The sequence below is a fragment of the Chiroxiphia lanceolata genome, chromosome Z, assembly GCF_009829145.1.
Source record: "Chiroxiphia lanceolata isolate bChiLan1 chromosome Z, bChiLan1.pri, whole genome shotgun sequence".
Lineage (NCBI taxonomy): Eukaryota > Metazoa > Chordata > Aves > Passeriformes > Pipridae > Chiroxiphia > Chiroxiphia lanceolata.
Window position 1 is genome coordinate 57,062,429 of NC_045671.1, and position 281,016 is coordinate 57,343,444.

Below are 281,016 nucleotides of genomic sequence, written 5' to 3' on the forward strand. Positions count from 1 at the left end.
CAGTTCACAGTCTGAGCCCAGAAGTAGCTGGTTGTGCTGAAAATGGCAAATAAGGGCCTCTTACTGTTTCAGTCACAATTCACTTTCTTGCCTAGAACCCAATGAACAGAATTTCTGCTAACTTAAAAATCCACTAAGGTTGCTTCATGAGATTCTACAGCCGGCAGAAGAATAAAATCACTTATCAGTGACCAGAACTCCTAGTAAGGGTAAGATTACTATTCATTGATAGGATAATTGGATAAGCTTTTTTATCCTTTGCCAAACAAAAGTGATTATGGTGATAGCCGTTTATAACTATTGTGAGAAAACCATGGCTCTTTGAAGGAACATTGATATGCATAGAGTGCCAAACTTGATGGATTTTTTCTCCTATCAGGAGATTTTAAAAAATATAAGAAATCTTTAATTTATTTACATGAATTATTGCAGCAAATTATGTAATGGTGAGATGCTTTTCATTCTGCTTTTCAAAGGATGTAAGACTTATATTTACTAAAATGACCTGTAAGACACAGTGCCCAAAACGGTATGAAATTGACCTTGCTTCCACAGAGACTGAAAAAGTTACAAAAGGAAAAAAGGCATTGCCATGTACAGATACATCGTATCATCTTCTAAGTAGCGTGGAATGTGGTACACAAAGTTATGCCTAACATTGTGAAATTATTTTAATTATGTATAATTTCTTGAAACAGCTGGTGCGCAGAAAGACACTCTAACAGTTGATGAATTAAAATTTTACTTGGGCGCTGTAATTTACAAGGGAAAACATTAGTGATGCTGAAGTCCCTAGGAGAAATTTACGGAATCTTAAAAACTAGTTATGGTGGAAAAAATATATTATAAAGTGCTTTCAGTGTAGGAGAAAGAATGGTCATGCTGTGTCACAATGTCGAGACACTGTCAGTCCATTTGGTGGTGAAGCGCTACTGAAATGGTGAGGCGGACGTGAAGAGCCTCCCGCCATCCCGTCAAGGAGGTCAGACTGCCTGGTCCTCTCGGGCCCGACTTGACCTTTCCTCGTCTCGTTGAGCCAAACTGGCCCCCACCAAAACCGCTCTTGAACTGCACGTAAAGCAGCGCCCGTCCTAGCCTGCTCCCTTTTCCTCTCATTTTATGAGGACAGTGAAAAGCCTGGTTGCCTACAGGTGATTTGATGTTCAAGCGAGCCTCGGGGGACCAAGCGTCCCGTTGCCACGTGCTTCCCATTGTCACTGCCGCCGAGGAAGCTGCGGCTGAGCCCCTGCGCGGGGGCTGCGCTCGGGGTCACCGCTGCCGGTGAGTCGGCTCCGTCACCCACCCCCTGGCTCTGGCGCGTCTGCCCCCTTGCAGGGCCTCGGCCGCAGCGCTTTCCACAGCTATTTTTACAGGAAAGTCAAGTTATTTTAGCAGGGAAGTCAAGTTACCCGCTCGCACCCAGAGCCCTCGGCCCGCCCCAGGCACCGCGGCGCGGCCGGGCATGCGCGGCCCCCGCCCCGCCGCTGGGACGCGCCGCCTCCGCCGCCGCCGGGCGCGGGGGGACGAGCGGCGGTGGGCGAGCGGCCGCGCCCTCCGCCATGAACCTGCACCAGGTGCTGACGGGCGCCGTGAACCCCGGCGATAGCTGCTTCTCCGTGGGCAGCCTGCGCGAGCAGCCCTTCACGGTGAGTGTCCCCCCCGCCGCGGCCGCGGCGCCTCCGCGGGGCCCGCGCTGCCCGGCGCCCAAAGCGGCTGCGTCAGGCGCGGGGCCGCGGCCGGCCCGGGGCGCGGGGCGAGCCGCGGGGGCACGTCCACCAGCGGCGGCACCGCCGGGGGGACCTGTGGGTCGCGGGCCCGGCGGTGGCGGAGACCCACAGAACTTGCCCGTAGGGGCGGCCCCTGCTTGGCGTTGCCGGCCCGGTGCCGGGCAGGGCGCGGAGCCCGCGGTGCGGGCGGGCGGGCGGGCACGTGTGGCTCACAGGGGCTTTGGGGCCGCGGCGATGTGGTGGTGGCTCTGATAAAAGATTACATAAACGGCGACCGGGACGTGCGGCTCTCGGTGGAAGGGAGTTTCGGCGCTAGCGTGCGGTCAGGGTTAGGGGGTTGAAATCTTCAGTGCACATAGTTGGGGACGGTGTTGGAGTACCCTGCCATGGTGGTAAGATTTTCAAAGCATACTTGGTCTCCCTGTCAATGTTTGTGCTTGGAGTGGAAGGAGAACACTTGCAGTACGTGGTAAAGGCCAAATGGTTTATTAGTGTGTGTTTTCTTCCCTTTCACTTTTGTTTTGTAAACAGAGTTATGTTGTTGTGTTCTTCTTCCTACTCCTCCTTCTGTGTAGGCCCGAAGAGGAATGAAATAAGATGCAGCAAAGTTTCTCGGGGCACCACATTTTGAGTGCTTTTAACCTTACCTTTTATGGTCGACCCCACCTTCAGCATGGCGTGGTTTTCAGTTTGATAGGGGAATGATAGCTAGAAATGCAAGAATTAAGAAACTTACAGTTTGCTGTCCTATCTGGAATGTGCAGTTAAATTCATCTGCCTACTTGTGGCTTCGCTCTCAGGCACTGGGGCGAGGAGCTGCCTTCCCACGGTTAGGCTGACAGTGAGAGTTCCTCTGTCTGCAGCATTGTCCGGTGATGTACTTGCTTCCAAAAAAGTGGGTCCTATAAATAAGTTCATGTTGGAAGATTTCTTAAACTACAGCAGCTGGGACTTCGTATGCCAACTGTGCCAAACTTTCTGGTTTTATGTATCCAGAAATTTCATCAAAGACCCACCAAAGGTGGTGGGACACTGTTTCATAAGATACAAGGAGGTCTTCTTTACAGTGAAATGCTAGTAAGCTTTCAAAGTATGTTCTCATAAGTTTCCCATTTTGGTTTCATTCTTTTTTGAGGGAAATAATTTGAATCATTACTGTCACTGAACTCACTTTCTACCTGCTACAGCCCAACTTATCAAAAGTGTTGGGAGTTTCCCAGTGGGTAAGAAGAGTAGGAATCTCTTCTTGAGGAGAAAGGCATGACTGGGAAGTGCAGTTTTCAGTATCTGCTAGTGTGGTCTTTTTTTTTTTTTTTTTTACAAGAACTATTTTCACATAGATATAGTAACAGTGTTTATTAATGTGTAATAATAATGTTTCCCATAGGCTCATTCATCTTACTTAGTTTGTCCTTTTCCCCAGAAGGTTATTAATGGATTTCTTTTCCTCAGATTTAAAACTGCTAACAGAAATATCCTTGAGTGCTTCAGGGCTGTTTTTGTTGTTGTTACTCATTCTGTACTGCCGCTTTAAGTTAATGAGATTGCTGAGAAGGATTAAGTGAAAGGTACTGAAACTAATTTCTGCATTTTGGGGAAGAAATGATGGACTAAACCTTTAAAAAATCCAAGAAAAAAAATTGACAGTTGTTTTTCCATGTCTGAAATTATGATATAAGCATTAATTAGTATAAATACTGTTGAGTTATATTTTAGAAAAAAATCCAAACATGTCTGACTTCGGTGCTTCATGTTAAGCTTCTATACTTCCAGTTTTCATGGCTGAGAACTCATGAGAGTTGATATTTCAGGGTTGTGTAAAGTGGGGCAAGTTATCTTTGTCCAACAGGAGAACTTGGTCTGTAATATTTTGATTTTTTAATTTAGTATACACTATGCTTCAGAATATTTTCTGATGCGCAGCACTGAGTATTTGAAGCAAAATACTTAAGATATTACAGTTTTAAGCTAAAAATATCAGATTCTTCTCTTGACCTCTGAAAAACTGGAAGCAAAACTAGTAAAAAAATACCTGTACCCGCTGAATTGTATGCACCTTTTTGAATATGTGCAGTTGTTTTAAGAAGGTGTTTGAGATATTTGTTCTAGTGGTGTATTTGTTCTAATGGTGTACATGTTTGTTGTTCTGACCTTGGATTTTTAGGATGTGAAGTGTAAAGTGGAGCATGACCTTCCTTGGAGAGAACACTTGATAAGGAGTCTTTAGTCCATCTTTTATTTATATATAGAAAAAGACTCATAATCATCAAGTTATTATAAGCATGCTTGTTGTTTATCTGTGGAGAGCAGGCAGTAGTAACACATGACACACTAAATGAATGAGACCTTGGCCCTCAGATGTCAGAATTTAACTGTTTATTCTTTATATCCTCCCCCTGAAATTGAAATTGTTTTATTTTCCGTGTAATTGTCCATGGTGGAAGACATCCTTCATTTATTAATTTCAGATCTGAAATATTAGAATAAAAGTTTAAAAAGTTCGTGTAGTTCATCAAATAGGATTTCTCTGAACTAGTTATTGCTGAAGTTGTATTTAAATTATTGGGTGACCCACACTTTTGTGATTGGTTGACTTTGTGCATTTTTACTTATTCAGTTCTGTTTCTGTAATATTTTTTCTGGTTTTTCTTTTTGGTTTTTTTCCAAGTAGCAGAAGATGGGGGATAAAAATGACTGAGCAATAGCAACTTTACAAGTACAAGTCCTAAGACTGATAAGGAAAGTGACAAAAGAGCGATTGTTTGTAAGGGTAAAAATTTGTGAAAGAAAGATTAATTACATGGATTATTTTAATGGGACCAAAATATTTTCTTGACACATTTCCTCTCTCTGTGAGATTAAATTCATTCTGGACTTGAGACTTGGTTTGTACAATAGATAAAACTATGAATTTAACATTTGAAGTTGAAAAGCACTTGAAAATTTTGGGGGGGGTGGGGTGGCATTGATAACTTCATCAAGACCACATCAAGATAGCTTGGTCAAGACTGAGTTTTTCAAAGGTATAAAGATTTCCCATTTTGCAGACTTTTTTGATAAATAAAAGTAGATTTTGTGACTCAATGAAATTGTTACTTACCTGTCTAGAAAATACTTAATACTTGTATTTAGAATTGTGCAGATATCTGTAGTCCAGAAAATTAACTGAGTGATCGTAAGACTCGAGCAAGGAATTACGCTGTTTAGACTTGCTTCTTGATTGAGAGTTAGTGAAGGGAAGGAAACCTTTTTGAGATTTTTTTTAAAAAAATAATGTCCAGTTAAGCTGTTACGGATTTGCAAAATTTACTGTTTTCTTAACTGAATTAATCTTAAAAAAAAAAGGGGGGGGGATAAAATTTTACACATCAGTGAAAAGTGGAGTTTCAGTGAGACATGATTGTAAGTGCATGACCAATCAATTTGCTACTTATATATACTATAATAAAGTATTGCATAGCTTAGAAAGTTGGGGTTTTTTCCAAACATGATGAAAGAGTAGTTCTTAAAATTTAATTAAGCATCTTAACAAAAGAATTTATTTATTTTAAATAAGATTTTAAAATTGAACACTTAGACTAATGTAAGTTGTGATGCAAAAATGAGGATGGAGAGAGACTACACCAAAATAGACTAGAATAATTCACGATAGCTGTGCTTTTTGATTTTGACCATTCTGTGCAGAGGAAAAAAATACAACCATTGTCACAGTATTGCCTCTTCATAGATTTATTTGCCTTTAATTTTTGTCCTGACTTCTGCTGAGTTGTGCATTATATTTGTAATCTGTATGTTCATCCCCTGTGTATTTGCCTGGGTTTATATATATGTATTACTTTATAAATATGTATGTGTGCACACACATACTGCTGCATTCACCCATGGATAATAGCTGGCAATTAGGTGTGCTTGTGCCCTTCCTGTAGGAGAGGTAGGTTAAATAAAGCTTGCACAAGTTGTGCAAGGTAATGTGTCAGTCCTTGTGTAGCTGTAGCAGAAACTACAGCAAAAACTTCTGTCAGTACATAGAAGGAATATATCAAGAAGGTTGAGTGTAAGGGAAATAATTACTTTAGAGATGCTGTGCCGTGTCAAGACCCATGGTTATTTGCTTTCCTTCTGTTGAGAGTTCCAAGTACCAGTCTTGGATTTTTTTCATTTTAGAAAGAAATCAGAACAGTTCATGTAGTTGTCTATGCTATTGTCTGTTAAAACTCAATGCTTTTAAACCACTGTTATTGTCAAAATATCTGTTAATCTTCTTCTAAGAGGTATTAATTTAGAAATAAGAGCTGACATTGGATTAAAAGAATGCGTAGAATTTGTGTGAAAACCCAGTACTGCAATGCAGAATCACATTTATATTCACAGGCCTGCAACATCTTTCACTCCCTTATTTCAGGCTTGTTTTGTTATGTCAGCAGAGAGATCCATGGTCATGCAGCTTGAACTAGTTCCATCTTGTTTATTTGTGTAACAGAAGAACAAAGCACTGTTTAATAAACATTCCAAGAACATGATAATATCACATTATCTGCTTGTCTCATTGTGCAAAGACAACTTTCTTGTAAATGTTCTAGGGCGTTCTTAAGGTGAAAGGCTTTTATGGTTTGCCAGCATTAGACATAGAGGCTCTACTTGTTTTGAAAAGTAATCTTGAAGTTTTTATGTTATTATTATTATTTTTTAAAATACATATTTGGGAACTCTTTCCTTGTTCAACTCTATGGCAGCTTTTTGTGCTCCACCCCTGCCACCAAGGGCCAAGTAATGTACACAAAAGTATGTATAAAATAAATTCTTATACTCTAAGATTGCTTCATGCCCCATGCATAATAGAAGACTAGAATTACCTCTTTTCTCAGTTCCATAGCTTATAGAAAAACATTAGCTTCTGTCAAAATGAAAATGAGTGACGTGAGCTGTCGTGGATAACTCTTGCTGTAAAAATTAGATAAAGTGACTGGTAGGCAGAATTCATTTTTGTTATCTCAGAGAGACTGTTGGATTATGGAAGTTATTCCTTACTCTTGAGTACAATCTTTCATTATGTATTAAGTTAATATGACCCATACAATTTCTACAGTGAAAAAAAAAAAAGAGTAGAATTAACCCAGTAGTTAATTTTGTGGACTTGCTTTGGAGAAATGTCTTTATGGGTTACTACTGCTTGGAAACCTCATTCAAAGCTGCAGTCTGAGATGCAGTGAATGTGTAAGAGGATCTGACATCTCTACCTAATAGTCGAGTTGCAGAGGGGACAGCAAAGAACCAAAGCAAGGACACCTTGGAAGGAGGGGAGATAATCAAGCTTCCCTCCTAAAGTGTCTGGTCAGTGTGAGATATAATGGGAATGGTGGGCAGCAGTAGGAAAGGGAGCCTGTTGCAGTTTCATTTGCCAGACAACTTAGTCACCTTCTTATTCAGACACTTTTTTTAATTGTAGTGTGTAACTTCCTTATTCTCTGCATCTTTTGCCTTTTGTCTTTGAAATTGTGGTTCTCCTGCAGGCAAACATTAACTAAACATCAAAAATAACCTCCAAGCTATCATCCTTCTGCTTGGCTGTAGTTATATTTGGAAGCTCTTTGAAAAGGCCTTTTTTTTTTCCTTTCTATCTCTTTGGGAACAAATCAGCTCTACAGGCTTAGGAGCTAGTCAATGATTCTGCAGCTTATTGGGCATTGGGAAACCAATGTGACCAAGAATTATCTAATCCCTCTTAATAGACTGATGTCAGAAGTGATTCTTTTTTTTCCCTAGAATATCAAATTTTTTAGATAATATGGAGAAATAGAAGAACATAAGGGTGAAGGATTGTATTTTTCTTCCAGAAATAAGATTTTGAAAGGACACTCCTCTCACCCCCACCTTCTTACAAGTGAACTTCAAATAAATTGTTAGAACTAAGAACTACTAGGATGAGAATATACTCCCTGACTTTTCATCAGAAAGTTCATCCCCAATTTGACAAACTTTTTTTTTTTTAAACACACAGCATATGAATTTGGGCGAGAAATTACTATTAAATATAAAATAATAGCAATGGTTCAACATAGAAAAAGAGAGGGGGAGCCATAGCTCTTGACTTGGGTTCATGGAGGGAACATTTTCAAGCAACAGCAGGTCTAGAATACGTCTTGCATACCTCTTTAAGCTACTGTTGTCCATCACAGCCCGATTTAGCAGGACCTAGCCTGGGTTCTGAGCTTTGGACAGCACAATATGAGAAGGTTATAAAGCTGTTAAAGTCCAGAGGAGGGCTATGAAGGTGGTCAAAGGTCTAGAGGGGAAGCCGCATGAGGATTGGCTGAAGTCACTTGTTTTTTCAGTCTGGAGAGGAGGAGATTGAGGGGAGACCTCATTGCAGTCTACAGCTTCCTTGTGAAGGGAAGAGGAGGGGCAGGGACTGATCTCTTCTGTGGGGTGACCAGTGACAGCACCCAAAGAAATGGCAGGAAACTGTGTCGGGGGTGTTGGGTTGGATAGTAGGAACAGATTCTTTGCTCAGGGGGTGGTTGGGCACTGGAACAGGCTCCCCAGAGAAGCAATCACTAGGTCTGACAGAGTTCAAGAAGCGTTTGGGCAACACTCTCTGGCACATGGTGTGACCCTTGATGAGAGTCCTGTGCAGGGCCAGAAGTTGGACTTCGATGATTCTTATGGGTCCCTTCCAACTCTGCATATTCTACCATACTGCTTTAAGTCCTTGTTCCTGATACGCTGATTAATATACCAGTTCCTCAAGACTCCACTGTATAGTGGAGTTACTGTTACTGTGGCGTTCTTTCAGTGCAAAATGCTAAGTGTACTCAGGACTATTTTTATATGCTAAAACTGATTGAGTTCTTGATCCCCTTAAAATGGTTAGTTTATGAATTTCAGGATTGCTGTTAGTGGTGTGTGTTACTGTAAGACCCAACTGCAAGGTAGTGCACCTGGTTTGGGGCAGCCCCCAGTATCAATACAGGCTTAAGGGTGAACAGGTCGAGAGCAGCCCTGCCGAGAAGGACTTAGGGGTGCTGCTGGAGGAGATGCTGGATATGACCCTGCAACATTTCATTTGCAGCTCAGAAAGCCAGCTGTGTCCTGGGCTGCATCAAAAGCGGTGTGACCAGCAGGGCAGTGGAGGTGATTCTGCCCCTCTGCTCTGCTCTGGTGAGACCCCACTGGAATCCTGTGTTCAGTTCTGGGGTCCCCAGTACAGGAAGGACGTTGACCTCTCCAAGCAAGTCCAGAGGAGAAACGCTAAGATGACTACAGGGATGGAGCACCTCTTCTATGGGGAAAGGCTAAAAAGAATTGGGATTGTTCAGCTTCAGAGTGACCTTATTGCAAGTGACCTTCCAGTTCCTGAAGGGAGCCTACAAGAAAGATGGAGAGAGGCTATTTTTACAAGGACATGTAGTGACAGGATAAGGGGGAATGACTTCAGACTAAAAGAGAGAAGGTTTAGATTAGATGTTAAGAAGAAATTGTTTGCTGTGAGGGTGGTGCAGCATTAGAACAGGTTGTCCAGAGAAGCTGTAGATGCCCGTCCCTGGAAATGTTCAAGACCTTTTTGGGCGGGGCTCTGAATAACCTGGTGTAGTGAAAGATATTCCTGCCCATGCAAGGGGGGTTGGAACTAGATGATCTTTAAGGTCCCTTCCAACCCAAAACATTCTGTGTTTCTATTCAATGATTGTGGTGGTGTGACACTCTGTGATTTCAGGCTTATCTCCGAAGTTAGAAATTGAGAGAATCAGATGTGAGAAGTATAGTAAGTCTGTGAAGTTCTGATGAGGCCTAGAGGGGCATACAGCAGAGCAGGTGGGCTTCATAAAGTCTCTGACACTTCTGTCTTTTATATACATTTTTAATAAAGCCATGTCTATGTTTCTATGTCATATCTTTACAGTGAAACACTTTTTTTTAATAGTATTTGTTTTCCTTAAAATTGCCTCCATACAGAATGCTAAATTCAACAAAATGGCTTAGGGAAAATTTGTTTATATGTATTTGTTTATATGTAACCTTTTTCTGGTGAACTATGGACTTAACCAGTGAGTCACCAGGTAGGATGGTTTTTTACTGAAGAAAACATGTTCGGTGATGAGCAGATCCAAAATTCATACCATCACAATATGAAAGTGATCACTTTAACATTTGAATGAAAATTGCTACTGAATTTTCCCTTTCAGAGTGAGTTTTTAATTAGATTGCTTTGGAATCTGCAGTTTAGTATGTCCATTTGTAATAAATGCTGCTCTTTCGACAGGAGGAATTATACTGCTTGAACCTTTTCTTGAAATTGAAGAAGGGACAGGACAGGAAGGGGCTCAAAAACCTGACCAGTAATAAGTGATCATAAATAAATATATAGTTGTATTTAGTCTACAGAATTACAGACAGTATTTTCAGTTATCAGGTTATTTAAAGGATCCTGGTATTCTGCTTATTGCAGTGATAGCTGAATATTGGCTGAGATAGTGATCACAGTGTTGAGAGTAAGATTGTTTTGTGAAGCATCACTGCACCCTTTGTGCAGAAAAATGTCTTTGGAACAAAATCTCCATATTTTTTATTTTATTATTTATTTTAATGTTTGTAATGGTACTGTAGTCTAGGTCAGGCTTGGTAAAAGTACTCATTCATATTTCAAATTTGTAAATCTAGTATTCACTTTTTCTGCTTTTTTTCAAGTCAACAGTTTTTATTTAATATACTAGATATTAGTAGGGTTGGCTGTGATGATCATGGTAATTTTTGTCAGTATCTGGAGATCTTCCTTTTCCAGAGTTTGTGAGACTGCTCTTAAATCTTTTAGCCAATTAAAATGGCATTTTTGAGCCTTTTATCATTCTCTTGTTCTCTAACAGAACACTGTTGTTTGTGCTCTTAATTTTGTTACTGTCTTTCTAACTTTTTAATGAATGTGCATTCCTGATTCTAGACTTTCATCCTTGAATGCTGCATTCCTGTGCTAATTGGATGATTCTGCTCACTGTTATTTCCACAAGTTTCTCCAGTGTTTAATGTTCTTCTCCATTTTAATCTGTATTTAGTTTCTAATAAAACTTCCAAGAAGATAGGAAGAATTTTTGTCTCAGACATTGCAGTACTCAATGAACTGACTCTGTGAAGGTGTTAGAGACATTATAAATGTAAGAGAAAATAAAGGCAAGTAACAGGAGACTCAAAAAGTCTGAGAACACAGTTTTGCTTTTGTATAACTAACCTTTATTTCGATACTAAATGCTTTTTACCATTTTAGCTCCTTGATTCTATTCCCCCTTTTCAAAAGTTTCAAAAATTTTAAAATTTAAAAAGTTTCTGTCTCCAATGTAAGAAATATATTACTTTTTCCTACTTTGCAAGAACTTCCTTTCAGGCTTTTTCTTCTAGAAGTTTTTATAACTCCCATCTTTTTTTTGCCTCTTCTATCTGGAACCCCTGTTTGCTTGTTATAGAAGTGTTGTGATGCACTTCTAAGCATGGAGAAAAAGTCCTTTTCCAGTACTATTGCTTGATTTTAACCTGTAGACATATATTATCTCTGTAAATACTTCTGTACTTCTGACTATATTGTGTTTTACATGGATAGGATACATGGACCATGCTGTTTCATTCTTCACTGATATGCTATAAATAGCCAAAGTTTTATTCTTGTTTCTTTTTTGAATTTATTTATTTTTTTTTTTTATTTTAGGCATATGCATCAGGATGTGATATTGTGGTACTAGGGACTGACTTTGAACGATTACAGATAATCCCTGGAGCAAAACATGGAAACATTCAAGTGGGATGTGTGGACTGCTCAATGCAACAGGGGAAGGTATGTAGACCAGTGTTTCTAACAGTGTTCTAGCAATGTAATGTTAAGCACCTTCTCAGGAGTGTGGATACTTGCAAGTTAATGCAAATACACTACAGGGAGTAATAAAATGGCTAGTTCCTTTCTGTCTTGTAGTAAGCAGCAGAATGAATGTAAAATGGATATGAGATTTTAGGAGATATGTAGGACTGCACAGAAGGCTATAGATATAAGGCTGCATAGAGGACATGGCAAGAATTTGGCTAAAAGATGACTGAGTTGGAAGCGAAGGTTATTTATTCACTACGGCTTTGAGCTAATGGGCATGTTGTTGACATGCTTGGGCATGTTAGTGGCTGGCAGCAGATGAGTGCTTCTACAAAAATCACTTTCAGATCATCCAGAAAAATGACATCTGTTTCCAGCAATTCATAAAGGCTTAAAATTGCTATTGAATTCTTAGCTTTTCTTTTTCTTATGTAGGTAACCTTCATCAGAAATGTTGTATTTTAGGCAGTGTTGGGTTTCAAGTCCATTTAACAGAGCACTTTCCTAATTTTTCTGTCAAGAGTAAAAAAGAAATAACCGGGTAATTCTGTCCATTGGGATGTCAGTGGGATTAAGTATTGACCAGTTCAGTAGGAACTGGTCTGAAGTGTCTGGATAAATATTTGCTCATATAAGAGGGGTTTTCTACCTTTTTTATTTCTTTAAGCCTGTCCTAGTGAGGAAATAATGTTAGCTTTCTTCACATTACTACAAGCCTTATGAGTTCATAAGAGCTTTGATTAGGTTCTGGTGTCCATCTTGAGGCAAAACCTCTGATGGAAACCAGTTCATGTTTACATGTGAAGTCCATGCTGATGAGTCCCTAGCCACTCCCTGTTCCTGCTTTTTAGCAGCTGAGTGATGAACTCTTGCAATGGTAGTGAAGGAACACAAATGAAAACGAGGAAGATGTTCTTCTCTGTGTCTCTGGTATCTCATAGCCATAAAGTCTGCCTGGGTTTCTCCACTGGCTGCTGTTAACTAGAAACTTGGTTTTTGAGTTCACTGGGCATATATTAAGAGATGGTGAAACGCACATGCAGATCACACATCACAGTTAATCATAAAAATATTTCTGTAAATTTGCAAGGTCATCTTGACTGCATGATATCAGTTATTTATGCATTTAAAGGACAAACTGTCCTTGAATTGTAAATTAACACATGTGAATATATCATACTATAAGGCTTACTAAGCTTCAGAATTTTTTTGTTTCCTGAGTAGACCTATGAGGTCATTGTGATTCTGCAAGTCTGTATTGTCTGCTGTCAGCAAACTGGATGTATTTGCAGAGTGCTGAAATACTAAGCACTGATTGGCTAGGAATTTGCTTATTGACCAGACTGATCAGTGCATTTCCAGTTCACTGTTGTAGGGTTGGAATTTTTTCTTCCCCCATCTTCATCAGTACTGACACACAGATTTCTCTTTGGTTTATGAAACAAAGTGTTGGACTACTGCATCACTCTCAGCCTCCTATCTTCAGAGAAGTACTCCAGCTCTCTGACCATTTTTGTGTTCCTTTTCTGGACCTGCTTCAACCTATTCATGTATTCCTGGTGCTGGAACACTGAATGTGGTACTCCAGGTGGTGTCTCACTAAAGCAAGGATTATCATCTCCCTCACTCTGCTGGTCACATTCTTTTGGTGCAGCCCAGGGCACAATTGGCTTTCTGGGCAGCAAACCCATGTTGCTACCTCATGTACAATTTTTTGTTCACCAGTATCCTCTGGTCCATTTCTGCATGGCTGCTCTCAATCCCTTAATTTCCCTAGTCTGTGTTGATAGTCGGTATTGACTGACTGAGGTGCAGGACCTTGCACTTGGCCTTGTTGAGCTAGATGAGTTTCACACGGGCTCTCTCCTGAAGTCTCTCATGGTCCCTCTGGATGGCATCCCTTCCCTTCCTCCAGTGTGTTTACTGCACCACACAACTTGATGTGATCTGCAGACTTGCTGAGGGTGCACTCAGTCCTACTGTCCATGTCATTAGGAATGACTGTAGTGTCCTACAATGCAGTAATGCTTCCCTGCATATCTCATTTCTAATAGCACAACTTGGGACTACTATAGGCTTTTATTTGGTGTCTGAGTAATTATTGTTGTAGTTTGGGAAATTCTTCAACAAGTTGTCATTATTCCTTTTGGCAACATCTTCTCAGTGAGGACTAGGCCAAGTGGCTGTATGATTATGGAATCCTATGTAAAGTTTAAGTGCGTAGCAGTTGCTCTAGACACTGTATGTTTAGCATTTTGGAATGCTAATGTTCATTTGTCTTAAAAACCCACTAAACAATAACATATGGAAAGAGTGTCCATGTTTGCTGTTGAGTGTGGAATGGAGTTATTAGAGAATAAAAGAGTAAGTAAGGTAATTAAAGAGAATTAGAGAAGGGAAATATTAATCTGAGATGGAAAGTGCCTGAAGAAACTTTTTCCTTGCAAATGTGACAAAATTACTCTTGGCATTTTTGGGTCAGGCTGATGTTTAGGTTGTTAGTGTGATAGAAATTTATTTAACTATCCACTCTTTTAATGCAGAGGGTTTCTCTTGAAGCTATGGATCTATGGATTGTAGGATTTGAATGAATCTGTACGTTTGTACAGATCATGTACATCTATATTTCACACCCCCCCCCATGGCTGGGCTTCGTGAATGAAGATTAGGGAAAGGTCTCTACCCGTGTTTGACACAAGCACGTTGGTGGCTAAAAAGGCCAGTACGAGACAGGCATGTCCAGTTGCAAAAGGCACAGCAGAAAGACTCCTTAGGTGGTATATTCTGCAAGACAGGATTCTTTCTGCGTTGTCTTTTCTCCTCAAGAGTGATCCTGTGTGCGTTCTCAAAGGCATCAGCAGCGTTATAGATGGTGTGTCTCCAGACCTCCCGGTTGGAGGCCAGAGTAGACCAGTTATGTTGATCAATATGGCCGAGACTGAGATGTTGTTTCAGGGAGTCCTTGTATCTTCTCTTTGGGGCTCCTCTCATGCAGCAGCCAGTGGCAAGTTCACCATAGAGCAAGATCTTAGGGAGGCGGTGGTCCTTCATCGTGTAGACGTGCCCTGCCCAACGCAGCTGCGTTCTCAGCAACATGGCCTCAATGCTTGTGACTGCTGCTTGTTCTAGAACAGATGTATTGGTCACATGATCTGACCAGTGGATGTTTAGGATTGTACAGAGACAGCGTTGATGGAAGCGTTCTAAGAGACGCAGGTGGTGGCGGTAGATGACCCATGATTCAGATCCATATAAGAGAGTAGACAGCACTGTGGCTCTGTAAACACTGATCTTTGTACTTTTCATCAAGCGTTTATTTCGCCAAATTCTTTTATGGAGTTTTCCGAAGGCACTATATGCCTTTGCCAACCTGTTGTCTCTCCCTCCGTCAATCTTACCATCCGAGGAGATGAGGCTGCCTAGGTAATTTAATCTGTATTTAAAGGATCTGTAAATAACGATGAGTATGAAAGTTTATTACTTTTTTTTTGAAAGCTTTCGTGGTTGATATATGACTCTGTTTATTGTTTTTAAAAGAAAACTATGAATACTTTCTAAGTCCGAATTTTACAGAAATAGGTAATTAACTCTTACAGCATATCGTAACTGTAGATGTTCTTTTAATAGTAAGCACCACTTCAGAATGCAGGATGTCCATTATGCATGATGTATGCAAACTCCTTAATTTTTGTAAATCTGTATTTCAGGTAGTTCTAGGTAACATTTCCTCGTGACAGCTCACTCAGGCTCTCTACTTGAGGTCTTTAGCATACATTTGGCTTGTTTAGGCTCTTCCTGACAAGTCTTTTAGGCTTGCTTTTGTATAGATATCTTGTGATCAAATACTCTTTAATTTTGTCCTAATGCAGGTTTGAGGTGGCTGGTAACCACTGATGAAATAAGTCTTTGAACTACCAATTAAAGCTGACCATATTGCAACTTTTTTGGAAATATTTTATGTTAGCCTTGAATAGTAGTTCTGTTTGCAGTTCTCTGCATTGGGTGTTTTGCTTGTGTAGTTTGGGTCTTCTGAATTAACTTTTTATGAGGCAGCATGTTCTAATGCTGTGGAAGTGCACAAGAGCACTGTGAACCAATATTGGTTCTGTGTTTGAGAAGGTGAACTCTGCAGACTCTTTTGAGTCTTTATGTAATTTAATATGGAAATAATATTACTAATAATCTGGGGTTTTTTTTAAAGAAAATCTCATGTCTACCTGTAGTCTCAGTAGTTCATCACAATTAATGAGTAAGGCTTATATTTTTATTATCTACACCAGTTCATGATTTTAACCAGATATCCTTTTTCTGTTATCAAAAGGAAATATGGATATGAGCTTCAAATTTGTCTACAAGGAGGGTTAAAAGTAAAATCAACCATTTGCATTTTATTCTTGTTCAATAGCTTGTTTCTTCTGTGTGTGTTTATGTACATATAAATATAAACTGCTTTAGATTGCAGCTTCTTATGGAAAGGTGATTTGTATCTTTGAACCAGTCAGCCTCTTGAAGCAGAACACCAGTCATCATAATGTAAGTATTGCATCACTCCTTGATTTATTTCAGCAGTTATAAAGCCCATATCATTTTTCTGGTTTGCTTTAAAGTTGAAGATTTTTTCGATGTCTTCTTTTAATGTTAGAATAAGATTGAGACATAAGGTGGTTCTTGGGAAGTGAAAATGGTGGGATAAGGACAGAGGCCTGTTATTTGTAATAGTTTTAAGAAAGAAGGTTTTACTATATTGCTTTGTAGTACTTATTTATGTAGCCCTGCAGCTCATAACTGAAATATTCCAGAACCCAAAAAGACATACACAACCCTGTTCTGCAAATAGTGTAGCCATTACAATAGGAATTCCTTTTCCATGTGTTTTACAGTTGTTACTTTAACTTTTGCTTATTAAACTACATGCTTTTGGCCAAATCTATAATAGTTTCAAAAATCTATGGCTTTTTTAGAATATCTGACTGAATGCTTATATTTCAATGTTAGAATGTTGAATAAGAACAGTATTTATTCAGCATAATTCAGTGATTAACATCCAGAATCTTAGTTTCTAAATAATAATATGATTTAGAGCAAGTTATTTAGCCATGCTTCTTACATGAAGAGTAATATATAGTCAGAAGCATTAGATTCTAATTAAAGTCAGTTTGATTATATGAGAACTTTGACTTGCAATGCTCAAAGAGCTTCTCTCTCCCTTTTCATGGATTTGGTCTCTCCATTTGTATTAACAAATTGTTTATATGGCCATCTAGTGGATTGCCTTCTTTGTACTAACAAACTCAGTCACGTGATTCTTGGTGTAGTTGTAAGTTTGTGGTATATTACGTATTAATTAAGTAACTGGCATTGAATATATAAATATATATAATAATTTACATCACTGAAAAGCAGTGGAATAAAATAATGGTAAAATGTGAGTTCCTAAACTCATACGAACATTGTAGAAGTACTGCTCTCACTTTTGGGCATTGGAACCATTGAATCCATCCTGAATGTTTTTCTAGACTGGTAAACAGTACACTTAGCTTGAAACTTCAAAGTTAGTGTAGTAACTGTAGGCAGGAGAGGAAGCACTCACCATCCATGATTTGCTTTCAAATGTGTATAATTGAAGAAATATTCTGTTACTTCATTCTTTCAGTTAGCCTCTCTGCAATATTTTGTTCCAGGTTATTTTAAGATTGTGTCTGTCTTACATTTACCAGAATGTACAGATTCTTAAAAAAAACCAAACCCAAAAGAAAAACAACTAGCTTCAGAAATGTTTTGTTTAGGTCCTTATTAGCAGATACTTCTTTCTGTTTTCTGCCAAACTTCGAGAGATTGAGCAGTCATATTTTAACTTTCACATCTATTTGATGTGATATTTTTGGGGTGGGGGATGATTACTTTAAAATAGTCTGTCTTTGAGAATTAAGAGAAAAACATGTTGGCTCTTAATATTATTTTGAGTAATGTATTCAGTTTCTTCTGTAATTCAAGGCATAAAATCTTTGCAGTTTACTATGGAAACAGACCACGTAAATGTTTTGTGAATTTAATTCTCAATTTATTCCAGTGAGTGAACTAAAAACTAAAGATAATTGAGTGTCCTGTTGTATATTAAAAAAGAGGGAGAGGGGGGAGGGAGGAACAATCCTGTATGTTATCCTAACCTTACTGAAACCCTCTAATTCAACAATGGCATGGATATCAAACACCAGGTGCATTTAATACATTTCATTTTTTATATATCTTTTCTTTGTTCCAAAATAAAATTACACTTCCCTACTGATGGTTATTTTATGTATGGAAGTTTTTTCAATCTATATTTTTTAAGTAGGAAGTTAGAAACTTCTATATGTATGGTCATATTAGTGAAAAACTATTTTGTTTCAAAGACAGAATGAATGAATTTTTATTAGATAAGCAGTAACGTGTTTTAAACATCCTTCATAAAAGTTGGAGAATGCAGTGAAGATGTTTTATTTCTATTATTAATAGAAGGAAGTGTTTTCATGCTCATGTTTGTGAATGCTTAAAATTTCAGGTGCTACATTATCAATGGCAGAAGAGTGCTCAGATCACGCTGGAAGCCATAGTACATAATCTGACATGGGATCCCACAGGTAGGAATAGAATAAAAGAAACATCTGTCTGTTTGATACTAATTTCTTATATAAGTTTTACCATTCCTTAAGGGACAAGGAAAAGATTTTTGTTTTGTCCTAGCATGATGGAGAACACCAAGTGGAGTGAAATCTACTCTTTGTCACTTATTACAGGAGAACCAAAATACTAAGTGCATCTATATGGTCTGACTTGATTGTTCTTGTCTCAGCAGTTTCTAATGTTTATAACCATGGATTAAATGGTGGTTGTTGAGAAAGAGGAAGTGCCTACAGTAGATGTTTCTTTTAGGGAATTGCTAGGATTTGGTTAACTTTCACAATTTGAACTGTAGATGCTCAAATCTACCAAAAAAATCTAGAAAAGATATATCTGCCATGTTTTGTTTTACAGTTTCAGCTTTGCAAAACTTTTTTTTCTTCTTTCTCTTTAAAGAAGTCTATATCTTCCTACTTTTTTTGGAGTTAGATTATTATAAATATTTGTTTTAGGTACTCGCCTCTTGACTGGTTCCAATTGTCTTCAACTTTGGTCCAATGTTCCTTTGGAAAACCCTTCTGACAATGACAGTACAGAAAGAACAGATATTGGACTTGGAGAGTGGAGATGTATCTGGCAATGCAAGTAAGAAATGCATTTAAAAACAAGTAATTCCTGTTTCCTTGCTTATTCATACCTTTCAGATAAAATATCTAATGTAGTTCAGTGAAATTATATTGCATGCTGTTACTTGATAAATTTGATGTGTGATAAACTTGAATCATGTCTGCCTTGACTATGTGATGTTTCTTTCTTCTTACAAGATCAGTTGTAACTGGTTTTATTGAGGGGGTAATGATGGAGGGGTATAGACAGATGTTCACAGGCCAATATGGTCAGCAAAATGTCCGCTTTATTAGAAGAAAGACACCGTATATACTGCTTATGACACTCAGTTCTTGTTCACACTACATTGGATACATAAGGAAAACATACTTTGTCATCCACTGCTAATTGGATCACAACAGGTGATCATAGGAGATGAGAAAACTTGTTCACCTGCCAAAACTCCTCCTTGGCATTTGGCAAAAAGCCACCTTTGTTCTAACTTCAGCTCCCGCAGCCATTTTAACTAACTGTTCACACCCAAATATGCTAAAGCAAGACTCATGGAAATGCAAGGGAAATTGTTCACACAATCTCAATATACCAACAGGGGGGGCTACTATTGAAACTATCCCAGTAGACACTGTTCCTTGTACAAGAAGTAAGGTGAAAGCTGCGCAATTGAAAATTATTGTACTTGCAGCTTTCTTCTGTGTAACATCTCCCTCCTTTCACATACCTTTTACTGTTTCTATGTTCTGGATATTTGGAACAGTCATGCCAAGGTTGATACATTCTGGTTTACTGTGTCTCTGAATGCTCTTCTTGTATTCATGTTGATTTTAATATTTGCGTCTGTGTATTGGTAGAACAGTTTTAGTTTAGTGCTTCAGTTTATAAGATAGTTTAAATGACAGTCCTTCCTGCTATAGGAAGACTTTTCTAGTATCTTGGGTGCGCTATTTGCTTGGAAGCACTGTTCACTTGGCAGTCTCCTAAATAAGTTTCCCAAAGTGGCTGGCTGGACGGGCTCACCTGAGGTTATGCTTCATGAAGCTTTTAGCATTGCTTGGGCAGTTCTCTGGATGAACCAGAACATCTTTTTTTTTAATCCTTCAGTTGTTTCTTTTTCTCTGTAGTTGAACTTTTATCAAGGATGTGTTTAAAATCCCAAGATCATCCAAATGACAACTGAAAAATTTCTCTTTGCGTACAATGAACTTTCTAAATAAAGGAGGTTGAAGATTTACTCTGTTTATTGTGACACCTTTGGTTGCTCATCTCTCATCCTAATAAGGGGAGAAGTCAGTCTGCAGATGGAATGCCGCAGGGTATGGCTTTAGAATCTGGGGTTGTGGTACCAGTAGTCAAGATCATACGGGTAGTGCTTTTCCTCTGTCTCTTCTATAATATGTTTTGCATTTTTGTCAGGTATAAAGACTTACAGAAGTCATCTTAGCTTTCCACCTGTTTTCCTCTTTAAAACTTTTTGTTTGAGACAGAACTAAGTGTTCTCTTCTTTGAACTAGTAGGTCCTTGGAAGGGTCAACATAACTTGCCTTCTCTGTTCACCTTTTATGCCTGTATGTTTTCTGGCATTTTTACTGCAGTTAGATTTAGAATAGGTTTTTCTTAAGGAGTGATTTTGTGTTACTACTCTTTGCCAGAATAATTTTTAGTGTCTGAAGGAAACATTCCCAAATGTCTTTGTATTTGCCCCAGTAGGAGAATTTTGCTTAAACCCAAGTGGGTTTCTTTGATACATGGCTCTTTTAATTGCCTTGCTGTTGTTACTGCACACAATAAATGCATCATGCTTTTGTTGACCTCTTGGCGAACTTAATCCTTCCTGAAAATTAGGACTCAACAACTTGTTATATATATCTAATAAATTTGAGATGAAAATGTACACTGCATCTGTGCTGCACAATTAAATTCCTGTATGTTCCTGTTGCCGTTAACAAGCCTGTCATTTAGGCAACAACTCAGTTCTTCAAAACCTGTAAAAGGAGCTCATATATTAGTATTTCCAATTAAAGTAAAACACTACAGAAATGAACCACATAATTAGGTTTAGAATATTTTAGTGTGGCATCTTGTATCACTGTGACCATTTGTGTAAAAACTACTTTCACATACTTCTTAACTTCATTATTCTTTTTCCACCTTTTTGTTTTCTGGAGTTGTAGGAAGTATAAGAAATGGAGCTGTCTTTCAGTTAAGTTGGAAGATAATATGGGACAACACACATCAGTTTGAAATCCAAAAGATTGCAAAATGGAATTAGAACAGTTTAATTTGTTAGCTGGTTTTCATTTATGATATTTTTGAATACTGGATACTGTATCAGCCTCAAGTTTTCTGGTTTTCTTGTGTGACCACAACAATGTGTTGCACATGAGTTTACCTTCTAGTCCTTTTGGACTTTGTTAAAACTTAGGTGTGTCACAAAACACAATATACACTTGTATTTAATAATCAAATGACTTTCCTAATTTCAAGGAGAAAAAAACTGTTTAGAATTCTAAGAAAGTTCTTAAAAATTTTTTGCTTTCTGTCTTTTTTTCACAGAACTGCTTCTCAAGTTTGTTTAATGAAATTCTCACCAGATGGGGAGTTTTTTGCTACTGCTGGAAAGGTAAGCTTTTTCTTTTCCTGATGGTATTGTACCAATTCTGATAAGCTATGAAAGCAAACAAACAAAAACACATTTTTAAAAAAGGCACCTATTTAATTAAAAATTTCTTTTTTTCTATTTTTGGTGTATCTGGCTATGCATCTTTTAAGTTTTGGTAAACAGGAATTTGGGAGAAAAGCAGTTTGAAGTAGGGAGGCAACACACCACATATTCACTGCTTATTATTTTAAAATACTCATTTTTACTTGGTACCAAATTATAAGACATCAGAAAAAAAAGAGTTGGGGAATGGGGGCAGATCTGTGGATGAGATTGCTGCTGGATATCCTTTTAGTGAGGAAATACATTCAGGATTACACTCTCCTCTATAGGTATATTCACGCATCGTTAATGTCAGTGTTTGAGGCCAGAGTTTACTTCTGTGTGCAGCACTGGGCAGTTTAACAGCAAAATCAAAAAAAAATTAACGCAAAAAGTCAGTCTTGTCTTTTCTCTTCCTGAAACTAACAAACTAATCTTTTATTTATACTTCAAAACTTGTTGTTGAGGTTTGTAAGAGAATAATGTCCTAACAAGTCAAAGCAGAAAAAAAAAAATCAAGATTGTGTGGAAGATAAGTGAACAAACGTGACAAGTACATGCAAGAATTTATATCACTTGTTAAGGAATTTGAGTGAGATTATTCTGCAAATAATACTGTTGTCTTTGAGGGGAGAGTCACACTGCCATTGGTCAAAGAGTTAGAATAAGAATGTCCATATCCATCTTGTGAGAATTTATGGAATTACCAAAGTAGATTGTGGAACAAACATACTGGTTTCAGGTTATTGTTTTTAAAAAAAGTAACTGAAAACAGTATAAGCGGTTTTGCACAGGTTAGCAGATGCAGGTAGGCATTGAGTTTGTGATGCCAACTACAGAACCTAGCAAAGGCTGCACAGTTATTACAAAGGAAACAAAATGCTAGTGTGTGAAATTAATTGGGGCAATGCAATTGCTAAGGTTAGTGAAAACCTGGTTTAAGTGTCACAGAATCCTGAGCAGTAGTAACCTGACTGAATGAGTTTCAGACTGAGGAATGACAGACAGTTTTGCAGTCTGGTCTGGTCTGTCTTGGAAGCATGAATGAAAAATGAGTGTGTACATGTAAAGAATGGTTAGAACAGTATTTAATTTAGTAATAGTGTGGAACTTTGCTGTTTGGATCGTAATGTGCCTTAATACATGCTTGAAAAACAAAGATTCAGGGATGGTTCAGTCTGCAAATGAACCTTGCTTTTGAAAGGTAGTTGTTGTGCATATTTTCATGATTCACTTACGTGCATCAGGAACAGGTGAGTAATGCATATCTTGATTAGTTGTGTTTGTTTTTTGCTTTAAACTTGCCATTTCAGGTCATCATACTTGCTTGGAAGAGTAACTTTTAAGGCATTTACTATCTTTAAAGAAGAGATAAAGATGTAATAAATCTATAAAATAACCTAGATTTCTTTTTCTAGGGAAACTATATTCCAACTGACTAGCTTCCAACATATGAAGTAGAGTACTAGACTTCCTTGATGATAAATTATATTCTGTATAATAACAAAGAAGCAAGTCCTAAAGCTCCATTCTTTTTTTCCTTATTTGGATGTTACATTGGTTGCTATATGTTCTGTGGTGCCTTTAGCCATTTGCTGACTGAAAGAACCATTCCAGCCATGTTTCAGATAACTATTAGTTACACAAATTGTCTGAGTACATGTTTTGTTAAAAAAAAAAAGTGTTCTATCATTGTCAGCAATATACATTATATGTATTACACCTTTTTGGTGGGTAGGAGTTAGTATTTATTTTTTAAGTCAAGTTTTAATGGATTCCAATGTTATAATTTGATAGAATTATTGAAAAATTAATTAATCTGCAAATAACTTCTGTAGGGGTAATACTCTTGCAGAATTTTTGACTAGAATGTCTTATGTCCTGTTGTGTTTTCTTACATTATAAATTCACTCAAAGCGAAATTACTGAATAAGTAAGAAAAATTAATAACCAGGAAAATTAATAACATATTTTTTTACCATAAATGCTTAAGTCGGTTACCTGCCTCGAGAATCTTCAAACACATCTTTATTTCTGTGTCTTGTTTCTTCATTTAGTTTTTTGTGAGGGACAGTGCTGGTCAGCAAAACAAACTCCTCCTCCTCCCAGTAGGGTCATCGGTTGATACAGTATTTCAATGCCATTCATATTTAATAGCTGATCAACGACATGAATCTAGATTCAGATTAATTTGTCTAGTCCTTGAAGGCATAATCAATTTATGTGTGTATCTGACAAAAGCAGATTGAGCAGTGCTGAGCTGATTTTTGACATGGCATCTGTGACCTTTGTGTGTTTATCTAACACTTAAATTTGTGCTGGGGGGTTTTGGCTCTTTTCTGCCAAGGTACAATTACTTGTGTTAAGATTTGAATACCATTTCAAGCTAATGCAGCTTGAATTTTTGTGGTTAAAAATTGGCAACTAATCAGGAGGACCGAAATTAAATCCTGTTATTAATGGCAAGCAAGTTAAGTGGAAGCTCTGCTACTGTGTTTTCTTTAAGATCAAGTCTTGAAGTTGTATTTACTGAATTTGTTTCTGTAAATTGTACTGAATTTGTTTCTCTGTGTTACTCTGATCACAAAAGTATTTTAAAGACGAATGAAACCTCAAGAGGCAAACCCAGAAGTACTTGAAGTGTGTCATACTCTTATGTGAGATAGTTTTTTTACTGTCTTTTCTTTTTTCCTTTCCACAGGATGACTGTCTTGTGAAAGTATGGTACAACACAGAGAGCTGGCGATCAGCCATAACACCACCTGGTGCCAATCCTGAAAACCAAGCAAAAGAAATTGATTTTTCATTTGTTTATTTGGCTCATCCTCGGTCAGTAAATGCATTTTCATGGAGGAAGACCAGTAAATTCATGCCACGGTCAGTAGTTCAAACAACATGAAGTTCATAAGTTGCCCAAAAAAACTCCTGAACTATGCAGTGTTCTGAGCTGTACAGTCAACAGTCACACAAATTGTATGGTTTACTTCAGTTATTAATTTTATACTGTCTGTGTGTGTTCTTGAGAGGTAAGCATCCTCTTACCTGGAAAAGAACTAGAAAGTTAGGAAAGGAGTCTCACAGACTGAATTAGGCATTGAACTAAATATGAAATCAGCTCTTGGAAAATTGTCTCTTTCCATTGTATTGATTGCACTGTCTGAAATGACCATTCATTCATTTAATTCCAGCTCGTTCTTTCCATCCTAATGGAATCAGAGCAAATCAAAATAAGTCCTCTTCCACAAACATTCAAGTATTTTCATGTATTTTAATTTTTTTCTCTACCTGGTACAAAACTAGACCTCTGTCAGAAACAATATCTGGAAATTCAAGTAAAATAATAATTTGGAACTGATATCTTGGGTTTGAGCTTTTTTAGGTGTATGTTGTGATTCAAAATTACCTGTCCCTAATTTCCACTGATACTTGCAGTCTCAAACTGAAATAGCGTTAGCATTTCTGTGCCCTGCAACCATTTTTTGGCTATATTATTCCAAATAGTAGCCAAATTTAGATACCTTTATGTGGAGCAAGTTTATGCTGTCCTTTATACCACCCTTTAAGCAGAAGATTCTTCATAAAGCCATTACTATAGTTCTTAAATCACTTCTGAAAATCCATCTGCTCTGTGATTCCCAAGGGAGTTTTGTGCTGACAGTCTGGTCAGATGATCCATATATCTTTTGAGCCTTAGATAAAGCTCAAGTGTAAACTTAGGTGAACTGGAAACCTCATGATCTGCATAGCTTTTTCCAGTGTTTAGGGTAATTGGATTTTTTGGCTATATATGTAACACAAGTTGCATTTGGAAAAATACTAATTAAGAAAAAATTCTAGCTTTCAATTGGCTGTCGTATCCCTGGTATTACTTCATTTCTGTCCTTTGTATATGTAATTTTGTAAGTGGTAGATAGCGGTAAGATCTGGAATTAAGAAGAGGTATCTAGAATATTATTAGCTTTTTATGTGAAGAGCTTTAAAAGGAAAACCATAAATTTTGCTATTACAAGTATGAATTATTCTTTAAATTGAAATCCACGATTTGCTGTTGCACTGTTATGTGATGAAGTTTGAGGTAATTTATAGTCAGATACCTGAACAGATAGGAAAGCCTTTGATACATCATTTGTTTTCTTAAGAATATATTGATAAGTTTTTCTTTCATTAGTATGTTTAAGTTACTTGGTGCAATTCCAAAAACTGTTTGGAACTGTTGGTTTATTTTGATGCTATGTAATAGTAAGCAGCTTTTTCATACCTTAAATTTTCTTTCTTTAGTGGTGCTGTCTGCAATGTACTCCTGACTTGCTGTAAGGATAATGTTTGTCGTCTCTGGGCAGAGACTTTATTACCCAATGACAGTTTGTTGTATGGTGGAGGATACAGCAATTGGAGTGAAGCTGTGAACTTCACAAATAACTTCAAGAGAAATGTTTCAAGCAAAGAAAAGGTGCAAAGTGCTTTAGAGGTAAGAGCTGAAATTGAACAGTGACAATAAACACTTGTACAAACATGTAATTTTAGGTTTATAATTGTAAACTCAGATATGTATCATAAATTGAAATCCTTTATACCAGAGATGTGGAGAAAATGCTATAATAGGGTGAGTTTCTTTGAAATCTTCCTTGGGAAATCTAAGCTGACAGCTCTCCTACTGAACTTCTCACATTAGAAGAGACACTGTTCTAAAGTCCCAGCTGCCTATTTTGGTCCGATGACTGAAGAAAAATGCTTTTCAGTATCTAGTTCAAAGGGCTAGGAACAGTATGGAGCACATACTGTATATAGGTTATGTGAAACCTAGGAGTGATGCTGCCTTAAAATGTATGGTAGGGGCTCACTTGTTACCTCTGAAGTTGTGAGATGTTCTCTGACTTCTGCAACTGGAAAAACAGTGATCATATGGAGGGAATAAAAACAGCCTTTCTGCAGTAGTCCTCAAGTAGAGCAAATTGCTTGTAAACTTTAAGGCAAATGATCCTTACCAGATAATGTTTTCTAACCGGTGCAAATCAGGAGGAAGGTGAAGCAGTAGTGGTCTCCTGCAAAGTTGTGTAGAGCTTATGTGGGCATTGTGCTTTCATCTTAATGGAGTGACGTGTTTAGTATGCTTATAATGCTTTCTTAGCGCGTACGGCATACATGAAAAATGTGACAGGCTGAAAGGCACAACACAGCAAAGAAAGTAGTCAAAAGATGGGAGAGAAGGAAAAAGTTGGAGACAGTTCTGTGTTTCTGTTGAAAATAAGAGGCAGTATTAGAAACCAGAAACCACGATTATATGAGAATTGAGGAAACACTGTTTACATGGGCATGCTGTGTTAAGATGCAAAGCACTTGCAAAGCAAGTGAAAAGGAATGCCAAGGGTATAATACTGTCCTTAGTACAAACTGTGTATCTTCGTGTACCTGTATGTGCTTACATAGATGCCTACAACACAATGGGCTTGAACTAAGTCTTAAACATGCTTTTGCATAAAGACCTTAAAACTCATTGGGCCCTTATGAAGTGCTGATCTAGTTAGGTCCAAAGTCCAAATCCAATTTTTCAGTCTCTGAAATGGGACTACTCATTTGCTGCTTTGTTCAGAATCCTCAATGAGCATGGTATATGTTTATGAAATACAATAGTATTTTCTGTTTAAGTGTAAAAACTGCATGAACGTTGTCTGCACACTTGAATATGAAGTAGTTACTTATGTGAAGGTGTTTTATGGACCCTCATAAATAAATCTGAAGGCATTGCTATCTTTCTGCTGCAGACACCACCTGAACAGTGTAATTTTGCAAGAAACTCCACTAATTCTTTAAAGTAGGTTTTAAACTGAGAAATACAATTCACTAGTTTCTAGAAAAACACTTACAGATGAAATCTACTTTTTCTTTTTGAAAGGAATTAAAATGACACCTTATTCTTCATGCAGTTAAACCTGAGGCATTTCCGACGAGGAAGGAGAAGGTCAGGTGCTGTTGTAGCACATACTGGATATGCTCTGCATCAACAAGATCCCCATGAAGTTCACAGGAACATTCCTCCTCATGCAAATGCCCTTTGTCACTTCCATATTGCTGCCAGTATCAACCCAGCCACAGGTAAGAAATGTGATCAATCTTTGCTGCAAAATGAACTGCAATTTCTGTTAGGTATGTATTCTCTGTAGAAGCTTAACAAATGTATTTGTACAGTATTTACATGATCATGCAAAATTGCTAGTATGTTTGTTTCATTTATGCATGAAAGAACCTTCTACAGTAATGAAATTATTTGAATAAATTTTCTCTGCAGTAATCCTGTCTTTCATTTTGTCATCTTTTAACTGAGATTCATAGTGGTCTAAGATGGAGTAAGGTAAGTATTTGTAACTGGAGCTACAGTTTACTGTGAATTGTGTATGATACTGGGAGTGCACTGATGCGATGAAAAATTTCCAAGCTGATTAAAATCAGTATGGGACACTAAGTGTGTGAAATAACCACATGTTCCACTACTCCTGTTCTGTCTCTGAACAAAACAAAACACGCCTTCATCTTGCATTCTATTAACTTTAATACTGTCTAGCACTCAAACAACATGTTGATAAGCATTGAGGAAACTCCTCTATATTTGCTAATATTTCTATTTTCATAATCTTTGTGTATGCTGAAAATGAAGTGCACGTCTGCTCATTGCAAAACAGAATAGAAATGGCCTTTCATTAAGGTTTTACTGCTGTTACATGGTTTTCTGTGTCTAGACCTAAAGAACAAATGTATTATGTAATTCTTACCTTAAACTAGTTAAGCTCTGTCTTCTAGTATTTTAAAATTGTTTTTCTGTCTCTACTGACCCTTGTTTGAAAGGCCAATTTTGCTCTGAAGGGATTCATGATGAATCCATATTTGTAGCTGTACAGTCTTTGGTATGATTGTAAAGAACAAGTAGTTTCCATTAAAATTGCTGTGCTAGGCAAAACTGTAAACCCTTTCTCCTCTAAGATTAATCTTCAGCGTTTTTAGTATTGGTTCATTTGTTCATATTTTAACAGATAGGACTAGAATCACATGAAGCCTACCAGACGGAAACTTCTTTCAGTTTTGTGTTGTACCGTCAGTGCTATCCTATGTCTACAGGAAAAGTCTCCAGTCATTACATGTATTACTACCTAATGTCATAGGGGAAAATTTCTTCAAAACTTGAAGATTTGTAGTTTTCTTCTGTACTTTCTCATCTGCAGATTGCACAAGGAGCTAGATAACCTTTTCATGTGGCTAGCACATAATCTTTCACCCTTTTTTTTTTTTGTGCCTAGTCTTTTCTAATTATTTTTATACACAATAGATAGTGCCATGGTTTAAACCCAACTTGCCACCAGGCCCCACACAGCCACTCACTCACTCCCCTGTCAGCAGGACTGGGGAGAGAATCAGAAGGGTTAAAGCCAGAAAACTCCTGATTTAATAGAGTTTAATAGGGAAAGCAAAACAAGGAATTATTTCACTGCTTCCCATGCACAGGCAGGTGTTCAGCCATCTCGAGGAGAGCAGGGCCCCATCAGGCGTTAAGGGCTACTTGGGAAGACAAAACACCACCACTCCTTACATCCTCCCTTCCTCCTCCTTACCACCACTTTTTATGCTGAGCATGATGTCTTGTGGTCTGGAATATCCCTTTGATCAGTTTGAGTCACCTGTCCTGGCTGTGTCCTCTCCTAATTTCCCGTGCACCCCCAATTTCCTCGCCAGCGTGGGAGTACAGAAAGCAGACAAGGCCTTGAGTCTGTATAAGCGCTAACATTGCTCAGCAATAACGAGCAAAACCATCTCTGTGTTATCAATCCTGTGTTCAGCACAAATCCAAAACACAGTCCCATTCCAGCTGCTGCGAAGATGATTAACTACCCTAGCCAAAACTACCCAGCACAACTAAGTAAACTTTGAGTTTGCTTTTAATAGCCCTTGCAATATAAATTTGCCTAACAGGAAATTCACAGAATGAGAATAAAAATAATTTTGAAAAAGATTGGAAAAATATTTTCCTAGTTATTCAAAACTTGTCTTTGGCCTTTTTAATCATATATTCTTTTTATATTGTCTGTATTAATCTGTGTCTATTACTGTCTTTTGGATCACTTGGTCTTTAACTCAGTTGCCTGGAAGGTAAGAGGTTGTTCTTTAAAGTAACTTTAACATTCTAAATCTTAATTTGAAGAAGTATGTGTTCTTCCTCACAGTCAAGTCCTTAAGTACCTCAGTCTAATGAGATTTTCTAAGTAGGCCTTTTTGTTTGCCCTTTTCAAATTGGATTTAATCTGAAAACCTAATCGTGTTTCCTTTCATTTAAAACAAATCAGTCTGTGATCTCTCACTTGAAAATTTGCCCTTAAGACAACATTTTAAAATAGTTGCTAAAAACTTAAGGCCAGAACAGCTTCGCGTTTTGAGGAATAATGCTGTCATATGTAAGAATAAATATAAAATTTCATATAGTAAATGAAACTAATTTTCTTATAGTGACAAAATCCTTGAGACCTGCTTTTATATGGTGGTGTTATTTCAATGGATATTCAGCTTGGGTGGAGTTCAGTGAAAGGAATAAACGGTGGTTACTACGACAAAAGTGTCTCTAGGTAATTTCAGAAGAAGTTCTTCCATCCAAAGACATTAGTATTTTCTGGAAAGAGTAATTTTGATTTATGAAGCAAGTAGAAATTCACTAGGGATAATGTCCAGAGCTGAGCATCAGTTAGAAACTGGTAGTTTTGAGGTAGGAGAATGGAGGAAAAAAAAAAAGTGATTTCTTATCTGAAGAGTAATCTTTTTAGATCACCTTACTCAGCTCTGTGTTCCGAAAAGGGGTCAACAGAATTTTTCCCTCCAAGATCTGTTACTATCTGCCGCGGTCCGAAGGGGGGACAGGACACAAGGAAGGGTGCAAGCAGAATCCTTTATTCAGGTGTGGGCTCGATTCTTATCCCTTCAGGCAGGGAAAGGACCAGAACATAGGGCGTGGTATCAGACAGACAAATAGGGGAACAAATCAGGATAGGGGCACAGGCGAAAGAGGGAGGAACGTGGGAGGAACTGGGGAGAGAAGGGGCGAATGGAGGTTGTTTCCTCCCTGCAGCTCCTCCAGCCAATCAGCAGAGAAACAGGGGAGCAGGGAGGTGAACAGGCTGGTATATGCCCGGAAGATACAGGTTCTGGGGGAAACATCCAATGTGTGTGTACATAATAACTATAAAGTCTGCATCATAAAGTCCGTTCAATCACTGTACATCCTTTTCCACTTCTGAGATTTTCCCCATTCTGATTCCTGGTGCTTCACATCTCTCTCTTTCTTATTTGTTTGAAGCATGGCTAGGAAATATCTGTTTTGATAGTTCTGTTACAGCCTGCTGTGACACAAGAAATAGTAACAATACAAACAGAGAAAGCAAAATTTCAAAGCAAGTTAAAAAGGGTTTGTTTAAATGGACTTGGGGGAGGACAGATCTGCATCTTCCAAATCAGTTTGGACAGCTGCATTTGCTGAGTGACTCCCCCCCTAAAAGTTGTTTCCAGCCCAAGATGCCACTGCTCCATGGTGTCTAAAAACTTAGGACTATGAGATCCTGGAAAATAAACAGAACATGTTAGAAGGGAGAATTTAGGATTGGGATCACGTGGGAAGGGCATAACTTGCATAGTCAGTTCTTCTGATTTAAGTTGAACTGCAGGGAATGGTAGGTTTAACATGATTCATTCTAATTGCTGTGGTTTCCTGGCACCTGCTGAAGGGATGGGCTGCGCAGGATGAAACGCAGTTGAGGGGGTGTTTGTGTTATCACAGCACCCCTGGAACTTGGTGCTTTGTTTCTTGACGGTTCACAGATGCACTGTTTAAGATCTGGCATTGAATTAAAAGTCACTTTTCTCCTTAAGTCAGGTGACTTTTTTGGGGGTAGCAGTTCTCCGTAGATGTTAGTGAGGGAGTGGCAATCCTTGGTCCAGTGTCTGCCTTTCTCACATCGCTTGCACGGTGTCTTTGGAAGCTCCAATTTTGTGGTTAGTTGTGGGCAGTTTTTTTTAATATGTCCTGTCTCACCACAGTGAAAACAGGTTTGTGGTCCAGCTAAAGCTTTAGCTATTAGTCTTACTATATGAGAATTAGACCCCATATTACGACATGCCTTGACCATGTCCATAGGAGTAGGATCTTTAAGAGTTCTTAGTATTTGTTGGCAATCGTCATTAGATTTTTCTATAGCCAACCTTAAAAATAGTGCGTCTTGAGCACTATCCATATTTATAATGCTATTTTTGAGACTGGCATTGGCCTGTTTAGGAAGACAGACTGTATTTCTTAAATCATATGTTCTCCTCTTGCCTCCTTCACCTGCTGCATCTCCTTCCCACAATAAAATTACTGGCTGTCCTGGTAGTCCTTTTGTTTTATCTGTGTGCTCTTAGTTATAATTTTCTTTGACTAGATTGGAGTATTAGTAATTCAAAGCCATCATTGACTTTGATTAAAACCAACAGATTTTGAGTGATTTTGATTTTTGAATCTCCCAGGACGTGGAATTTAAGTAATAGGGAGCAGAAGGAGATGAGAATATACGTGGAGGCTTCTAGGTGGGAATCACATGCAGGTTGAGCTTTTAATGTGTTGCTTAACGTCAGTGATTTGAGGAAATTTCGGTAAATCACCTAGCTGCCTTTTAGCTACGCTTAATTTAGATGATGTTACTCTGCAGCAGTCTGATCCTTACTTCTGTCACACACTTTGTGATTACTGCTCTATTTTTCACAGCAACATGGGGCACTGGTTACCATCAAAGGGCAATGTCAAATAACAGAATCTGTCAAAATTAGAAATTCTGGAATTTTGTGATGGTGTTACAGAGGGTGTCATCTATTGCCTGTACTAGTTTTTGCTTGTGTAAGCCTGTAGTCTTTGATTACAATGTATATCTGAAGCATCCATTATGGACTAAATGTTGGAAATCATGCGTAAATTATTTGGGTCATACTGAGCTGTAGTAGCAAAAGACAAGGTAAATGAACCTGAATGTACAGTGTTACATCAAGAAGATATAACATCGCTGGGCAGTACTGTGATCCTAAGGTAAGCATTACAAAGAACCTCTCTGTGGAACATCTCTTGTGGTGGCTGAAAACAGATCATGCTGGTAAAAGGAATGGGAAGTGGCAATACACTGCGTGTATTTTTTTCATAACAGGGTTTCTGCTTAAAATAATTTCTCTAAAATGATTTTTTGACCAAACTACTTAGTTTTAAAAAATGTCAACATCTTTTTCTGGTAGATATCCCTCTACTCCCTTCTATCACATCTCTGAGTCTTGGTGAAAATGAAGAAAAAAGTGGACCTTTTGTTGTGCACTGGCTAAACAATAAAGAACTTCATTTTACCTTATCCATGGAAGTGTTTTTGCAACAACTTAAAAGGAGTTTTGAACATCATTCTCCTGAGACTAATACTGAGGAATCTAATCAAATGGATGGCAGATCAGAAGAAGGTAAAAGTTAGAGAGACATATACTGTTTAGAAAAATTACTTTCATTTTAGAAAGTAGTTTGTAATGTTCCTTCAGGTGAAGTCAGAGGTGGGCAACTTGACATGGAAGACACATATTACAGTAGCAGTTGTATGCATTTTTTTCCCATATGCTGAAAGTACCTAAGTGACTTTAAAAAATCTCTATCTAAAAAAGCTGTTGGTTGGGGTTTTTTTTTGGTTTGTTTAGGTTTCTTGTTTTTGTGGTTTTTTTTATGGTTGTTCTAGAAATTTTGAGTTAATACATGCTGAAAACTGCACTGTTTGCTTAGGCTGACCTGGAGGCCTTTGCATAAAAGTGTTACTTTAATATTAAGGAAGCAAGTGAAATACTTTGAATTAACTTCCTTTTTTTAGATATTAACATACACTTCATTTAAATAGCTTTATTCTGTAACATAATATATTCAATTAATTTATATATTTTAAAGCTTGGTGCTCATGTTCTGTCTATGCATGCAAAAATTTGTATAAAATGTGGAAAAGAAAAATATTTCAAATTAAGGTGCAATATAAATGATTTTGGTTTATTAGACATTAAGGTCCATTAGAGGATTTCTCGTTATAATTTTCATTCTTTTAGATTAGTTCTTTAATTTTAAAGTAGTTCTCATATGATTGTCTTATAAGAGGCCTGAAAGGTGCTCCAATGCCTGAATAACACCACTTGTTATACTGCTGGTTTTGAATATAATATGTATTTATATATCTGTGTGTTCTAGAAGCTGATGAAAATGGGGATGAACAAAAAGGAAACCAAGAAAAGAAGGAACTGAGCGATGAGAAAGCTACTCCAAATTCAAGCCTTATTCCTTTATCTTCTGCTATTATTGATCATGAAATTGAAGTTCTGCTCTCTGAATGGAGTAAAAATGCTGACATGCTATTCAGTATACATCCTATGGATGGTTCACTGCTGGTGTGGCATGTGGACTGGCTAGATGAATACCAGCCCGGCATGTTTCGCCAGGTGCAGGTACTTTATTTCTTCTGCATTGTACGTAGTTACTCAGTGAGGTGTATGATGAGACAATAACTAATATTTATTCTTCCCTTCTTAAAATTCCAGGTGTCATTTGTCTCAAGAATTCCTGTTGCATTTCCAACGGGTGATGCAAACTCTCTTTGCAGAAGTATAGTGATGTATGCTTGTACCAAAAATGTCGACTTAGCTATTCAACAAGGCAAACAAAAACCTCCTGGCCTTACGCGATCATCATCTATGCTTATCTCATCTGGACACAGTAAATCAACCAGCAGTTTAAAACTAAGCATCTTCACACCTAATGTTATGATGATTTCCAAGCATGCAGATGGGTCATTGAACCAGTGGCTAGTGAGTTTTGCTGAGGAATCTGCTTTTTCAACCGTACTCAGTATTTCACATAAATCCCGATATTGTGGTCACCGTTTTCATCTTAATGACTTGGCTTGCCACTCAGTATTACCGCTGCTGCTTACAACCTCACATCACAATGCTCTAATTTCACCAGATGTTGAGAATGCAATACAGGCAAATGATTCCTTGAGGTCTCAGGAGTCACCAGTAAGACTTCAGAGTAGAGCTAATGCAAATGTGACATCCCAGGATCCCAATGCAGTTTACAGTGAACTTATTCTTTGGAGAGTAGATCCTGTTGGGCCTTTGTCCTTTTCTGGTGGAGTTTCTGAACTTGCTCGGATCAATTCTCTTCATGTTTCAGCTTTCTCTAATGTTGCGTGGCTGCCCACACTTATACCCAGCTATTGCCTTGGTGAGTTTTGTTTCCTGATTTCTGAAGTGTTTTAGAATAAAAGTAAATAACCTAATAATGCTTTTAAATAGATAATATATATAGAATACCTGAATGTAATGGAAAAAATGTTAAGTATGTGTCCTTTACTTCACAAATTTTCAAGCTGCTGATACTTGGAAGTTCTTTATTCTTAAGTGAAGATTTGCTGTGCTCTTCTGTCTTATTTTATGTATTTGATTTTTTAGGAGCTTATGCAGTTAAGTTCTTAAATGATAGTGCATTCTTCAGAGCACGTTGAACACTTAAAAGCTGAGGAAAGTTCAGCTCTAGTTTGCAAATGGGATTCTCATTTCCTTTAATATGCTTTGATTTGATTGCTGAGCACAGCATTAAACTTTCTTACTTGTGAATGGAAGTTAACATTTTTTATGCTGGATTGTTTTTTTCATAACTTCAAAATTACCTCTTGTCCAGAAAAAAAAGAAAAAAAGGAAGCAAATTAGTGTTTGAATAGTTGAGTACTTTTTACCTTCCTGCTTTTCAGGTGCATACTGTAATTCTCCAAGTGCCTGCTTTGTGGCTAGTGATGGGCAGCATTTGAAATTATATCAAGCTGTGATAGACGCTAAGAAACTTTTGTGTGAGCTCTCCAATCCAGAAATTTCTGTAAGTAAAAAGCCATCTCAAGTTTTTGCATGTTACAACTTCATTCAGTCTCACTAGGCTCAAACGTATTGGTAACTAAGCTGGTTGCTGAGGATTTCACAGGTGATTTTGCTTGTAAAAGCAGATAAGATAAAACTTTTTTTAGCCACTGTATATCATTTAATCTCAAACTCTGCATATTGAGGCAGGCCAGCGTTTGATTGGAAAATGCCTCTGAAACACTTGCACTACAAGGAATAATACCTGTGTATATGCATTGCCATCCTAATGAAAAGCTGAGTGCAGCTTGGGGAAAGGACAGTACATTGCTAAATGTGGGGCTTTCCAGATATTCTTGTCACTTTTCACCCGTCCAAACCATATGTGCTTTTGATAAAATGGGGAATATTACCTGAATAAAATGAGGAATATTCTTACTGAATCACAACCAGTGTATATTTAGTGCTTTAGTTAACATTTGTGTAGTGATGTTGCACCTACCTAGCAGGCTGTGTCACAGAAATGCACAAAACTAAGTTAACAAGACCACCCCTCTGATTCTTTTTAAACAGAAGTATGTTGGTGAAGTTTTTAACATCATAAGTCAGCAATCTACGGCTCGCCCAGGGTGTATCATTGAACTGGATGCTATCACAGAGCTCGTAAGATTTTCTCCTATACTCATTTTTCACTGTAATTAGCTTTTTTTAAAAAGTGTTAATAGTAAACGTGATACCTGTAGCTCTCTGTCAGGTAAAGATGAGGTATTTAAAGACTGCTTGTGGTGTATACTTGCTGTTGTTTTCAGTAGTACCTGTAAGTGAAAAGAATGTGAGAAATGAAAGTGCATTTTCATGAGAAATCTTTCACTGTGTATAACTTAGCAAGTTAGAAGCTCTCATGTTAGAGAGCTTAAGGAGTACATTCTGTAATGTTCTCTTCCTGTTTGTGTTTTTACTTTCTTAGCATGGCCGGAAAACACAGTTATTCCATGTTTTTCAAGAAGACTTCATTTTACATAACCAGGAGAAGGAAATGCCTGCAAAGAAGAATAATTTATCAGACTCTGGTAAAAAATTCTTTTTCATAGAACATTGAAATTTTCATTCCACAGAAGAAAACTTCTTAATAAATAGCTTTTGTCATTTTAAGGTCGAATGCCTTACTTTGAGATCTTCAGAAGAATTTCTAGTCTAATGGAATTCATGGGTGTTTCACTTCCTCTGAGTTATGCGCAACTAAGTTTTAGATAAAGTTGTTTAAATCACGAGATACCCCTTATGTAGTATATTAAGCAGTCCCTTACTGATACCTGTCTTACATGAGGGGGAGGAAGGGGTTTTAAATGTCAAGCCTGTAGTGGTAGAGTATGACATAGAGAAATCTTATTGTATCCTGTCATGGTGGATGTTCATCCTTTACATTAGCTAAATACTGCTCCTCAGGCCTTGCATGGTATAATAAATGGCAGACCAAATAATTCCCCCTCACTAGAATACTATGAGTAGTGTGTGGCTTGTAGGTCTTTGGGCAGATCTGAGTTGATGTGGAGTAAATGATTTGTTTTCCTTGGTGGAGTGAACCAGTGATTCTGTTATGTAGGCATCACAATTTTGTGTTGTTCTGTTCCAAAGAAATAGTGGGGGGAAAAGAGGGTCAGAGTAAAGTTTGTAGTAAAATAGTAAAGGAAGTCCTGAATGAAAGGAAGCAAAGGCATGGAAAAGTGTCAAAAGGACCAAGGAACATACTGCCTGACCTTTATATTCATAGTGTTCATTTATGAATTGGCTGTTTCTACTTGAGGAAAAGATTTGGAGTAGTGGAGATAATCCCAGCCTTCAGCAGAGTTCAAAAAATGCAAATGAGATGTTGAAAATTAGGCACAAAACAGAGAACAAAAAGAAGTGTTACTGTACACATAATTGTATGTTTACATCTTGAATATGATGCACAAAAAGGATTTAAAAAGAAATATGGAAGACATTTGAGCTTAGAAAAAACAACTGTATATATCTGTATGTGTTCTGAAGTTCTGCATGGATTGCTGCCATGTAAGGAATTGGGCTAAATGGAAAACTGTAAATTAGTTCTGGATCATTTGCATACATTCTAATCTGAAAGTATTTTCTAGTCCTTTAAAGCCTTCTAGTTTTTTAAAAGAACATTCTCATCTTTAATAATGCATAAAGATTGTTTTTAAAAAGAACAAATTAATTTGTTTTTCTGTGGTACCGTAAGCACCACAGTGTCAAACACACAGGGCAAATACAGCTTATTCTTGATCATGTTTTATGTAGATACACAGCTAAAGAAGGGTTAGAGGAATCACGGAAGAAAGGTGATCACTCAACTATTCCTTCTTGGTCCTAATGGGTTTACTTTGATACTAAGAAGGGAGAATGGCTGGGTACACCGTCCAGAAACGGGCTCCTATTGATAGTATGACTTGTGTCCTCTTTTCTTTGTGTGAAACTATAGTAAATTAATTCTTGGGGAGAAGCATTGCATCTCTTGTGTGTTCCAGACTATTTGTAGGCCTAGTCTATATATAATTGGTCTGGCTGGGTTGTGACCAACGAACCTAACCATTAGACCAAGCTGTGACTTTCAGAAATGTGGACAATGGCATTTCTTCTTTAGATATAATTTGTATAATTTTTATGAAGGCCAAACCTCTGTAACTGTTACAGTTACCGCTAACAGATGGTTAAGAAACTGTAAGAGACAAACATGTAAAAGACAAAGGTCCAGAGCTGATCCAGCATTATTATACACAATAAAGCTGATCTGGGATCCAACTTTATTATACACAGCAAAGTCACTCAAATATGTTGTTATCTCTAAAAGAAAACATTGACAATTCTTACATGAGTGTATCCATAATTGTGGTGGTTGTTAGTTGTGGTAAGATACTAAGAAAACTAAAGTAACCGTTGGATATAGTCAGACCATTGCATTTCAGTATTAGTTCGTGGTAGCTTAATGTGATTATTTACTAGCCAACAAAATTTAGTTCTGCTTTCAGGTGAATAACTCCTAAGATCTTCCTCTTCTTAATTTCATCAGGAAACCAGCAGAATGGATTCTCCGAAAAATTCTACTTAATAGTAATAGAATATACTCAAAGCCGTTCATTACTACATATGTGGCACTTACATTTGAAGTCAGTTCCTGTCTCAATAGGTAAGCTGTCTTTCTTGTAGTTTCCTTTTAAGAAGTAAGTTACTATATCTGTGAATATATCTGCTGTGAATATATCTGCTGTTCAGTGTATTCTGAATTGTATTTCATCCTTTTGAAAAGAATCTGCAGTTGATTACAAGCTTTTATGACAGCCCATTCTTTCTGGATTACTTAATCTTCAGAATGATGAAGCTTTTGGGTTCAGCCTGAGCCCAGAGTTTGGTATTTTTTGTACATTCTAAGGGCAGAAATATTTAACTGGGTTTAACTTATTTAATATGGTCTAACAGTCAAGATGTTTTACTTCTCATAATTTTTTCTTATGCAATTTTTGCGTTTACATGTTTTAATTTGGACCATGGTCTGAAGCGTCTAAGCATCAGTGATATCATCATAATTATAAACAATTTTGACATTCTGAAATCTGCTGGTTCTCTTTCAAACTACCAAACTACCTCTAAAACTCTAAAATTTTAAAGTAAGCAAAGGTATACTTCAGTAGTTTTCTGTTAACATTTAAAGATTTGAAGAAAACATGTCTGAGATTCACCACTTACTGGAGGAATCTGTTATAATGCATGTTTCTGTCATTAAACTAAATTAGTATTTCTTACTGTTGCTTTCAAAGGCAGAAATAAGTATTATTGCAATTAATTTCTAAAATAGTGAGAATAAAAAAGATCCAAATTTTGTGATCTAGTTACGTGATGAGGATATTACTGATAAGGCTTTTCAGCAAATGTGTTGACTATTCATGTTCCAAATCCATCAAATTCAACTTCAGCTATTGAGTTTTATTTTAAAAAAAGGGAAAATTTATATTGCATAATCTCTGAGAACCTACATTTTAAGCAATAAAATAAACTTGTAATAAAATTTTTCTGAAAAATAACTTTCCCCATTTTGTAAGGTAAGACATTGTGCTGGTTTAAAGGTAAACCGGCAGGGGAAATGAACTCAACTAAAAGGAGAGATTATAAGTCAGAATAACAATTTAATAAAATAATACAATAAGTACAATTATACAGACAAACAGTTGGTTTTAACCCACAAACCCCAAATGTATAACCCAGCACCCTGGGGCATGAACGGAGTGGTGTTCATTGGGCCCCCTGAGTCCAAAGTAAAAGGAGAGGGAAAAAACCTGTTGGTGAGAGCGGTGATCTGCAGTCTTCCTCTGGATCCCATGAGTGGTTAAAAAAGTCCCAAGACTCCAAGATTATATATTCTCCAGTTCAGGCAGGAATGCCCAGTACCTCCCTGAGGGCAGGGAGTTCCACAATGGGTGTGAAGACAGGAGCATCCTCCTGTCTTGCAGGCCTCTTAACACCCAGTTTATAGCCTGAGGAGTCAGGCTGCTCTGGGCAGAGGGTGTAAATGGTTCATTGATAACAGTTTCTGGGAGATGGCATGGAAGGCTATAGAATACACACTTTTGGGTTACAACCATACAGTGATGAACTAGTCCCAGCTGTTCTAACTAGGACAGCCATGGATATCTTCATTTAATTTTCTAGACCTGCAGATATTTTGTGCTCATGGAAACCTTATTTTCAGTGGATAGTCACATGCATAACTCTCTTCTGCAGTTTTGGTCTTTCTAGTTATAGTTTGATTGTTTTATAATTTCTCAGCTGTTATGGAATCTCAGAAGTGTTTAATCTGAAATATGCTAGCATTCCTCTTTGAATATGAACGACAGTAAAATTTTAAGTCATGTTTTATCTGTCTTTTTTGGAACTATTAAGGTGAGTAAAATTACTTCTTGGGTTAAAAGAAATCATTGTTTTTTTAAAATAAACAATGCAATATTTTTTTAGATGAAAAGATAGGTTCAAATCCACCTGAAGAAGCAACACAAACAGAAGAATTGTATTCTTCACCTGATCCAGAGAAGATCCAATCACCTTTTACTCAAAAGTATCGGGCCTGTAGAGCAAACCTTCAGAGCACCAGCCGGCTTACTCTGTCTTCCAAAATGGTGTATAGTCAAGAGCTGAATATGCCAGAAGCAGTAGAGATAATAAGTGTAAAGCCGTCAGCAGGTTTGTAATTTTTTTCAAAAAGGACTAAAATTAGGACTCCTTGCCTTTCTGACTTTGGTCTTAAAATAGAAACAAAGTAGTAGTAAGTTTGGTATTTGATGTTAAAATTAAAATGCCTATAGGTGGATCCAAAAGATTTGCTAAAACCTGTTTCCCTAAGTTTATATCTCCATCCTGGAACTAATACAAAAATAAAGCTTTTCTTTAAGGTATAATATTTATTGAATTTCACATTCTTGCAATAAAAAGAGTTATACAAGCACAAATTTTGTTTTGCAGTCATTCATGAAATTTTTGTTGCATCTATAAATTTTAAGGTTTTCATCAGTAGTCTTTCAGAAATATAATAGATTTACGTTTTTGAATGGAGGCATGTTTGATGGAAGAGATAATATATAGTAATATTCATGTTCAAATAATATAATTTGACTTTCCTCTAGAGAATGAAATGGAATCAAAAGGTAAAATGGTTTTGTGGTATTTTTGTCACATTGTCTTCTTTGTGAGCCCTGTAAACAACCTCTTTGTGAGGAAGTAGTAATATTTTTTTAATTTCAAAATAATAAAATGATAGATGTATAAAAATGTCTCTAGTTTTGTGCTTGCTTTTTAGTATTTCCCACAGTGAAAATGTATTTTATTTCATTTTAGGACATCTCAGTTCTTCTTCCATATATCCTGTTTGTCGTGCACCTTATCTGCTGGCTACTTCATGCTCTGATGGAAAAGTTCGATTCTGGAGATGCAGAGTTGTCACTGAATCATCAGGTTTTTCCATGCCGGAATATAGCACACATGGTGATGTTAAATATGTATGGGAAGAATGGCCATTACTGATTGAGGATGGACTTCCTAGCAGTAGTGCTATTAGTGTTCCAGGAAGGCCAACTGAAGTCAGCTGTGCACACACCAACAGATTAGCAGTAGCATACAAGCAGGTAGCATCAAAAAATAACCATCAAGATTTTGTAATGCATGTTAGTATTTTTGAATGTGAATCTACAGGGGGTTCTTCTTGGATTTTAGAACAGACTCTTAATTTAGATGAGATAGGCACCATGTTTGATTCTGGTTTTAGTATTGACAGCAATTTAGTGGCATATAACCAGCAGGACACTTTTCTGTCTCATGGTGGGAGTGTTATACCCAGCAGCAAGCACTTGGTACACTTAGACTGGATGTCTAGGGAAGATGGTTCACATATTCTGACAGTAGGAATTGGATCAAAACTTTATATGTTTGGTCAGCTCTCTGGGAAGAGGCAAGAACAAAGTGGTAATGAGATTGTAGCAGTCTCCCACAGTGGCAGCACTAAGGCCACAACCCTTTCTGGATTTGTTTTGCTGCGTTGTGTTGACTTGGTTTCATCTGTAGAAGGATCACCTCCTTTTCCTGTCTCCTTGTCTTGGGTGCGCGATGGCATTCTTGTAGTTGGAATGGATTGTGAAATGCATGTTTATTCCCAGTGGCAATCTCCTGCTAAGCAGGAACTAGCTAGTACAGATTCCTGCAGTGGAAGTATGTCATGTATAACGAGCTTAATGAAACAAAGCCAGTCAGCCGCCTCAGGTCTGCATCCACCAAAGAGAACCTTGACCAGATCTATGACCAGCCTTGCACAGAAACTTAGTGGGAAAAGATCTGCCTGTGATCTCTCTGTGGAAATGGAAGATTCTGGTCTTTTTGAAGCAGCTCATACATTATCTCCAACTTTACCTCAGTACCATCCATATCAACTGCTGGAACTCATGGATCTCGGTAAAGTACGCAGAGCAAAAGCCATTCTGTCCCATTTGGTGAAGTGCATTGCTGGAGAAGTTGTTGCTATAAATGAATCTGAGCCTAATCATGATAAGAGGCTCAGATCTCTGACAATCAGTGCTAGTGGAAGTACTGCAAGAGATCCAAAAACATTCAGCAAATCGGAGACTACAGACTATATTGAAATAGACTCTGTTCCGCCACTGCCTCTGTATGCTCTGCTTGCAGCGGATGATGATTCGTCTTATTCCTGTTCAGAGAAGACTAATAATCAAAATAGTCAAAATAAAAAAGATACACCCAATGACAATTATGAAAATCTCTTTCAAAATCCTGTTATAAGTACAGATGATCTTGTTACACTTGATGCAGAAGAAGAGAGTTTGAAACCGAAAGTCATCGATCTTTCTCAGTATAGCCCAACTTACTTTGGACCAGAACATGCTCAAGTTCTTTCTTGTCACTTACTTCATTCAAGCTTGCCAGGTCTGACTAGGATGGAGCAAATGTCATTGCTGGCCTTGGCAGATACAATTGCTACTACCAGTACTGACATTGGAGAAAGCAGAGACAGAAGTCAAGGTAAGGGGTCTCTTCCAAGTTAAATGTACTACTGTGCTTCACAACCCTTTTGGAGAGTTTTTTCCTATTTTGGAATATTTTTGTGGCTTACAGTTTTATATCATAGTATAGCCTGTATTATTTACTGTGCCATCACAGTATTTACTGTTTAACTAGAGTTTCAAGACTTGATACTTTGATAAGAATCAAATTTTGTTTTTCTCACTGTTAATGCCACTGTTTATCCATCAGTCCACACACCATGGTTACTTTTAGTTCACTTTTGAAGGGACAGCTTTCTTAATGTTGAATATTTGTTGGACTATGTATTTCAGAGAAATTGAGAAATAAAGTTTGCAAGTATTTTTTTAATATGATAACACTTTTTCTGTTTCTTGCATTAAAGAGAACAAAAAGCTTCAAAACTTTTTATATTTGAAATCTTCTTTCCCTTCCCTTGAAGGGAAGAATTGTGAATTAAGCTATTATATTTACAAATCTAAAGTGTTAGTAGTCACAAAACTGTATTTCTTCTATTAAGACACACAATGACTTCAAGTAGTTTCACTAAAGTGTATGTAAAAATATTTATTTCCAGGTGGAGAAACTCTTGACGAGTGTGGTTTAAAATTTTTATTGGCTGTTCGGCTTCACACGTTTCTGACAACTGCACTTCCTCCTGTACATCGAGCTCAGCTGCTTCACCAAGGTAACTGATGTGTTTTCTTAGACGAGTTGGATTTTGGTGATGTACGTATGACTGGTGTGCTGCTGACATACTTTCACAGAATCAATGGGTTAATGTATTGGGTTTTTAAAAAAAAAAATTGTCCAATATGAATGAATGTCAGAGCAGAAAATGTCTGCTTTATTTTTGGTCTCGGAAATGAAGTAATTTCTTGTCTAACAAATTTTTAATTTTACTTTTTTTTCTGTTTCCCCAAATGAACTGACTTTTCTGTACTTCTAGTATCATATCATTCCAATAACCTTCTGCAGGAATAAGCTGTAGAAAGTAGTACATATTTACTTAGGTTTTTAGTGCCTATTGGGAAAAAAAGTATTTTACAGACTGCTTGGACTTTAAATATTTCTATATGCTTACTGTAATTATAGAGTGAACTATTTCAAATATGGGGATTTTTGTATGATTTAACTGTTTTCATCCTGAAATTGCAGGCAATGGAATGAGGTGGATTTAAAGAACTGACTGTGATGACTCTTTTAGCCATCATGACAGTTGATGGCATTTTCAGTCTCATGACTTGTCACCCCTCAGCTGAATCAGAGACTGGCATTTGGCCAGGATGCCACAGCAGAGTATTGCAGAGCTAGCTCTCTGATGAACTAATTTTAGTTGAGATATTTCTGCTCAGAAATCGATGAGAGTGAGAAGTGCCTCCAGGACACATGCAGAAGTGCAGTTCAGTGTGCCTCTCTACAAAGAAGCGTCTGGCTGTCGCTAGAGTTACAATTATCCATAACCAGCTATGTTGCTGCTTAATAAATACTGTCTTCCTCCTGACATTTTTTTATTTCATGTTTTCTTTTGTATCTCTTTCCTCAAATGTGTTTTCTTCTCTGATTATCTGAAACTTTGCATTTTCAAATGAAGGCAAGGTAGCGAACTTACCTTTCAAAACTTTGAAAAATGTAATCAGTACATTGTGTTTTGTATGTGTATGGCTAATCTTAGTGCCACCATTATCCATATATTTGATGTTTAGTAACTCAGTTCTTTTCAAACTCACGTAAAGAGTTGGCAGATGAAAAATTGTTTTCAGCTATATGATCTTTCTTTAGTATTAGATAAGCAGTGCTAAGAGATGTTCTTACTTTTCTGTTGCCTCATCAGCAATGCACTTATAAATGCAAAATAAAGAGTTTGACTTTTCTTCCCTTCTCCCTTTCCCATCCCCTTGACTTCAGATTCTAGAATATTTTATTAATGGATGTCTTTTAAATTTTTTTTTTTAATGTGTTATTATGCAGGGTTATCTACTAGTCACTTTGCCTGGGCCTTTCATTCAGTAGCGGAAGAAGAACTGCTGAGTATGCTCCCTGCAGTACAGAAGGGAGATCCAACATGGTCAGAGCTCAGAGCTATGGGGATAGGATGGTGGGTTCGAAATATCCACAGCCTGCGAAAATGCATAGAAAAGGTAAACATAATGTTCAGAAAAAAAATTACCAAACTCTTTTCAAACAGCTGTTCTCTTGTGTTTACCTTCTGTTTACAGGGTTTTAAAGTTTTAGATATATTAAGTGTTTCTGAATGTTTCATGCTGTGTTTTTTGTATGTATAGTTTTTTATATGAGTATGAACATTTGTATTCAACTATTCCTTTTTTAAGTACTTCAGATGTCAAATTCCACTGTGAAATACATTTTTTGCTTTTAGATATTCCATTTTGGAGGTGGTAATGTGCAGTGCTTATTGTGGATGCTCAAGATACAGATGGAGCATATAGTTGTTTTTAATAGCAAGATAGAGAAACAAGTTATGGAAAAAGGTTCTCCTTAGAAAGCTATCAGAAGTGGGAACAACTTAGGTATTGTACATCTGTCTTGCAAATTGATTAATTTTCATGATAAACAAACCTTCTATTGTTTTATTTTGGCCTGTGGGGTTTTCTGTGTGTTTGTTTGGGGTTTTGTTAATTTTCTTTATATTAAATATTTTAACCATCACAGATGTGGCAATAAGCCTAACCTCATTATCACTTGTTTTAAGCTCTGGGAAAAGCCAAGTGTGTTGAGCTAGAAAATGACATGCACAAGATACTTTGACTACAAAGCACGAAGTGGTAAAATGCATGTCTCTACTTTTACTTTTCAATCTTTAGTAATTAATCTTCACTTTATAAAACTTAACTACCTTGCATTAAAAAAATTCCAGGTATTCTGGGCTTGAGTTTCAGGTTATCTTACATAGGTCTTGGACTATTCTTGCTACCACTTACCTCTTATTCCTTTCCAACCTTCAAAAGTAATCTCCTGTAAACAATTTTTCTCCTGTTGTGACTGGTCCCAGCCTGTTTTTCAAGACTTCATATGTGCTTTGATTACCAGAGCAACTAATAAATTAATTTTGCTATGATTTCAGGAACTGATTTCAGATACAGGGATTCCCATCTGATCTTCCAAAAGTCTTCTAGAACTGGAAGAGCATTAACTAAATGATATGAAAAGGGCTCTTGTATCTTCACGTTTGCATCACACTCATAATGAGAGGAGGGGTCCTATATTAAAAGAGTAGTTCCGAGCACTTTGGGGTATGGGATACCAGAAGCAACAAGAATCTCATTTCAGATTCATTTAAATTTTGGTTGTTTTTTGCTGTTGAACTGTCTTCACAGGTGGCTAAAGCAGCGTTTCAGCGAAACAATGACCCGCTTGACGCAGCTATTTTTTACCTCGCAATGAAGAAGAAGGCTGTTATCTGGGGATTATACAGGTAGGAAACATTCAAGCTGTTACATGGAGTTTCACACTGGTATAATTTTGGGAAAAAGGTTGAATGTGACGGTAATCCAAAAGATCACAAATATTACCATTGAAAGCTGAGATGTGATTGCTGAATTAGTCATTACAGTCAGTGAGTAATTTCTAAGCTTCTTATATTTACTGAAGTAATTTAGTTGCTATTTCTGAAGGTAGATGTTTCACGTTCTCGTCTCAAAGCTACTGTAGTTTCAGTCACTGCTTAATTCTGTTTTACCTTTAAGGATTAGCAGTGTAGTGTAGTATATGATATGATATAGCATGATATATCTGTCTTTTAGAAAAGTGTTTTTTGTTATAAATTTTACCTTAAGTTCGGGGGACTGAATTATGTCTGTCTTTGAAACGGATGTTTTGTAATACACCGTTCACTGTTGCAAACTTCTTGAAAAGTAGTTTGCATTGTCACATACTCTTAAAAGCTCACCTGGGAAAAATGAGATGTTCTGTATTTGTATCAGGTTAATTGAAAATACCATTAGGTTTTTTATTCACTGACATTTGTTATTTTTAAATATGAAGCCTTCTCCCAGTGTAGTGACACTGCATTTTCTGTTGTAAAGATCTGTGTAAAATTATACTGGCATCTGAGGAAGTCAAGAACTATGATGCATCTAATAAAATGTATAATATTTTTATCAATTATGTTCAATATGCAGGTCCCAAAAAGATACTAAAATGACTCAGTTTTTTGGAAACAACTTTACTGAGGACAGATGGCGTAAAGCTGCATTAAAAAATGCTTTTTCTCTGCTTGGCAAACAGCGTTTTGAACATTCTGCAGCATTTTTCTTGTTGGCAGGACACTTAAAAGATGCAGTGGAGGTAATAAAATGAACTGCTTTTTTATATTTAAGACTATTATATTGTCCCAAATGTACAAATACATGGAATGTGATTTGCATTTTGCATTATTAGTATGGCCCCTGAAGCTTCTGATGCTTCTGGTTTGTGCTCTTCTTTCCCACTCTCTATCCCCCCAAATTAATGCCAAATACAAAACATTGATTTTTGCATTTTGATTCTTTTTTAGCTGTCATCTTAGTGATACTAAAAAGTCACATAATTAATTTTTCTGTTAATAACATATAATAATATATATTATAATATATTATTATTATAATACCTACAATTAAGGGCGTTACCTACCATTATCTTACTTTCAGATTGTCTACCTAGTCCTTTATGAAGACAGCAGAGTTTTCATTAGGAAATTCGAGACCTGGCATTTTGGCAGTGATGTGTATTAGCTCCTAAAATCCCTTCACCAAACAAACCAAAAAAAAAGTATTTCCGGGATCTATTTGAATTAAAAAGTTGTGAGGAAATTCATCTCTGATAATGAAGGATTTGTTCTCCTGAAGCCAGTCAATTTCAAAGATCTGTTGTCATGTCACTTAAGCTGAAGAAATGCGTATCAGATCTTGCATGTAATAGCTGGCTACGCCTATTCTGCATAGTTCCTACTTGGTTTTTTGGGGGTTGATAGAATTACTTATTTTAGTCTGAGCAGATTCATGTAAATTCCTGCCTTGTGATCATTTTAAAGAGAGGAGAAATTATGAAGTTTGATCTCTTGAATATATTTATTTTCAATTAGGTCTGCCTTGAAAAACTGCATGACATTCAGTTGGCTCTTGTAATATCAAGACTTTATGAGTCAGAGTTTGAAGTATCTAGTACTTATAAATCTGTACTACAGAAGAGAGTTTTGGGAAGTGCGTTTACTGGAAAAGAGAGCTCAGGAAACATACACTGTGACCCTTTTCTGCGAAGTATGGCATACTGGATTTTGGAAGATTATAGCAAGGCTCTTGACACTTTGATTAAACATTCTGTTGAAGATGAAGGGGGTAAGAATATAAGTATTTTATCTGTTAGATTGGTTTTAACTATTTGTTCCTTTAAACCGCAGTTTCTTGAAGTATCATCTGAACAAAACCAGATACCACGTAGTTCTTCACAGTGTTAGTAAATAGCTTGCTGTTTAATAACAGATACGGTGTCTGTGTTGTCCTTATCCTGTATCCCATGAATGGATACTTTGTTCTTTAAGTATATGAATATCAAGATAATAGGATGATCCTACAGTGATGCAGTTGTTTTTAAAGCAGCAGTTTAAAGATGAAGAGAGAAATTAACTTCATTAGTTAATTTGACTCCATCACAGCCTAAAAAGAAATTTCTGATTGCACAGTTACATGGGAAAGTCCAGAAGACAGGGTGTTTTGCAGCTTTTAATCCTTGGAAAAATAGTTGAAAACATAAACTGCCAACAAAAAGATTTTAATATTTATGATGGTACAAGGAGGCCCACGTGGGGCCTGAAATAGCATGTAGGTCTCCTAGAGCAGTTAATTTCTATGTTCACTTGCTAATTTTATAAGCTTCTAAGAATCAATTGTGTTATTTCCTAAAGTTAGTGTTGTCAAGGAAGTTGAATGTTTGAAGTCTCTGGTAGTTACCATACTAGCTGGTTTCAGTCCTGGCTACTGAGAGAAATTTGAGGGGAACAAATGAAGACTCAAATACTTATAGTTGTGTAATTACTTTTAAAAACTGATTTCAGTTGAAGTTACATGCCTCAGTATAATTTTGAGTAAATGAGGAGTATTGTGTTTGGTTTTTCTGTCTTGGTCACATCTTTCTGTGTAAAGGAATTTTAAAATGTTACTAATTTTTCTGTGATCAGTTCAGTGGCTTGTTTGTCGTGTCTTGCTTTATTTTCTTACTTAAAAGGTGTTCTTTCATTTACCTCTTATCTGTCACTAGTTGTGCTGTAACTCCTGATGAAGGAGAGAGTAAGAGTCTCTCTTCTCAGTTAACCTGGACTCTATGAAAACTGAGTGACTCATTCTGTTTTGGTGCTCATGTCTTTTAAGGGTTTTTCTTGTTGTGGACATGAAAATAAAATGCATAGATGTTGCACTGCTGTGTAATTAATTTATTTGTATGTCATACTGCTACCATTAAGTATAAATGTTACAGATTTCCTAGTGTTATGGTTTGGTTTTTTTTTAAGATGTAGACAAAATAAAAAAAAACTAATCCAAAATTTTAAAAAAAGACTTTAGGTAAAAATCTTTAGTAAAATGTAACATCTTATTGTCATTTAGAGGTAGATAGTTTAGAAATCTATACTGAACAGAAAAATGATCTTGTTTGACTGCAGCAAAGGTGTCCTTGGTACAAGGAAAAGAAGTGGCATCTGTTTTAATTTAAAAAATCTTACTTGCTGTCCCACTCAAGCTTCTCTTTTTAGTAGTGTTTTGGTTTGGCAGTGTCCTCCCCACCAAAATATTCAAATTATAAAGATGCAAAGGAAGGTGGAAAGGGGGGATGCAGTGAAGTAAACAGTAGAATGAATGTGTGAATTAGACAGTAGAATTAATATTAAGACGTGATAGCTTTCTGATGAACTCAGGAGTTTGCAGATTGATGTTTCTTATGGAATGGTACATTTTCCTCATGCTGCAATCTCTTTTCAGGTGAAGGAGATGGTTCATCAACTTGTAACCCTGCAGTGTTTAACTTCTATAACTACTTAAGAACGCATCCGCTCTTGTTGAGACGTCATTTTGGCTCTTCTGATACATCTTCCACACACATTTGCTTAACAGTAGAAAATGGATTAGCTGATAAAATCAACCTAGGTGAAAGACAGCTGTTCTTCACCACTGCATATGCTCATTTGAAAGCTGGTTGTCCTATGCTGGCCTTAGAAGTGTTATCAAAGATGCCTAAAGTTGTCAAGAGATCGAAGCCATTTTGTAGATCCCCTAGTTTAATGGATACCAGTAAAGATTTCTCACCATCTTCTCCAGTTAAAGAGTTTGAAACGAAAGACCAAGCTTCCAGTGTTGATTGGTCACAGCCAGTATGGAATGGTCTCGGTTCATCTTCAGATTGTTCATCAGGAAAACATTCAAGTTCAACTCTTTCCTTTGACTGGAGTCAGCCAAGTCTGGTGTTCCAAGATGAACCTTTGCAACTACAGACAGACAGTGATGAAAATGATGAGAGTGAAGATTCCTCCCTGGTAATGAAAGAGCTAAGACCTCTGAAGAAAACTGAAGAATTGTGTGAAACAAGTTCTAGCTACGCAGAATCTTTCAGTGTAGTTGACGACAAAGATGTTCTCAGTCCATCAGAAGATATCATTTCAGCACAGCTGAAGTTTAGAGCATGCCTGAAAATTCTTACTGTAGAGCTTCGTACACTGTCCACGGGTTATGAGGTAGATGGTGGGAAGTTGCGATATCAGCTTTATCAGTGGCTTGAGAGAGAAGTGGTAGCTCTTCAGAAGACCTGTGATTATAATGTTGTAGTGGAAGAGATACAGTCAGGAATTGGAGTGATGCCAGAGGAAACCACATTATGTGAAAACAGTGAAGACACAGCTGACCAGCAAAAAAATGTGCTACGGAGAGAAGACTTTCAGAAAAGACGTCAGTGGCTTCTGAAGTACCAATCTCTCCTAAGAATGTTCCTTAGTTACTGTATACTTCATGGCTCACATGGTGGAGGCTTGGCATCTGTCAGAATGGAATTAATTCTGCTATTGCAGGAATCTCAGCAGGTATGTGGAGGAGCTTAGTTTGTATTTTCTCTGCTTCAGGTTTGTAGGTTTATTTGAATGTGTTTTGTATTATTGTTGAAGTTTTCCTACTATAGCATGCACCTGTTTTATAACAAATGTAAATCTGTTTTTAACAGGTTATGTTTTCTGTAGATGTTTGCTGTTGTTGTTATTTAGAATGCCTTCCCCTCTTTCAAAAATACTTATGTTCCATTTAAGAATACGTACTATCACTTCGCATTTCTTGCTTGCTTTTAGGAGCAGTCGGTACAGATGCCTTCCAGCCCTCCACCAGAGCAAAGTTTCATACCTCTCCTATTTGCTTGCACAGCTAGTGCCAAAACAGTGGTGGCTAATCCGTTGCTACATCTTGGTAATTTAACTCATGATATATTACATGCTATAATAAACCTTGATTCACCACCTCATCCAGATACTCAGAACAACAAGGTATGTATTTTTTTTTTACATGTTTTGTTGTTGTTGTCATTGTCTAATTTGCTAGTCGTGAATTTTTTTCTAACAGCGTGAAAACTTTCTCTTGTGCCTTCCTGTGACAGATAATAAAACTGTGAAACGTAATTATTTTCTCTAGTAATTATCTTGAGCTAAAGTGATGTCCACTGATTTATAATTTGTTGTTGAGTTGCTGAGCATCTGGTTAAACCAGCTGAAGAAGATTAACCTCTCAGAACTGGATATTTGTCCAAGATGACATCTGTTCTGGAAAACATGTTGTACTATACTGTCAGCATCATATTCATCTTATATATATGATTATAATTATTATATTTGACAATATGATCATTACTTCTGATAATTCCCAGACTGAAGTAAAACGAAAGTTTGAAGAATAAAAATTTGTTATTGGCAAAGTGCAGTAAACTTTTTTGCGAAACAGTATATATGTTCATATAGTAAATTTTAAAATTATATTTCTGTAAGATTTGTTCTATCTTTAACCTTTGAGTGGAAGTGAAACTTAAAGTGTTAGGTTAAGTCTTTCCTAAAGTTTTATATGTGTCAGGTCCCAAATCATGTTTGCTTTTATTAGGGATTTCTAGAGAACACTCAAGAGATTTTCTTGTTCGTTAGAGGGAACAAGCAAATAAATATTATAAACCCTTCATGTTTTAAGACAACCCTTTTGATCAGCAGATTCTAGTTTTTTATCTAAGTGTGGTTTGTGATACCTTAAGAAAAGTATCAGCTATGTTAAAAATACCGATCAGTGCGATACTGAGTAAATTGCCTGTGTGTACAAGAGTTGTACAGGAATCGATCAAAAGCTAGGCTGCATTATTCTTTCATTCTGAAGCAAAGTCTTTGTGTTCTGAGCCAGCATATTGCTACTGTCTTAGGGTGTAATTACTTATGACTGTTGTGTAGAGGTTTATTACATTGCAGTTTATTAACTGAAAACATTTCAGCTACAGCTGAGCTTTGATATGGGCTGGTGGGTAAGAGAATACTTCCCCATCCCTTTCATTCAAAGTGAACTGATTTATCTGAAATAAATTCTGAAGTGAAATGTGTCTTTTTAAGTGTGTGTTTATACCTTCTGCATTCAGTGCTTGTTTCACTTTACAAATCTGTACGCATGTGTCATAGTTTGAGAAAGGCTATCATAGTAACCATTGCTGACTCTGACTGTAATATGTTCTATAAAACTTTGTCTTACAGATATATGTCATGCACACCTTAGCAGCGTCGCTCTCCGCTTGCATCTACCAATGTCTTTGTGATGGCCACAGCTACAGGTAAAGGTTAGGAAAAGTGCTTTTTAGAGAACCATTGACACACTGTCTCACTGTAGTGATCGTAATTGGTAGTGCACCAGAAGGCAGTGCTCACACTTGCCTCTGTCTAGAAGGAACTTTGAATAGTTGTAACCATAATATTTTTGTATAAATTTCTCACTTTGCTGTTTCACAGCTCCTTTCAAGCAAATCAGTTCACCGGAACAGTGTATCAGACAGTCCTGTTAACTGAGCGCCATTCTTTAAGAGCAGCAAGCTTAGAAGAAACAGTGACTCCAAATACGTCACCTGCTCAGTGGCCAGGTATCTGGAGTTGATTTATTTCTTTCCTCTTAAGGAAAACCGAGTTATCAGGATCCAATCTAAGTGCATGTAGCTATGCTCTGGATTTTCTAGTAGTATTTATAGCAGCTTTATGGTAAAGTTGGGTTCTTTGATTAAAATTTTTTTTTTTTTCAAAACCTCTAAGTTAATGCTTCTGGTTATTCACTAAGTCAAGTTAGCTCATATTACTTTCTCTTGCTAAAAATGTTAGTGGGGGTTCTAGTGAAGGGCAAGTAAATAGGAAGTAAGGTGAAGTCATGTCCTGTGTTCTACTTTCTCCTCCTGGAGGCAACAAATCAGTCGCACCAGTATTGTACTTCCTTACTCCTGAAAAGCTGTCTTAGTTTGTGCTCCAACTCAGACTTTTGAACTAATTGAACTTATTGAAAATGAGAAGTTTATAATAAATTAAGTTTTTCTGTAGTTCTAAAATCCATGTTAGATTTCAGGTAATTCTTAAAGTATGTTAGTGAAGCTGTACTAGGGAGCTACATTAGAGGGAGTGTTAGCAATGTAATATATGCATATGTACACATACGTACATATACATATGTATGAGCTTCAGTTTACATCACTAACTTTACTGTAAGTATAACCAAGAAATATGCTTACTTATTATGGGATTTGTTTTTTAAATCAGAAAATTTCACACTAAAAATATTTTTGGAGAGCCTCAAGCAGTCTTTGTGTTTGATGCTATGCTGTTTTTTCTTTTCTGCAAAATGTTCTGACACTAAATCTGCAAATTTTAGAGAGAAATCAGATTGTCATCTGTTTTCTCCTTTATTTCATGAGTTGCAGAGTTAAATTTCTAATGAACAGAACATGGAATTGTTAGCAGTTTTTCTTATAAGTAACATTACCTTGAACTGATATCTCTGGTTTTTTAATAGATTCACATGCTCTATGAGCAAATTAGAGAGGATGACAAAAAAGCAGAATTATTTGGCCACCACTGTTTGCACTTTCACTTATGTGTGCAGTGTAACAGTTGAAGCCACATCTGAAACAACAGCTTTTTGTGGGAGCATCAAAACACAAGATACTCAGTACTTGAGTGAAGGAACATTTGGCAGACAGTGTCTAGTTAAAGTTGATGCCCATGATTTTTGATTGGTTTTACCACTGTAAAGTAAGAATACATAATTTCAATTTACAGTGTTATGCTGTAGTTATAATAACTGACAAATTGCTATGCATATTTTTAACTGTTAGTCCAAAACATAAAGCTGAAAAGCTGTAATGAATTGTTAAAAATAAAAAGTATACCTCTTTCTCCTGGAGTGTTCAGTTTCATCTTAAAGTTGAAATCTTTTTACACTAGAAATAACTACATAACATACGTTGCCAGTCAAAATACCCTTGATAATCTGGAGTATGCTCACAAACACATATATGTGCTTTCTTAAGGAATTTATTTATTGTATGTAAACAGGAATGACAACTCTGATACGTCTCTTGAATTCTGCTGGTGAGGAAGCCCAACCAGGTCTCACAGTTTTACTTTGTGAAATTCTAACTGCGGTCTATCTAAGTCTGTTCATCCATGGCCTTGCAACACACTCTAGCAATGAGTTGTATAGAATTATAGCTCATCCACTGAACGACAAAATGTGGTCTGCTGTCTTTGGAGGAGGAGCTCATACACCCAGCAGAGGACAACAGCAATTAAAGACAAAATCTGGTTAGTTCTCTTGTTTGACTTATATTGTCTTCTGGGATTTTTAAGAAAATTATATGGCTGCTGAAAGCTTAGGAGTAATTGCTTTAAGTAGTTTGTGTTCAGTAAGAATTCAGTGTGTTTTTAGGTCCACATAGAAAAACAAGGATCTAAAATTATTGGCATAGATATTGGGTAGAAATAATGAGCAGAAGTGAAGGCTAGTAAAATAAGATTTCCGAGTAGCACAGTTGCTGTAATGTGAGGGAGTTAAGTTGATCTTAAAGAGAAAGTTTCCAGTACTGTTACAGCCAATTTTTTTATGTTAATTTTAAAGCTTTCCAGTTCTCTCATAACAGGTGTATATTCCCATTTTACAAATACAGTATGTTTTCTCTCTTTGACAGGTAGGCACTTCCCAATGCCTAGCCCACATCAGGTAGTAGTGTTCTCCATGGAATGCGTGGGGTTTTCCAAATCCCTTACCTCCTTCAGTACTCATAGTCCTGCCAAATCTTCAGGCAAGATAATAGATTTAGTACTAGGCCTCTACATGCAGTTTGCTATGCGTGGGGTTTTTTTGCATATGCAGAAAGACAGAAAACCTTCTGTTTGCAAGCCATGACATCAAAATTTAAAGTTTTGTAATTAAAGCAGCAGTTGAATTGGGCCTTTTTTAAAAAGAAAATTGTCAATGCTGTTGTAGTCTTCCTACTAATTCTTCATTTGAAATTAATATTAAATATAAAATTATTTTGACCATGGTTTGAAAGGATCAGAAGTGTTTCTGATCAGAAGTGTTTCAGCTTTGGAGAGCTGCTTGTTTCGCTTTTTGAATATAAGCATTATTATGCATGTGGATTTCTAAGTGTTCATTCTATACATTACAAATGTAAGGTGTCTTTTTGATATTCAAATTTGATATTCTGAGAACCTTTTAGGAAAGTAAACATTCTTGAAGTTTTAAAGTCTGATGATGATAAATTATCCTGAAGTCCAGAAGAATTCCTGTAATGTTTTTCTCTTTGGTACAGTTTTGTGCACTTTAATTTAGTACTATAAAACCGAGAGCAAAAATACTGCAGATTACGTAATTTTTTAAAGGAAGATTTTCTAAAGATAAATTTACTTGTTGGCTTTGTACATCACATCTAAAGACATATGTAGAGAGATAAAATACAAGTTTATATAATTTTTGTTATTTTTGTTATTGATATTAGATGTATGTTACATATAAAAATGCCTTACCTTGTATTTAAGAAAAACTGTAAATGTGATCTTTTTAAATACCATCTTTATCAGACTTCTAGGAAAGTATTTTCAGAGTAGAGATCTTTAATCAAAAAGGAGCTCTTATTCCAGATCTGATCAATTTTTTCTGTGGTATTGAACAAGTATTTCTTAGTATCACTTTGGTAAGGTAAATATATTTGCCATTACAGAACTGTTAGAAGCCATAACTTCTTTCGTTGACAATTCTGTTTCCTAGGTGTTGGTAACTATGTATACTAGGGTGTGTTAGTACTGCTGCTACCACTGCTTTAAAATGATAAATGTTTTTACATAGAAGTGTGTTCTGAAACATATACTAAATGCCTCTCTGCTGTATGTTCTTAAAAATGAATGCTGGCTGTCTGATTACAGATTTAGTAGAACTGTTGCTGCAAGAATCAAGAAGCTCAAACTGAAAGTTTCTGGGAAGAAGGGACCTCTTTAAATACTAGTTTGTAGGGATAATCAAACACTGAAAAAAGAGTCCAGAGGGATTGCGAAGTCTTCATCTTTGAAGTTACTCAAAAACTTGAACAAATGCCATCAATTAAGTTAGCCCTGTTTTGAGAAAGGGGTTGGACCAGGCATCTTCCAACCTATATAATTCTAGGATTCTGTAGATTATTATTTGTTTTTAATATGTGTTTATGTAGAGCAAATTTGGGGGAAGAAATATCTTTCTCTGTCACTTTTAAAAAAATGGTGGAAGAAGAAAGAAAAAAAAGTAGACCCCCAGAAATAGACGCCCGGTGAAGCAGAGCAGTAGGATTCAAATCAGCTATATTTTTGTGCCTTTACAGTCATTTCTTAGTTTTTCTTCTGACACCCAGAAACAAATTCTGATAAGTGACTGGAAGGCTTGTTCAGGTCAAGTATGGCATGTTCTTCCATAGTATTATTTAGATGTTTTATAGCTCCTCATTTGGTTATGCATAACTAGACTCCTTTCTCTTATGTTTACTTTTAGATTTTTGTGAAATGTTTCCACTCTCAAATGGAGATTAAAAGCCAAAAATTCTTAACACTAAAAATTCTGATGTAATACTATATGTCCTGCATGTCTTCTCCTTGCCTCCCCTCCAGTCCTTTAGTATATATCTGAATGGGCATGTTGATCTCTAAGTTTCAAATGTGTTTTGAGATCATAACATTATGTACGGTGCTGGCCAATGTGATTTCCCTTTCTGCTCTTTGCTTTAGTGGACTTGAGCAGGTAATAGCTTTGGATATAAAATTTCCCTTCAACACAAACTGAAAAAACAGAACCCAAAACCTTGTACCTGGTAGTCTTATAAAATCTTAACATCTATTAGGAATTAATTTCTGTGAAAAACTTGTTTTATTGCCTCTGTCAAGTAAAGATCAGACAAAGCATAGCAATTTGGAGCATAGCTTTTTAAAGCACTATACTTTCCAGCCCTGTTTCTTGGTTTTGCAATTGCAGCAAATGATTTTGGCAGAGAGGGCTAGAATATGATGTTTTGTTTTCCAAGATGCAGTTATCATCTGAGAAATAACTCTGTTGTTTATTGTAGTAGATCTTTTCAGATTTGTATTTGCCATATAGTTTCTCTTAAAAACTGCCCTAGAAAACCGTTACGTAATTTAAGTCTATATAGAGATAGTAAGTTGTCTATCATCCAGAGGGTTCTTAAGGAAAAGTTTGAATTTTGGTTTAAGTTAGAAATCCATAATTTCATTTTGTATATTCCATGCTGCAAAAGCAGATGAAATGTAGAACTGCTTTCTAAATTTGAGTATTTTACCAGTACACTTTATACATTCAAAGTTGGGCTTCAGATGTAGAAAATCAGAAATCTAAAAATACTTAACTGTTCAGACAAGTTATTTTTCTCCACTGATTGTCCTAAGTTTTAACACAAATATAATTTCTGAATACTTTGGTAGGGAGAAATGATGACGTGTCAGCTCTTACTGTGTTGAGTTCGCCTGACACGACAGAGGTTTTGACAGATGCCTAGATAATGAGGATGTGTACATAAAACTTGTCCATAGGATATTCAGTTCTGCTGTCAGTCTTACTTACATCTTTATCTTGTTTGATCCTCTGAATTAATTCGTAGCTCTTACTTACTCTTCACAAACCATTATTCCTGTTCTCTTAGAAAACAAGTTGTCATTAGAGATCTTACAAATGTCTGACTTAGAGTAACAGGTCATGTAAGTCAAGTTTTTCTTAGGTCATTGTAAAGAAGGAAAAAAATCCAAACAAACAAAAAGCCCCCAACAAAACAAAACAGAACACCCCACTCCTTAGAACTTTTGCCTTTAGCTGCTTGCTTTACTTACTGTGAGGTAGGTTTCATCACAAATCTAAACCAAAACAACAAAAACTGAACTTGCATTAGGAGTGCTTCAGATTAGATCAAGCAGTGCTGTGTTACTGCACTCAAGTTCACCAGCAAGTCAGAAGTAGTAAAAAGCCTTAGCGTTTAGACATTATCTTCAGGAATTGCTTAATCTCAGAATAGATGAAAGAATACAGGTTCCTCAAGTTTTAAAACCTTCCAGCTTATGTAAGGTAACAGCCATGCCAAAATGCCCCTTTTTAATGCAGAACTCCCTGTGATCCCATTAGTAATGAAATTTTTGACATCAACATGAGATTAATTGCCTTGAATTCCAGAATTAGAGACTGCAATGTTGGGCTTTTTTCCTTATGGTGCTTTGAAGTACTGACTGCTTTATTAGTTGTGTGGTCTGTCTAGTCTATATTTAAGTCTTTGACTTCTCACTATTGCTATCTTATTCTTGGCTAAGTCAGCTTTTAAAACAAAATAGAAATTTGACTTGAAGTATTTGCACTGTAAATGATGGAGTTTCTTTAGCTCAGTGGAAATAGTCTTGGATGGTCAGGAAATGTCTTGGAGGGCAGAAAATGTCAAAGTTTGTGTATGCCACCAAGTATTTTGTTGTAATAATTTAATTTTTCAAGAGGTTTCCCTTCACAATTTATTGAAATGCCCACAATGTGAATAATTATATTATTGTTGTTATTATTAGTATAAATATCTGAGAGTGTAATATATACCTTGCTTTAAGCTTTTTAATGAATCACCATACTGCATCTTAGGGAACTTAATTGCAATTGCTCCTGTTGATTGGAAATTCATTCAATTCAGCACTGTGGCCACACGAGCTGTAGCCTGTAATCAGAATATCATATCAGCTTCAGGGTTTATCAGCTTAAAAAATGCAAATTCTTTCTATGTTTCAAGTTGAGATATGGAGCAGTGTAGAATTTCACCAGGCTGCTGTTCTAGTTTGCTTTTATAACTTCCCAAAGAATTGCAGAAACCTGTGCAGGGCTTAGACTTACTAAAATGATTCCACGTGTGATTCAAAATCGGTATTTCTTTGTAGTATCTTTATTATTATACTCTGGTTCTGGGCTTCAGCAGTGCTGGTACTTGTTGATGTCTGCAATCAAGGAGGATGCTTTTGTAAGAGGAGAATTTCATAATTTCATATATCTTCATTAAGACTTGTGTTTTTTGTAGGGTGTTGGGCTGTTGTGCATGCTTCATGCATGCACACAGTCATAAGTAAAATACAGTGACTCTGACTTGCATTTTAATTTTTGGGGAAGTTGAGCCTTTTAGCTCTTCCTGAGACAGAAGGGAGGCAGTAGATCTTTTGATTATCATTGCGTGTATTATAACTTGGCACAAATTAAAGGATTTTCCTTGTCTGAAATAATCCAATATTCTTGAGAAATAACATAAATTTTACATTTGTCTTATAAGTAAAATGTGAACAAAGATGAATGCTTTAAATCCAAAAAAAAACACAAAAAAGGGTTTTAACTAGAAATATGTGACAAATTTGAAAGTGAATGTAATTTGTTATCTGAAATCCAAATGACAAATTGGGATTTTTAATGAATTTGTTATTGTATTTAATTTTTTTAGAATGCATAAAAAGAAATCGGCATTGTTAGTAGGTATTTCAAACCCCTTAGATGATTGTACTTTCATTTGCCTTAAATACTGAATTTTTTCCAATGGCTAACAGTATTCTTAAAAATGCAAAGAATGATCCAACGGAAGGAAATAAAGTACTGTTTTAAAGTAAATTATTTGCTTTTTGAATTCTGCTTAAAAAAACAACCTGCAGACATATACTTGCTTATTTCTGCATCATGCAACACGTGCTCCTTATTTCATGCTAGTGAATTTCTGTTTTTTTTGAGCAGTTGCTAAAAATTCATAGTGATGCATGTGCATGCTCTTTCTTAACTGGTAAGCTTTAAATAATGAATTGAAAATTTTACTGCAGTTACTGCATTTTTGACTTTTAGTACAGGTAAGTGGATTTCAAATAATATCCCTAACAGGATAAAAAAAAAAATTATGATACAGTGTAGTAGTGCGACACCTACTGTTATGATATCCTTATTTCAAGATGAAAAATGAGGTGTCTTCATCTTTTATTAGATTCTATACATAAATTACTTTGTAGCTGTCATGGTTTAACCCCCTTTTGTCCAGAGTGTTAGACCTTCTGTGTTCAAGTGATTGGAATACCCATAAGAGCTTTGAAGGAAATTTTTTGTCTTTCAAGCATCTATCAAGAATCAAAAGTCTCCTGTGGATAAAACTTAAAAACAAAAAAAATAAGGGTATAGGAAATACTTCTTTGTAGTAGTTCACTCCAGGAATGCATAGGTGCGCTGGCTCTTTTTTTGCCATCCCGAGCATTATCAAGAGGAGAAAGTAATTTTGGAGGCTTCAGTGGTAGTTTTGAGGGTTAATTTTGAGCAGAAGGGAATCGGAAAGTTAAAACGATAAAGAACCCATTTGTATTTACTGTGTTCGATTTAGTTCATCCTTGCAAACAGTTTGGCCCAACGTGTTGATGCTTGTGCTCAATGACAGTAATACCCATTCTCCAGGTCAGCTCTTTTAGACTGCAGAATTGCCTACTTGGATCCTAATTATTACTGCTGCTAGGTCAGCCAAAAACTTGGATCATAAGACAACCCATATTGCCCTCTACTGAAGAAAAAAGACTCAATTAAATAAGTTTTGGAAATTTCATGGATTCCAAGATGAAGTTCAAAAAATCAACTTCCTTTTTATCCTAATGTTTTAGCTTTCTGTGTTTTTACTTAAGTCTTGAACCCGTTTATTTTTTTCACTATAGAAACTAATCTCCCTGCCTTACATATATCTACTTGAAAAAAGAAACAACCCACCTTTTACAATGAAGTAGGAAATTGATTCAAGTCCCTTTTGTCTGTTATGAAAGTGAGTGATGGCCAGCATATTGTATCAAGTCTCCAAATAAAATTTCTTTTCTCCCTTGTCCCTTTCTCTCCAAATGTGTTCTGGAGAGCTAGAATACTAACTTATTGCTCAGGGACAGTGACAACGGGTATCATTCCTCCTCCACTAACAGAAAGGCTGTATTGGGATATTCACCTAACAAGGTCCAGAATGATTTCAGGTTATTAGGTGATATAACTGCATTAAGATATTCCTGAAAGCTTGGATAAAGTATTTTCTTGAGTACTATAATCATCAAGAATGTAAGTCAGATAAATCTCCCACAGACACTTCTTTCGTGTGAAAAAAGTCAATGTTGGGGCAAGTGAGGGACTCTCTCACTCACACTCCTCTACTCGTAGGACTTAGGGTGTTACTACAAATAATTAGTCCTTCCCTGTTTAATAAGGTATATGTCAGATTGCATTAGTTAAAACCGGATCTTTCATATTTGCTGGAGAAATGTATTGTTGGGACATAGGGATTTAGCAGGATTGTACCATTTAATAAAAATACAGACCTCTACTACAAGGAAACATGGAATTAAAGCTTGAGTAAGAATGGCAAGAATGTATATTGCTTACATATTTGCAATATACATTCTGAAAGACAAGACTTTTGGCTTGTCTTAAAAGCAAGCATTATCAGTATTCAGTAGTTCTTATTAAAGTGATTTAGTTTTGTAATATCGTTGCTTGAGTAATGATATTTGTCATCTTTGTAGAAAGAGAGCTTGTAATGCAGTTATGGGTGTACTCTACTGTTCTGTATTATTTGTGCTGGGAGTTTTCATGTTCTAGTTACGTATCAGTTTTATGTATTTGAGGATCAGCATTTTCTGTTTTTATTTGTTACAGAAATTTTAAAATTTTGAAAACTTGTAATGAAGATTTTTACTTTCTATTATGAATCCCTTTATTAAAAGCAATAGGGAGGTGAAGCAGATGGTTTAAAGCAACATACTGTATTTTCTTTCTCCATAGATGATGGAGAGAAACAGCAAAAACGTTACAGGCTTTCATCAAAAACCTCGCCGAAAGAGAGTTCTCAGTTGCCTGCATTGCCATTGGTAGACCAGGAATTTCCATGTCACAAAGAAAGATTCATCCCTCCTGAGCTTAGCATCTGGGATTATTTCATTGCAAAGGTAATTTTTTGCTATTATGACAATTAAGTGTCTTCTGTCACTTCTGGACCAGTAGTTTTTTCTCATCTTAGTCATTATTCTAGATATTGATATGATAAAACGTGCTGGTTTTTATTGCTCGCATTTAGCTTTTTCTAAAACAAGGATATTTCTAAAACATTAAATATATATTTTGAAATAGCTTTCTTAAAAACTGTTGTTATTCAATTAGTTTGGTTTTAGGTAATGGTGTGAACAAAACATGTTTTTTATTCTTGCAGCGTACAAATGTGTAGATAATTATGGGCCAGCTATTTAGGTGAACAAGGAAATGTGAAAAGCTTTTTGTCAGCTATTTCAATTGGATGAAATGAACGTGTAAGCTTACTAGAAATCAAATTATATTGCCTCTTGTTAAGTCTGCTGTGGCAGATCTTTCTTTGTAGAAAGTTACATAATGGTATAGAGCACGTAATGGCACATTTCTGTATCATATGTTAGTTATACCAGCAAATTAAATATGTCAGTTGTATTTTAGGAGCAAGGACAAAAAAGAAATTGCAAATTCTGAATAAACAGAGTGAGGCACCAATAGTAGGCTGGTCATATATTGAATTCTGTAGGGAAAGGATAGGATTTTCTTGGTCTTTTGTCCTCTGAGCCCTTGGAAGAACTAGAGAGAATATACTCTGGTTTTGGCTTCTCTCTGACCAGCTTGTGTGTCCTACATCTTGTTTGATATATTTGACCTATAAATATATGAATAAAAGTAAAATAAGAATTGGAAATCTGTTAGTGTTTTCAGCATTAGAATTTTCAGTAACATGAAAAATAGTTAACCTGTTTAAACATATAGTGCTTATGGACAATTACCCTTTTCACGAGGTACAAACTCCAAATGTTACTACATTGAGTAAGATGATGTGCCTGCATTTTTATAAAAAGCATTAAATATTATAACAATTCAATTTTTAAAAAGTAATTTAAAATGAGATAAAAGAAGATAATTTAAGGAATATTGTTTAAATTTTCAGCCATTTCTTCCTTCACAAAGTAGAGTGGAATATGATTCAGAAGAGAGTCAGGAGAGTGATGAAGATGATGAAGACATTGATGGAGATGTGTGTGCATCAAATTCACGTAATCAAGAGCATTCTAATTCAAATTCTTACAGGTAAGTAGCTTTAGAATGTAATCTTCAATAGCTTTAGAATCAATCTTCAACAATGTCTGCTTGTATTTCTGGCCTTTTATTTTTAAGTTAATACAACAGTTACTTGATATTTCACGGGAATGCATTATCTAGACTTAGTAGTTAATTTTTCACAATGATTATTTTACTCAATATGTAGTACAGTGACTTTTGAATTCAGAGTATCTGTAATATTCTAAAATACGGGGTTTAGTTTTTAGTAGTTTATAATGAGGATTTGAAGCTCTCAATTTAAATCCTAATATTGAATAAATGAGAAAAAATTATTTTACTATTAGTAAATGACTTACTAGTGCTTTCTTGTTAGTTGGTCACTGATGAGATTGGCAATGGTTCAGCTGGTACTTCACAATTTGAAGATTTTCTACCCTTTGGCTGGACATGATCTTTCAGGTAATAAACAGCAGAGTTGTCTCTTTGTACCTAATTACCACACTTTAAATCAGTAATATGTTGAATAATATAGATATGATGTAGCTTTATTTTTAGTTCAAAAGTTCTTAATTTTTCAGTGATCTGGGAATAAATGTTCTGATACTCTTTATCATACAGGCATATTTATGAAATAATATTGTGGGTGGATAAAATGAATGGGTGAAAAGGAATGCTCAGTAGTTAACACAAATCTCTGTGTACTTATGTTTTCTTTGCCTCTCAGTCACATAAGAATGTTTACAATATGTATTTCTTGGTGGAAACACTATAGGCTTTTTGTAATTCAAGTAACAACCTTCCTACTCCTTGTTTCATAGATTTGTAGAACCGTGGAATGGTTTCGGTTTAGAAAGGACCTTTAGAGATCATCTAGGTCCAGCCCTGCCTACCACAGGACAGGGACTCTTTCACTAGATGGTGTTGCTCAAAGCTTCATCTGACATGACCGTGAACACTTCCTGGGATGGGGCATTGACAACTCTGGCAACCAGTTCCACTATCTCACCATCCTCGTAATAAAAAATGTCCACCTTATATCTAATCTAAATCTCCTTGCTTGGTTTAAAACCATTACTCCTTGTCCTATCACTACAGGCCCTGGTAAAAAGTCTTACTCTGTCTTTAACTTAAGTCCTTTTTAAATATTGAAAGGGTGCTATAAGGTTTCCCTGGAGCCTTCTTTGGTCCAGACTGAGCAACCCTAACACTCTCAGCCTTTCTTCACAAGAGAGGTGTTTCAGCCCTCTGACCTGTTTTCATGGCTCTTCTTTGGGCCCACTCCAACAGATCCCTGTCATTCTTACACTGGGGGCCCCATAGCTGGGTGTAGTGCCCCAGGTGGAATCTCATGAGAACAGTATGAGGGACCATATTCCTTCCCTCACCCTGCTGGCCATCCTTCTTTTGATGCAGCCTAGGATGTGGTTACCTTTCTGGGCTGCAAGTGCACATTGCCGGCTCATGTACAATTTTTCATCCACTGATATCTTTTAAGTCCTTCTCCACAGAGCTCCTCTCAATCTGTTCATCACTCATTCGGTTTTGGTGCTGGTTATTGCCTTGGCTCAGGTGGACTTGTCCTTATGTAAGCTTGGAAGGTTCACATGGCCCACTCCTCAAGCCTGTCAAGGTCCCTGTGGGTGGCATCCCTTCCGTCCAGCAAATCAACTGCACCTCTCATCTTGGTGTTACCTGCAAATTTCCTGAGGGTGTACTCACTACTACTGTATCACTGTCACATATATGGAACAGTACTAATCCCAGTATGCATCCCTGAAGGATGCCACTTGTTGCCAGTGGTCTCCATTTGGTCATTAAATGTAGCTCTTTGGTTGAGATTATTCAATCAGCTCCAGCCATTAGATAGTCCATCCTTATTGCTCCAGTTGAGAGGTAAGGGTGTTGTGTGGGACTATGTCAAAAGCCTTGCAGAAGTCAAAAATAGAGGACATCCATTGCTTTTCCCTTGCTTGCTAGTGCAGTCAGTCCACAATAGAATGCCACCAGATTAGCTGGGCGCAATTTACCTGTTATGATGAAGGAATGTCATGTTTCTCTCATCACCTGCCTCACCTATATGCCTTGACATAGCTTCCAGGAGGATCTGTTCCATGATATTTAATTTTTGTCAGCATTGGAGAAGTCTGTTCCTGTATTTAGCAGTGATAGCACAAAGCAGTTCATCTTTTTATACTTGTAAATATCAAACTGAGGTTTGAATAAAGCTTAATTGGGGAGATACTGAAATAAACTTCAGTCTTCAGCTGCCGGAATTATCTTTGTCAAGATCATAATGGAAAAGAGAGGGGTTTTATTGTTGTTTACTTGTCTTTCTAGAGCTTCCAGTTAGCTCCCCAATATGCCATGCAGTTTTGAAAACTTTGCAGCGCTGGGAACAAGTTCTTCTCCGACGTCTTGAGCTCTATGGGGGTCCACCTCAACATTATATTTCAGTTCATGCTTCTGAAGATTCCCTAGCTGCTGGTCCTGCATTGCTTCGCCATAAAACTTTACTTGAGCCTACAAACACTCCTTTCAGGTGAGTCTAATTTATATAAATACTGACTATAATATCTTTAATATAAATCAAGCATTAGGTTATTAATGCATGTGATAGAATTCAATAACTAAATGCCAGTTTCAAGATTTGCTCTAATCCACTGTGAAATGGTGGGTGCACATCAGATTTCATGCATCTCTGATCCAGAGCAAGATCAGTAAAAACAAACAACAGTTTCTAATTTTTTTAAGTTCTTTTATTGAAACTTAACATATAGATTTTTAGTGTCTTTGGAAAAGTATGGTTGACAATAAACTAAAGAATAAAATATTTACCTTGAGAGAGAATTAAGGATTAGAGACAATGAATGAAATAATTGCCCCACCTTTGGAGGTAATGTTATCACATTCTTATCAGTATTATTACCTAAAATCAGAGAAGAAATATTTACTATTTGTAATATTTGCATAGTTATGACTTCACATAATTGCATGTTCAGCCAGAAAAGAGTGCTTAGTTTCTTAAATTATAATTTTTTTAATAGGCATCTGCTTTTTTAGTCTTACTGTCACCTATGGATTGCAGAATCAGCAAAAAGTCTGTCTTTTTGTTGTAAAATATCTTATTATGGTCATACTTAGTTTTAATAATGTGACTTGATTAAAAGGCCACAGTTTAACATGTGTCTGCTGTCTTATATTTTTAAATTATGATGTAAAGCAGTTCTGAGTTTGTTGGGTTTTGGCCTGTCATAAGCAGCTGTACTTGTATTTATAATTTTTGCTTGAGCATATTGTTTCTAGGGATAAGCATAAAATTTGAATTCTGATCTGATTTTACAGTCCTTCCAATTTTGTTACTGAAAAGTCATGGATGTTTCAGAGATATTGCACAGCTGATGTTATGTTTCTAGCAGGAAGAGTTAGTCATTCACTACCCATGTGATAGGATCAGTCATTAGCACTAAACAGAAATTATCCATGTTGTAAAGAATGAGTTGGACTAATAAATAGTCTGTATGCTGCCCTTATCATTGTGTAGTTTCTTGAAGAGATTTTTCTCACTTGTCCCAAAATAGGAGGAGAAAATGGTACCCATTATTTTCCTTCTTCCTTTTGTGCCTTCTCTCACATGTAGGTTTTTCAGGAAGAGGGTATTAAAGTGCTTCCAGATAGATCTTGTGTAGTTACTATAGATCTGTAGTTTTGCTTCAGCATTTTTTCTGACTATAGTTTGATTTGAGCGTAAGATATTGCACTCTTGTATAAGTATGAGCAGTGTGTAAATATTTATTTTGACTTCATTCTGTAGATCTAGCAGTCATGTTGCACTGTCAGTGAAGAGGCTCTGGCAATACTTGGTCAAACAGGAAGAAGTGCAGGAAACCTTTATCAGAAATATTTTTACAAAGAAGCGATGCCTAAATGAGGTCAGTATGGTGTTTAAAATGGAGAAAATATTGCAGGTCAATCTGTGAAATTTTACTTAAGTTATTTAGCTGGCATGTTTACTTCTAGGGTATGAATGGTTAATACTCTTGGCTATGACTCTAAATTTGCAGTGTTTGTAATAAAAAACGTCCATTGTTTCGTAGAATACAAAAATAATCAGTCTGTGATTATAGAATGAGAACTAACACAACTTGGCTATAGTCAGCCTCTTCATTTAGTTCAGTAAAACTGCCTCAAAAGAGTGACAAACTCGAAAATTTCAAAGATTAAAACCAGTAACCTAATCAGCCACAGTTCTAAAACTGTGAATTTTTCCCTGCCACAGTGATTCTGGCTTTTATCTGCTGCTTTCTGTCATGTTATGATTTGATTTTAGTAAGAAAATTAGTCATACAACAGTTATTATTTCTGTCTCTGATAAATTGTTCCAGTGCCTTCTTGGATTCCAGGTTCCAGATTCAGTTAAATGTTTTTAAATGGTGGTTCTGTAATGGACTTCTAGGGGGTTTTTTTTCTCCCTGTTTAGTTTCTCTTTTTTTCTTCTTACTCGTCCCTACTCCCAATATTTTAAAAGAATTACTGGTATTATAGAAAAAATGGGGAGTAGCATAAACAGAAGAGAAAGCAACAGATGTGAACAAATTAAACATGCAGGAAAAAGAATATTTATGACTAGTAAATATTGATGACATGGCAGCAGAGAGGTCTCTATGACCTAACCTTTATTCTGTCACAACTAGAATATTAGCTTGTTTGGCTAATTGTGTTCACTGCAGACTGGAATTAAAAGGAAAATTGTCCTTTAAAGATGCACCATTTCTGGTCATGCTTCATGTTAATGCAACTCTGTTGCTATGCTGTATGGACAGGTGTTTTGGGAGATTTTTTTATGTGCTTTATATATTTCAAAGGAGGATCATGTACAACCTTATACAGCATAGGTGTGTTGGCTTTATTTTTTATCTTGTCAGTGTAGATTGCTTTTTTTCCAATAAATTTGACTTTTGGGATGGACAAGATGTTGTTACATCACAGAATAGGTAAATCAGTACGTTTTGTACTGAATACAGAGTTTAGAATTTGTTAATTATTGTTACTGCATAAAACGTGTGTGTGTGTGCAAACATGCTGCTGTGTTTCAGTTGTTCTGTGTTGGGGTAAAAAACAAGGAATTAAGGATTTCCTTGATACCTTGTGTGTTATGTCTTACCTTTATGCTTTGTTCTGTGGTTGTTCTTTCCTTGGTGAAGTCATTAGAGGAGCACAATGAAACCATGAAAAATTCTGTGGTGGAGGAGCACATCATCAATAAGGTACACAGTAGTAATCTCAAATTTATTAGATCTTACATCATTATGAAGTACTTTCTTTTTGAAATGGTGCTGATTTCACTTAAAAAAAGTCTTTGATGTCATAGCAAGCAAACTTAAAAAATCACTTTTGCAAGGGATTGAGTTAAACTAGTCTTGTTATAGAGTTTATCTGAAACTTAATTATGCTAGAAAGCTGCATCAAGCAACCAGGTATGAACAATACGTCGTATCAAATTCTGTAGCTATGGCAAGTGAAGAGCTGAAGTTGAGATTTGCACAAGTGACAAAAATTTAGTAGCAGTATGGTATATAGTACATACAGGACCTTTCACCAATATCAGATGTCTGAATAGTTGCCTATAAGTGGAAGTAGTTTACTGAAGTTACAGCAGTTTTGTTAGCATGATACTGGTTTGCTACCGAAAATTTTCCCTGAACCTTATTTTAAACATGGTGACAAATGAATTCATATAACAGTTTTGTAGCAAGCTTCTTGGAAGATTGGTATTGAAAAGGTATAATATTCTGCCTAGAAATTCAAATGAATACTGTATTCTTCAGTCTTTCTTTTGCAAAACTAATGTGAAGACAAACAAGAACACCCTGTGATGTCCTTGGGCTACCTTGTTATTATTAATTATATGATAAAGTGGTATTAGCAAATACGTAATTGGAACCGGCTGGGGAAAAGTAATTTTAATTTCATGCAGGTTTGTTCACCATAACACACAGGTCATGGTTTTGTATCTGTTTGTCACTGCAGTTTTGTGCAGTGTCACATACATAAAGTCAACAAGGTATCAATTTTGTTTTGACATGAAAAAAAAGTATTCGACTTCTTTGTAACAGCTATAGACTTTTTTCAGACTTCAAAAAAGACCATTTGCAGATCTTTGACAGCACAATCTTACTGTTTTTTCAAGTAAAATATCATTGATTAAATCTTTCAAACGTCAGAAGATTAAGAATTTGAAGATGACAGCTGGGAATAGTTCTGGAATAGTTCTTTGTGTTTTGAAGAAAATATAAGATTTTACATTTGTAATTCAGGTTTAAATTTTCAGACCACCATTAGTTTGGCAGTGCCATTTTTTTTTACTGTAAAATAATTTTGTAACTGCAATAGACTGAGTCTTAAATTAGTGTAATACTTGCAATGCTGAGCTCTTTAATTTTGAACAGAAGTGCTACATTGCTGGTAGAGTTTAGAATTTTGTGTGTGTTGCCAAATACCCCAGTGCACTTCTAAAATACAAAATGGTAGACGATACTCAAATCCAACATTAGATCACATTAAGAAAAATGAAAAAAAAAGAATATCTAATAGTAAAAAGTTTGTGATACTTCAATGTACAGAATTCCAGATTTATTCAATTGTGGAAAAATGTGAATAGGTAAGCTGACAAAGTTCAAATTTATTTCCCTGCTCAGGAGCTTGCCAGTATCTTCTTTTGTACTATTTCATCAGTTTCAGTGGCAAAAAGTGTTTCCTAAGAGCCTGCAAAGATTTAACAAATTTTTTTGAGAGCAAAACATCAAGATTCAAAATTTTAGTCATCAACAGCAAGTGTGTATGCAGCCTTGCTGGTTTTCAGCATCCCTGAAAAACTTGAGAATGAACGTAGAACTGTGACTTCTGTGACAAATTACACTTTCTCTGTTGCTGTGGTGATCTCAACATAGCAGTTGGAAGTAGAGTATTACACAAAATAGATTTACCGTAATTGTTACAGGATGTATTTGTTGAATTTTCTTAGAATTCAAATGAAGAAAAAAAAGAAATTTCATATGAAACAGTGTTTGGTCTCTGTACTTTCATTAAAAAGCAGTGTTTTTAAAGCATAAAAGTTTGGTTTTAATTGTGCTTTACTTTTTAAATACAGATAGAAACAGATATGGGATACCCAGGAGGCAAGGCAAGAATAATCCATAAAGAATCTGACATCATTACTGCTTTTGCAGTCAATAAGGTAAGTGTAAAGGAGGTAAAATAATCTAATCGTGTTGTACTTCCACCTGATAACACTGATGGTAGTCCCATTGTGAATGTGTGAGATAAGCTTAACCAGCACCTTTATCTGCTTTTAGCACACAGGACTTTTAGCACTCCCTTCTCAAAAGCACTTCATAATTATCTTTTCATAATTAAGCGCTTCTACTACAAATTGACTTTTTTTTCTGTTGTGCAGTACATGGAGGGAATGGAGAGGAGGTGTCTACTTTTTCTTTAAGCTTGTGTGTAGGAGTCAAGTTTAAACATATATAGATCAGACATATATGTTTGGGGTTTTATAAATTGATTGTGTATTTGTGTGAACAACGGTGCCATAACCATAGAAAACTAAAATAAACTCCTTTCTGAGGTTTCCTTTTGTATCTCCCATTCTGTGTGTTACTTTTTTTCAGGCAAATCGGAACTGCATTGCAATAGCATCAAGTCATGATATTCAAGAGTTAGATGTTTCTGCGATTTTAGCTACGCAAATCTATACCTGGGTTGATGATGATGTGGAAATAGAAAATAAAGGGTATATGTTCTTTGTTTTCAATATCACAGCTTTGACTGTGGATAATTCAGAGTTACAAAGCATGGTATTTAATGTTACTGTTTGGAATCTTAACTTACAGTGCTTTTTTAATTTACAGGGCTGATGATTTCTTAGTTATACATGCTCGTGATGATCTGGTAAATGTTCAGGGAACTACTCCTTATACTCATAGTAATCCTGGCACACCTATCAATATGCCTTGGCTTGGTAGTACACAAACTGGCAGGGGTGCATCTGTGGTAAGTCACTTGTCAAAGACTACCTTCGTGTATTCTGTCTGCTTATCTCCTTTTGTCTGTTCAGTGTTGCTAGTTATATTTTACAACTAGCGTGTAAGTAAATGTAGGTTGTCAGTGTAATAAAGATGAGCTGGATTTTTTTATAACAATTCCCATAATAGATTATTATTATAAATACTGCACATAATTTAGGGGACACCAACTAAGCAAGCAAAGCCTTTAGACAAGCCATATATGCTTTCTTTACTTATGATGCATAATTTAAAAATAAAGATTCAGGGTTTAGGTAAGAAGTTGCTTCTTAAATTGTTCTTTGGTGGCTTGAAGCCAAATGCTCTATCTAAAAAGTGTATATTCAGCAGATTTCAGGCTGTAAATTTGTAAGGATTGGGTAGAAATATTTAAATGAAATGTTGAAGTAGCTTTTATTTTAAGTGTGATCTTCAGCTTCAGTCTGAGTTTTAGGAATGATTTTGTGTCTGGAATGAAGCTTGGCCCTGAGCAAAAAGCTATTAGGTTAAATTTAATTCAGATCAAGTGATAACAATGTCAATGGCTAGACTACAATTATCTTAGTTCCTATGCAGCATAGATGCTGTCTGATAATGCAGATCTGTTGATTAGTTAGCTGGGAGATGCTTATTTGGAGACACTTAATTGGGCTGAAAGGGTCATACAAGGCACCATTATCTCTTGATCTTTCTGAACACGAATGTGGAGTTTTCCTGGATAACTGAATGCATTAAGTCTTGGGACTTGGCTACATTTTGTGTAATTTAACAGCTCAAAGCAAGTCTATAACTGGTGGCAGAATGAAATAACCATATGTTAATTAATATTGTATTTGATTTTTGAAAATATCTGTTGATTAGGAGAAGTAAATAAGGAATAAGCATTATAAGAGTGATAATGTTATCCACACATGGAAGTGGGTATTGTGCCAGTACCTATACCTCTGCCTTCTGTTTAGGAAATACTGATCCTAGTTTCCAGTGTTGCAGCTGTTAGCACCATCTCTTCTGCAAGTATTCTTTGAATGCTTTCACTGCTTTCTCCTCTCACTTCCATTTATATATATAAGTATGTATGAATTTTTGTGTGTGTGTTTCTCAACGTTAAGTAATTATATAATCTATTATGTAAACTGCACTTACCTTTTTATTTTGTATGTAGTAGAACTTTCTTCTTAAAGATATTTAGTTATGCTTGTGTTGAATGCATTTGCTGTTAAACCTTTGGACCTAAATTTTGTCTGGCATACTGTTTGACTGTGGCAGAGAACCAACCACAGCACAGAACGACACCTACCCACTAGGGAAGAAACACAAAGGTACCCAATGAAGGACAAAGTAAATGCAGGAAGATATAGGGATTCTTGGGAGAAAATAATGTTGCTGTGGAAGGACTCAAACCTGGAAGAAAAGCAGCTTCACTAAAATCTTTCCTTCACTACTATTTACTACTTTGTTCCTTCGGATACTACTTCTGATTCTTGTTGTCATCATTGCTTTTCCATAATGTGCAGCCCATTTAGTAGTTATAGCCCACTGTTCTCTACCATAACTGGCTTCTCAGTCTTGTTGTCTTTGCTTCACTTTCATCAGCAAGGGAGACTATTAGACTGATGATACTCATGCAGTTAATGTTTTATTAGCTCTAAGGTTTTTTTTGTTACTCTTCACTGTTTCCTGTTGCACAGTTCATACAAGGTAAGTAAGGAGGCTCACCATCAGACACTTCAGCACAATGTGTTCACACAGTTCTTACAGGAGGTGTTTCTAAGAGGGCACTGAAGTACTAGTATGTACCTACAGCTTTGAAACTCAGGTAATGTTCTCAACAGCTCGTCATACAAGACATTGTGACTCACACCATTATTTACCTGTTTAACAACTGGTGGGGTGGATTTTAAGAGCTTTTTTATTCTTTCAGGCTTACTGTACATTAGACCCAAAGCACCCAGTTCTCCAGCAAAGTAACCAGTGTTCTAGCCATCAGCTGTTATAAGGGGAAAGTAAGGGCTAGCAGTCTCAAATGTCAGTTATATTAATAATGGAAGTATTTGCACTTGATAATTGTGCGTGTCTTCTAAATTGGAGATGCTGCACCAGAGAGTTATGTTAGCAGTCTTTCAAAGGTATTTTTCTGTACGTTTGCATTTTTCCAAAGCATAATCCATCATGGGTTAAGAGATTGTGATGTGTGCTTGTCTGTTGAATGAAGGAAAATGACTTCCACTAACTTCTGGGTAAAAGTTGGTGGCTCTAAAACTCAACAGAGCCCTTCATTTTAGTGGAGAATTAGAGTGAACGTGAATAACTGTTCTTCCATTTACTCATAGAGATAAGTTGTAAGTTTAGGGGAAAAAGTATTGCAATTATAAATGCACACACCGATCAGTAAATGTTTGAAGAATATCATCCTCTCTTGTCTTGTCCTAAACCTTAAAATGTGTATATATTTTTACCAAACCATTTGACATTTTTCCTTGACATTTAAAGTACTTAAAGAAAATAAAAAGGAAAATACATAATTGGAGATCTTTTTATGTTCAGGAAAGTCTTGTGAAATAAAGCTTTGAGAATTAAAATACCTAAATCTGCTTCCAGATGTAATCAGTTTCTCCATTAATCCAAACCCAGGGAAATTTTAGCAAGAAAATAAATTATTTACCTTCCAAGTGCTTTTCCTCATTTTTGCTTTTGATAATTTAGAGAATATTACTTTTCTACTCATTGGATCATATGAAAAACACATGAAAATTTGTAATTCATGCCTCTTTCCAGTTGACAACCTGATATGATTGGAGGCAAGGGAGAATCTTATACTTGAAATACTGATCACTATCTACTGCTTCATGACAAGCAGTTTCAAAATACTGCACAAAGTTATCACACTTGAAAGTCACAGTTGGATTCAATACGATCTTAAAGGTCTTTTCCAATCCAAATGATTCTTTAAAAGTAATTCAATGCCAGCTTGATATTGGTGTGTAGTAAGTGGTAAGCTGCTGTGTTGAAGGTGTGTGCTCTGGCAACAAAATTTCATTTGTGTTCTCATTTGAAGTTAGCACCTGGCTCAAATATAAAATTATGCCTTTCTCAAATGTTCAGGTAAATAATACATGCATGAGCAAACAGAGTCCAACAGTTTTCTGAGGAAAGACAGTCCTCAAAGTAGTCAGATACTTTTGAGAAGAACTATCAAGAAACCAAAGAATGAAAACTCAACCTTGACATACATTAATAGAAAGAAAAAAAGGAAGAGAGATCACAGGTGCAGATATACTTCTATGATGAAAAAATCCCTACAGGTTTTTTTCCTTTTGTGGGTTGGGCATACAATTTAATTAGATGAGGTTTAAACATAATTGTCTGATGTCTCCAAGCCTCTTCATACATTGAATTTTTCCCAGTAAGAATTAATAAAATAAGAAAAACAGCAATGTAAACAGCAGTCTTGGCAATGCACCTTGTGAAGTGTGGAGCATAGGAACAAAAGTGCTACTGAAAAGTCATTGGATCTGTATTTGCAAAATTACAGAAAGTTTTGAAGAAGTTTTTATTATTATTTATTTTTTAATGCCAGTTACTAGGTATATTGCTTATTCTGGATGGCCACAAATAACCACTTTCCAAGCAATGGCAATAAGTTAACTAGACTTGAAAACAGATATATTCCTTCCTATTTTTTACTTCTGTTAAAGTTTGTTTACCTCTTTCTTTACATGCTTCTGCCTCTGTTTTGCTTATCTTACAATATTCAGGAATATTCCAATAAATTTAATGGAATCAGAAAGGAATTGGCAAGAAAAGAGGTAAGATTGCAGTCTAAGGAGTGCTTATGTTTGGATCCATACATTTCTGAAGCAAAAATTTAATATTTACCTAGATGCATAAAGCTGCAAAAGTGTTAACATGTGCACTAGTCTTGGAAGAAACTGACTTCTGTCTTAATCTCTAAACCCAGTAAGAAATTTGATAGGAGACAACTCTCTACAATCACTAATTATTCTCCAGTTCAATAACTTTTTGTTCAGCAGTACTGTTAATTTTTTTCTATTTTGTTGTATATTTAACAGATGCTCAAGAAAGCTATTAATAACGTCAGAAGAATGGCTTCTCACCCAACACTACCATATTGTAAGTTCAGGGTTTTTTTTAAAAAAAAAAACAAGAAAAGTTATCTAAAGACTATATATTTCTTATTGGCCTGTTTCTCAGTATGCTACTTTATACTAGCACAGCAGTCTGTCTATATGAAAGTTGTTTGTAAGCCATATTTTAGTGAAACTATTTATCATTTTAAAAAACAATACCGGGGGATTTAGAATAGCCTTTAGAAACAGGGATATTTTTGTAGCAAAAAGTATTTTTGTTTCATTTGTCACTTGAGTGAAAGATAGTGGGAAAAATGTTATTATCTCCAAGTAAATAGCTTCATATTTCAGTACCATCTAAATATAGTTCTTAGTTTAATAATGAATAACACAAGTTCCAGTGGTACCTACTAGTCCTACACCAAGCCAGGTACTATGGCACATAGTTTGGCACTAGTAACTTTGAGGTGGTGTGAGATTTTTTAAAATTTTAAAAGCTACAACACCTGTGAAAAGTCTTGTAAATATTTTCTGTTGCAGACCTAACAGGTGCTCAAGATGGTAGTGTAAGAATGTTTGAATGGGGTCATGCTCAGCAAATCACTTGTTTTCGATCTGGTGGCAACTCAAGGGTAACTCGAATGAGATTCAATTACCAAGGAAATAAGGTAACTGACAGAATGTTTCCGTACTTCTGTTCTCTCTTCCCCCCAGTATAATTGCAAATTAACAGAAACTCACATTCTTCAAATCTAAAGTAGTTTCGAAGAATTGTGGACATTTTCTTTGCAATACATATGTATTTACTATGAGTATATATTTTTTTTCAGTTTGGAATTGTTGATGCTGATGGATATTTAAGTTTATATCAGACAAACTGGAAATGTTGCCCACTTACTGGAACTTCACCTAAGCCATATTTGGTAAGCTGAAAACTAAATTAGTTTCCATAACCTTGTGTTGTGCTCTCTTATTTCTTTACCCCTTCAGAATAGTTAGGAGAGAGTGGGGATTATGCTGATAAACAGTGTTAATCAAGAATAAATTATGTGTTGTTGCCATTCTGTGATATGTCTGACAGACAAGTTCTTATGTTCTAATCATACTTGCTAAGTGGAGAGTAGAAAATGCAGTGTTAGATCTGAAATAACGTTAATGTTCATTGAGACTAGTCTGTAATTGTTTGTTGTCAGTTAATTGTCCTGCACTGGTGCAACCTCACCTTGAATATCATGTGCAGTTTTGGCTGCTGCAATATAAGAAAGATATTAAGCTGTTAGAGAGCATCCAAAGAAGGGCAACAAGGATGGTGAAGGGCCTTAAGGGGAAGCCATATTAGGATTGACTGAGGTCACTTGGTGTGTTCAGTCTGGAGAAGAGGAGACTGAGGGGAGACCTCATTGCAGTCTACAGCTCTCTGGTGAGGGAAAGAGGAGGGGCAGGCACTGATCTCTTCTCTGTGGTGAGCAGTGACAGGACCCAAGGGAATGGCCTGAAGTTGTGTCAGGGGAAGTTTAGGCTGGATATTAGAAAGAGGTTCTTCACCCAGAGGGTAGTTGGGCACTGGAAGAGGCTGCCCAGGTAAGTGGCCACAGCACCAAGCCTGACAGAGTTCAAGAAGCGCTTGGACGATGCTCTCAAGGCACATGGTGTGATTCTTGGGGAGGGTCCTGTGCAGGTCCAGGAACTGGACTCAGTGATTCTTGTGGGTTGTTTCCAACTTGGCATATTCTGTCATTTTGTGATTCTGTAATTGACAGTTATGCAGGGCTGGAAAGTATACTTTCATGAAAAATTAAGCGTTTCACAAGGCATACCAATACCTTTATATGCCTTGTTCTTTAAATTACTTTTGAACAGCATACCTTCTCAAGGAGATTTAATATTTCACATTTGTACAAAATACATTTCCTTTTTAATTAATTTCTAAACTGCAATTTTTCAGATGTGGCAATGTCATAACAAAACAGCCAATGACTTTGTTTTCATCAGTTCATCATCTTTGATAGCCACAGCAGGATTGTCTTCTGACAACAGGTAAGAACTGCTCTGATAATACATGAAGATACCTTCTCTCTACCACTTTGTTTTTTTGATGATTCTTCTTAAGTAGTTTTAGAGCCACCTGTACTTCTACTTGATTTCTTTCTTTGTGGGAGGGGGAAAGAAGCAATGTTAGCATCTAAATTCATGTGTCTATTAAAGGAGGTTTTGTAAGGAAGCGCAAAACTCTGTTCATGTTCCCTATGAGAGGGAGAGAAGGAGGTCGTGAGCTCTTCTCTCTGGGATCCAGTGATGGGATGGGGAATGGCTCAGAACTGTGCCAGGGGAGGTTCAGGCTAGACATCAGGAAACATTTCTCTCCCAAGAGGGAGTTCAGACACTGGATCTGGCTTCCTTAAGAGGTGGTCTATGCCCCAAGCCTCTCCATGTTTGAGACATTTGGCTCTTAGTAACATGCTTTAAGTTCTGGTCACCCCTTAGGTGTCAGGCAGGTGGACCAGATGATCCTTCTAGGTCACTTCCAGCTGAATTATTCTGTTCTGTTCTTATCATACGAGCCTGTCTTAAATTACAACTAGCATAGCTCTTCATTTCACACTTATTTTTGTAAGTAAGTATTGATCAAGAAACATCAACAACTGCTGACATTCCTGTGAGTTCAGCTACAACAGATTGTCATCTCAATAGGAATCCTTTATGAGAAAAGCCAGTTATAGAATGATTGTGTAGAAGGCATGTTTGTGCAGTATATGTATAACTATGGAAGTAATTTGAGGTCTGCTTAAAAGTAATCATTGAAAGACTGTTTTTAAGGTTCAGATGCCTTCTCAGGTGTTCAAAATACCTTAGAACATTTGTCACTGATTTAAACTGCATTTTTTTTCCTACAGAAATATTTGTCTTTGGGATACTTTGGTTTCACCCACAAATAGCTTGGTGCATGGTAAGCAAAATACAACCTCCAAAATATTTGATCACAGTAAAAAATATGTATTTTTGTGTATATCTTTATGGAAAAGTTATTGTGGGAAGTAATTTTAGCATTAGCAGTAAAGCATCTTACACTGCTCTGTGTGAGTGCACTGGCAGGAACATAAAACCAGATTCTTGAGAAACTGTTTAGTGCTCTGTATAAATGATCGGTTTCACGCACATGAGCACCTTCCTTTGCATACCTTGTGTCTTTGCACCACAAGGGCAACCCCTGACAGCTGAACATTTCTGTTCCTTTTTAAAAGGTTCTGAGCAGCTTCTCCATGTAGTGAGTAGCATATTGAGAAGACAATAGCTATAACATTGTCAGAACCCCAGTTTTTAGCGTGGTTTTATGTTTTTGTACATCATGCATCGACAGCCTCCTTATGTTTAAGTTCCTGTGGCTGTGTCTGTATTCATAAATCTGTGCTGCTACCCAAAATTTATTAATTAAATATTAGGCCAAATAAAGACATGAGGACATGATTAGAAAACAGTTGTCTGAAGATATGTATATGAATAAACACACCTAATTTTATAGAAAATATTGATATTTTTATGAAAATATTGAACAAGCGGATATACAAATAAGATCTCACATTTGTGTAGTAAATTTCACAGTTGAATTAAGGGATGAACTTAACTGCTCTACTTGTAGTGCATTTTTGCCCTCAAAGATTGTCCACTTCCATGGCACTTTTATTCTGTGTATTATGCCAAATACTGTCAATGGTTTATATAGATAAATAGTATCTAGAAATAGTATTACAAATATGCTTTAGAAGAGTTATTCATATAAGCATGTTTTTTGAGATATAATACTTAGCAAGGTTTCATTAGGTTTATTACTTATACTTTGTTGCAAGAAATACAACAAATTTCAAAATCTGAAATACAGAATTAAGATCAGAGAGTTGTGAACTCTGTTTACTTACAGTATGATGAATGCTTGATTGTATGTGAAGGACATATGCAATCTCTAAATAGAAACTTGGCGACCCTCTGAACTACAAGTGCAATATACTGAGCTGTGTTCTGGAAATTGTAATTATCATTCACTTCCTCCACTCATTTGGGGGAGTAGACATATCCAAATAAGTGTGAAAAGCACCAAATTATCAGTAAAATAACCAGTGGAAACTTGTAAGGTAGTTGGGCAAGTAGTTTAGGGGGAATTTTTGATGGAAATTATATGCATTAAAAAAAAAATTAGAGACTTTGAAAATAATCTGTTTCTGGTCAGGGATTAATAGTTTTTGATTACACAAGGATAAAAAGAAAAGGATTTTTTTGAGAATACTATAGCTTGAGAATGGCTGATGTGAACCTGGGATTACATATATATGATACTGGAACAAATGGGTTGGTTGCGATCACTTGAATTACAGCATCAAAGTCACTGTTACTACTGTCTTCAACCATTAGAGGTTGATGGAGAATTGAAGTTAGTACTGTGTTTTATTTAAATTCCTTTGCTTTGGCTTTCAGCTTTTGTCTGTCATGATAGTGGAGCAACTGTGCTTGCATATGCTCCAAAACATCAGCTGTTAATATCTGGAGGCAGAAAAGGCTTTACATGTGTAATTGATCTTCGACAAAAACAGCAGCAACAGTTACTTCAGAGTCATGATTCTCCAGTCAAAGCAATTGCTGTTGATCCTACAGAAGAGTATTTTGTCACAGGATCTGCTGAAGGCAACATAAAGGTACTAATGACGGGGAGGGAGCAGAGATGATGTGTACATTCAGAAAGAATCTGGTACCGGTGTGGAACAATCAGATGTCATATGTACTGCATTTGTTCTCAACCCTGACTTTCGTATTTACTAATTTAATTATGAAATATTAGTCTTACATTGCAGTCTTCCTTTTAATTAGTGGTACCTTAGTCCCCGTATATATATACCCCGTTATAGAAAATGCATATTGATATTCTATAACTGTGTCATTACATATTGCTACATATTTTTCTTTTACAGTTAGTGTCAGAAAAATAAAGGTAAAATGTAGTCCAGTTTCTCCATGACTCATGACTGCTGAATTTTAAGATCATGGTAATTTTCCTTATAAGAGATTGATGTTTTGATGGTCTTTCAGGTGTGGAGTCTTTCTACATTTAATCTTCTTCACACTTTCATCAATGAGCATGCTCGACAGTCTCTCTTCAGAAACATTGGGACGGGAGTCATGCAAATTGAGACAGGACCAGCAAATCACATATTCTCCTGTGGTGCTGATGGAACAGTAAAGATGAGAATCTTGCCTGATAGATTCAGCCCTTTAAAGGATGTGTTAAAAAATGATGTGAAATTTATGATCTAATGTTTTTCTCAGAATAGTGAATAACATTCCCCTTTCTGCTATCCCTGAAAATGCTTTTCCTGGCACTAACCAACAAAGCAGATGCACAAGGATAGCTTGTGACACAAAGATGTTTTGTTTTTTCCTTTCTCCCCTTTGACCTCCCACTCCCCCACCCCCCAACCCTGTATTTATTACCTGGAGCTTTTAGTCCCTGATGCACTAATGCCTTAAAGATTAACAAAGTCCTTCAGATTTTGATCGTTGCCTAAAATAAAAGCTATATAGGACTCCGAATTATATAGTTATAATATTATTAAGATGTTGCTGAAGTGGTTTATTCTTCCTTTTGAGGTATTTACACTCCCACCAGGAGTGTACCATCTGGGCATGACCTCTGCTTATATTCAACACCTGGCCACCTTCTAAAAGCGTGTCTGTCCAAATGGAAACCTTAGGTAATGTTCTTTTTCACTGTGGCAGCCATAACTGTCTCTCTTCTCAATTTATTTAGTCAGCTGACAATAAAAATTTATACCTGTGTGTAGAAGAGAAACAAAGTCGTAGGAGTGAATGCTCCTGGTCATGCAAGCATTCATGTAACGAGCCACTCTCTGTATCCATTCCTGGAATCCAGGCTGTTTACCTCTCTTAACTTGCCTGATCTCCTTCCCCTCATCTGGGTATAAGAAACTGAAGGATGTTCTGTAACTTGTCTTCTGTTCTATAGCTAAAATCACTGCCATCAGGATGGCAGGCTTACCTTTTAAAAGTAAATATATTTTTAATCCTGAACACTCCCTTTACAAAAGTAAAATGTAAATATGAATGGATATCTTCCTAGTAAAATCGTCAGGATTATGTGTGAAGCCTTAGTCTTGATCAAAAAGATACAGGAAGATACTGCTTTAGGATATGGCACTAGAATTTCTTCAAAGACTATTTATTTAGCTGTATGTAGAGGAAGAAAAACCCAAACCCAACCTAATTTATTTTTGCCTTTTTTTTTTTCCAGTAAGAGTTTTTATTTAGCCCAAAGATACTCAGTTCATTCTTAGCACTTACATTCTTGTTTGTCTGCTTTTCCTAAGTACTTTAAAAAAAGGAAAAAGGAAAAAACTCAACAGCAAATTACTTCACCAGTGTCAGGCTTTGTACTGTATGTTTACATCAGGTGTCAAGTGAAAGAAAAAAGGATAGATGGAGTTTGGGGTATTTTTTGCCAAAATATTAAACTGCATAACTTAAACGTTTGACCAAATTATTAATGCGCAAGGCCTTTACATTTTTTTAGTCAGCTAAACTGTTTCTGTATTTTGGTTTACTTTTCCTTACTTGAGAGCTTGACAGAGGTTTAATTTGTAAATTAGATGTGAGGCTGGATTACTTGAATGCCAGTGGTGTACTTTTTGCTAAAAGATATTTTGTGAAATATAGCACCAAGATATTAACTGTAAAATAAACTTGTCAAATTAGGAATTATGGGGATAAACAAAGCTTAGCAGAAATGAAGGGCTTGTAAAATGAACTATGTAACATTCTCAGGATGCTTTTATCTTAAGAATATAAAGTTGTTTAAAAAGATTTTGTAAAATGTATTAAGGTCATTTTAAATGTATGTTTCGCAAGTTGCAGTGCAAACACTATGAAGGTTTTTATGCACATAACCTGAATTTTCAAATTGTGCAATAAAAAGAATGTGAATGTTTTGCCATGAAGAAACATGTGACAGCATTTCAAGCTGGTACAGCTGTTCAGTGATTCAATTGTATTTGTTCTTCCTTAACACTAGATTGAAATCAAACTTGATAACAAAACAGTTTAAGTACAGTGATGGACCAGAAAAGTGACTAAAAGTGACACCACCTTACAAAACAGACTTGCCCAATGGGTATGTTGTGTCTGTTCAGTGGCTGAGTTTCTAATATCCTATGTTCTTATGGAAGAAGGAAAACAGTGAAGTAAACAGTAGCACAGTCCTTTAGAATCAGCTGAAACCATGACTTTGTAGCTGCTTATATACATGCATCAGTTTTATACATCCACTGAACTAAAAAAGTTACATGTGCAAAAATCATGGCAGTATTATATAATTATGTCCTTGATGTTTTGTCCTTAAATATTTATATCTCATTAGCTTTAATATTTCAAGCTCAAGTTTATTGTACTGGCAATCACAAAAAGCTGTCTTACCATCTGGGAACTGAGCAGTTTTTATATGTAATTTGCCAAGACATACAATGTTGTCATTTTTCTGAGTAAAGCTGCACTATGAAAAATCCTGGCAAACTTATGCTTATACCAGAATAGTACTGACCGTGAGCAGACATTTTCAATAATGTTTATAGTTACTATAAGCTATTCTCAAAAGTAAATTATGTAAAATCACAATGTATTTGCCACATCTTTATAATCTTTCCAATAAATCCTGCAGAAACTCAACCGTCTAGAATTCCATGTTGCTGCTATTTCATTTATGAATCAGTTGTTTGCTTGTATAGTGTTTATTGATATTTAACTGTTGTAAGACAAATTATTGGTAGTTTTCTTGTAATGATGGAGTCAAAATGAGTTAACTTCTGTTGTAATTGAAACTTTTAAAGGGACACTCTCAACTTGAAATCTAGTCATTGGAGAACTGAACTTAAAACTCTTCCAGCTATTGCCCTTAACAACTTCCACTGACTTTTGTCCTCCAGCAATTAATGCTTCTTCCCCATTGCTATGCAAGTTACTCAAACTTAAGGGTGATAGTGCCTGCGGAGGGTTCTGTGCTTAAAGTAGCCATGTGCACAGATTGAAAGTAAAATTTGCATTTACGAGTGCTTAATAAAAAATAATTTATTGTCCAGACAAAATAACTTGGCATGTAGTTGATAATGTCCCTTTTAAATATTATAGACTGGCAGTTGTGACTTGTGTTTGTCTGTGTAGCAATACATAATGCTATCAGAGTGCGTCATTCTTGTGTTGCTAACTGATTCAGTTACCTCAAACAGATACGTGATCCAAATTCTTTAGGATTACTTCAGTAACTTGTGGAAGTTTAAAACTCTGGCCATCTGGGTACTTAAACTGGCTTGCCGTGTGACTTTTCACTAGCAAATTCTCACCTGACAGCTGACATTGCAGGATGTTTATGGAGAAAAATGGAATTTAGATGCAGATTTTGTACCATGCTACAGTGGTGCAATGTGAAGTCGTACATGTTCTACTGCATTTTAGGAACCTCGCTACCAGTTGCAGGAAATAAACTGTTCAGATATCCTACATTAGGTACCACTCCCTTCTCTTAAGAGCACCCAGTGTTAGATTAGTTGCAATAGTTACAAAAAAAGCAACAGTGATTAAATGGAGATAAGCTTGGAGATGATAACTTCTCTAAGGTAATTTTTTTCAAATGTTTATTTTTATTAAAAATAGCAAAACCACCGCTAATGGCAGGTTCAGCACACTGATCAAACTACTTTCTATAAAATAAAGATATTGATTTACCAACTTTCTTGGTGTTTCTTATTCCTCGTCACTCTTAGGTCTAAAATCTACATGGTTTTGACATCCACCCCCCACACACACACGCCTTAGCTTCTCGTGCTTTAGCTTTCCTTGTACTAACCTTTTGGTATTTTGGGAGGGTTGTGTGCTCTTCTTTTTTTTTTTTTCTTTTCAGTGTGTAACTGGCGGAACTGAGTACAACTAAGTCATTTTGCAGTGGAATGAGGTCGATGTAGTGATGGTGCTCTGTGTCTGCCACAACTTAACGTTTTAAATCCCTTTTCTGTTTCATTGAAGTTGAAAACCTTTGAAGGTCTTGGGGAGCTTCACCACTCTGGTGTTCCCACTTTAGCAGAGGTACAAGGATCAGTTCCCCTGTTCTAGTCGTACATTGGGCATGAGTAGAGCACGCAACGAGCCCGGCGACAGAAAGCTGCTGCCAAAATTTAAAACGCCTCAGCATGCAGGGCTTGCCCTTGCACTAATTGTAACTCCTCCTTTGGTAGCGGCGAGGGGCGGTGGCGGGGCTCGGGTGCGACCCGCGGCTGGGCGGGTGGGGCTGGGCTGGCTCCGCTCCCGCCTCCGGCCCCGAGGCTCGGGCGGGCAGGGCTCTGTTGCCGCCCCGCCCCGCGGCCCCGCCGGGGAGCCGCGATCGCCGCCCGCCTGCACCGCCCGCACCTCCTCGGCCCCGCTGCTCCCGCCGCTGCCCCGCGGAGGCAACGCCGCCCCCGCCCCGCCACCACACAGTAAGTGCCGCGCTCCGCTCCGCGGGGGCCGCGCCCGGCCCCAGCCCCCGGCCCCAGCCCCCTGCCCCAGCCCCGTGCCCGGCCCCTGCCCTGTCCGCCCGCTGGGGCCCCCGGCAGTGCCGCTGGAACTCGCGGCTGGGTCTGGGGCCGGGTCGCTGCCGCCTCCTGCCCCGCCGGCTCTCGGTGCGGCGGAGCCCCAGGTGGGAGCCGCTCTGCAGGTGGGAGCCGCCCAAAGCCGTGCTGGGAGAGTTTGGCCACGCGTCGATGTGTGTGGGTGGAGGTTGTACGGGGCTGCTGCTCGGGGGCGCCGAAGCTTCGCCGCTCCTCCCGGGTAGCTCTTTGCTGTTTTTTCAGAAGTGTTTCTGCTCGCCCGGAGTGAGTCGTCCCTCTCGCCAGGGTGTGCTCGGGCACAGGACTGATCTGGGGGTCTTGAGGCAGGGGCAACAAGTGTGGTGATGCTGTTGATCTGTAAGTCTCAGAAAAGACTTTTCTGAGATACGTGAGTTTGGGTTTGAGGTGCTACTAGCAAAAATCCTGAAATTCTGCCAGTAGAACTAGTTGTATCTTATTTACGTACTACTAATTAAATGAAAGAGATCACGGTTCAGTGTGGGCTTTTCCCTTTTAGAAGCCGGGATGGTCAGACCTTCCGCGCTGGAGGTCTGTGCGTCTCTAGACACACGTGTCTCTTCTGTACATGTTCAAAGCCCTACCTGGCAACACAAACACATGGGTGAAGCAAAGAGCAGCCCAAGCGATGCTCCGTCTGCACGTGTTGTATTTAGGTTGTGCTTCTCTGGAAGTTGCTTCACGTAACTGCGTAGTAAAACCACTCACGCTGCAAAGTGCCAGGTTAGAACTTCCCCGAGCAGTTGGATATGCCAGGTGAGGAGCTATTAGCACTCACTGGCTGGGCTGACTGCTGCCAACTCTGTTTATCTCGTCGGCTCTAAATAGGAAATTTGCTTTGAAAGAGCACTGATAGTGGAACCAAGCGCAAAAAATCCAGAGAGGAGGAGTTTTGCAGTGGAAGGAGGTCCAAGACCTGTATTTGGAAGACAAAACTTGGTGAACTTGGGACATGCTAAAAAGCAGGAAGAAGGAACTAAAATGTTCTAGTATATTTCCATACTTGTCTTTATTTCATCTGGAAGCAAATTTCACGTGGAATACTATTGAAATGAAAGTTATGGTGCAGATCTTTGCAGGAGCGTAAAATACTGCAGCTTGAAATGGAAGTTACTTGCTGTTTGCCTGACAACAGGAAGCTGCTCATTTCCGTTAAATAGTAACTAGTCTAATCTGACCATACCTAGATTTCAGTGTACTTTATGACTTAATTTGTCTATTTTGAGTATTCTTTAAATAATTGCTACTAGGTTAAAGAATAATAATTGCTGCTTGTAAAGGCTGAGGAAATAATCAAATGTTTGGGAATTCTCAACTTTAGTCGGTGTCTTATTGCAGTACATCAAGATGAGTCCACCAAATGATGGACAGTAAAATGCCTAATAGTCGTTAAAGCAGATAAGGGATACCTACAGATTATTTTTCTGCAAATAACAGGAGTACTGAATAACAATATAAACAGTAGCTGGTTTGAGATAAATTACTTTTTAGGATTAATTTTCTTCCAGGTTGCAGAACTCACTCTTGAGTTTACCTCTTAATAGAGGTTTTGGCCTAGAATTCCCTTGTGTGCTTTTTAATAATTCTCATACGTGAAAGGTAAGAAGATGGAAAAAAACCTCACCAAGTGGTATTTGTTATGATATTGCTGTTGTATACATCCGTTTACACAACCTCCTTAATCTAAATGGCTGGTAGTATGTTTCCCACAGCTTTCTTCTGTATTGATTACATTCTAGAAGCTTTGACCACTGTCTGGGTAAATTTGGTTATAGGTTCTTACATCCCTAGGGTATAACACAAGGCATTTGGACTTTGCTCCTCTTCTTTTTGTCTTTCTTTTCCCATTGCCTTTGTAGGTAGATTTCTTGCCATTTCTTATATTTTCCCACCATTGGGCAGATAATTTAAACTATTTAATCTTCTTCCACTGAGAAATTCCTTATGCTTTGTTTAAGTTTGTTCTTATGCTTTCTTTTTTGCCTTTTCTAAATTTCGTGAATCAGATTGATCTGATGAACAAAATGAAATTCTACTGAAAATCAAGTATATAGGAAGAATTTTCTCATAGGGAAAGTATTTATTGTACACAATATAGCTTGAGCAAGTGTCAAGACATATTCTGGTAACGTGTATCTCACTTTGCAAGATTCTAGCGCTCTTGTCTTTTGTTTGGAGTACCAGTATACGGTAAATGGTGCTTCAGGAACTGATGATGTAATGGCAAAGTAACTAGGGGACTTTTTAGGGTTGGTGTGGGGGGTTTTTTTGTGTCCATCTATTCACAGCCCTGAGCAGCCATGTTGTCAGTTTTATCTGTAATAAAAATGTTTACAACATTCTTCAACTGTGATGGAGTGCAAAATCTAGGCCTCTTTATTTGAGACTGGTCTTGTAATCAGAGAAAGTGAGAATGGCCTTGAAATCAGTTATGTTTATTTTTTTTCTCTTATGCCTCCAGCATCTTCAGATCATAAGACCCAGAGTAAATGTTATGTATGTTCAAGTAGAAGTTAAGCTGGCATTTTGTCAGTTAAGCATGTGAGCAGGAAGTTTCGCACAGCATTTTTACACATTCTTTTTCAAGTAATGTTTTGCTCAAACCAGAATTTCCTTTTTTAACTTGAAGATTGACCTCCCCCCCACTGAGAAGCAAGCTCTGTGCTCTGAGACTGAGGTGTGCAATTTGCAGAGCGGTGGTAGCACTTGGGTGTTTCCTTAGCACTTCTTAACAAGCCTCAAAGAAGGGGAGAACTGCACAATACATGATTTAAATTAGAAGATGTTAATCCTGTACTTCAGGTGCTGTTTTCTGAACTGATTATTGACACTATCGCTTCAGACCAAAACATCACTTCTTTCTTTTTCTTTAGTTCACTGTGGTGGTTCTTGGGATCTCTTTAGTAAAGCGGGTGTGAGAGATGAAGTATTAAACAAAGTACATAACTTCTAAAAAATACAAGTTAAAGCTATTCCTTAATTTCAATTCTGGTTTTATTTAGAAATCCAGATAGTGAAAAGTGAGTGTCTCAGCTCTCCCACAAACCTCACAGGGACTTTAAAGGTGTTACATGCCTTATAGATGATAAAACCCGTAGTTGGCATTGGTAAGTTAATAAGATGTATGTGGAGGAGTAAGTCCAGAAGACATTAGTACCAAAATCTGCATTTCTTTCAATGTCTTCTCGTAACTAAAAGCATATCTTCTGACAGCTGAATTTTAGTTTTAAATATGCCCGGCTTAATCCAAAATCTCTTTTTTCCTTCCAGAAATGGGATTGCGTATTTTTAAATAAATATTTTTGAAGTTCATTTTGCGTTACAGGATCAACAAAACTGAATATGTTAAAACCTGTCATTTTCTCCCACTTATGAAATACTGCAGTGAAGAATGCGGGGTGCAGTAGTGTTACCCTGTGGAAATCAGCCTTGTTGCTGGTGGTAGTAGTTTGGATACATGTCTGAGCCTGAGTGGGTGGTGGTTGTTAAATCATGTGGAGGAGGTGTGTGTGTGAGTAGTGGGCTGTGCTCTCTACATCCACAGCAGAGTATTTGTATTTGTATCCATGTCTGGAGGCCCCAGAATTCAGAATGAATTTGTGGAAATTACACTTACCATATGGATTTGATATTACCTGAATCAGTATTAAGATTTTAATTGTATGGTGTGCTTAAGCCTTCCTCAACTAATAGCTTATTTTCTGCTGCAGTATTGCAGCCTTACAGGAACTTGTCTGAATGCTGTGCCCTCCTAAGGACTTGGTCTTGAGAGGAATTCAGGAAATGGAAAAGCAAAGCCAGCTCTTTTAAACAGAAGTGGATGGTGTTCTGTGGTTGAAGATTTTACGTACTTACTTTCTCTTAGTTGGTTTCATCTGGTATTTGTAAACTAACTTCCTGCTAATCAAGTGTTTTTATAGAGACAAGATGTTTTTTCTTGCTGGCTGTTTTGTCCACAGAATTTACTGGGGCTCAGATACATTCAGGGTGGACTGTCTTGAATAACTGAACTAAAGAAAACCTTGTAACTGTAGTTCATGTCTGTCACGTATTGGCCTCATAAGCCACCAGCATACCTGTAGCAAATGTGGATAGTGCCTTCCCAAATCTTCGTTCACGAAGTCTAGCCATGATATACATGTAAAAGGAAAGGATATATTAAACTGTAAGGCACTGAGAAGCAGAAAAATAAGCTCTAAACTGAAAAGGCTTATACCTGCATGTGATGATCTTCAGATATGTTTGTCCCTTGAGCTTTGAAGTTGAATGCCTGATTTGTGAAGGAAATAAAATCTTCTAGTTACCAGATTTTTTCAAACCCTTTGTCCTTTCCAGCATACATATAACACACAGATATGGTTGTAAAAACTGACTGTCTTGAAAGGCTTTTTAAGTAATAATACGTGATCCAGCAAGGCAAAAAAAATCATCTGTTAGATAAAAAACTATTTAAGAAGGAAATAGTAATTTTGTCTAAATACATACTTATTGGAGTTTGTCAAACAAAATGTTACCACATTTCAGTGTTCAATTGTGAAATACAATGTGTGTAACCACTCTGATTCTCCATGAAAAGGAATTTCGCTCTGGTTTCTGGCTGCAGGAAGTTTTATTGGACCCTATCCTCATACCACAGCGTTGCCCACTTTCAATTTGATGCATGATACTAAGCTATCAGAAGTGTGTTGGCATTACTGCAGAATATTATACTTGCCTGAAGAACTTACTTTACCTACAAGTACAGCTGAAGTTCTGGAAGTTAATCTTGAAATCCTTGAAAAAATCTTGAAAAAAAAGATATTAAAAACTAGGCTTCAGGTGATGAGGAGCATTCTCTGTCAGGAGTTGGGTGGGTGTGCTAACTAGCATGATTGCATTGCTGCCATCACTCAGTTCTAAAAGAAACAAAACCATAACTTCCTGCTTTTGCCAGTTCTGCAGAAATCTAAGACATAACCAAGTCATTGTTATCATTGTACTATTGTTGATGGGATGAGGGGGAGGAAATAAAATAATTGCTACTGTTTTCTTATGGACATGGGCATTGAAAATGTTAACCTTTATAGTGGAAGGTATAAAAATAAAAGATATGTCTGGGCTCATAAATCTTCTGCTGTGTTCCAATTTCAATATGTGAGTTTTGCAGAAAATCTTTTTCATCCATAAATGGTCCATTGTGTAGCAGAAGGCTTATCCCCAGCAACCATAAATAGTGACATGATCTAAGATGAGATTCAACTTTTTTGTTGCAATGTCTAAAATATATACCTGCCTCTTGACTTAATGAAAGCATTCCAGTGTGTAGAGGGTTGACCCTGGGTGAATGCCAGGTGCCCACCAAAGCTGTTCTATCACTCCTCTCCACAACTGGACATGGGAGAGAAAATAAAGTGAAAGGTTCATGAGTTCAGATAAGGTCCATGAGAGATCACTCACCAATTACTGTCACAGGCAAAACAGGATATTGAGGATATTAACTGAATTTATTACTAATAAAATCAGAGCAGGATAATAAATCTTAAAAACACTTTGATCCCCTCCTTTCCTCCTTTCCAGCTCTACTTCCTCCACCCAAGTGGTTCAGGGAGATGGAAATGGGGGGGGGGAGGTTATGGTTACTTTGTCATATGCCATTCCTGCTGCTGCTCAGGGAGAGGAGCCCTTCCCCTGCTGCTATGGGGTCCCTCCAAGGAAGACAGTCCTCCACTAACTTCTTCAATGTGAGTCCATCCCACAGGCAACAGTTCTCCAAAAAGTACTCCAGCGTGGGTCACTTTTCTACAGAGTGCAGTCCTTCAGGCACAATCTGCAATCCCCCACAGGGTCACAAGTCCTGCCACAAAACCTGCCTCTGGTGTGGGCTCCTCTCTCCATGGGTCTGCAGATCCCTACCAGGACCCTACTCCAGCACAGGCTTCCCACAGGGTCACAGCCTCCTTTGGGCATCGAGCTGCTCCAATGTTGGTCTCCTCCACAGGCTGCAGGTGGATCTCTGCATCCCATGGTCCTCCATGAGCTGCAGAGGCACATCCTGCTTTACCATGGTCTGCACCACAGGGGAATCTGCTGGGTGTCTGGAGCACCTCCTCCTGCTCCTTCTCTGCTGACCTTGGTGTCTGCAGAGTTGTTCCGCTCAGATATTCTCACTCTCTCTTCTGTGGCCTCAGTTACATCTGCCCAGTAATTTTTTTCTCCTTCTTAAATAAGTTGTCATAGAGGCATTACTGCTATTCCTGATTAGCTTGGCCTTGACCAGTGGTGGGTCCATCCTGGAGCTGGGTGCATTGGCTCTGCAGGACATGGGGGAAGCTTCTGGCAGTTTCTCACAGAAGCCATCCCTGTAGGCCCTCCCCACTGCCAAAACCTGACCACACAAACCTAACACATGGTGTTATTTCTGTACAAACAGTTATGAAGGGATTTTTGTTGCTGCTTTGCTTTGAGGAACAGAGAGGAAGTTGCTGCAACATTAATTACTGTTAATAAAGCATCACAGTTTTATATGAAGCGGTCAGGTTTTAGGGCTCTCTCTGTATATTGTGGTTAACTAATACGAAGTAAGTAGCAAAACCATACTTCCATATTTTACAAAATATTTTGTAGATTTTTTTTGAGTGTTTAGATACTGTGGTTTCAGAATGTAGAGAAATTCTAGTTGGTATTGAAAGGTACCTGTGACTTTCTGACTCATCTGCTGCAGATGGTTCTCTGAGTGATAAGTAGTGCACACATAAAAAACCTAGATAAGGTAAACCTAGTTAAATGACCTGCAGTTAAGCCCTGATTATTGAGCCAATTTAAAGCATTCATAATTAGATGTGTTTATTTATGATATCCTTCAACTTCTAAGCAGAAGAGTATTTGTTTTGTATATATGCTTAGCCCATTTTCTTTAGTGTATTAAAGTAATTTTCAAGTCCTGTGGAAGAACCTTTGCCCACCGTAAGCTCCTCCCACATCCTTCCTCCTCAGTTTGGAACACAAACTCTGCATTTTATCAGCTGCATTTCAGATATTTTTTTTTTATTTCATGATTTAAAGGAGAAACAAAAATGAACATAAACTGTTCAGCAAAATTTTTTTTAAAAATTCCAGCTCATCTTCATGTTTTATAGTCAGTAACTGTTGATATTAAGACTTTGTTTAATCCTGATGTGTAGAGTACTGTGTTTATAACTAACTGCAGAATTGTTTTGTTTAAAAAATTAATCCCTTTCTAAGGAAACCTAATCTACCTTTGTGTCTTTGATATATTTTAATTGTTGAATTTATATGGAAGAAAGTACTTTGCTACTGTTGAACCTTCCAGCTTGGGATTCCAGACATAAAATCTGTGTCTCAAGTAGTCTAGAGTTGGTCTAACTTATAGTGTTGCTAGAACTTTTAGTTGTGTTATCTTTTGGGCATGACTGGAATGATTTTGTAGGTGGCTAGGTGGAGTTTAGTGGCATGTGAAACTTAGTTATAGTTTTCATGAGATTGAAAGGTAGAAGCTTTTTTGCATGAGTTAGAGGGAAGAGGGCAAGAGGATAGAGCAAGAGAGACAAAGCTGAGCTTTGTAGGAGCCTTGAAGTTTGCTTAGTTGTCCAAAACTTTGTAAGTCAAGTTGGAAGGTGGTAGTTGATAACCTTTATGTTTAGCTGTTTAGTTATAGCTATGTTACAGTGAAACATGGAATAGTACAGATCAAGGACTTTTTGTATTGTTGCTGTACTTTAAATTTTTGTGTAACAAAATCAAGAAGCTGTGCTGTTTTATTTTGTTAACCTTGTTATGCTAAATGACTCTCTTGTATGTGAGCTAAAGAACAGATCTGCATTGGTGGTTTAATATTTCATGCGTCCTCCCCAATCTTCTTAAAAGTTAAAAAAAGCAACTATATAAAATATGTGAGGTTCATTTGTAGGGTGTCTTCTGCGGAAGTCATGAGTGGATTCAGGATGAGTGTAGCAAAGTTTTTGTGAACATCTGTTGAGAGCAGCCCTGTGGAGAAAGACTTGGGGTTGATGGCTGATGGAAAACTCAACATGAGCTGGCAGTGTGTGCTCACAGCCCATGAAACCAACCGTGTCCTGGGCTGCATCAAAAGGAGTGTGGCCAGCAGGGCAAGAGAGGTGATTCTGCCCCTCTTCTTGGCTCTTGTGGGACCCCACCTGGAGTACTGCATCCAGTTCTGGTCTCCCAGACTGAAATGGAACTATAGGATCAAGTCCAGAGGAGGCCACAAGGTTGATAAGGGGATTGGAGCCCCTTCTGTACAAAGGCAGGCTGAGAGAGTTGGGGCTGTTCAGCCTGAAGAAGAGAAGATTGCATAGAGACCTCATAGTAACCTTCCAGTATCTGAAGAGAGACTACAGGGAAGCTGGAGAAGGACTCTTCGTCAGGAACTGTAGTGATAGGACGAGAAGAAATGGGTACAAATTGAAAGACAGTAAATTTAATTTAGATATTAGGAAGAAATTCTTTACTGTGAGGGTGGTGAGACACTGGAGCAGGTTGCCCAGGGAGGTTGTGGATACCCCAACCCTGGCAGTTTTCAAGGCCTTGAGCAACCTGGTCTGGTGGGATGTATCCCTGGTGGGGCCTGGGGCTAGGTGATCTTTAAGGTCCCTTCCAATGCCATAACATTCAATGCTTCTATGTTCCTGTGATTTCCAGCAGTTTCAGAATAATTTAAACACACTGAGCAGAAGCTAATGGTCTTTGTCTGTTTGACTGCAGTTTTATTTTCTTGTATCATTGAGTAGCATTTAAAGTTATTGTGTATAAATGACAGAATGCTTTAGCCTCCTCTCTGATGACATAATGAAATAATACAGATCTGTTATAAGCAGTGCAGTGGGAATCTTGATTTTTTTTTTTAGCTACCAGATTTTTTTTCCTCCAGCACTTGACAACATATTGAGAAGTGGAATTGTTTCTTATTTGAAGAGCTCATTCTAGCAATAGTTTGTATATTTTTGCATTACTGTGAATTATATATCAAGGTCTTATCTGCTATGGTATGTGAATTCAATTGATTACTTCCAGGCATACCCACTTAATTGATTCTCCATTAAAATATTTGTTGTAGTACTTCAGTGTATTAGGTTACTCTCATGTTAAAGAAGAAGTAGTATTAAAATCTGGTTTTGCTTGGTGCTTATAATATTCATTAGAAGTTACTTGTAGCATTGAATAATAGTGGAATTGTGATTAACGTTTGAATTGTAGAAAAAGCTGTGTAATCCAAGCTATGAGTTTGTGTTGTATTGGTCTGCAAAACACCACACTGTTCAGTGATGCAGAAAGTATGCTGATTGCGACCGAATGCTTTTGTGCAGGTTTGCCAGCAGTATTTGCTGTACAAGTGGTTTTGAATATGCAGGTGGATAGTTTAAAGTCACTTGAAATGTGAATTTTGTTGTTAATACCAGGAGGATAACCGGGGAATAGATAAGGAGGAATACTGAACGTGAGGTCAGTTTTGTAAACCCCACATTTGTGTAAAGATCCTGCTTTACAAGAAGTACCCAGTTCTACATATCAAGTCAGGTATTTTATTTCAGTGATCATAGAATTGACAGTATTTTCACAGTGGGTCCACCTGGTGGGGAATCAGCATTTGAGACTTATAAAACCTGCAAGGGCCTAAAACCAGACTACATGCTGCTGTTCTGTACACAGGAAACCATGTCACAAAAACAGCCCTATTTTCTACTGAAGCACGAGAAGTTTTTTTGTACATGACTGAGTTTGGGGAAGGAGAGTGTATTGTTACAGTGGACTTTGAAATTGAATTTTAACACTGTAGGAAAGCAGGCCTCGCTACTAGCCAAGCTTAAATGCATCATGCAGCATTCAACTATCAGTTTTACAACTGTATGTGAGAAAACAGGTACAGGAGTCCACAGCTAAAAATGCAGTTGAGACATATCTCATCTTTATTTGTCTTAAAAATACATCGTTTAATAAGTTAGTAGCTACAGCACAAATCTGGAGGTTGGTGTTCTGTGTCATACATTGATGGAGAATAATGGCAATTAACAGATAGGCAAAGCAATAATTAAATAATTAGATAGGAGGAGTAAATTCAGAACTTGATCAAATACTGGAATAAGGATAAGGAGAACCTTGAGAAGCTTAAATGAACTTCTTGAGATGAAAACCAAAAGACTGAAAAGAAAAAAATCCATGTATGTTTAAGGCTTTATTTTTTCTTAATGTGAAGAACTGGGTAACACCATAATGAAGTACACTAAAGCTAATAAAACGTGTAACAATGCCAGGCAGAAGAGAGTTCTTTTTTGAAGCTTCTTCATCGTTTGGATACCCAGCATGACAGTCTGAAACTATCTGATCATGCAGATTTTTTTCTATGCTCTGTGAACCAAGGGCTTGTTATGCAAAAGTGGTGGAATCAGTGAACTAAAGCTGTTATGGATATTATTCTCTTTGGGGTGCATATGGGCTGAAAACACTACAGTAAAAACGCACTAGAGGCTTGTTGGCTTTAGAGCTTGCACTCGCATCAAGAAAAGCTGTCAGACCCCTTTGTACCATTAAATGAAGCTCACAGCTGGGACACTTCTCTCTCTGAAGGTCAGTAGCTGGTGTGGTGCCTCAGACAACAGGGATGTGTGGAGTAGAAGCATCTGATGTGCCACAGCTGTTGGCGGTGGCCTGCAGGGGGGCAGGCACATCACACAAAGTGCCTTGGAAAGCCCTCACATGTGTCATGAGGTTGTGGTTATTGATAATGCCTGGAGGAACCACCCACCTTCAGTAATGCTGTGGTATCAGACAGGGGTGTTTGTGTCTCCTGTGTTCAGGTGGGTGACAAAGTACAAATCCTAAATTGTGCTGGATAACTGAGGGAAATAAACGGTTTGTCAATTATGTAACAGACAGCATGAAGACTGGTGACCATTGCTTAATTTCTTCTGCTCAGGCAAATTCAACTGAAGTTCCCTCAAGGGCAACGCTATTGTGCCTGACTAATTTGGAGGCAATTTGTTCAGTTGCTTAGTGATGCTGCAATGTAACCCTGAAAATAACATGCCTTAAGCTTGTTTATACCTTAAACAAGACCATGTTGTAATTATGATTTTCAAGCTCTGAAGCAAGTGCTGCTTGCAGAAAGCTTCGAGTCCTGCTGGCAGAAGTCCTTTATAGTCAGAGCTGGGGAAATCTTGTGTTTTGGAGAGCCCCGCTCCCACTCTCAACCCCTTTTATTGAAAGAAAGTACTAGGAGAACAGTAACTTTCTGCAAAATAAAACATACACATAACTGTTGGATCCTGCCTAACTTTACAGTTAAAAAGCACATTGCGACATTATCTGCTGTTTTTTGTGACTTCAGAGCATCTTTGAAAACTTGTTCAACTCTGCAGTACCAGTCACCTTAGTTTAACATCACAGTCCTTCATGAGCAGCTAATGATCAGATTGCCTAAATGAATCTGTCTGAGAAACAAGTAACTCACAAAGAAAAAAACTGATGGTGTTTGTCTGGCTGGTACATCCATTGCTATGTCTGTCCAAATAGCATGGTGGTAGAATAACTGGCTCTTAGAACCTGACATACAAAAGTTGTATCTGTGTATAGTCTGCTTGAGAGCTGGAGTATTAGTTTTGTCTGATGACAGTTTTAGGAGATGTAATGTTTAAGGTACCCGTGTGAAAGGTTATCACATGGTGGGTGATGAGGGAGAACACTGAGGTATGTCTGTGACGGGCTTCCACAGCTCCCGATAGTACCAACTTTTGGGACCCTCAAAGCCTACAGCAGAGCACAGCACTAGGTGATTGTGTCCCAAAGTTATGCTCCTGTATCTGAAGACTTTGACTGGATACAGTAATATTTGAAATAGGAAATAGCTGTCTGTACAAACACATTTATTGTGCAGCAGTTATTCTGTAATACTCAATGCGTGGCAGCTTATAGCAAAACTAACTCCTATTTTGTATCTAGATTTTGAAAATTTCAATGCAAGATTTCTTTGAGGGAACTTAAGTCAGTCAAGTGCTTTAAAATGAGACCCTCTGTTTTTTCTCCCTTAAAATTATTTCAAGTTGTGGTATTTATGCATAATTTAGTTTTTATCTATAAACAGACATTGATGGAGTAGTTCTGTTACTTAAAATGGGAATCCTGGGTGATTCACAAATCCATGTGGTTTAGGAAAAGTGTTAGAGCAATGATGTTTTTGCAGTGCAGCTTAACAGCTGAGAGAAAATGGGAAGATAAACTAATGAAGTTCTTCTAACATAGGCTAGTGAAATAAGAAGATGAAATTCAAAAACTGTGGAAAGACTTCAGGCAGTAACTTGCCTACCTCCTTAGTACTGTCTTTTTTTCAGTGCTCTAAAGGAAGTCAACAGATTAATTTTACACCCATCTCTTCTTATAGTACCTCTGGCAGTATACATGTACGTATATACATAAGAATATTTAGTCTGACTAGCAGATTTTGCAGTGCCTTTTGTTTGTGTGATCCTTCTATACAGGACTTGTACTAAATTCTTCTTTCTCATGCTCTTCTTCTCCCAAAAACCCTTGGAGGTATTTGAGTAGTGTAATATAAACGCTGCCCAAGGTGTCCTAGTAAGTAAAGTTACTGAAGTAAACCAGGTTCCTCTTTGAGTACACAAAACCTTTTATTGACAGTAGAGGTGTGTAAGTGAATTAGTACTGGTGGCTATAAAGCTGTTTGTGTGATCCAGGGTAAATATCTTCGAGATGTTGAAGTATTGTCTGTTTTGAACAAGTCTAAACTGAGGTGAAAAGAGTCTGTTGGAGGAAACCTTTCACTGTAAAGTTCTAAGCTTGTTTTGCTTTATGTGAATGGAGCAGTTAAGATTTTTTTATTTCGATAAAACTTCCTTCCACACTGTCAAATAGAAGTGCTTGATTTCTATTGTATTTTGCAATAGTTTAGATGAGGAGCTTTCAGTAACTGGTAGCATTTGACCATTAGTATAATTTAAGATAGTTTTCTTACGTAACACATCAATTTTTATACGCAGTTTAGGATATAATTTGCACAGAAATGTTTCTCAGACATCTGATTGTAATGTTTATTTATTGATTTGATTCATTAAATGCAATGTGCTTTAAAAGTTATTTTTCTGCCCATGATTCAGATCTCTTTTTTTATTTTTGTCTTTTATTTGTTTGTAGGTTGGTTTGGGTTTTTTTGGGTTTTTTTTGTTTGTTTTGAGTTTGTTTTGTTTTGGTTTGGGTTTTTGTTTGTTTTTTGTTGTTGTTTGGGGGTTTTGTTTGTTTTGTTTGTTTGTTTGGGTTTTTGTCGGGTTTTTGTTTTGGTTTTTGGGTTTTTTTGTTTGTGGGTTTTTTTGGTTTGGTTTGGTTTTTTGTGTGTGTTGTTTTTGTTTGTTTGTTTGGTTGGTTGGTTGGTTGGTTGGTTTGGTTTTCTTCACAGAGTACCAAATCCAGACAAGTTTCTCTAAATTTCTCTGTAACAGCTGCATTAGTTACATATGCATGAAGTAAGTGTAGTATGTCTGAACAGTGTTCTCTTCTACCTTAATAACATACAGAAACTACTATGATTAAAGCTTTTCAGTACTTGGGACCACAAGTTAGATTTCTTCTCAAGACCTAATTTTTTCCTTGCTCTTTCAGTGTATAGGACTCAAGAAAGAACTCAGGATGTTCAGACCTGCATTTTCATTCATGGCTCTTGACATATGTTTTTAAGTAGACTTCATCCCTGTATTTATTTGGAAAATGCCTAGTATAGAGATAATTCCAGCATGCTAGCATTCTGTTTATTTCCTTAACTGTGTACTCCCATTTTTTCAGAATCACAGTATGACCTATGTTAGGAGGGACCTTCTAAGATAGCCTAGGTCTAAACCTGGCCCCTATCGTTGGCAGGGACATCTTTCACTGGATGGTGTTGCTCAAAGCCTCATCCAGCCTGGCTTTGAACACTTGGGTGTTCAAAGGGTTGAGGCAGCCTGTGCTTCCCTGGGCAACCTGTTCCAGATCCTCACCCTTATGGTAAAATATTTCTTCCTTATATCTAATATATAGTTATAGAGATAGACATAGACAACAGGTTAGCAAAGGCATACAGTGCCTTTGGAAAACTCCATAGAAGAGTTTTGCGAAATAAACACTTGAAGAAAAGTACAAAGATCAGTGTTTACAGAGCCACAGTGCTGTCTACTCTCTTATATGGATCTGAATCGTGGGTCATCTACCGCCACCACCTGCATCTCTTTGAACGTTTCCATCAACGCTGTCTCTGTACAATCCTAAACATCCACTGCTCAGATTATGTGACCAATAAGTTTGTTCTAGAACAAGCAGCAGTCACAAGCATTGAGGCCATGTTGCTGAGAACACAGCTGCACTGGGGAGGACAAGTCTCCAGAATGAAGGACCACCACCTCCCTAAGATCATGCTCTGTGGTGAACTTGCCACCAGCAGCCGCAAGAAAGGAGCCCCAAAGAGGAGATACAAGGACTCCCTGAAACAACATCTCAGCCTAAGCCATACTGATCATCATAACTGGTCTACTCTGGCCTCCAACCGGGAGGTCTGGAGACACATCATCTCTAACACTGCTGATGCCATTGAGAACACACGCAGGATCACCCTTGAGGAGAAAAGACAACGCAGAAAGAATCACACTTTGCAGAATGTACCACCTAAGGAGTCTTTCTGCTGTGCCTTTTGCAACTGGACATGCCTGTCTCGTATTGGCCTTTTTAGCCACCAATTCGCTTGTAAGAAATGTGGGTAGAGCCCTTCCCAAATCTTTGTTCGTGAAGCCCAGCCATGATATCTAATATAAAGCTACCCTCTTTCAGTTTAAGGCCATTTTACCGTGTCTGGTCACTACAGGCTCTAGTAAAAAGTCTTTCACCAGCTGTCTTTTAAGTCCTCTCTCAGTATTGAAAGGCTGGAAAAAGTTTGCCCCAGATCCTTTTCAACCCCAGCTGTGTTAGCCTGTCTTCATAGGAGAGACACTCCAGTCTCATCTTTGTGGCCTCCACTAGACTCACTCCAGCAGGTCCATGTCCTCCTTGTGTTGGGGACCTCAGAGCTGGATGCATTACACCAGGTGAGATCTCATTAGGAGTGGAGTAGTTGGGGAGAATCACCTCCCTTGACCTGCTGGCCGTTCTGCTTTTGATGCAGGATCATTCTCAAGGAGAAAAGACAACGCAGAAAGAATCGCATTTTGCAGATGCAGTTGCCTTTCTGGGCTGCAAGCACACCCTCCCAGCTTTATGTCCAGATTTCCCTATTTTTTTTTTTTTTTTAGATTCTCTTGCATACACTTGACCATATTTGCAGTTCCCACCTTGGTAATTAGTCTGTGCAGTTAGAACATTACAGATGGGTAATAGGTGGTTCCAGAAAGGCCCTGGTAATGAAAGTCAGAAGTTATTCTGCTTTAAATCCTGCCAGCTTATATTCTTTTCAGGAAGAATTTGCCTAATATTATGAAAACCAATGCAATCCTCTAGGAAAAACAAATAAGGCGAGAACAGTGAAAACAGTCATGTGGCTGTGCCAGGTGATAGCCTTAATGGCTTTGACAACATCCCACTGGTGTAAGAAATGTCAAAGAATATTTTATTATATTTGTGATTTTCCCATTTAGAGTTACATGCAACTGAAATAGAGTCTCATTTCCCAAAAGAGATGTTCTTAGTTAATGCAAAAGAAAATGGAGGTTGCATAAGTCTTAATTCATTTAATGTTCAGCTATGAAACTTCCAGATCCTTCTGGTATAATGTAAGTTTTTAGGAACTTGTGAAAAAAATTTAAATTTACATCAGACTTCTAGATGCTTGAAGTAGAAATGTGTCATCTATTGAGATCATTTAGAAGAAAAGTAGTTTAGTGCAGGGTACTACGTGTTTCAGGGTAACCAGGCTTTTTGGTATGGGGTGTTTTTTTCTTACAATTCTGTTTACCTGTAAAGGAAATACACCTCTCCTGTTTTGTGAGAACCCCTGTTTTGTTTGTCAGCCATGGGAAGCGAATGCTTTCAACCCTTACACATTTGCTTGGGTAGCATATGTAGATTGGGAACCTGTTTTTCAGAGGTAAAATTATGGAAATTTGTAACCCTGCTGACAAGTTACTTGTGTAGCCTAGAATGAAATTTTAACAGTAACTCAGAGGAGCAATTAAAGCACCTCCTTGTAACCACAGTGGTGGTTGTACTTGATGATCTCGGAGGTCTCTTCCAACCCTGTTGATTCTATGATTCTGTGACCTAGCACCAGATAACCCTAAGGAAGTGTACCTTGTCAATAGCCATATAATAAGGAAATTTTACAGAGAGCCCTTTGGATAAAGTCTTTTTTTGTTTCAAATGCACTGAGCTTTGCTAACATTACCTGGAGGTAAAGATGACTAGTTACAGCACATTCCAGGAAGTTTGCCCTCTTGGAAAATAATGAATATATTTGTTGTAGAAACTGTGCAGGGAGACCAATCCCTTGGTGACTGATAGTAGTTTCCTTATTGGAGAGTTTGAAGCCAAGAATCTGGAACTGTTAAGAGACTGTTTCAGCTGATGCATATTAAAACCAGCATGAGCTTTTCCAGTCATAGACTGAAATGAGCTCTCATGTTGCAGTCATCAGCTACTTTCACTCAGATTCTTCTCTTCCATTGTTTTTCAAATAGGGACTTTAAAAAAACCCTCACTTTTCAAGCTGCTTTTAGGAAAAAGCCTAAATGTCTGTTAAAATAATTTTTAGCATGGCAGAAGTAGAGAAGGGTTTACAACTTTACTAAATGTTGATTCTTTTTTTTTCAGTAGGTAGATGGGTTTAAAGAAATTTGACTTAAAAAGTGATATTCATAATATCAAACTCATCAGAATCAAACTAATTATGGTCAATTTTTGTAGTTCTGCTGGTTGTGCAATTTTAAAAAAATAGTACTATGTTTCGGACGTAAATTTCACTGCTGTTCTTCAATTAGTATTGAATGCTATTCACTTTGACTCATAGAAAGTATTTTCTGATGTTTTATCACTTATTACCTTGGGATGCAAACTAAATGTTTTTTCCTAATGTTTATGCTGCTAGTTTGAAATTAGTGACACTTGGCGGAATTTTTGCCATTAATAATTAAGACTAATTCTTTTTTATAAGGTTTATAAGAAAGGTTTATTGCTTTAGTCCTGGCCTTGTATAAACTCATATCAGTTTCATTAGGCTGATGGTGATGGCTGTGTTTTAGGAAGAGATAGCTGGAAGAAGCCTGCCTTCTGAATCACAGGCTCCAGGTGGCCCTTTAGCAAGCAGCTGCATCTCACATTGTGATCAAACATAATTTTAATTCTGCACAGGCGTTTTCACTATTTACAGAGGTGGATGAAGGATTGCTCTAGTGTTGGAGGCTTCTGATGATTACTTGTCTTTTGTGGCTGGTCTGTTCTCCCTTGTTTTCATATCATGAGCTGAATTAGTTCTTTCTATGACCTGCTGTTCAGACCCTGGATATTTTTATAGACTGAAGTCTTCTGTAATTAGCGTGCTTGTTGGAAGAGTAAATATGTAAAAACTCTTCTACCTTCTACTGCAGGCTGTGCACTGCCTCCCCTTGACTTTGTGATTCCTGTGGTTTGAATCCCGCTCTCCTGAGCAATGTAGGTAAGAACATGCTTTTGTTTGCATACATACATACACATCTGTCATAAATAACATCTCTAGGTGAAGTTCTGTCTCTGCTGGAATCACTGCTCATGATTTTTCTCTCCTGTTTTTATTGGAGTGACAGAGATCTACCCCTCTAAGCATTTTTGTGCTGCCACAGGAATACATACACCTTGGCATTAACTGTTGTTGCATTGTGGCAGCGTTTCTATTACAGCTTAGGAGACAGTTGGACTCAATGATCTTTTTACAAGGTGAATGATTCTAGGATTCCAGCACTAATCATCAACATGCAGGCTCATATGGCTGCATTACTATCAGATTCTTATGCACATATTAGCAAACATGTGACAAGACATGTTTTTCTTCATGCTTAGCTGTGACAGCTACTCTGAGCAGTGTGTGTGATGGTGTCGCAGCCGCTTTTGGAGCCCAAGGGCATATGGGGCTGTGAGGTCCTGGGTAAACCTGGTGAGGTCCTGGTGCATAGTTAAGGCTGTAAAGTGGTAACTGAAGCAAAAGGAGATGCAGCATATTTGATTCCTTCACTTTCTGCAAATGAGAAAGAGTACAGACCAATTCCTTAGCAAATGTAGTCAGGATACATCCATTTGAGCTGGTGGAAATGGTGGAAAACCTGCAAGCATGTGAAGTTATCCTTATTTCAAGTGAAGGTTAAATAGTGTTTGTTCTCAGCACACACTGCTGAGGTAGCTGCTCATCTAAAGTTGGCTTGAGGATGAGGAGGGCCCAATTTAATAAGATAAATACCCTGTCAGCAGGAGAGAAGCTCGATGATGGTTGTTTATATTGAAAAATACAATATTTCAAGCATCAGTAGGTATTGAGATTGTGGATATGTGAGCCTCAAAGGAAACCTGTGGGGTGAGTATCATGCTGGCACATCACCCAGGATACTGTGGGGAGTGGTTCTGGTGTCATCTTCTTGCCCACCTCCACCATGAGAACTGCGTGCCATGCAGTGAAAGTAGGGGTTGGTGAAAAATGGAATCAGTCACCAATGCTGACAGGCAGGTATGATGCAATGATATCCAAGCTAAGGACATTGTCATGGCAGGCCTGAATTTGGGTCTTGAGATGGTCAGAATGAAGGTTGGGCTCAGTATCAGTAGATAGTAACAAATGCAGTACACATAGGAAAAGCTGTTGAGAGCAGGTAATGTCCCTTGCTTACTGAGAATGCTTAATGCGTGACTAAATGTAATGGAAATTTGAACTGAGAATTAGGGTATGCAGCAATAGAATTTTTCAAAAAGTATGTTGTACGAGTGTTACTTCAAATGGAGGAGTCTCTGTGCAATCAAGCAGCAAAGAGTTATGCATGACAGGTACAGCCTGGACTGGTAGCTGCAGTCAAGGGCTGCATAACTGAAGGAAATACTGTGAGCTAATAAATTTTCAACCTCAGAACAGAAAAGAGATGACTGGAGCAATTTTTTTACCTGTGTGATCTCTGATTGGTTAGAGGATTGTGATACTTGCATGACTGGGTACAGGATAAGAAACAATGCATCCTTAAGCCCACACAGTTTGTAACTTTGGTGAGTCTCTGCAGAAGAGCTGAAACTGTGCCTTATTGTTTAGTCACATACCAAATGTCTGTATCATCCTTTGTATGCAGATGAGTGTCTTGTGTGTCTCACCATCGTTGTCTTATCTTTTTTGGAGCTGTAACAGATTGGTTGGTTTGGCATGATCTTGTGGCACAGTAGCTTTTCCTTTTGTTTCCAGTTGATGATATCCTCTCTTTCCTGAAGGATTCAAGTCAGTAAGCACTAATTTCACACACATCTTTGGCTGCCAAAAACGTCATGCAGTCCTGCTCCAATGCTTGTATTATTTCCTTCCTTGTGTCAGCAAAAACATTCATGTTCATCAGACTGAGGAACTCAATTATGAGATCAATTAGCCTTTTTTTATTTTTCCCTCGGCAGTCTTTTTCTGTGAATCAGTTCTTCAGTCATGGTGTGTTGTACAGCTAAACATGCTTTTGCTATTGCAGGGAGCTCTCAGGCTGGGTGAAAGGAGAAGACAGAGTGAGTGTAACTGAGGTTGGGAATTGTGCAACCTCTTCAGTTGGAGGCAATGCTTAAAAATTTGTGTTCATGGAAGTCTCTCAGTCTGACTTTGCACTTAGATATACTGGTCTGTATCCCACTTCACTGAAACCAGCCCTCCTCAGGGGGGCTTGTGTTTTGTCTTTCTGTGTTAAGGAAGTCTTTCAGCTTTGTGGGAGCCATGGTGCAAACGCTCACATCCTTTTGAGCCAAGTTATATTACTGAAGTTGAGGTTAAATGTGTTGCAAGATTTCAGTTTACCTAAACTGTAGAAGAAGGCTTCTTTTAGTCTGATACCCTCCCAGTACTGCCTGTTACCATTTTTCCTTTAGCAAGACCACTGTCTAACTAGGCATTAATAGTCATTAATTGTTCACTATAGCTTTCCATATAATAAGTCTGAATTGGGAAAGATAGTAGCTTGTTTTCACATGACCTACTTTTGAGATAACCATTTCTGAATAATGTTTCAGTTTCTTTAACCTCTCTTTAATAAGCATTGCATAACCAGGAACACTGCTGTAAACCAAGAGGCAGTAGTAGTTGGTCAGGTCTCTTTTTTCCTTTTTCCGTTCCCCTTTGTTGTTTGATATTTTGAAGTTTTCCTAAATTACAGATATAATGTATTCAGCCTTAAATCAGTATAATCATCATCTGTGTATGAGAATTTTTTGGGAAATTTTGTACAATTTTTGGATTCTAAAATATTTTTAGGAAGAGTGTTTGATCCTCTTTAAGCCAGTTTTTATTGTTTGTTTTTTTTTTTCATTGGAACATTCAGTGCTTGATACAGGTTGACTTTGTTTCTCAAGTATTAACTTGTACACCTGAAAAAACTCCCTTTGAGTAAGGCTTATGATCCGAAACGTGTATGTTGTGCCACAGTAGTGTTTGGCATTTATTAATGCCACTTGTCACAGTAAAGTGTGAGATTTACCTTGAAATGCAGGGGCATTTGACCTAGGAATGCTTAAGTACAATGGATAAAAGGAAAATAGAAGATGCCAGACACTGGGGTTTTTTTTCATTAATCATTACCTTTTTTTTGGCTATGTCTAATGATTTAATTTTGTAGTTAGCTCTTAGAAATATCTGCCTCTCAGTATCAGCAGATTCAGGGTAGAATTGCTGGATGTATATGAGAAGGGCCTATGTGCCATCTGCAATCCACATGTGGATATTTTGTTTTAAAAAAGCCCTTTGCTGTCTAAACATCTTAGTAAACAATGTGTAGCTGACATACATATGCGTGTCAAAATATTTTTATGTTTATACTAGCAAACATACAGAGTTCTAAAACTAAGCTTCCTTAGCAGTTGTTTAGTTGGTTTTGTGTAGCAAATGGCAAGTCAGTGCGTGTGAAGGAAGGACTGAGATTGTTCAAAATACTTGAACTAAGGGAGGAAAACTTTAATCCTGATCTGCAGTCTTGTTTTCAAAATATATGAGAAAGTTAAAATTATATTAGTTCTTGAACTGGTTAGACTGAGTCCTGTGTTATTTGCTGCAATTCTTCTCTTGTTCTCTAAAATCCACAGTATGGAAGACCACTTGAGGTAATATTAGTTGTGACAGAGATACTTGAACAAAACAAGACCATACAGAGAAGCAAAGCTGCTGTGAGTTGCTTCCCTGTTATAGTTGTATTTAATTATCTGTTGAAGCAGAGTGGTGAAGGCTTGGTAGCTGTAGATGTATGATTTTACTGTTCAGGATTTTTTCCAACTTCTTCAAGCTGAAGAGTACATTGTTTAGGGCTTTTTTTTTCATTGACATAAATGAACAAAAGTAGATATTTCAAATGTCTTATAAATTAATATGACTTTTGTTCTAATTTCAGGTTTACTTTTACAGTATAAACAGATAACTCCTGTTTTTAGGACCCTTAATTGCTGTAAATTAAAACAATTATTAAGTGCTAGTCCTTAAAGACTTAGAATAAATTTTGTCTAATATTGTAATATTTAAGAAGTGTAGATAGTTTGGTACTGGGACTGGATCCAGCAAATAATAAATAATGCATTTATAACTTTAAAACACGAAAAAGTTGCACAGATGTTTCGGTATGTAAGTAGTTTCCATGTAAATCCTTTAAGTAAATGCTGTCATAATTCTTAGTGATCAATATGGTGGTGTCCTCTGCTGTTTACGCATTATACGAGCTAAGAGCTTTAACCTAATGAGTTATGAGATGTGTTTCCCAAGCTACAGATCTATGAACTTTCAAATATGATCCTAATCCTTCCTGTTAAGTTTTTTCTTTATTTGTTAACTCAATTGCTTTCTGAAATTCCTTTGTTTTGCATGTAACTACCTACCAGCCTTGCCATCTCTACCTCTGATGGATCCTGAACTGCGGGTGGTCAGGATGGTGACTGGTTGTGGTACCTTTTTAGATGTCTTGTGCTCTTCCTGCTTTTGGCAGCTGTTGAAGGCAGAGACCTGGGACAAACTTACCTTTCATCTGGTCTGGTAGATCTCCTCTTTATGTTCACAAGGGATTAATGTTTAGAGTGAGGAAAACTTCTAGCTATGTTTTTAGAAAAGTGTAAGTTCATTGCAGCAAAAGTTGCTAAGGCATATGCTTCACTGGTATCCTTAATTTTTCTGTCACCCAGCCAGACCTTCAAGTTTGCAGCAGTGCATGAACTGGGAGGTTTCTAGTACTGTAAAGAACATATCTTTTTCTTAATTAAGAGCTTAATATGTTCTGAGGTTCAAAGGTAGAGTAAGGAAACTGCAGAGGAATCTGCCCCCTGGCATTTTTTTTTCTCCAGTGTCAGATAGATGCTTACTGATAGCTGATTTCTCCGGCTCCTTTCAGAGCAGGTAAGTTTAAGTCAGATGGCAGAGTACCCTCTGGCATTCAGAGAATTCAGAAATCACCTTTCTGGTGATTTCCTTGTATGTATGATCATGTGTGTCAGCCTCAGTCTGCTTCAAAAATAGTTTAAAACATACATTATTTCTTTTAATAGTTTGAAGTTTATTCCTTTGGTACTTTAAAGCTCATTTCTTCAAATTTTAGTTTATTTGTACTCATACAACCTCAAGATGCTTCCTCTTATACAGGGACATGAAAGATGTAACCATGCTTTGTTCTTCATCTGCTGCAGTTCAGTGTTTTCTCAAATAGTGTTCACCCTACCACCTCGGTCAAAGGTGGCATATACCTCCAGCATCTGCTGCTGCCAGACTTTGGGGCCTTTCCCAAAGCTCTTGAAATGTATGGTGACAAGTCTGAAGACTGACAAGGGCTCTGAGGCTTTCTTCTGGTGTCTGAATGCTACAAGGATTGGGATAGGCTGCTGCCAGATGTCTAAAGCAATGAATATCAACGTGTTCTACCTAAACAAAATTCTTGGAAAGCACAAATTTCACATGGTTTTACTGCTTAACTTGGTGTCTTCTTTATCCATCTTGAACTTACTTGCCTGGTACTATTGACTGTGAGGAAGATAGCTTTACTCTGCTCTTTTGACAGAAATCTGCATATGCTTGTGTTAAATTTTGTACTGCCAAGCTACTAGACACAACAAATGTTAGCACAACAGATTGAAATAACTTTATATTCAAGTATTTGAATATAAACTATTGAAATAGTTTATATTCACTAGACTTAAATGCTTAAAATCATTTCCTTAAAGAAGTAAGCTGATTCCATTACTCTTCCAGAAGATCATCTTGCTTTGAATTTTCCCTACAAGAGATGCTGGAATCACAACTGCGAGGATAGAGCTTTGCCATTGAGGTGTTCCTCTTAATTTTCTTCCCTGTCTCTGAAAGAAGCTAAACCATAATTTCACCTTCTCTAGAACCGCAGACTCTGCCTCTGTTACTTAACATTACAACAACTTGTACTCATCCATATATTCAGAAAAGGAAGCAGTGCTGTTGCTGATAGAGACTCTTCCTGTCTTGACCTCCAGCTATCTCACCACCACGTCTTTGGGCACCTGCCAGAAGTGATGTGTTTTTCTTCTTTCTCTGTTATGCATTTGGACACAGAATGTACATTTTCCATTTTATTGCAGTGGTATAATCATGAACATCAATTCTTAGATTTATGATATCCTGCCTAACTATAGTGGAGTGTGTGATGCCATCAGCTGCCATATTCCACATAAAATGATGCAAGGCATCAACAATCCCTGAAGATAGCTGTGATTGCGGTCATTCTGAGAATTTTAAGTTCTTTCTGAATGCTGCAAGGCTAGACAAGGGCTTTTTGGGGGGAACAACCTATCCAGATTCAGATGACATGGAAGCTATTATTTCAACTTGGTAGTACACTTGGGTGGTTAAGGCACAGCATTTTTGCGTACCTCTGCACAGCAGCTCCATGCAGTATGGAGGGATGTCTAGCATTTGCCCACTGAATGAATAGCTATCATGATTTAGTGTTGACAGTCAACAACCATAATGTATCATATAAACAAAAGTATGAGATCTTTTTCCTATGTAGGGAAGTCATTGACTTTTGGGAGGTTGTCTTACAACATAACTCAGTTTGATTGAACATCTGGGCTGCTAGTGAGAGGCCCAGGACAAAAGCTCAAAATGACACAACTTGAAATAAGAATTCCTAGGCCTTACCTTTCTGTTTTTACTTTAAAGAGCAGTGGCTTTTCTATTTCTGAGCCTACTGATTCCTAGCACTGCAACTGGATGCCTTCCTCCTTGCTCAGTCTCAAATAGTGTTCACCCTACCACCTCAGTCAAAGGTGGCATATACCTCCAGCATCTGCTGCTGCCAGACTGAGGCCTTTCCCAAAGCTCTTGAAATGTATGGTGACAAGTCTGAAGACTGACAAAGGCTCTGAGGCTTTCTTCTGGTGTCTGAATGCTACAAAGATTGGGATAGGCTGCTGCCAGATGTCTAAAGCAATGAATATCAATATGTTCTACCTAAACAAAATGAGGTATGAATTTTCACTGAGCATTTCTGCCTCATCTTCAAAAAACTGTCAGGAATCCTGGGAATGCTGGGACAGCTTCCCTTACCAAATGCTTCCCTACGTCAACTAGACTGTCTCAGATGCCTTAATGTGTGTTTCTCAGCCCCACAAATTGTGCTTCTCAGTTTTAAACACAGGGTTAGTCAAATTAGTTCCTTAGTATTTTCCTTTGATCAGGGATAGCATTTCACAGGGCACCTTAATCAGGCATTGATATCTTTTGGAGAGGAGCCTTTCAAGGTTGCAACCTTGAGTGGTCTGCTGTTTCTTCTGGGGGACAAGGATGGTGAACATGAATGAGCACACATCTGAAGGAGATGCGAAGGCTGTTTATTAATCACTACAGATAATTCCAGATATGTTCCATATTCTTATTCATAGTCTTCTGGCTTTCTGTCTCAAGTGCTGTCAACTAATTCTAATATTCAAAGACTGTAAAGAGACCAAGAATCCAGCAGCATGTTCCAGCTATTTGAGTCCTCCCAGAGGAAGGAGATGGAGCACTTCTCCTGACCCAGCATCTCCAGTCGTACTTAGTCATAATGTGAGTGGTATTGGTTACTGCCAACATAAACAATTAGGAATACAGCGGAGTTAAATTTGGAAGGCACTATGCTTTGTGAATGAAGTGTGCATGTCTTAGGACTATTTCTGAACAGTATACCAGGGAGACAGTTGTTTAATACTGCTGTCTTATTTTATAATAAATCAAGGTTTATGCAGACTAGAATGATGACACAGGCTTGTGGTAGGGTGCTGAATATTATCGAAACAAGCCTTTGGGCTAAAAAGAAATTACTTAATTTTTGTAATGAAACTGGTTCCCAAAACTTTGTAATCACTAAAATGTATATAAAAGTAGAAATATATATTTCATTTTGATGGCATATCAGGTATTACAAATATAGTTAAACAAGAGCCTTTAAGAGTACCTTCACAGATGCTGACTTGATATGTTTTGTCACTACCTGGACTGTTGCTTACCTTTTTTTTTTTTTTTTCCCTGAGGGTATATCAGACACTTTGATCAATAGCTAGTCTCCAGTTCACTGCAAAAAGAGATACTGTTTAGTTGTTGGGGGTTGTTAGTTCCGCTGAGGTGCAGAAGATACAGTTTCATTTGTCTTATTTAGTCAAAATAACGTTTATGTCTAGTTTGAGTTTTAGCATAAACCATCTGTGAATAATTAACTTCCCTATGAGGGAGTTTTAGAGTAGATATTTGTAGTTACTCTCTTTTTACCCTATGAAATCAGTACTGTGTCAAAGGAAAAATCTGTTGCTTTATACCAGGGGGTTTTGCTGTAAGAAATACGAGGGTGGGGGGTAGAAATTGCTGCCTTATTCATGGCATGGATAAGGGGATTTCAGCGCACTGCTCTGCGTCAGACATCAGCACCCTTGAAGAGAGCTGAACAACTTAAATGGGATTCACAGCCACCAGTAGGTTAGGACTTTCCTGGGCATCAGTAGGAGAAATTGACATGCATGAGGTCCTAGCCTCTCTCTGGAGAGAGGTGTCCTACTTCACATGGAAAGGTACTACCTGTTTCAAAAAAAAAAATCATATCCTGGACCTCTGAAACAAGGCCTTTCCGTTCATGGAAGTTGCTAATGCATTAATTTGGACTAAATGTCATTTGTGGAATTTGTTTTTCTTTATATACTGAGGTTAGAAATAGCTTCAAGATAATAAAAGGGTTCTTATTTCAAGTCTCAGTCAAGGTCGAGCATTTGTAATCCAGCTCAATTTTGAATTAATTTAGAAATCAATTGGTGAAAAGCCATAAGTAGGTTTGAGTTGGAGATCAGATAAGATGAGCATAAATCTCTGTGGTCATCAAATACATTACTTTTTTTCAGATCTTTGTTGTACAAATGTTATTAACTATGAGTGGTTTCTTGTTTTTGTTGTGCACATTGGCCTGAGTACATCTGTAGTTCTGCAAAGAATTTTAAAGCTGGATTTAGAAGAAGGAGATGGCATTAATGTGTAACACTCTTCAAAAGGTAGATATTCATAGATTCTGTATTTTAAAGGATCCAGAAGAAATAGACAGACAGGAGGTACCACGCAGGAGCTCCATGTGTGCACGAGTGCATCATCAGTGAAGGCTCTGCAGAATCTGTTGTCCACAATCATGCAGGGGATACTGACATTTGTTATGCCTTAGGACTTTAAAATGCAGCATTTCTCCCTGAGTGTACTTGCATGCTTCTTAAAAGTAGAGAAATAAGAAAATCAAGTTCACAACTCTTCAGACAAAACAACAGTGTTTGTCAGAAATCAGTTGTCACAAAATTCCAGCTTTGAGTAGTAATTTCTTAAAAAGTTTTTGACATTCCTTTTCTCCAAGTTTTATATTAAGACAGATTTCTTTATTGGTGTTAGATACTTGCATATTTTAGTGTAGTAGGTTATTTTTTCTTTATTTGCCTTTTCATTCACTATTAAATGTTTGTATTTCACCTGTTTATGATAAATATTTGAATAAAGACCAGAAACCCACTATGACAAATTGGAATTTTTCATTTTTCCTTGCAGTCATTAGGATCAACACTATCCTTAGGTTTTTTGTCATGCTTGTGATTTTTGCAAAGAAGTTTTCTCTTCTTTATCCCTGATTCTCTTTGATAGACTGATATACTTACTTAAAGATTTTCAGATACCTACATATGGAGTCTGCTGTGTTTAAGTTCCATAGGAATTTTGCAAAGAAATTAGGTTATTTGTGCAGTGACTGTTGAGGAGCTGTCAAGGATTGGTCACAAGCTTGAAGGTCAGTCTGCATTTACAGTATAAACTATGGAGTGAAAATGACAGAGAATTGTGAAACCAAACACTCAGGAAATGGGGAAACATGATGGCTTTAGTATTATGTTGCCCAAACATGTTCACTGTTTACTCTCAGGTGAGTTCCTTCTGGCTTTTTCCTGATGTTAAAAATAAGCTGTGTTATGTAGATGTTGGAATAATCTGTTTTGGGAAGACATTGCATTAGAGTTGAGTCAAATATATTTGTAACCTGGCCTCATAATGCTACACTTCAGCTCTGCTTTTCGGTTCATCAACTAGACTTGCTACTGTTCTCTACATGCAGTCAACTGTTCTGAGATCAAGTAAGCCTGTTTGGTTATAAAAATCCAATTTGAATGAAACAGCTCTGTAGCCAAGTGAATTTATGAGCTTTGTGCTAAATAGATGCTGTTTTATTGCTTTCAGTTAATGTGTTTTCTGGTGCCATTCTCTTAGTTCCACAGTTAAGACAAGCATGTAATTTCTGGTATTTGTTAAAGAATGGAGATTTGTTTTTTCAGTTTCAGTTACAGACATGAAAAACTTGATAACTGTACACTGGCTTAAAATATGGATTGAGATTTTGGGGAAAATCTTACTTGATTAGATAGTGTTGTTTTCAGTAATGGGAATGTTAAAGTGGTGTTTAAGTGGTGGCAGGTCCTGCTTCATCTGTTTTGATGAGGAATGTGAATGCATTTGTACATACATTTAGGATTAAATGCTCTAAGGCACCCAGGAAGTAGAAAACATAGATTTAGTACTTCTTTTACTTTCATACACATCTAAAAACGTGGTAGGCAGTTGTCTCTACCCAGCACTGATTAAACTAGAATATCCTAATTTTTCTTATTGCATCTCTTTCTATAAATTACCTGCATTTTTTAAAAAATGTCTTCTAGAGGTTTTAATTGACATGCAGAAAAAATATTTGGCAGAAAAATATTGGAGGGGGGTGTGGTCCTGAGATAATTGCAGTTTTACAGTGTACAGAGACATCAACTATTATCTAATTTTAGGTATACCGTCCTTTCTCCACCATTTGAGTTGCTCTTAGTTTTCAGAAGCAAATAAACAAATCTTTTGAACTTTTGAATTCTGACAGAATTAATGAGACGCTGACTTCTCCCGGGAGTAACATGAAGAAAAGCCTAATACTTGGGGTTGTTTTGCTGGCCAAGTTGAGGTTGTATGTGCAGTCTTTATCCATGGCACTCCTTGTTTTTGGTGGGCATTTTAATTCTGCACAATAGATCACTACTATTTGTGGCTTCCTGACGTCAAACCTGGTGTCACAGCTAGATATCAGGTGAGAGGCCATCAGGATTCCCAGTGACTTGATGAGTGCTGGAACGCATCTCTCCCTTCCCACACTGTCCTCCCTACTGCTCTTTCACCCCATCTGTACCATGTTGGGGGCGTAGGAGCTTTCGTCATGGCCACTTCTTCACTGAGCTGACTACAGTGAAGAGTCCCCCTTATCCTGTTTGAATTCCTGAAACAGAGGAGACCTACTCCAGTCCAGGCCCCTGTTTCATCCACTGTCCCCCTCAATGATCTATTGTCCCTCTGATTTATCCACTATCTCTGGCTGCAAAAGAATCCTGCATGTCTGGTATGAGGGAGGGCTGATGCCGACTTTGTAGCTGGAAAGTTGAGTTATAAGTAACTCAATGCCTCCCCTCTGAAGGAAGAAAGAATTATCCCATTTCTGGAAGTGCAATGGCAGGATAGGGAAAGGAAAAGCATGCAGGCAGAGCAGGGAGGAAGCAAGTCGTGGCGGACAGAAGCTGAGAGCAAGGGGTGAGTGTCATGAGTAGCACAGTTGTATCCATACTTTGAAGTGACACTTGAAATTTTAATGTGGTTTTAACTTCATGGAGCCAAGCTGTTACCACTGTAACACCTGCTGTATTGCAGTCTTAGTAAGTATCATCTAGATATATTTAAGGTTTTTTTCAAACATATCTGGCATTCAGGTTGGAGAAAATGATAGATATTTTTTGCTACTGCCTGATGTTCTGACGACTGATTTCAGATGATGGCCACTACTTCAGAAGCCTTTAGTTCTCCAGACTTGCCATTCCAGCATGTAGAGTCACAATTTCAGCCTTTCTGTGTGAGTTACAATATGAAATGCTATTGCCAGGCTGTACATGAAGCCTCTCACTTGACATTTCTACCACTCTTTGCTGCTGGTCCTGCTCTCTTCCCTAGACTGGAGCAAAACACAGTCCTGAAAGACCAGCTCTGTTTGACTCAGGGTACTGTTGCCACCTCGTGGCACTGGTCAAAACCACCAGCAAATGCTCTGTGATCTAAATCAGTCACTGACAGATGTCACGAGTGAGGTGAATGTGGGATGCACAGAGGGGAGTGGGTGGATTTCTTATGAGACTTCATCTTTGTGCAACACTTGGAAGTTTGTTACATGGGATTTCTGATCAAAGTGCCGGATTCTTATGTGCCAAGAGTGGCAGAGTCAATGGCAATCTTTATTTGTTTTCTTGTCCCATTTGTTTTCTAGAGTGGACAAAGATATCAGCTATTGTCCATACTGAGCCTCAGATTTTGGAAACACATTGTGAAGTCCTCAGCCTTTAGGAAGAATTGCAGTAGCACAGCCCTGACAGACCATCTGCCTGAACAAGTAAATCATCTTAGTTATGTGCCAGTAATTCAGCTTTCTGCAAATGAGATGTTGAGCAATAAGACTAAGGCTTGTTCAGATTTTGTTATCCAGAATTTATTTTTTTTTGAAAGTGAATACTTGAAATAGTTCATGAAAGTATTGCAATAACCCTGTGAAATGGTAGTCAGTTTGACCTGGCCCCAGAATGCAAACTGTGTTATTATTGTTGCTAAAGCATTCTAAGAGCTGAAGTAAGAGTTTCCTGTAAAGTGGATAAAATTCTTGAAAGGTTAGACATGCTTCTACTAAATAAACTCATCTAGGCTCCAGCTAAAATTTTGATGTGTTTTGTTTGTTTTTGTTGGAACTTAGAGCAATCAATAAAAGTTCAATATTGAGATTTTAATGTAATGTTGAAATGCTAAGCAGAGTTTATATCTGAAATTTGCCTACGTTGCTCACTAGTGTAAGCCTCCTTAATATAGGGGAAAATGATCAATGTAAGGAATTTTCAGTTGTCATAACTAGATTAGAGATCATCCAAGGCCTTCTTTTTGAGAGAAATGCTTACTTTTAGCTGCAATTCATTTATTACATATTTATATTAAAAAAATCAGAGAGCTAGTTTAGGTTAAAATTCTCCTTGCCAAAGGAAAAAAATTTTTAAAGGTGAACTATAACTGGGATCTTCTGTAAGTGGACACCACATGCCTATACTGGCATGGTAGATGTAAAGGAAGAAGAAGCAGAAGATGCTTCTGCTCTGGTGGACAAGTCACTCTCACTTGGACCAGCCTGAAGTACTGTTTTCTAAAGTATGTTTTAGTTACAAAAATGGCACTGTAAACTGGAGAAAGCAAGTGCTGAAAATCTTCCCTCTCAGAGTGCCATCAATGATGAACTCTTAAATTTCTTTGGGTATTGATTTTTCAGCACTTGTTCAGCACAGTCTTAGTTAATATTTTCCTAGACGAAATCCAGTTCTTGCAAGGACTCTTCCAGATTCTTTGTGGCCTCAGTCTAAGCTTTAGGCAAATAATAAGCTGATTTAAAACTGATTGGGAACAAGCAGAAATCAATATGATTCTTTGAATCAACACCATATAATTAGGTACATCTGGCTTGTGAATGTAAATTATAACTAAACTGAATTTTTAAAGAGCAAACTCTGCTTAGGTTTAATATCCATTTAAATCTCCCTTTTAATCTCTTAATTAAATTTGAACTAAAAGGAGATCTATTCACATAGCTTGGCATTTTTTACTTTTGTTTTATTTGAAATTTTATCTAGATAAGATTCCATTTGAAATGCAAGTGGTGTTTTGACTGTTTGCATGATCAGTGGCTTTGGCGTCTGAGAGAAAAAGGGCATAGTTTGATTATTACACATTAGCAAAACACTTGGATCGTTTGCTTGGGACTGGAACACAGCCCTCACCAACCAAGACACATGTGTTTTGCCTCATGTAAACTGTTTTTGTATGAACAAAAACCTTCCTTTTTTTAAGCTAATATTCAATTTTTTGTTCTATCAGCATCACTGCCATACCTTAAAAAAAAAAAAGAAAAGAAAAGAAATAAGGACCTTATTAGCCATATGCTCCAGTAGCACTGTTTAAAATGTACTGTATTTAACACTAGTTCAGGCACTTTGTTTTTGAGCTCTTACTAACTTTTGGCTGTGTGATACTAGATTTTCTGTTTTTAATTAAAATATCCCTTTTCAATTAAAATTGTTCTTGCACTGTTTTGATGCATAAGTATCCGGCAATACCTCTTATGCCTTGCTGAGAGCAGATCTGGTGTAAGTATCTCTTCTCATGGCCTGTGGTGATGCTGTCAGTTTCTGTGCAGCACATTGACTCCCTCCTTCTTGTCTGGGAGTCTGTGAGGCTTTGGCACGATTCCTGTTTCCAGTGCAGGGTTTTTTTCAGATTTGTGTTTTTGGTGCTCTGCCTCTCCGATTTCTTAGACCTTGCTTTAGTTTTCACAAGGGCTGCAGCTTCATATGGTAACACAACCATTTCATAAGAATTTTATCATAAACTACTGCTGGGAAGCTTATTTTGCTATGTGACAGAACTAGGTCAGATCTGCTGTACTCTTTACCATCTTCCTACCTCTGTTAATGTAGGTCTCTTTCTCACTGTCTCATTCTCTTCAAAGCTAGTCTTTGTTTGGCATAGCAGTGTTGTCAGGAACAATCTGTGTGTGGCCCTTTTAAAAGAAAAAAATTAAAATAATGAGTGCAGTTTTTGATATTAGAAGAAATAGTGCTATAAGCCAGTGTCAGTACCTGTTGTGATGTTTGGTGCAAGGCAAGACACCTTGTCTTTAACTTCTGTCACATCCTCTATGAATTCCCAAACGTTCAGCAACTGCCACTGTTGACCACCTCATTCTGGATAGCTGTACTGGTTTTGGATGTGATAGAGATAATTTTCTTCACAGTACTTTGTATGGGGCTGTGTTTTGGATTTCTGTTGGAAACAGGGTTAATACAGGGATGTTTTCATTACTGCTGAGCAATATTACACAGTGCCAAGGCCTTTTCTGCTCCTCACCGCACCCCAGCAGGGAGTGGGCTGGGGGTGCACGAGTTGAGAGGGAACACAGCCGGGACAGCTGACCCCAACTGACCCAAGGGATATTCCATAGCATATGGTGTTGTACTCAGCATATAAAGCTGGAGGAAGAAGGAGGAAGAGTGGGACATTCAGAGCAAAGACGTTTGTCTTCCCAAATCACTGTTACTCGTGATGGAGCCCAGCTTTCTCAGAGATGACTGAGCACCCACCTACCCATGGGAAGTGGTAAATGAATACCTCATTTTGCTTTGCTTGTGTTTGTGGGTTTTGCTTTTCCTACTAAGTTTTTAGTATCTCAACCCACAAGTATTCTCACTTTTGCCTTTCTGATTCTCTCCTTGTCCCACTGAGTGGGAGTGAGTGAGCAGCTGTGTGAGGCTCAGTTGCTAGTTGAGATTTAACCATGACAATAGCAACCAAGTAATTGAATATTATTTGACATGTTTGCTCTTGAGAAATTGTTTTATATTTGCTTATGCATTGAAACCTTGTCTTCAGTAACTGCTAACTACTGGATAAATAAACTCGTCTCAGTGCATGGTGTCTACATGACTACAATCAAATCTCTCATTTTTAATGGTTTTGTACTACATGATACCTACATGATAGTTAAGAAATCACAATTACATCAGAGTTCACATCTCAGAAGTCACAGTGTTGCTCTGTGTGTAAATTTGCAGAATAATTTTGAAGAGAAAAGGTAAGCCAGAGAAACACCTGAGTTGAGAACAGTCTTGTACCTTGGCAGTGACAATGCTGATTGTGAGGTTGAAAGGTGGGGATCAGTCTGAGCCAGCATCCCAGACTTGTGCTGAGGCCGTGCTGTGAGTGAATAGTCCAACACTTAGTGGCAGATTCAGATAAGGTTTATGAAGAAAACTGTATTTTGAGGCTAAGTGAAGGTGTTTCCTCACCTCTTAACCACAGGAGCTTTTGAGTAGAGTCCATGACAGCTTAAAACCAACTTTTGTTGCTATTTGGAATCTTAAAATCTCAGCATGTTTGTAGCAGGGATACAGGTTTGGAAGATGGTTAGTTTTATGTTATCTTCTTGCACTGTCAGCTCTGAAAATACATATATGTGATTGAGAGTGTTGCATAGATGAGACAGATGGCACATTCAAATGTTGTATGTAGCAACGTTATGTTCAGTATTAAGCAGGTTCAACTTTATGAAGCCTTTTGTGCCTTCCTGCCCTCTCTCTGTCCGTTTTCTGTCAGGGGCAGAAGAGATGAGGTGAGGACTATAAGGGAAGTTTTTACTGCATCCACATGGAAACCACATCTATCCCCTGCATGTCACCACATACTGCTGCTTATTCTGCCAGTTCATTATCAGAAGGAGGTTTTAGACATATTTTTGTTCAGCTTACTCTGTAGTGAAGCCCTAGATTTTGCTTAATTTGTCTGAAGACCACTCCAACAATGTGGTATGGGTTCATTCAACACCAGATTTGCTATGTATTCCTTTTGCCATTTGAAAATGAGAGAATTGATAGAGCTCAATAAACCAGTAGCAGGGTAGAGAATGGGTGTTTTAACAGGAAGGTCTAGAAACGGGAAAGGAGGACAACACTGAGAATAGGATGAAGTGCTGGATGCCAAGCAGATGCTGTGAAGATGCTGTGGAGGGATCCCCTGATATAATTGTCAGGTGACAGTTATATGTTATAATTTTTAACTTTTATAATTAGCTTTTTATAATTTGTTAACCACATGGTAGAAGCATACAATAGAGTATCACTGACAGATCTCCCCAACAGGTGGAAGTATTGAGAGGGCTTCAGCAGTCATCTGCATTGGTCTGAAGTCTGTTGTGCGAAGGGAAAAAAATGAGTTAACAATAAGGAACAGCAAGCAGTGACAATCAGACCAAACCCAGGAGTACACATATTTTTGAGATCTGGCTTATAGCTCAATGTACTAATGTTTTGTTTATTTTGTTTCTCTAGCTTTCAGTAGACTTAATTTTACTAAGATAAAAATAATATCTGGAAGTCTATGTGCAGAAAGAAAAATGTCTTAAAAATTTCTGCGCTGTAGATAACTGAGATTTTAGAGTCATGCTGTTATATGGAAACACTGAATGCTGTATGCTGAAAACAGGATTTTTGACACTGATTGAAAGCTAAGCTCTGTCCAGGTTATCTTGATATATGTCTAGTTTATGGTAGAAGATAATAAAACAGGAGTAAAGTCTGGCTACACCAACAACAGATGGGCTATTTACCTGATATTTTTTGCTACAGAACTGTGTAAACAGCAACATTAAAATCACAATTAGTCAAAACCCTCTTTTTACTCAACTCCAAAATAACCAAATTGCATAAGAGTTGGAGTTTGGTTTTGCTGTGTTCACACCTCAGGGACAGTGCATATTGCACTTTCTTTTGCAATAATGGGAGTACAGCTACAGCTACAAATTGCTCTACCTCTGTGTTAGGAAATAACTTTAAAATAGCTTCTTGGTGTGCTAATTTAAATTTCTATGTGTAACTATTTAAGTTACTGAAAGCAGAACAACTTAGATACAATGCAAGAAAACTGAAACTTTACTGTTTCCTGTGACTCTGTACTACTCTCTCCACACCTTTCCTCTCCCTGTGCACCACCATGCACACGCAGTGTCTGTGTGTGGCAGCAGCAGCAGGCACAGCCAGCAGGCCGGGTCAGGGCTGCACTGTTTGGCACCTGGGAAGATGTTTGGCAGGTGGGTTTCTGCATCCTAGGAGATGGAGAGTGCTGGAAGAGGCAGCAGCTCCTCCTTTTGTGCTGCAAGATCTCAGTGCTCTAAGACCTCATCTACCAGTCTGAACTAACAGAGAAGGGCTAGAAAACAAAAATATTTCCTGTTTTATAAACCTGAAACTCAGCACAGTTGTGATCTGCCTGCCTGAACAAAGGTTGTAGTGGTACTGGAAGGAATGCAGAAAAGGACCAATGGAACAAGTAAAGAGTATGCTTTTGTGCTGTCTTTGACCTCTTACTCGGTCATTAACTTCTATAAAAAGATCTTTCAGGTAAAGCCTAGAAGTTAGCAAGGTGCCACTTGCAGAAGAGTGTCACCCAAACTAAGTTAGTTTCCTAGTGGTATCTCAGTGTGGCTTCCAGACTTGAATTTAACAAGTTTTCCTCTTATTTCCATGAACTATTATTTGTACCTTTTTTTCTGAGATACTGTGTAGGCATCTTCTTGCGCTTTTGGGGGGCAGCATTCTATAAATGTATGCAGACCAGACCTGGTAAACTTTTTGTTTGCTTGGGAGATCTTAGATTTAAATATAACAATCTTAAATCTCATTCTCTTTCAGAACATTAGTTTGATAAAAACTCAAAACACTTGAGAATTGGTGGGATTCATTTATTATGACTTGTATATCACATAATTTCCCATTCCATTTTGAAAACTATATCTATGAAGAAATAGTACGAATAAATGTGAGTGATTCAGGGTAGTGTCCCTGAATTCTCCAGGGACATTCTCCCAATGTCCTGGAGAAAACTTGAATTATGTATCTATAATCCACACCCGTGGAAGAGTCTCAGAAGTTGAAAATTTCTTAAGCTAAACCTATAGTATCAGAAATAGGTACAACAACTTTTTGGGGCTACAGGAGATATACAGGGCTATATTTCTGCGTGATTACTAGATGGCATAGCATTATCCCTAGGTTATGATATCTTTTAGTTTATTCTATGAAAACAGTTGGATGAAAAGCTTTGTTTATAGCACTACTGTGAAAGCCAGTAATTTGTTTAACTATGCAGTCTTACATGGGACAGTGTAGTTCAACACTTACTTTCTCCCCACACAACATTCTCCACCTTGCTTATTTGTGGGAAAGAAAATTTCAGCAGCACAGCTATCTACCGATAATGTAAAGAAACTGTACCTGCAGTTACATGTCTTGGGATCTTTCAGAGTCCTTGTACACTTTTTCCTTTTGTCTCACAGGTGGGAGACCCAGCTGCCATCAGGTCTGTCATGTGGCTTCAGATAACTCAGTGCAGTTACAGTCGGCAAAAGACACACAGTGGACTTATAGAAAGTGTCATCTGTGTGAGGGAGTTGAGGTTGGACATGGACCTTATTTTTATCGTTTAAAGGTTTGCAGACTGTTGAATGTGACATTCTGGAAGAGCAGAAGTTATCATTGGACAACTTTAGTTATGTTAACAAAACATGTGGAGGTTTGGGGTTTTTTTTTTTAACATCCCATGAATATGTAATGTCCAAAGTGTGACATTACCACTTCCTTCTCTGGAACTGTTCTAGGGCTGTGCAGGGGTTTTCTTGCAGTAGGAGATTTATTCTTGCTTCCGTGGCAGCTGCCTCCTCTTGAAAGCTTCTTCTTGATACTTTTCATGTAGTAGTGCTGCTTCCTCTTTTTTGTGAAACAAAACATTACAGGTTTTTTTTTTGACATTTCAGCATTGAGCTTTAGATTCTTCTTGACCGCAATTTTAGCTCCATTTTTTTGCTACTAAAGTATTTATTATTTTTGTTATGTATTTACATATAATAGGATTTGTCACCTCTGTATCTAATAAGCAAATCTTTCTGTAAACAGAGCTGTCTCAGCATGCATCAAGACACAGAACATAGGCCGGATTTTGAGCTGAACTGGGGATGTGCTGACACACAGCTACCCATCCCTTCACAGTTCCCCATGTATTGCTGTAGTAAGCCAAGGCCTGGTTCTAGTCAGTTCTTTCTGTGGTAGCCCTCCCTCAGTCCCTAGGAGAAGTTAGGGCAATTTACAAATGATGAGTTAAAAACCAAGCCAAACCAAAACCTGCTAAATATTTTTTTCAAAGCAAAACCAGAAGTTTTTTTGTTGCAGCAGAGAAGGGTGTAAAGGACCATACTGCTTGTCTTACCCAGCTTTGTAGCTTTTAGACTTCCACCCACTGAAGTGTGTAAACCCATTTTTTTTGTATGTTACACACAAACAATATAATTTTCCTCTGGGAATTCTGGCCTTCCCTCCATGACAGTGTCTGTCCAAATGTGTGGTGCGTTTTAAGCCCTTCATTTTAGGAAGTTACTTTTCTTTTCTGTAAGAGAATCTGCTGTGTGAAATTTAGCTGTATCTACTGATTCTGTTTTTAGAGTTTTTGTCATTCTTTGTTTTGTCCTTCCTATTCCATATCACATGTACAGTTACAATTAAAGAGGGTTTTTTTGAACGTCCAGGCTTTTTACTCACCATGGGATCCAGAAATCTGGATGCTTTGATAAATACCACTTCCCTGCAGATGTGGTGTCATCCATTACCTGAGCTCCAGTATTGTCGACAGACTCTTTAATTTTACCAGCCTTATTCTATTACTTTTGCTAGCTCTCTAAGAAAAGTAATTAAAGTTGGCTGCAGACTCTGAAGAAGGTGATAATGTCCTCAATATCAAATACCATTACAAGTCCCTGCTTAACCTAATATCAGAAAATTACATAAGTAAACAGTCTTCAGTCAGGTTGGTGTCTTTTCAGCCAAGGCATGTGTTTTTAAAAAGTGCAACAACCAAAGTGAAGCATAAAAAAAATTTCCTGAATTGAGACCCTATATACAGGAGGAAAAGGACTGGGTGAGGAGTTGTGATTTTGATTCTGTAGGGAAGAAACAAGGCAAAATCTTTGTGTTTTTGTTATCTGTCCAGTGAGGTACAAAGTTTCTGAGGGATTTGAGAAATCTTAATTTGTAGAACTTGCTGACATTTAACCACAAGGCTCATTATCTCTCTGTGTCTGTCATCTAAAATAACAAAAGGCGTCCATCTATTGTGTAAATCTGATCGTGCAGGGATCTTCATACTGTCTTGTGTTTTTATTTCTCTACAACACTCCCTTTGATTAAAGGACCCCAGAAGCTATTGCAGTTCATCTGGACTAACCCTATATTTCTTCCTGTTCCTCGTCTATTCTGTGTGATGTTTTTTGAGTGGTTTCAGTCCCCTAAACAATAATTACTCCAAACTAGTACTTTAATTTTTTTTCCTAATGTGTTTTTTTTTAAACTTGAAAATGTAGCTTCATTAGCTGCTCCAGTGTTGTAATTAGGGTAATACTCACTTTCATTCTCTGTGCTTTGAAGGATGCAGCTTCTCTGCTTTATACCCTACAGGAGATGATAAGGCCTTTAGAAAAGAGGAATGTCTTTAGGAACCCATGGAATTGTGTGTATTGCAAACCAAAAGAATTTTCAGTGTTACCCAGAACCTTTAACTAAAATGAAATCTGTCTTTCCTAGGTATGGAAGGAGTACATGGCAAAGGACAGTCCTTATCATTAATAAAATAACTCATAATGGGATAAAAGTTGCTTACAGTCTGAAGTATTACTTACTGCAGTCTGCAGAGCAAGTTTGCTGTGGCTAAAGAATTCATACTGCCCTTTATGACATTGTATCTTACTGTTACTTACAAGACCATCCTACCTATGTCTAGTCTTCCCATAAGCTTTAATTAACAGAGGTGAATGTTACAATCTGAAATGTTTATTTTTTTTTTCTCCTCTGTGCCCCAGTTTTGTGCAGTTAACAGCTTTGGCTCTTTGTGACTTTGTCTTGAAATACACTTATTTCTATTTGACTCCACTGGGACACTTGCTAACTGTTAATTGTTCTTAATAGTGTTACTTCCAGAAGACCCTCTCAGCCCTTCAGATGGCACATATAACCCTGTGAGGGAGAGGCAGGTGGGAATTTGGAGAGACCATACCTCTCCTCTTGTCAGAACAGTCACATTTCCAGTGACGTTATGTCCTATTCACTGTGCTAAAAATCTATTAAATTAGTAAGTAGGGAAAGATGGTTCCTTATGACAGTGGTTTTACTGAAGGCTGTGCTAATTGAGAATAGGCTTCCAAGTAATTCCCCCTTATTTTGCACTGAAGGCATATGTGATGCATGGCAAATTGGGGGGCAGCTGCAGAAAACCCCAGTTATCTTGCTGTGCTTTAAAACTATGTTGTATAGTAGTTAAAATTAACAATCTGTTCTAGGATGGCGAGGGCGGGGGGGGGTGGGGGGTGGGTGTCACTGCAGCACAAAGAAATCAGATAGTTTTTCCAGGAAGGAGAAGTGAATTGCTGCTCTCAGGGTAGATGGCACCATGCTCTGAGCACGACTGAAAGAAGATTATTTAGCTTAAACTACCTGAAAGTAAGCTACTGCTTCTCATCCTTGAAGTATGTATTTAGTCATCCAGTATTAGTCAGTGTAATTACGGAGGCTACAGAAGTAATTCCAGATAACAGCCAGTGTTGAAATGTACAATTTAGGCTTTAAAAAAATTGATTTAAAATAGATATTCCAGCAAGTTAAGAGAGGCCCAATCCGATTGTCAGTTACCACGATCAGACACTGCTCCGCACTCAGGGCTTTTTTGGTCTCTCCTGCTTGCTTTCTCATACCGCGTTGGCAAGCTGCAACAAGTGAAACTCCACCCTTCCTACAGACTGGGGAGAATAAGATTCATAAACGGCAACAGCTGGCAAGTAAAATCAAGGTTTCTCTGAAGGTGCTGGTTTTCCAGACAGTCGCTGGTGTGCAGCTGAGAAAGGGGCGGGATCCTTTTCCCCTTAAAACCTCAACCCTCTCTGTCTCTCTCTCTCTCTTTTTTTTTTTTTTTTTTTTGAGAGACTGGGAAAGGGAGGGAGAAGGAAGGAGAAGTTGACTTGCTGCTGCATCTCAGCACGCACGTCAGCTGTATTCTGGTCCCCAGCGCCGAGAGCTGACACCATGAGTTCAGAAGCTGATGATCCCAAGGAAGGTACGTTTTTTAACTGTTTTCACAGGAGAGGAAACATGCACACTTGTTTTACCCATGCTGCTTTTCTGAGCATGGAGGAGAGTTTTTGCTCGTTTTAGCTTTTGGGTATTCAACGGGGAGGGGCAAAGGCCTTCGCAAAAGCTAAGTCCTGCCGATTTTGCTGGATGTGAAATGACCAAAGTGTTGGAACCCAGGGATATCTGTCTTGGCAATGGTAATTTACTTGCACGTGGGGTACCGATAGGAAACAGTATTTCAGAACACTGGTAGTCACATAACGAAAGAGGAATATTTCTTTAATTTGGAAGCACTGTATTTTTCAGCAAATGAGGAAGTTGCATGGGGGAGAAGTGAAAGGTCATTATTTTGGGGAATAAGCTCGATGCTGTCCAAATGAGTGTGCATGTGTACGTGTGTGTGTGTGTGTGTGTGTGTGTGTGTGTGTGTGTGTTTTCAAACAGTGTGTGCCAAAGCTACAGTGTGCTGCTTCTGGAGTGGAACATGTGGAGGAGCTGGAAGTGCTCCAACAAAAATGCAATTATTCCCTAGTGTTGATCGGGAGGGGGGTGTGAGCTGGAGTCGGACAGTGGGGAGCAAGTGGGGGAGGAGGAGGGCAATTTCCTGAAAGTGCCTATATACAAAAGAGCGTTTATACAGATGAGGGAACAGGGCAGTGCTGGAGTTGTGCACTGGATTCTTAGAACAGAATTGATGTTTCATGGCCATGCATAGTCCTTAGGGAGACTCAAATATACAGGGTCCAGTATGGCTGAGAAAAACAACTAAAATAACCGCAGCAGATAAGCAAGCAGTAAGGCAGCCTAAGCATTTTGTATTTGGTGAAAACAAGAACTTTTCAGAATGTTTCAGATGGTATTCCCCTCACAGTCTGTACAACTTCCTCCAGTTGAAGAATAACATTACCAGGGACGTCTGTCTGCTTACTTGCATAAAAGAGTATTTGGTTGATTTGCAAAAAAGTCAGCTTGCACTGAATCAAACATAATGCTAATAATGCTGGTAAAACCTGCGTAGTAATGCAGCCTGATAGCCTGTGTTTTGATAAGAATAATTCTTATCTTATTTTGCTTGTTGAACAAGCAGATGAACAAAAAGGCAGCTCTTCCTTTTTTTTTTTATTTTCCTAAATCTGTAGGACAGATTTATTGAACAGCAGAACTCTAAAAAATATTTCTCTATAGAAACTGTTTGAAAAAGAGAATATGTGAACATTCTCCCTCAGTTTTACAGCAGCAGAGATCTGCTTGCATGGTATAGCAGGAAAGATCCTCTGGTTTCATACAGGAAGTTCCAGACAGTTTTACTAAGTTGGCTATATTTGAAATGTAGATTTCATTGTTTAAAGAAATGTCTTGCCTTCTTAGATGACTCAGATTCTTAAAATCCTATTCTTGCCTTTCTGTGCATTTCTTTAGAAACTATTTGAGGTCGCAGGATTTTCATGCTGAAAAAAAGGCATTTGAAGCAGGTGTCTGAGACAGAAGAGAAAGGGTAGCTTTTTGATTAGTTATTTTTAGCTTGGGAAATACTTGGGTTTTGCTGTCCTGAGTTCTTAATGTGTTAGAATGGAAAACAAAACAGTTGCCCTTGTGAGAAGATGAGGTACAGATGTCTGAGGAGGTTTTTTAGTCTGTCTAAAGTGTATTCCTGGTAATATATTCACATATTTAAAAGAACAATTTAGAAAAAGCATGAGAAAAGGGGAATTTATGTCTGTGTGAATAAAGACTGGGATTAACAGATGAATATGTAGATTTGCAGCTTTTACGGTGCTTTACCTAGTCTGATTGAACATGGCATGAAAGATCACTGATTAAAATACTGAAAAATACAGTCAAATACCTGTGGATTTGTAATGGTTCAGTGTATGTAGCATAAAATAGTCAGAGTCTTTCAACTAATTAGCTTTATTTCATGAAGAAATGGTGCTTTTTGCATAAAAAAAAATCGATGCTTCACAAATTCAAACTAAATGTGGGGCTCAGGCTTTTGACATTAAGGATATATAATTTTTAAAGTGCTTACCAAAGGGAAGGTAGTTGATTTTTCCTTTAGGTGCAAGACTGAATGTCAGTCTAAAAGAGAAATTCTGATTTACCCACAGATTATAAGGTCCAGCCAGGGAATTAGTAGGTAAAAGTCTGTGACTGATTATGAAAGGAGGATACACTTGGACAGTTACAAAATAGTTATTTTACTCTATTCTGTACATTCAGTGCCAAAGCTAGTGATCAAGGCATAGTGGAGAAAGCTACAGGAAAAATGTTTTAATGATGTTTGTAAGCATAGGCAGAATTTTTCTGTTTTGCTTAAAACAGAGATACTCAAGTGTCCAGGGAAGCATCACTGGCTATAGGAGAAGCTCTGAAATTCAGTTGCAACGTCCAGATGTGAGTCTGAGACCATGTGTTGGAAGATCAGCCTGAATGAAAAAGACAGTTGATGGCAAAGTAATAGCATTGAACATTTTTTATATTCAGTGATCTGATGCTGAAGTGAGCAATACTTCGCTTTCACCTACCTTATACAAGTGAATTGCAATATTTGGAGAACATTGGGATGTCTATAAAAGCAGATTTAATAAGTTGATATGGATTATTTTTAAAAATCTGCATAACAAGATCAAAGACCATAGGCTTTACTACTGTAAAAATAAACTCTACCCATTGTTACAATGAAACCCCAAATCACGGTCAATTTCAAATGGCAAACTTCTGAAGATCTTCTTTTTGTAATTATTCCAATAATGATAGAGCCTTTGACCGCAAGTAAAGTCAAATATTTTATCAGGAATAGAGAATTAAAAGACATTGCTAGAAGACAATCATTACTTCACTAATTGCTAGATATAAGGTATGCAGCAGTGTATGTGGGCTTTTCAGCTTTTGCCTTAGATCTCTTCATGGTCCATATTAGAATGGCAACATGAAACAGGTTTTTTTTCCTCCTGTCATGCTGCTTAGTAACTTCAGAACAATCTTTCTGTTCATCTGTGTACCACAATGCTGTGGTAAATATGTGCATGTGTCTGTACGGCATCAATCTGTATTGCATTTACAGATTCCAGCTACTATCGTGATATAAATAACCCTGGCATATTTTCTTGTAGTTACTTTTGCCCTGGATGAAACAAGTTGTGTGTTAAAGTCCAGAAGAAGACTACAGCATTTAGCTGCATGGCACAATTTCAGTCTGGTGTTGATTGGTGATATGTCATGCACTGTGGAAGGTACCAAATGATTTCAGGATGTTATTTGACTTAATTCCATTCTGAACATTTCCGAAGGAAATGTTCTTAATGCTGTTGTGCTACAACTGGGTATCATTTTATATACATACATTTTAGTATAACTTTTAAAATACATGCCAATATCAGTTAAAATTACTGTAATGTGAATATGTTTCTTCAATAGATGGAAACAGTAATTTATGTAAAGCTCCAGAGAACTTCAGCTTCATTCTGTGGGTTTTATGTTGTATATTTAAAAACTAGCAGGAGACAAATCTGTCTCAAAGGAAAAGTAAAATAATAGATATCAGAGTGAATGTAATACATAGCCTATGAAACAATGGCTATTGTATTACATTGAGAGCCTGCATTGCACCTTTATCATACTTAGTTTTAAGTACCACATTTCATAGGAGAGAGAGATCACTGCATTCCTACAAGTGCTCAGAGATTTTTTTTAGACATGATTAGCATTTTTTAATCCAAATGAGATTACTGAAGAATGAGCTCACCTGTTTTGTTCCTTTTAGAGCTCAGAAAAACACAGGAGTTATAAAATCAGAGTACTCACTGTTTTGAGAAGTCAGTACTCCCTCCTGTAAGTAGTCATGGATTTGTTTTGACATTTTGCAGTCACCTCTGACTGTGTGAATATTTTCCAGGGTAAAATTGTGTTCATTTAGATAACAAATAGTCTGCTCTTGTGCTCCTGCAGGCCACTTACTCCATCCACAGCATCGATGGGACTCTATAATGTGTGATTCTCCATCCCACTAACTCCAAACATTTGTTAGAACCTTTTTTGCTTTTATGACACTGAACAGGGAGATCCAAGTTGTACAAGTAGAGCACACAATTAGGACTTGCCCACAGACTCACCTTCTGCTCTCACCATGAAGACTACAAAATGTGGGTTTCCTTTGTTTCACCTGCTCTTTACCCTCCCTTGTCAAAATAATAATATCTATAAAACATTAAGGCCCGTGAAACAGGGACCCTTTGTTGAAAGTGGTATGAAAATTTCAGTGCAGGAGCAGGAAGAATCATCCAGCCCCAAAATGGATGTGTTAGAATCTAAATTAGTCAATTTGAGGATTTTTTTTTTTCCGTATGTAACTTTCTTATTGCTGATGAAGAGAATTAAAAGATTACTGTGGTCATGTACACAGCTTTATAAATTGTAGCAGTGATAGTCAATTTGGCATTTTGTGTAATCCCTCCTATGAGTAATTAGAATTCAAGATTAATAGCAGAAGGTGATGGCCAAAGAAGTATCACTTTAGTACAGGAAAGAAGGGAAAAAGGAAGTAAGCTTATGAGAGGTTAGAAAGAATTATTACTAACTAGATGCTGTAATACTATATCACATATGCATGAAGAAAGCATTGCCAGAGGTACAAATAGCGGAGTGAAAGTAAAATCAAGAAACTAAAGCCTTAATGAAGAAGGAGCAATGGGAAATTTGAAGGAAATAAGACTACAGTACACAGGCAAGTCAGAACTGCTAGATTTTTTTAAATGTAGTTTGGGGGATAGTACATTTTGATGAGGCAAGATGTGGGATGTGGAGAAAGGGCTCTGAGAACAGGAGTACAACTGCCATGGTTTGTATCACAGCTGCTGCAGCTTCACTGAGATGTGGGCACTTGAATCTCTTGGTAAGAGCACTGACTACAGGCTGTTAAGCCATAAGACTCTGTAAGCAGCTCTGTATCTCTCCCCTTAAAAACTGAAAGAATGGTAGTTTTTATTTTCCTTGCCAAATTAGGGTCATCTTTAGGATAACCTATCTGTGAGTGGATTAGATGGCCACTCTCATTGCTTCTTCTCCAGGCTCAGAATTGAATAAATTGAACTGGTATTTTTTGTTCTATACTACATTTGGAAGTCCATATGGAGTAGTTGTCTTCTGCAGAACACTTTGTACCCCATGTATTTAGCAATCTGAGCATCTGGATCAGATGAGGAAGCTAATTTGAGCACAGACCACAGGATAAGCACTGGCTGTAGCTGGTAGGTTACTTCAGAGAATCACTGAAACTTAACAGGTTAATCATTTAGCTGCAATTGTTGGGCTGAATGCTAGATTGCTTTGAGAAAATTCCATTAATATAATTATACTTATGCAATCAAATCTTTTAAATCATAGTGAACTGTGACTCACATACTTAATTTCAAATAGGATACAGTCCCTTGAGCTATCTGGTTGATAGAGAGAATTGTAGATTAACTGAAGCTGCAGGGAATTTCTGGAGGTCACAGGACACAACTTTCCACTGGAGACAGAGCCAGCTTTAAAGTTGGATCCAAGGTTGCTTAGGCTTTTTCCAGTCATGTTGATAGTGTCTTCGAGAGTGGTGGTTCCACAACTTCTCTAGCAACATATTCAATATTTGACCACCCTTGCTATGAAAGTGGTCATTCCTAATGAGACTTCTCCTTTTGGCCTTGTGTCTTTTGCCCTCTGTTCTTTTGCTGTCTATCCTCAAAAAGAGCCTGGCTCTGTCTACTCTGGAACTATTCAGTAATAAGTTGCATGTATCCATAAGGTCCAGTCCTGATCATACCTAGCACTCTCAGCCCATGTTCTGTATTGTGTGCTTCACCTCCCTAACCGTGTTGGCGTCTGTCTGCTGGACCTGCTTCAGTTTCTCAGCTCCTTTTTTTGAGAGATATTGGGGAGCCCAAAACAGTGCACAGTACTTCAAAAGAGAAGATAGTACTTTGGTTTCAAATTCTACCAAGACATCTTCCAAAATTGATTGTTGTGCTGGAGATTTAGTTTCCCAGTCTTCCTTTCATTTGTCTGTTGATGACAGCATTTGCTGTATTATAGTACTTACACCTTTTGGTTGTTTTCTTTGGGGACTTTGCAAACTATGTGCTGTTATAAATGAGATGGAAGTTAGAGATCAGGGAACAACAGCCAGTGACTCTCTAGAGAATCAAAAGAAGTATCTGGGTAAGGGAAGGCCTTGCATCTACATTTGGAAAAACAATGTTCTATACCAGTACTATTTCCAAGTACATCATCAGGCTAAATGAATTACTTTTAAGAATAATGAGTATTTTGTAATACATGTGCCAGGAGTAACATAAGGAAAGTGTAACACTGAAACATTAATTGTAATTTGCAGGTTTTATTCAAAACCACATATCATTTGGTCAAATCTTCTGTAAAATATGACAGTTCATAAGGGTCCTTAAGCACTGCTTTTTGGGAAGCAAAATGCATCCCCTCCCCCCTGAGGCATTTTAGAGTATCTACAGTAATAACTAAAGCAAACGAAAACTGTATTGCAGGTGTTATTTCAACCTTCTGGACTGATTTTTTTTTTGTTACAATAAGATTACAAAATGTGGTAAGAGGAGAGCATTTCATAAAGAGGTGTGAAAGATTTTATTGCTACTTCATGAAACAACTTCTGGTTTTCTTTGTTTTATGGATGCATTTGTATCCTGACTACAGAACAGGATACACGTTGGTACTAGTGATACTAATGCAACTGCTGAAAACTTGGTTCTTTTAACCATAATGCCAGCAAAAGTACAAGCCTTAAGCCTGCTATCACCTGGGCACAGTCTCACTTTGAGCGAGGAGGAGAGGAACTGAGAGACCTGTACCTTGAAATATTGATTCTACATTCATAACTTTGTGATATTTTCTCATAAATTTTGTTCTTATCCTAAGATTCCCTGCCTGGATTGGGATGTGATTTGATTGTTTCATCAGCTGATTCCCTGTCACAAGTCTGGTTAATGGTTCTAGTGCTCAACTGGCTAACTGTGAGAAATAGAGAGCTTGCATCTCTGCATGGCATGTTGGATTCAGTCCAGGGAACTTGGGATCAGAAATCTTCCCCACAGAACTGTTTCAGCAGAAGCAATATAGAGGATTGGATAACCTCAAATTCCAGGGACATATTTTGAGATGATTTTATGTATCTCTGAAGGTCAGTACTTGCAAGTTTCTTTGAGGAATTGCTAGCTGACCTGTGATTTCAGTGGCTCTCTAGGAATGTGATACCCTCAAGTCTCTATCCCAAGGTGTTTACAATTAATAAATTGGAATCAATAAAGCACTGAATTAGTACACGCACAGACAAGCTTCTACTTAATTAACTGCACTGTAGTGCAGTTAATTTGAACTTTGACCTTGAAAAATGCAGAAATTACATTATTTTAAAACTTTCATGAGATCTGGTTTTGCTTTTGCTATGTCTGATTTACCAACCTATTCTACAAAGATAATTTTATTGATAGAAGGAAGAAAATTTTGGTTTAATATTAAGAGAAGTAAACAGGTGACACTGGTGAATATTTCAGCTACTGATTCCAAGGGCTGTTTTTCACTGCTTGCAAATGAGACAATGAATGAATCTTCTTTCACTTAAAAACATTTGTATTAAAAACATTCACTGAGAAATAGTGATGTAGAGTTTTCTTCCAATTCACTTCAAATAGTGAATCATAAATTTGAGCATCTTTGAACAGAAATGGTGGATACTTCAGGAAGAATAAAGTTTTACTCTGGTATCTTGTGATAAGATGTCTTCTTCAGGCTCACAGCCTTGTCCTCAATGGTGGAAATCAGAGATTTAAATTCTGTGATGCAAGACATTTTTGTCCTAGTCGTATGTTTGAACTCACCTTTCTTTGCAACAAGCAGTTGGTCTAAAAATCAATTGAAAGAGCTGTAACTTCTAGTTAGATGTCGATTTGTTTGTTGTGGCTTTTTGTGTAATGCCATGCAGTTTGGGAGGAGAGGATACGGTGAGAAAAAGAGAAACTGTTGACATTTTTATTTTGGTGCAAAAATATAATCTGATTCGAAATTGACATTGACGGTGTTCCTGTTTACTACTTGAGTGCTTTCCTTCTCCAGGTTCAAGTATGGATTTCCTTCTTCTTACTATTTGGATAATAACCTTGAAAATATCAAGGTACAACAACCTTTCCTGGTGGTGTATATCCCCTCATAGCTGATGAGTGCTGTCTATTGCCTGGTTAAAAATGCCATTTGATGCCAGTGCAAAGTAAGGAAGCTAGGAGTTTAAATTCTGTGGTAGTCAACAGCTGTAAAAACCAGTATAGTCAGTTTCATACTCTTTGCCCCAAAAAGTGAATTACAATAGATTCAGATTTTACAGAATCACAGGACAGTTGAGGCTGAAAGAGACCTTTGGAAACTGTCCAGTTTTAATCAGTAAATATATTTGCCACATTTAAAAATAAATAGGATTGCTGGTGCTTTGTTGGATAACAAAGTTCTGTACCCAAATAATACTGCTTCCTGATGTAAAAGAAAATGACAGTGTTGCACACATAATGTTTAGCCAGAAGATTTAATTTTACAGAAGAATGAGTTGCTAACTGTATTGAAGACCTAATTTTTCTCTTATGTTTTATATTCCACCAGAACTTAATGACATTAGTGAAAACAAAACTTTTGAGATGGTGGGAAGCTGGACTGGTGTTTTGACAGTCATAAGTTTGAGAGTTTTGGTGTTGTTAAGTCAAAGATTTTAAAGGTAGTTTGGGGGTTTTTTTCAGTAACTGTTATGTATATAAGTACTTTGCATACTTTTTCAGCTGTTTGGAGCATTGCTTTTGAGTTGGAGGTGCCAAGAATAGAGCAATCCAAGTGGAAACAAAGAGGAGTCAAAGCAAAACCTTCAAAAGATAAACTGTGTGTTTGGGGCTTGGGGAGCCTGTTCTGAGCTGACAGCAAGGGAGTAGAGTGAAGAAGAGAAAATACTCCCAACTAATGATTTCATGGCTGGATGTTTGGATGAAGGTCATGGAGTTGTAGTATGGATACAGAAGGAACAGTCTGTGGCTACTAAATATGGGGGGGAAAGTTAAAACTGAGGGGTTGTTTTATTTTACTCATTGTGGAAAGGGAAAGCAAGTGAAATGCTTGTTAACTGTGCAGAGAAAATGACCACTGCAGCCAGCAAGTGTAGTCCTTCATAATCACAGGTACCATGAATGATTAGTATGGAAGGGTAGACAAAGCATTTATTCTCTGTACAGCCATGCATTAAATGCCAGAAGATTTATCCTTCGTGCTATAAAACAGGAAAATGGGTAGCGGAAAATTAAAAACTAATTAAAAAGAGATGCAGGATGTCACTAGTGTCCCAGGCCTAAAGAACAGCCAGTATCTTGATATCTTAGATGACATATTTTGTTGGGCTTTATAGTCTGCATTTCACTGTTGATATTGAGACACCTCAGAGACAGGTGTCTCAGACACCTGAGAACCGAGAGCCCTGAGATCTGGTTTTTATGTAGCTGGCAGTCTTCAGTGCCTCAGAAGTTTCTTTAGAAAGGACAAGACTGAAATCAAATGTTATGTGCGTATGTGTGCCTTGTTTAGTTTCTCAGGGCAACAAGTGGAAGATAAAAGAGTAATTTATATATATATATGTGTATGTATGTGTATATATACACACACAAAGTGAACAGTAGCAATCCAGCCTAATTTCAACATTATAATGAATGACAGATACCAAGGGACTCCTGTCCTGTCTGTAAGAAACAGTGTGTGTAGTTTACAGATTGACATGGAGAAGAACAGAGAACCAAAACTAGGAATACAGGAAAAACATTATTCACTACTTTCAAAGCCATTGTAAGAAGACTCTGTTATGACTTTCTTTACATGGGATTCAACATATATGCCCTTTGCATTTTGACAGCCAGGTTGCTACCTTGTCCTTGGGACTGAGTTCCCTGTTCCTCTCAGGCTAGATTGCTATCTTGTGTCGATATTCCAATTTGTTGTAATTTTGCAACATGTATCTTAATCTTAACTTCCACCCCTGCACTGATGTCAAATTTGAAATTTCTCCAATGAATTCCAAGTTTCCCAGGGCTGTGGGCCTCAGAGCTTTTCCTTCTGTATTCAAGCCAGAAATTCTTCTATTACATATATAGGTCCTGTGCCTACAACCTAGTTTTTTGGGGCTTTTTGTGAGAAGACATTCTTTTTGCCAGGATGTTGTAAAAAAGATACCTCTTTTTTAAACTTTAACTTTTGGTAAGACATTCAACTGTAATGGCCAGGTTATTTTATTGGAAGTTCCACTTGGGTCAGGGAGCTTGGCACCATTGCCTTCTTGCAGTTTGATATGTGTTTCTGAGGCTAGACAAAATATAGAGTACCTGCATTGGATTTGATTGATTGGAAGGAACGATGTAAGATATAATTTTTTTCCTGTAGAAAGATTTGTGCAGTATTACTCTTCACTGTGCATGGACACCTGGTAGATACAGAGGAACTTGATGCAGCCCTGAAATGGCCAACAGCTGAAATATACAGGCTGCATATTTAATACCACAGCAACAGTTGTTACATTCCAACAAGGATAACACATGGTGGCAGAGGATTGAAATACCAAATTAAGTTCATGACCCTGTTCCATTTGACTGTCATTTTCTCTGTTTAATATCCAACATATTCTGTAGTACTCTTCTGTGAGAGCAGTCATAAGAAGTTAATCTGATTTTTTTTTTTTTTTTAAAGCTACACTGTTAATTAAAATACGTGCAGAGGCGCTAGGAAAGAGGGTTTTTAGAAGGCTTTTTTAAATGTCTAAATCGGCTGCAGTATATGTATCATGTGATGCACAGGCTGGCTGTGGGAAGCAAAAGCATGTAAAACCAGAATAACTTGTTGGCACTGGCTGCTCCCATGGGACTGCAAAACTCTGCACATACTTTCTTGTTGGAAATAGCATCATTCCTTTCCACTCTACCCAACCTTAACCTTCAGGTACATTTTTTAGCAATTCTTCTCACTTCTTGGTCAAAAAAGTATTTTTTTTCTGTTTTTTTTTAATGTTTCGGTTCTGTTTTTACAGCAAGAATGTTGGTCAAAGTGTTTTGTTGTTTGGTCAAATTTTGGACATTTTAGTATGCCAAGGTTAGAATTAAATAGCAAAACTCAGAAGCAATATCATATGCATTTTGCAAACATATTGACATTGACCTATTCAATACTTTATTGAGGAAGAAAAGGTCTTCCAGATGATGTGTTTTGGCTTTTCTTTTATCTTTTCCATGTTTCTACAGCTGAATATACGTTCTATATACTCATATAGTATGCATATATAGATTAGACATACTGTGTATTTCCAAAAATGCTTCATTAACCATATTTTTTTCCAAAATTCCTTGATTAACCGTTGCTTCAGAGTGACTTGCAGCCTCACAGCTGACTTCCAAATCCAGTAAGACTGCTCAGGCAGTATTTGCCATGCATTAGGCTTGGCTTCAGATGGAGCGCTTTTTCTTTTGAAGGTCTTCCATGTGAATGCTAAAATTAGTGCACGTTGCTTGATTAGTTAACATTCTCATAGTATGCTCAGTTGGTAACAATTATGGCAAGTGAGAATTTACTACAATTTAGTGTACCTATTAAGAGAACTGTAGGCAAATTGTACTTGTGAAAGAATGCTTTGTATGCGTTGAAAATTTTAAACTGTTTTCCAGTTAAAATTTTTATTCATATATAAATCCCCCTTTTTAAAAACAAGGTGCCAAGTAAAATATTTGATCTTCCAATAAGGACCTTGTGTACATGAATCAAAAAGGTAGGAGGTTTATGTGAAAGAAGTAAGTACTGTACAGGGCCCCTGTTTGAGGTTGTGTTTTTTATTCTGCACTTGGCCATTTGTTCTCTGGGTTTTCCGCTGCCTGATGGTGCTTCCCCAGGCTATCTGGACTGTTGCTGTCTTTCTCTCAATAAATTCTGTGGCTGTCCTGGTCTCTTCTCTCTCCCGCCCTCAGCCAGCTTAGAAGTTGCAGTGCCAGTGTCTGAGGTTGACGAGTGAAAGCTGTCAGAGTGCTTCTGGTCTTGCATGTCTGGTACAAGCTTCAGTTTTCATCAACTTTTGAAAAGCCAACAAGTGAACAAACCCTTGTGAATGTGGAGACTGGCCAGTATGCTGAAGTGGCCATCTGGGAGCTGCTGTATTTTTGGAAGGATTTTTTAAGCCCTACATTTTAAGGGCTTTAACATACCTTTCACCCAGGAAACTTCGAAGCACTTAGATAAGAATCAAAACACTGACACTTCTATTTAAAAAGAAAAAAACAGCACCCAAAAACTTTTTTGAAACTGTGACTCACTCACTCAGATGGTTATTGAGAAGAAGCTATATATCATGGTGGCAGCTAGAAAAATGAATTTACCTTATTCATGTCTGAAGAGTTCATAGTGAGTGTCCTACCACTGATGTTTTTTAATCATTTTGTCATGTAATAAGTATATTTTGAAAATTGCAACATTTTAACAGGTTTATGACTATTTCTATCTATTCTGTACATCAGGATTGTTCACTGATGCTAACTCTTGCAGTTTACAACCATTGGGGCTTTCCTTTACATAAATTCATATATTTATATGCCCTGTATCTATGTTTTTAATGTTTCTGGACTTTATCATTCCTGAAAACAAGGGTAGGCCTGTAAAGACCCAGAAGGCACAAGAAAGAGTAAAAATTCAGTAATTTTTTTTATCCCTTCACATCTAGGCGATCTCATGATTTTGGAGGTGCATGACTCATGGTCACATACACTCAGAGAGCAAAATGCTGTCAATTCCACTTGATTTCAAGTTGCCTCCCTCCAGGGGAATCATACTCTCTCACTCTAGGAGTCTGAACATCCAGTTTGTGTGCCATGTGCAGACTTTTAGCTGTAGCTCTCCCACACAGTGTATAGAGAGGCAAACACATCCACACAGGATGCCTGGCAGGAAATTGATTGCCGTGGTTCTCAGCGCTGTTGTGATAGTCTTTTAAATGCTGCCTGGAGCCCTCAGTCAGTGCTGTCCCTTTCCTCCCAGTCCCATGTCAGTGTCCTTTGTGCCTTGCCCAAAACCCGTTGTCATTTTTGGGCCTTGCACTCACCAGGTACTGGTGCAGCACGTGGTATTCCAGTCACAAAAATGAGAACTGAGTCTCACGCAGCAGTGTTGTTATTAATGGCTTCACAGTCACATTTTCTCTTCCGTTGGGACTGTTGTATCAACATAGTGAGTATCAGAAAGCTCAACTCTTGATTTGACCACAGAATTTAACATGGTTCACTGTCAGTTTTTACTGGATGCCTCTTTTATGGTTCTTCTTTGTTATTAGAAGTTTAAAAATACTCAGTGACTCAATATTCATTGTCAGTGTACATGACATTGCATACACTCAACTGCAAGTGATGTTGAATGTACTGTAGACTGTTACCTTGTGGCAAAAAAGGTGGGGGTTTTTTTCCAAATACTGCCTTTCTTTTCTTTTGTCCTTTTAATGTAAATATAGTTGAGACACAGAGTATGTGGTAATAGTCATTTGCCACAGTATGGAGGGAGGTGTACTACCTTCCATAGCTTCCGTGTGAGGGAGAAGTCAGCATCACAGCAGCAAGCATTAGCCTGCTTGTACTTTTGTAGGAGTCTCCTGAGAGCTTACTAAGCACAACTTTAAATTTTCACTGAAAGTTTATACTTCCATCACAGTTGTAACGAAAACCTCTGCATGGCAAAATAATTTTGGGAAAATTCTACATGTCCAATATTTATTCACTTTAACACAAAAATACTGTGTTAAACACACACATACTGTGTGTTTGGTTGTTAAAATGAAGAAGTTTCATGATTTCTAAGTTCACAATATTCACAGGAGGCCATCTCTAGAACATTTCCTCCTCTAAATCATAAATTAGAAGATTTTGCAGATGTCTGCATTATCCCTATGATTGGTCCTGTCAATTTCAGAGTAATGGAGGCAGGATTTCCCTTGAGGGCCTTTCCCCTTTAACTGCTTTCCTCTGTGGAGGAGGGGCTTTACTGAACATAATCATTCATATTTGTATAGGTTTTGCAGAAAATGACATCCCATTGATTGCAAAAGGAGTATTTTTTGATGATACACTTCTAAAAAGTAAAGTGTAAAACTGCACAGGAAATAAATAGGAGCTATAAAGAGCAGTTGGGAAGAAAAACAAACTGTGAGATTCTCAAAATTAGTGGGAATACCTGCCCAAGTTCTGGGTCTACTGCAGGTCACCAGAGAAATGACAGTATTTCACTTTAAAGTGCAAGGATAGGACCTGTCAATACAAAAGATGTGATCAGACATTTATATATCCAGGCCAGCTACGGTAATCCCTTTCAAAAGATGGCTGCATACATTTTCTCTAAGAAAAGGAGGCTGCTTTAAGTAGTTGTCTAGATGTGCAGTTTTAGGTGCTCGCATCTGAAATTGTAGTCAGAGGTTTGGCAGGGGATGCTTGGCTGCCCTCACACTGGGAAGGCATGCAGCTGGTGGCTGCCCCTCCACCGGCACACTGTGAATCAGGCACCTCTGATACATGCGAGTGTCTCCATCCACAGCTACCTGGTTAATGTTCTAACCTCTTCTTGACGTGTCACCTGTCCTCTCAAGTCACAGGACCCTTCTTCTCCCTCCCTTTCTGCAAACTGTTACAGTTGGCAGTAACAGCCATCAGTGTTGCACTGCTTGCTCAGCGGTGCAATTTCCTTTCAGCTCTCTCTTCGAGGAAGTGAAACCACTGTGATGTATTTTTACATTTGGAGGTGCCAGAGCAAAATGGAGCACTGCAGGCGGGAGAGAAAGGTAGCTGAGAAGAGCTGCTGTTACGGCAAAGGGGAAAAACCCATATGCACTCTATGATAGCTTCTGACAGTGTTTCAAAGCGCATGATAAAGCGTGCAGTGGATTTACTGGAATAAATAAGCCATAGGCAAGTCTTCACCTTGGGTATTTTGCTTCTCTTTCTGCTGTCAGCATTAACAACTGCAATTACTTTAGATGAACAAGTAAGTTATAATTTTACTATTATTTAAGGAAGTATGTGTTTTTGTTCTGAAGGAGCTCTACAGTCTTACTGCTTAAACTCAGTTTTATTTAAGCTGTGAAATACATTTTAAGTATTCTGACTATAAAATACAAACAGTTAGGAAGTTCCTTTTTTGATTAGTTGAAATACTGAAGTTTGGAATATACATATTTAGCAATTAAATTAGAACCCATGTAACAGCCCAGGGAAAATGAAGCTGACCTCTGATGTATTTATGGCAAAGTAGATAGAAGGTAACTGGCCATGCTAGGTAGTCCCAAAACAGACAGATTTTAGAGAAATAACATTAAGAGTTTAACAGCTTTTGTAAGGGAGCAATTTCCTGTTTTGATTACTAAAGGTAACTGCGTGTTGAGCTCCACTTTGTCAAATGTAAAATTATGCAATATAAGGGGTTTTCTTGTTGAAAAATTGTAAAACTTTAAGGAAACTGTCTAGTTTTCAGTTTCTCGAAATTGATACTTTGCAGGTTATTGTGCTAAAACCATACCTGAGTGTTTGTGTGACTTTCTTGTGGCAGGTTATGTAGATTTAGAACTATAGAATTGTTCAGGTTGGAATTACCATGGAGCATTCCATGTGATATAGTTAGAATTTTATAAGAATGCTTACAGCATCCTGGGAAAGAATGCTTAAAAATATGGATATTTTGTATATGTGGGATTTTCTCTGCAAATTTCTGGAAGATATATGAAAACAGTAACTGCTATTAGTGTGAACATGTGTATATTTGTGGAGAAAGTGAGCAATTAATAAGTAAGAAGACTAGGTAATAAAAGTTATTATAAATAAATTGATATTCCTGGTTTGGAAAGGGAAAAAAAGTTATTAACCTGTAGATCTTTGTACAGCATTGGCTGTTGTGTTCTAGTATTTGACCACTCTTTGAGATACTTGGATTAGTTTTATTTTAATAGTAACAGTTGGAAGTTTTACATTTAAAAACACAAAAAGTAAATCAAGTATTTTCAGTTCAGAATAACTGCTTAGCATCTTCAATGTCTTCCTGTATGTTTGTGGTTGAGAAGTGTGTCTGTCTTGTGATCTTGAGTGTTTTGCCCAAGATAGTTAACAAGGGGTTCTTTGGTTTTTGAGTATCCTTGTGTAGCAGAGATTTTAAAAAATCCTCTCAAGCACTTCACGCTTCAAAACAAAATACTGACATGCACTGAAAGTCTTAAGAAACAAACCTGCTTGAAAGTTTCTGGGATGACAAAAAAGAAGCTAGTTATTCAGTTTCTCAAAGATACTGTTGAGTTAAAAATACAGATCTGTGTTTCATGTCCTGAAGGACAAGTTTCTTCTATTTGCTGAAACCCCCGAGGCACCCTGCGTCTGAACACACCCAGCTGCCCACATACCAACAGTTAAGAGGAAACCTTTTCCAAATTCAGGGACTTACTGTCTGACATCTGCAGAGTTGATGTTTTCATTTAAGAAAAAAAAAAAAAAAGAAAGGAAATATTTCCAGTCTCTATGTTTGCTAAGCAAACCTTCCATATGTATAGTAAATGTAAACAGATGAAGCTTTCCTTCAGCCTGTCTGAGACTCCAGGAAAGCTGCAGCACAACGGCAGCCATCTCCCAGGCTGTTCAAACTGGAAATGTGAACTCACATGCGCCTTAGTGGAGAAGGTGCTGCAAAGGGAGCGTGCTGTAAATAATTGTTGCTGGCAAAGAACGAAGAATAACATTTCACAAGTCAAGTTTGTGAAGGAACGTTTGGGGTCTTTTAAGTATCTGAACAAAATTACTGACTAGTCATTGGGTATATTGGTGCAAGCAAGCATAGTTTGGGAAGTGGGAATCTGTTATAGTATCTACTTCATTGGTCACCAAAAGATTTCTTTAAAAGGTTATGCTTGCAAGTGTTATGACAATCCCTAGACTGTTAAATTCTGGCTTTTACTGCATTAAATATAGGACACAGAAATGTTAATCTCTACTTGCTTTCTTGAAAACTAACTTCTTCAGATTGCATCCAGAGAATCTCAGTATCATTTGCTGACAGAGGATTTTTGTCTTTGTTTTATATTCCTGTATGTCTTGTCTATATATATATCTACATATATATAAAATATATATAAAAATAATAATAGATGTGTGGGTTCTGAATTCACTGATCATGTAAAAGGCTAAGCAGGAAAAGGTTTACAATGGTAGATTCACTGACTTACTATCTCTATTTGAGTAGTAGTGGTTAATTGTCATGACATTTGGGGTAGTCACGATTTCAGATTTCTTTATGAATGTGAGATCAGATGAGACTTAATGACGCATCTGATGAAATAGGGCAGATTTATTGCCTCTATTTGAAATTCCATCAATCCATGTATAGAGAGATCTTTTAAACGGTTTCTGAGCAAGTTTATTTGGTATTTTCTCAAAAATAAAACAGTCTAAAAGAACGTAAACCTAAAGAGAGTTTTAAGGATTTAAAAGATGGAGTTTTCTGCAACTACATTGCATTATTTTTGTGGCAGTTACTAACATGAATGGCTAAACATGGAAATATTCCTTAACTTGCTGTCCAGAGAATGTCCATGTGGAAGTACTGACTGCATACTTTTTTTTTACCTCTAGTGGCCACAGATGTCTTCAACTCCAAAAGTCTGGCCATTCAGGCCCAGAAGAAGATCCTTGGAAAAATGGTGTCCAAATCAATCGCAACTACTTTGATCGATGATACCAGCAGTGATGTTTTAGATGAGCTTTACAGAGTAACAAAGGAATATACACAAAATAAAAAGGAAGCAGAGAAGATCATCAAAAACCTCATTAAAATAGTCCTCAAATTGGCAATTCTCTACAGGAACAACCAATTTAATCAGGATGAAATAGCACTGATGGAGAAATTCAAGAAGAAGGTTCATCAGCTGGCTAAGACCGTGGTCAGTTTCCATCAGGTGGATTATACCTTTGACAGGAACTTTTTGTCCAAACTGTTAAATGATTGCAGAGAGCTACTTCATGAAATCATTCAGCGTCACCTAACTGCAAAGTCACACGGACGTGTCAATAACGTGTTTGATCACTTCTCTGATTGTGAATTTTTGGCTGCCTTGTACAATCCCTTTGGACCTTATAAACACCATTTGCAGAAGCTTTGTGATGGGGTCAACAAAATGCTAGATGAGGGGAACATATAAGTACTTGTATTAGAGGTGACTGCCCATGAATTATTTGTAGATGGAACACTGTTGATTTATGAAGGAATAAGGGAGCATGCAAAGAGGGTTTTTTTACATATTGACAAATATTTCCAAATATCTTTATTAATTGATTTCTTACTACAAACTATGTGTTGCTATTCACAGTCCATCTGGAAGAAAGACTATACAGGACTATTTTTACTATGCTTTGCCTATGGAAACAGCTTGATAAAGGCAATCAAACAGAATGATCCAAGTAGAGTAAGAGTCTTGCAAGATAGATACACAAACCAAAACAATATGCTGTCAGACAATCAGCGTCTTTCATAGATTTACAGAATTAATTCTAAACTATCAGAGTCCAGTAATGTTGGTAACAGACTATCCTGGTGATGGTACACTCTGTAATTTTTTTCACTTGTAAAATAGATGTATTTGATTCATTTATAGTCTTTTGTGCTCTCTGCACAGATCATAGCTTCCTAGTATTGCCATTATGAAGCACTGAATTTAAATAATATCAGTGATGCTGTCACATAGAGTCTTAACAGCAGGCTGGTGCATCGCCAGCTCAGAGATGAAAAATTCCTGTCTGGAAAGAAGGATCTGCCAAATGTAGATCCTTATAGACCTGCACAGATGCTTGCTTACTTTGATTATATGGGGATTATTTGAGTTATAAGCTACAGTAAAATAGCCGAACTGGGGAAAAGTATTCCCTAGAAACCACCTGCAGTACCAAATTTTAACTCTGCCTGTGATAAGGTAAAACACAGTGACTTCTCTGTGCAGTTCCTTGAGATATTTAGAATTCTGCTACTAGAATCATAGAATCAATCATTTGGGTTGGAAGGGTCACAATTCTTTTTGGAAAGGTGTGAGTCAGTATATTTTATATGCTAGTCTGATGTGTATAATGATGTGAATTGACTAAGGTTGATCATCCAGAAATCCAGCCAATTTGCTTTCTGTACAATGCAACTAGAAACAGAAATTAGTTTTATCATTGTGTTATATACTATTTAACTAATGGAAAAATGGAATTTTGAATAAATTTTTTTCTTTTTTTCTCACTTCCTACTTTTTATCCTTCTTTTTCTCCTTCATCTTCTCTCTGCCTTGACATTGGGGATAAAAAAATGTGACTTTCTAGACACTGTAATGTACTTTAGAGCATGAAGTTAATACATTTCAAACAGCCGAAGACTTTTTGTTAGGAAGCATATACAGAATTTGCTGTTTATTTAATTGCCAGTGTTTTTGCTGTTTGCTGTGTCCTTTTGTTTTAATGAGTAAACCAAAGAATATTTGCACTCCAAAATTTTCTTGCCTTTTTTTTCCTCTTGTTTCCTTTTAAATTGCAGAGAACAAACTTGGCCTATGCCATCAACAGAAACATCACAGCCTCTGACATATGGTTTCAGCATTACTTGTAATTTTTAAGAGAGAAAATTAAGTTTTATTCATGTTTGGTTTGTCATTAGGTTCTGAATATTCTTAGAAATGTGACAGAGAAATGTGTTCAAAATGTGAATTCATTTTATAGAAGCCACTAGCGTCCAGCAGAGAGAGAAGATTTATGTACTTCTGAGCTGGAACAACAGGATAGTACACCAGAATTTGCCAAGAAATAGATTATTAGGTTGATATCTGAAGGAATATCATGTAAGATCCCTTCCATTAGTTTTACTTAAACAGTAAATACATTATACTGGTGTCCATCAGAAGTCATGTATAGGGATGCAACATCATGAGGAAAATTGTAAAAATTGTAGAGTTTAGTTTCTGATCTATTTTTTTTATTTTCCCACCTAGAAAGAGAAAGCTATTTATTTATTTTCTTCACTGGATTTTCTCTCGGAGGTGAAAACAAAAAGGAACTTGAGTTCTAGAAATTGAAACAGTTTTCTTTACAAAGCCTACTTCTAAATCATGTTCTGATTCTCCCAAAGTAGCATAATTTATAAAAAATTGTAAGAGTTACTGAAAGGAGAGGACCATATGTAATTATATGCGTGTGCTGTGTAAACCACAGAAGATTTTCTTCAGCCATGACCCAGAATATTTTGATTGCTCAGATTTTTATTTTCTCTGGGATAAAATTTGCTGAAATGGTCTCTATAGATTGTTAATGAACACCTACTTACATGTATATGAGGCATGTATATTTTCAGTACACAGTACCTTCTTACTTAGCTTCATTATCTGGCTATTTATTGTTAGAATAAGTGAAAATTGCTCATGAAGATTTGATTTTAAGCATAAAAACTTGATAACTAGGAGAACTTTTATTTAGCTCACAATTGAGTTACATTCTTCTGAGATCCTGTAACAATTGTTCTTGTCTGACATTAATTTTGAATTACAAAGAAGAGACTTCTGAAATGATGAAAGAAACCAATTGTGTTGGGTTTCCAGCATCTACCATTGTAAATAGAATGACCTAGCACTCAAGCTGTATACTTTTTCAGTTACTTTATTTCTACAGCATAATTTGTAGCTTTAATTATAAAAATTCAGAAATAAGTTGATAGCATTTTTCCCTGTAGTAAGGCATTGACCCTCCTGCAGAAACTTGACATAGTCAGAATTTTAAAAAAGGTTAGAATGGTGCTGTTTAATTAGAGGTAGCTTAATGCCATTATTTTGTGCTGCAAAATTGATACAATACTGTGTTTTAATAGGGTAATAATGTATTAAAATCCAATTGTCATAGATACATTTTACAATAGGCTTTTAAATCTCAGTACCTTAGGTGTTTCATTTTGTAATGTCCTTTTAATGCTTAGTTAATATGTCATGTCTAATGCCATTAAAATACATGTTGGTGAAGTTCTGGAAGTTAATACTAATTTTATAGCCTTTTAGAGGCACTGAAAAAGTGCCAAGTCAGACCTTGGGTATGTTTTGCACGACATAAAGAAATGTAATCTCAACCATACAATGAAAAGAAGATATAGGGAGGTTATCATGGCCATTTTGTGTGGAACACCTTAGAAGGGATTCAGTAGAGCTTTTGGCCACCCCTTAATTATGTTTGTATGCATAGACAAACAAAAAGACTCAATTGGGTTAGTTACAAGCCTTATTCTTGTCCTTGAGCTCTCTTGAGATTTATCTCCATTTAGAAGGTACAGAGATTATCAGGACTCTGGAAGCTTTAGGCAACTGATGTAGGGTGATATATGTGGGGTTTTTTTCCTGAAAGGACAAAGTCATGTGTCTTCTAAAAAAAGATTCAACCCACACATTAAGCAAATTCCTGTAAAATAAAGGAGTGAGATGGCCAACTGCTTTCTCATATCTCTCCCCAAGGAAATAAGGAACTGATTCTGATGGCAGTTGGCTTCAGTCACTTTCCAGCCCCATGTAGCTACAACAGCTATAATGTGATTATTTAAAGGTAGACTGGACTTCTGCCTGTAAATTTCCAAGGGATCAGAGAATGCTTGTTTTCAGGGCCTAGCTGAGAGGAATCCACACCACATCACTGTCAGAGGAGAGTGTTAAGGATGGATAAGTTGTACACTGTATGGGCTTGGATGATTTCTCTGTGGATCAGCATTGGCTATCTGGTGACCTGCTACCACGGCTTTCCTTTGGCCTTACATGCCTCTTCTGCCCTGCTGAGCACCTGAACTACTCTTAAGACAGGGCAACTCCTTCCCTACTGTTTTTACCAGAAAATTATATTACATTGTGTATGCATCTAAGGGGAACAGTAGGTAGGCTGCGTTACCCACTTCCCTTGATGGAAAAAAAAAAACAGTGGTAAACACCAATTTCCTGGGGGGTTTTTGCAATGTAATTTGATCTCTGAATAATCTACATTTTGATTTAGTTGTTAATACTGTTTTGGCTATAATCTATACTCTCATCAATGTAGTAAGCATTTAGCTAGGATTTCAGTACATATACTTCTGAGCTTTTTTTTTTAAGTGCTTTTGAATGCATTACAGAGGGAGTACTTCAGCATGAACATGAAATGAAAATTCCTGTTTGCATAACCATTTGCAGAGAAACTTTGTTACAACTGTTTTTTATTGAGATTTGGGCAGGTCAGCCAACATTCATGGTTAAGTGGCAAACATCTGTGCTCTGGATAAAACAACTGTCAAAGGAGATCATATTTGTCCAGAAAAGTTCTGTAGTATCTTATTTTTATGTTTTTCACATAAATGAAACTTCTTTTGGGAAAGAGTCGTACTTATCTCAAAACCAAAATTGCTACTCAAAATGATACTATGACTTACTCAGAAAGTTTAGACTAAGTAATGTAGTTATTTCCAGTTTGTTACAAACAAAACAAAACAAAAACCAAACAACCCTACTCAAAAAAACCCCAAAAACAAACAGAAAAACCCTTCCCTTTGAAGAAGTTCTGAAAAACTAATCCATTCTAAATTACGAATCTTTTAATGCTGAATTTTGCATCCTGCAATTGAAATTATATCACAAATTTGTAATTCATGTCTGTAGCATTAAATATGTTGGGTGATTTATTTTCTGTGTATAAAAATAAAGAAGTAATATCTCCATACAGGCTATGTTGAAGAGCTTTCTCAGTTACAGTAATGCTCAGTCTATATAACAAATCAAGATTTCTTAGTGTTTCAACTACAAATTGCTGAAGTGACCTCTCTTTTCTTAGTACTCAGTTTTATTATTTAGAGTTCTGTTTTCCAATTTTAAATTTGATATTTATGAGCAAAACTCTCCTGAATCAATACCTACTTTGCCTTGAAAACTTGGGAAATACAGGTGCTGATATATAACTTCTAACAGTCTGTAAATTTCTACTTGCTAGCACAACACCAGTTTCTGGAGAAATATCCCTTGCGGCATTTCTTTCTATTAGGGAGCAAATTGAAAAGAGGCAGCTTATACCTTTGGGATGTACCATAATTACACAGTATCAGGCAAAGAAGCAGTCTATAATGATTAAGAATAATGTAATTAAGAAGGTACTTTATTTACCCAGCTTTCCCAAGCAATCAAAACTTATTTTCTATTTGTTTTTCTCCCCTGTGGGAAAGTTTTGGTGTGGTAGGTGGAGCTTCCTACAGTTACTGTGATTTAGATATAAATTACCATCACATGTAAGACGTTCCACTACTCTAAAAATTGTAACACTAGATTTTACAATCCTACTTTCCATTGGTGTAATGATAAATTAATTCCTATTTCAGTTTGCATTAAATATTTGAGTTTAAAATATGCTTTTATTATGCACTTAAACATGAGCTGAAACAAATTAGAAGCTGGCCTTGTGCATCATATTATACTTCCTTGGTTTTTTTCCATTAGTAAGTTTTTTGTGTGCTATAAAGAAGCTTCTTATTGGATATAATTCTGAAGGTTTTCATAAATTCAGGTTGTTCTATGAGAAAATTGTTGGCTTTTTACCCACTTGTTCTCCAGTTCCTGCTGGCACCTTTTCATAGTGTCAGCCTACTGGTCTTTAAACGTGTCAACATAAAGCTTCTAATTGGCAAGACATTTGTGGAACATTTTCAATTACATTTTTCAAATTTCATTTATTGTTGGTTGTTCTAGCCAAGCCACAGATCATGGTGGGTGAAAAATATTGTTCCAGGTAAATTGTGTGAGGGTTTTCTAATGCAGGGAGTATGGTGATGTAGATGGAATAAATCAGCTCAAGTAGGGCCCATACACCACTAACCCTGTTTTTCTTGTGTGGGAATACAAATGCACCAGTTATACTCCACCAGTTATACTCCATTACAGAATAGTGTTGAAAAACTACTTGGCTTTCTTGAGCAGGATTTAGACATCTTTTATTTTGGGAATCTGTTTCAGTAGCTGGGCTTGGCTTGGGTTCTGAGAAGAAAGTCCCATGGCTGTTGATAGCCTGATGTTAATTAAAGGTTTGTGTGACATGACAGGACAGCCTTTCCCCATTCCAGAAGCACTTAGCTGATGCTTTCAGCTTACTTCACTGACTGGACTTGAGATACTATGGTTTTTTGCTTTGTTTGGGGTTCAGTTTTGGTTTTGTAAAGAGTCACGACCTAAAATTGTGTATTATCTGCTAGGCCTGCTAAGAGATTGCAGAAATAAAAGAGACTGAGGCTATCTGGTTAATTATCCTTCGAGGCTTTGAGCCAGAGGGGAGTAAGTGCATCAGTCCCAGGACATGACATGAGATCAGCTGTTAATTTCAAGAGAGCTGGTTCTGTATCTCAAGGATCTTGATAATTCAGCAACCGAAAAATTATCTCATCCTTGGAACTAAAGTGAGTCTCTTTACCTAACTAAAAAGCTGTCTCAGTGACAGGCTGCCTAACTTGATTTCAGTGGTATGGACACTCCCAAAGGTACATTTGCTGTGCCATCAAATGAGAAACTATTAGGGAAAAGTGAAAAGGAAAGCTCAGCACTTTTCTGGGAAAAGGGCTGTGATCAGGCAAAGGTCTCATTAAGTTTACTTTGCCATCCACACTGTGATAAGGACTACTGCCTAGTGTAAGCACAGACATTTGACTTTGGCTAAATAAGACAATATGTTTAAGCCTACATTTTCAGTATCCTATGACACTGCAATCTACAGTTTACCCCAAAGCTAGAACTGAGAAGCTTGTGCTACAAAATACAGAAACAGGGAAGGAGGCCCTTTATTCAACACTATCAAAGAAAACGAGTCTTTGCTACTGCTTGGAGCTGGGAGAACTTTGGCTGGGGAATTCCTACTTCCCACCTCATTTCTGATTAGCAAAGCAAGTGCTGGAGAGGAGCACAAGCAAACTACAGGAAAACATGTTTATGTTGTTACTTCGTTAACTGGCTGTTCTCCATCTTGTTCCTACATAGAGGGCTATTCCATACTTCATGTATTCTTGAGTAAAATTGCCCTTTACTGCAGGCTAGGGAGGAATTATCATCACAGAATATAGTCAATTTGAAACCATGTTGTTTGGCTTTCATTTGCATTTTTAGAATGGTTAGAGTGGATGCTGGCAGAATGGGTATTCCTGAGAGATAACTGGAACTCTACTGAAATGAATATATATGTACTTTTGTGCACAGAGAAAGCTTCTGTAACATTGGGAGTAAGAACTGTTGAATGCCCTTGGTAGCATCTTGAGAGAAGAGGCCATTTTAGAAGGCACAAAAGTACCTTATATATATATAAAGCACCCTATTTGTGCTTAGATAAGCACAAAAGTAGCTTATCGTTTGTGCACACTTTGTGGTCATTAAAGGAGCTGCCTGGATTTATTCTACAAGCAGAACATCATGGAATTTTTGGCTGTTCTACAGCTCAATATGGCTGTTAATTCAGAAGCAAGTCCACCAAATCAGTTTTCTCAAGAGGCATTTCAAGTTTTCCATCTATTCATTAAAGATTCGGTTCATCTGTAGAGTCTGTTCACTTGTAACTTGGTAGTAGTGCCAATATGCATCTGATTTCCACAGAATGCAACATATGGTTATTTGCTAGTCTTTTTACCTCTTGTTTTAGTTTTTGTTTTACCTCTTATTTTAGTTTTTGTTTTAGTCCATGTGGGGTTTTATTCTCTCTCTTTTCTCTGGGTTTTTTGGGGGTTTTTGTTTTGTTTTTTTTTCAAGGGGACCAAGGTAATGGAGTTTTCATGAAGAATCACTTAGAGTGAAATAGAGCGGTTGTGTTATGGGAGTAACACCATAACCTTTTGCTGGCACCTCCCTAATATCTCTCCACAGGATGCATTTTCAAAGCTGTAGATGTGCACACACAACTAGTTTCTGCTTCACAAGTTTGTTCTACTACTGTGTTACTACATACCTGCTCAGCAGTCCCCCAAGCCCTGACTGACCCAGGGCTTCGGTCTCCCTTAAATCCTAAGTCTCTGATGGAATGAAATGGAGAGCTTCCATAGTGCTCTGCTTGTGCCCCCTGCATGGATTTTCCACTTGATTGAGTGGTATGTGCAACAAATGCCAAAATAATGTTTCTTGCCAAAACAGGGATATGAGACCTCCTGTGATGTGGGTTGTTGACAACAGCTATAAAAATGTTTGCATTTACATTTGCAGTTGGTGCATAAGAATATGTGCACTGTTAACTACACAGTAGGCTGTTCGTCATCATCAGGAAAGCTGCTTTTCAAGTATTGAGGGTGACAAACAATGGATTCAACAGCAAGAAAAAACCCACTTACTAATTGCTATAGGGTCACAGAAAAATAAAGACAAGAAAATGCAAGCTGGAATAGAAACTACTATATGCTGTTCCTGCAGAAGAAAGGAATCAGTAGAAACATTGTATTCTAACTACTAAGAATTCCACAGCAGGGGGTTCTGTCACATTGGACTGTACACCTGATCAAGATCAGTACTTTTGTCTAAACACTTTTACTCAGAGAGTAGTTACTACAGTGAGCTGGGCCATACAGTTGTTTTTTTAAGATGAACATATGTGACCAGCTCAGTGCTGAGACCTCTCAGTGACCTCTCTGCACTGGCAGCTGGAGGATGGCTGCAGAGAGAGAGAGGAAATGGGAGGATGACCTGGCTGCAAGCAAGGCACCCTCAGTCACAGCAAAAAACATGTCTCCAAAACTCAGGGACTTCTACAAGCATTAGGGCTGTGGGGAGGTACCATCTGTTGGAGGCCATGCTTTTGCAGTGTTCAGTGGAGGGTGCTATGGTTTTTAACATCGATTCAATATCTAGTTCTTGGTCATGGCAACAAACATCTGGTAGCCCCCTTCACTCATGTTTGTAAAGAAATCTTTTTTTCCCAGTGAATAGGCCTTTGCTAATCTCTATGAGCAAAACCATTTAGAAAGCAAATAAAGTACTTGAAAAGGAGCCTTATGATCCAAACAGCTCTTTTACCAATATTAAAATATACAGAGTAAAAGCAAGCCAGAGAGTTCTTTTATTCCCCTTGAATAAAAGTTTCCAAGGTGCTCACCATCTCCACTAGCAGACAGTAGAACACATTGTCAATGGAATTAAGACTCCTGCAGTATCCACAACACATGCAACCCCTAGTTTATAAAAGACTCAAAGTAAACAAGCACAACTGAATTATCTAACCTAGTCAAAAGAATGACGTTAGGACATACACCAAATTTGTTTCAGTGCACAACATGAAAATTCACTGTTAATAAAAGAACTTACTGCTCTAGGCATTAAAGCATAACAGAAAAAACCCCATGATCTCATTCAGTATTACGGGGACCGCATGGGGTTTTTGGCAATTTTTTCCTGGTGTAAAATGTCTCGTACGTTGATAAGAATGTTAGTGACAAATATATGTTAGTTCACACTGCTCACTAAGAGATAAAGTAAATTTGGCCCTCCTTTTTGAACTCACTTATTTCATTACCAGTTTCAACCACTTTAAACCCTGTGGCTGAGTTTGGACTGTGGATATCCTGCTATTCATCTCCCACTCATTGAAAACTTGGTATGACACCTGCTATTGATATGTGGCTTGACACCTACTCTGTTCATGTTTCCACCTGCCATCACCCCACTTTGGTCACCAGCAGTACCCTCATATCTTGTTTCAGACTGATGCAGTTATTTTCTGATAGCTGTATGACTTCTGGAACAAAGCACTACTGACTGTTAAAGGGAACTTTTAGGTTCAAAAACCTTTCAATTCTGAGTGGTTCTTTGTATTTTGGATCTTTTTAATATAGACAAGTTTCACTTTAAAAACATAAAATATAGAAGAGACATACTATTACTCTTCTGCACTTTCTTTTGTGTTTTATAGGTAAAAAAATCCGCAATCTATTGAGGAAACTCTTTTTTTTCTGTTTTGTTTTTAAGTGCAAGCTCTTTGTTCGTTCTAATCCCAGTCTATGCACAAAAATGAGGAAACTATAAAAGATCATGACTTGTTAACAAAGCCTGTTTATTAGGTATCTAAAGAACAAATTCTGCTATAGAAGTACCTCAGGGACTGATTTTACCACTAGCTTCCAGGCAAATTGAAGAATAAATCCTCTCCTATTATCTATAAAAAACGGAAGATAGAAGGGTATGGAATGTGAAAGGCTAGAGCTGAAAAAGTTTGTTCAAGGTCATGTAAGATGCAGTGCTGGACAGAAACAGCACTGAAAATGAACCAATTTGTCTTAAGATTTGTTTATAGAAGTGCCCACAGGACTATGCTGCTTTAGACTGATATGATTATTAGGGGATTATGCAAGTAAAATTGGTACTGTAAGGATGACCACTCCGTCCTTGTGGGTATTTCCAGTCTGAAGTAGGTGCTGCTCTCACAGCAGCCAGCACCACTCTCGTCCTGGAGACTTTCCTTTCTTCTTCCAGGTGGGAGCCCAGTCTCTCACTGTAGCAACGATAAACAAAATATTGAGTGTTGAGGCTGAACCAAAGCTCACAGATGATTGTGAGCTCAATCTGTTATTTCCTCAGGAAGAGCAATTGCAAAATGACTCAGAGCTCTGCCCACCTCAGGGAAACAGCTTCCTCCTACTGTCAAGCATCGTACAGACAAACCGCAATCAGTGATGTTCTCTCTACAGTACACAGCCAACTGCACCGGGCCTCTCACTGCTGGGAAATTTGCTCTTCTATTGAGCTGCATTCAAATGAAATAGACAAACTTTAGAACTTTAATTAGTTGTGAGGGTATTTTGTGCTGTGACAGAATAATACAGTGCAATGGGTTGTTTCTGCACACATTCAACGATGTTTCCCACAGTTAAAGCTTGTGATTTATTGTAAACTACTCATCTGATCTATGTTCCCTTGCCTGCCTCCAGAAATTTTTTTGGTCGTTTCCAGTAGTTTCCCTGTGGGCGGTACCTGTGATATGTGGGTTACGTGGGGCAGTTTTACTGTAGCACGATCTCCCTCCAGTGCCCAAAGTGTAAGTTGCAGCTGGAGTATTCAAACCCACGCAACTTCCTCCTTCAAGCCGAACTGTGTCATAAAAATCACAGGCAACACGTCTCTGTTCCTGCTATTTCTGAAGAGCGAATGCTACATTTGAGGTCAGAAATGACAGTTTATTCTATTTTGGAAGTCACCAAACAGCTATTTGTACTCAGGTACCTATTGCCTCTCTTTAGTGTAGACAGTAAAGCATTAACAGCCAAGAAGATAACCACACAGCAAAATCAGTTTTTATTTTTGTTAGCTCCAGAAGTAATTTTGTTTTCTGTTAGCTCCAGAAGTATTCCAAACTTTACAAGAAAGGTTAATCATGAATTAAGGTTCATCTGTGCAGAGGGAGTATGTAGGTGATTTCTCCAACAACATAATTCTGTGTGTTCCTTACACAATCCTCTGTTCCCCGGACACCCCTTAGATTTAAGGCAGACAATGTAAAGGAGCAGGGAGTTTACAGCTCCCACAGGCTCATGTTGCTCTCATGAGTAGTCAGCCAGGAGAGAGAAAGAGTAAGAATTAATAGCTCCATAAGATCCCTCTCCTTAGTTCAGACAAAGTTTGTCATTGTCTGAATTGGTGGATTTCCATGGCTAGGCTTCGCGAACAAAGATTTGGGAAGGGCTCTACCCACATTTGTTACAAGTGTGCTGGTGGCTAAAAAGGCCAATATGAGATAGACAAGTCCGGTTGCAAAAGGTACAGCAGAAAGACTCCTTGGGTGGTTGATATGGTTTGAAGCTGGCTCCCTGCCAGGTCTCCAAACCTTACCACAAGAGTTCCCCCCCCCTCAAACCTCAGGGAGAAGAGGGAGAGAAACAACCAAGAAAACCCGAAACGAGAGAGAGACAGCTAAAGTGGTACATATAAATATATTTACACTTATATTACAATTATATACAATTAAAATATATACAATTTTACAAGGGAAAGGGAAGGGGGAAGGGAAGGGAACAAAACCAAAATAAAATATATATATATCCCAATCAGTAGCCCGAGATCTAGTAACTAAAGAGTTAGCAAAGAAAATATCCCACCACTCTCCTTGGGACAACCGAGAGTCGCTCCGGGATGATCGCCGGCAACCTCCGCCTCCCAAGGTTGACAAGGCCTTACCAGGCCTCGCTCCCCAACACGGCAGACTCAACAGCAGGGAACCTGCGCCTCCAAGCTGCCGGAAGGAAGGAGAGCGAAGGTCTCTCCTCCTTTCTTCTTATAGTCTGGTTTACGTAAAAATCGTAGGGAATACTGGGTAAATCTAGACCCTTCCTTGGTTACAAACTGGTCACCAAGGAAGGCCTAGCCCAAACCACCACAGTGGTATCGGCAAGACACAATTCTTTCTGCGTTGTCTTTTCTCCTTGAGAGCGATCCTGTGTGCTTTCTCAAAAGCAGCAACAGCGTTAGAGATGGTGTGTCTCCAGACCTCCCGATTGGAGGCCAGAGTAGACCAGTTACGATGATCAATATGGCCAAGGCTGAGATGTTGTTTCAGGGAGTCCTTGTATCTTCTCATTGGGGCTCCTCTCTTGTGGCAGCCAGTGGCAAGTTCACCATAGAGCAGGATCTTAGGGAGGCGGTAGTCCTTCATCCTTGAGATATGTCCTGCCCAACACAGCTGTGTTCTCAGCAACATGGCCTCAATACTTGTAACTGCTGGAATTGGTGGGTAATACTGGAAAATCCTCACTAGATCTACTGCTGAGGTATAGAGCAGTGGCCCTATGAAACTCCAGTACAATGATATTCTGAATAACACCACACCTGCAATAATATAATGATTAAGTGTGTTCATTCTACTTAACCCACTGTCTGGTTCGACAAAATACAATGCATTCGTGTTCCTTTGCTTCACCATGGGGTCACTGCGATGGGCTGGAGTTCTCCATGAACTGCTCCAGCGTGGGTCCCTCCCACAGGGTGCATTCCTTAGGGAGGTGGGGTCACAAGTCCTCCCAGCAAACCTGCTCCAGCGCGGACCTGCATGGGGCTGCAGAGGGACAGGTGCTCCTGCACCTGGACCACCTGCTCTCACTCCTCCTTTGCTGACCTGGGGATTGGCAGGGCTGCTTCTTCCTCAGCGTCCTCTCTTCTCTCCCACAAGTGCTGCAAAGTGGGTTTTATAGTTTCTTAAACACGTTCCCGCATAGGAACCAGCACCCGAGGGTCTGAGCCGTGCCCGGCGGGGGTCCATGGGAGCCGGCGGGAATGCTGTGCCTGGCCCGGGGCAGCCCAGGCCTCTCCTCACGGGGGCCACTCTGCAGCTCCCCCCAGACAGCCGGACAGCCGCACCCAGCACCGCCTCCCGCACACGGGCTGCCAAAATACGGGACGGGAAAGGGCGGCGTATTTCACGTTAATGGTTCAATACAGAGAGTTCCCACAGACAGTGATTTGGATTGGGAAATAGTAAATAGAGCAAAAAATAGTTACACAACACAAACCGTAAGATTAACATACAAGAAGTAACTATAGATTAACTCTAAACGGAGGCGTGATGTCTTACACCAGAGCACCAGGGTCTCGCAATCCACTCGGCCTGGCTGTGGCCCCTTCAGACACACGTGGATATGCCTGCGGGAGGAGCAGGACCGGCGGGATCCTTCTCCGCCTTTCACAAGCGCCGTGAGAAAGCAGAACCGGGCGGGGTTGGGCCCGGGCACCACCGCCCACGCACCGCGGCCGCGCTCTCCCTCCCCTTCCCTCCGTCCCACACTACACTTCCCAGCGGGCGATGGGTGCCGACGCACGCGCGGTCCCTCCCCTCCGTGTCTCGCCTCGTCCCGCCCGCAGGCGGGGCCGGGCCGGCCCGGCAGCGCAGTCGGGCCGGGGCAGCGGAGCGATGGCGGCGGCGGGGTTGCGCTTCGACGGGCGGGTGGTGCTGGTGACCGGCGCCGGAGGAGGTGAGCGGTGGCCCGGGGGTCTCGCACCCGCGGGAGGGGCTGTCCGGGGAGGGGCTGTCCGGGGAGGGCCGGCGTTGCAGGCTCCGCGCAGCCAGCGCTGCCCGCGGCCCTCGCAGGTGCCCCCGGGGCGGCCAGTCGGGCTTGGCCGGGGACAGGCAGGTTGTTTCCCTTAGAAAAGAGAAGAGAGGCTGCGGGCGAGGCGCTGTCAGCGCCAGTCCCGGCCGTGCCAAGGCTGCACAGGGGTCACGGCTGTGGATCCTGCTGCCCTCGGTTCGAGCCGAGCCCCGGCACCGCCGGAACTTGTCCCGCCGGTGCTGCGCCCGAACGCGTGATTTCTGCTCTTTAAACACACGGGGGGAGCAGCGCCCCGTCGGTCAGGGATGTCCTCGTATCCTGGTCCCTTCCAGTTGTGCTTTGGCCCCGGTGACTTGACGCGTGTGCCCCGCTTTGCGGGTGCCAGCGGTGCTGGGGAAAGCAGCCGCCCACCTGTTGTGCCTTCCCTGCTCTCGTTGCTCCCGGGAGCCGGCCTGGAGGCACGTGGGAGAGGGCAGGAGAGCGGGGAGAGGGTGGGGAGGGCCCTCTGTCACCGGCAGGGCGGGCCTGCGCTGTTGGTGGTCTACAGGCCTGGCCTCTCCAGGGAAGTGGATTTGCAATAGAATGCTTGGTTTTGCCAGCGAAATGTTTTCTATTTGTTGTTGTGGTGTGGGGCTGTTTGTTTGGGGTTTTGTTATTTATTTTTTCCCCTTTTACTATTATTTTTTCTTCTTTCTCTGCACGCGTGCTTGACCTTTGCCTACTGTGAGACTTGAGTAAATATACGAGGTGTCAGTGTATCCACTGGGCGAGAGGCAAAGTTTATGTTTGTGATGAACTGGTAAAGGAGCTTATTCTACGATCCTCTAAGAAGGTTCCACTCTTCCCCCAGCAAAGTTTTGCTCTCATTTTGTGGAGCTGCACATAGCCAGAGTTGTCATTTTGGGGGCCTAATTAGATGATGTGAAGATGATGTTGTGGAAAGCACTGAACAGTCCATGCACCTGAAGGTGACTAGCGTGAGCATAATTCAGGCCAGATGTTTATGGTGTTTTCACACTTTTACCAGACCTATATTTATGTGCTTCTCCCTGTATAGCAAGTCTAACTGAAAAAAACAGGTTAAGACCTTTGGTAATAGCAAAACAAAGCCACTTTGATAATAACAAAGCTTCTGAAAAGCACTGCATTGAGTAAAAATTGCTTGTCATAAGTGTGGGTGTGGTTACCCTTGTAATTCTAGTATTAGACTGCTTGAAAGTTGTTTGTTAACAGAAAAAACTCATCTTGTATGTTTTATTTCATAATAGGTTTTTAATAGGTGGTTATTTAAATTTAGGGAAGCCCTATTAAATTCAGATTAGTTCTTGTTTTGCTTTTATTTAGCTCACAACACTGTAGTTAGACTTTACTGCTTTTAACATTATTTTTCAACATTCATTTTTGGATTGGATGCTGCTGCACAGATCAGAGCTGGGAATTTATTTAAACATCTGGAGTACTAATTTGTTTTAAATACACAGGCATCTAAAATACAGTAGTTTCTTTTCACTTTGGGCAAATGTCTTGTGAATTACTGTTCTTGCCTGTCATGCAGCATTGTCATTGTTCATGCAATTCAACTTTTTTTTTTTAAATTAGTTTTGATTCTTAAACGTTCAGTCCTTGCTGACCAATTGAGAATGTCAGCACATATAACATGGTCTGGGTTTTGTGCACTTCTCAGTTGTGTGGCTTTTCAAAACAACAAAAAAAGTTTTCTTGGAATTGAGTTGCATGAGGCAGTGGAAGTATATGCACCTCACATGTGTTACTCTCCACTGCAGAGGCTCAAGAGAGTCTTAAAGGAATTTTTGATTTCTTGGTGTAAGATTAGTGTGTTTCAAAACAGTCTAAACAGTTCTGATTTTTTTCCCTCCATTTTTTCTTTTTAGAACTGGCTTTGAATGTTCTGGTGAGGGCCAAGTAGACACTATTTGCACTCTGAAAAACTTTTTTCTGACTGATCGTCACTTGATCGTTCAAATTTCTTTTTCTTTTGAAATTAATTAAAAAGGGATCAGTGTCATTGATCTCAGTAAGTTTGACTGGTACAGATATAATCTAGAAATGATTTATTGTAACAAATAACTAACGTCTAACAAAACTAGAATCTAGGCCAGAGTAAAGGTGCAAGGCCCTTGTTTTGTATGTAATGCAGAATTGACAGTCTTCTGTTACCATAGGCAAACTGTGTATGTGCCTGGTTAATTGAAGTATTAGGCATTCCTTTGTATCCAGATGATTTTGTCAATACATCTTGAATCACAGTTAAATTTTGTTCAGTTTCTTTTTCAAATCTTAACTTTAACCAGGGAAGTAGCTTATTCACTTAGAGCGTAATTAATTAACTTGAACCATCCACTCCTTCTTCACTGTTAAATCAGGACATTAAACGTTCTTCCTTTCAAATGTGTTTTTCTGTCACAAGCACAAACTGGACAGCAGCTTTCCCAGATGGTTCTGTTGAATGCAGTAACAAGGAGTAAGCATGGTTTGGTTTTTTTTCTCTTGACTGGAGGTTTTGTCTACAATTTACCTGTTTGTATACTTCCAAGTTTTGTACTTATGAAAAACTTTGAACTCCTGAGGGAAATAATGTTTTACTTTGAATCTTGAAGGTGTTTGTGTTGAATCGGTGCATTTTTCTTTATGCAATTAATTTTCGTTTAGCTTTTGTCTGAATTGTAATCCAGAAAACACTTGTTTTTAACTTTTTTTTTTAACCTAGGTTTGGGCAGAGCCTATGCTCTGGCTTTTGCTGAAAGAGGAGCTTCAGTAGTTGGTAAGTTTTATGCTAGCTAACTTGATCTAGACAATAACCTTTGCCTTTTCACATAGCTTGCATTCAGCTGTCCATGGCCTTTTTGACAGTAACCTTTGTTATTTAATGGTTTTCTGTCTTATCTTTTGCTGTTTAACTTTTGCTTCTAAGCCTTACTTTCTTATGAAACAAGCTGCCGAAGTTTCTCCGTGGGCTTATCTTTGCTGGAAAGCCAGTTTGAGTCAGATCATTTCCCAGATTTGACTTTCACCTATGCATACCACTCTTTACCATAACTTGTGGCCAGAGAGTGTTGTCTTATGTGAATATTGCTTAGAGTCTTCCAATATGACCATTTGAATAGGTGAATTTGTTATAGTATCTTCTCCCAAAAAAGAATTTACTAGAGTGTAACTCAGTGTCAGTAACATTGTTTCTTTCTGCAGCTCCTGGGACAGAAGAGCCATCTGGTCCCTGTGACAGTGCCAAATAGCTCTTAGTAAAAGGATTTCTGATGGGTTTGTAGTCCCTTGGTTGAACCCTCTCAGGGCATCTTTAGTTGTGAAAAATGCTGCATCACATGGTGATTCTGAAGGTTGTTATATTCTTGGGCACTTGCTGGCAGTTGGCATTGCCATTTTTAGTTTGGCTATTGAGAAGAAGTTATTCAGAATGAAAGGGTTGTCAGGCACTGGAACAGGCTGCCCAGGGAGGTGGTCGAGTGACCACCCCGGACATATTTAAAGGATGTGTGGATGTGGCACTTAAGGACAGGGTTTAGTGCTGAACTTGGCATTTTAGGTTAACAGCTGGACTTGATCTTAAAATACTTTTCCAGCCTAAATGATTCTATGATTTTATGATTTGACTGCCTGTGAATGAATTTGTACTGGTATTGTTGATAAGTTCAAGGTTAAATGTTTAAAGAGATTATGGGCAAGGACTTGCTGACTAGTGTTTAGCTTTCTAATGAAAATTGCAATTTCGGTTTACAAAATTTCATAAAAAGTGTTTTGTTTCACTTCATTGGTTTAATATTATATATGTGTGTATATCAATATATGTGCATAGTCAACTTTAAAAAAATCTAGGTAATTTTTTTTGTGGTAGTTGCCATCCTTAATGCTTGTCTTATTTACTAGAGATGTGAGTACTTCACCTTGAGTTCTCTTATGTCACTAAAGCAGCCCGAATGTTTTGATTGACTCTGTGTAGCTAGTGGTGTTCTGACTTACCAGAAGGATCTGAAAGAAAATGTACTGTGTTGCCTAACCACAGCTAATAATCCTATATCTCTTGACCTTATTGCATAATAGCTATATCAGTAAGTTAAGAATTGACTGTAAGGGCAACTTCTTGTTTCCTTTTGGAAACTACACTGCACTTCACCTCTTCTCACAGTGTGCAATTACCTCTAAATGCTTGCATTTGTCTCTTTTGTTCTCTTATGATTCTGACTTCATAGAGTTGAGAAGTTATTTGTGTAAATGTGATTTTGTTAAACTCAAGCAGGTGTGAGACTCATACCATGTCTCTTTAAACAAGTTCCATGTTCTAAGTTCTGGAAATGAAGGTATGTTGTAAGAACAATGATCAAATGCCCTGGAAGAACACAGCAGCTTTTCTGCCCAGTCCCACATCTCTTCTCTGAGTAACTTGCTGTTGATGTGGTTAGATTGACAAGAGCAACCCAGGTGGAAAAATTCCTTTTCTCATCACCTAAAGGCTGCCTGCTGCCACCTTTTTTGTCATGCTTTGTCTCCTTCATGCCTCTCATCAGAAAAAGTTGGAAGAGGGAGGAAGGGATGCTTTGTTTCTGTCTTGCAATCTGTGTTATACCCCAACCTGTGGTTTCATCCAGTCTATCTGAGAGCTCTTCTGTGTTGCTGTTTTAGTTTAGTTTAGAGTAATGCTTTTGAAGCATCTCCCCGGATATGTACCTTATTTGTACTTTTGTTCGCATTGTGGAATGATATTGGGTTGCATGAGTGGAGTTCCGTTAAAAACCAGACTGGAAGATGCAACTTAGCAGCACATCTGCAGCGTTCCATGTGTGTGTTAGATTTATGATGCCCGAATACAGCAAGAAATGAACTGGCTTGTTTTGCAAAAAAACCCATGAACTGTAGATGTCAGGTCCTCAGCACCAACTGTTTCACACTTCAGATTTGCTTCTGCTGCTCTACTGGTAACACACTCATAGCCTTAGAGGAATTCTTCTCTGAGATTCAGACTATTACCAAGCTCTGTCACAACTGCTGTGGTCTCCAACTCTTTTCTACTGGATGTTTTCAACCGGAAATTACCTGATGGAAAGTTTGAGCTTAAAATACTGTTATTGGTCTGTTTCAAAGCCTAGAATAGCTCAGTTCTTTCTTTCATACTCATTTTTGCTTCAACTCTGTTGATGCCTGCGCTCAGCCAAAGGTACTTTGCTGCCTCTGAAAATTTTCCGAAATATTTAATTAAGTTTTTGTCAGCAAACTTCTAATGAAGTGAAGGGTAAACACATGTAAGTTTTGTCTTAGGTTTTAACGTCTTAATAAGACCGAATGTTTTGTGTAAATGTTTATCGCAAAATTGTCCACTCTTATTTCCCAGGAGAAATTAGAAATTCTAGTGCTGTTCCTGACTCGCTTTCCTTTAATATCATGTTAAAGGCTTGTTATGTTGCAGACTGAGCAGCCTGCCTGTGTTGCCTATCCTAAAGCTTCACTACACTTGGAAATTTTCCCTAATGCCTCACCTCAGTTGTGCTAGCTGCGTGTTTGGACAGTTAGATATTGATCTATTTAACTGGGAGATTCTGTCTCCTTTCTTTTTTGCATCAGTCTGTTATTGTACTTGACCATAGCATGGTGTTCTGCCTTAATTCTTCCTGCTTCAGGCTAGGTGTGTTTTGGGTTTGGTTTGTTGTTAATTGGTTGGGGTTTTTTGTTGTCGTGTCCCTCCCCTCTACACGCTCACTTCTTCTGGGCTTTGGCATTTTCATTTACTCATATAAATTTTCTACAGTGTTTCTGCATTTATCTTGTGCTTCAGACAAAGATGAAGACAGGATTTCCTATGAGACTTTCTTTGACTGGGTAATAGAGAATGATTTTGTCATGTGTCGTGCAAGCCATATTCCTGCTTATATGGAGAGTTAAAAAAAAAAGGCAAAAAATGGATTTATTTCATTTTGTGATGATACAGCAGAATTACAATTGCTGTTTGTCATCAAAATTAGCAAGAATATCTTACATATTTTGTGAATTTCACTGTGTCTGGCTTCTTGAGGACTTCTAAGAAGTTAGAAGGCACAAAGCTGGAGTTTGCCATAGTGAAAGACCGTTTAGCAAAATACCATTTTTGCATGTAAATTCAGTCAATTCTGGCTTTCTTACAATTTCATTTTGCACCTGTTTAAACATACTTCTTAACATTTTCTGAAATTCTTTGTTCAAATATAATGTTCGGGCTTTCAGGGAGTGTTTTTTGTCCCTTGCTGAATTCTTTGAGTTGGTGATAAGTGCAAATACAGGAGCAGTGCAGCAACGAGTGGTGATAGTACATTACAGCTACCACCATTAATGATGTGTGCCCCAGTACTGAGAACAGCCTGGAAACAAAGCATATCTGTGTGTCAGGTGGCCCTCTTATCCCACAGGAGCAGGATCTGAAGGTCCAGAGCAGACACTTCTCACTTTGTTCAGACTGCTTGATCTCTTCTATAGTGAAGCTGACTAGTTACAATTTAGCTACTCTATTAAACAGGAACAAAGTCTTCCCAGTTTTGCTTACAGTTCATACAATAGATAGAGCAGTGTGACAAAAGACCAGAATAAAGCACCTATGATTGGTATGTATTCTAGATATTAATCTCAGAACTACAACACAATTACACAAGTAGCCTGGACCAGGCATACAAGTTGAATGTGTGGTGCAGCAGGGGGAAAAAAATCCTCTGCTTTCCGTGTTATTAAAAAAAAAAAGGGATAATATATGTTACACTAGTTTTTAAAAAAATAATCATGTGTCCTAGTATTCTTTTCTAGTCGTCTGAGATTTTCAGTAATATCCAGGTACAGCAGGCTTTATTAATACTTCTTATAACTTCTGGCATGATAATGAGGTAAGGACAGAGCATGAAGTCTTGAGTTTTAACAATGAAAAATTCATTTTTTTGTCGTGCATAGTGAATGATCTTGGAGGTGATTTCAAGGGATATGGCAAGAGCTCCTCAGCTGCTGACAAAGTTGTCAACGAAATCAGAGCAAAAGGAGGGAAAGCAGTACCCAATTATGGTATGTTATTTTTCCAGAGAAGTATAATGCCTTAATGAAAAGTTGACACTGCTTAGTAAAGGATTACTGCTAGCTTGCCAGTAACATAACTTAAATAGATGTAATATGATGTGGGTTGGAGATGGGTGATTCTTACTTGCTTTGCTTCGTGTTTTTCTTGCAATGGCAAATGTTGTGCCATTTAGACTTACTGTGTGGGTTTTGCTGTAGGACATATGCAAACAGTGGCTGAATTTGAATTTAGTTCGTATTGGGGTTGTACACAATTGATTTTTCTTAGCTCCATGGAGTTTATCTTGGAAGTGCAGTATATCCAGTTAATTTTATTTGAAAATTTGTACCTTTTTCTTACAGATTCAGTGGAAGATGGTGAAAAGCTTGTGAAGACAGCCCTTGAAGCTTTTGGGAGGATAGGTACAATTGCTTAATTCATATTGAAACTTGTTTGCAAGGCAAAGCCATTATAAACAGTGCAATTGACAACAAGTATATGAAGCACAGGATGACAACAATAATACTCACCAACTCTTGATGCCCTTGGTCTGTGAAATCTAATTAAGGGGCTTTCAACTTTTAATCTGAATGGACAACTTTTCTGATTTTTTTTTTCTCTGGTGTGTTTTTAGCAGAAGTTTAAGGCTTAATATATGATACTTGTTTCCCTGCCCTTCAGAATTTTGGAACTTCAATAATGGTTATCAGTTTCTGTCTCAAAGCACAGAGTCCATCAAATGTTATAACAAGCTGCATAAAATTAGCATAAGCAACTGTCATGCTTTGAAAGCTCTCCTGCTTATATAAAGTCAAAATACTTTAACAGAAATGAAAAAAAGCTTGAGGTATTTTACCTAACAATTAATTGTTTGTTTTTTAGCATGTGATTGCCACTGTTTAATTGTGATTTTAACTCAGGGCTAAATGGTTTAAAGTACACACAGTCAAACCCAACAGGAACCTCATTAAATATTTGACAAAAAATTGTTGCGATCTAGGTTGCTTTATTGCCTTTGTTTCTCTGTGGTTCCTCTGATTATCATTTGGGCTTACTGCAGCAAAGGGGGCAGGAGCACTCTGAATTCAAAGCAAGCTTCAAACTGTACAGGATGGCTGCATCCTGCAGGTGTTGGATTCCCAGGTAGCTGGCATTTCACAGCTATACCTCTCTGTCAGGCTTTGTCCCGTTGGCAGGCTGAGACTTAACTGTCCTGAATTGTTGTGTCTTAATTACTGTAGAATGGTAGGATTTGCTGTTAGAGACAAGGAGCTATAGAATAGTAGTATGATGTATATATGCAGTGTTCTTGTCTAGATACATTTTTAGAAGTGGGAGAAAAGTAGAAACAAGCTTGTGCTTTATAAGTGCATTCACTTGGTTTCCGTTTTTTTTTCCCCAGATATTGTTATAAACAATGCTGGGTGAGTATACCTGAGGGTTTTGTCCTGTTTGAGTGTGGACTATCACTCTTGTTTCAACAACTGTTCTTCTTCTGTTTGTTTTCCTAATGTTGCCTTTTAGGATCCTAAGAGACCGTTCATTTGTTCGGATAAGTGATGAAGACTGGGGTGAGTTGATTTTAAAATGACTTTAAAATGTGCTTTCTGTGTGGAAGATGAAAGGTACATTCCTCCCCTTGGAGCAAGGAAGAAGAGAAGTCAGGGAAGACTTACCTTTTGCCCTGAAAGCTTAGTGGTAAGCTGCTGGTGTTTAATTTGCAAAACAGATCTGTGCTGCAATGCATGGTAGGTGTATGTAGTTCCAAAGGGGAAGAAAGGCTTTACTTACCACTCCTAGTTGCTGAGTGGAATACAAAAAAGCCATGTGAATTATACACAGTAGTTTTTGTGAGCAGAACACATTCCCAGCACTAGCGCTGAGTGGCTGAATACTATACAGGCTTAAAAGACCCAGAACTTACTAGAGAGGAAAGCATTCTGATGTGCCAAGGGACAGGAGAAAAGATGAAACCCTCAGTGAGATGGTATTGAGGGTGTTGATAAGCCAGTGGAGAAGACTCTTGCAAAGATGGTCTGTCTGCTGTTAGTTTTTGTCTAATTCTGCCTATTTGCAGGAATTTTGAAATAAAAAACAAAAAAAAAAGAGTGCACCAGTCTTTTATTACCAGTGTCAGTGTGAAGAGAGTGTATTTTTTGTCATGAAGAAGAAACATGGTTTATTTCAAGTTGGGAGAAAAAACCCTGGAAATATTGAACTAATATTAATTTGTTCCTAGATATAATCCATAGAATTCACTTGAGGGGATCGTTCCTTGTCACCCGAGCTGCATGGAATCACATGAAAAACCAGAAATTTGGCAGGTAAAAATTTGTCTTCTGTTTTGTTTTTTCAGTAGGGAATAACAGACCGATGCATGACAGTGAAGGAGTTTTGCACCCTTTTCTTTCACTATCCCAGGGGTGAGGCAAAATCAGTTAAAATGTTAAGCCTGTTCAGTTCTGATCCCCCTTCTCCACCTCCCCAGCCAAATGTTTAAAGGGGTTTTTTTCCATGTATTTAAATGTATTTTTCTGAATATTTGAGACAGGAGCTGTAGAACTGTGAAAGTACCATTTCTTTTCATGGAGACTGGTTAGAAATGTTTGTTACTTGGATGTTACTGTAAATCCACGGGATTCTGATCCTGCTTCTTTTTACTCATATGACTGGTACATGCCGTTCTGCTTGTAGGTCGTGGGTTCTTTTTGTTTGTGGTTGGGTTTTCATGGGGCTTTTGGTTGGTTTGTTAGTTTTAACCTTTTGGACAAATGTACTTGTCTGAGAAGTTATGGGAGTGTTCTTAGTCTGTCTTGGTACTATTACTTGGTACTATTACTGCTAGCACAAAGAGTGCAGTGAAATCAGATTTCTTAATTTTTTTCAATTTTGTTGTTTTTCCTTGTCAGAATGCCATTGTGATTTTATTAGTCTTACCATACCCACATGTTGAAAACTGTGTGAGGTGTTTTCTCATCCCGTGACCTAAGTAACATTTATTCTTATCCAGGGAAATGCGAGGACAGGGGACAGATCAGCAGGCAGAACACTTGGCTAAAGTCTAGGTGTTGCATCTGTTTGGGAAAATGCTTCCCTTGGCTCCTTTTCTGTATTTGCTCAGATAACAATGGTAGTCAGTGCTTCTGCAGTTCTTTAATAGACATGTGCCATCTGCAAAATGCCTGCTTTACACAGTTTGTAGCTTTTTTTCATTTTGATTGTATTGAACCAGCGCTTGTAAGACATCTCTTTAGTTAGATTAAAAAACACTGGATTATTCGCAGTGAGGCAGATAATAAAAATTAAATAAATGTTGATCCCAGCTATTGTGTGTTTGCAAGTAGATTTGAACAGAATCTGATAAGGCTTCTTTTAAAACTGAAGGTGTAGGCTCTTTCTTTTGAATTCATGTCTGTGAGAAGACATGCAGCACAATGTTTTGTTGCCTCAAACCAACTATGAACTGCAGTGGTTTTAGAGCTTTCATGTGAGCAATTCAGTCACCTCCGCAGCAATAGTGGGGACAGCAAAGGGCAAGACTTTCCTATCTTCTACTGACATGCGTTTAACTCACATTAGGATTCTTTGAATGTGAATTCTGTGAGCATGGATCTTCATATATTACCAGGGAGATACTAAAGTGAACTAATTTTACAGTAAAGTAATTTTCTTCTGAATGCTGAAACCATTTGTTAGTTGTAAGAATAATGCCTCTTGAAGTGCGGTGAGAACATGAAATTACTTTTCTTTATACTGTACCCTGTTGTCAAAAAATGTCTTTTCTAGTTTCGCAGTATAACTCAGAAAGGCTCATGATTTTGTTTGTTTTCTGCTACTCTGACAGTGCTTCAGGATTTGTCAGATATTTGCTATCCATCAGACAGGAAATAGTTACCTGTTTGTTGGCAAAACCAAAAAATAATGTTTTTTTACTTGCGTGCTTTTGTTTTGTGGAATATGGAGACTATAATGTCAGAGCTGGAAAATGCTGTTGTGTAGAATTGAATGAGTTGAAGAAATAATTTAATATTTTTTTCCTCTCCTCTCCCCTAAGAATAATTATGACATCCTCAGCTGCTGGAATATATGGAAACTTTGGTCAGGCAAACTACAGTGCTGCAAAGCTTGGCCTTTTGGGTCTTTCAAACACAATTGCAGTTGAAGGCCGAAAATACAACATCCACTGCAACACAATTGCTCCAACTGCTGGATCCAGGCTGACTCAGACCGTCATGCCACAAGGTGAATCATTTAAGGTCTACCTGTGCTGATATTGTTTCAGTGAATTGAAGCACAGTAAATTTTCTTATCTCTCAGAAAATGCACTTCATACTCTGATAAGTCATTGTTCCCACTACCTTTTTGTCTCTGAACTGTCAACTTACTTGCTTTGCCTGTTGTGAGGAATTCTTATTTTCTGCCACAAGATAAGAAGCAAGTTTTCTAATTTACAAAAGCAATCTCGTGTGGCAAGGCTCTTTAATTATAATCCCTTCCAAGATCCTTCTACAGTAGTGGAAAGGCTTGTTTGTTTCATCAGATGTGCAATCAGGTATGGGCATAAGGTGTCTGCACTTGTTACTATATTGTCTGATTGCAAAATACTGAGTTTTTGCACAGTGCGTCATGTGTGTACTTAGTTGTTTCATGATCAGCAGGAGATAATAGTGAACTGAGTTGCCTAATTTTTCCGTATTGCACAGTTACTAATCTTAGAATGTCTGAACAGGTTTTAACAGAGCACTGCATTGGGAAGTCAGTATAAGCAACATTTTAGGAGACAGCTGTGTGTAAAGTGTAAATTTAGGATAAATAGCCTGACTAATTACTTTGGCAAATGACCAGAAAAAAGAAAAATAATTTGGAAAAAAGGGGCTATAAAAGGAAAATTGCTCTCAGATAGTCTTCAGGCTAATAGATTAGCCTATTTCATTTCCCTTCTACCCTCCTTTTCCCTGATGATAGGCAGATTTCAAAGCCGAGGAAATAATTACATTTTTCAGACTGATTTACAAGGTATTGGAGAATAGTATATTTTGTACATTATGTGTAGTTTAAATGCTTGATTTTGTTTGATTAAAGTATGCTGGTTTGGGTCTAAATAATCCAAGTAGTTATGAAATCTAGCAGTTCTATAGGTTGTAGTTTTCGGGGATTTATTGCAACTATTTACAGAAGAGCCAAATACATTAAGCTTGCAACCATGAGTTCCTGAAGTGTAACATGGAGTACAGTACTTGGAATTTTCTGAAGATATTTAAGTTACAAAGGATGATTAAAAACACCTCATAATTTTCTTTCTTAGTAATTTTAAGAAAAGTGAGATCCTTTGGTCTCTCTATAAGATACTTGGAGCTCTGATAATTGATTTGTTATCTCACTCCCTTCCTCCATGTTCAGATTTTCAAATACTCTCAAAAGATCTGAACATCTCCACAACTTAAAAAATGTTTTCAAATCTCACATCAAATTGTCCTTGTTATCTTAGTCAGTACTTTCCTATTTGTTTTCAGCTGTCTGCAAGCACATTTGATTTTTCACTGTCACACTTACGTATGTTCAGCTTGACCCACGTGGTGGTGTTCTTGCTAGAACTCTTAATATAGTTTGCATCTTTTGTGTGGTTTTTGTTTGTTTGGGTTTTTTTAAACTTCTACCATAGCACTCTAGGCCTAATTTTTGAGACTAAATTGTGTGTGGCAAAAAGTGGAATACTTTGGAAAAGCCTAAGGGTTTTGTTATTCACTAACAACATGCCGTATTAAATGGAATTCATCTTCTTTTGGTTTTGTGGAACTTCTGAAAATGAACTTCTGTTTGCTTCTCTTTTACTATTAAAGAAGTACTCATGATAAACTTTCCCAGCTCTTCATCTGGGAAAATTTTGCTACAATTGAAAATCGTAGAATCATAGAATCAGCTGGGTTGGAAGGGACCTCAGACATCATCAAGTCCAACCCTTGATCCACTACTGCCATGGTTGCTAGACCATGGCACTAAGTGCCACATCCAGTCTCTTCTTAAAAACCTCCAGGGACAGAGAATCCACCACTTCCCTGGGCAGCCCATTCCAATGCCTGATTACTCTTTCTGTGAAGAATTTCTTCCTAATATCTAACGTAAACCTCCCCTGACACAGCTTAAGACCGTGCCCTCTTGACTTACTGATAGTTGCCTGGGAAAAGAGACCAACCCCCACCTGCCTACAACCTCCTTTCAGGGAGTTGTAGAGGGTGATGTTCAGGTGGGCCTGTTCTCCAGGCTGAACAGGCCCACCTCCCTCAACCTCTCCTCATAGGACTTGTGCTCAAGTCCCTTCACCAGCCTCGTTGCTCTTCTCTGAACCTGCTCCAGCACCTCAATATTCTTCCTGAACTGAGGGGCCCAGAACTGGACACAGGACTCCAGGTGTGGCCTCACCAGCGCTGAGTACAGAGGCAGAATCACTTCCCTGGTCCTGCTGGCCACACTGTTCCTGATCCAGACCAGGATGTCATTGGCCTTCTTGGCCACCTGGGCACACTGCTGGCTCATGTTCACTTCCTGTCAATCAACACTCCCAGGTCCCTCTCTGCCTGGCTGCTCTCCAGCCACTCTGTCCCCAGCCTGTAGCGCTGCAGGGGGTTGTTGTGGCCAAAGTGCAGGATGCTCTACTTGGCCTTGTTGAACCTCATCCCACTGGAATCAGCCCAACTCTCCAACCTATCCAGGTCCCTCTGCAGAGCCCTCTTGCCTTCCAGCTGATTGACACTCCCCCCAACTTAGCGTCATCTGCAAATTTGCTGATGGTGGACTCAATCCTCTCATCTAAATCATCAATAAAGATATTAAACAGGACTGGGCCCAAACTGATCCCTGGGGGACACCACTAGTGACTGGCAGCCAACTGGATGCAGCCCCATTCACCACCACTCTCTGGGCCCGGCCCTCCAGCCAGTTCCTAACCCAGCACAGAGTGCCCCTGTCCAAGCTGTGGGCTGCCAGCTTTTTCAGGAGAATGCTGTGGGAGACAGTGGCAAAGGCTTTGCTGAAGTCCAGGTGCACTACGTCCACAGCCTTCCCTTCATCCACCAGGCGGGTCACCTGATCATAAAAGGAGATCAGGTTGGTCAAACAGGACCTTCCCCTCCTAAACCCATGCTGGCTGGGTCTGATCCCTTGTCCATCCTGTAGGTGTTGTGTGATTGCACTTAAGATGATTTGCTCCATAACCTTGCCAGGCACTGAGGTCAGACTTACGGGCCTGTAGTTTCCTGGGTCCTCATTCCAGCCCTTTCTGTGGATTGGCATGACATTTGCCAGCTTCCAATCATCTGGGACCTCCCCAGTGAGCCAGGACTGTTGGTAGATGATGGAGAGTAGCTTGGTGAGCTCTTTCGCCAGCTCCATCGTGCTTGATGACCTTTAACTGAGGAACAGCTATGTATCTCTTGCTGTTGAAAGAATAATATTCTAAAAACTGAAACAGGAAATTAAACAAAGTTATTATTCAAACAGTGGATAAAATATGTGATAAGAGCTACCTGGGCAACCACAGTCTGCTCCATGACAGTGTCTCAATTTCGAGATGGTTTTCTGTTGTACCAGATGCTGGTAGAAATCCCAAAATACAATTGCTATATAAATTCAGCAGGGCTGATATTCTCTATCTCTCGTTTGGAAAAATCAGTGTTTCCAGATGAGATGTTTCTTGAACGTTCAGCAGGTGCAATTATTTTCATAATGCCTTACCTTTCTAACTGACTAGCAGACTAAAAGGAAAATTGCTCAGGTACATCTCCATCAGGATTATGTCTAACTGGCTTGTCCTTGTTTCAGGTTGCTTGTCAGATGGAAATTTAGGAAGGTCTCTGGCTTTGCAGTCTGCATGTAATTGTGTTCCCAACATTTGAAGAGACTTTGATCTCTCTCTCTGAGAAGCAACGTCATGGGGTTTGGCAGCATATGTGTGTCTCACGAGTTGTTCGTATTTAGTGGATCTTCAAAGTTTCATATTGTTTGTCCTTTTTTTTTCATGACAAAACACTGTTGGTTAAATTCTGGCTCTGCTGTTCATCAGAAGGTGTTAAAGTAAGAATAATTTGGTGAACATGTAGAGGTTTTTTTATTTCTACTTTCTTTGTATTTTATAATTCCCCTTTGCAATCTGCTCTAGATCTGGTCGATGCTTTCAAACCAGAGTACGTTGCTCCCTTAGTTGTTTGGCTTTGCCATGAGAGCTGTGCAGAGAATGGCAGTCTGTTTGAGGTAATTTTTTTATTTTCCCTTTCTTCCCTCTCTTTCCCTCCCTGTATCCCTTTCCCCCAAATCAGTAGTTTTTTTAGCCTATCCAGTCTTAAGCTTTTTGGAAGAAATGTTGACCATGCTGTGCAGTATTTGACAAGTACTTCAGGTAGTAACAGCCTGGTCAAATTCTGGTGTGAGCTCAAAATACCACCAACTTGTTACAATTCTTATTATTCTCTTTTAAGGTTGAAAAGATACTAAAGAAACTACTTCAAAAGATATTTGTTTTCTAAATCATTCAAATAGAAATGATAACTTGCAGAATTGCAGGATAAATTACTTAATTATGATATTCATTATAGGTATTGTCATCAAACTGCTGGTTCATAAGTTGGATGGAAGCTGTTATCTTGTACTTTAGAGTTTTATGTTGATGACATTCTGGTGCTTAACTGAATTGTTAAATGCAACCAGCAGTAGTTCAGAAATTTTTATTACGTTTGTATTTGTGCTGGAGTATAGTTTTGTTTCCCTATACTACCAAAGCTTTGCTTTGTGGCATGTGCAAAGTTGATGATTTTCTTTTTTCTTGGCAGGTGGGAGCTGGATGGATTGGAAAATGTAAGTACTTTTTGTTGCAGGATTGATCTTGTTTTTTGAATTGACATTAAAAGTATTCAGATCTTCTGAGCAGTTAACCTTTGCTCAAGACATTTTTTTTAAGGGGGAGAAGATTAACAAAAACTGAGGTTCTGAGGAAACTGCTTGTTTTAAGTCAAAGTCACAAATTTAACTTCACATGGAGGAAACTGGTAACTTAGGTGGGTGCATTGTTATGGTTTTGAGCTGACTGATAATGATTGAAAATCTACCTAAGTAACCTTAGCTCTTGAATCCCAGATGTAATTTGACGTCAAGAGGAATCTCTGGTTTTGGTATACATTGCTGCCTTTTCTTGATAACTCCAGATAACTCCAGATAACTCCAGTTTTTCTGTGATATAAAAGTAGCACATGCTGGTAAACAGACAGCTTTTTAGTTGCTTTCCGCATTTATTTATGCCTCTAAACATGTTGAGGCAATTAGTCTTCTTAATAATCAATAGCTATGCTACCTGTATTTTCCTTGAGTTACTGCAGTAACTAGCTTACATACGAATGTAAAGAAAACTCACAGACAATATTAAGGACTTCGTAGAAGAAAAAATTGTGTGAAATGTCTGAACTTTTTTCCTAAATGTGTTTAACCTAATACCGGCAGTACTAAAGGTTTAACTTCTTAGTCTACATGAATGTCACCAGTGGATTGAAGTAGGGCCATTAATTGAAGAATGCATTCTCCCTTCTTTAAAACATTTTTTTTGCCTACTTCATTTTGTACACTTCTAACTAACTGTAAATGTACTGGTGGCATTGGAATAGCTTTTACAAGAAGTGAAGTAAGCAGCTTAAAAGAAGCAGGACAGCAGCATAAAACATCTTGCTGCCCTCCACAAGGAGTTGAGTTTCAATACAGCTGGAAATCTCTCTGATCAAAAGAAAGTATCACTTTTCATCATTATAATGGCTGTTGTTGAAGTTATTGAAATGAAACCGTGTTGTTAATGAGGTATCATTATGGCCTTATTCATTGTCTATTTCTAATTAAGAGCAAAACCAACATGACAGGTTAAGTATTAGTTGCAGTCCAGGAAGTCTATATCCTTACAGAACTGATTTCACATTGGCCTTACCAGTTTCTCTCAGGTTACAGTACTGAAATAAAACTTCAAAGACCATTTGGAGATGCTGGCTACTGGTATTAATGTTCTTTCATAGACAGCAAGTGGTTTTCACATTTTTCCTATAGTTTTCCATGGCTTTCAGGAGATTCCTAAGCATTAGTAGTCAAAATCCTGACAGAAGAGAAAGTCTGCAGATACATACTAGCTACGTCTTTTCACTAGAGAGAGTCCTAAAATTGATGTAATATTTTTGGAGGGCAGCCAGTTTCTTCTGACTTCAATGAATTTTAAAAGCAATGTTGTTCCCTTTCTAAATGCTAGTTAAAAGTGGTGAACCCTTTTAGTCCAGCTTGAAGTAGTACTGGTGAGTTACATCGGAGTACTTAGAACCTTTCCCTTGTTGCAGAATCTTGAAAATAGTGACCTCGATGAAAGTTATCTAAAGAACTGAAAAGTTTCTTTGTTTGTTACTGAACTCTTTGGCTCATGTTTCCCATTAGTGCGCTGGGAGCGATCCTTGGGTGCTATTGTCAGAGGAAAGAATCAGCCAATGACCCCTGAAGCAGTGAGAGATAAATGGGAGAAGGTGTGTGACTTTGAAAACGCCAGCAAGCCCAGAACCATCCAAGGTAAAGGAGACTTTGAGAACTGGAGTTGTTCAGCCTGGAGAAGAGAACGTTCTGGGGAGACCTTATTGCAGCCTTCCAGTACTTAAAGGGGGCCTATAAGAAAGAAGGGACAAATTTTTTAGCAGGGCCTGTTGAGATAGGACAAGGGGTAATGCATTTAACTAGAAGAGGGTCAAATTACATTTGTTGTAAGAGTAAAGTTTTTTACAGTGAGAGTTGTGAAACACTGACGCATGTTGCCCAGTGAGATGTTGGATGCCCCATCTCTGGAAACATTCAAGGTCTAGTTGGACAGGGTGCTGAGAAACATGGTTTACTTGAAGATGTTGCTGCTCAGGGGAGTTGTAAGGGGGTTGGACTAGCTGACATTTAAAGATCCCTTCCAAATCAAACTATTCTTTGATTCTGTGTGGATAGTTTGGGTAAGCAAAGCTTAGAAGAGAATGCTTTCCTTTCAAACATTTGCTGAAACTTCACTTCAAAATCTACAGAACCGGTGCCTTCTTTTGTAAATGTGTAACATTAATAATTTACTGTTTCAGTATGGTCAGATCTTTCTAAAGAGTCTTTTGTGTTCTTGCCTATAGAATTAAGACATAATTTTATCTTTTTTTTAAGAGAGGAGCAACATCAGTGTTATTTTAAGTATTACAGTCAGACTAATTATAATGTTTTATTGATTGCACCTACACACAGGCAGTAACAGTATAGTAGAGAGATTGTGTTTTACTTTTGGTCCTGGAATCTTGGTTTTTGGTGAACATTTCTCTGCCAAAAAGCTCTCTGGTTAAGTCATGGGATACATCACAGCAAAGAAGTTCTTACTGTGCCTTGTGTTCCTGGGTCACATCACCCACTTGGCTGGTGACCAAGACGATTTTCTCTTTCAATGCTTTGTTTACTCTCCTTATTCCTTGCCAACATTTAAGTGTGTGGGGTAGGAGGGAAAGAGGCATGCTTATGTACAATGTCAGTTGAATTTCAAAGATACTTAGCTACACAGTAGATGTTTAAAGTGTTGGTTCTGAAATCCATTAGGACATTTTGTTAAAACCTTAGGGATATGTTTTTAGGTGCCTAAAGTAAAACTAGAATAGGATATACTTTGTCCTTTCCCTCATACGTTGTCAATGGAATGTAACCATCCATACAGCAGTTGTAGTTCACCTAACTGATCTTTGACTTACAGATGTCCTCTTTTCAAATGTATGAGTTTATACATGTATGAGTTTATTCCTGCTATGGAATGGTATTTATAACAACATAATTCCAGCTTTATAGCTTCTGATCTGTTCTGCAACCTCACACATGTGCTGTGTTATTTTTATGGCTTGCTAGCAGAAAAGTGTTGCAGAGAAACAGTTGCACGTAGGAATTTCTTTCCAAAATTGCTTCAACATTATGTATGATATTCCTCATCTACCACTTGATACTATCAGGAGAAAAATAATTGGATAAGATTTTGAACTTCTGAAGTTAATATGCTCACAATACAGCATAGTAGGTTTCTACAGTCAGGTAGTTACATTGGCATGAGTCTTCCATGCCGTCTACATGCCTTAGCTTCTGTTTTGTTATGAACTTAGCCAAAATATGGCATTTTCCTTTCAGTGACATCAAGCCACAGATACTACCAGGCTGAATAAAAACTCTTGCAATTATTTGTTGTGAGAATCAGCAGAAGGGTTGAGGGAAATTCTGAAGAAGTTAGCTGATTTAGTACTAGTAAAAGTTTTTTCTACTGCCAAAGGTTCCACTTTCTTGCTTGAAGCTATTTGACTGTTAAATAAGGGAAACTAATTAGAGTACTTGCATTAAAAATTAAAAGTTACAATACTTAATATCTACAAGTTAAAACTCTTCCTGAAGATTTCATTGGTTTAAGTAATTTGATGCCGTGAAGAGCATTCATGTACTAAACACTATGTCTAACCCACCAAAACCAAAAGAAGAATTAGAAAGATCAAATTAAGTGTGATACAGAAGCTTCTCAATATGTGGTGTACAGTGCAGTAGGTCACAGTTGCAGATTGCACTGCATGTTGGTGTGTTTTCTCCTTGCCTCCACAGTGTACTACTTGCTCTTGCTTCGTTGTCTGATTCTTCCTCTTGTGGAAAAGGAATCAGAGTGTATTGTGATATAGGCAGAAGACAACTATCCATGTCCTGCAGCTTGTATGCTGTATACAGCATTCCATAGTATTTATCGCACTGGTTAGTATGTTTACTTGTTTCGTTATGTAGGGAAACAGAGTTCATTGTGTCTGCTACCATATGAGGCACTCTATCTCAATTTTTCTCCTCAGCTGTGAAGATGTGAAGCCAGTTTCAGCTAAATCTAATATTTTAGAGGTCTGTAATCAGCTCTTGGATTCATGTGCATTTTTGATTCTCTTAGAAGCTATCAATGTACAGAAAATAACTTGACTTCTGGCACATTTCAAAAGCTTATTTCTGGCGTAGAGCAAACTAATGTAGAACACAGAGAAGGTGTGTATATATGTATGTATACTTTGTGTGTATATGAAGAAAAAATTTCCATAAGAGGAAGAGTTTCAATATCAGCTTTCTTCATACGTTTTTAGAAAGGGTTTAAACGCTGATGCTGTTTCCTCATAAGGGATATGGTTCATATGCAATGTTCCCTAGTTGGAAAGTGAGAGGAATACTTTTGGAACAAGACAGCCTTTGTCGTGATTATTTTCAACCTTTCCTCTACAGGTTACTCTTTTCCTGCACTCTGCTAATCATTTGCTGCATAGTAGCAGATCATTCTGGGGTGGTGGACATTTAAGGTTTTAGAGTTCAGTGGCAGTATAACAGTGTAAAAAATACCGCTATACCAATACTAAAATAATTATGTTAATTAAAAGGCTTCCTACTGGGTTTCTTTTTGCCAAAATTATACCCCTTGGTATAATTATATATTTCTTGGATCTTAAAAAGAACCTTCCTGAGCTTGTGGAGTATTACAGAGTACAAATTGTCATTGCTGAAACATTAATTTCAGACATCCTGTGTGTTTACTTGGCTAAACACTCATATCCCACTCTGTGCTTCCCTCTTCATCTTTTACTTGCACTATCAAAATTATTGTAAAATAAAGACATCCTTATCAGTGTCCAAACTTCACTTATCAGTGATTTTTAATGTTTTATCTTTCTTTTTTGGTAGTCTCACATTACATTGTTAACTTGTAACAATGTATTTGATCATAACCTTTGTACCTCTTAATGCAGTAATCTAATTTACTGTTTCTTTGAAGGTGTAACCCTGCATGAAAGATTCATATCTGCTAAAATATTGCTGTAAATTCAACACTTTACTAGTCCAGTTTATTATGCCAGGCAGCAGAAGTGCAATGAAGACTGAAACAAATTAATATGTTGACTACTCATTTCAGTTGCATACTGCTATACCAGTGCCTGGAAGATGAAAGCAATATGTCGGCACTGGAGTTCTTAACTGGAAAAGTTATGTAACACAGTAATTCATGGAGGGGGAAAAAAAAAGAAATTAGTATTTTTTTTTTCCCTTTCCGTATTAAAAAATAAAACACAACAACAACGACAGAAAAAAACCGGCTTTGCTGCCTTCTCTTTGATGATGTTCTAATAATTTGCTTAAATATTTTGAGGCAACCAAAAGGAGCAGTATCTTAAAAGTAGCTTTGATATCCAAGGCTGAAATCCACCTTGAAATATAAAGAATACCATATAGTTTTTGCTGATACCTTTCAAAAAGTTTGTGCCTGGAACCACAGACATATCTCACGCAGTTGATGTCTGTCATGGAGATGAAGAAATAAACCCAGGAGTTCCTGGATGTTTGAAAATCAGTAAATGTGTTACTAATGGTTCTGGTACAATGCAGGTCAAGTGCTGTTTCTGATTATATTACAAATATAACAGTAGGCCAAGGTTTGAAAAAAAAGAAAATGGGGCCTTTGACATCAAGAGTGAAAAACACCACGTATACATTTCAAAAAAAGATAGAAAGGAGGGCCCTGGGAACTACTGACCTGTCAGGCTGTGAAGAACATGGAGAACAGGGGGTGATTTGAGACAGCCAGCATGTCTTCACCAAGGGCAAGTCCTGCCTGATCCACCTAGTGACCGTCTGTTGATGGAGTGATTCCATCAGTGGACAAGTGAAGAGCTATGAATGTAATCTGTCTGGAGTTCTGTAAGGCCTTTCCCACAGTCCCCCACAACATCCTTCTCTCTAAATTGGAGAGAGATGGATTTGATGGATGAACTGTTCCATGGATGAGGAGTTGATTGGATGGTCACAGCCAGAGGGTGGTGGTCAGTGGCTCAATGTCCATGTGGAGATCAGTGACAAGTGGTGTCTCTCAGGGACCTGTATAGTGAACAGTACTGTTTAATGTCTTCATCAATGACAAGGATGGAGGGATCAAGTCACCCTCTGCCAACTTGCTGAGGGTACTCCAAGCTGAGTGATAAGGTTGACACACCAGAGGGATGGGATGCCATCCAGAGGCAGCTGGACAAGCTTGAGGAATGAGCCTTTGGGAACCTCATGAGCTTTTACAAGGCCAAGTGCAAAGTGCAAGGTGCAAGGTACTGCACTTGGGCTGGTGCAACAAGCACCAATATGGGATGAAGGCATCAGAAACATCGCTGCTTGGGGATGGACTTGGAGATACTGGAGGGTGAACAGTTGGACATAAGCTGGCAATGTGCACTCACAGCCCAGAAAGTCAGTTGTATCCAGACGTGCCTCAAAAGGAACATGGCCAGTAGGTCAAGGGAGGCAGTTCTGCCCCAGGAGGTCTCTCTTCTTCACCTGGAATATGATATCCATCTCTGGAGTCCTCAGCACAGGAAAGACAGAGACCTGCTGGAGCAAGTCCGGAGGAGAGCCACAAAAACGATCAAAGGAATGAAACACCTCCCCTATAAGGAAAGGCTGAGGGAATTGGGTTTGTTCAGCCTGGACAAAAGAAGGCTTCAGGGACACCTTATGGTTGCTCAGAACTTCCTGGAGAGCCTGTTGTCGTAGGGCAAGGGGAATGGCTTTAAACCAAGAGAGGGTTGATTTAGATTACGTAGAAGGAAGATTTTTTACAATGGGGGCTGTAAAGCTCTGGCATAGGTTGTCCAGAGATGTATTAGGTGCCCCAAACCTGGAAGCATTCAAGATCAGGTTGGACAGGGTTCTGATTTAGTTGAAGGTATCCCTGCTCATTGCAGGAGGGTTGGACTAGCTGACCTTTAAAGGTCCCCTCCAACCCAAAGTGTTCTATGATTCTGTGATCTCCTTAGTGTTCAGCCAGAAACTAACCAGCTCAAAGTCACTGGAAAATTTTATTGTAATATCGTACATTCTGGAACAAAGACTCCTTGAAAGGAGATTGTAGCATTCTGCACCATTATTAATTTACAGGTTACATTTATGGTGTTGGTCTTAGTATGACATTTCATGTAAAGTGCATGTTGTTAATCTTTGGATTTCACCACTTAGACTGATCATTAGTTCCTCCATAGAAATAGGTTGTGAACATGCTAAGTTGAGGAAACATTTGGGTTTACTTGGAGGTCAAACCTGTATTTTCCTGTGAAGGTTTTAAAGCAATATGAAACCTTCATTTGGTTCATGCAGAAAAGGTAGAAATAATCTGTTACTTCGGGTAGCAGCTCAGGTATTTCTCTTATTTCTCAGCCTTTCTTTTATTCATTTAATGGATGAACAAAGATATAAAAGAGATTACCTTTTAAAGGGTTCTTAAAAATTACAAATCTCATTTTGCACATTTTCACATTGTGTAAATGTTATAACCTCGTGTCATATTGTGGCAGAGTTTGCATCCAAAGAGAAGGCTTGTCTTTGGCAGGAGAGGTGACAGCATATGTTTGTTTCTTGGATGTTCCTTTTTCTTCACAAGATTCAGGCCACAAATAAAACCACTGCCAGGTGGTTCTGGCAGTGAGACTATTAAGCAAGAGATAGTTTAGAAAATCAGAATTCTACAAGAGGTCATGCAGTACCTTGCACAACGCCCTATTTAGGGTAGTGCATGATGGAGCAACACAGTGTTAGTCCAAGTAGCAGTGCAAGTCAGGATGGGCACAGGGGTTTTGAAGTGTAGGGAAGTGACTCTGGGTTAAGGTCGTTCAATAATGATTTTGCACTCCTCTGATAAAAACACATTTTTATTTTTCTGTGCATGTTCTCCTCACATTTTGTTTGGTTCGTTCTAGCATTTAATATTGATTTTAGCCATATTGAGCTTCAAGGAAGAAGCTGTTCTTGACGGCCTACCTTTACCATAACCAAGTTCAACCATGCATTATCTCACATGTAATCTTGTCATTGTTGAGGTCTCAGACTTATTTGATTGTCTGTCTATCTGTCTGATCCAGGAAAGAGGGTAACAGCCAGGAGATTAGACCTGCTACTTGTATTGGAAATAATTTTCAAGATAAGAAAAGCAGTAGTAATTTTCAGATGTTTGCTTCTCAGATGGTTGAAACACAGAGTGCTCTTTATCTTCTCCTTAAGACCTTCAGATAGGTGTAATGATTGACTGGTGGGTACAGAACTTATGGAACTGGTGTAGAAATCACTTATCCTCAACTTTTTTAGAGATATTTGTAAAATGCAGCACTATGCTCGATTTGCAGATGTATATTTATTGTGTTTAAAAATTAATTGAGAAATACCAGGCTGTATCTCTCTTGCTGGTGTGTTTGTTGTGTGTCTAGCTGGAGTGTCTCATTTAGGGATATTTATAAGTGTATTTTTTTCAATTCCTTTCTCTAGAGTCCATAAGTGTGTTGAGTGATGCTCTAAGTCAGATAGAGTCTCAAGGGAATGTTTCTATGAATTCCACAAGCTCTGGATCAGTGGCCTCTTCATCTGTTGACACGGTAAGTACATCTGTCTACCAGATGCATTCAAAGCTAGGTGAAAACCTCGAGCAGAGAATATTACGTTGCTGATCAGCTTCTCCTCAAGCTTGCTGTCCGCAAAAAGAAAGATGAGTTTTAAACTGTGAAGTGAGGAAGTAGCATAAGAAACATCTGCAGGTTCCACTCTTTATTTTTCTTAATGATGATTGGAAAACTTAACAGCTGCATAGACTGGATAATGCAGAATCAGAATGCTTATAAGTTCTTCTGAGCCTCTTTAATTACGATATTTTTCAGAAAAGGGAAAGGGCTTGGACATTGTTGGGCAGTGTCATTTTGAAGTACCTCCTTCTCTGTAGGTACTCTTTCCTCATTTCAGTCTTACTACGGTGTTAATTATTTCATTTGTGGTTTGTTTTAAAAAAGGTCTTATGCACTTCTGGGAGTGCAGTTGTATGAAGTTATACTACTTGCTCTTGAAGTAAATTGCTTTCAGCAAGGCATAATGCATTACATTTGGGTTGCTTGTATTGTAACAAATAAATTAATGTTTTATGGTGTATTTAATAGTCATACTTTATGTTTACATGTGATTATAAAGAAAATGTTCAAACATAAAGTTTGTTTGATATGAGAATTACAGAAAGAGTGCAAGTTCAATATCAACTATTTAAAATTTTTATTTTATACTGACTTTTAATTTCCAGGCAAGCATTGTTGGCCGTGAATTGGCTACCAACGTGTATAAATACACTCACTTAGAACCTATTCTGTATGCCCTTGGTGTGGGAATGTCAACTAAGGATCCTGATCACCTAAAATTTCTCTTCGAAGGAAGTGAAGAGTTCTGCTGTTTACCTAGCTTTGGAGTAATTCCTGCTCAGTCTTCAATGTTTGATGGTGTTCCTTCTCTTCCAGGACTAAATATTGATCTTGCAAAGGTATGGAAGAGTTAAGTAGCTAATGTTGTTTGTATGTCATATAACTAGATAGAAGGTGAGTTAAAGTACTATTTGTGTAATATTATTATGTTCCTTTTGTTCTAGAAATAAAAATACAGTGTTTTTTATTCTCACCTCCTAAGAAATGATTCATTTACCTCACTTGAATAACGTATGTCTTCCAAAGATAATATGGCTGATCCATTTTCTATTAAATTTTCTATTATTGTGTTCACTATGCTATTTTTAAACCACAAAAGTTTAAAACTTTCTTTGAAAATATTTTGAGGATCAAGTTAGAAAAACCAAAGAAGAGCATTTTTTTTTTTAATTTTCTTTGCTCTGAACACTTTCTGAAATAACTGTTTATTGACTTGGGGGAGACAGCAATATATTGATTGATGATAGAGCCCTGTCTTTCTTTACATAGATGCTACACGGTGAGCAATATCTGGAGCTGTATAAACCGTTACCAACCTCAGGTCAGTCCTTTTGTGATGCTGATTTGTTTTTCCCTATGACAACAGTTCCCGTAACCATATTGTAAATGGTAAGAGGGAAACTCTGTTTCAGACTGCATTTATTGCATATTGTTTTTACAAGGAGTTTGGGGGACGGGAGGCAAGCTGTTGTATAATTGAAGGAATTCTGAAACTGTGTCCTTGGGATCATGTGTTGCTTTTCTATAGTATAGTTAGTAAAGTTTGCTTAATCTTTAATATAATAAGCAAATATACTACATGCCTATATTATTCATATAATTTGATACTTTTCATTCTTTCATTAAGGTTGTAGCATAAAACTTCTGGGATGTTTACCTAAAAATTCTTCAACACTGATTGCATCTGTGTGCTTGTAAGAGGATAAGATTTAAAGTACATGTGTAAAGAACAAATTGACATCTCAACAAGGAGGCTAAAAAACAATTACTTTTCTTCCCCTCAAAATTCTTAAGGTATTAGTTACTGCAGTAGCAAGCTCTTTTCACAGATGGCTGTGTTTTCCCAGATTACAGCACCTGAGAAATGCTCTTTAGACTCATTCAAGATATGTATGCGCGTGTATCTGGATTTCTTTGCTAGTAGTTTTTTAAAAATTAGGTTTTCAAGTCTGTAGAAGAATGAAATGTCACAAAATAAAAGTCACAAATTGATGGCAGAATTTCTTGTTGAAACAAAAAAAAGAGATCTGTGAAAGTTATATTAACTTCAGAGAAGTCTGATAATTACTAATAGATTGCCAGGACTTCATAAAGCTTTCTATTTTTCATTCCATAGGCTGGTTTATAAACAAATGTGGTTATATGTGTGTCTAGAGCAATAACCTCTTCAGTGACAAACTTCATGAACCCCCAGGCTCATGGGGGCCCTCAGGGCCAGGCTCTGAACCGAGCTTGTCTTCTACAGAACTGTGATTGCCTCAGCCCTCTTGAAAGTTGGGGACAATCCTTAAGTGAATGGAGCTATTTTTGGAGTTTGAGTCTGAAATGTGATTTGTGTTTAGCTCTGAATGCATGAACTATAGCAAGATTCTGTTCAAAAAACTCCCCACACTTATAAAAAAAACCCAAACAAACAAACAACCACAAAACCCCTTCACATCTGCAAAGATTTGCAAAGATATCCAGACACTGGTATTATAATCATGATGATCGTGATTACTGTGATTATGATGATGATGGTAATAATAAGGATAGATAAGAAAGTCAGTAAGATAGCTAGTAAGAAAGTGTAAAGAGGGATCTGTGAAGCTTTGTTCCTGAAGCAAGAACTTATAATATTTGTGTGGTGTTCTTTTCTTACAGGGGAATTAACTTCAGTTTCAACTGTTGCTGATGTTCTTGACAAAGGATCAGGAGCAGTCTTGCTAATAGATGGTAAAAAGGTTTATGATTTTTGAAGGGGATGCAGTAAAATGTATTAAGCTCCATTTTTAACTAGCTCTACTAATAACTGCCAGTCCTTCCACAGAAAAGACAGTTAGCTTATTAAATCTCAGTGAGATGTGGCTGTGTAATTGTTCTTGGGCGCTTAACATCCTGAAATAAGAACACTCTCTTCCTGTGTGGGTGGAATAAATAGTGCACTGTGAAAACTGATCAAAGTTCTTTAATAATAATAATAATAACACTTAGGCATTTTACATTCTGCCAGCAAGGGGGTGTGTGTCTGCATGTTTGCATGTGTTTTATGGAGTAGTTAAAGGAATGTCTCCAGAAGTTGATAACTTGTAGTTTTCATGATTTTCCTGTCTTTAGGTGTGATTATACCAAGGTCCTTTGCGAAATTAGGCAGAAAGAGTAGGTTAATAGGCAGTGAATCTCTAAACACTGTTGACCTTTAAGTTCTTCAGTGGACAGATAAAATTGTAAACAGGTTTTTACTGACCGTTTTTTCCTCCTAGCTGTGTTTTGCTTTCATATTGGGGTAATACAAAGCCTGTCTGTTTCTGCAACATGCAAAAGTTATTTTTGTGAGCAAAGTCTCAGTGTTTTTGAAATTTTTTCCCGAACTGGAAATGAACATTATTAGCAAACTATACTGTAAATTTCAGTTTAAAGTGTAGGGGAGTGGAATAGATATGAACTGGAAATAGGAAACTGAATCTCAGTTTAGTGTAAGGAGTCTACTTTGTTTGGAAGAGGGAACAGGTAACCTTAACCTCTGGAAGTCTTTTTATACAAGATACTAGTACCACTTTTGTTTGAGTTCATAATCTGTTTTATACACTGGGTATTCTTAATAGCATCTAATATATCATATTTTATGGTACAACTCTATCATAATTAAATAAATTGCTACTGCAGTGAGATGCTGAAATAAATCTAATTTCAACACTGTTGTCAAATAATTTTAGCACCTTGAATGTTATCACCATTTCGATAGTTCATTTTTTAATTTTAATGCTTTCATATAGATAAAATTCATTATGTTATTTGACAGATCATTAGTCTTCCCTGGTCAGGAAGTGACTTGCAACAGTGCAGCATGCAGGTGTGACCATTCCCCCTTCAACTGTTAAAATGAGCTTTGTCATGTTTGAATCTGAACTTGTCTCTTGTAAGAGCACATGCAAGCTGTATGAAAAAGGAGATTGAAGACAGTATATGACCTTCCTCTTCCTTTGTCTTTCAGTGAATACCTATTGTGGAAAGGACCTGGTGTGCTATAATCAGTTCTCTTTGTTTTTTGTTGGAGCTGGGGGATTTGGTGGTAAACGAACATCAGAAAGGGCCAAGGTAAATTCTCACATATTCATATTTTAAAAAAATAAATAAATTAAGAACTTCTGTCAGCACTGCAAGAAAAATACTTGTTGTACTAACCAGGAAGGATAAACTAACATTTAGGTGGTGTAGAAGTTTGAACTCAAATGGAATTTAAGTACTTATGTTCACTGGAGAGCCTGAGTGAAAAGGTACTATTCAGGGCTTGGGAAACCAGTGGATTTGTTTTGACAATTAGGGAGAAACATGAAGTAATAAATATACAATGGATTAGATATTCCTACATTCAAATATTTGTGATTACAGATGTGGAATATCCTAATGGAAAGCAATGTTACGTTTGAACTTGCAGTTTCTAGAAAAGATCTCTAGGTGTAGCTCTTTCTAAATCTACGTGTTTGCGTGGAAGAGGTATAAAGAGGAAGAGAGAAGCAGCATTATAGTTTGGAGTTGAACTTCTGTGTTTTGAGAGGGAGAGAGCACGCACCAAACAATATACATGAACATGTAGTGTGTATGTCCAGATGCATCAAGCAGCTATTCAGGTACCTGACATATAACCTTTGTCTCCTTCAATACTGTGTTTAAGGGTAGTGTCAGCTGTGACTGCATGATCTCATTGTGAACTAGAGCCCTGAGACAGTAGTAATAAACAATTTAATAGAATGTCTGTTAAGCCCCGTATTTTTTAAAATATATAACGAAATACCTAGGTTTATACATCTGAAATACTGTGGGTAATGTCCTTTGTGATTTTTGCATGTAAACTTATAGTTTTTTTACTTAAATATGTATCAATTATATAGAAGTTTTATCATATGTAATTCTACAGAAATGCCTGTTGCTTCAAAGAGAAGTGGGAAAAGCCTCTGTGTAGTATAAAAAATTCACAGAATATTACAGTGTGGAGAGGTCTTTGAAGGAATCCTTAATTCTTCTACAGTCAGATTTTATAAGAGTGCATGTTAAAAAATCCCAGTGGTTCAAAGGAAAGGTGACCAACCTATAGTGATGACATCAATCAGTCTAGTGTAGTGCCCTGGCACTTTTTAGTTAAACATTTAGGCAACTGCAACTTCTTCACTCTATTTAGTGAAGTATGAAAATGAAATGATCTTACATTTTAAAATATGAAGGATACCTGTTTCAGGCAGCAGTCCCTCCTGTGATAGAAAAAACCCCAAAATGTAGTCTCATTAAAACAATGCAATGCTATAGCAGTTTCAACAGAAGCATCTGCGTACCAGAGGCTTATTTCAAATGGTAAATTTTCATGCTTTTTCCTTGCAAACTTTCCCAGTTAAAAAGAGTTCCATGTCCCTCTGTGCCAAAAAGGAATCCCAGGCTGATCAGACGTGTTATAATATGTCTGTTTGTCAACTTAGACTTTCATTGTGTTTGCAAATTGTATTGCAAGTTAAGAGGAACAAATTTCCAAGTGAAATCTTTGATAAGCAACATGTTATATAAGTCAGGACTCTCCTCTTGAGTTGAGGTTTTCTTACCGTACTGGCAGAGGGCATACTGGCAGATTATTCATACAGTGGCTAGTTTTAATGACTCAGTAGGTTGGGTTGAGTTTCTTTAATCCAGCTGGAAATAGATTGGCAAGCCTTTCTTGTTTTGGAAGCATGTTTAAGTAATGTTCTTGTTATCAGGCTGATTAATATGTAAGTCCATTGTGGTTCTCTGAAGTGACAAAAGCAGAAGTGCTGTTACCCACTTCCACCCAAGGTGTTCTTCTACCCAAGGAGTGTCTTTGCTGTTAATAAACAGGAAAGAGCTTTTGCTTTTATTAAATATGAAACTACATAGAACTTTGTTTCTTTTGATTTCTTAGAGGTGAAAAATGATGAGTCCATGAGTGAGGTGGTATATAATTTTGTTAAAGTATTATTTTAAAGGCTTCATTTTAATATCTGTGTTCTAAAGCATTAATGTTCAATGAGACAGCTATTTTTTCTGAGTGAATAATTCCTACTTGAGCTTTTTTGGGTGGTTTTGAAGAAATTTTACCAAATTCATCAGCTGTAACATGTAAGGCAAGATCTGATGCCTCAGGATCACTACCTATGTAAAGGTAAACTTGATAGGAGACTTTTTCTGGACTAACAGAAAATTTTTTTTTTATTTGTCTGTAAAAGTAGAAAGGGTAGGAAGAACCTTAACAGATTGGTGCTGTTGTTTCTTTTTATATATACTTGACATATTCTGGCATTAGGTATGAATAAAAGATTTTTGCTGTGAAATATTAATAATACTATTACTTTTGCTTTAGTTAACAGCAAATCCACCAAAGCGACTTCCTGATGCTGTAATTTCTGATGTCACAACATCTGATCAGGTAAAGCTTTGTATGCTTTAGGTGTGGAAATGTTTGTTTGGTTTGGAGAAAGGAATCTTAAATGATGTTACATCAGAAAACCCAAACTATAAGTATCTCAGGTATTTGTATATATATGTTTATGTGTATATGGGTGCATGTGTATATATTTATAAAACTGAAGTTTCTCCTAGCTTATGACAGTGTGCTCAATGTACTGTATAAAACATTCTTTTCTTAAGACTGATGAAATTTGTAGTGTTTAATTACAAATTTTACATAGTAGGAAATTAAAATTTGTATTCTGTTGTACTTCAAAAAAAAAAGGCTGAGACTTCCTGAAATTTACAGCCCATGGTGCAAACACATTGTGACAAAAAAAAGAAGTGCTTGTATTTCACAGTTTTGAAAAAGTTAAATTTCTGTATTAGGAGGAGTCAGGGAAACCTGAAATACTGACAGGTACCTGTCCAGGTATGTTTCATCTGTCCACATTCCCACTGGTTCACAGACATGTACTTTCCAGGGGAGAAACCTGAGTAAAGAAATGTAACCTCCACTCAAGGGAAACATAGGCAGATGTCAGACAAATAGGAAAGGAAAGTCTGGAGCTACCACTATTAAGACACTGAGTAGTATTTTCAAAAGCAGCTTAGTCATGGCAGGATGCTATAGCTTTCAGAGATGGAATTAAAATGTTCGGCATTAGCTTAACTGTGGTGACTGTGGTGTCTGCTTAGCCTCTCTCTGATTATTTACAGAGTAATTAAGTCCATCCAGCTGATTCCTGTGCTCGAAGTCCAACTTAGCCCTACCCATTTCATTAGATAAAATACCTCATCTCTAATTGCCTGGTAGTTTTAAAAGTATTTACTTTGAATGTTGGAGCCCTAATTCAGATTCTCCTGTGCATGATTATATTGTAATTGATTTCAGGCCCATCAATTTTCACAGGATATTTATGATCCCCTTTTTCTTACAGTAATCTTAGTGTCTGAGCCTTAAGCTCTTATGTCTGGAATTGTTATTGTGCATAAAATGTTAAGTTCATGAGATAAAAGAAAAGGGTAGTGAGCCTATAGTGCAGCAGTTGAAAAACTTGGCTATTGCAAAATTGATGTTCGGAAATAAAGAAAGTAGCTGAGATTAGCCAGTAGCTACACTTGTTTTATTTTAAGACCTACTCTGACATGTAGATATATAAAAAGAATTCCTCTCCAGTTAGAACTTACAGGAGCCACAACCAATGGACTTTGATAATTGTCAGAAGGTTGATCTGCCAAATTATTCAGTAGCATCTATGCTTCAGTGGTGATGACTGTATACAGGACGGGGAATCTGTAGAACTCGGGAACTTTATGGGTAGGAGTACAGACTTTTGTGTGAAGGACAGCTTGAGAAAATGTTATCAAGATTTTACATTTATGTGTCTGTGGAATGACACATGACTGCCTAAAATCTTTAAAAAACGGAAGCTAGCACACAAATTGCATCAAAGGTTCTGAATTTCTTTTTCTTAGTGTTTAAATTAAAAATATGTTGGCAGAAATGACTGTTGCCGTTCAACTATTGAATTGGTACAGAGTATAAGACAGACTGGAAGAGTCAGTTTGCAGATGGCATTTCATTTAATTTAAACTGTAGTAATATCCAGTTTTTGTGTTATCACAATTGTATGAATAAACTACTCTTCATAATTACTATTTTCCCCCTTAACTTTACATGTCATGATTTTGTAGTAAAGTTTCTGATAAATAGACATTCCTGTCCCTTTTAGAAATACTTAGAGTAATGGCACACCTGTCTTTCATTGAAGATAATGACTACGGTTACCTTGAATGTTTTAGTCAGTTCTCACTTACTGCACTGGTTTTTTTTCCAAAAGGCGGAATGTTTTAGACCAGATGAAGCACTGCCTAGGGAAGAAAATACTGGGAATAGAGGGCTAATAACTGGTTTTGCCCTTTACTGTATGTTCAGCAGAAGAGAGGGTACAGGCACCTATGATTCCTTGAAAAATAATTGACTTATGTCAATGACCATTGACAGAACAAAGTAATTCTTTTGGTTAGTGGTATCAAAAACTGATAGCAGGTGGTATAATATGTGTTTGTCCCTTTCAAATCTGTACCCATTTCTGAGAAGTCCTTTAAACACCAACCAGTGCTTATGAATGACTTGCAGTACCATGATATAAGCTGCTTAATGGTGAAAATTGCTTAAGAAAAATGTACAAGTATCTCACCTTCAAAAATGCTTTACGGCTTAAAATTTGCATCCTGCTGAAGAAGAATAGAAAATATTTCCTCAGTGTTCAGGAATTTTTCCACACAGAACTGGAACAGTTTTTCCATATTGCCTAGTAGAGCTGTGCATGTGCAGTGATATTTTTCTAGCTTGTTCTCTCTCTATAACCTGAACTATGCTTTACTAGATACACTGCCATAAATCTTTTAAATAAAATAGTTCTTTTGACAGAAGGTCAAGAAATCTAGAGGGTGTTTGACTATTAGCCATTTAGCAAGGAATGAATCATTCAATTTCAACCCTGTAGGGAATGTTTAATGTAGTTACAGAGCTTCTGTCCTGCTGGTTTTTGAACCAGGAGCTTAAATTAATCAATCAAATGGATTTTGCTGAATGGTTCCTAATGCAATGAAAAATCACAAGCAGGGAGTTTCCTGTATCTCTGGAGAGTTTTGTCTATGTAGAGCTTTCACTCTCTTCCTAAATGTGTTGATTTCTTGGGAATTCATTTTATGATGATACTCAAAATAAGCTTCAGTGGTTATTTAAAGTGGATGATATTTTAAGTAATGTTTCTGCTTTTGAGGAAGGAAACAAATAAAGAGTCTTGCATTCATTGGGGACTTTCTGTGGTTTGTTTGAGGGGTTTTTTTCTTGTTTGCTAATGGAAAAATTCACAGCATTTTTGTACTCTGCAGGTTTCCTTCCAGAAAGCAAACTGTTCTCTGTCTTCAAATACCAGAAATAATATTTGGAATACACAGTGTTGTGGCAATGAATAAACATCATAACAATAGTCCATAGAATAGAATTTTTCAAGAAGTCGTTTAAGTTTTACTATTCTGTTTCCTCCTGCTTTCCTTGAAGACTGCTTGTCTTGTTTGCTATAGGGAAAAACTAAAGCTGTAGTATTTGGAGTTTGCAGGACTTCCAAGTTTTTGGTAAAGTCATTTAAGTAAATCATACAATAATTTTACAAAATATTTTTTAGTAGAAAAATTCTCTTTACTTGCAACAGTGTCATAGTTCACTAAAGCATTCTCCCACATTGAATTCAGACTCTTTGTATTTGTTATTTATATCAATAGGGAGAAATAGGCATGACTAAAAGGTAAATAAGATCATTTAGACAGATTTTGAAAAACATGGTGTCTCAACCTGTCATACTTTGAGACCAGTTGTGCAGCTTTGCTCCCTTTAAGTCTCTGCAATGCAGTGTCATGTGAGCTATCACACGTGAATTTCTGTCAGAGCTACTTTTCCATTACACTTGAGTATCTCAAGCACATGATTCTTCTACTCCGTGGTATTCCGGGTCAGGAAAATTGGCCAACCGTGTTGTAGTGGTTTGGACTTTGTTTTCCCCCAGAGGATAAGAAGAGCGGTAGACTCCAAGGGGTGGAAACCCCTGGAAGTTTTGAAATTCTGTCCAATGAGCGCTCCTGCAAAAATGTAAACATACCACAACCAAATGGAAGAGAAGAGTTGTAGTTTTAGGGAAGAAGAAGTGGCCATGTTGTGAAAGCCACGAGGAGAGGGCAGGAGCCCTCTGGGGGGGCCTCTGCCCCCCCCCCCCAGCCCCAGTTGGGGGCTACAGAGACTTGGAACAGTGTTAAGCTGGACTATGTGTCTGTAGCTGTGAGTTGGGGGATGTTTTCCATCGTGAGTGAGCAGAGACAGAGCAGAAGCGGCGGCAGCGTCCAGAGGTTATGGCTAAAAGCCAACTGATAAGGCCTGAACCAGAGGAGCAGCAGAAATAGCATGCAGCCAAGGAAGACTCAGAGTTGCTCAAGCCGAGGTAGAGAACCGGCAGCAGAGAACAGAACTAAGTTTCTACAGAGAGAAAGCTTGGGGATAAGAACTGCAAAACTCCCCTAAACTTCCTTGGAGATCCCTCCAAAAATGGAGGGGGGTGGACTCTTGCTGATTAGAAGTCCTAAATGGGTAAAGGAGCTAAGAAGCTCAGTCGTCCTGAGAGCTCAGCCAGGACGGAGTGTGGGAGGTTGGCCTTGAGGGGCCCTCCCTTGCTGCAAGCTACAAAGAAGCTCGCAGCCTGAGACAGGGCACAGAGGCCCTGCAAGGAGCTTGAATCTCCTGGAGATACCAGACCATCACGAAGACCCCCTGTGCTTCGTGATATGACGTGGTGAAGCGACCTTTGTCTGGGGTGACGAAGCCCACGGAAGACCCCTCGGTTGGTTGGCGACGGGGCCGAGAGAGAGTTTGGATACCTCCCTCGTGAGTGCTGGCAGAGATCCAGCAACAGCTGCATGCATGAGATGAGGAGAACCTGCTGCCTTAGAAGATGCTGCTGCTTAGTGACTGCTACTCTGAAGAAGCTGCTGCCCTGAGAGACTGGAAAGGATCTGTCCTTCTTTCCGTCCTGGACTTTTATTTGGAGGGGAGAAGAGATCTGATCCATTGTAAATACTTATGTCATAGTAGAGATAGCTAAGGTTGTATATAATGTATTGTAGTATTTATTTGAACAGTCATTGTAATATATTCCCTTTCCCCCATTCTGAGTCTGGTGTGTTTTGTCTGGAAAAAACCCATCTCACATTAGGTTGAGATGTGGGAGGGGGAATGGAGGTAGAGAATTGGATTTTGGGCTATCTCAAACCATGACACTTGCTTTCAAGAATTTTTAAATTCCTCTTTAAAGCTGATAAAACTTAGCCTGATACTGGTCTCTTGGACTAATAGCTTTCTGGTATCCTGTCATTTGTAAGTTATTTTTATTTGGAAAACGATGATAATGTTTTAAATGTTGCAGAGTCTCCAAAAAGATAACAATTCTGAATAAAGGTTGTGTTTTCTATAATCCTTATCTGCTTTATGTGCAATGCTTTATGATACAGTTTTCAGTCATGCAAGCATAAATGGTGTGTTTGTTTGCTCTTCTTCAAGAACTCCTTCCACATGCAAAGAGAGGGCACTAGGTATGAGTTGAGACAGTATAGGAAGTCAGTTTTCCTATGTTACTTGTTGCAGTGTTCTCATAGTTAGTGACTGGTTGGAACAGAAGTTGTTTGACAATGGGTTTTCTTTGCTTTATTTTTATGGTCTTTGGGCAGCTGTTACCCAGATAGCTCAAAATACTCAGACATGGGTGCTCCTTAATCAGTGGCTGGTAGAAGAGGATTAGATGATGGAATTTGGAAGATGGAATTTGGAAGTCAGACTAGCAGGAGGGTGTCTGAGCATCACAGACTGTAATTGAAATCTGTAGGAACTGTGTTCTGAACTTGCCCGCTGTATATCAAAAATGTGAGGTACTCTGAAAACTTAGGCCTTCAGATGTTACATTGGACAGCTGAAATTGGTTTGTGCTGCTGACAATTACACTCTTTTCTGCCATCTTGTAGTTTCCAGTCTGTAAAGTAAGGATGTTTAGAAACATTTGAGGAATTTTAGTTGTACAGGGAGTATTTAAACAAGTGGTGTAAAGCATTGGATGGTGATTTTTGAGAATGTGATACAATGAGCAGCATAAAAAAGAGAGAGATATATACTACATATATTAGGGAATATGACAATTCTTTACTCTCTGAGAGATTTTGAGAGAGATTCAGTAAATTCACATCTAGACTAATCTAAAGAAGCTATGTAAAGCCTTCTTTTCCAGGTGTAAATCTAGCACTGACTGACACAGTGTGAAGAAATTGCTGCTTTTTAGTGGCTTGGGGTTTTTTTCAAAAATACAGTTATTTTCTGTTTTCTCTGAAAGAGAAGAAAATAATTGACATCTGTCCTGTTTGAAGTAGTGTTATCAAGATCCTGTGACTAAGACTGCAGGAGTGACCTTCTCTTCCTGAGTCATTGACAGTCCTGCAGTCCTCCTGCTCATACTGCCGTCCGCTAGCTACCTGAGTTTAGTTTCTCACTGTGTCAAGTTCAGTTAAAACTACAGTTCTTAACGTAACAGGAAAGAATTGTGAAGACAATTATGCAAAAATCCATTTTTTGTACAAGAGTGGACTTTACTGTAAAAACTTATTAAAAAGATGTCTTGGAAAGCAATGGGAAGCATTTCACAGCATGATGAATTATTAAACTACAGTCTGCTGTGAAATGTTTTCTACCTGTTGCCAACATGTACAGTATTACAAGGCTTTGCTTTACTTTGAGGATACCTTGTAAAGCTTCTGTGTAATTGGGATGTTAATCCTTACCTGTGGAAAGTCATCTTTTATTCTACACAGTTTTCATATGTGTTTTCATTCTAAGCATATGTAAATATTTGTGTGTGTTTTTAGAAAACGTAGGGAACAATGGGGGAAGAGACAGGAAGACCAGACAGATCAATAGGTGGCTCTAGGTCTAGTGTCACTGGCAGAATTTGGGTTTTTTGGATCAGTTTACACAACAGCTGGCCTACTGTCAACAACTGGGATACATCTGTCTCAAAGGGGTAAAAGATCTTTGCACAGGAGTTAGCAGTGCTCAAGGAAGGAGTTTTGAACTAGATTTGAAAGGGGGAGTGATAAAACTAGGCTCACTGGAGATACACATGGGGCAGCATGCCAGTGTTTGAGGAAAGTGTGCTAGTGAGGTCCTTCAGTCTGCTGCCTCAGTGGAGATGGAATCCACGTCAGCAGAGACACAAGGGTTACTGAGGTGTTAGAAACCATGGAAGAACCTGAGAACATAATGTAGGAGTTAGAATGTAATGTAGGGTTCTCCCCTCCAAAAAGGTGGTGGGATCAGTAGCCCAAGTGGAGTGCATCTACACTGGTGCACACAGCATGGGCAACAAACAGGAGGAACTGGAAACCATTGTGTAACAGGAAAGCTGTGACATAGCTGCCATCAAAATATGCAGGACAAATTCTAATTTATATCCTTTTCTGTAAAGACTGTAGTACAGCATTGCTTGAAAACATGTAGATTTAAATGAACTTCAGACAATAGCACAAGAGAGCCTCCTGAGAGGAGCATAAATAATTTGTTTCATGATAGAGAAAATGATGTGTTGCAGGAGGTTCACAAATATTGAGAAAAAAATTGACAGGAAAAAAATTACAAAGCAAAAAAGGAGGATACAAGCCAAACAAAGGGATTTGAAGCCTTTGCTAGGATTTGATAACCTTTTCCTTGTTTGTCTAGAGATTTCAGTGTGCAGAAATGGTAGTCTCAGAACTATTGTATAGTGAGTGAACATTTGTAAAAGTAATTGCTTTAAAAGTTTGTTACATGTTATGATGCTAATGTAAGATTTATATAATCTCCTGTCCTCCATCCTTATTCCTGTTGGGAAGATCAGAAGATAATTTTCGAATCAATTTGGAAAAATAGTTGAGGGCTTGGATTATGCTATAATGTTGTGTGTTAAGATAATAAAAGAAGAAAAGGTACTAGTCTGACAGTCAATTTTTGTTTAAACAAGATAGTCTTCCTTACCAAGTTTGTTCCCTCCTCTTATCTATGTGAACCTTAGTAAAGGCTATAAAAATTGTTATTCCATTTGAAGTTCCCCAAGCTGAAGTGATTTGTTTGGTTTTTTTTTAATTAAGAGAGGCATTGTTAAGTGAAAGGCTTCTTGTACATTTGCCATGCTACTGAAAAATGACTAATGTCTGTGAAGCCTGTGTTAAAATAAATAAGTTGATACTAAATTTGAAAAATATTTGGTGTGGACAAAGAATAAATATGTAAGTAGTGTGGGGTGGGGAAGTTTTATGTACAGTGAATTACTGAAGTACTGTGCTAAATTTGAGCCCTTGAAGCATCAACACTGCCAGTTTGACTGGAAATATCCACTGTTCTTCATGTAAATGAGAGCTTATTGACAAGTGTAGGTGAGATTGTGGTGTTTTTTCTTCCTGAGGTTGCTTGACTGCTTACTCTTAAATAGGATGTTAGATAAAGTATGCCTACATACATGTCCATATGCATACGTACATGTATACATATATATACACATGTATACTTTGTAAGATAAGCTCTTGGGCAGAGCTTTTTTTTCTGCCGAGTTAGAAGAGAAAATATATGGATAGTTAGCTTCCTTTTTTCATTAGCTTTACCACTGACCTTTATTGCAGTCTGCAGGAAGACTGAAAAATTGGCACAGAAAGGTTGGATATCGCCTTTTATTTTGTGGTCTGGCAGAATTCCTAAATTGTTAGGAAATGAGACTTGACAGTTTGTGTTATTAATTGGAGAACAATCTAACCATATTATGACTGACTTCAATCTAATGCTCCACATCAGTTGATTCTTGTCATCTTGCAAGGTTGCTTGTTTTGGCCTTTTGTTGTCTGTGTGTTTGTTTTGGGGGGTTTTGTTGTTGCTTTTTTTCTGTTGCTGTGGAATGTAATTTATATAATGAAGTAATACCAAAGATTGTGGTAAATGAAGTTTGTTGGCAGACCTGATTTGGCTACACTGAATCTGAAATAACCTACTGTGTAACTGTTGTATTCAGTTCAGCCTTTGTGGTTTTTAATGTGACCAGTGCCACTGTAGTTATTGAAAATACAAGAAGACAAGTATCATTTCCCACATTCATATGTCAGACTTTTAGTTAAATACATCGGTCTCATTTAATTCTTTGAACCTAATAATTTCCTAAATGCTACATTTATTTTGTTAGCAAAGCACAAGTATTTTTTACTATAGTAATTTTGAAAAGCCTTTGGTACAAGTATTGTCTCCTAAGTAAATAAAAACCCTAAACAAATTGCTAGTTCTTATTACAACTTTAGTAAGCAACATCTGCATAGCTAGATTTAAGTTGAGATTTGGTCTTAAAAAGAAATTTGTCTTTTTTTATACCACATCAACTGAATTTTCTAGTGGTGCAACTAAATGTTATTTAGCTAGAATTAAAATTTATTACAACAACTCCTTTGTGAAAATAGCCTCCTGACAGCTTTCATAAAAATTCAAATTAATGAAAGTGAAACCATAGAATTTTAATTTAGTTTAAAAACCATTTAATTATTTAATATGTGGCAATTTTTTTCTTGTTCTTGATGGCAGTTTGCTTTAGATTTTAGATGCTTTTGAAAGAAAACTTCGATAATGAAGGGGGATACCCTACTTCAAAGAATTCTATTGAGGAATTCTCTCTAAATTGTCAGTTTTAAATCTGCTTTTTTGAACGGAAAGTAAGGATCTGTCCCTCTCTTTCATGGTGTTACAAGTTTGATATATTCATCAAATTATTTACTCTTTCTTTTATCCTTTGCAGAACATCAAACTCAGACCCACCTGAACTTTAGTCTTACATTATTTAGGATCAATTAGAAGATAATTGCAAAAAAAAATAAATTACAGTAAATACATGTTTTGGGCAAAGGTAGAATTACAATTAGAAATTTCAGAGTCGTGATGTCATCGTACTGATACATCTTTGTTTTTGAAATGGAAAGTGTTTCGAAAAGAGTAAAAAACTATATAAACAGCCATTGAGAAGTATTAGCTTAGAATTTGTCTTTCTAAGATACGCATGCTTAAGGCATGGTGCAGTTTAGGTCTTTCCTCTTGCTGTTTTTAGTGCATGTCTCCAACTCTCACAGAAAGCAGTGACAAGCTCTTCTACATTCCACTTTAACTGAGGCTCAAAACACTTGCTGTGTTGAGGAAGGTTACCACAACAAATAAGAGAGAGGTAGAGTTTAGTGTTTAAGCTGTAGATACTTGAAGAAATAGACTTGAATATTAACAGGTTAAAAAATAAAACAAATGGATTATGGATTAAAATGATAATATGAGTCCAGAACCTCTTCAGTTAAACTATCTGCTTCAGATTTGATAGGAGAAACAGTGTTTTGCATATATATTAGAAAATACATCCTTTGGGGAATCTTTTTTTTTTCATCCTTCCCTTTGAGAAATCTACTAGCTTCTTTCCTTTGGACAGAGTTTAGTTCAGTTTACTCTCATTTGGACAAACGCATATGATTTTTATAGTCCTAGTTCAAAATTTAAGGGGTTCCAGAAGTCAATAATGTGCTTGATTAAAATAAAATCTGTTTCAGTTTAAGAGCTTTTTTCCATTATATCTGTGTTCAATTTGTTCATGTCATCTTATTATGCTGCTAAATTCTTGAAATCTTCATTAGTTAATGTGACGTACTGATTTTCTCTGTACTTTTGGGAAATTTGTACTAGAGAGTACTCCACAAGCATTTAGTCACTGGATTTCACTGGAATCTGTGACCAGGGAAAATTGGTTTTAGTCCAGAAAGATGCAGAGTGGCTTGTCATATCTCTCATAATATGGACTGCTGGCTACTGAACATGTACAGCAAATACAAGATTTGATAATAGAAATTCTAAGGCTACACAGGGACGGCAACCTCAAATACAGTAGCCATATCCTTCATAATTTCTCAGGTTTATTCACATTCATGATATATAAAACATGCTAAATCTGTATTTTGCTAGTGAAAGAGAATATTTATCATGAAGCGTGAAGTCTTCTAGAAAGCTTGTGATGTTACTTTGGGGTTTTGTTTTCGATGTTGGGATCAGCTACCCCTGAATCTGCTACGAGAGAAGTGTATCACAATTAGTCGGTCGTGGTACTTTTAAAAGGCAAGAATAAGGATATTTCTGATCTCCATAAGATGAATCAGTTGTTGGAAAAACATGGTAGTGTGTGCATGTTTTTAAAAAAATAAGTTTTTTTTACATTGTGAATAAAATTGTCAAGGAAAAGACTCTTTAAAATTAGACTTCAAGCTGAAGAACCTGTGAACAAAATTTTAGAAAATGCATTACTCCACTGTTGCCAAATTTTAGTGAAGCTGGATCTGTTTGTCAGCAGAGTAGGTCATTTCTTCCTCCCTTTAAGCACTTTTATCATTTTCTTATGTACCAAGACCACACATGGCTCTTATCACATTTTCCTGGAGCTTTGGCAGTTTGTCTGCACTTTAATAACTAATTTCTGTTTTGTCTGCTTTGTTGTAGAGTATGTTAACTAAGGACTAGTAACATAGATTGTGATAAGTTTATTAATCTGCCATGAATTTTTGGGTGACTCATGCTTGTTTCTACCTTCCATTTTTCCTTCTCTGTTTCTGCAGGCTGCCTTGTATCGTCTGAGTGGGGATTGGAATCCTTTACATCTTGACCCAAGTTTTGCTGCTCTTGGAGGTGAGCTGAGGGATGCCATTGTATTAATATTTGGATGAAAGATGGTGTAAATGTATTTGTAGTCTTTTTTTTTCCACTCTGTCTGTACATCTTTGACAACTTGGAGAAAATAGTGCTTGTTTTATAGCTGTTCTTAAAATCACCATTACCTGTCTTCAAAGTTCTGCATGACACTTCACTTTGAAGTATTGGAGGGTGGTGCTTGGACCACATTGTATGTTACCTATGGTAACATACCTCCTAACCTATTTTCCTTTAGAGCTTGTTTGTTGCCGCTATCCTGTTTTTACAATCTCTGTTTTATAAAGAGAAATAATTGACTATCAAAGCTTCAGAAGGAATTGCGTAAATTCATTGATATATAGTTCTTTCCATTTAAATAATTCTGAGATTATGATGCTGTTGGTGGAGTTTTTTGTTCTTTTGTGTAGTATTCTCAATCCCAATAAATCTAAGGGGCAGGAGAGAGGGAGTTAACACTTCTTTCCCATGAAATTGCTTAACTGCACCTCTTGCTTGCACATTAGCTTATTTATTTACATACTTCTACATGTGAAAGCATCAGACCAGAGGCTGCATTTACTGAATCTTGAAGAGATGTAATTACTGAAAAAGGGTCTGTTTGCTTAATATCCTGTTGTAAATTTATTTTTGAGTTCTCTTCAGACCTTGCTAGTAGTATAGTGTACTTCAATCAGACATCAGTTTGATTTACTTATGAAATTTTCCTGAATATCCTGAATATGATGTATGTTACCATCATAAACATTACATGAAGATGCTGGTCTGTAATAATTGGTCAGAAGTTTTCTGATTAATTTCTTTTTAATATAGAAGTATCATTGTATGGTGTTCTTATCAGTACAAACAGAGCAGAGCTATACTTTCTTGTTCGGATCATGCTTAACATACTTTCACAAATGATCTTTCAAAATTTGATTAACTCAGTTTTGTATAATTCTGTGTAAATTAGTGTTAATAAGTAATGCTAGTCACTAGAGTCCATAAAGAGATTTTCCCTGTTTGTTCATCTGGTGATTTTGGATAAATATTTCCTTGTGAAGATGGTGGAGGTGAAAAATAAATGTTTGGAACTGAAATCCCAGTATTTGGAATAATTATGATAATCCTTTAAAAACCTTCAAAAGAAGAGGAGTAGAAATCTTCTACCTGCTCATACAAAGAACACTGGCACTTAGACACAGTGAAAATGAAATTAACTATATAGATGAGGTACATAAAACTGCTGCACTGGATTTTGGAACTGTGGCAGTACCCTACTCTAATACTTATACTAAATGTAAATACAGTCAAAGGAAAAAATTACTGTAGGGATATTGCACAAAAATATTTTTCTAGTTCTGCAAAAGCTTTTTTCTTTGGGCATATTCACACACCTTCTTGCCTTGTAACAGTCTCTGTTACTGTTCTTTTTAACTGGCTCTCATAGGATGCACTGGAAGGAAGCATTCAGCATAGTGCATTCAGGTTGTTCCAGGGTTATTGTTAAACCTTCCTGTGAGTAATATTTCAGAGGACATATATGACTTGAAAACACCTGTTTATATTCTTGTGCCTCTATTCCTGTGTTTTGTATTTCCAGGTCCTGGAAAGTGAAAGCAACATTTACTTTGGCTTTGTTTTAGTCTATATACAAAGTAGCTTGATCACCTTACAGAATCACCTTTTTCTTTGAGTGGGCATTTGTTTTACAAAGAAAACCCTAGGGAAAATAGGATTGTATATTTTTGTCTGTTTCTGAGTTCCAAAAAGAGTGGCGGTTTCTGGTTCTTGCATTGTGAATTGAACTAAGTTTTTAAAGAGCTAAATGTCACTATTACATTCTGAATACTGATGATGTACTACTAATCTGTTTTAAAATTGACTGCATGGTGTCTGTGCTTTCAGAACAGTAAGTAAGTGCTGTTAAAAGTGTTCATACTCAAATATTTTACAGGAAGGAAATGGCAGAATGATCAGGGTGTAATACACAGTGAGAAAACACACTTACTGTTGTTTTAACTTGTCTTTCTGTCACATCTTCACTTCTAACCTAATGAATCAAAATTTCTCTTTCTCATACTTGATCCTGGTAACCTTATCTTTCCTTTGGGCCATTTCTTATAATTCCCATCTTCCCCAGCCTTGAGTTTGTCATGGTTTGACCTCAGCCAGCAACTAATTACCACACAGCCGCTTGTGCATTCCTTCCCCTTTTTCTTCCTTCACGTTTCTCCACCACCTCTAGTCCCAATGGGATGGGAAGGAGAGATGAAGAGAAAAAAATGTAAAACTTGTGGGTTGAGATAAGAACACTTCAATAACTGAAACAAAGCAAAACATTATGCTAATAATACTGATGATGTTACTAGTAATAATAATGAAGAGGAGAGAGAAAATGAAAGCAAAAATCCTCAAGAGAAACAAGTGATGCACAACACAATAGCTCACCACCTGGACTGATGCCCTGCCCATCCCTGAGCCATGATCAGTGGCTCCTGCCAGTTCCCCTCAGTTTATATACTGGGCGTGACGTTCTGTGGGATGTAATATGCTCTTGGCTGTGTCAGCAGTCCTGGTTATACTTCCTCATATCTTCTTGTGCACCTGCTCGCTGGCAGAGCATGAGACACTGAGAAGTCTTTGGCTTAGGTTAGGCACTACTAAGGCAACAGCCAAAACATCAGTGTATTTTCAAATTATTCTCACACTAGAGTGAGAGCAAAGCACAGCACTGTACAACCTACTAGGGAAGAAAATAAATTATATCCCAGCCAAAACCAGTGGTGGCTTTTTTCTCTTTGTCTCGAAGGTGTTTTTTAGCTTCTACATCTTCCATTTCTCTGCAGGCTACACTTTCTCCTGTCTCCTCTTTTTGTTTGGTTTTGCTTTTGTTTTTTCTCCCAGCTGTTGTCCCTTGGGGCATTTCATGCTGTGTAGATGCTATCAGGAGTTGTTTAGAGCTGAGGAAAAACAGACTCTGGCAGACAAGAGTGGCAGATGAGTTCTGGGCAAAGCAAGTGGTTTCAGAGCCAAAGCTGGACAGATGTATCTGGATTCCACAGGCTGTTGCAAGTGTGGTCAATTACTGTTTACATGCCTTGTCAGGTCAGAGCAACCTGTTAAGGGATCAAAACATAAAAGCGGCATCTGTATAACTTAACTGTTGCACTTTAACAAATGTGAGGCCAGTTCTCAAAGGGGTTTTTTGTCAGATTTTGACAGTACTGGAAAAAGATTCAACACTAATATAAAGCTTATCCTCTGCCAAGGTTGAGCGCCCGCTCCAAAGCATAGAAGTGCAAGGAAACTTGCCAAAAAATGCCCATATAGGAAAAACACTGCACTTTTTTTCCCCATTTTTGTTTGTTTGTTTGTTGCATGTGCTCAAAATTCCTGAAATCTTCTCAGGGTTTTTTCCCCTTCTAAATAAAAGTTAATCCTGAAGTGTGCACTGTATTAGCAACCATGAATAGGAATTCAAAACAGGAAGCATCAAATAATCTTAGTATTGTCACCTTTTAATAATTACAATACCTCTTATCCTTGATATGCATACTTCCGTGTAACTGTGTGTCTGCTGTGCCTATGCACATATACTGAAATAGCTAATCTCCATATTTTTCATTTTGTCACCTTTACAGACAGGGACTAATCCTATTTGTGAGTCTCGCAGACCATAGGCAGTGTTGAAGTGCCAGTTCTCAGCAAGCACTTTCCTTTGCCTAAAAGTAGAGGAAAAGACAAATGGTAACAGATACTTTTTCAGTGAGATAAATTAGGTTAAAAAGAAAAAGGATTAAGAACATTATTGAAGGAAAATACTATGAATAAAGTGTAGATATTCACAGAAGCAACATGAGGTCCTCATTTTAAAAGTGTTAAAATGTTACTTCTTTGAATAGGATTTAAGAAGCCTATACTTCATGGACTATGCACCTTTGGGTTTGCTGCTAGGAACGTTTTGAAGCAGTTTGCAAATAATGATGTGAACAGATTCAAGGCAATCAAGGTCTGTGTGTTCATTCTTTGCAGTTAATCTTCTTGATTTTTCTGGTTTTAGTGACAAAAGTAATCTTTAGAGTGGGGAAAAGGCTTTTACACTGTCTTAACTTCCAGAATTGCTTTTACTTACTACTGCGTGCATTTTAATGCCTCTGTCTTCTATGTTTACTTAAATATTTAGGCTTTCTACATTAATAGTTGATTAATTTTCCTCTTCACTCTATAATTGCAGTAGAGCCTGTGCTTTTAAGTGTTGCATCTACCTATGACAGATCTGTTCGCAGTCCCACTTTTTTTTTTCTTGTTTTACTTTTAGGTTCGCTTTGCAAAACCAGTTTTTCCGGGGCAAACTTTGCAGACAGAAATGTGGAAGGAAGGAAATAGAATCCATTTTCAGACCAAGGTCAGAACAATCTCATCATTGTGGGTTTTAGAGAAAGATGTGTTGGTTAAAAGACTGGGGTTTGGGGGAAGCAAAAAAAAAAAAAAAAGGCACACCAGTGATGAGGCTTTTGTAAAGCAATTAAGTAATAGAATGAAATATTCTTATTTCTAGGATTTCAATCAAAATACCATTATAGGACTTAATACCTTCATGTTAAATGAGAACTCATTTCATTGTGTTGCATTTTCTCTGTTTGTCTACTGTGGAAGAGCAAAATGCAGTCATACTCAGGTCATCATAGTTTGTACTTGTTTTCTGCAGTTCCTCATAACCTCGCATGTGCGTCATTTTTTTTAGTATTTTTTTGTCTTAAATCAACTCCTGACAGTTTTTGCAGGTAAACACGCTTCAAATTTAGCTTTAATTGAGTTAAACACAGAACAACTTACCTAAAAATGGAAATTTCATAGCAGTTGGACATAGTGAGTACAATAAAACAGAGTTTACACTTCTTTAAATTCTGGTGTTGCATTATTCTGTTTTCTTTGACATTGCTAGTAACATTTTGTGTGGTAACCTATAATCCTGCCTACACATCATAGGCTCCTTATTGGAAGCTAAGAGTAAAATGCTTCAAGTAAAGGGCAAAAAATAGACGTTCATCACTTCTGTTGTACTATTGTGTGACATTGTCACTTTTTTAAACTATAATTTGATACTGGTATTTGTCAATTTGTGTTGGCTAATGCAGATAGAATTTACATTACTTTGGCTGGTCAAAATTCTGCAGCCCTATCTCTGTAAAAATTTAACCAGCTGTTGATTAGTGAGTAAGGCAGCAGGTACAGTTGCAGCTGCTGGGAGGATTGGCACACAAAATCAAATAAGGGGAACCATCATAGGGACGCATGATTACTGTTTCCTCAGGAACAGGGCTTTGTGGTGTATATGTTGACTAAAGGAGATAAGTTCTTTTTGCAGACCTGATGAGTGTTAGCAGCTATAGAATTTCAGAATATTAACAATATAGAGAATGCTATTTACAAACTGTCCATCTCTGATTAATAGTAGTAGCTAAGGTAGTTTGGTGCCTCCAATGAGCTTTGGAGATTACTGTAGCTATATTTAAAAGATACTACCATTCAGTCCTGACAGAATTCCTAGAATTCAGGTATTTACTTTTGGAGGTTTGTGTGTACAGTATAAATCAACAGAGCTCATGATATGCTTCCAAGCCCTTTGGAATTTGTAAAAAGGGTGAATTATTTTGTTCTGTTTAAAAGCTGAATTTGTAATTATGCTTGGTTTAGTCATTGCTAATACATAGAGTTTTGCTGAATTTTTCTACAGGTTTTTTTCCTTCCACAAGTTTAGAGTAGCTTATTTTAGAGAGAAACTACAAGGTTTAACAGGATAAAAGAAAACTGCCTTGTTTGAACAGTTATGAGTTGAGCAGAATTCTGTTTCTTATTCCATTTTGGATTTATCTGAATTAAAAGCATCTTTGTGATTGAAATAAACTCTGACTAAATCAAACTAAGAGTGGACATATAACTTTGATAAGCTGATTTGATTCCAGTTTTGACATTATCTGAAGTGCAGTGGCAGTGGGTGACAAGCTGTTAGGCATGATTTGTGTAATTGTTGTAGTAGTCCAATAAACTAGACTGTGATACTGAATATTACTCTGTTTTGGTTATTTATTGATTCTCTATATGCATTGTCAGTGAATCAGTTTGCCATCTTCTGTTAGCTGCCATAAGTCAGAATGGTTTGTTACACTCCTCAAAGAGACTGCCAAAATGAAACGCATTTTCTTCTTTGACTTAACTATTTCAAAAAATTAAACCAGAAGGAAATTCAGGTATTCTCTTGTAGTCTTTCTTGTTTTAAAACGCTTTAAAAATTGTTTCTAGTGCAAGTTGCAGTATAAGGCATGTGGACATATTGAAATTGTCTAATGGACTCCTGACAACTGAATATCTTCCTCGAGGAAAACCATTTTAGAACAATGTCTTTCTCAGAACTATTTATAAAGAAACATTGACAGTAACTTATGACAATGAAGGCAAATTTTCAGATGAATAAGATTTTTCTACTATTTTGTGGACAGAAAACCAGCAATATATTTTGGTACAATTTCTCAAGAGGCAAATAGTTATTCCATTTGAAGAGCTGTTTGAAAGATGTGGTATACTAACAACTTGCCTCAAGACTACAGCTCATTTATGAGGTGTTGTTTTCACTCTCTAACTTTTATGTTTTCTCTTTTCTTCATCTCTAATTTTAAAATATAAGGAGAACTCTTTGGATGCCCTTGTGTTGTGACTTTTTGCAAGTAACATCACCTCTTTAATGTATTTTCCCCTCCTACCCCCACAGGTCAAGGAGACCGGAGAAGTTGCTATTGCAGGGGGCTATGTGGATATAGTACCAGCATTGGATAAACCTACTGCTCGAGAGCCTCTGAAGGTAGGGGGAAGCAATAAAAATCTTAACTTGCAAAGCAGCACAGTTAGGCTTTATTTTTGTGATATACACAGGAAAGATACTAAGATCACACACTAGTCTTATTTGCGATACACGGATGAGTGTGTGAGTTAAAAAGAGTGAACACACATGTTGTTTAAGATACAAAGGTTAATTGATCTGTTCGGGAAGAAAATTCCAGTTAAGACACACAAGATGGCTGATGTAGTTTAATGTACTTGATGCTAATTGAACTCTTAGAATAAACATTGTGCTGTATGTTACAAAACAAGTGAGGCATGTACCAGTGAAGGCCACAGGTTTCGAGCACTTGCGTAACTTAAAATTGGAATTACATCCTATATCTGTAGAACAAGGATTTTGTTTTTATTTTGTAGATGTTAAAGATCAAAATCTGTGTAGGATGTAAAAGTGTGTGACCAGCCTTTCTCAATTTCAGAGACATGGAGAGAGTGGCAAGAAGGCATTAGAATAAGTGAAAATGAGATAGATAATGTGCTCATAGAAAAGAACAGTTTTGTCATTGAATCATTTTGAGATAAGACTCTGAGAGCTATTGGTACATGTGGTTAGGCCTAACACAATGTGCACTTTATACTGTGTATATTTTAAAAAATCCTCTGCATGCATGCATGCCTTAAGTCTTGCATACTGGACTTGCCAGAGGAGACAGAACTGTACGTACAGTGCTGAGGATGTTTAAGAACCTGGGTTCTTAATGTGATCTGAAAGACACTGAAGACAGTACACAATGTGTTGCCTTATTAAACTGTCTTTTTTCCCCTACGGATCCTTGCCTGTTAAGGGTGAAACTTTGTTGCATTGCAGTTTATGAAATGCTGAGGTAGTGATACTCATATGAAGCCTGTGATCACAGAATAGATAATATTGCATGATACCTGGGCTGCATCCAGAGCAGCGTGGGCAGCAGGTCAAGGGAGGTGATTCTGTCCCCTTTCTCTGCTCTGATGAGGCTCCACCTGGAGTACTGCATCCAGCTCTGAGGTCCCCAGTACAGGAAGGACACAGACCTGTTGGAACGAGTCTAGAGGAGGGACACAAAGATGAATAAATGGATGGAGCGCATCTCCGAGGAAAGGCTGAAATAATTAGAATTGTTCAGCTTGGAAAAGAGAAGGCTTCAGGGTGATCTGATTGTGGCCTCCCAGGGGGGTTTTGGTTCAGTTCGTACTCCAAAACTCTGTCTCTGTCTGTAGAGCTTAGTTCTGCTCTCTCTGCTGCTGGCTCTCTTTCTCTTGGACAACTCTGTGTCTCTCTTGCTCGGCTGCATGCTCATTTGCTGCTTCTTCAGTTCTTATCTCTTGGCTCTCGACCACTTTCTCCGTCTGCTGCTGTCTCTGCTGCTGCTCCGTCTGCCCACTCACGCTGGAGGAAACTTCTTTAGCTTTCTAGCTACAGGTACTTAGCCCAGTCTAACACTGTTCCAAGTCCCTGTAGCCTCCCAGCCGGGGCTGGGGGTGGGGGCCAGAGCCCCCCAGGAGGGCTCCTGTCCTTTCTCCTCGTGGCTCTACAACATGGCTACTTCTTCTACAACAACTACAACTACTTTTTTCCGATCTGCTTGTGATATGTTTATATTTTGCAGAAGCACTCATTGGTTCAAACCTCAAGGGTCTCCACCTCCGGGGGTTTTACCATTTTATAACTTCAGGGGGAAAACTGTTTTCCCCCCACCACAACACTCCACCCCCTCGCTTTGCAAAATGTAAACATATCACAACAATTTGAAAAACTCTAATCAACGTGTAATCTTCAACAAACTAAAATACATTCAAAAATCTCTCTACTACACATCAATATAGCATATTAAGAACTTAACTCTACTCTGAGCACTTACATCACTATAGCCTTACTGGTACAGTCTGTGTTTTGTCTGGAAACCTTTTCTGTTATCACAAGCATCATGGCTGTTATCTTTTTATCTCGATTGATCGAAACCATCCTCTGCTACCAAAAATGTCATGGTTTGAGAGCCCCAAAATCCAATTCCCTAGTTCAAGCCCCCCTCCCTCATCTCAACCCAGTGTGAGATGGGTTTTCCAGACACCACACAAGACTCAAAATGGGGGAAAGGGAATGACTGTACAAAATAAATACTACAATACATTATATACAATCTTAACTATCTCTACCATGACATAAAAGTATTTACAATGGATCAAATCTCTTCTCCCCTCCAAATAAAAGTCCAGGAGGGAGGAAGGAAAAGATCCTTTCCACTCTCAGAGCAGCAGTGTCTTCAGGGCAGCAGCCTATCTCACTTCATGCAGTAGTTGTAACTGGATCTCTGCCAGTACACACGAGGGGGGTATCCAAGCCCCTCAGCCCTTCATCTCCAAGCGAGGGTCTTCTCTTCCATGGGCTGTGTTCACCCGGACAAAGGTCACTTCACCACGGTCGTATCAATGAAGTACAGAAGCCTTCGTGACGGTCCTTATCTTCAGGGGATTCAAGCCCCCTTTGCAGAGCTCCCGTGCTCTGACTCAAAACTGCTGCCTTGGCAGTAGCGGGGGGGGGGCCAAGGTCACCCCCTCTGCATTCCTTTGGCCATCCCGGTCCAGCTTTCCAGGACGCCTGAGCTTCTCAGCTCCTCTCTGCAGTGCATGCTGCACTCCAAGACTCTTTTAAGTAAGAGTTCATCATCCTCCTCACTCTAGGAGGGGTCTCCAAGAAGTTTGGGGGGTTTTGGTTCAGTTCTTACCCCAAAACTCTCTCTCTGTAGAGCTTAGTTCTACTCTCTCTGCTGCTGACTCTCTTTCTCTCGGCCAACTCTGTGTCTCTCTTGCTCAGCTGCATGCTTGTTTGCTGCTTCTTCAGTTCTTATCTCTTGGCTCTCGACCACTTTCTCTGGCCAGTGTTGTTTTTGCCGCCACTTCTGCTGCTCATGGTGGAGAAAACTCCTTCATCTCTCAGCTACAGAACCTGGCCCAGTTTAACACTGTTCCAAGTCCCTGTAGCCCCCCAGCCGGGGCTGGGGGGGGGGGGCCAGAGCCCCCCAGGGGGGCTCCTGCCCCTTCTGCTCGTGGCTCTACAACATGACCACTTCTCCCACTACAACTACAACCACCTTTCTTTTCCGGTCTGCTTGTGAAATGTTTATATTTTGCAGAAGCGCTCATTGGATCAAACCCCAAGGGTCTCCACCCCCTGGGGATTTACCATTTTATAACTTCAGGGGTAAAACTGTTTTCCCACCACCACAGGAGCCTACAACAGAAATGGTGAGGCACTTAGTACAGAAGCACATAGTGACAGGACAGGGGGGATTGGCTTCCAACTGAAAGACAGTAAGTTTAGATTAGATATTAGGAAATAATTCTTTACTGGGAGGGTGGTGAGGCACTGAAAGAGATTCCCCAGAGAAGTTATGGTTGCCCCATCCCTGGAAGTGTTCAAGGCCAGGTTGGTTGCTCTGAGCAGCCTGGTCTAGTGAATGCTGTCCCTGTCCATGGCAGTGCAGTTGGAACTAGATGATCTTTAAGGTCCCTCTCAACCCAGGTCATTCTGTGATTCTGTGATGCATTCCAAGAACCTGTTGCTTTTTGCTGCTTTTGTTTAATCTTCTGACATTCTGAACTGTTGCCTTATCTGCATTTGAAGTTCAAACACTAGAGCTTTTCAGAACTTTCCAGATTTTCTTTATATTTTTTTTTTTAAACTTGGGCAGAAAAGGTGTTTTTCTTTAAGCTTACTCTGAGAAATTAAGGTGCTTTAACAGACATTTGCTGAGAGGGCCAGACATTCACCAGGGGAAACTAACCTGACTGAGTGAAGATTGGCAAATTTAAATGTCATTAGGAACCCTGTTGTATAATGGAAAATATTAGGCATAAACAAAGAGGTGACAGGATAGCAGCCCGAGGATCACTGCATTCTGGTGTACAGGTGGGACAGCAGAACAACTACAGCTATGAGACCTTCTCTGCTCTAGTTCCAATTAGATGAGAAATGTCACTGGAGTAGCTTCTAAAGGTGTAGCCTTTTATCTAGCACAAATATTTGCTAAAGAAAGACAATGAAAGGTTTGCACAATAATGTGTTTGGAAAAGTTGCAAATGTAAAAGTAGCTATTTGCACTCTTAAATTCTGTCCTCACTGCAGTTTTGACTGTGTTCATAGTTCAGTATATTTTGAACAACTTCCATGTCAAGCTAAAGTAATATACTGGTAAAACCAATTTTTTGTTTTAAAAACTAACCTGCTATTCACTGTGGAAAAAGTGACAATGGTTGTCCTCCAAAGGGAATAAAGGGCAATTTAGAAACTATTAGAGCAGTAATTAAAAAGCCTGTCTTGTGATGATAAGTGACAAAACTGCAAAAGCAAGATTTGAAATAATTTGAAACGAATATTTAGAATAAAGCATTTTCTGCTTAAATGTATTCTTTAGTGCTCATGGCTGCTAGAGGTGATTATTTTGTGGTGGAAGAAATCTCAATTGCATTTAATAATTCTGCTATAGATACTTTTCCTGGACACAATGCATAAGCTGAGAGACATATTCAGTACCTTTTAGCAAAGTTTCAATTTTCAATTCTTCATACTCTCTTTTTTTAAGGCTGTGGGGCTGCAGAGTGACCTTGTGTTTGAAGAAATTGGTCGTCGTGTCAAAGAGCTTGGAAACGAGCTGGTAAAGAAAGTAAACGCTGTATTCCAATGGGACATCACTAAAGATGGAAAAACAGCAATGCAGTGGAGTAAGTTGTAGCTTTTATATACTACCCTGATGCATTTTTTTAATGAAGTGAGAATAATTATTTCCTTCTAATTAAACTGATGGCTTGAAAATAAGCATATGGTAGTAGATGAATATTCACTGGGACCTGAAAGTCTGAATGCATTCTGGATGCACAAGGTAAAGTTCCATACTGGCAGTTACTAACCTTTCTAGGAACACGCTTCTGTAACTTGCCTATTTAGATGCAGGCATAGACAAATATCCTTTGGAACTGAAGCGCATTTCTCTTTACATTTTCCAGATGGGATTGCCACTGCACTTAAGAAAGCATGTTAAATTAGCCTACTAGGAGTGTTACAATATTTAGTCTGCTGGTGATGTACATGCTAACTGATCTAAAACAAATAAGTAATTATTTCTACTGCATTGTTCTAGTCACTTCAGTGAAAATATAGCCCAATTTGTTTCCATTCAAATTTTCTGAGATCAAGGTTTAATGAAGCTACAATCATAATTTCTTATTGTTTAAGCATGGGTCTGGTTGATGAAAAGAGACTAAAGCTTGTAATAGCAATGGGTCAGAGCAGAACTTTTTCTGGTAAAGTGGATTATAGAATTATGTGAAATGGTCTGATGGAGGCAAAACTACTTCCTCAAAAAAACTTTTCTTCTTAAATTCTATTGTGCTATCTTTCTAAGGATATGTATTTAAAAAGAAAAAAATTTAAAAACCGATTTATTGTCTTTTGAATTTATTTATTTTTTAGTTCATGTGTCTGCTGGTCTTTTAGTGGAATGTAAAGGTTTTCCAAAAGAATGAAGCTTAGTCAGGTTGTAACTTTCAGGCCTTTGATATTTTGAGGACAAATTAAAGTCTTTGGGTCAAGTCTGTTGCTTAGACTGCTTCATTTTCATTGGTCTCTATGGTCAGAAGGGTTTTGGGGAAGATGCAAATGAGTGAGCTGCCCTTTGACAGGCTGAGGGGAGAGACTGACAGTAGGTCAAATCAGGTCTGTGTTGTGTTTTGTTCTGTACGCTGTGATTTTTTTAAAACTATTGTTAAGTCTTTACAATGTCTGTTCTCAAGAAATAGTTGTTGTGTTTAAGAAACTGCTTGTCCTTTTACAGACCATTTTAGAAACCTATAGTTTCACCTTATCTTTGCCTAATGTGAACCAGCAGAGATCCTGAGTAGCAAGACTGTTGTTAAGTTTCAGGAAAAATATTATATGTAGATTGAATGTGTTCTACCTGTTTTGCCTTTTAAGCAGTTTTTGAGGAATAAGGGGTGACTTTCACTTGGATAGCAGTTAATCAATATGCTGAATATATGTATGTAAATTATGCCATCTTATTACCTATATATCAAAATGAGATGGGGGGAAATACTGAATAATCCACCTCAGATGTTCTGTCTTAGAATTCATTGCTGCTCTTAATCATTTCTCCTATCTGCAGTTTTCCATTTTTGCACTCAGTAATTTAAATTATGGACATGCTTTGAACCTCAACAAAAGGCTTATGAAGCCTTTCTTATATTCTTGCTTACATTTTTAGAAGATAATTAGAAGTGCATAGGTTAAACTCCAAAATTAAAGCGAATACTTGTGTTTGTTGGGAGTCACTCTGTATACTACATCAGTCCTACCTATTGTTTCATGTGTAACTAAATGTGATACAAGTGATGGTCATGTTTATAATAACAGCCGGAAAACTATTTCAGGATGATTCATCATTGCCTTTAGCTTCAGAACTGCTTTGTTGGTCACCTAAATTCAGTATTATGTGTGTACAAAGAATAGAGGGACAACACAATGGAGGAAAAATCTACTGAGGAATGTTCTAGACATGAATAAAGTTTCTCACTCAGGAAGGTCTGGAATTGCAAACTGCTGAGTGCAGAACAAACACATTTATAGATTTAGGCTTGAGCAGTGGCCTTACCTGCCTCATGAGACCAAGTTTTGTTAGAGGGGAAACAAATAGATGTTTTGCCATTGTATCCAGAGCAAGAGAGTACTCCTGCTTCGAGTAAATCAGTAGTCAGCCTTTTCTGCTTTTCAAACAAAGCTTGTCCTCTCTTATGTTTCCTACTGAAGCAGTAGGAGTAAAGTAGCCTTCTTCCAATGCATATTTCCCTAGGTAAAAGGGATTAAATAGACATAACTTTTGTTTGTCCTGTTCCCTCTGCTTCTGTTGCAGTAAAAATTATTTGTACTTTTATATGTACTTTTTTGGAAAAAAACTTAAAACTCCCTGTGGGATGGAGGGTGGAGGAGGTAACCTAATATTTTAAACATTTCCTGTTGCTGACTACTCTTAAGAGCTGAAATGAAGCATTTCCAAAATCTTGGAAAAGTTACTGTGAATATTTATATAGTGTGGTAAGTTCCTTCAAGCTTATGAATTACTGTAGACTCTGTGGTGTATTAAATAATTTAAATATTAAATTGTAATATTAAAATAGTTATGAAAACTCACTAGCAGAGTGTTAGCTGGTATGACAACTATAGTGTTGACCCTCACAGTTTGTCCTTATTATGGATCAATAGCCTACTCCTATTGCTGTCTACATAACTCTAATGGTCCGTTTCTAATGGCAAGGTATGTATGTGTCTGCATGATGGAAATTTTATTTTGTGAGTTTTTAAAAACACTGTTCCTGTCATTAAAAAACACACCCAAACAAACACAAAGAGAAAAAAAAACAGATTTATAAGCAGTTTCCAACTTAATTCTTTTTGCATGTTTGCATATGTTATTTTATTATTCAGTATTCAAGAGCATCATGATGTACTGTCTGTTCTACCAGATGCTGGTTGTGCTGGTTTAAAAGTTAACCAACAGAGGAAACCAAGCCAACTCAAAGAGAGATTACAAGTCAGAATAACAATTTAATAAAATAATACAATAAGTACGACCACACAGACAAGCAACAGGCACTAACCCACAAAGCCCAAATGTACAACCCAGCACCCCGGAGCACAAACGAAGCGGTGCTACCTGGGCCCCTCCTTGAGTCCAAAGGAAAGGGAGAGGGGAAAAACCTGCTGATGGGAGAGCTGGTGCAGTCCAGCCAAAAGTGGTAATTGTAGTCCGGCCGAGGGTGGTGGTGAACTGCAGTCTGGTTGAGAGCGATGAGCTGAAGTCTGGTTGAGAGCGATGAGCTGCAGTCCTCCTCTGGATCCCACGAGTGGTAAAAAGGTTCCGAAACTCCAGGTTTATATACTCTCCAGTTCAGGCAGGAATGTTCAGTCCTCCCCTCAGAGCGGGGAATTCCATAAAAGGGTGTTTAGTCCTTCCCTCAGGGCGGGGAATTCCATAAAAAAGGGTATGAAGGTGCTCAGGAACATTCCCCCCCCCCCCACCACCTTGCAGGCCTCTACTGACAACAGTTTCTGGGAAATGGCATGGAGGGCTATAGAATACACAGTTTGGGCTATACCCATTCAGTGATGAATCGGTCCCAGCTGTTCTAACCAGGACACTGGTATTATTAATTTTGCATAGTGAATGTGGAAGAAGAGAGTAGTTTATGATTTTACATTCGAAGGAAGACAGCTTTCTTGCAGCTAAGATATTCTCAATAACTCAAAAGATTTCTGTCTTTATATGATCTTTATGAGAGCCTCATATATACGTCACCAGTAAGACTTTTGTAATGCACATGAATGATGCTAGTCAGTTTAGAATACATAACACTGACAATGCCATTTGCCGACTTGAATGCTTTACTTTTTTGGTTGTTAATGTAATGGAAGCTTCTGTACATAATTAGAAATTTTAGCCTTTGGCAAATAAATTTTTTACTTTAAAAATTGAAGATGATAGTAAGATTGTAACCTTTGCTATAGCTCGAATTTAGTTATGTGTCATTATTTTGACTATTTTCAAACCTGCTTCAGATTTACAGAGTTACTTAACTATATCAGTAGAATGGCACTTCTTTACACTTCAATTTGACCTACTGATTATTAATTGAATTTCTGTTTACGGTAATTTTAAATCAGTTTTGTAAATGTTATGCTGTTAGAACAATTCTGTCTTTCTGTCTTTTCTAAGTAAAATTGCTGTTTGAAGGGTAGATCTTATAATGTACATATATACAAGAGAGCAAAAGGGAAAATATGACATTAAAATTAATTTAGATTTTGATTCATGTGGCTAAATACTACATACTATTTCAATGTATGGTCAAAATTCTTTGAAGTGAAATGAGAGGACGAATATCACTTGGGGGGAGTTTTTTGTTTTGTTTTAAGCCATGAGTTGATGCTAATAATTTCATTATCTCTCTTCTTTTTAGGTATCTCTTTTTAAGGGCCTCACAGGCCTTTAGAAGCAGTGTATCTGGTTCTCTTGAGCTACATGCTAGGCCTCTTCCGCTTGTTAAATTTGTTACATAGTTGTCCTGCAGTGTGTTTCAATTTTTTGACTTGTGGCTTTTGCACAGCTTTGTGCTGTTGTGGTAACTGCAGCAGTTGACAATGCTGGAAACAATCTGGGCCCTGCAGCCCATTGCTATCTTAGCCAGTGATTATAGCTCCAGCATCTTCTACTAGTGTCCTTCAGCCTTCTAAGATCTGAGAGGGAAGCATATGAGAGAAGGCAGCAGTATTAAGGTCTGCTGTTGCAGCTGCACGTCGAGTCCTGTGTCCAGTTCAGGGCCTCTCAGTTCAGGTGCTGGAGTAAGTCCAGAGAAAGGCAATGGACCTGATGAAGGGTCTGGACCACAGGTCTTATGAAGAGCAGCTGAGGGAGCTGGGGTTGTTTAGCCCAGAGAGGAGGAGGCTCAGGGTAGACCTTACCACTCTCTACAACTGCCTGAAAGGAGGTTGTAGCCAGGTGGGGATCAGCCTCTTCTGCCAGGTAGCAAGTGACGGGATGAGAGGAAATGGCCTCAAGCTGCAGCAGAGGAGGTTCATGTTGGACATCAGGAAGAATTTTTTCATGGAAAAAGTTGTTAAACATTGGAATGGACTGCCCATGGAGGTTGTGAAGTCACCATCTCTGGAGGTGTCCAAGAAATGACTGGAGGGGCATTTGGTACCATGTCTAGTTGTCAAGGTGATGATGAGTCAAAGGTTGGACTTGATGATCTCACAGGTCTGTTTCAACCTTAATAATTCTGTGCTCCTGTGAAATTTGTTCTCATGTATGCAGTCATTCTGGTATTTTCCAAACTTTAGGGAACCAAAAGATTGGGTATTTTTCATATTTACATTTATTTCTAGTGTTCTGTTTTGACTGCAGGTGTGACCTTTTGATCTCTACTCTCTGCAGTAAACCAAGATTTTTATTAGTTTAAATGAAGTGTAATTTGTGAATTGAATTAGCTTTTGTTGTTACAGAGACACTTCTTGATGGAAACACTGGTATTAGTAACGCTAGTCTGTTTAACCAGCAATGACTTTTATGTAGCTGTCTGTGGATTGTGTGAAGCTGTGGAGAGGTGTAGAACAATTGACCTTGCACTCAGGATGTGATATTTTGGACAGCTCATCTGCTGTCTAAACAATGTTGAACTGTAACCACTGATAACTGGCCTTAATTAATGGTATTTCTATACAAAATCAAGCTGTTCTAATTTAAGAGGATGCTGAAAATCCTCTTAAGAAGATAAAGATACAGATTTTGGCAGTATCAAAACCTAAGGAGTAGTGTAGTGGTACTGGAGCTATCTTTTGTTATTTTTTAACAAAATTCTTAATTGACACCCACCCCCAGCTTTGATTTTCCTAGTTTGCTTCACTACCTAAAGCATACTTTGCTCTCTCCTTCGTATTTATTACTGTACATCAGTTGCCTTTGTTTTCATTGGTTATAAAATATTAATCTTTTTTTTAGAGTTAAGGTAGTTCATTTCAACTTCTCTTTCCAGATAAGGGAAAAGGCATTGCCACTGAGATTTGTTAGTTGATAGTTAACGGCTTTCTGGAACAGTACTCAGAAGAGTTTTACCCATCTGTTGCTTTTCCTCATGCTGCTGAAGACACAGCTGAAGGCAGGAGATATTTCTGTTCCTTTCCAGTTCTTGGAAGATTAAAACTTTGTTGTGAGAACCAGGGAGAAATTGTTGCTTGTAGTTGCTTGTTAACAGCTGACAAACGAAGGTGAAACTGCTCAATAATTTTATGATGTAATATGACTTCAGGCAGTGAAGAATGGGGGACACTTCGTTTTGTTTGCTTTAAGGAAAAATTTTCTATTGCCATTACCCTTTAAAAGCAAAACAAATCCCAAACCAAACCAAACAAAAAATTAGTCTAATTGTTAATATTTCTCTCCTAGAAAAGGTAAGGCACCCCTGAAGGGCAAAGCAAATGTCTATCCTAAATCTTAGAATGTCAATGTCTAGTGTTTTAACTTCTATACCTGTGATTCCCCCCCCTTTTTGTTATGTCTCTGACAACAGTATCTTGTGAACGATAATAATTCATAGATATTTAATTACTTTAGTGTAAGTAACAATGGAAGATTCTTCATGTTTTTGTGGAAAAGACAGTTTTTGTTGTCAGAGTGCTTTGCTTTTGTGACTGCTGTGTAATTCCTTTTCATTTTTAGTTCTTCATCCATCTTGATGGTCTTTACAAAGAATACAGAGGAAGTGCAAATAATATTTTAATAACATACCATTACATTAGTCCTTTTTTGTTTGGTTGGTTGTTTTTTTTAAATTTCCAGTAAGTTTTAATTTGAGGTAGGTTAAGGATTTGGTGTGGTCAACCTGACCTCGGTGCCCAGCAAGGTTATGGAGCAGATCTTGAGTGTGATCACGTGACACATGCAGAACAACCAAGAGGTCAGGCCCATTCAGCAGGGGTTTAGGAGAGGGAGGTCCTGATCAAAGGCTCAGCAAAGCCTTTGATATGGTCTCCCATGGCATTCTCCTGGAAAAGCACTCTTTGCTGGGTTAAAAACTAGCTGGATGGCCGAGCCGAGAGAGTGGTGGTGAATGATGCTACATCCAATTGGTGTCCGATCATGCGTGGTGTTCCCAATGACTCAGTATTTGTCAGTGCTGTTTAATATCTTTAATTTCATCTTTGATTATCTAGACAAGGGCATCAAGTGTCCCCTCAATCTGTTTACAGATGACACTGAGTTGGGTGAAAGTATAGATCTGTTGGAGGGTGGTAAGGTTCTGCAGAGGGATTTGGACAGGCTGGATCAATGGACCAAGGTCAGCTGGATGAGGTTCAACAAGGTGAAGTGCCAAGTCCTGCACTTGCATCTCAACAACCCCCTCTGCAGCTCTACAGACTTGGGGAAGAGTGGCTGGAAAGTTGCCTGTTGGAAAAGGACCTGGGGGTGCTGGTCAACAGCTGTCTGAATGTGAGCCAGCAGTGTGCCCAGGGGGCCAGGAAGGCCAATGGCATCCTGACTTGTATAAAAAATAACATGGCCAGCAGGACCAGGGCACTGATTGTCCCTCTGTACTTGGCACTGGTGAGGCCATGTCTTGAGTGCCGTTTCCAGTTCTGAGCCTCTCACTGCAAGAAAGATATTGAGGTGCTGGAGCATGTCCAGAGAAGGGCAACAGAGCTGGTGAAGGTTCTTGAGCACAAGTCCTATGAGGAGTGATTGAGGGGGCTGGGAGTGTTTAGCCTTGAGAAAAGGAGGCTCAGGGGCAACCTTATCGCTCTCTACAACTGCCTGAAAGGAGGTTGTAGCCAGGTGGGGATTGGCCTCTTCTCCCTGGCAACTGGCACCAAGACAACAGGAAGTGACCTCATTCATGTTGCACATCAGGAGGAATTTCTTCACGGAAAGGGTGGAGTCACCATCCCTCTGGAGGTGTTAAGGAAACAACTGGACATGGCATTTAGCGCTATGGTTTGATTGTCAAGGTAGTGATGAGTCAAAGGTTGGACTCGTTGATCTTAGAGGTCTTTTCCAACCCTAATGATTCTGTGATTTTATGAGTGTGTAAACATAAAAGGTTTGTCTGTGTTACCATGATTATGCAATGTTTAAAGGCATGTTTGTGCTTTGAGAGCTTACAGTTAAATGTAGATGTTGATTGGTAAAGAATGGTCCTGTGATTTGGCTAGGAAATGGAGAACAGGAGTGTAACAATGTTAAGTAACAGCTGAATGTACAACAATTTTAATGATTGTTAAGTATGTACTATATTCAAAATAAAACTTAGATATTGTTAGAAATTGCCTGACTCACTACACCTTTTTAATTCTGTTTGTATCAAAACTTTACACTGCTGAGTCTTATCAATAAGATATATCAAAATTGCTTTTCCAGTCAGTAGGTAATGAAGAAGTTGTGTCTTGGCAAACATTATGTCAGGCTTTCAGTGTCTGTGTCCCTTCTGGAACAGTCCAGGGACAGGAAAAAAATTAAATGGATGCAAAATGAAGCACTAGAAGGGATTTCTAAGGTCTGGAAGTAATTAAAAAGAAATAATTGAGAGCTTTAAGCATCCTAAATACTATGTCTGTTTTGTGGATTAATCTGTTGGGTTTGATGACCAATGCTGTTTGGCTCAAAGGGAGCTCAGTTTGGCTACATTGCTATGGTTTGTAACATTGCTAGCATTTGAATAGTAGTGTGTTTTGAAAGCACATGGATAGTTAAGCTTAGTTAACTTAGTCTGAGGAGCTGGTATCCACTGTGAAGCTTGCATTTCATGATTCAGTAGATGATTTTTTGATCTTTTTTTTCCTTTAATAATAGTCTGTGCCTGTATAACCTACAGGACAATGTTTAAAGGCTCACATATGATGTTAGACTGTATAGTACCTGTTTTGGGTCAAAAGGTTGTTACACAGCTCCTACCCACAAACAAAAATTTATACATCATTCATCTGGTCCTCAGTCATTGTTTTCTTTCTTTTCTCATATTGTATCAAGCTATATGCATGAAAGTGATATGCAGGAAACCTGCTTCAGAAATTACAATTTACTTTAAAATCAACTGGATATAATAGTTCAGTATGTCACTTCTCACTGAGCAACTTAATTCCCCTTCTAACTTTGTTATAACTGGATAAATTTCAGAAAATTAAAGACTTAGACAGACTAAAGCTACTCCCAGTCTTCATGGTTCCCCTTATCCTTTCAAAAAATTATTTCATGTAGAATGCACAGAAGATAGTTTATGCAGATAAGTCTCCATAGTTTAACAAGTGCCTTAAAATTTGTCAATGAAGAGCAATCAACTGGCATCCATGATTCTGTGATTAGAGATGTATGTTCCTTGTGGGAACATGCACTTGAATACTGTGTGGGGTTGGAGCATGATGGATCAAGAGGAAAAGGTGTAAAGGTAAGACAGGGAATCTGCAAAATCTGAGAATAATTTGGCAGAGCATATCCTGTCAAAATACTCTTCTAGCCAAATGACACAATACCTGATAGTGTTAGCTTTGTAATAGGTTATTTTGGCAGGTCATTTGGTGTGGGAAAAAAACACTCTGAAGCTACAGAGAGTTTGAGGAAGACGAAGACAGATACTTGGCAAGGCTTTAAATGTTCTTTGCCTGAAGCAGAACAGGCTATATTACCTGTGGGGCAGAACAAGGAAAATACAGCAGTGTGTTTGAACCGCCACTATGTCTGCCTTGTCTGACTATAGGATATTGTTTTCAAACATTAGAACTTCATTACTAACTTTAACATTTGTGCAGTGACTGCACTAATTAATATCTTATGCATCTTTAGTGTTGTTCAAAAACAGTTTTTACCATTGCTGCAAGAATTTTTAAATGGCAGTCCCTGCTGCAAGTGCCCTCCCCCTTAGCACAGGAATAATTTTTTATTTTCTTTCATTAAAGAAGAAGAATTAAACCCCATTCATTTTCTTAGTGGCTGATAGGTGATAGTTTAGACTGGATGCTTTATAATAATAGATAAGGAGAGTAGTGTTCTTTAGCCTGAAGATTTTATCGTTAATCTGAAATTATCTTTGCTTTTGCTTCTTAGCAATTGACTTAAAGAATGGCTCTGGAGCAGTGTATCAAGGACCTGCCAGAAATTCTCCAGATACCACCTTCACTCTCTCGGATGAGGATTTCATGGATGTGGTACAACAAAAGACCAACCCACAAAAGGTAAAACCTGTGTGTCACAGACATACTCACTTGCATGGGGACATACTATATGTCTTAAATCAATCTTCGATTCATGACTGTTTGCATTCCAAAATCTGCAACAAAGTTAATAGTTTGTTTGTTTCCTGGTACTTCACAATATATGATCTGCAAGGTTTGTCACTTTGATCATTCAGGCTGTTTTGATTGTCATGTTGCAGCAAGTTGGTATTTATTGCAGTGTTCTGATTTACTGCTAATACTGCAGTAGAGTGAAAGGTCAGACAGTGAATGCATGTAGATGCATTGAAACTGGTCAAAATTCACCCAAACTATGATGATTTTGTCAGGGAGAGAAAGATTTAAGAAAGGTCTGTAATCTGGGTCTGCACTTTCAGCTTCTTGGGGTAATCAACTGCTTAAAACTACTAATTTTACTAATAAAAATAGCTTGTGTAAAAGTAAATTAAACTGTCACAAATTTAATATGTCAGCTTACAGATTAAAGCTTGAGCAAATGAAAACTTTAATTGAGCTCATCATATATCAAACAGTTCCTTTTCTTTGATCCCAAGCAGAAGTTGTTGAAGACTTTGATTATAAAATTGGAGACTAACGATCATGGTGAATGTTTGTTATAAATCCTACATACCACATGAATAAAATCCTTTGTGACCCTCTGTATATAGCAGGCATAAAGCATAAATGAACAAGATGTTGACATGTAATCATCAGAATGCTAAAGAACAGTGATTGAGATTCAGGAACATGATCTATTCTTGGGCATTTGTATTTCCTTTGAGTTTCTGTGAAGTTTTTCATCTAAAGAAGCTCAAAGCATCTATTCAAATTCTTTTCTGCTGGCTCTCTCTATTCTTTATTTGAATGTATTTCAAGTTAATGGAACTATGCAAAAGCACATTCAAAGAACTTTCAAAGAGCTTTCAAACTGCAAAGCCACAGTGAAGCAAAACTAGTTTTAAAAAAATATGAACTGAATGTGAAACAGGGTATACAGCTCTTTGAAGTAGGGACAATAAAAATGTAATATACCAGCATTTCAATGAAAGTATGGTATGTATAAACCCAGAGCATTTATTTGAAATATGCGTGCACATACATTGTGCAAGTTTCTGGTTCATTTGGTATGAATTTGAGTGAGTACCTTACCTTTTCATTAGGCCTTTAGTTTTCATTAAATAACCTTTTCATTCTGTTTTTTCATTTCTTATAGGGATGGATATATGGATAAGTGTAGCATGGGGGGACGAGTCTGGGAGCTTTATTTTTGTACCCTGCTGAAATTTTGCCATCAGCTTCTGTGAAGGCATTTGTCTTAAAACAGGAGAAGTCCTCTGTGCTATACAAAGAAAAGAAATAGAGGTTGCTGAAGTTGCTTTGTATTTTCTTCTTTTCTTCTTCTTCTGAGTGATAGACTTGACCTTGTCTGCACTACGGACGGAAAACTATTTCTGGATGGTATTAGAATGGAACTGGAATGGTTTTCATTAATAAACAATAACCATTAGGTGTCCTGCACTGAAGGCTGTCTCCTGAGTACTGAACAACCACACTTAACCTTTGGCTTCTTGTTTGGTTCTAGCAGCTCTTTGACTTGTGTGTAAACAACTGAATACACACTTTTTTTCCCTCTTGTCTGCTCTTTTTAGGCATTCTTCTCCGGTAAACTGAAAGTGAAGGGTAACATCATGCTGAGCCAGAAATTGGAAATGATTCTGAAAGATTACGCCAAACTCTGAACTGCTTGATCATCTCCCACAGCAGTGAAGAACTTCGGAAGATAGAACTTTAATTAGTTTGGAATCAATGACTGAAACATTTGCAGGCTATATAACATCAATGTATTGATTCATTATACTACTAATACACAAGCTGATTTAATTGCTATAGACAGAAGTTATGAAATGAACATAACTGTTACTATTGTCCCTTTTTAGTTTCTCAGCAATGGTAGAGAATCACACTTTTCTCATTGCACACCTTTATCTAAATAAAATTTATGTAGTTCTTACAAAGAAACATATATTTCTATGTTAATTATGAAGAAAATTAAACCAATAGACATCTTTGATATCTCCTTATATGTGTCTGTCAGTCTTTATTCATATTGCCTTAGATAGACCGTCTGGTTTCTCTGAGTCTAGCTGGTTTATTATTAAAACTGACTTTTTTGTCTGAAGTTCTCATGATCCCATCAAAACAGCTGGAAGATGGAAATCAGTTCCGTTTATTTACATCTTGTCATTACGTGTTTTTTTTCTGTACAGGAAAAACTCTTGAACTTAGCTCCACCCAGACTGATTAGTCATTTTCATATAAGCTACTCTTATAAATCACATGGAAGGTGGTTAGCGTTAATTCTTTAGGGGAAACGTTTTCACCTGGAAGGCGTTAATGCTGCCCCAAAGGCTGTTACTAGAGCTAGATTGTTCTTCATGTAGATTCATTCTTATGAGGGCCAGCATCATGGCAGCAGGGAACGATGGAAGTCAATTCCTCATTTTGAACCTACGGCCAGAACTGAGACAGCAGCTGTGGCTGTATGTTTTCCTAAATAAGGTATGCTCTTAATTGCTAATAGCCATGTGAACACCTGGAAATTTGATTTCATCAGTTTGACCAACATTTTGTGTCCTCAGTTATGGTTTTTTTCCTCCTCCAGACATGTTCTATGTTTATACCTCTCAAAGAATTCTGGCTATCTAAGACTTGTTTTTTCTGTCCCAAAACTTGGAGGTACTTCCCTTCCCTTTATGAGAAGACCATAGCCATTAAAGAACTTTGTGGGGCTGCACTTGAGTATGACAGTTTGAAGATAAATTCTACATGTCGTAATACTAAGTCAAATACTCAAAAAATTTATTTCTTCGCAGCTATAGTATCAGCCATGCTTTGGCTCAGGCAGAGAAACGTGAATCTTAAGTATGTCAACAAGTATCTCACAAAAATTACATCATGAATAGATGGAAAACAACAGGGTGATGTTTGGCATCTCAAAGAGGCTGAGTAGAAATGATCGAAAAAATGCCCTTTTACCACATAACATTTACCTTTTTCATGGCAGTCGTTTTCATGTATGAGTAGGACCTAATAATACCCTCTACTGCCCAGCTTCTGTTTTTCAAGCAGCTTTGTGTCAAATAGGTAAAGGTGTCTTCTGTTACTTTCTCTTAAGGAATCATAAGAGAAGGACAGATTGACTGACTGCATCTTCATAACTTTATGCATGTATGTGGTTGTAGCGGGTTTCTGTGGCTGGGCTCGTGGAGGGGGGGGCCAGAGAGATGGCTTTTGTTAGAAGCTGCTAGAAGCTTGCCCTGTCTGGTGCAGCCAATGCCAGCTGGCTCCAGGATGGACTTCCTGCCACTGGCCAAGGCCAAGCCAATTACGAGTATCAGTAATGCCTCTGTGATAACATATTTAAGAAAAGAAGGTTGTTGTGCAGAAAAGAATTCCAGCCAGGGAAGAGCGGAGTGAGAACACGGGAACAACAAGGCAGACGCCAAGGTCAGTGCAGAAGGAGGGGCAGTAGGATCTCCAGGTGCTGGAGCTGTGGCCCCTGCAGCCCAGGGAGGACTATCAGGGTGCAGAGACCCACCTGCAGTCCCTAGAGGAGCCCGTGCTGGAGCAGGTGGATGCATGAAGGAGGCTGTGACCCCGTGGGAGGCCCAGGTTGGAGCAGGGTCCTGCCAGAGACCTGCAGCCCATGGAGAGGGAAGCCCACACTGGAGCAGGTTTTTCTCAGGTAGGACTTGTGGCCCCTGTGGGGGACCTGCGCCAGTACAGCTCATTTGTGAAGGACTGCACCCCATGGAGGAGTGACTCACGGGACAGCAGTCTGGGAAGAGCTGCTGCCCTAGGGATGGACTCATGCTGGAGAGGTCCATCAAGGACTGTCTCCCTTTGGAGGGACCCCACAGGAGCAGGGGAAGGACTCCTCTCCCTGAGCAGCCGCAGAAACAACAACTGACCGTAACCCCCATTCCCCGTCCCCCTGCACTGCTGGGGGGAGGAGGGAGAAGGAAGGAGGGGTGGGGGAAAGGTGTTTTTAAGATTGTTTTATCACTCTTTGGCTCTTATCCTGTTAGTAATAAATTCAAGTAATATCCCCCACTAGGGGTCTGTTTTGCCCGTGAAGGTAATCAGTAACTGATGTCTTCCAGCTATTATCTCAATTCATGAATCCTTAGCTTTTCTTTTTTTTTTTTTCTTCCTCTCCTCTGTCCAGTTGCAGAGGGAGAGAGTGGCTTTAGTTGGTACCTGATCTGGTCAGGGTCAACCCACTACACTGGTACACCATAAACTCCCACTTTTCTACATGTATCTTTCCTGCCCATAAATCTGTATATATAATGCTAAAAAATATGTGTATTAAGAAAAAGGAACTGTGAAGAACTAACTTTGAGACTAGGAAGTACCAATACAACCATTTAAGAATGGCATATTTATTGTAGGTTACGTGGTCTTGATACTTCGCAACAGATGATTTTCTCAGCCCCATAGATAATCTGAAATCTGAAAATACTGCTCCACCAGGAGGGAACAGAGTACTAATAAGATTTTTTTTTCCCCTCCTATATTTAAGTGAGAAGCAAAAATACTCAGGCAGGGAAAATTGGTAATATTGAAACCTGTTGCAATTTAACAGGTTGGAGATTATTCAAGAACATCATTTTACTAAGTGCCTTTACAAACACAGCTTGTGATTGGATGACACAGTGGGACCACCACCCCCTCACCCCACCCCAGAGCCCCAGAGTGGCCTTTAAACTTTTGCCAAGATCTCTTATTTCCTAAAGTTTACCATTAAAGTATCCCCTGAGAAAATGTGTGCAGTTTCTCCTTTGCACTCTCTCTTAAGGTATTGAAAGACCGAAGGCTCTTCTAATATGTCCAGAGAGCAGATAGTGTAGAGGAGCCTTGTATATTTTTAAAGTAAAACTCTCTCGATGAGCCCATACTTTGAGACCTGGGGTCTTACATAGTGTTTTACATCTGTATATCCAAGACTTTACTCTGATGTTGACTTTTTCCTGCACCACGTACTGGTCGTAGATATTTATCTTGAGTGGAATAGAAAGTCCTCTCTACTTTACTACAAAAAGCTCTTCCTTTTGCTCTTGGTACCTAGGCTAACTGAACATGCCTCTCAGTATTGTGGCAGATTGTTTTGTAGGAGGATAATTCAGGTGTTTAATTCTTTCATCTGCTTTGTGGCCCGAATAGCCATTATTGATGATTTTGGCATATTGATTTTATTTCTACTCCAATGTATTTACCTTAAGAATATTCTAGTTAGTTGATGCCAACTAGTAACAACCTGTTTTCTTTTGAAGGTACAGTTTGCTGTATTGGATATACACATGAATTCATTTGGAGGTTTTAGGTTTTGTTTTCTTCCTGCTACTTGGAAACCTTCTGTTCATGATTGCTAGCTTTTAGGAGTAGTATTCTCAAAAATGAGTAATAAACCCATGTGTCTTTACAAGAATCCATGCAAAGGAATGTTAGCCAGCTTGGAAGGCGGTTGGTTGGTTCTGAAGGATTCTCATGTGCTTTCATCTAGAACAGTCTCTGTTTTGGAATATTGTGTTTCAAACCTGTCCCCATCTCTTTTATGTGGAGTTGTTTTGGGGACCTTTCTTATCATGCAGCAGCAACAATACCAATACAGTGACAGGACCTACAGACTGGCAATAGCAACACACTACATTCTTTTTTTTCAGAGTAGCTACTGTTTTGAATGTTTTTTCTTTGCCACGGACAATTGCCCTTATCTTGGATTGCAAAGCCACACCCGTTTACCAAACATCTCAGATAGCTCCTTAGTGATATTGATAAATTTAGTAGAAAATAAGGAGGCTTTTGCAAGCATCTTAGCACTGCATATACTCTATTTAACGCAGAGGAGAGGAAAACTGTCCTTTATTGAAATGTGTGCTTTGTAGTGTTTAGATTAATTCTGTATACGTGTAAATAAGGTGCTGTCTGGACTCCAGATTTTGTACCATTGGACATACGAATTCAGTCGTTTGCTCTTCTGGAATAACTGAGTTACTGCTAAACATGGTAAATTGGTAAATATTGTAAATTGCTGTGATTTTTAATCATGGCACAGTATTATTTTATATCTCATTTTCCTTCTCCTTACATTCATTATAGTCTTCCTGTTGGCTTGCAATTATGTCCATCCTTTAAAAAGTAAATTGCAGGTCCACTGACATATGTCCTCTTCAGTCATTTATGGGTTCTCTGATTAAAGGAGGAGAGCAGCAATAACGGATGAGAGAAGTTATATAAGCTTCCTATCTACCAGTATCGGCTTCAGAGAAGCCTATGCTGAATTTTATGCTTTCTAGTCACTGGAATTGTTCTTAATTAGTTTATTTGAGAGGAGTTCAATACACCTTCCAGCTGTCATCAATAATTACAGTTAACAGCTCTTTAGATGTTGACAAGTGCATTCATAATCAGAGAATATTAAATGAGTAAAAAGGGGGTAAAAAGGGGGAGGAGCAGAAGCATGAGAGAATGGTAAACTTGAGAAACTTCAGACAGAGGAACTCAGATCCTGTCTCTAAGGCTTATTCCCACCTCCCTACAAGGACCTCAATTCTAATAGTTATTTGTATTCTAGTTTGTTGGCAGTGCTACTTGTAGCACTTGTGTTGGGCAGTACTCATCATGCAAGAGTCACCTTGATAAATTAAAATGCTTTGTAAAATGGAAGGAGTCAGTGGTATTACAAATGAAGTATCCCAAGTTGGATAAATAAGCATTCTTAAATTGTTTAATGTACTTTTATTTTTAATAAGGTTCTCTAGTATAATGCAATATACCCTGACAGAGCTTTATGTCACTGAAATTATGTTTTCTATTTTGTTCCGCAAGCCTTGGGGGCAGAGCGGCATTCAGAAGATGATGACTTTGTTTTTATATAACATTGCCTCCATCTAGCATGAATGAAGATCTGTGTAAACAAAGGATGTCTCATTGCAGTGTTTTCTTTATGGTCATAATCATGAAGGGGTAAAAAGAGAAAAGGAAATGTTTATATCTCCCAATTTCCGCAATGTTTTTTTCTTCTGCTTTAGTTGGTGAAGATATCTTTCTACTCCTGTGAGAACGACTTCTCCATGATAATTCATCTGCAGAAAGAAATTTTGTCCTTTTGGCCACTGGCTGTATCTCCAGCAGACTGACCTAGAAAGCATCAGACATCAGTAGATGAGAAGTCAATTAGGAAAAATAAAGTAGACTATGAATGTAGTTGCAGTTTTATGACTTCTATATTACCCTCATGATACAATTCAAATGTTTAGTCTTTCTAAAAATCAGTTCACTGAAGTGGCATGTTAGGATCTTAGATGAGTGGGTAGGCTGAGCTCTGTAAGAGGTGGATGTCTTTGTGGGTCTCAGTGAGTGCTATAAAAGTTCCCTTAGTCTGCTAAGTTAAATCACATATTGAAAGCTCACTGTGTGTCAAAGATAGAACCAAGGAAGGTACAGTAATATCTAAAGTTGTACAAATTATATGGTGTGGGGGTGTATGCGTCTTGCTAAGAGCCATTTTAGAACATTAATCCTTTTACATTTCCCTGTAGTACAAATGCCCTGATCATGTCAAGTGCCTTTTTTCACTGGAATTAATACTATTTCAATCAAAAATGAGCATCACATAATCTGGAAGAAAAACTGAGAGCACTCACATTTAAATAAATATTTACATTAAGAATAAATCTTTTAAAATTTCTAATTATAGAAGCATGTAATCTTATACAATCATAAAATATTTTAAAAAAAGTTTCAGCATGTCAGTATACTGAATATGTCATCTTTTTTAAAAAATACTTCCTCTTTCCCCTTCACTACCTCTGCCCTCTTGCATTTTGCCAGTTCTCTTGTGAAGACATGTCAGAAGGAGCACAAGCATAGGTTATTGTAGCAGTCAGTGGTTTATGAAGACTTGGATTTGAAATAGGAAAGCAGAGTCCATTGTGGTAACCTAGATTTTGTCTGGATCTCACTCAATTTTGAGTCATAACAAGTGAAGCTGCCATAAAAGTCTCGCAGTTAGGATTCCAGGACTACTGTGAACTAAGTAAAAAATGGAGTAAATTAATATAGGTTCGTGTTTCTATCTGCAGCCCACTCAAAAAAGGGTATATTACTATAAATGCTAAAAAAAAAATCGCAGTGAATTGTTGAGGTTTCATTGCATCCTCTAACTTTACCCAAATAGTTTCCTGTTCCACACATTTAGGAAGAAAAAGAAAGGAATGTATTAATGTCATACTAGAGTCAAAGAGTCTACAATCTTGTTAGTGCTTCCAAAATTATTAGGACAGCAAGTATGTGCAGAAAATAGAAATTGAGTTGCTACCTTTATCAATCAAGGTGCCTAGACTAGATTTCAAAGCAGTATGCAAGTATTTTACATTACTTTTTGTGTACTGTTCTTCACTTGTACTGTTCTCTCCATTGAGATGAAGCACGAAACTTGTGAAGCTACCTGACCTTTTCATGAAGCTGCTTGACCCTTCTGTTCCCCGCTCCCCAACATCCGCTTCATTTCTGGTCAGAACTGGTCTGTACTCTGCACAGTTCAGCCTTCTACTGTGTGAATCTTAGTCTGATTTTCATGAACAATGGGCAGTGTAGTTCCAGATATCTGCTGTAACTTTATCTGAGCTCATGATAGCTTTGGTGCTGAGAGCATTGTAATCCTGTTACGAAATGATAATAAAAGGTAGTAGAGTTTCTGACGGAATGTAATACATTTTTTTAGGTGTTTCTTTTTTTCATGAAGATAAAATAAGTCCACCTGAGGACTATATCAGGGAAATACAACCTTCCTAGCTCAAAACATACTTTAAATAAATTTTTGATTATTTGGTTCTTCAGTGCTATTTTTTACATATGTGACCAAGCATAACAAAGAAAATTATTAATGTAGAAAAGAAGGTAAAAACAACAACCAACCAAACTTCTCTTGTCTGTTATTTTTCCTTTTCTGAGGAAAAAAAGTTTTGAATGAGGAGATATGTGCCTCATGTGACCACACTGATTCAGGTGGCTTAAGCAAATGCCCAGAAGTCATGTATCTCTTGAGACTGGCAATGGTCAACACTAAGGTCCAGTTTGGCTTTACAAAATTCTTCTTATGGATGACTGTATTCATGTGTGAAGGAAAATCAAACATTTGATTGCTTGTGGTCATTCGTAGTTGAATGTGGCATTTCGTGTGAATTCATGTGAATTGTGGTGTTTTGGGGGTTTTCGTTTTGTTTCCAAACAAGATGTGTTTATATGCGTGCCTTTTGCAACTTGGAGTGTGGTGATTAATTCCAGGCCACTTAATGAGCCTGCAGTTTCAGTAGTTTTCATTGTTGAAATCTGAGGCCAGTTTTGCCTATTATCAAAATACCATATTTTACAAGGAGATACCGATTTACAGCCAGAATGGCATGCTTTTATTTAATTTTTCAGTATTTCAAAAAGAACTGCTGAAACCACTCACCAGAGGTCGAGCACTTTGTTAATCAATTCCCTGCTTGATGGTGTGAGATCATGTGATGGCCTCTTGCTATCTTCTAGCAGGACTGTGATTAGTGAAGAAATTTTCATTTATTTATGGCAGTTCTTGTAAGCACAGTAGACACTCTTACTAAGCTAGACTTGAGAGTCTGCAGCACACAGGGAAACTTTCTAGTGAAGGTCAAGGAGACCTAAGAAAATTTTTTTTCCAGTGGTTTAGACACCAGAGTCTGTAATATATCTGATATCACGTAGCTCTCATATAATAGAGCCATAAGGTAGCTTTGGACTTAAAAGACTGTAATAAAATGTACCTAACTGTGTTTCAACTCTAAGCTCCAATAGTAACCATATTGCTACATCCAGTTAGTATTTTTTGTTGAGTGCCTTCTCAATGTCAGAAGTCTTTAAGAAGCTTTCGTGGTTTCTGAGATTTTGTAGCTAGGGGAAAAATTACATAAATGATTGGGTTTGGGGGCTGATAAAATACTATTTGTAAGTAGACCAAAATGGAGACATTAACCCCTAATGAACTGTGAAGAACAGTGCTCCCACACAATTCACTCTTACCAAACCATTCCCCTCGGAAGAGGCCAAAAATGAAAGCTGTAGTGGGGTCCTGGGTTTTGAAACACTGCTGGGTGGTAGGTGCAAAATCTGTTCTTTATATATAAATTTAGCCGTCACGAAAAAAAGGCCGTAAACATCTTTGCTATTCTCTGTACTCCAAGAGTTTTAACATGTATATTTAATGGCGCACTCTGTCACTCTGTTGCTAGGTGATTGACAGAGACAACCAGAAGACATGCTACATTATGGGTTTTTTCACTTATTTTTAAGCAATTTTGGAAAGAAACAGTCTGTACTTTAATGGCTTAGACCCTGGTTTGATTGCCTTAGAGTTGTTATATGAAAGGAAACTAAAAGCAGACCACAAAATATAATGACTCTAATGAATTTGCACAGGACTGATAATGGACTGAAGAAACATTTATCTTCAAACCTTCTCTGGGGTTCCTGGCCCCTTATTTCTGCTCCCCCAGAAGACCTTGGGCAGGCAGTACTTTTCACATCTCCTCTTGGGAGTGCAGAGCCTGACTCTAGCCAGACTGGAGTATCCAGACCTGGATACTAAAATTAAAGATTTAATAAAAGCACTGGTTTTGTAATACATTGAGGTGTCCCTCATAATATAGCTCAAACAACTCCTCAGTGATCTGCAGGTAGTAATTACTTGTGTCTATCCCACCAGAGATAATGACTTGCATATTTTTTACTAGCACCACTTTATGCTCTGGTAGTGCCAATCACCATTCTTTTTCAAGTGCTCTAATTGTCATGGTTCCATTAACTCAGAATAATTATTCATGTTCTGCATTTATCTTGAAATTACTGCTGGTTTGTATATGAGGTAACAAAATATACTTGGACACATTTCTGGCTTTTATTACAGATACTGGTTGGCTAATGTAACATTCCTAGTAACCGTAGTTATCAAATGATGATTAATTTCCTATTTCAATCCTTTGCATTTATTTTTGTTTCAGCATAGGTGGACTTGTGGAATTATTGCACTGTTTTGCTTACTGAAATTCTTTTTCAGAAGGAGTAGTGTCCTATGTTACATGCAACAAATAATATCTTATTGTTAGGGAAAACTCATCTATGAATTTTAGCAATTATAACTACCTTTTGCTACAGACCTTCAATAAAGATTGAAAGCTCTTCTGGGAAATATAATGATGCTATCCAAACACTGTGTCAACACAGTTGTTTCAATAGTCCCCTCTGTTCCTGGCTGTGAATTGGTGTTTGAAGCCCATATTGTGTTTCCAGACATGCTGTGTATGCATTTCAGCCTCCTTGTCTCCCTGTCAGTAACTGTCTTTCTAAGAGCAGCTTTGCTATGCCACTCTTTCCTGCTTGTAATCAGTGATTTTAGTGGACACAGAAGTTGTTCTGTTTGGTTTCTTCTTCATAATAGTAGTATGAAACTTCTAATGCTTCTTGATTGGATTTTTAGCATTTAAGTGGGTTTTTTAAGGTTATTTTGGAGCAAGATAAACATTGTGTCAGGAGCTGAAGTCACCATGGCGGTACAAAACACACCTTGAGAAACATCAATTTAGAACTTCTCAGTTGACAATTCTGTAATGTAATTAGCAGTTAGCGTAATTTTGCTGATATAAAGATGGGCATAGATGTCATCAGTAATTAATAAACTCACTGCTGTAAATAATGCTTGGCTTGCTCATCACAAACACTGTATCATCACTCATTAACTCCAAGCAACAATATTCAACACCTTTGAACAGTCTACTTTTTGCTTTTTTTGTTGGTCATGAAGGAATATGCACATATATACGCAGTTCGAAATTCTAATTTGATTAACTAGTAACAAGCATTGTTATGTAGACTGAAATTAATTAAACAGCACATTAACTTTGTGCACATCCTGCATCTTGAAATCGCTGATTCCTTCTTTGATGCTTCTAATATGAAGAAGTGGCTTTCAAATATATATAAAGAGTCTTGATAATCTCAGATGGTAATGTCTAGGTTGCCAATTAAAACTCATTCTGGTTCATCTGTTCAAGGCATGGGGAAGGAGCAGGAGAGGAGAAGGGTGAGAGGAGGAAGAGGAAGCTCTACCAAAAATTGAGGCTGAAGTTTAGTTATTTCAGGCAGAGATCTATTGTCTACATGAAATTAAGTGCCTCTGCTGTGGTTCTCTCACAGTTCCATGATGTATGGAAAGCACCAAATACATTGCTTAAACTTTTGAGATCCATGTGGTAAAAACCACCATAAAGGTAGACATAGATCTTTCAAATGAACACACATCCCAGTGCTGCCTTCTCTGTAACCACTTCTTCACATTTAAATGAAGATGGAAAATATGTTGCTTGTGCAGAAATGTTGTTTATGTCTTATGTAATTGGAATATCAATATTGCTTTTATGATATTCTTTATGGCTAATAATGAACACAATGTTCATAAAAAAACCCCCTACCTACAGGCACAATGCTACCTGTTGTTACCCACCAAAAACCTGTGAAGGCAATGATCTGTAATCCAAAATGAGGGAAAAGCCAGACACTCTAGATAGCCTATCTAATTAGTGTACTAAGTGGTTAAGCACAGTAGGACTGGTCAGCAGTATAAATCTTTAGTATAGATGGAATGTTTTAGCAATATTATTTAGTTACAGGCACAACTGAAGTTTTAAAGAGTCATCAAATCTTGCGTGTCTCTCTGTAGTCTAAGTTTCATTGGTTGCCAGTACTATTACAAAATAAGTGGAGGGATGCTAATCAATTGTTTCACAGAACCAGAAGAATAGGCTCTGATAGTAAGTTCTTTGGAAGTTTTTGTTTAATTAAAAATTCAGTGAGATTGGAAGGAGAAAGAAATCATCATCAGTGCTGTAGGATGCTTCTTACAGATTCGTAGGTGATGATTAACTCCATTCTGGCAATACAGCCACATGGAAAGCTTTCCTTGGGAGGCTCAGATGTTATTATGTTCCTCCAGCACACCTCTATGTGATGATGATAAATTTAATTTTCATTCATACACTACAAGATAAAGTTCAAAAATAAAAAATTGGCAGATGAATACCTCTTAACTTGAAGTGATTAAACCCACAATATTATTTTTCTAGGCTAAAGTTACTGCTGGTTAGAGCAGCTATTTTAGACCCCGAATTTTCTGCAGTATTTGGTTTCAGAAGATCTTAAAAAGGAACGATGTCTAGGGGTTTTTTTAGTGATTCTTTTTAAAAAGCTCTTGCATGGGGATTCCAGTTTTGATTACGTACGAATACTTTTCTTGGACAGTACTTGCCAAGTACTTATCTTCCTTCTGGTATTGTTTATGTAACCTCCATTTTCTCAACTTTTATACTCATCAGAATAATGGACAAATTTGGTACATGGAAGCTACCTGACTTGCTCATAGCCATGTAACCGATGAGTGGAAACAGGTCCCTAAACTAAGTTTACAAAATTCTACTCTACTGTACAAAGAACTGGGAGTTTGTTTTCTCTTTCAACTTCCCATTTCCTCAGGAGAGTTAGTCTAATGATACTGAAACCAGAATTGTGTAAGAATTCCAGTCTTTTTAAGACTAAAAGTATGTAATAACTTCTATAAAACTGAGTCTAGAACACCTGAAAATATCAGAAATTCTTGGACTGGAATTTTTTTCTAATAATGCAAAAATAAGCTTTGGTTCCAATGCTGTTTTTCTTCATTCATTACCCTGGTGTTCTTGCTACATTAGTAATAATCTCTTGAATATTTAAAATATTTCCTCAATACGCTGATGACAGTGCCCTGTATAAATGTCTCTTTAAAGTCACAAATAGATATCTGTCACAGAAGAACTAATTTAGAAAAGAATCTTCGGCAGGAGAATGAGTGAAATCTGAGGGAAAGAGCTACAAATCATTAATAACACAAGTACGTCCAATTTCCTTTAAGAGCTTAAACGGAGGTTCTCCTGTTAGGCAAGAATGTAGTGTTTATTTAGCAAAGGAAAAGGTGATACCTACTTTGTTGGAAAGACTAATTTTTTAACAATTCAAGAGTAATTTAAATAATAGATCGACATGCAAAAATCTACATGTATTAGTGAAGATGACTGTTTTGTCTTAGTGCTAAAGAGCTGCAAGATTTCTTCCTCATGCATATATAATTTTTGGATTCTACTCTCTCAAGTGGTATCATAGGTGCCATGTGTGGATGATAATTAAAGTTTTGTTGGTTTGTCACTGAAGAAGTCATTATTATTGTCATGGCTAGACTTCGCGAACGAAGATTTGGGAAGGCACTATCCACATTTGCTGCAGGCACGCTGGTGGCTTATGAGGCCAATACGTGACAGACATATCCGATTGCAAAAGGCGCAGCAGAAGGACTCCTTAGATGGTGTATCTTGCAAGAAACGGTTCTTTCTGCGTTGCCTTTTTTCCTCAAGAGTGATCCTGCGTGAGTTCTCAAAGGAGACAGCTGCGTTATAGATGGCGTGTCTCCAGGCCTCCCGATTGGAGGCCAGAGTAGACCAGTTATGGTGATCAATATGGCCAAGGCTGAGATGTTGTTTCAGGGAGTCCTTGAATCTTTTCTTCGGGGCTCCTCTCATGCGGCAGCCGGTGGCAAGTTCACCATAGAGCAGGATCTTAGGGAGGCGGTGGTCCTTCATCAGAGCTCAAATCAGTCCAACAGTTTAATTACCTTGGTAGCCTCATCTCCTCAGATGGTAAGATCGATGGAGAGATAGACAACAGGTTAGCTAAGGCATATAATGCTTTTGGAAAACTCCACAAGAGAGTATGGCGTAATAAACACTTAAAGAAAAGCACCAAGATCAGTGTTTACAAAGCCATAGTCTTGTCTACTCTCCTATACGGCTCCGAATCATGGGTCATCTACCGGTACCACCTGCGTCTCCTAGAACGCTTCCATCAGCGCTGTCTCCGTACAATCCTTAACATCCACTGGTCAGATTTTGTGACCAATACATCTGTACTAGAGCAAGCAGCTGTCACTAGTATTGAGGCCATGTTACTGAGAACGCAGCTGCGATGGGCAGGGCACGTCTCATTATTATTACTATTATTCAATTTTACAACAGTTAAAATGGTGCACTGAGATGTGCACTTTATGCAAATTTTACCAGGATTTTAGCAAGTCCTTCTGTATACCAGCAGAAAATTCAACATGTCTCACTCTTCCCTGGACTTCAGTGAGCAGTAGTAGTGCACTGACACCATATGCATTCACCCAAAGCAAATAAAATTTAGGTAATCTGATCAAACTGGAGCTGGCATATTGATGAACTCAGAAAAATTTCCTGTTAAATCTAGGTGAAATTTGAGTTGCCACAGGTTACATGCTTTGTGATCAGAAGGAAGGTTTTTACTTTTATAGTGTCCTTTACAAAGTCTGTGACGTTTCTGTTTTGTCTTCTTAGGCATCTGTTTTTTTCTATTTGAGATTCAGTGCATGTATGAGAGAAATCTGCTGACCAGTCTGTAATTTTATTACACTAAGCTGAGAACAGTAGAAGCTGCACTGGGGAATGAGTAATCTTGCCCTGAAAACAAACAAACGTGTAACCTTGTGCTTTTCCAAATATCTTTTGTTAACAGCAGCACTCCTTTCTGTTGCAGAATTAAGAATGTCTTACTAAACCCATGATGTATGAAAAACCACAGTGTCTTAATCTCCAGAATGGGACTGGGCTTTTGCTTCCCTTTTATGTCCTAACTGGGAGAACTTGAGATATGCCCGTTATTCCTAGGGTGAACACTGCAAATCATGCGATCAGGTGCTTTACCTGTCCCAAGGTATCCCAATAAGTTCTGAAGATGTCTTGTCAACATTTTGTAGTGATATTTATTCTTTGTGATAAGGGAGAATAATGATGCACTTTTTTGTCCTGCTGAGATGTCTCCATCTGTAAAGTAAAATCTAGGCTGGAGATTCTCAGACTTGTGAAACTGCAAGGAACCTTTTAAATCATTGCTTTTATCATTGATGTATTTTGATAGAAGACGTCTCTCATCATGATAAAAGCCAATGATTAAGAAATATGTTGATGACTTTAAAGTCATTGGAAGTTCATGGCTGTCAGAGGACTGTATCAAGACAGCATTTTACATTAAGAAGGAGAGAAAGATGTAAATTTGAGTTAAATTACAAAACCCTAAGAGTAAACTAGAAGAGGATATAACAATATGAGCTGTTGTGAGATGGTATTTAGTTGTTAGGTGCAGCCACATCAAGTTGATGTTATCTGTACAGTGCTGTTCTTCTAACATGACAATTATTAATATTCCCTGACTCCGGTAACAACAATTTAATTGACTTATGTATTGAGCAAATGGAAAGAATCAAATTGAAACTGTTGTGAGGCTTTATAGTAACAAAATCTGTGCTATTATCATCCTGTTTTTCTATACTCCCCTTTACTAAAAGCACTACTGTTCCCATAGCTGACCATATCAGAGGATAGAGAAACAGTTACGTTCTGCCATATCTTTGATTCAAAGTGAAGTATAGAATATTACTTTTATGTTAACTGTTAAATTGCTTGAATCATCATTGCTTGAAAGAAAAGGTGCTTATCTGAAGGAGTAAGAAACCATGAAATTTATGTGCTCTCTCAAAATGCTTTTCTCCTTCATATTTGAAATATTTCCATTAGGGTATTATATTTTTCATCTGAAGTATTACTCAACCTGAACCTGACTGGTCATGATGAACTTTTCTGTAGTAGACATGGTCAGATTTGTTCTACTGTGTGTCATGGACTGGGTGGTATGATTAAATTATACCTGTCAGAGCTCCTAACAGCTAAGGGAAAAATCTCCTAGTTTTGATTTTGGAAAATGTATATGATTCATAACTGCTGTGAAAATCAAGAAGCCATGAAGGCGGCTTTGAAGTCTTTAGATGACAGGCGTATTTTTATTGCAGTATTATGCATGCTTCTCTACTCTATCATTTAAAACCCTTTGTGTAATAGATTTTCTATATTCAATGCAGGATTTTTTAAAAACATGAGGTTGTATAAAATAGTGATCTTTATGAATGAATCATATTCAAATGCAGAGAGGTGTTCCCAGTGTTTCTGCATTAGTTTGGTTAAAAATTCAGAAGCCACTAGAAATGTTTTTTTAACATATTGATCTGGATTATCAATAAATTTTTAGTGACTCTTTTTCAGCATTTATTAATGTTTTTGCATATTTTTAATATGAATAAAATCATAAAATAATTTAGGTTGGAGGAGAACTTTTAAATCAGCAAGTTCAGCTGTACACCTACAACTGCCAAGTGCACTAGAATTTGCCTTTAAGTGACACATCTACACAACTTTTAAATACCTTCAGCGATGATGGCTCAACCACTTCCCTGGGCAGCCTGTTCCAGGGCTTGACAGTGCTTTTGGTGAAGAAGTTTTCCCAAATAGCCAATCTAAACCTTCCCTGATGACACTTGATGAAGTTTCCTCTTGTAATATCACTTGTTACCTGGGAGAAGAGTTGTAACAACCTCATTACAACTTCCTTTGAGATAGTTGTATAGAGAGTGCAGAGAGACTTGTGCTACAGACCCTTCACCAGCTCTGTTGCCTTTCTCTAGACATGTTCCAGCACCTCAAAGTCTATCTTGTCATGAGGGGTCCATGTAGGATTCAAAAATATAATATCTGTAGAGAGGGATTTGAGCAGTCTCTGCAAAAAGCCATGAACTATGAAGGCTGGGGAAAAATCCTTTTCAATGACCTCATCACTGTGGATTCTTCCTGCCTTCTTCAGCAGGATGGAAGAGACTCCTTGCATGATGTTATCAAATGTCTTGCCTGAGCCAAAGAATCCACATCCTAATCTCATTAGACTTCTGCATAAAACCCATTGTGTTCCCCTCTTGCATGTGTATATTCTGTAACTCTTTGCATATGTATATCCAATACCCAATTCCCGCTGTAAATCCCCCCAGATAAAGTGGGTTTTCCCCTATGATGTAAGTGCTAAGACCCAAAGTTTGTAATTTAGGATTTCCCCTGTACCTCATCCCTGGAAAGCCCCCAGTTGTAATAGTATGAATACACAACCCCCCTGTTGAATATGCAAACCCCCTGTTGAATATGTAGATCCTAAACCCTTTATATATGAAGTTGTGAATCCAGTAAAGTATTCCAGTTTCTTGCCTCCAAACTGGGACTGTGATGGTTTTATTGACCTCCGCAGGCCCAGAACTGAATACACAATTCCAGGTTCGGCCTCACAAGTGCCAAGTACAGAGGGACAATCACCTCCCTAATCCTGCTGGCCACACTATTGCTAGTCCAAACAAGGATGCCATTGGCCTTCCTGGCCAACCCTAAGCACACGGCTGGCTCATGTTCAGCCACTTGTCAACTAAAACTCCCAGGTCCTTTTCCTACAGGGAGCTTTCCAGCTGCTCTTCCCCTTGCTGCATGGGATGGTTATGACCCAATGCAGAATTTGGCATTTCACCTTGCTGAACCTCATCCAATTGGCCTTGACCCATCAATCCAGCCAGTCCAGATCCCTCTGCAGACCCTTCAACAGATGAATTCTTCTACCTCTGTCATCTGAAAACTTCCTCAGGGGGCACTCAATTCTTTGTCCAGATCATTGACAAAGATATTAAACAGGACTGGCCCCAACAATAAGCCCTGGAGAACATCACTTATGACCGTCTGCAAATTGGATGTAATTCTATTCACCAGTACTGTCTGGGCCCAGCCTTCCTTGTTGTTTCTAACCCAGCGAAGAGTACATGTGTCCACACCATGGGAAGCCAGTTTCTCCAGGAGAAATTCTGTGGAAAATGGTTTTTAAGTCTTTACTAAAGTCTAGGTAAACTACATCCACAACCTTTCCTTCATCCACTAAGTGGGTCACTCTGTCATAGGAAGAGATTAGGTTGGTCACTTTGCCAGACAGGAGGAGACTGAAATTTGAGTTAGGGAATTTGTAGAAAACCTCTTTGAAATTTTAATGCAATTTGATACTGGGAGGGAGCCTTAGTAAGATTGGTGTTAGCTGCCCCAGACTTCCTTATGTCTTTTAATATCTTTCACTCAAAGCAACCTTTTCTTCTGCATTTTCTGTTTGAACTACTAGGAATGTGGGAAGCCAAATTTGCTTTTAGTGAGTGAAGCTTTGCAGACACTCCCACAGGCACAGAACAGCTTGGCAGAGGGATGTCCAGGGACTTCAGAGTGGTGTGTGAGAGTTGGTGGGAAGCAGAGCTCAGAGTGCACTGTGCACCTTCTGCTGACCTTGTACTTCTGCTAGCACCTGTGGCAGCTCAGTTAAAGCTAACCTGGTGTCTGTTTGCCAAACCATGGTCACTACACTGGCTATGGTGGAGGCTTGTTCTCAAAACACAATGAAGCTTTTCTCTCTGGAGACAATGAGATTTATATGCATTAACTGTGTGGTTTGGCTCTGCTCTCCCACTTGACTGTGGAAACTGCTGTTTTATCCATTCAGTATTAATACATCTGAATCTGAAATACTAGCCATATATCTGTGAACTAACAACACAAGGCTTTAACCTGATAACTGGGCTGTACTTACTACTTGCTGCTTGGAGGACAGAATAGTGATTATGGCATCTGGCAGTTGGGGATTTGTTCAGAGACCTGAAAACGGTGAAAAAAATGGGTCAGTTTTTATTATGCTATTTGTATTATTTTTCATAGCATTTTAATTATCCAAATGTTTTCTTAGTTATTTCCTTGATGTTAACCATTAAGGAGGAAGCCTTTGGTAGGACCATTCTACTGGGGGAAAATTCTTTCTGCTGGCCTCATAAATGTAAAGGTCTCTTTTGGTCTTCTGATCTTCAAACAGTGGAGAGGAAAATGTCACTTTTTTTTTTGGAGCAGTAGGTGTAAAACATTCCAGAAGCACTGCTGCTGAAGTAAGTTGTAGAAATCTTGAACAGTATCAAGACAAATGGTTAACTATGACAATGTACTCTGAGAGATGTTGACGTATGCCCAACAGACACAATGACTAGTTCACACTGGTCACATTGGTCTTTGAATATTGCTCAGATTAATGCAGTTTGGTGGAAATTTGTTTCCTCTAAATTAAAGAAATGATAGCACGTTGAGTTCAATGTAATTCTAGGTTGGAGGTACTTAATAATAACAAATAGAATGTACTACTGTTGCTTTTTTGTAAGCCTAGATAACATCTTTTGATTTAGAAACAATTAGAAATATTTCTAATTGTGGCGACAGTGGCAACAATATACAAAATATTTTCTAGTTGTTAATTGAATGCATTATCATCAAACTGTACTTACTCAGATAGCCAAAGATAGTTTAAGCAGCCTCTAAATTTATTACCAGATTGCTGCCCTGAGAACAAATACTGTTTGAAAACCTTGGCCCCTTTCACCTTAGTGAAGCAGAGCAGAGTGCTGGCAGCTGTAGTTAGTGCCACCCATATTCTCTTCAGGACTGTCAGCTCCTTTAGACTTGATTTTCCTGGATCAGTTTTCTTCCTATGCCTTGTGATCTCACCTTGCTACTTCCAGCTTAGTGCAGCTAAACCTCATGACTAAATAAGAGGTGTGGTTATACTATTAGGTCTTTCCCATGTGTGTCCTGTTGCTTTTGGTCTCAGGCTTGTGATGCTTGAATCCAAACATTCATGGTTATAGCAATAGCTACCCATGTCTGGGGATTGTGTGAAACCCAGTATAAACCAAAATGAGTGATATTAGTGGCATCTCTTGTTTTCATGTTGAAATTTTTGATATGGTTGTTTACTTTCTGTTTCTGTCCTCCAAAATAGTTTTATCCAAAACTGTGACTTCTTTGTTTGTTTGGGAGGAGGAGGTGTGGATACGTTAGAGTTCAGACCTTTGCTCTTGAAGTCAAATGCACATCATAAAAATTATTTAAATTAATTTGTGAAATTTCAAGTGTTGTGAATTATCTACATTTATTTGAGCAGTCCTGTGCAACAGTTTCTGTCATGAAATTAAGTAAAACATGTAGCAGTTTTGTCAACAGTATTTGTAGAACAACATAAATAGCTTCTAAGAAAGGAAATGAGAATAATTAAGTCTTTTATCGACTATATTTAACTGAGTTAAAATTAAATGCATTTATTGAGGGATTGTAATTTAATATTTATCTATATTGTGCCTACCATAGTGAGGTCATGCTTTTTGACAGTGTAAGCTTTAAACGGCAGTTAAACACAGGTTCTTGATTATAAAGTGCCTGTAAAAGCATGTAGGTAGACACAGTCATTTTGCTGCTCTGACTGACAAAAATACTCAAGAATTACCTGGACTGTGGTAATTGTTTACAAAACAAAAGCACGTGTTAAGCACTTGAAGGTTACAAAACACTTTAACAAGGAATTTGGAGTGATATATGGGATAAACTAGCATTTAAATGTTTCTAGATAATGTGATTTGCTCTACAACAACATAAGTGCTGGGGGAAAAATGAGCAGGGATTCTTTAAATTTCTTAAAAATTTGCTTTTTACAATGGGATAGCAGTTTTTATACTTGTAGTTTTCTCTGTATTTTTTTTGGTGAGTTACACTTCAGTAGCCAATGATTTACATACAATGTGATAGATGAAGTATAGTGATATGAAGAATGTGAAGGTACTCTAATCAGTTTGTGGAGGAAAGTCTGCCTACAGCCTGCATAGCAGGTTTTACTTTATTTACAGCAGAGAGGTGGTGGTGCTTGTTTAGTTCTGTGCCGTTCATATCTTGCTCAATTTCTTCAGCCATCAGCAAAGCAGCATGTTTCAACCTGGAGGAAGGATCTGAGTGCAGAGGTGGAAACCAGATCCTTTCCTGATCCACCATTTTACCTTTTCTGGTATATGGAATGACTCGTACAAGGTTCAGATAATACATCTTCTGCAAAAGCTTGGGGTTGCACACCTCTCCTTGAGCACTCTTACACAGTTGCAGAGGCTGTAGAAGGCATTCTGTGGCAGATGGTAACTGGGCCAGCTGCTGCATTTACTGCTGTTTCCACTGCACATCTACTTCAGATGAAAGCCACTCTTATTTTTGCAGCCTTTTCACTAGTCATCCTCCAAAATATTTGTGGATGGTTAGGGTTGATTTTGTATACAAATAGAGTAATCCGTAATTCCTATCTTACTTGAGTGCATTGGAACGTGCAGTCATCCTTTCCTTTGCAAGACAACCCAGGCAAAAAAGGTGAGAGGGGCTGTGGTGTATAGCCAGAGCCAGCAGTCCTCTGCTTTGCTTGTCTCTAAACTCAGCGCCAGACAGCCAAACGGCATAAAAGAAGTTGGATAGAATAGGACATTAGCCAAATATTAGGCAACAGGGAGATGCTGCTGTATAAAGGTAACAGGGAACCCTGGATGGAGAAGCAGTAGTGTCAGACCATGTACATCTTGACTGCTGTGAGCCTCAGTAAGGGTGGTGTGTAGGTTTGTGCTGACTGTAGGATTACTGTGATAGCTGTGACATTAGTTTTGTTAACTCCTCAGAATCACAGAATTGCAGAATACTCTGAGTTGGAAGGGACCTACAAGGGTCATCGAGTCCACCTCTGAAGTGAATGGTCCCTATAGGGATTGAACCCACAACCTGGACATTATTAGCACCAGACTCCAACCAACTGAGCCAATTCTCAACCAGAATGGACGATATTTTAATGAAAAGCTTAGCAAAGTGATTATATATTGGACAATATTTGCAACAGATGCATTAATCATAAAATACTGCTTTGAGGAGAAAAAGGTATTGGTAGGTTACTTTTAATATGGACACACTACCTGAAGGCCAAGAACAATGAGTATGTTTGGGGGAAGATATTTTTTCTTGGCAGAGTTAGTTTGTTTTAACCTCTATATTATTCTTCATATCTTCTGCTTTTCTCTCTTGCCTGAAGCATTTTTTCCATCCATTTTCTCTTACTTCCTCCAGCCTTGACAGTGCTGTGATTTTGTTCCATGTATGCATTTGGTGAAATGCTATTTGGATTATTTTTTTAAATTTAAACATACCTGATCACCAGTTCTGAGGAACTTAGCACTATTAGTACTTACCTAAGTTGTTGAGGTCCATAATCAGATTTCAGACTTTTTTTTTCCATCTGTCATGCCTGCAAAAAGATCCTGCAAAGGTTTTATTAGATGTGCGTAAGGAAGATGGTGACACAGAATACTGCTGCATTTCCTGTTAAAATATTCTGCTTTCAGTAACATGTCTGTGACAGCACAAATATCAGCATGGAAATCTTTCTTTCAATATAGGTCCAGCTGCAGACCTATATACCCTTTTCAATGATAACTTTGTGTTCCTCTACAACCATTGCAGAAGTGTACGGATGACTCTATTATGTTCTTTCAGTGTCTTTTTTTCCTTGTGCTTTAGTTATTTCTGAGAGATTACATAAAAGGAGATTTTTCTTATCTACAGTAAAAAGTAAATGTAATCAATTCTGACTGAAGAACATTTTAAATTGACTTTCTTCTGAATCCTGTTCAGTAAGTCCAGTTCTTGCAGCATGATACTATTCTCCCTGCTGATACTCAAGCCAGCTGGCCTGTTGCTGTGAATATTATTTCTTGGAAAGGAGAGAGTAGTGAAAGGACACAGATCATTTACTCTTAAATCTGTGTTCAAGCAGAAGCAAAAGTTAGTCCCTCTGGATTTCTATTGGTGCAAGGGGAGGAAAGAGACTGCTAACCTGAGACACAGTCATTGAAGGAGATGATTCACAAGCAAAGAGAGGCTCAACATTTCTAGGAGGCTGTCTCGGTTTGAGACAATTTGGAGGTGCAGAGACCTTGAATAGAAGTCTCCTTCCTCTGATTCAATACCCCTGCTTCTCTCCAATACAGAGAGAGAGAGAGAGAGAGAGAGAGAGAGATCAAATATGCCCAGATGTAAGTGAAAAAATCCCACAAAACTCTTTATCAAGAAGAATGCTAAACAATACTGATAAGACTGGATTGAGCTAACCAGAAAAATTCCCAAGCTCCCACCCACTGGACCAAAATGAGATGGCAGCTGCGCCTCCCCCCCCCCCCGCCCCCCGATTAAAACCTGGCAGGAATGCTTTGGAGGGTCAGGCTACAGTGCTGGCACAGGCAATTGGAGAAGGGCTGCAACTGGAAGGACCCACAAGACACTCGCTGGGTCCAGTGGTGAGACCTGGTCACTGTAACTCCGATGGTGGTTGTACTCCTGATCCACTGAGGTGGTGCTGGTGGTGGTAGGGGCCTGGCTGGTACAAGTCCCGTGGAGTGAGGAAAGGAGACCCTTGACCAACTGAGTGAAATCCAAGTGTAGTCTTTTACTGGGCTCGGGGTATGTGGGAACACCTCTGGTACCTCCCCTGGGTCAAGGAGTTCTTCACTGGATGATTAATGCTGGATCACAGCACATTTCAAGAATCTTTGACATCTTCTACGCACAGATGGATCCATTATAGCCATCAGCAGAGACGAATATCTTCAGGCCATGTGAGTTGTCCTGATGCCTCCCCAGGGGAGCACCCAGCTCATAGCCTGAGGTGGCAGGTGTGCACGCCCTCTGAGTGGACCTCTGAGTCATCAGCCTTCCAGTCTTTTCACACTGGTGGATACATCCTTCTCCTAGGAGAGTACTGCCCTTATCTTAAGTCCCTTTCCACAGTCTAAATTAGTAGATGTTTTTGGAGAAAAGAGAAAAGAAAAGGTGGATACCAGAGTCTTTGTGCAACCCAGGACAGAGAGAGAGGCAAAATGCAGATGGACATAGGGTGGTTTGAAGGGGGCATGCAACACAAACAGTAACAGGACAATAGTCCAAAGAGCAGTAAGTGTGTCTCCATTCTCCGGGTCACTCTCCACCATCCTAAAGAAACTGCTTTGTTTCTTGAAGATAAATGTGGCAGTGAATATAAACGAGACCCTCCTGGGATGATGGAAAACGGAGAATCCTTTATTGATGGCTGAACAACTTCTTGCATTTGAAAAAGACACCGTTACAAAACATGGGGGGGCCAGCACAGTCCTGTCCAATCACTTTAAAACTTCTTCCCGGGACACTTCTAATTGGTCATCTTTTCTCAGGCTTCCATCAGAACTTCAACCCCCAGCGTACACCGCAACCATTATGCAACAAGCATCCTGTATGAACTCGCTCATAACCCACACATAAACTGTTTTTATTAATTAAAACAAAACTGAAACCATACAAAACAATACAGCTTAGCACTTAAACTTTAAAACAGCCTTATTATGAGCACTTATTAAACCAAGAACTTGTCTTTAAAATCTTTATTAAGACTACCTCTCCTCATAAAAAACCAAGGGTTATAATGTTAAATTTGAGGAAACCAAGATTTATAATATTAGATCTAAGGAAACCAGGGTTTGTAAATTTACTTTAAATCTAAGGGTTATGTATATAACTAAAATTGAGCATGTTAAGCCTTTAAGAAAATAAAATAATGTAATTGCATCATAAAATACATAAATAAGTTAAAAAATTCACATTCTTACTAACTCAAACATACACACGCACATCCGCACACACCTGGCGGCCTCCCATTCAAACCATCACACACACGACCTCAAAAACCCTATCCTTATGCATTTTAACCATAAACCAAAGATTTAACAGCAACTTGGTTTCCTATTTCTTTGGTCTCCAGTATGTCAATTGGCGTGTCTAAAAAATATCTCACCTGACTTGACAAAGAGGTGATCTCTAGTATATCAATTGATATGTCTGTGTGGCCTGATAATGAGGCAATGTAAGGCCTCACACACTGAGAGGGAACCCACTGCAGCTGGGTACCTGTGGACACAGTTGCATACCCCCTTGCTGCAGTGGTTGCCTCCATCAGGCAGTAGTGACAATAGAGACAACTCCTGCAGCAGGACAATTTCTCCCAGATTTGTGGAGGAAAAGGCTGCCCCAGGACCTCCTGCATTCAGCTGATGAAGTCCTCCATCTTCACCTGAATGTCCAGGTTGGTGATGTTGTCACTCTCTTGGAGTCTGGGCTTGGCTTTCTGAACAATCGAGTCCATCCGGTCACTGAGGGAGCTCTGCAGGTGCTCCTGTGTTACACTTTGGTAACTCATCAGCAGCAAACTCAAGTATTGCAGCATCTTATCCCACCTTTACCATGTTGCTGTTTCATTCTCGAAATGCAGTAGCACAGAGCAGTGGCTTAGGAAATACAGGATCGTCTCTAGAGACATGGATGAGGTTGAGGACACATCACAACTGTGCTGGAGCAACAGCTCTAGTAGTCTGCAGTGCAGGAGCTTGCTCTCCATGGTGTTTAATAAAGCATCCCTTTGGCTCCTCAGGGGGACATTCAGTATAAACGGGAATATCTCATCTGCAGTCTTACGGGAGCTCCAGGTAGGAGATCTGTCCACTTCCACTGTGATGGACAACATCCGCTGGAGCAGGAGCATCACCTTTTGGGCAAAGAAAGCTGCCGGACCTTGTATGCTGGCCAGACTTGGTGCAGATGAGCTGTGTTCAGCCCTGGCTTCTGCTGAAGAGGAGGGAGTTTCTTGCGGCTGCTCCTGGGACTGGCAGAACCCGACTCCTGTAATAGCTGCAACCAACCATTTGACCGCTTCCTTAACATTGTTGAAGCACATGTCACACAAAAGCACTTTCTTGGTAATCGACTTCTGCAGCAGGTGCAACCTCAGATTCTTCTGCAAGTCATCCTCCAGGGTCTGCACCACGTACTGCAGGAAGAGGAGCTGGCTGGGGGGCTTTTCCCTGTCCTGCATGATGAATTTCAGCAGCATCCAGTCCCATCCCACTGTGGCAGCGTTGGCTGGATGGAGCGTTTGGATCTTCAGCAGCAGCATGTAGGTGTCCTTCAAGATCTCCTCTTCATGGGCATTCAACAGGACCTGTCTGATCAGGTGGAACATGATATCTTTGGGGGGACAGTGCTGGCAGGAGATGAACCCATTCAGGAGATGCAAGGTGCCCTTCAGGAAGTTCTCCTCCATGGTGGTGCTCACCATACTCAGCTTCCCTCTGGGGATGAGCTCAGGTTTCTACTGTGTTTCCCTATTGGATGCTATGCCTTGGAAGAAGACGTGCTGGACTCCACTCCTCCTGAAACTGTGCAGTTGGTCCAGCCAGGCCTTGCTGTCAGCGTCGCTCCTGGCTGGGGTCACTTGCTGGGTTGGTTCATGTGGTAGTAAGTCACTTGTTTCCAGCAAAGACCCTTCCCTGGGCTTGTGGAAAGGGTTGGGGAAGGGATCAGCCTTGGGGGGAGGTCCCTTTCCTGGCAGAGGTGGGGAGGCTCTTCCTCTGGGTCTTCAGCTTTCCAGCTGCTATTGCTGCCCAGGCTGGGGGGCGCTGAGTCCTGCTGCATGCTGGGCAGGGAACCTAGGTCACTGTTAAAGCTGGTAGTGCTGCATTCCTGCTCTGAGCTGGAGGAGCTGTGGCAGCTGGAGGCAGGAGAGAGGCAGCTCCTGTTCTCCACTTCTAATTGGTCATCTTTTCTCAGGCTTCCATCAGAACTTCAACTCCCAGCGTACACCGTGACCATTATGCAACAAGCATCCTGTATGAACTCTCTCGTAACTCCACAGCAAAGACAAGGGTTATTTTGGTGAGCAAGGTGGGATGATAGAGACTGTTTCACACCTGAGGTACCCTCAGGGTATTACTTATGGTCACACACGGGTGACAACCAACCCATGAAGGTTGACTGGCTGTGTGTGTGCCTCCATGTTCAGCTGCGCACATTTCGATCTCATCTGTGGTCTGAGTTACATTGTCTTCCATTATGTAAACTGTGTTTTCTGTGATTATGTTACACAAATAAATTGTTCTGACACCTTGAAAGAGTGGTGAGCTATTTTCCTGTCCTTGATTATTTCTGCAGGAGGAAAGTCGAAAGCCAGAACACTCCAATTACATCAATTTTACAGCATCTCAACGTGTCTGAGTTACTAGTTACTGTTTTAACTCCCTTGCAGGATGTGTATACTGTATTCTGAATTTTCAAACTCACAGGCTTATGATGTTTCTGTCCCTAACAGAAGCATCATTATTCTTACCCCACTTCGGTGAAACATTGTACTTACTTGCATACACACCAGGTAAGCACATTATCACCAGCCATCTCTGCAGTGCTCCCTGGTAAAATCTTTGAATTCTAGATTCATTGGCTGTAGACAGCACTGGCAGTCAGAGCTCCTCAGGAACTTTTTGACTTCCCCAGCCCTTTAATTAATAATTTATTTTTCTCCTTATTCATATCCATTGTTTTTTCTAGGCAGTATTATTTTGGTTTAAGATTAATTTGAAAGGTGTGATTTAGCTGAAAACAATTGTGAGAAAGAAGGAGGGCATGACTCCAAAAACTACTTGTGTCACCAAGTGCAGTGTTTATTTTGGCTTTCTTTGCTTACTAATTATCAATTTGATGATGGATCTCAGAACTTTTGTTATGTTTCATTCTTCCTTTTTATCAAGTTTACAAGCTGAAGTAGGTGACAGGATGTTTGCCTTTTCTTTACAAAGTTTCATCTTTTTTAAAGCTGTTACATTTAATTAAAAAAAAAAAAGTCAATGTGTTCTGACTTAAAGCTGTACTCATAAGCGAAAGTTTGGTTTAAACTATCAAACTATCTAGCTGTTGATATGAAAAATGTCTAGCTCCTGTTTAGAGGTGAAAAAAAAAATATTTCCTTTAACTGTATTTTAAACATTATAAATGACTGCGGTACAACTTTGTGGAAGAAGAAGTGAGTAATCTTGTCTGTTTCTGCTCTCTCCCTCCTCTGCAATTTTTGGAAAGCTGCATTAGAATGGGATTTTGGGTCTTCAGAAGACAGGAAATAACACCAATAAAAAAAATAGCAATACGAACAACACACTTTCTGGACTCTACGCTGCCTGTTCCATAAATATCTGACTTTCTAGATGGTTGGCAAAACAGCCTGTGATGTCCTCCAAGTTAGTTAAGAGAAATCTCAGTTGTAACTCTGCAAATCCATTCAGCATTTCAGACCCAATATTGCTCTTCTTTAACGTGGTATCAGGCAAGAGATCTTCTTGTGATATGGTGTGATAAATCCACTCACAGAAATTTAGTACTCTGCTTGAAAATATTAGGATATTTGTTTTCTCACATTTCAGAGGGAAACATAGACCTATATCTTTGTTGTTCTCAACATCTGTTTCAAATATTTTTTGAGAGAGTTCTCTCTATTTTTGTGGCAGCTTGTAATGATTAACATTTCATGCATGGATACTTTTATGACAGTAAACGAAGGGATAATATGGCTATATAAGACTATGTCAGCTGCTGTTAAAAGCTGCAGCTTGGGGTGTGAGGTGTTTTTCCAAAGCTGCTGTCTGACCTTGATTTGTGGTCATACATGAAGTGTTTAATCTCCCTAAACTTCATGACCCCTCAGTGATTCAGCATTAGGCAATATTTTGTAGCACTGAAACATTTTCCTGTAATCCTCTAGGTTTAATTTATTAATTTTCTTCCTTTCACTTAGAAGAATATTGATCAATGGCATTTATTTACCAACAGGATAGACACATCCAGATTTCCGAAGATTTACAAATGCTGTAATTGTTCCCATTTCTAGGGCATTCAGTGTTGCCATCAATCAGTAACACTAATGCCTTATTCAATGTAGTCATTTTTATGTGATAACATTACTGGAGCCTCTCAAGAGTGGAAAGGTATTTTTATATTGCTCTGCATCCAACTTGTGTTGAAAGCAGAGGATGATACTGCCTGCAGAAACTCCAAATGTTTCACAGAGAATAAGAAGCATCTTTCATTTTAAGTTGAAGAAACTGATTGAAAGAAGTCCAGCATGGAGACCAACCATAGGAGGAAAGCCCACAGTCTTGACACACCTGTGTAATTTCCAGCCATCACTTCTAATATCAACTTACTCTTTTTTGTTAACCACCACAGAGAGAAATAATGTCTGTCCTAACTTTTCCTTGCTGGACTTTAGATTCACGATTTAATTTCCCCTCTACTAGAGATTTTTATAAGTATTCTTCTGTAAGGAGATAGTGATTTAATTTATATTTGTTTGGTAAAATTTATTTTCTAGGTAGTCTGAACTTGTAGCAGCTGCTAGTGTTTACTGAAATTAGAGCTGAGTCTTTTTCAACAGAAATTTTTCTTTTATCATATGTACAATTTCAACGATGTTGTTTTGGTCAATAAAACCTCCAAACAATTCTTTAAAATAATAAAGTGAAGAATTTTAATATTTTAATATTTTAAAGTTTTTGTTTTGAAATTACTTTAAACAGTTGGAACATAGCTTATTTCGTGTATCTAAAGGGAATTTTTAGTATATAAGAATGCATGTTTGCAAACCTCTTCTTGTTACCACAAGATGTCTCTGTCCTTGCATTCCCTGTAAATAATCATGCTATGTTATTAAGTCACATACGTAAGAGAGGAAATTCAGTGGAATTTGAAAGATATTGTAAAACAGAAACAATCTTCAGGTTTTAATTTTCTTTCGATCACTTCTGATCTATAAATTAGGAGATATTCAGAGTGTTACTCCCTGAAATTATTATCTAACTGTCTGGGAACCTTAAACATAGTCTCTCCTTAGATTTAGAAGGTAGTAGATTGGTTTTGTTTTAGTCTGCACTTTTATAAGGGGTATTTCTAGATCTATGGTGCAATGACAGTCTTTTATTCGAATAAACTGAAATAAAGTAATTGGAATGAGTAAATAGGAAACAAGATTGAAGACATTGCAGACAAAAAAGTGTTTTAAACAATAGCAAAAACCAGTGGGGCAAAGACAGAAAAACTGCTAAATTCCGTGATCAAATTCTGAGGAGCACTTTGGAGAAAAAGTATGAATGCTTTAGTTATCTCATAACATGAACTCTGTCTCTCTCCTATAGCAAAGCCCTAAAATTCATGAACACAGTATCTATTTTTTTTCTTTCTTGTTTCCCTTCCCTCTCAATCATCATTTTTCATGACATGCTCCTTCTCTGTCAGCTGGGACAAATGCACTGTAATTAATGCTCACTGTGGGGCTGTGCTTGGAAGAATATAATTTGGAGTGAAGGGGAAGGTACAGGAGCTTCCACCATCCACACTTAGGGAAGTCAACTTTGTATCACTGCCTGCTTCCCATTGACTGCTATTCCTGGGTATAACGTATTTACAATTCAATGGCTTTAGTTTTATGAGGCTTAGTTTAACAGTACTATATAACAATTTGTGAAGTTTAAGAGATCTGTGTATTGAAAGCTCTCTTTAAGTGGATCAAATATGCTTCCTAAGCTACATAAAATAACTTTACAGGCACTGAAGAAAAATAAAGCTAAGTGTCTGACTATAGTTTTTTTGAATGCCAATGCCGTTGGAAAAAGACCCTGACCTTTCTACTGCCTACATCTGTCAGGAGAACTACCTAAACCACATGAAAGAAAAGAAGTGTCTTCCAGCTTTACCTTTGGCTCCATTCCAAGTCTTAGATTTGACACTCAAGTCCCAGGGTGAGAAGTGCTTCTCAACATCTGGCCTTTTAGACTTCTGTGCAGAGGGGGAAGGATGCAGCTCTGAGCTTAAATGCTGCAGCAATCAGGTTTCCTTTGTATAATGAGTGAGGCCTGGAATATGTTAAGAGTGTTCAAGAGTTCTCAGAATATGGGTTTTCCTCTCTATGCTAATCAGACATTCAGAAAAAAAAAAAAGCCACTTTCTCAGAATTTGATACTCACAACTGTTTAAAACCTTAGCAAATACCATGGTATGTGTATACTCTAAATGTCAGCCATTTTTTTTCTGAGGAGATTGGATTTTTGCAGGAGAGAGTGAAGAATATCAATCAACTGTAGCCAAGTGACTCTTAACTCCTTGAGCTTAATAGCGGATGTGTGTGTAGCTTTTAATCAATGGTTTTGGGAAGAACAGCTTTGAACCATGGAAAGTATTTTAGGGGAGCAAAGCCTCCATCGTTTTGCTTTTTTAAATTTGGCTTCATTCACTTCTAAATGAAACTTGATCTCCTGCCAGATATTTTTTGTGGGTGTTTATTGGTTCTTGGGGGACTTAAAAATTTACTGCAATCAGTTTCTTGTAAAGGATTGAAGCTTTCTTTAGTTTTCACCTTTTGTTTACCTTCTCTATTTCTAATCTCTACCACTGTCTGGCTTGCATTTAAAAATCATATCCTTGGCCAATCTGAGCAATCTTTCTATATTGATTCTCTACCTTGTCTTGCAGGTAGTGCTTCTTAATATTCTCACTCATTTAAATAGCTTCATCAACATTGATCTATTAGTTTTAGTGGTATTATAAGGGTTGCTCCCAGATGATATCCCACCAACTAAGAAGCCAGGAAAAAATCTGTTTATGCTGTACTGCTCATCAAAATATTGTCCTCTAAAGCCCTAGAAGAGCTTTGAAGATCCTCTATCTAAGCAACTGCAAGCGGGCAGGTGATGGCTGAAGCTGGACAAAAGAGATCTGACTCATAACTATTTCTTTTCTACCAGATTTCTCTTTTCAACTCCTGAGACCGAGCAGTGCCCAATGTATTTTGTATGTGAACTTTCACCGAGGGAGAGCTGGTTTAAGCTATCTTTTCGCTTAATAGCTTGACCAACACCAGATGCCTGTAATAATTCTCTTGCACTCCAAGCTTATGATGTAAATTTAAACCCATTTAAAAGCATATAAAAGGAACCATTATTCTGTCAAACTTTCTCTAAGAATCAAGGAAGATATGTACCGGGAAGGAAAGATTCGTTCATGCTTTGTTCGAATCTGGAAATGCATATTGTTAAATGGCTGTTCTTTTCATTTGAACTCCATGTGTTTTATCTGCTTTCAGTATTTTGGTAAATTTGCTGATGCCAGATTCTGTACAGCCAGAGCAGCAGAAAGGTGTGCCAAGTAGAATATTAGCAGCCTCAGGAGTTTCGGTCACCTCTACTCCTTCTTACTTCCTATCAGAGAAGCCTGCAACCGACACATTTTCCCCTCATTTCAAAGTCTTTGCTCACTGCATCTTGCCAGTCTAGAAACCATCACCTTCAAGTGCTCACTCTGACTGTTCTTCTTTTCAGGGGTTCCTAACCATAGAAGGGCAAATAAAGAAACAAAGAAAAAAAAAGAGAGTACAATATGCCACATTGAAATATTAATGAATCTCTTCCTAGAGGCAAAATCTTTGGAGTTTGTGCTTTAAGATGAGCAAGAACCGCAGATAGAATGAAACACATTTATTATGTGAAAGCCCGTATTGTTGAGTTTGTCTGTAAGAAAATCTAAGTGGGAGATGTATTTTGTCAGGCCTGCATGTAACATCCTTGAGAAAAGCTTATGTGAAACTGTCTTGAAATAAATAGGTGTTTTCTTAGCATATTCTTCCACTTTTTGGGGGATCCTAAATGTTAGCATATTGAAAACTCAAAGCTGCCCACACTGACACATGGTTAATTTTGTAAATTTACAGCCTGTAAGGCCTTGGAAAATGTGATCATCTAGTCTGAGCAGTAGTAGACTAACATAATATTCTGAATTAGAAATTAAATATTAGGGGAAAAGACATGATCCTAAGCTAAAATGGCCAATCAGGGAGGTTCTATTATGATCTGTAACACAGTTTTGCACGGTGTGATCTGACTTTAAACAGCTTCAGCTTCCATTCCCTTGATAATGTTATGTTTATGTTACTTATGTTATGTGGAGAGCATGTAAGTTTTTTTAGGTACTTACAATGTTTCACCGCTCTGTTTGAGAAGTAAAGGAGACTGAAATATTGTGATTTCTCATAAAGCCTACTTTACAACTTAATTATTTTTGGTGGATTTTTCAATTTCCCTTTGATTTACCAAATTTCATCCAAAGTATTGACACCAACTTTGAACGAAATTATAGAGTGCTTGTGGTGGGTGACTGAAGCCCTCAGGATCTCTCTCTTTATCTAATCAGGAAGACCAGTTGTCCTCTTGACCTAGGAACTGGTACTCAGCTTTTTACTAGCTGTGATTCCTAAGTCCTATTTGGAGTTGCAACTTCTCAGCACGGTGCCCTGTTGTGTAAATATTTACTGTACTCTCATATTACTTCAGTTTGGTCCAACATAAAATAGAGACTGTAGCTGCTCTGTGGCAGCAAAAAAACAGTCTGTGATTTCATGCAATCCAAAGTAAAGCATTCCTACAGGATGGTGTTTTCTCTGTAATGTTACGAGCTGTCATTAATTCTTTCATCTTTTTAATTTCTGTTATTGTATTTTGTAGCCTTCTAGTTTTTAATTTGTAATTTTTTTGGTGTTATGTTCAGTAATATTATAATCAGTATTATTATGATCAGTATTATAATCAGTATTATGTTCAGTATTATAATCAGACTATAAAGGTCTGATTATAGTACATTGATTACTTTGTGGTAGGTTGACCTTGACTGGCTGTCAGTGCCCACCAAGCCACTCTGTCACTCCCCCCTCATCAACAGCATAAGGGAGAAAAATGTGACAAAAAACTCGTGGGTTGAGATGGGAACAGGGAGGTCACTTACCAATTACTGTCACAGTCAAAACAGACTCAACTTGGGGAAATTAATCTATTACCAGTCAAAATCAGAATAGAATAATGGACAAATCTAAAAACCACCTTGACTGCCACTCACCCTCCCCTTCCAAATTTTCTACCTCCTCCCCCACTGAGCAGTTCTGAGGGGTGGGGAATGGGGCTTGCAGCCATTTCATCACTCATTGTCTCAGCTGCTCCTTCCTACTGGTGTTCTTCCACTGCTCCAGTGGGAGTGGAGGCCTTCAGGAACCTGCTGTTCCAACATGGGTCCCACATGGGGTCACAGGTCTTTGCACCACAACTGCTCCTGCATGGACTGCTCTCTTTACAGGTCCACAGATGCTACCAGGACCCTACTCCAGCGTGGGACTCCATGGGCTGCAGGGGGACAGCTTTCCTTACCATGGTCTTCACCAGGGCTGCAGGGGAATCTCTGCTCCAGTGCCTGAAGCACTTCCTGCCCCTCTTTCTTTACTGACCGTGGTGTCTGCAGATCTGTTTCTCATAATTGTTTTTCTCACTTTTCTCTCCCAGCTCCTGCTGTGTAGGTACTTTTAGTCTGTTCTTAAATATGTTACTACACATATGCTTCCACTACTGCTGATGGGCTCAGCTTTAACCAGTGGCAGCAACTTCTGGCATGTTCCCATGGAAGCCACCTTTGCAGCCTCCTATTATGGAAACCTTGCAACATAAACCCAATAAATATCTATTATATCCTTATTGCTGGTGGATGAGAGGCTGGACATGAGCTGGCAATGTGCACTTGCAGGCCAGAAAGCCAAACGTGTCCTTATCTGCATCAAAAGCAGTGTGGCCAGGGATTCTCCCCCTCTACTCCCTTCTGATGAGACCCCACCTGGAGTACTGCACCCAGCTCTGGGGTCCTCAGCATAAGAAGGATATGGACCTACTGGAATGAGTCCACAGGAGGGCCATCAAGATAATTAGGGGGATGGAGCACCTCTCGTATGAGGAAGGGCTGAGAGAATTGGGTTTGTTGAGCTTGGAATAAAGAAAGCTTCAGGGTAACCTAATTGTGGCATTCTAGTACCTGAGAGGAATCTACAGGAAAGATGGACAGCATTTACAAGAGCATGTGGTGACAGGACAAGGGGGAATGGATTAAAACTAAAAGAGTAGATTTAGATTCATTATTAGGAAGAAGTTCTTTGCTTTGAGGGTGGTGAGACCCTGGAACTACTTGCTCAGAGAATCTGTGGATGCCCTGTCCCTGGAAGTGTTCAAGGCTTATGGGGCGATCAAGCGTATGGGACTCTAAGCAACCTGGTCTAGCGAATGGTGGCCCTAGGGGTTGGAACTAGATAATCTTTAGTGTCCTTTCCGACCCAAACCATTCTATGATTCTACGATTACATCAGTTGTATATGTAATATTATAAGACAAGATGTGTTTGTAGTTGTAGGGGTTTTTTTTGCCCTTTGATTAAATAATGTCTAGGTTAGTGAATTCATTATTTTGAGTTCGGTGACACTTCTCAGTTCCTTTAAATTACAGTGTGCTCTCAGACTTTTAGGAGTACAGCTATATCCAGAACATCTGAGTCCCTACAATGGGAGACAAAAAAAGACAGTGTCATATTTTTGAGATTTTTCCTCCTCTGTTGGTTTCAGAGCTACTTGGCAGCCAAAGTTTCTTAAGCTGTTTTACTGTTGTTTTTGCATCTTCAGTCACAGATGCTTTGAATTATCACACTATCATTTTTACAGCCCTCCATTTTCCACACTATTTTATCTGTACCCTGTGAAGGATGCTCAAACCACTATGATCGATTTGTACCAAGGGCACAGAAAGCTGTAATATTGTAACAGGGCTAGCCCTTAATGGGATACTGTTTGCATCTGTTTGAAAGAGCAATTTGTTCCTTTTGCTCCCTGTTAACAGTATACTGTGAATTCCTTTGATCATTTGCTGCTTTCACTCTGGAATCCATTTCCATTTTCTAAATATGGCTTTTACTATCAGCCCATTTTCCTAACTCTCTTTCAAGAGATATTTAATGTTATATTTAGTGTACAAAATCAAAGTAGAATTTCATCTTTAGGTGTTGTGTCTTTCTCTCACCTTTGTTGGAACTTGTTTCTGGTGGACTTTAATTATTGCATGATGTTTACGGTATGATGTTCGTTGTATGATGACATGGAAAAACGTTAGAAATATGTGTTCTATACAAAAGTACTAATAAAACCTATACACAGTTCCAAGAAATGGTTGTGGTTTTCTTCTTGCTGGTATTTCAATATTGGCCGTAAAACAACTGTAAATTAGAGAAGTAACAACATTGACTTGTATTGTTGCAGAACTGTTCTGAGTTTAGTTTAATGGTACAGTCAGTTCTTTTAACTAATTTGGTTCAGTTTTTATTGGGTTGCAATGCACAACAGTGTGCAAAATTTTGTCACTGCATTTTGGTATAAGGGTGCTACCGGCTACAATTCTATGCTTATCAATACTATGTTTGTGCATTAGTAGATCATCTTATTTCACTATTGGGTTTATATCAGCCCTAAACCCATGACAGCATTCCTGTAAGTTATGCAAAAATGCAAGCAACACCATGATGCTTGTGGGAGAGGCAATATGTGCTGGAAGAAAGTACTTGTCAAGCAATCATTTTGTCAAAACTCTTTCAAAATGTTCTGAACAAGCTTGAATAAAGTGAGATCATACTGATTGAGTGGGACTTAATTTGGTCTACTTAGGTCAGTGGTTTAAGCCTTTTTTTTTTCTGCAATAACAGACTTCTTAAAACATGCCAACATGATCACAAGGGATCATCTGCTCTAGTTTTAGACATGGTCATAGCTTGTAGAAAATGCAACTGACATTTCTATGACTACTTTTTTCATATAGTGAAGAGCTAACTTCTTATGCTTCTTTGGGCCTTTTAACAGGACTAATCAGCAGTTTTTTCAAAAGAGGACGTACTGACCAGGAGGAGGCTGTTTGTATCATATCACTGTCATTTTCTGTGTTGGGAGAAAGTATAAGCTGTGTTGGGGGAGAAAGATGGTTGGAAATCAACAGCAGGGTGTAGGAGTTCCTAGCAAAGAAAAGACATAGGCAAGAAGGAGTAAAGTAAAAAAGTAAAGGAGTAATTTTGGGGCTTACTGGAGCAATGACTGCATGTTGAAAAGGTAGGCTAACAAAGAAAGACTTTGTTGAGAAGTTGGAGGGGATTTGAGCAAGGAGTCTGGCAGGAGAGATTAGAAATAGACCACAAAGACCAAGTGCCACATGGTAAATTGGCTGCAGTTTACGGAGTTCAGATCAAGCTGTATAGCCTGTGAATATCCATGCTCTTTTCCCCATTAGAAATGTTGGACACAGAAAGTCACAATAAGGAAGGACAAAAGTACACAAAACAACTGTTGAGGAGTAAGATGTATTGGACTTTGCAGGAGAAAAAAAAATGGAATTTAAGTATGTCAGTGCATTTGTTTACTTGGCAGTAATTCTTTGTATCATGGCAGAAATGCAATTTGCAGAATGTTTTGAAATTTCTAGTAACAAAATGCAACCCATTGATGTAATGTTTTGTACTGCAATATACTCATGTAAGGAAAGCCTGACTTAAATCTTGAATTGCTCTGAACACTTGAAAATTTGCAAAATATTTTCCAAAGGGTATGTCAAATTCCTAAAACATTCTGCATCAGAGTTATAGTGTCATTCCCTGTGATACCCCAACTTGATTTTTTTCCCCCACTTTTACTTTGTTTGGGTACCATTGCACTCTTTTCTGTAATGGAATAATTTAATACTTTGAATTTGTGAAAATGTGAAAACTCACATCCTGTTATTTCTGCTTTATCAGTTCTGGACATCTCTTGCAGACTGTCACTGCTCTCTGAAGAGGTTACCCTTTCTTCATTGGCACTTTAGTCTGTGTTCTTCACACCATTACTTCTGGTTTATGGACATTAAGGAGTTAGGAAAGTGCTTGGCAGCTGTTGCTTTCTATGACTTGACCTTCATTTTGTTCCAGAGAGGGTCTTAAAAGCGATGAGGAGAGGAAACTTTTTAAAATCTGATCTGACACACAGCCTGGAGTATGTGATCAAATATGTTACTGGCTAAGAGAAATTGGTGATGTACTCAGGTATGAAAAGCAACCCTATTAATTTAAAAAATGAATACAATTGAATGCCTCTAAACAGGTAGGAATTAAACAGTTAGTTAATAGCTCAATTTTTCTCATAGTTCAATGTTTTAAGTTAGCCAGTATTCAGCACCAGAACCCTTTCCTGACTTTCCTCAGTTACTCCACCTGTCTATTTTGACATGTCTTGCACCTTATTCTTTCCTTACTGAATCTCATTTAGTTTCTCCACATATGTGCACAAATGTGAAAACTCCAAGTCAGTCCTCCCACTTTGGCATTTAAGATCGCCACAAGCTTGTGGTTTGTGTGATGGCTTTTATTTTTTTACCATCCAAAGGGATATTTTGCTATTCTCTTTGGCTTCAGATGAAAGGTGTTTCAGTTTATCAGTTTCAGTCTGGTTTCTCTCAAACTATAATTGCACTCCTATTTTCCGTAGTTTATAAAACTGAAAATAGAGAATTGAACTGTCCATGCTGGTTATACAGATATTGTGGGAAGAACAAAGTTAGGAAATGTATGTGCAAGGGTTTTAAAAGTGGAGAAGGAATTCTTGGGTAAAGCACTTTAATCCTTTTGGTTTTCCCAAACCTCAGAGCAATAAACCAAGGAGCAAGAATCACAGAATGACAGAACATGCTGAGTTGGAAGGGACCCACAAGGATCATTGAGTCCAACTCCTGACCCTGCATCCATTCCCAAGAGTCACACCATGTGCCTGAGAGTATAATTCAAATGCTTCTTGAACTCTGTCAGGCTTGGTGCTGTGACCACTTCTCTGGGAAGCCTGTTCCCATGCCCAACCACCCTCTGGGTGAGGAACCTTTTTCTGATATTCAACCTAAACCTCTCCTGGCACAACTTCAGGGTCCTGTCACTGGTCACCACAGAGAAGAGATCAGTGCCTGCCCCTCCTCTTCCCCTCACCAGAGAGCTGTAGACTGCAGTGAGGTCTCCCCTCAGTCTCCTCTCCTCCAGGCTGAACAGACCAAGTGACCTCAGCCGCTCCTCATACGCTTTCCCTCAAGGCCCCTCATCATCTTCATTGCCCTCCTTCGGATGGTCTCTAAGAGCTTCCTATACTGTGGTGCCCAAAACTGCCAATATTCAAGGTGCAGAGCAGAGTGGGACAATCCCCTCCCTCGACCAGCTGCCGATGCTTTGCCTGATGCCCCTCGGACACGGTTGTACCTCCTGGCTGCCAGGGCACTGCTGACTCATATTCAACTTGCTGTTGACCAGGATCCCCAGGTCCCTTTCTATGGCACTGCTTTTCAGCATCTCATTCCCCAGTCTGTACCAGAGTTGCCCCATCCCAGGTGCAGAATCCAGCACTTCCCCTTGTTGAACTTCACATGGTTGGTGATTGTCCAGCCCTCTAATTTGTCGAGGTCTCTCTGCAGGGCCTCCCTGCCTTTGAAGTAGTCAACAGCTCCTCCCAGTTTTGTGTCATTTGCAAACTTGCTTAATATCCCTTCCAGTGCTGCGTCCAAGTTATTTATGAAGATGTTGAAGAGCATGGGGCCCAAGATGGAGCCCTGTGGAACTCCACTAGTGATAAGAACTTTTTTTGTTTGGTAGGAAATCTATAAAGACTTAACTAATAGTTCTAGAATAAAATTTAATGGATTAAAATTAATGTTTTACAGAAGTAAGAATGAAATTCGAACTACAGAAAGAAGTTTAGCTGTCAAATGAGCTGAGCTGCCACATTCTTTGATAAAAATTTTCTTGTAAAGTCCATATATGCACTTAATATTGCTGATACTATATGATGGTTTTGCACAACTCAAGTTCTAATTATACTGTATTATTCTCTTTCATATAATGTAGGAGAATTTATGTTAGATCATGTTCACCCAATAACACCTAGTATTCTGTGTCTTTACTGAGCAATCAAACAGCAATCATAACAGAGTAGGTGAGAAATAATTTTTACTTCACCCTCGGAGAATTTGTGTAAAGTGTATTGCTAGTCTCTTTTTTTTCCCTGATAGAATTTTACCTTGGTGATTAATTGTATGCTGAAAATAATTCTGAAAAAATTGGGTAACTGTAGGTTACTTTGCTCTGCCCTTGCATAATGCACCCATTGCATATTACTGTGTTTAAGCAGGATTAACAGAGACTGCACACTAACCACAATACTTTATCCTTATTAATAGAAAAATGCAACTGGGATAACCTTACAACCACTAATTCCTTCACTTTTAAAAGTCAGGCAGTATGGTGTGAAGAATATAGTGTCTTGGAGAGCTGTCAAAATTTGTAGAAAACCTCGGAAACCTGTGTAATTGCATATTTTTGCTGTTATCAATATTTCTTCTACTACTCTAATCAGGATTCTATTAAGACAAACATTTTACTGTCCCTTAAAACTCTAATGAAATTACTTAAAAAAAAGTCACTAAAATGTCAAGCTGACATTAATTTTCTTTATTGTCCAAGAACTTAAATTAGTCAACATAATGTGCTACTTTAATCTGTTGTCTCATTCTCTTTTATATTTACTTCAGTGCTCATTAATAACAACAAATAGGAATAAAAAATCTTTTATTACTGTTTTATTCCTATTGTTCCTTAGTCAGTAATGGAAAGTCTAATTTTATTATGCAAATTACAGCTTTCTGCTATATGCACAAAATATGGGAAACAAATCTCAAAGATAAAAATATATATAAAATGAAACTGTGAGGACAGAATGATTAATGGAGGAATTTATTCTTCTCTTATATGGTTGTCACCACTAATGAGCAGATGTGCTTGAGAAGACCCTTCTAGCCTGTTGTGTCATGCTGGAATGGGAGGCTGGCTGTCACTTAGGTTTTCTGGAGCCAGGAGCAGATTCATTCCCTCATACGGTACTTTGAGGCCGTGGTACTACACCCTGGAGAAAGTCTGAGCTTGTAAACAGCATGAGGGAGAGAACTGAGAGCTGTTTCTCGTGAATAAGCAGGCTGAATAATGGGAAAAACACTAGTTATAAGAAAAGACTGATAAAGAGGCAAGCATGGTGGTGGAGAGTGATGAGTGCAGTTGACAGCCAAGAGAGGTCGATTGCCCAAGGTGGGGATGGACTTTTGGTCCTCTGTGTCCAGGCCAGGAGGGTTACCACTGGTAGGATGTTACTACCTGCCTTTCTGCCTACAGTCTCCTAAGCGCTTGGAACAAATAATAATTTTGTCTCGGCTCTAAGCTGCAGAGCATACAAAAGTGCCTCAGAATCTGCTTGTGGCACTGTGGCAGCACTGCCCGGGGAAGTCTCAATAAATGCATGTGATTCATGAAAGAGCTGTGCAGGAGGTCAAGCAGAAAATACCAAGTGCATGATTGATTCAGATATTTTGCTCAACTTGAGACCTAGACTAACATATCTGTATCCTGTCATGACATGAAGCTCTTTTGGGTGACATGAAGTATGACTGCTTGAACTCCATCATGTGGCTTGCTGCATTTACAATTTACAATTAAAATTCTGTAGATTGCTATAGCTGTCTAAGATCTCATAAGACTGTTCCAGGTTGCTTATAATTCACTTATCTGCCTCAGCAAAACTACGGTTTTTTATGACAGATGAGTGTTTTGGCTCCTTTTTTTCTGATAACCCCAAATGACTGAACTGTTTCTGATCATGAGAATAGTGAAAAATACTGCTTGTTACTCTACATCAAAAAATAAATGTATGGGGTTTTTTGGAAATGCTACTACTCCTCCAGGCTTTGGGCTGGAGCCTGAACTCTGTCAGTGTGGCTTTGTCAGTTGTATGACATTTGCCATAACTGCAAAAATCTGTCCAGATTTTCTTCTTAAGTGCCACAAATGGTGTTTTCCAGAGAGATTTGACAACTTTGTTCATCGGAGGTTTTTCCTAGCTCTCAGTATTTTCCAGAAAGCCCCTGTAGTGTTATCACACAGTGACTGAGTATGACTAAGATGATTTTCTTTCAAATGGCTATTAAAGTGAGGAGAATTTGGCAACTTAACCATGACCCTTTTCCTACTGCATGGACTGGTACTGTGTTCAAAGGGAAAAGAATTTAGGAAAAAATTAGAGCAGAGCAAAAATTAGTTAGGACAAAAAAAATCTAGTGAGATGTCAAGTGGTGTGTGAGGGAAAGAAAAAGCTTGCTCTAAGTTAAAGTGTTCTTGGGACGATTAGGAAGACCAGGCTGGGGTAATTTGGGAACAACTTTCCCCACTTTGATGGCAGAAAAGGCTGGGACTGTTTGGCTGAATGGTAGGATCTCGGAGGAAAATCTAAGCCTGGTAAACTGCAGGTTTGTGATGGAGCATTGCATCTCACCAACAATGCAGATGGATCCTGGCAATAGTATGATGAAATGGAGGACTAGATGACCACTGTGTTTTTGATGGGATCTGAAAGCCAGGATAAATTGCTCCGGGCAGGTGTCCAAGCTGAGTCCAAATGTATGGTACTTGGACTAGTTTGCTGAGGCTGGTAAATCAACAAATGGTTAGGACTTGTCAAGCCACTAAAATATATTTGATGCTAGAACTGGTTTTGAATTAGCTAAATTTGACTGCCTTGTATAGTACATGATTATGTACGCTTTGTTATACTCATTTCCAGTGGACCATGAGGCTTTTGTAGAAAGGGGAATTTTATCTTAGGTGTTCTCTATAGCCTGGTTGTCCTTTATTAATGTGATGCTACAGCTGGAGTACTCTTCTCAGTATGATATAATGCCTTGGCCTCCAGGAGGAGACAATTTCTCACACAAGTAAGATCAAATTTCTCTCTTGAAGTAGGTTTCTTTCACAGGAAAAAGATCTGAGATGATAGACATGTTTTAGTAGACATCTAAAGATTTATAGGTTTGCTTAATGAATCTGCAAATTGCTGTAAGTTTTCATTATCAACAGGTGACTTAATTTCAAAATCTGGGATTCATTCTGAAGTTTGGAAAGGTTTATTTACTTTTCCTAATTGCAGTGATCCATATACAGCATTTCTCTCCCTGAATTTTGTTGTGAATTTTGTTATCATAGACAAACCAAGCAGACTGACTTCAGCTATGCATTCAAAAATACAACGCAGTTGATGTCACTTGACTCAGTTTTGTCCTTAATTTATCTGAAATATTTCCTCTGCTTCCATCCTTGATTTTGAAAGAGAATCAGATATTGATAGATTCCGTAATCTAATATGTTTTTGTATATCGGCATGCAAACCCCTTGAAGTAGGACAGGAAGACGAAAATAAATTTAGAGTTATTTTTACATATTAATCTTTGAAATTATTTACTTCAAAATATTGTTTTGCATAAGAATTAAGGAGTTTGCTGTTTGTATTTGGTTTTGTTTTTTTTTTTTAATGTATTTATCAGCATAGTAAATCTTTCGGCTTTTTTTTTTTCCATAGCACATAAAAAATATTTTGCTTCATTGAATGAGTTGCCAATAAGTTTATGAGGTTAGAAAACTTCTCCTTGACAGACAGTTTATCTCTTAACAGTTTTTGGAGAAATTAAAAATCCAGTGGCAATTGTTTTTCAGCAGCTCAGAGGACTGGAGGAGGAGCAGAAAGTAAAGTATACAGGAAGAGCTGGCACCCTAGCATTGACTGAGAGGACCATCCTAACTTGTTTTTAGGATGATGTGAGGGAGCTAAACATCTGCAACAGCAACATTACCATACGTTGCAATTCAATTATTTGAAGGACTCTGCCATAGCTGGCTACACGTGTCTATGTTGTCTAGGTGCCATGTCTAAGGAGAAAAAAAAACCTCTGCAAATTTTGATGTTAAAAGATGTAGGAGCGGCTTGAGAACATTTCAAATGGAGGACTTTGCTGACCTGAGCATGGCACTGTGCGAGCACTGTATCCTACTGTGCCTTTTGAATTAGTGCTTGGCCCCAGGGAATATGCATCCTTTTATCAGAAGGAGGTTTTAAACTAGTGAAAGAATTTGTCAAAACCAGCCCAGTTTTCTAGTCCTAAGTTTTGCTCTTGAGAAACTGCAGAAAACCATAGATATAGCTGGGTCACTTTCATGTCTTTCAATGAAAATTTTAGTGTTTTGTTTAAAAGGAGTTAGCTAATTTACATTATACAAAGCCTCATAATCTTATTATGCTTAATTGATAGATTTAAGCAATTATATTGCTATTTTATGTCAGAAGTGCCTAGATGAAAAATCTGTGTACTGTAGTATGCTAGCTCATATTTTTGAAGCACTGAAGAAGAAAACTTTTATTTAATATGTCTGAGTTTAAAAACTAGCCCAGAAAAACAAGAAATGTATTAACATCCATGCAATGACACATAATTAGGTTTATGGCAATTCATCTGAGATTGGCTTTACATGAGTTTAAGAAATTAATATCTGTAGCCTGTTACTTGGATCTGAAATTGTTCATCATTTTGTGAGCAAAGATCAAATATACAGCCATCAGGCAATTAAAAGGTTAGTTATTATAGCAAAGGTACTTACTGTGCTATACAATCTATATGTAATTGGATTTTGCTCTACTATTCCTAAGATGAGGATGTGATATATGTGCTCCAGGATGTGGCCTAGAATTTCTCACCTGTGATTACACTGCATTTCCCTACTGAAATTGGATTTTTTTTCTGGCAGATAATAACTGGATTCAAGAAGGCAGCTTGAGTATGAACATTCTGGGCAGTTCACACCACCTTCATCATGTCTGAAAACATCAATAAATCTTCAACCTCTCCCACAGAGCCTGAGAAAATAATTGGCATGCTCATTACCTTTTCTTCATACCAAGAGCTGAGTGAAATTTAACCTTATGTGCTATATGAAAAAGCTGGGTGAATGGCTTTTCTTGACCTTTCTGTGTCCTTGCAGAAATGTTTGGTGTGTTGTTTCTTTGCAAATTTTTCCTTGTAGCTGTTTAAAACAAAATAAACAAACAACCCAACAAAAAAAGATTTGATTTGGCTGCTTTGAGTTATAAATGCCACATTATATAAGGAAAGCATCTCACAACTGAAATACAGTATTTGAACCCATCTAAACAATTATTCTGTTAATCATATTTAATATTTTTAAACTCCAATTGCTAACATTTGTTTGCTGTCATTCTCATGGCATTGTTATTTCTAGCCCTGGGAAATTGTTTCCTTATCCTCCGCAGTGCTTTTTTTTTATATTGACAAAATAAAACAAAACCTGTAGTAGACAATTTCATAAACAGTTAAGATTTAGGAATATGAGGGTATAGCTAGCTGTTTTCATTATGTGTCATTCTTAACTACACTGAATATAAGAATTTAAATATTTTTGTATATACTAAGATTAAAAAAAAGCCCAAACCAAAACAAATCTGTGAAAATAGTCTGTTGGATACTACGAGTGTGATTTTCAGAGTATCTAAATATTTAACAATAGACATACTGTGTGTTGTTGAATCATAATAATTAAAACTGGAGCTTTTGATGCTTATGGATGAGACATTTGGAAAAAGTGTGAACCTAAGAGAGATGTGGTTGAAAGAAATATGACTGAATTTATGACTTCTAAAAATGAATGACATGTATACCTGAATTTCTTTGGCAGAGGGTATCTTTGTATGCTATGATAATTGTAGGCTCTTCCTTAACCAGATTGAGAATGGGACAAGCTTCAGCATGTGTGGACCCAAGAAGGACAGAAGAAACTTTTTACAACAATGTATGCATCAAATAAGTCTTGAAGGAAAACCTGAAGAGTTAGCTTTTCAATGAAGTGTAAAAGTGAGCTTTTCTCTTTGCTGGTGAAACAAAAAGAAAGGTGGAAAATGTACTGAAATGAGCATTTTTATAGAAGAAGGGAAACAAAAAGAAAATAGAGAAAAAATGTTGGTGATATTGTTAAACATAAGTGAAAAGAAGCACTGTATTTCTTGTGACAAAAATGTTTCACTTTCATTTATGGAGTTTCAACAAGTCAAATTTATGTAAACCTGTGACTGATTGCTTTTAGAACAATAGAATTTGTTTTCTTCCTTAGAATCTTTCAGGACACGAAGTTACCAAATGATTCTGTCTTATTTCTTAATACTAGTTGAATGTGCGTTCCTTGAAAGAACCATTTTCATCCCTTGTTTAACATGCTCTTAAATTTACTGAAAAAAAGCAAATTTGTTCACTTTTTCATTTATCACTTTTATATTGTACTATCAGTCTCCTCATTCTCATAATATATTACATTTTGAAAGCATTTTATGAAGAAATAGGAAGTTTAAACAGAATTACTTCTTGCATTGTAATTTCTCATATATATGTATATATATGTATATTACATATATATATATGTACATTACATATACATATATACACATATATATATATTACGATCTTGTGCTATGAGTAGTAATCAGATTTACTGAAGAAGTCCTCATTACTATTAGTGTAGTAAAGAAATTATACATAAATCAAGAGACAAAATCCTGGCTGTGATCACTGTCTGCAAACCATATGGTAAGGCTCTGGTTCCAATCCCTAATGGATGCCTTCTTTGACTTCAGTAAGACTGCAGGGTGATGCAGCCTACACTCCCTGCAGGTCATTTATTATCTAGCTTTGTGCCCTAAGAGTATCAGTCCTCTATTCATTCCTACTCTTTCTTTTGCATAAGAGGATGGACTGAATAGTTTCGTTGTTGTCCTCAAGGCACCCCATATTAGCTTAAAGCTTATGTACTGTTAATATTCTAAAGTAAATGAATTCTCTGCTGTTTTGTTGTTTGATAACACAGTGATGACTGTATAGAGAGAATTCACAGCTGAATTTTGTAAGTTAGGCAGTTCTGAACCTTAAATCTCTTTATGGCATGTTTGTCTCCTTCCCCTTTTCTTTCAGTGGAAATTTAATTCAAAAACACATTACTTTGTTCTTTGCACATAAGGTACTGAGGACTTAATATTTTTCTTAGTAATTTTCTCTTTGTTCATCCTGATCTGACAATTCTATAAAAGTCAGTTTCTTTGCAGGTCTGAATTTTATCATTCATAAAGAACAAACAAACTCAGAATAAAACAAACCCATTTTGGCTTCTGAAGTATAAAACCAGCTCAACCTCTCATTACAGCTCAGAGAAACAGGCAAATAAATAAAAGGACACATGGAAAACTAAAAATTCTTTCTTCTGACTTCTGAGAAGTCCACATCACACTTTGATATTTATCCTCTGTTTCTGTAATTTTGAGAATAGTTCAGGCTAAGATGAGAACATACTGCTGTTGGTGGGGCAGGCAGGCATTTTGACCCTCTTGTCTCTGACACTTTTCCTTAATTTCAAACTGCCTTTGTAAAAACATCCTGAACTAACCGTAAATCTAACAAACACCCTTAAATCTCTTCATCAGCCAGAAGAGTGCTCTTTGGCAACCTTTCCTTGTCTTTATCAAGTGGGCTGGCTTGTCTACTGAGACTTGTTTAAAGCTGTCAAGTGCGTTTCTTCCACTTTCATTTGTGAGGCAGTTTGAAGCAGTTCTCCCCAGCGTAGACTTGACTGCAGCTAGCCACATCTTTGTTGCTGTTAAACTAGAAAATTGCTGTATCCTGGAAAATGCTCAAGCACAGTTTTGTTAGTGCAGGATCAAAGTAGAAGGGTTCTGTCAGCTGATGATTTATAAAATCCAGCCAGCTCAGCCAGTGCTCATAAAGAAGAACAAGAGCATAAAAGGAGCTCGTGTTATCCCAGGTGATATCCTTGCTCATGTTATCCCAGGTGATATCCCAGAAACAGATAGAGAGCAAAAATGATTTTACACCTCTGAAGCTTCTGCAGACATAGCAAATACCATTTCCTGTCTTTGTAAGACGTATGTTGACTTGATAGCTGTGTCATAGAGAAGTCCTTTAATTCTTCAGATATAGGAAAATACATCAATGTCTAGATACTTATTTGCTTGCTCATGTTTTTGAAATACCTAAAAATACTGTGGTGCCTATATGTAGTTGCATTTCTAATCTTTGCCTTTTTATCTAGCCATGGCTTCCATGAAATCAAGTCCGGACAAACTTTCTTGCTCCAGCAACTCTTCATTTTTTCTTGGGTAGAGTAGTTTTGGGATATTCTTGCTTTAAAGGCAGGCAGAAATATACAGGATTATGTCTCACTTGGTTTCCTTGTAACATGCTAAAATGTTCATTTTTCATTTTAAGCTTCCTCAAACAGGGTTTTGTTTGTTTGTTTGTTTTGTTGGTTTTCTTTTTTAGTTAGAAAACTCTGGTTTTGTTAGGAATTATACAAGTGGACCTATGTGAAATTCTTCTTATCTAATTAATAAAGTAAAAATAATGCATGCCATGTCATGAAAAAATGTATATATATTGCTTATTTTAAGTCTTGACATGGATATACCTGATTAGTATAAAGTGAGACTTTCTGTGGAATTAGTTTTGGTTATAAATCAAGTAAAGTTTTCCCCAGCTTTTTCTTTGCTCTCTCAATCATGATTTTGAACTGAACTTAAAAATTGACCGGCTAATCAATACAGACTAGTTAAATTCCTGTCTCACTTCTTGGAGCAGAAAGGTTAAGAGGACAGATGAAGCAAAGGCAAATGGTATCTTCTTACTGCCTGGAGACCCCACTACCAAAGATCTCCCACACCTAATATGCAATGAAATATCTGCTAATGTCCATATAGCACCTGTGGCATTTAGCACTCTTGATTTTATGTTGTCTAGTTTTGAAACCTTATAAAGTGTAACGTTCTGTAACCTTTCAAAAACGTTCATAGGTGTGATGTCAATGTTTCCGAAGTACTCAGCTTTCATTATTGTAAGCCTGACTTTTGTTTACAGAAGCTCAGTCTGCAATTTGCTGGCTTGCAGGAAAAAAAAAAGGACAAAGGGGAAAAAAGATGGAATATTTTGTATCTTGCCACTTTCTGTGTTTTCTCTTTAAAGTTGCATTCATCTTTGAAAAGTGAAATGACCTTTTTTACGTACACTTATTTAAAATTCTTTGCTGCACCTTGAACCTTTGTGATTATTTATCTTATTTTAACATATATTAACTTTTTGACCCACTCCTCTGGCTGTGATAGTTACACAAAACCAATATCCCTTCTGCCCTTGTTTTTTACTTAATTCAAACTTAAGATAATCTGTATCATTAATGATTAATCTTCTAGTAGAAAACTCTTATTGTATGATTTATAAGTTGGCAACTTGCCATTAACTATTCGTTCTTTATGTTTCTGCTATTCCTTTGGTAAAATATTTTTTTATAGGTAGATTATGTTTTTTTTTCCAGTTACCCATTTGGAGAATTGAAGAGTTTTTTCAAAAAAACAATTTTTTTAAAATGTCTTTGGAATTTGTTAGTCTCGTCAGTCTCTATTGCAGGTTTTGTCAAAGTCTGTTTTCACACTGAATATTGAAATCAACACAGAAACAATACAGTTGTGCTATTATCTCCAGTCTGGTTTTTGGAAGTACAGAGGCAGCTGAGAAGCAGGAGTCATTTGCAATAGTTGTGGTATGCTTACACAGGAAAGAAATTGCTCTTTCTGTGAAAATGTAAATTTTTGTCTGTTGTAGGAATCCTGTGAATCTACATGCAATGTCAGAAAGTTTTCAGTGGGGGGAAAAAGAACCTTACTGGTCATAAGGATGACCATATGTTGATGGCGGTGTGAAATTACTGATGTGCTGTTACTTCATCTGCATCCATGGCAAGGTGACATCTTCTTTGAAAAAAAGTATGGACTGCAGCTGTTGACATATTAAAAACTTTTAGTAACAAAGTCTTTGTTTATTAAATGATTCTTTTAAATAAAATTAATTGCTAAAATCCAATAGTTTTATTATTGAATTTTTTATATTGACAAAATGTTTAACCATGGCAATTTCTCTTTGCCACTAAACATTATCTAGTTTTGATATGTTAAGGTATCTTCTTAAGTTTGCTTCTTTAATCTCTAGCTTTCTTATCTTTTTCCTCTTTTACATTTCTTTCTCACAGGAAGGATGGTGATTTTAACCAGCAGCACAGCAGTGACATTCTGTAGAAATGCCTGATTTTATTTTGTTTGAGGTATGTTGGTGGACCATATTTTAAAGAGTTTATAGCCCTACGGAAAAATAGGAATATGGGCTTTTTTTCTTATATTATGGCCAACATCAGTGAATTTCCAGTGTGGTGTGCAAATCTGATAAACATATAAAAGGCAAATATTTTTGTTTCAGTTTTGTATGTAACTAAATGGAAAAAGAAAACTAAAGCCTGCAGGGATGGACCCTAAATTTACAGGGTAAGTCAAATTTATTGTGTTGGAAAAGACTTTATCCTTTTTTCTCCCCAGGAGAAAGCTTCCTGGCAGGACTTGCTTTGCTTCATTGCTCTGAGAGCAACTGTTTTAGAGAAACAGAATATTTACTTGAGTGAATGCCATATTCATTTGACCATTGTCTTAAATACCCATAATCTCTGTTTAAATTATAATTTGATAGTTCTAATCCATAGCCCTTTACACATGCAAATATATTTGTTATTTAATTTACTACATTTATTGAAATACAGAAGTTAACAACAAAGTTGTCATTATGAAAAATGCTAAAATGCAGCAAAATATAGGAAAGAGTTGTTGTGGGTTTTTTTTTTTTAAATTAAAATGAAGGGCTCTTAGAAGTAGGAATTCTGAAGTGTCTGAATAAACATGACATTAGCATTTAAACAACGTTTTGCCAGACAGCTGTGATTGTAGTAAGACTGACTTCAAATAGTCTTAAATTTGACAAGAATTCTAATAAGTGGTAAAATGGATAAATAAAAGGTTCTGGAGGAATAGATTAGAATGAATTCAAGAACATAGTAATTCTTGACCTTTGCTATTTGGATGAAATTAGTACCAAACACGAAACTCCCTCTCCTGCCCTTTCACCAGAACACGGGCATGAAAAAAATCCCAGTTTCTTGCCAGGATTTTAATACCAAAGTTTAGCCATGAGAGAATTCCACCCTTTGCTACATAAGCTAGAAATCTTTAAAGCTACTGGCAGAAAAAAAGTTAAGACACCAAGGGAGATGAGTTCAAATGACTTACCTATTTTCTTGCATCTGCTGAAAATAAGATGCAACAGCAATTGCTTTGGTTGTCTGCACAGTTAAGGAGAGATGTTCCATTCATAATAAAATTTCCTTTCTTACATAAAGAGCATGAAATCACCATTCTTATGGATTATAAGCATTGAATTACGTACGCATATTTGAGTTTTTTGTTTTCTTTCACATTATACCTCTAACAGGTTTTTTTGTTATGGATGCTGATATGTGTACACATATACCCCATATCTCTAGATACACAGTAATATTGATAAAAAGTGTGTCTGACAGAAAAAGCTAAGGTTATGGAAGTAGTTTTCTTCAAAATGCAAGATGGATTGATCAGATCACATGGGCTAAGAATATTTATTTAGGAAATACAAGAATTGCTATTTTAGAACAGTGAAAATATCCTCAAGATAAATAATTACATGAGGGGAGCTGCATTGTCATTGTATTTCTCCACTGATTTTATACTTGGAAGGTTTGCAGAGGAAGAGACTCTATTTTTACTTCTACAGCATTTCTAATTGAATTTTGCTGAGTCTCTAACCCCATTTCATTTGTAGTAAGTATTGTTTTTCTTTCCTAAATTCTACTTTTCTCTGAATCATTTAAGGGAACTTAAGTGTTAAGGGAATTAATCTGAGTACATTTAAAGCTCAGTTGATCCTTGTAATTTTTGTTCAATTAAATAATGTGTAGATCACAATATTTTAAAGAAAATGCATAAAGGTGTTTTATGAGACAGTCAAAATATTTCTACTAACCCAGAGACAAGCACCAAGTAATTATATTAATTTTAAAATTCTTTTGGGGACTTCATGCAAGCAGCTTTTCTGAGCTCCCAGCTGTAGCCATCAACTTCTGCTGAGACTGAAGTCTGCCTTGCCAACAGACACGTGAGCTAAGCCCACCTGAAATCCTCCAGTGAAGGAAGCTGCGGGAACCAACAGGATGCGAGAAGGAACAACATACTCCTTTGTGCCCCATTACATGGCAACTGGCCATTTTGTGAGCTGCTGTTATGTATCACCTCTGACCGCAGCACGTTGATACCTGCTGCTGAGGTTAGCTGTCAGATGTGGAGCTCTGCAAGGTATTCCATGGATCTTCAAGAGACAGTTAATTATGCCTTCTCCTTTGTATGACAATAATGAATGGGCTTTGGCAGCAAGTCAGATAGCTCTAATTATAACAGCTACAGCCATTTTGACAGCTTCAAACGCTTAATTGATTTTTTTACAATAATTTCTTTTTAATTGGTACAGAAAAAGAAAAAGCTACTGGTAAGCTTATATGAGAACAGATGCTTTCCTTCTCTCTCTGAAATACTAGTGGAAGATAATAACAAAATTTTCATATCTTATGCAGTAATTTATTTTTATTCATTTACTGTACCCAGAGTACTTCTTTCAGGCTCAAGTCATGCTTGGTTTTCCTGCTTGCAAAGAAGAACATTGGTAGCTCCTGAATCACGGAATCGCAGAAGGGGTAAGGTTGGAAGGAACCACAGTGGTTCAGCTGGTATGAGCTGCCAAATTTGGTTGTCTGGTTGTTGACAGATTGCATAGAGAGCTGCACTTTTAATTCGGTTTGCAGCAACTGCTATTGATTTATTGCTGGGCATTTTACTGATACGGTCTCATTTTTTCAGCATAGCTGACCTTTTCTAGTTTTACTGGTCATTCCTTTATGTATTAGTCCTTTTCCTGAAGGCATTTTTTCATTTTCCACTGTTGCATTTCTGTGGTGGGAACTTGCTGAGGGGAAACAGAATTGTATTGTATAGCCTACCTGGCAGGTTTCCATGCTGAGAGTTAACACTCTCTTAGTGGCACTCATTTATATGAGCAACCACAAATAAGAGGTATAGATGAAAGAGAAATATCAAAAGCCAGGTTTTGCTTTGGGTTCAGATCTGAAAGTCCCAGACTATTCCTGAGTCTTGTGTGTTCTGCCTTTGAGTTTGTAACCACATCCTTCAAGTTCAGCGCCCTTCATGGCTGACTTCCACTAGAAACCCCTTTAAGTTCTGTCTCTGTGCTTAACATGTCTCACTACTGTGAAAAGTGATTTATTATTCAACAAACGTGTCCTTTTCTGTATTCAGTGACATATCTGCTGACTTCAGTTATAAAAGTAAGATATGCTGCATTTACTCTGTCTAACAAGGCAATGTGAGCACAGCCACGAGAAAATAAGGTGAATTCTAACCCATCTTGTACATCATCAACAATTTAGTGCAGTTTGTAGGTTTCCAACAACTATCTACCAGGAAACTGGACACATTGTGAGGCACCATGGACAAGCACAAACCCATAGAACTGTAATGGCTACTTATCACTTGAAAAGGTAAAAATGTTCTGAGGAAGCAACAATAGGTAGCTGCCATTGGCTGTTGTAACTGGAAAAACAGGAGAACAGTCTGGAAATTTAGAAACTTGTCCAAGAGCATAGAAGAAATCATTATCTATTGGATGTCTCAGGTTAAATTAACATCTATTGGACGCTTTTAAGTGGTGGTATCTTATTCCCTCTCATTTCTCTATTACAAAAAAATGCTCTAATTTTTATTAAAAATGGAACTTTTCTCCCTGAGAATTTTCCCTTGTGCACATGGTTTTCCTACTATAAAGAGGTTAAGCTTTCTGCATGACCTCTCTTATGAGATTCTGAACAACTATTAGGGGTGCCTGTCTGACTCCAAACTCACCTTGACTCAGATCACCTTGAAATGACACTTTGTTATTTATTTGTCCTCCTCTTCATCTACTTCTGGGGTCAGTTATGTCTGTCCTTCCCTTTGAGATGTTTTGGCCCTTATCTGGATTTTGTTTACTGTGCTTGGTGCCATATATATACATATAAGTATTTTATTATGAGTATATTTGCTCTTACACTGTTGATACAACTTTTTAATGGTGCTAATTTTGTAGTAACCCGTACTGTTATAGGTGTGCTGGTTGATGATACTATTGAGTGCTGGTGTTATTGGTTGTCCCTGAATTATTGAGTTCAGATAGTAATTACTAAAGGCTCCCATTCAGATTTCAACCTTTTTAATTTTGTTTTGAATTTAGTTGAATGACGATCCTTGTCATATAATCCAACTGTAATTCGGGCTAATCTAGAACTAGCCTGAGACTTCATTATTTACCAAAGTTAGTGTTGCAAATGCTGGATTGGATTTTAGTTCTGTTTTAGAATTTTAAAAATAGCATTTGGGTTGCAAGTAGGAAAACCTCATGCGTGCCATTTTGGAAAACATCCTCATTTCATATTCAGTTTTAATGTATTTTGGTTTTGGAAGGAACAATATTTCAATTCAGTATATTGTGTATGGTGATGTAATATTATTGGTGGTATAATATAAAGTGACTTTCAGTGAACAGTGAAAATTGAACCATGTGATAGGTAATCATAGAATCAACAAGTTTGGAAAAGACCTCTGAGATCATCAAGTCCAACCCTTCATCCAATACCCCCGTGGTTACTAGACCATGGCACTAAGTGCCACACCCAGTCTCATCTTAAAAACCTTCAGGGACAGTGAATCCATCACTTCCCTGGGCAGCTCATTCCAATGACTGATTACTCTCTCTGTAAAAAAATTTCTTCCTTATATCCAATCTAAGCCTCCCTTGGCACAGCTTAAGACCATGCCCTCTTGTCCTGCTGCTGGTTGCCTGGGAGAAGAGACCGATGCCCATCTGGCTACAACCTCCTTTCAGGTAGTTGTGGAGAGTGATGAGGTCTCCCCTCATCAAGCATATGATGCATATCCATGGTTATATGTTTCGGGTTACACACGTTCAAAGACAAACATTTGGAAAAAAATGTAGTGCTTTTAAACCTGCATTTATTGGAAGACATAGAGACTCCTTCCAGTAGAAAAACATAAGGAGGTTTTGTGTACATGCTTTACAGTTCTCCCCACTGCTCTCAGAATTATCATCCACTGTATCTCTGGGAAAAATGCATCTCAGATTCATTTAGCACTCCTGTGTGGCTAATGAGACTATGAAATAAAAGATGTCTATTCCTGCTTTGGCCTGCATGGTTAATATTCTCACATGTAAAGCTGATAATGCACCAAAAATTTTGATTGGTCATTTATCTCTTGAAAAATGATGTTTCTGAGTAGCTGAAATGTTGTGGCAATTCAGGTCACATTTCCCAAATAGTCTGAATACAAGCAGATGACCAAACATAATGAACTATGAAGGCAAGTCAAAGGAATTGCAAAAACATTCTACGACATATGGAATAAAATTACTAGCCTATTTCCATGGCAAGGTTTGTGATAGTGATGTGGTTTGAGCCCCAAAAGCCAATTTTTCAACCCCCCCCAAACTCGCCCAAATGTGAGAGAAGTTTCACACAGGCACAAACTCAGCATGGGGAATTATATAAAAATTTATTGCAAACAGAATGAAAACTATGAAGTAAGATATATATACAACAATCCTAACTAATTTTCCTATGATAAAACAATGTATTTACACAGACCACCCCTCCCTCCCCCATAAAGTTCAGAAGGAAAAGAAGTAGTCCTTTACTCTCAAGGCCACAACTCTAATTCGCAGTAGTTGGAAAATCTTTTCTCTTTCTCTCTTCTTCAAAATGCAGGGGGGTCTATCCCCACTTCTCTCCCCTCGGCCATGATTACCGAGAGTCTTACCATGGACTTCGGGGGAACACCCATCTCATCATGTCTTCACCACGGGGTACAAGGAGTTAAAGCTTAAAGTCTTTATCCCTTGCTTCATGGAGGTTCCTTCCACGGGAGTTTTGGGGGGTCCCTAAGTCTGAGGCCACCCCTCCTTTCCCAGATCTCTCTCTCACTGACCTCATATCTCTAATTCCAGCTACACCAACAATCTTCTTTTCCAGTTTTGTGTAATATGTCGTTTCTGCAGGGGCATATTAAACTTTTAATTGGCTGAGCACCAAAAATACCACCCCTGGAGCTACCCATCTTCCAGCTCCAGGGGGGGGCTTTCAAACCACAATAGATGATCAATCCATAGTAGACATAAGATTCCCAACATTTCTAGCTGATTCAACACCTAAAAAACCCTGCCAACACATTTGTGGATCTTGTTTGTAGAGCCTTGCTCTAAACCTTTGTGGTATATCAAAGCCCTACAGCCAGAGCTTTAGGACAAAATCAATGAAAATCACTTTCGGTAGAGTTCCATGTCTGTTTTCCTTTGAAGATTCTAAGTCTCATATCTCACTGAATTTCAACACCCAAAGTCACTGCTAGTGCTGAAAATTTTTGACTCAATGGACATCTACCTATTGCTTTGAAAAGGTTACTCTACAAAAGCAATTGCTTGTAATAGGTTGGTGTGTGGTACAGATTGCAAAAATGTTGGTAAAATGCAATATTTGCATGCAGGTTAAAGCACTGACAGGAAGGCCAACAGAAAATACAAGGCTGAGGTTCGCTGTGCAACTATAACAGGAGACAAGGATCTTGCAAGCATGGCTTAGTGGTCCTGTGAAATGGTTTTGCTTCATGAAATTATGGTTTAGGCAAAGCATGAGAACTGAAATTATACTGAAAAACCTACAGAAAGATTCTGTAAGATTTCCAAATGTCTTACTATGTAAACATCCATTATATTCAGCAAGTTTATATGACAAAAAGAGAGCACAAATAGCTGTGAAGTTTCCATAATCTTTTTATGCATCTTTGTATTAACACTGTCATAATTTTAAACTTTTTATATGACTTTCTGTCATGTATTTTTAAATTACTGACACTTATGAAATCAGAGCAGCTCTTGCATCCAATTGCTGGTCTAGGTTGAAGCTTGTAGTGTATGTCATGCAAATAAAATTTTGCATATCGTCTAAAAATAGTTCATTACTAGTAACCAAAAACTCAGTGTTGTATATTTTCTCAGTCCTTGTGTCAAGAGCAATGGAGAGCAATTCGCTCTGAGATTTATAGCCTGTGAAATTAAATATTTTTAAATCACTGTACGTATTTGCTCATATTTTACAAAAAGAGAATTTAATTCTAGAAAATTACTTTCATTTTCTATTACATTTCTTGTAATGACCTCTAAAGGCCAAGTATTGATGAACTGTGTTATTGCAATAATTCTTTTTCTTTCTTGGCACGTTTCATATTTTTTCAGAACAATTTGATTTTCTTTGAGAACATGAAATGTGGTATGAATATATTTGATTTATTTCCTCTTTAGCATTTCACCCACTAGCTTACATTTATGATTGTGTTTCTTACAGTATATGAGCAAAAGATGACCTTCAAGTGTGAAGCTTGGTTTCAGAAGACATTTGTAAAATTTTAGGATGTCGTAATAGATACATTAATGTAATAAGAAAATAAATATTTAGCTTATTTTCCATCATCGTTGACCATATTTCCTAGCTTGATCAATGGAGATAATGTGGACTGTAAACAAATCTTCAGAATGACACAAAATACTGTTAAAACTGGAAATGTATTTGAGAACTGTAGGCTGCTATAGAATTATAGGACCTTGATAGTTTGACATGCGTGACCTAAAAAGAGAAGAAAGAGGAAGTGCTTATTCAAACAATTTAAGACTTCCTTTTCTTATGTGCTCTAATTAAAGATTTTAGCAGTTGATGAAAAAAGTAATTTTAAAGGAACCTTTACCCATTTAAAATTATAAAGGGTGCTACAATTAAATGAAGGAAAATGAAGGTGTGAAGACTAACAAATATCTTTGAGAAAAGCACACGAACTGGGCAAAAAAGTAGGTAGTAACTAAATTATGTAGATTATACATCTAAATATCTGGATCTATCTCTGTACTTTTTCATCTAAAAAAGATAATTCTAGTACTTTCAAAATGAAAAATTTCTCTTTATTTTTCCCAAATAATTTTTCTCATTGGCCTTGTTTTTTGTTTTGTATTTATGTTGGTAAGAAAATACATATTTTTACATTTTCTGCTGACAACAAAAACATTCAGAAAAAATTAAAAACATTCCCCTAACGTAGGCTGGCCACTGTTCCTTCATTGAATTAAGCTATGGAAGAACGTGATCCAAACTAAAAGAATCCGAGAAGTAACTTAAAGGAGAAGAAAGACAACTGAATCAGAAGGTGGAAAGGTATTTTTTGCTTTGAGAGACTGATGTACCTGTGCAACAAGCTACGTAATTTAAAATATAACCAAGTGAAAGATGTATATTTTTGA

The 281,016-nt window shown here is 38.0% G+C and overlaps 3 protein-coding genes, 1 long non-coding RNA gene and 1 pseudogene across 16 annotated transcripts; 4 read left to right on the forward strand and 1 right to left on the reverse strand.

Moving 5' to 3' along the window:
* Positions 1 to 1,506: 1,506 nt before the first annotated feature.
* On the forward strand, positions 1,507 to 84,553 carry DMXL1 (Dmx like 1). Of its 6 annotated transcripts, XM_032674889.1 has the most exons (46): positions 1,511 to 1,646; positions 11,419 to 11,544; positions 16,027 to 16,104; positions 18,113 to 18,191; positions 18,684 to 18,816; positions 21,349 to 21,415; positions 24,198 to 24,373; positions 25,775 to 25,964; positions 27,421 to 27,589; positions 32,783 to 32,995; positions 33,756 to 34,009; positions 34,103 to 34,787; positions 35,314 to 35,435; positions 35,987 to 36,076; positions 36,381 to 36,483; positions 38,481 to 38,597; positions 40,418 to 40,642; positions 41,294 to 42,985; positions 43,563 to 43,673; positions 44,957 to 45,126; positions 46,324 to 46,421; positions 47,128 to 47,293; positions 48,069 to 48,321; positions 49,957 to 51,047; positions 51,306 to 51,497; positions 52,731 to 52,807; positions 52,983 to 53,110; positions 54,567 to 54,815; positions 55,199 to 55,312; positions 62,335 to 62,498; positions 63,512 to 63,651; positions 63,998 to 64,083; positions 65,962 to 66,163; positions 67,436 to 67,553; positions 68,826 to 68,888; positions 70,772 to 70,858; positions 71,295 to 71,416; positions 71,535 to 71,676; positions 75,443 to 75,493; positions 75,758 to 75,818; positions 76,316 to 76,443; positions 76,606 to 76,698; positions 77,721 to 77,812; positions 78,670 to 78,722; positions 80,243 to 80,460; positions 80,852 to 84,553. In XM_032674889.1, exons 1-46 carry the CDS (start codon positions 1,560 to 1,562, stop codon positions 81,074 to 81,076), a joined length of 9,300 nt encoding a protein of 3,099 aa, XP_032530780.1. In that variant the 5' UTR covers positions 1,511 to 1,559; the 3' UTR covers positions 81,077 to 84,553. The 6 variants fall into 6 exon arrangements, with proteins under 6 accessions (XP_032530779.1, XP_032530780.1, XP_032530775.1 ...); XM_032674884.1 differs by lacking the exon at positions 55,199 to 55,312 and having other exon boundaries at positions 1,512 to 1,646; XM_032674885.1 differs by lacking the exon at positions 55,199 to 55,312 and having other exon boundaries at positions 1,512 to 1,646; positions 33,759 to 34,009.
* Positions 84,554 to 85,277: 724 nt separating this feature from the next.
* TNFAIP8 (TNF alpha induced protein 8) lies at positions 85,278 to 145,494 on the forward strand. Of its 6 annotated transcripts, XM_032676391.1 has the most exons (3): positions 113,149 to 113,217; positions 115,422 to 115,544; positions 143,601 to 145,494. In XM_032676391.1, coding segments are annotated over exons 2-3 (567 nt in total). In that variant the 5' UTR covers positions 113,149 to 113,217; positions 115,422 to 115,543; the 3' UTR covers positions 144,167 to 145,494. The 6 variants fall into 6 exon arrangements, with proteins under 6 accessions (XP_032532284.1, XP_032532282.1, XP_032532281.1 ...); XM_032676393.1 differs by lacking the exons at positions 113,149 to 113,217; positions 115,422 to 115,544 and adding an exon at positions 85,278 to 85,296; XM_032676390.1 differs by lacking the exon at positions 115,422 to 115,544 and having other exon boundaries at positions 113,160 to 113,217.
* LOC116780963 lies at positions 88,761 to 97,838 on the forward strand. Its single transcript, XR_004354716.1, has 3 exons — positions 88,761 to 89,468; positions 97,664 to 97,681; positions 97,829 to 97,838. It is a non-coding gene; the product is annotated as an uncharacterized LOC116780963 (long non-coding RNA).
* Positions 145,495 to 157,832: 12,338 nt separating the features above from the next.
* On the forward strand, positions 157,833 to 224,086 carry HSD17B4 (hydroxysteroid 17-beta dehydrogenase 4). 3 transcript variants are annotated; one of them, XM_032675190.1, is made up of 24 exons: positions 157,833 to 157,947; positions 160,751 to 160,804; positions 164,962 to 165,069; positions 165,424 to 165,483; positions 166,464 to 166,485; positions 166,586 to 166,632; positions 167,301 to 167,385; positions 169,116 to 169,303; positions 173,217 to 173,308; positions 173,884 to 173,908; positions 175,511 to 175,639; positions 182,426 to 182,532; positions 183,222 to 183,455; positions 183,886 to 183,937; positions 185,260 to 185,331; positions 186,590 to 186,693; positions 188,960 to 189,025; positions 200,290 to 200,359; positions 204,265 to 204,371; positions 204,681 to 204,767; positions 207,132 to 207,221; positions 211,819 to 211,957; positions 221,878 to 222,005; positions 223,655 to 224,086. In XM_032675190.1, exons 1-24 carry the CDS (start codon positions 157,887 to 157,889, stop codon positions 223,742 to 223,744), a joined length of 2,217 nt encoding a protein of 738 aa, XP_032531081.1. In that variant the 5' UTR covers positions 157,833 to 157,886; the 3' UTR covers positions 223,745 to 224,086. The 3 variants fall into 3 exon arrangements, with proteins under 3 accessions (XP_032531081.1, XP_032531083.1, XP_032531082.1); XM_032675192.1 differs by lacking the exon at positions 157,833 to 157,947 and adding an exon at positions 160,391 to 160,504; XM_032675191.1 differs by lacking the exon at positions 157,833 to 157,947 and adding an exon at positions 160,491 to 160,513.
* Positions 224,087 to 247,700: 23,614 nt separating this feature from the next.
* On the reverse strand, positions 247,701 to 250,219 carry LOC116781101 (annotated as a pseudogene).
* Positions 250,220 to 281,016: the final 30,797 nt, after the last annotated feature.

What these genes read in the sequence shown, in the direction of transcription:
- DMXL1 (XM_032674889.1), top strand. Translation starts at nt 1,560, where the DNA reads ATGAACCTGCACCAGGTGCTGACGGGCGCCGTGAACCCCGGCGATAGC. An exon ending in GTTATCTGGGGATTATACAG is followed by an intron (nt 46,422 to 47,127) that starts GTAGGAAACATT and finishes TTCAATATGCAG; the next exon opens with GTCCCAAAAAGATACTAAAA. An exon ending in GCAATTAAAGACAAAATCTG is followed by an intron (nt 54,816 to 55,198) that starts GTTAGTTCTCTT and finishes TCTCTTTGACAG; the next exon opens with GTAGGCACTTCCCAATGCCT.
- TNFAIP8 (XM_032676389.1), top strand. Translation starts at nt 125,854, where the DNA reads ATGAGTTCAGAAGCTGATGATCCCAAGGAAG. An exon ending in AGCTGATGATCCCAAGGAAG is followed by an intron (nt 125,885 to 143,600) that starts GTACGTTTTTTA and finishes TTTTACCTCTAG; the next exon opens with TGGCCACAGATGTCTTCAAC.
- HSD17B4 (XM_032675190.1), top strand. Translation starts at nt 157,887, where the DNA reads ATGGCGGCGGCGGGGTTGCGCTTCGACGGGCGGGTGGTGCTGGTGACC. An exon ending in GGTGACCGGCGCCGGAGGAG is followed by an intron (nt 157,948 to 160,750) that starts GTGAGCGGTGGC and finishes TTTTTAACCTAG; the next exon opens with GTTTGGGCAGAGCCTATGCT. An exon ending in CTGCTCGAGAGCCTCTGAAG is followed by an intron (nt 207,222 to 211,818) that starts GTAGGGGGAAGC and finishes TCTTTTTTTAAG; the next exon opens with GCTGTGGGGCTGCAGAGTGA.